General features: G+C 52.4%; 4 protein-coding genes and 1 non-coding gene across 7 annotated transcripts; 2 read left to right on the top strand and 3 right to left on the bottom strand.

The window, feature by feature from the left end:
* Positions 1–3,869: 3,869 nt before the first annotated feature.
* DENND10 (DENN domain containing 10) lies at positions 3,870–20,247 on the top strand. Of its 2 annotated transcripts, XM_037495633.2 has the most exons (9): positions 3,870–3,949; positions 5,364–5,560; positions 7,432–7,511; positions 11,802–11,950; positions 13,020–13,131; positions 14,674–14,774; positions 15,867–15,974; positions 18,104–18,198; positions 18,716–20,246. In XM_037495633.2, the coding sequence occupies exons 1-9, from the start codon at positions 3,892–3,894 to the stop codon at positions 18,890–18,892; spliced, it is 1,077 nt and encodes a 358-aa protein (XP_037351530.1). In that variant the 5' UTR covers positions 3,870–3,891; the 3' UTR covers positions 18,893–20,246. The 2 variants fall into 2 exon arrangements, with proteins under 2 accessions (XP_037351530.1, XP_037351531.1); XM_037495634.2 differs by lacking the exon at positions 5,364–5,560 and having other exon boundaries at positions 3,914–3,949; positions 7,432–7,515; positions 18,716–20,247.
* Positions 18,758–42,454, bottom strand: SFXN4 (sideroflexin 4). Its single transcript, XM_037495635.2, has 14 exons — positions 42,347–42,454; positions 40,452–40,517; positions 38,873–38,947; positions 37,597–37,623; positions 37,462–37,516; positions 36,000–36,025; positions 35,346–35,399; positions 35,205–35,261; positions 34,790–34,855; positions 33,877–33,952; positions 32,914–33,029; positions 29,230–29,315; positions 26,609–26,726; positions 18,758–22,148 (listed from the first exon to the last, which is right to left on the bottom strand). The coding sequence occupies exons 1-14, from the start codon at positions 42,383–42,385 to the stop codon at positions 22,071–22,073; spliced, it is 939 nt and encodes a 312-aa protein (XP_037351532.1). The 5' UTR covers positions 42,386–42,454; the 3' UTR covers positions 18,758–22,070.
* Positions 42,455–43,697: 1,243 nt separating this feature from the next.
* Positions 43,698–52,453, bottom strand: PRDX3 (peroxiredoxin 3). The gene is made up of 7 exons (XM_037496639.2): positions 52,376–52,453; positions 51,047–51,182; positions 49,236–49,377; positions 48,544–48,679; positions 47,652–47,755; positions 44,996–45,161; positions 43,698–44,513 (listed from the first exon to the last, which is right to left on the bottom strand). Exons 1-7 carry the CDS (start codon positions 52,412–52,414, stop codon positions 44,460–44,462), a joined length of 777 nt encoding a protein of 258 aa, XP_037352536.1. The 5' UTR covers positions 52,415–52,453; the 3' UTR covers positions 43,698–44,459.
* LOC119234972 (small nucleolar RNA SNORA11) lies at positions 44,642–44,767 on the bottom strand. Its single transcript, XR_005122743.1, has one exon. It is a non-coding gene; the product is annotated as a small nucleolar RNA SNORA11 (small nucleolar RNA).
* Positions 52,454–70,652: 18,199 nt separating the features above from the next.
* GRK5 (G protein-coupled receptor kinase 5) lies at positions 70,653–244,772 on the top strand. 2 transcript variants are annotated; one of them, XR_005122381.2, is made up of 17 exons: positions 70,722–70,824; positions 156,617–156,712; positions 195,876–195,988; positions 207,090–207,167; positions 223,987–224,087; positions 224,651–224,743; positions 228,504–228,567; positions 229,423–229,563; positions 231,059–231,249; positions 233,455–233,492; positions 235,071–235,160; positions 236,904–237,112; positions 240,582–240,719; positions 241,612–241,749; positions 242,238–242,369; positions 244,336–244,497; positions 244,607–244,772. XR_005122381.2 is itself a non-coding variant. In XM_037495590.2 (16 exons), exons 1-16 carry the CDS (start codon positions 70,773–70,775, stop codon positions 244,432–244,434), a joined length of 1,773 nt encoding a protein of 590 aa, XP_037351487.2. In that variant the 5' UTR covers positions 70,653–70,772; the 3' UTR covers positions 244,435–244,772. The 2 variants fall into 2 exon arrangements, 1 of the variants encoding a protein (XP_037351487.2); XM_037495590.2 differs by having other exon boundaries at positions 70,653–70,824; positions 244,336–244,772.
* The last annotated feature ends 3,755 nt before the right edge of the window (positions 244,773–248,527 follow it).

Here is a 248,527-nt window from a genome sequence, read left to right as displayed (position 1 = left end):
TAACTGTCAGGACAGTGAAGTGTCAGTGAAGCGCCTTTCAGAAGTGACTTCCTAGTCCACAAGCAAATTTGGAATTCCTTGAAAAGAGCTGCCAGCCCTGCGGCTCTGTTAGTTGACAAGTGCCTCAACTCTGACTAAGCCTCAATATGAAAAAAGATGAAAAGAAGAGCGACATTTGGCTCACAGGGACCTGGGAATTGGAACACCTGTGGAAAATTCTGGGGCCCCTTCGCCACATGCACATACAGTTTGGGCATTTTCCAAACCCACACTAATGCCAATGACTTCTTACTCTTCTGGGGTGCAAGTGTTAGGGGGAAATGATGTCCTGAGCTAATCCCATACAGGCTTTGTGGACCCCACCCCCACTCCAGACTAAAGCCATCAAGACATTGGGAAAGACAAATCCCATCACCACCAAAGGGAGGATGGCTGGGACCTGAGGGTGGAGTTGGGCAGCCAGGTTGGATATAAAAACCAAACACGTGGGCCTTGGGGGGGCTCGCTGTCGCTTGCTTCCTGGCTTCACAGCTCCTGGCTTGCGGCCAGCTCTCAGAGCGCCATTTTGGGATTCCTGCTCGGTGGATCAGGTAGGACTCACTCAAAACTTTATCTCCCACTTTTCTCCCTGAACTGTACATTTCCTCATTTCTCCTTCCCTTGTAAATAAACCTTTTATGAACCTTTCGCGTGTGCCTGCAGTAGAGCATTGATAAGTCCTTTTAAGGGCGCGGGTGAGGACCCACAGTCAGGCACCCCGTTTTGTATCGGGGTTGCTCTACAACAAGTAGACTGTGCAAACAGAACACAGCAGGCCTGGGAGTCCTTCTGCTGGCCAGGCCAACTATTGGCCAGTGTTGGAGAATTTGGATCTCAGGGGTGCCCCTACCATCCCCTAAATGATAAGAATGATTAATGGCACCTAAATGATTCTTACCAACAAGGGGCCTCATGTTGAATCCCCATTTGCTTCTGAGAATCTGAAATTTTGTATCTGCCAAAGTGCCTATGTACTGGCCCACAATAAAAACCTTGGGCACTGAATGTCTGGTGAGATTTGCAAGTCAACGATATTACATGTGTCACCACCTCTGGTTGCTGGAGGAGTAAGTGTGTCCTGTGTGACTTCACTGGGAGAGGACTCTCGGAAGCTCCAGCCTCCCTTCCTCTGCGCATCTCCCTGTGTGCCTTTCCCCTTTGCTGACTTGGCTTTGTGTCCTGAGGCTATGAGAAGCCATAATCTTGAGAACAGTTATGAGTCCCCCTAACAAATCATTGAATCTGAGAATGAACCTTGCAGTAGTACAAGGTTATCCTTAAAGCATGAGGATTTTTCTTGATTGAAACTATTGGGAGTGAGCTAAAGTGGGCAGAGCTGGGATATGAACTCAGGTGGATCTCCCTGAGTGGGAATGGCTCTCCCTGTACTCCTTTCCCCTTAGTGCTGGTGAACCAGTTTGGCAGGTCTAACAGCACCTAGGGTGAAATGGGAGGGAGGGAGGTGTGGATTCCAGTCATCTCCTGCCTTCTGTAGATAACCTCCCCACACCTTGCCCTGTGTTCCACTGCATCTGAGCCTGGCCACAGGCTTGTATTGTCTCCCTCCACCAACACCGGATGGATCCCCAGCCAGACAGGGGGCTACTCACATGGCCCAGCAGACCTCTCCTGTCTTGCCAATATTCTCCTGTCTCCCTCAATACTCATCCCTTGGGGGATGTTTCTGTGTTCAGCCAAGAGACAAAATAAAATTATTCATTTAAAAAATAAACTGGGCCTTCCCGGTGGCGCAGTGGTTGAGCGCTGGGTTGCGAAGCTGCCCGCAGCCTCTGCAGCGCCGGTTCAAGTTTCAATCCCCAGCCACCAGTGAGGGTCCCACATGGCGCACAGACCTCTCCTGCCACGCCCGCTGCTCCCCTCAGCAGTGTATTTCGTCGGTCTGCCTGTTCTGTTCCCCACTCTGTCTCTGATGAATTCTGTCACCCTCCTGTGCTTCTGACTGCACCCAGTGCTTTGTATAAATAAATAAATAAATCTTTAAAAAAATAAATAAAACATCTTCCTTCTTAGGAAGGCCTGCTTTGTATTTAAATAAATAAATAAATAAATAAATAAATAAATAAATAATAAACTGACGGGCCTCCCTGGTGGCACAGGCGGTTGAGCGCTGCACTGTGAAGCTGTCCGCAGCCTCTGCAGCATGGGTTTGATCCTGGCCTGCCGGGGAGAATCCCACATGGTGCGGCAGACCTCTCCTGTCTCGCCCGCTGTTCCCCTCAGCAGTGTGTTTCAGTCAGTCTGCCTGTTCTGTTCCCCACTCTGTCTCTGGTGAATCCTCTCACCCCCTGCACCTCTGGCCTGTACTCCAGCACTTGTATAAATAAAAAAAATAAAATAAACTGACATTGAGTTTGGTTGTTTCTCTAGCTATTGAAATCCCTGATAAAGAACTGATTGCCGGGCCTCCCCAGTGGCGCAGCGGTTGAGCGCTGGGTTGCGAAGCTGCCCGCAGCCTCTGCAGCGCCGGTTCGATCCCCGGCTGCTCCCCGACCACCGGAGGAGGGTCCTGCATGGCGCGCAGACCTCTCCTGGCGCCCACTGCTCCCCCCTCTGGCTCTGATGAATTCTCTCAACCTCCCCCGCTTCTGACTGTGCCCAGTGCTTGTATAAATAAATAAATAAATCTTAAAAAACAAAACAAAACTGATTGCCTTTTGTCCAAGCAATTCTGTCCTAAAAAGATTGTCTTAGTGGATTCAAAGGCCCCTCCCTGCCTTTACTGCAGAAAGAGTAGTGATTTGGAGGTAATTTTTTCAAGCTTCTCTTCTGTAAGAGAAGAGGGGGTGGGGGGAAAGCCCAGAGAAATATAATCCCTAGCAGGACACGCCATATACACCTAATTCAAATGACCTATATTGATCTAAAAAATAACACTCCCAGTATTTTATTGCAAAATGGGCTTATTCTGCAATAGCAGATGAACTGCAGTTAGGGACATTCACACCATGGCCAAGCCACAGGCCAGTCCAGAGGACAAAGGAGAGATGCTTGCTTACATGGACAAGAAGGTGCTAGAATAGACCTATCCCTGTTTGGAACTGCAAGGTTTGGGGCATAAAATGAAGGGAAGTCTGTGCAAAATGGTGAGCGAGGCCTGCGAGAGCGCCTCAGGTCACCCTGACTCCACTTTTAGCTGGGGTTTCCTGTGATTTTCACATCTGCTCTGGCTGATGTGCCAGAGTGTCACTCTGCTAGGGCTCCGTGACAAAGTGCCACAGACTGAAACACACTTCTGGAGGCTCTGAGTCCAAGATCAGGGTGTGGGCCAGTTTGGACTCTCCCGCAGACTCTCCCTGGATTACGGACGGACGACTCCTGCGAGCCGGCATCCCTGTGTCTCCTCCAAGTCCGTATTTCCTTCTTAAAAGAACAGTTCAGGGCCTCCCGGTGGCGCGAGGGGTTGAGCACGGCACTGGGAAGCTACCCGCAGCCTCTGCACCACGGGACGGCCCCCCAGCCAGGGGGGAGCTACCCACACGGCGCAGCAGACCCGTCCTGTCTCGCCGAGGGCGTCGGGTCAGACGCAGAGCGGCCAGCAGGCCCCGGTCCGCGGGGCAGGGGCGGGGCCTGGAGGTGGGGGCGGAGCCGGAGTGGGGTGGGGCGAGGCCTGCAGGGCGGGTGGGGCCTGAGGGCGGGGTGAGGCATGCGGGGGCGGGGCCTGCGGAGGGGCGGGGCCTGCGGGTGGAGGGGCCTGCGGTGGGGCGGGGCCTGGGAGTGGGGCGAGGTCCGCGGGGCGCGCGGGGCGGGCGGGGCGCGCGGGGCGGGCGGGGCTGGGGGCGGGGCCTGAGGGCGGGGCGGGCCTGCCCGCGCGGAGCGGCCGCGGGGCGGAAGATGGCTGCTGCGGCGGAGGCCGCGGACACTCAGCTGATGCTCGGGGTCGGGCTGATCGGTGAGGACGCGGGCGCCGAGCCCCGCTGGCCCGCTCCCCGGTGCCGCCTCCCCCTCGGCCTGGGCCCCGCCGCCGGGCGGGGAGGCGCGGCCGGCCCGCGTGGGGCTGGCGGGGCGCGCGGCCTGCGCGGCGGGACCGGCGGCCGTGGGGGAGGTGCCGGGGCGGGGGGCGGGGGGGCCTCGCGGCCTCCGGAGCCTCCCGGGCCCGGCGCGGGGCTCCCTGGGGCCCCCGGGGCCGCCCGGGGCCGGGCGCGGAGGGAGACGGCGCCGGGCGGCTGCGGGGGGCTGAGCGGCCCCGCGGGCCGGGGTCCCCCCGAGCGTCGGGGCGCCGCGCGGGGCCCCCGGGCGGCCTGGGTCGCGTGACCGCGGGCGGCGGCGGCGGCCGGTTCCGGCCCGGGTGCTGCTCCCGGGCCGCGGGCCTCTCCGCCTCCCCGGCCGGCGCCGCGGCTGTGCGGGTGTCGGGGTCCCGCCTGGCGGGGCGGGGGCCCGGGGGCGCCCTGCGCCGTTGGGGGGGGCGCGGGCCAGGCCTGGGGTCCCCCCTGCGCGTCCCCGAGCCGACGCCCGCCTGGAGAACCGCCGCGGCGCGGCCCGGGGAGGGTGTCTCCCTGGCCGCGGGTGGGCCCCGCTCGTTCCGGGGGATTCGGGGTGCTCAGGGCCATCGGGGACCCCTCGGGGGCCTCGCGTTTCAGGGTCTGGTGTGTGAGGAGCCGCTCGGGCCCGGGCTCGGGGCTGCTGGCTGCGGGTTCCCCGCGCGCCGCTGTCCTGGGGGTAGCGAGACCCTCACTTCAGGGTGCCTGGGTTTGGCTGAACGCGAGGAGTGCGCGGGGTATTTTTCAGTGCCTCAAAGAAGTGCGTTTATCAGGGAACCGCCTTCTCTGTGCATTTCTGACATTATTTTAAATCTGCTTCAAGGCAAAACTAAGTAGTTGGGCATCTTTTTTAAAAAAGATTTATTTATTTGTACAAGAACCGGGTACAGCCAGAGGCACAGAGGGTGAGAGGATTCACCAGAGACAGCAGGGAACAGGACAGGCAGACTGACTGAAACACACTGCTGAGGGGAGCAGCGGGTGAGACAGGAGAGGTCTGCTGCGCCATGTGGGTTGCTCCCTGGTGGAGGATCGAACTTGTGCTGCAGAGGATGCGGACAGCTCCCTAGGTTGCGTCTCAACCCCTTGCTCCACTAGGGAGGCCCCCTATCATAGAGCTTTTTACACAGGTGAGCTAAACCCCCCCTCATGAGAGCTAGTAATCTGAGCAGTCTCCATTGGTGGGAATTTGGGGCCTCCCATGCTCTGGGTTGATTTGTAAAAGGGGGTGTTAAAACTAGTTCCACTAAGTGTTTCTGAGTAACCAATCCATTCATGCCCTTGGCGCTGTTTGACATTCTCACAGTGACCATCTTTCCACCGTAGAAAAGGACACAAATGGAGAAGTTCTGTGGGTATGGTGTTACCCTTCCACGACAGCTACTCTAAGGAATCTGCTGCTGAGAAAGTGCTGCCTTACCCAGGAAAACAAACTCCTCCATCCCTTCGTCTTTGGTCAGTACAGAAGAACATGGTTTTATATCACAACAGTTGAGGTTCCAGATTCTTCAGTTTTGAAAAAGGTAGGACAGCATAAGATCAGAAAACCAGAACTATTTAAAGTGACATAAGGTTATTCCAGTAACTCTTAGCTTTAGACTTTAGCGTTCACAATACACCTTTGGAAAATATGAAAGGTACTTCTCATTGGGAATGATCTCTTTTACTTTTCACTCTCATTCAGTCTATAAATATTACTGATGTCCTTTAACCAATGCTGTTGTTGGTGGAGTGAGGCCTTTTTGAGGTTATACTGTGGAGTTGAAGTGTATAAGTAGTTTCAAAGCCATGATTGACTAAAAGTGGGAGGAAATATTTTTCCATAATTAAAAACCATTTTAGGGGGCCTCTTTGGTGGTGCAGGGGTTAAGTCTCAGAGCTATCAAGCTATGGCCAGCCACTGCGGCCTGAGTTTGATCCCCCGCCAGGGAGCTGACCCACATGGCGCAGCAGACCTCTCCCGTCTTGCCTGCTGCTCCCCTCGGCAGCGTATTTCAGTACATCTGCCTGTTATGCTCCCCACTCTGTCTCTGGTGAATCCCTTTACCCCCCCTCCACGCCTCTGGCCTACACCCCAGTTCTTGTATGCATAAATAAATAAAAATAAGTCTTTTTTTTTTTTTTTTTTAAACCCCACCATTTTAAAGTATATAATTATCCTTGGCACAGTTGAGAACAGCCATTTGTTTGTGGCTAATAAGACTACCTTAAGCATAGAGGGATAATTAAGGAAACTCATGTATTCAGTAGTTTGTATGTATCATTTGAGCTGAACCATACTGATGTGCCATGTTGAGAACCAGTATGTGGTCGTTGTAGACTTTCCTAATCCCAAACAACCAGCAGGTTTTTCAGAGAAAAGACTATTGGGAAGAAATGGCTGAGCTCCTGGCATGTACTTGGGTCAGGGCTTCTCCCTTTCCATGGCAATTTTTACAGCCAATCTATGAAGCATGTCCAAAATAACCAGTTTGAATTTAAGGAGATTCATTTGAAATAATAGGAAAGCAGTAATTTAGAGGTAGAAGTTTAAGACAAAACAGATTCATAATTAGAAAATGTAAATTAGCAAAAAGATAGGTTTCAATGTGTCAAAATCTCTGGTTAAAGAATAAGTTCTTGCAAAGAGTTCTTGATATATCTTCCAGAAAGTCTTGAGATATATATATATATATATATATATATATATATATAAAAACTAGATTTACCCGTGTTTTGCCCTCTTTACTGCCAAAGTATAGCAATGTCAATCTCAAGTCTCTTTTTCAGATTTGAAAAATAACAAGACTTAGAATTTTTAAAATGTATTTCTTATATGCTGGCCTTTTTATAGAGTTTTGATAATCAGGAATTTATAATAATAGAGATAAATTAATGGTTTGTTTTGGTCTTTTCCTTTACACTTATAACAATACTATACAGATTATATAGATTATATAGAGAATTGGCTATTTTGGGAATGAAATGATTTTCACAATATGAATTATATTAAGATATATTTTTGTTCTTTTCCATCCTATTTCATTAGTGAAAAATAATTTGCTAAATGGGGAGGTATGACATAGCAATCCTAGTTCTGGTTTTGATTAGGTTTGGGGACTTTAAATAAAAACACACATTTTTATATTTGACATGTCTTTGGAAAAATTTTCTAACCCTTAAACTTGTTTTTTTCAGTAGGAAATTAAATCTATATGTATTTATCTAAATATATATGTATTTTATGTGTGTGTTTATACATAAAGTATAAAGAAGCCAGTGAAGACTGTTACATTTTGATCTTTTCCTTAGAAAGTTAGTATGTCTTGTCTAAGAGGTTTATTGGAATATAGTGATTAAAAACTGATTCCATGAATGTGTCTTTAACGTGTGCTTTTTTGTTTCTTTTGGACAGGTGACTCATTTTTCTATTGTTCTCACCGCCAAAGATTTTAACCCAGAGAAATATGCCGCCTTCACTAGGATATTGTGTAGGTCGGTATGTATAAAAACCATATTAAATGCTAATATACAAAAATGAAGATCTTACTCAATAGTTAAACAGCAGATTTCTACACCAAGGAAGTCCAGTCAGCCCTCTGTTACCCCAGCGTAATCTGTACTGGCTATTTTCAGAGACTGTTTGATAAAGAGGAACTTTCTCCTCTTTTTCAATAACTGCTCCTCTTACTTGGGAAAATGGCAGAGGGGAGGAGAAAAGGCAGTTTGCACAACTGTTGTAGTTCCTGAGTATTTGGAGTCATTTGCCACTTTTGGTGTGTTATTTCTACTCACTTCCAATCTAGAGCTTTCCTTAGCTGTATGGATAAGTTCAGTGCTTCCAGAAGTAATGGGCTGGTTCATATATGTCAAGGTCTGTGTGTGGGAGTCATTTTGGGTAAAGTTAATGGGTATTTCAAGTTATGTTAAAGCACGGAAAAACTTTTCTTAGCTGGAACACTGACAAGCTGATTAGTTGGTTAATCGTGTCTCAAGTAGATTTGTTTCATCCCACTGTTGAAAAAAATTTGCCCAAGATATAGCAGACTGCTTGCTTGCACTGGTGAGTGTATCCAGTGGACTTCATGAAAGGTTTCTTATGTGTTAGGGACGTTGGCTTGTCTTTAACCAAGGCTCTTCGCAGTGTTTTAAGTTGGGTTTTGTTTGTTAACATTGTCAGTAGATAGAACTATAATTCTAGGTGTTATGTTTTATTCTCAGCCCTAAGGCTCATGCCCAATAAGTAGTTTTGGGTGGGGCGGGGATAGAGGGAGTTGTTTTCATTTCCTGCTCTGAGTGCACGCCTGCACAGCATGGTGGAGGAATACCCTCTCAGTCTCTAAGAGTTTCAATTAGGTTGTTATTTATTTATTTATTTATTTTTTTGGTGGGACCCCTGCTGGCAGCCGGCTGGGGAAGGAACCGGCGCTGCAGAGCCTCGCAGCCCAGCGCTCAACTGCTGCGCCACCAGGGGAGGCCCCTAGGTTGTATTTTAACAAAGCAAGGGCTTACTGTATTTGAAGCCTGCTGCAATAAGTAGACTTCTCATTCTCAGAAGATAACTTCCAGGTGTACGGCTTCCTTTGGAATATGAACAGTTGTGGGCCTCCCCAGTGGCGCAGCGGGTTGTGCACAGCGCTGTGAAGCTGTCCTGCAGCCTCTGCAGTGCGGGTTTGATTCTGGCCAGCCAGAGAGAATCCCACATGGCATGGCAGACCTCTCCTGTTGAGCCCGCTGTTCCCCTCAGCAGTGTATTTCGGTCGTCTGCCTGTTCTGCTCCCTGCTCTGTCTCTGGGAATCCTCTCACCCTCCTGAACTTCTGGCCTGTACCCCAGCTCTTGTGTAAAAATAAATAAATCTTTAAAAAAAGAAAGGAATAAGAACAGTTGTCTTGAATATAGGCCTGATACAAAGGGAGGTTGATTGTCCAGAAGCCAGAACTGAAAACACTGCAGAGGTGGTTTTTTTTTTTTTTTTTTAAGATTTATTTATTTATACAAGAACCGGGGTACAGGCCAGATGCATGGGAGGGTGAGAAGATTCACCAGTGCAGAGTGGGGAACAGAACAGGTAGACCACGAAATACACTGCTAAGGGGAGCAGCAGGCGAGACAGGAGAGGTCTGCTGCGCCATGTGGATTCTCCCCGGCTAGCTGCATTTGTACCCGTGCTGCAGAGGCTGCAGACGGCTTTACAGTGCTGTGCTCAGCCACCTGCACCACGAGGGAGGCCCTGCAGAGGTGTTTTTGAATAAACACTGGACTCCTGTGTCATTCGATTGACTTAGGGTTAGATTACGACTCTGAATTCACTGAATGTTCTGTGGCCCCAAAGTCAAGGTTGTTTTAGAGCCTGCTTCCTGCCCAGGTGGATGGCAGACAGTGTCTCGGCTCTGTGGTGCATCGGCCTGGGGGCATTGTGGATTCTTTTCTGCTGCAGTGAGAGAGAAATGAGGACTCAGCTGTGCCCAATACTCCTCTGCCTTCTGCCCCTATTGCACTCTTGTGCTTGCCTTGCATGTGCTCAGGCACACATGTGTGCACACACACTCACACCCCTACACGTGTCTACATGCACACCCATAGACCAAACACTTTGATGAGGAAGAGGAGGGTCCCATCCTCAAGTGGAGGCATACCCTTCCTTGCTGGTGGGAGAAGCAAGCAGGCATGCCCTCCCAGCATGCTGTGCACAGTGGCCGTGGCAGTCATGGGAGAGGAGTCTGTTTCCAGTGTCAGCTCCCCTGCAGCCAGTGGCCCTGGCAGAGAAGCAGGGTTTCATGCGCACTTGGAGTCAGTGGTCCAGGCCGGGTGTGGGTGTTGGTTGGAATCAGTCCTCTGAGCTGCCCTGTGTGATTTTTCTAGGGGGTGACTTGGGGCACTCCAGAGCTGTCACATGCCACCTTAATCCCGCACTCTCCTTAGGTTTCTCCACTACCTTGTATTGTTTCTATTTTATTTTTTTAAAGATTTATTTATTTATGCATACAAGAGCTGGGGTACAGGCCAGATGTGGGCATGGGGGGTGAGAGGATTCACCAGAGACAGAGTGGGGAGCAGAACAGGCAGACCAACCGAAGTACACTGCTGAGGGGAGTAGCAGGCAAGTCAGGAGAGGTCTGCTCGCCATGTGGGTCAGCTTCCTGGCCTGCTGGGGATCGAACTCATGCTGCAGAGGCGGCAGATTGCTTCATAGTGCAGTGCTTAACCCCTTGCACCACCAGAGGCCCTCTATTTTTATTTATTTGTTTGTTTGTTTATTTATTTATTTATTTATTTTTAAAAGTTGAGGACCATTCTCAGAATCAGGGACATTTGAATAAATTTTTTTTAAAAGGTTTATTTTTTATTTATTTATACAAGCACTGGGTACAGTCAGAAGTGCGGGAGGGTGAGAGAATTCACCGGAGCCAGAGCGGGGAGCAGAGCAGGCAGAAGGACCGAAGTACACAGCTGAGGGGAGCAGCGGGTGGCAGGAGAGGTCTGCGCGCCATGTGGGACCCTCCTTCCGTGGCCGGGGAGCAGCTGGGGATCGAACCGGTGCTGCAGAGGCTGCCGGCAGCTTCGCAACCCAGCACTCAACCGCTGTGCCACCGGGGAGGCCCCTTCTATTTTATTTTTAATGGGGTTTTCAATTTTTGTTGGTAGTGATAATGTAAGCCCATAATAAAAATATACAAACTGCAGAAGGGTGGGGTGAGTAACTAGTGAAAATTAAGTCCCTTCTTCCCCATCCTCCAGCTCGGCTAACCCTCCCTGAGGCAGCTCCTGGGCCTGTTTTCTTTATATTCTGTTGGAGATGTTTTCTCAGTATATAAACACATATGAGTTCATGGCTCTGCCTGTTTTTATTTATATATGTATATGAAATGCATATATAAATATGTATAGCTCATAGCTTACCACGTTCATTGTTCCCTACATTTTTTTTTTTCTCAATTTGTGCATTGAAATAACTTAAAAGCACTAATGATTGACATTTGGTAAGCTGCTAAAACACTTGGTTTTTTTCCCCACTCTACAATAAATATAATTTTCAAGCAATTTATTTTTATTAGTCCCAATTTCCTAGCCCGTCAGCTAAGTAGGTCCAGTTGTGCTTCTCAAGCAAAATTTAGATTTAGTTACACACAGGAAGCACTCGCAGGGGAAGGGACTGATAACCCATGTGAGCTGTAAATGCTGCCAGTTGCCTGTCAGCATTTTCTGGAAGTTTTAACTTGATGATGAATGTAGCTAGTATGCAAGTATCATGAAGAACTAAGGGAGTTTGATTTCCTAGTTATCTAAATATAGCCACCTCTGGGAACTCTGATAATAAATATAGGTTCTACAACTAATTACTGTCTTCTCTGTGAACAATGCATAAACTCCTTTTTTGTCAAAGGAAATCCTAGCAAGAAAGCAGAATTGTTATGACTAAGAGCACCAGTTGTGAATGTAAGAATAAAAAGAGCTAAGTATACTGTACTCTTCAGAATGATGAGGCTTCAGAAAGTCTGCAGTTCATTCCCTTGCCCAGCCAGCACCACAGGCTTCCCCAGTCGTAAGGAGAGCGCTGACGTCAGAGAATCTCTGAAGTCCTCTCAAGTGTTATTTTTTTTAAAAACACATTTTCAAGTTAAACTGTAGAGATAATCATGTCAAGAAAAGATTTCAGGCATTCTGGGGCGAGTTAGCAAGTTGGCATAGATGCTTTACAAAGTACCCGTGCCTAACCTTGGTGCATCTCTTTGCGTGGTTCATGCAAAATAAAAGCAGGGTTGCTTTTTGACCTTCCTTACAGAATGTACCTGAAACATGGGAGCCCAGTTAAGATGATGGAGAGTTATATTGCTGTTCTCACAAAGGGGATATGCCAGAGTGAGGAAAACGGCTCTTTCCTCAGCAAGGATTTTGATGCCCGAAAGGCATACCTGGCAGGCTCCATCAAAGGTAAAAAATAATAACCATAACAATAATGTGAAACAGAAGCAGCAAAAATCCATCCCAGGGGATTCCATTCAACCACAAACTCCCCAACCCAGGGTAGTGTCTCAGTGACTCTGATGTTCCATGTCTTGTCATTATTTCCACCTCCGTTGTGTTTCTTTCCCATACAGGAGGTAATTCAGCTACTACATTCCCTTATCTGGTTCAACTTGTGCCCCAGGAAAGCAGATTTTTGTGCTGTTTTTTCCCATATGATTCTGCTTTTATGTGGAAATGTTCTTTTACCAGTGAGGTGATGTGGTGGCTCGAGGTCTACTGACTCCCACAGTGTTTCTTTCTGTAGATCTTAGCAGTTACTTCTTCCCTTGGTCAAGCTCAAGCCCCTGAGCCATTGTTCCTAATTTCCTCATTCAACAACCCCTCCACTCCACACACAATCTGTCTCTCTCTCTGTCTCTGTCTGTCTGTCTGTCTATCTGTCTCTCTCACTCACACACACATGCACACACACACACACACTTTTCTTTCCTGACTGGAAGGTCCAGGATGGCAGAGACAGCCCGTGGCTGAGCCACAGACCTCAGGGCCCTTAAAAGGGAGGAGAGGGGAACTGGGGCGACGCTGACCTCCGTTCTTGGCCTCCTGGTGCCTGCCTGTCTTCACTCATGACCCCACTGGACTGTGGTTTCTAAGCAGCCCTCTTGAAGGGTTAGGTGTTTGTCAAGCTGCCGGAAAAGGACTTGAGAAATCTTCATGACACCGAGAGGTGCTGGTCCCCCTTCAGGTCATTTATTCCTCTCTTGTGAGTCTGGCTTCATCCATGTGTGCAGCCCAGTCCTTTGGGCTAAAGGCATGGGCAGCTGAATGGCACCTGTGGGGGCAGATACATGGATTTGCAGGCCCACCCACCCAGCAACTAAGTTGCTTCTGTGCTAACAACATTGACGTAAGCCTATTTGTTCTCTGAAGTAAATAATTTTGCATTCACATGAAAAACATTTTTTGTGATTGAAAAATGCATTTCCTCTTTTCACATTTAATGCAGTAACATTATCATTTCTTTTGTTTTAAGACATTGTAGCTCAGTTTGGAATGGAAACTGTTATCTTACATACAGCACTGATGTTGAAGAAAAGAATTGTGGTCTATCACCCCAAAATAGAAGCTGTCCAGGAGTTTACAAGGTGCGATCTCTAATCATTGAAAACTGAACTTTGTCAGCAGCCGGGGCGGGGGAGGGGAGGCTCGATGTTGCAGGGCACCCCTCTGGTATAAGTGGAATGTGGAGCCTGGGGGTGAGATCCCATTTTGGTCCGGTGTTTTGATTTACATTTAGTAGTCCAAGGTTACTAAATGTGGACAGATTTTTCTTTAAATTTAGAAATACAGATATTTTTGAGCAGGAAGTAGGCCAACTTTTCCTTGCCAGAAAGTACTACTTAAGCTCGTAGCCCAGCTGCTTGCCTGCCATGGTCACATCCCGGCAACCCCGGACAGGGTATCTGGGGGTGAGAAATGTGTCTGTGTTTCAGTAAATCCTTGGGTGCAATGACAGGCCCTGACCCTGGAGTCACAGTATCTTTACCCCCATCTTGGGTTCATTGTTCCTTCTGTTCAATTTGACCACAGGCTCTCTCTTACTAAAAATCAATGTCTCTGGGTTTTTTTTTTCCTTTGCCAAATCTACCTTGTTCTTAGATTCTTTTGTAAAAGTGAGGTGGGAGGGGCTAGCATTTGTTCCATTTCTGTAAGCCAAGAATTGTATAAATCATCTTAAATGATTACATTTTCCCATGATGACACCCTGATAGGAAGTGTTATTACCCTGTTTTACGGAAGAGAAAATTGCACTCAGAGAGGCTAATGGCTAGAGAATGGAAGGGTCAGGGCTTGGTTGTCAGAGGCACCAGTTAAAATCTTGGGAGGGAGCCTCTTTGCTCCATGACTGTAGAGATGATTCTGGATGTCTCTGAGCCTCAGTTTCTTGATCTGTAACAGATACTATCTGCCGCCCGAGCTTGGAAATCATGTCTATAAAGTGCTTGTCAGGGATGTGCCCTGCCCGCTCAGAGCCTGCACCTTAAAATGAGCACTGCTGGTCAGGATGGCCTCAGATCTTCAGTGAGGAGGCCAGAATTTTTACCCTACTCCCTCCGACTCCACATTTATGCTTCCTTTGCATTTATGCTTCTGAAACTGGCGTATATAGCTTCAGATAGGTAGCAGGATTCCAGGGGTTCACAAAGCCACAGATCAGTTCGGCATATCTTCTCATAGTGGCTGTGCAGAGGTCGTGTGTGTGTGTGTGTGTGTGTGTGTGTGTGTGTGTGTGTGTGTGTGCGCGTTTTAAGGAAAACTGTTTTGCATAAAAACAAACAATGGTTTGTAAGTTGGACTGGAATTTTAAATATTAACAAAAAACTTCAAAGGATTTCTCTGCAGAGGGAGGGAGGGAGGGAGGGTTTGGAACAAACACTCCTTGCTACCTTGGGATCTTTTGAAACACCACCTCGAATTTTCTGTAGCTGACCTGACCCAAAAAACAGTTTAGAATATTAATGTGAAGCCTGGAGGGTCTGGCATGTTTGGAGGTTGGCCCTCCTCTGCCTCCGAGAGCTCTGGGACTCTGCCTCTTTTCTTCCAGGGGATGGGGGAGAGGGAAGCGGGTGGGCTGAGGGTCTGCGGTGCACCCAGCAGTCACCCGAGTTCTTGCCTTGGCTCCCCAGGACGCTGCCCGCCCTGGTGTGGCACCGACAGGACTGGACCATCCTCCACTCCTACGTGCACCTCAGCAACGACGAGCTGGATGCCCTGCAGACGTGCACAGGTAGACCCGGTGCAGGGAGGGCCTTTACACAGGGTGTCCTTGAGTTTGTTTTTTCTTTTTTTCCCCCAAAAGATTTATTTATTTTTTCAAAGATTTATTTATTTATTTATTTAAAAGATTTATATATTTATTTATTTATTTATTTGTACAAGTACTGGGTACAGTCAGAAGCACGGGAGGGTGAGAGAATTCACCAGAGCCAGAGTGGGGAACAGAACAAGAAGACTGACAAAATGCACTGCTGAGGGGAGCAACCGGTGTGGCAGGGGAGGTCTGTGCGCCTTGTGGGACCCTCGCCGGCAGCCGGGGATTGAACTGGCGCTGCAGAGGCAGCTTCGCAACCCAGTGCTCAACTGCTGCGCCACGGGGAAGGTCCTCAAAGATTTATTTATGCATACAAGAGCTGGGGTGTAGGCCAGAGGTGCTGGGGGGTGAGAGGACTCACGAGACAGAGCAGGGAGCAGAACAGGCAGATCCACTGAAATCCACTGCTTAGGGGAGCAGCAGGCGAGACAGGAGAGGTCTGCTGCGCCATGCGGGTCACCTCCCTGGCCAGGGATCGAACTCATACTGCAGTGGCTGATGATAGCTTGATAGCGCTGTCTTTAAACCCTGTGCTACTAGGGAGGCCCTATTATGCCCTTTATACTGTCACAGTCTTAAAGGGTCCTTTCATAAAATGAAAGATGCTAGGGGCTTCTAGATGGTAGAGGCTGCAGTCATGGCTTTTTTCACATTATGAAAAATTTTTTACGTAAAACAATAGGTAATATTTATGCAAGTTAAAACAAAAGGCGCACCCCTGGATGCCCCAGTCTGTCCTGACCCCCACAACAGGGCTCTAAGCACATGTTTGATTTCAGCCTCCCTCCTCGGCACTGAGAGCTGGTTTGGCATACTTTGAGTTGTGTGGGTTTCTTCAGGCAATGACAATAGTGTGGTCTTCGTAAATGCCACAGGTGCAGCCCATGGGCCTGGGGACAGAAGGCAGTGAAGAGCCACAGCTGGAGAGGGGCTTTTAGTCACTTCTCTCGGCACATGCTCAGGGGGCGCCTTCCTGCTCCAGCAGCATGAGTCCTCTTTGTGATGCAGGTTACATCGCTGGATTTGTGGACCCGGAGGTGGTCAATAGGTCGGACCTCTATGACGTGTTTGTGAACCTGGCAGAGAGCGAGATTACCATCGCCCCACGTGCGAAAGGTTGGTCCTCTGTCCCTTCCTGTTCTTGATGCCAGATATAAGCTAAGCAATTGCACTTTTAGGCTGATTCTCTACAACCAACATTTGCAGGTGGGCTTAACCTGCTGTGCTAAAGCTGAGGGAGTTTCCTAGGTTGAGGACATAGCATCTCACAGACCGAGCCGTGTTCGTGATGCGGCCCAGTATGGGACTCCACAGTGATGTTAATAAGGCGAATGGCCCAATCATCTTTTTTTTTTTAATTTATTTATTGATGCATACAAGAACTGCAGGGGGTGAAGGGATTCACTGGAGACAGAGTGGGGAACAGAATAGGCAGACTGTGAAATACTCTGCTGAGGGAGCAGTGGGTGAGTCAGGAGAGGTCTGCTGCGCCCTGTGGGTAGCTCCCTGTGGCTGGCCGGGGATCGAATTCGTGCTGCAGTGGCTGTGGACAGCTTCACAGTGCTGTGCTTTACCCCTTGTGCCACCAAGGAGGCCCCCCAGTCATCTTGTCTCCATTTTCCTGATTAAAAAAGATGTCTATTGCTGCCTAACACATCACTTCTAAACATAGCGGCTTATACCAAATATTTCTCACTACAGAGAGGGACCACAGTCCCTTTTATGACTAGCCTTAGAAGTCACACACCACTACTTCCTCCATTACACACCACTACTTCCTCCATTAAGTCCAGGCCACATTTAAGGGGGAGTAAGTAGGCTCCCCCACCTTGAAGGAAGGAGTGCCAGAGTGTGTAGCCATTTATCACTACACGGGTTGGGTGCGACTCCCTGGGAACAGTCTTTTTGAAGGATATCTTGGTGAGCACAAGAGGATAAAAGTATTGGGCTAAAGATCAGAAGAGGGTGTTCTAATGTCATCCCAGCACTTTAAGTTGTCCTAAGTTACAGCTGTATGAAGGGAAATGAGTGGGTTAAATGTGGGTGAGCCCAAGACACTACCAGGTGCTGGCTGTGGCGGGAGCTACCGACAGCATCTTCTGTGTTCTTTCTCCTAAAATTGGAAGCAGCTGGATGCTGGTTAACAGAGACTTTGTTAGCTGGTTTCTTCTGATCACGTGAGGTTTACCTAACACCTTCAAATTAAAAGAACCAGAACTAGTTTCCTTTTCATTGTTTTAAAATTACAAATATAATACATGCTCCTGACAAAAAATTCAAAACAGTACCAGACCTTTCGGAGATCCTGCCTTTGGTAAAGCAAAAGTGTGGTAGACCAGCCACTGGTGCCCTTAAATTGATGAAGTGCTGGCACTAGAAAGGGGGGGCTGTCCCTCTGCTGCATCTGCTGCTGAGTCTGTAAAATGGGCTCCTCATTTCAAATGGGTTTTGTCCCTCGCAGTGATACTGCTGTTAATGTCCTGGTCACAGAAAAAAGCCAGGTATACAATCCATGTGACACACGTGATTTCCTTTGCTCCTTCTGAGGGGGCCCTTGTGCACAGCTGACCCTGCAGAGCTGAGCTGACAGGAAGTACTGCTTTCACAGTATCCCTGCTGGAAAGATAAACTTGAATTCTTTTTTTTTTTATTTTTTTTATTTTTGCATAGAAGAACTGGGGTGTAGGTCAGAGGTGCGGGGCGTAAGGGGAGTAGCGGATGAGACAGGAGAGGTCTGCTGCACCATATGCCATATGTGGGTTAACTCTCTGAGCTGGGATCGAACTCAGGCCCTTTCAACGATAGCGCTGAGTCTTAACCCCTAGGCCACCAGGGAGGCCCCGATAAACTTAAATTCTTAACAGTAAAGACCTGGCTAGGAAAGTCAGGCTTAGTTTAAAATCACAAATCACTCGAGTCCTAAATCTTTGCTAGGTTTTGTCCAGAAAGAAAAATAAAAATTCTTACCAAGTGCATGTAAAGGAGAAACTTGGTTTTTAGTATTGGTATATTTTTATTTTGGATATGAAGTATATATTTTGGATAGGAAGGCTGAGTATTCCTTACCTCCTGGCCTGTTTTGTCCTATATTTTTCTTTCACAATAAAATGGCAATGTGGGGGGAAGGGTATTGGTTGCTTTCTGAAAATGCCCTCGTCTGTATGATTTTTCAAGTTTTCAAATCAGATGGCATAATGCTTTTTCATTATGTAAACTTCTAAATATTCACACAACTCCTTTACCAGAGACCATGACCATGGGCAAGCTACACAAAGAAATCGGCCAGTTAATCGTTCAGTCTGCAGAAGACCCAGAGAAGTCCGACAGCCAAGTGATACAGGTAACGCCTGGTCCTCCTACTTCTGCATCCTGACCCAGTGCTGCTGGTGCTGAGCCACAGAGCAGCTTGAACTCTGGGTACATATGGGCAGAAGTGACTGGGAAGTGACCAGGGGAGGCTGGTGGCAGGCACTCAGATGAGGGTGTGCAGAAGGCCCTGGGGCATAGTAGCCGTAGGGGCTGCCGTGGCCCCCAGCCCCTAGACTCCATGCTCAGGGCTGATGCCAGACTGGTCACTTGCAGTGAGATAGGCCACTGGGCCCTGGAGATGGATCATGGTGACAGCGGCACAGCATGCGAATGTACTTAATGCTACTGAACTGGATGCTTGGAAATGACTGAAGTGGCCAAAAACAACTACTTGTGATGGTGACTTTGCTAAATTCAGTTTTTTCATATTTCTTAATTTATGAACAAAGTCACTGATAAACTTTAAAAAATAAGCAGAATTCCATCCTAGTGCAGTCATTCAGATTTGTTGATACTAACACATTGTATATTTTCCTGTTCTATTAAAGGATATTTCCCTAAAAACAAAAGAAATCTTCACCAACCTGGCACCATTTTCAGAAGCTTCTGGTGAGGGAGAAAAGCTGGTACTCAATTTGGAGGCCCTAAAGCAGAGACGATTCCCGCCAGCCACAGAGAACTTCCTTTACCACCTGGCAGCAGCTGAACAAATGCTGAAGCTCTGATGGGGACCGAACGAGGCACTGGTGACCGACAGTGCTCACCATGATTACCCACTAACTATGTAAAATGCTGAAAATAACAGAGAAAATGGTCTATTTTTAATGATTTATTTGAAAGTATTGAGATTTGACCTAAAAAAAAGCACTGAAACGTGAAAACACTTTCTCCCGTCTGGTTAGTTGCCTGCCTTGGTCAGGACCACGTGATGTAACACCTAGACGTGAGAGCACAACATGGCCCAATGTCCTGCAGTGAGAAAGTTCTGTGCAATCCCAGAAAATTCAGATGCCTTCATTATTCTAAGTTCTAGTTTGTCTTTGTATAGCCACAAACCTAATGGTTTATTTTCAGAAAGCTGCCTGAAATTTTGCTTTGTATTCTTCTAGGAAGAACTCAAATTCCTCATGAGGAAACTCTACCTTCTGAGCCAAACTACTAAGTTTTCTGCAGAACTGTCTAGAAGATCATTCAAAAGACCCTGCAGTTGCACTTTCTTGTAAAAGAAATTTTTTTTCTTGGCCTTTGAACATTTTGCCTATAGTACGGAGGTTTTGCACAGATTTTATACTCAAGTAGACAACTTTAATCATATTTATACCGACAGAGATAAGCACTTGGCAAATTTAAGCCATAAGTACTTCAGTTTACCCTGTTGCTAGCAATATTCTTTTGGAAAGATGCAATCCTTGTATGGTGGAATAAAATAAATAACTGGAATATAATGGGCTTAATGACAAACAGCAGCTTTTTTAAATTAGTAAGGGAATGGAATCATTAACTTCCTGCAAGGGCTAAACCAGTGTCTTCAAACAACTTCAGTAAAAGTAATTTGGCCACATATGATCTTGTTTAGCTATCTACCTTCTTAAAAACTGGAGAACCTAAAACTTAGAAAAGCAGCACGGGAGTCTAAATTATGTATTTGTGATTTGGGCTTATATATTCATATTGATTATGAGGTTAGTTTTCACTAGCTCTGTTGCACTTCCTTACCCAGAAAAATGTCTGCAAATAACTTGTCTTTATTGGACTCCGATTGTTTATTCTTGGTGTTAGACATGGGTTAAGTAAAAATAAAAAAGGGCCTTGTTCCCTCCTTGGGTTAGGGAAGGATCTGAAATGAGGTTGTTTTCCTGAGGCAAATGATTAAATCTGCACTTTATGAAAATGAATACTAACATCTTTTCCCCCCTCTTTTGTATTGTATTAGCTAATGATCAAAGTTGTTAAGATTACAAACTTATAATGCAGAAATAAAGTGGAAATATTTTGATACGCAACAAAGTTTTAGGGAGATGAAGTAATTCTCCCCACTCTAAACAAAAGAAAAAACCGTTTTTGTGAACTGCAAACATGCAGTTACATGGGTAAGAAAAAAGACCTATTTGCAAGTGAAAGGGTGGGGTTCAGGATCCTTCCCCCCACTGCCCTACCTGTCCCCATATCCTTAGGTATCTCCTTCAAAAAGATGCCTCACACTTCTACTGTCACCTATCAGAGGCTAAACCTCCCCCCAGTCTTTGCAAATTTTAATTTTGTTTAGCATAAGCCTGAGGCTATACTGAGCCAGCTGGCAGACCATTTCCACTGAGTTTGTGCTTGGCTATTATGAGACCCCTTTCACCATGTTTGGAAGTAACCATCATTCTTGCCTAGTGAAAACTGAAAGGCCCTGATAGTCTGATGATTTGGGGCAGGGTATGTTGGAAGCATCCTCCAGTCCACAGGTGCTCGGGACCTCGCCAGGCGAGGCGTGTTGTATCCTGGGACTTCCGTGATGCATGGCTTAGGGGGCAGCAAACAAGCCATTGTGGTGAGGCAAGTGCTGTGGGAGCAGACAGAAGGGGCACCTGAGTCAGGACTGTGAATCCTGGAAGCTTCCTGGAGGGAGTGACTGGAGTCACACAGGAAGCTTAAGCAGGAAGTATCCCAGAGAGGGAATAGCTAGTGTGAAGGCCTGGAGTGACCACTGCTCATTTGAGGAACTGGATGTTGGTCCAGAATGAGGAAAGAGTGGCAAGCGATGTGTGTAATAAAAGGCTCCTGCCTGCCATGGCAAGGAATGTGGATTTGATCCCCACGCCCTGGGAAGCCATTTGGAACAGATGCGATATTAAAGAGCTGATGGGAGCATGGCTGGGAGGGAGCTAGACCTGAGAGAAATGAGTGATGCCAGCAGGGGGCACTGTTGGACTAAGCTTGGGGAGTAGTGGGCCCTAGAAGGGTGAGCTTGAAACCCTCACACCACTGGTCTAGGGCTGCGGAGGGGCTTAAGAAAGGGTGGCCGGCTTGGCCAGAGCCATTTCCGGAGATTGGGAGGTAGAGATGGCTTCATCTAAGTGGCAAAGAGCAGGCAGCAGGGGGATGTGGGCCTGTCGCTCAGGGCGGGGCAGGCCCAAAGGGTGTCTAAGCAGCCAGCAGTGGCAGCCCAGTGAGTGGCAGGGCACAGGTGAGAACAATCCTGGGGTGGACACTGCAGGGCAGACAATTCTCTGACAGGCTGCCTACAAAGGGAGGGGGCTGCTTTTTCATCAATCAAGCAGTTTCAACGCGACAGGAGAGGGGTGGCTGGAGTCTGGAGATCCAACAGAGCCAGGCCGAGGAAATAGGAAGGGATGGGCCAAGTCCAGGGCACCTTCGACCTCCCTGGAGGAGGGAAGGGTGGGTGTGGGCGGAGGAAGGCGCCACTGCTGGCAGGCAGCCTGGGATTTCATGGCGGTGGCTTCCAGTGACACAGAGGAGCTGGATGGCCTGGAGCAAAGAGTTTAAGTAGTTGCTCAGGAGAGGAATAAGCTGGGTAGCAAGGGAGGTTGGCTTTGCGGCTAGAGGCCACCAGAGGTTCCTGTTTATCTTGAGATGGGCCATCTATTTGATGCCTGTGTCCTGAGCACCCTCCTTTAATTTTTCAAATGTTCCACTTTACACAAGTTTAATAGTAACCTCTCAGTACCCTTCAGAGGCCCTGGACAACTGCTGCTGAGTCAGCTGCCCCCATGCATGGGCCAGACTAGATAGCTTCATTTCTGCTTTCCTCCAGATCCCACCAGCCTTGACACCATCTGGGAGGTGGAACTGCAGGTACCTCTGGGGTTTCTAGGAGACCTGGCGGAGTTCTCAAAAAAAAGCCTTGAGGAGAGGAAGGTTTTCAAGCGGGAGCTGAATGAACTCCCCTGAACCCCCCTACACCCCTCTGTTGTAGAAGAGCTCTGTTTCTTCTGTGGCAGCCTGGATTTCCTTCTCAAGCTGACTGCACTGTATCTGAAAGACAAAGCCAAGTTCTTAATATTTATAGTAACTTTTCTTGCCTTAGAGGCTAGTTAAAAACAAACATTCCAGAATGTATTTCACAGCTCAACTTTTTTAGTGATATCTAATCTATAGCAAAAATAATGTAACCCAGCTTCTTAACAACTTTCTGGTGGAAAATTTCAAACATAAACAAATGCTGATGAGTGGGATGAACCTTCAGGTACTCACAGCTCAGCTTTAACTGCTAACAATCTGCCAGCCTCCTTTTATCAAGTGCCTCCCACACCCAGGTGAGGAGGCTTTTCCCAAGTATTTTAAGGCAATTCTCAGGTGTATCATTGCTCCTACGAATGCTTCAGTATGGACTTCCAAGCGATAAAGTCTTTGTTATGTAATGACTAGGCTGTTATCACACCAAACCCAATGAACAAGAATCCCTGAGACCCAGCCACATTTCCATCCAGCAAACCTGCCAGGGTCCTCTGCCCATCCCTGTCGCTGCTTGTTCAAATTCATTCCATTTCCAAAGGCTACCTCTGCCACGCAGCCTTCCTGGATCGGCTGACAATCCTTTCCATCTCCCCATGTTTACTTTCAATCATGCAACAATCATCTCCACACGTGCTACATTACCCTTCTCACAAGTCTTTGCCTGCAGCAGAGACTTCCATCTGTCCTGCCATCTGTCCTTCCACAGCAGCAGAATGCTAAACAGATCTTGAATTAAGACCTCATTTCCCAGTCTCCTTTGCAGTATGGCTTGGTCACATAACTGAGTTCTGGCCAATATGAATATGATGGGAGCAGAAGAGCTGCACAGCCTCCTGGGATGAGAATGGCGCCATCTTGGACTTGGAAGTTCAGGGTCAAGCCCCAGGCATGGTGTGCGGAGATCAAGGAATCAAGGGCCTGTGGCACACGGCTGCCTTGCCCAGACTGGCCACCTCACTCTCTATGTGAATGAGAAACACATTTCTACCTTGTTTTTTAATTTTTTTTTTTTTTACAGATTTATTAATACGAGCACTGGGTACAGTCAGAAGCGCAGGAGGGTGACAGAATTCACCAGAGCCAGAGCAGAAAGCAGAACAGACTGACTGAAGAAATACACTGCCGAGGGGAGCAGTGGGGGGGCAGGAGAGGTCTGCGCGCCATGTGGGACCCTCACCCGGTGGCCGGGGATCAAACCGGTGCTGCAGAGGCTGGGAGCAGCCTTGCAACCCAGCGCTCAACCGCTGCGCCACCGGGGAGGCCCTCTACCTTGTTCAAGGCACTCTTTGGATCTTACTTACAGCCAAATGTAATCCTAGTTATCAGAGCCCTTCCTTCCAGTATTCTCTGTCCTGAGCCAGGAACATGGCGGATGCTGTTCTCACTTTCACCCCCAGTATGAACACTCACAGCTCCGACCTTGCAACGCAAGCGTTTCTAACATGAAGATGGTCCAGTTGGACCACCCCTAGGTTTCTCAAGAGTTGAGCTCAAGATGCCTTTCTCAAGTATGCAGATTATTTTCAGCTGAGAACAATGAAGGTCCTGAAAGATTAAGGACCAAACCTGCTTCCCTTAATCCTTTTGCCTTCCCCTAATCCAGGAAGAAGGGATCTCTGCTCCCCAAGAGTCCTTCCCCCAACTAAGGAGGACACCATGGCCACACCCTCAGCCCCCCTCCCCTGCGTGGTTCCCTCCCCTTCCCTGGTGTCCCAGGGCCTTTACGCCATTCTTCAGTTCAGGATATAAATCCCACTCTGACAAGAAGGGCAGGACTTGAACAATCATTACTGTTTCTCCTGTGACTTGTGATTAAATTGATTTTTCCTCTACTAAACCATTTGATGCTGCTTTTATTACTAGGCCAGCCCAAGAACCCAGAGGGTGGGGCATTTCCTCCCATGCCCCACCACCCACCACCATGGACCTACCCAGAGCTGACAATCATCTCCAATTAGTGGCCTCCCAACTGCCCTCCTGACCTCCAGGATCACCCCCATCTACAATGCAGGGACAAGGAGCCGAATTTCTCAAATGCAACTGGACTAAGCCAATCCCCCCCCCCCGCCCCCCGTAGGGTAAGGTAAAAGTATCAGGCTTTTCTGCCCTCCCGCCATTAGGATAGATGAGGGAACCCTGTGGTCCTGAATGCATGCCTGATGGCGGCACCTGGAGTAGGGTGTGGGCATAGGGAGATGGGATTCACCTGGGCTAAGACTGGGCTTTTAAGGGCGGCGTCATGAGGACGCCCGCAGAAGCCGAGAGAAGAGAAGCAGCAGGAGCAGAGAAGCAGAGCCATGAGAAGAGCAGAGAGAACATGAGAGAAGGCCGGAGAGCCCAGAGTGAAGACTTGCTGGGGGCTGGGAGGCCTGCCAGCCTCCCGGCCCCCCAGCACTCCTGCCTGCCGTGTGCCTGGTAATCCCAATAAAAGCCTGCAAAAGCCACTGAGGACTCCAGGACTCTTTCCTCCTTTACCCCATCCACATGGGATCAGAGAAAACCTGCACTGTGGCCCATTCCTACCCTTACACCACCCCCCCAATCCCCACTGAAACATCTCCCTTGCTGCCACCACAATAAGGTTCTAGCAACTCCTGGGGTTTTGAAAGGGGTGTCAGCATCTGGCCAGAGCCCAGGCCTTTAGCCAGGCACACCCCACCCTGCCACCCCTAGCTGAATAACCTATGGGGCAGTCCCCTATTTCCCCTGACCTCGGCTCCTTCACGACCCCGTCTTGGCATTTATTTTTTTGTTTTTTGGTGGGCCCCTCGCTGGCGGCCGGGGAATGAACCTGCGCTGCAGAGGCTGCGGGCAGCCTCGCAGCCCAGCGCTCAACCGCTGCGCCACCAGGGGAGGCCCTGTCCTGGCATCTTTCTTTCTTTCTTTTTTTTTTAAATGATATTTTTTTATTCATTTGTTTGTTTGTTTGTTTATACGTGCACTGGGTACAGTCAGAAGCGCGGGAGGGTGAGAGAATTCACCAGAGCCAGAGCGGGGAGCAGAGCAGGCAGAAGGACCGAAGTACACTGCTGAGGGGAGCAGCGGGCGGCAGGAGAGGTCTGCGCGCCATGTGGGACCCTCCTCCGGTGGCCTGTGAGCAGCCGGGGATCGCGGCTGTGCTCCTTCCCGGCCGTGCCAGGATTCCTGGGCTTGCGGCTCAGGCAGACACCAGGCCCTATCCTGCCTGTGTCAGCCACCAGGCACTGCTTTGCACAGCAGCAGGAGTGTGGGGCTCCTTCTCACTCACTGTGGACCCCACCATCTACCGCAACACCTGCCAGGACACCCCCTCAACCAGGGCTTGTGGGGAGAACATGAGAGTGCAGGAGGAAACCAGATCGTGGAGGCAGGAAATCCCCCTACAATGACCTGCCTCTCGGGTAAGTGGCGCCATCAGGGGCATGCAAGGAGTCCGCTGACTGCAGTCTTGTAACCAATCATGTTCTAATAGGTGGGTCCAGGAGGATCAAAATATTTTTTCCTTCTACAATTTTATTTTAATGCGATGCTCTCCCCCTGCCTGCTGCCCTCAGTGAATGCAGCCACACCTAGGACAGCTGAGACCTCAGCACTGTGCCCTGGAGCACGTGGCTGACTTCACTTCAGGTTCAGAAACAAGCATTCGAAATATTTGGCTAAGAGAAGCCAGAAACTGCTACAGGCATCTAAGTCCCTGATACCTGCCAGCAGCCCTCCATGGAAATACCATTATCTGCATCTCTGGTTAACAGATAAGGAAACTGAATCTCAGAGTTTACGCAAATTGCTCAGTGTCACAGAGGAGCTGGGAATGGGGCCTGACTCATCAGCAATTGTAATATATACCACACTGCAGAACGCTAAGGCCCCACGCAGCCCCGCTGGCTGCACGTCAGCACTTAAGGTATAATTACGTTAAACACAACTGAAATGCCAGGTCCTCAGCCACTCTGGCCTTGTTTCAAGTGCTCGACATCCACATGGCCCGTGCCTCCTGGACTGGTCAGCTCAGATGGAGGCCTTTTCCATCACTGTAGAAAGTTCTACTGGGTGGGGTCCATAGAGGCGATGGAGGATTTAAAATATATTTAAGTAATCTCACAGGTTAGGTTTTCTCATTTTTTTCATGCTCCAGAAAATGCTTCTGATGTACTGTTAAGAAAAAGAGACTCCAAGACCGGTGGGGGGAGCAGGTAGGAGGCGGAATGTGTTGGGATTATGTATAAAAACATATCACCTCGTTTTATACTTTTGTAAACTTTGTAGCTTTATAGGAAGGAAAATAATTTATTCTTTTTTTTTTTTTTTTTTTTTTTTTTTTTGTGGGACCCTCGCCGGCGGCGGGGTTTGAACCGGCGCTGCAGAGGCCGCAGGCAGCCTCGCAGCCCAGCGCTCAACCGCTGCGCCACCAGGGGAGGCCCGAAAATAATTTATTCTTATAATGAGAGGAAAAAAACTTTTGTGGGTTATTTTTAGACAGTCAAATGGGGGGCACTTACCTGTCCAATTTGTGGGAATATACTAAAAGACACTGGCACCATCAGCCCCATTACGAGCACAGTACAGGACAGTTTTAAGGTCCACAACGACCATGGATGCTGCTGGAAAATCTGGGACCTGGAAGAGACGAGGCACAGCTCTGGCATGGGGTTCCATATGGCCGGCCCCTCACCCTCCATGCTGTGTGCAGTGGCCCACGGCCCCACCGACAAGCAATACCAGCAGCTGCCCGCAGGGTGCTCACCAGCCCTGGCCTGCAGGTGAAGCACAGCACGTGCATTGATGGCCAGCCCTCACACACACAAGGACGCAGCCCATGACTGGTTGAGTCACTTGTCCGAAGTCAGATTCTAGAACCTGCACTCCCCAACCCGCCTCTGCCACCTCGGATGTGACATCCTCACTCTGACCTTTAAGAGTGGGAGATGGTGGGCCTCCCCTGGTGGCGCAGCTGGTTGAGTGCTGGGCTGCAAGGCTGCCCGCAGCCTCCGCAGCACCGGTTCATTCCCAGGCTGCCAGTGAGGATCCCACAAAAAAAAAAAAAAAAAAGTGGGAGATGGTGTGGGAAGCTACAAAGAACCCCCGCTGGAGAGTCAGACACCTGGGCTCTGGGGCCCAGAGGGGCTCGGCCACTGACAGACCATGTACTCCCAGATGAAAGTGTTCCCCTTCGTTTTCCAGCCGCAGATGAAAGGGTTGGGTTATCAGAGGCACTGTGGTCACTCCAAGGTGGCTCCACCATGGCTCTGGGATGGTGCCTGTGTGAGGAGGCCACCTCAGAGCCTGGGGTCCCTGGGCACCCAATACCCTCTGGAAAATGCAGACCCTCTCTACCTCCCAGGCCAGAGCCATCCAGGCAGAGGAACCAGCTTCCCAGAAGGCCAGCTCTGAGGTCAGCCAGATGGTTCAGGGACCCCTGACTGAGCAGATGTCTCCTGTCCAGCGGGATGGACCACAGGAAGTGATGACTGGCTCTGCCCAGGACACGGCTCCTCCTGAGGTCCCATGGGGTTTCCTACCTCACTGCCTGGCCACAGTGGATGGCTCAGCACCAGGCAGGTGAGCCTGGAGTCTGGGAACTGAGTGGAAGACAGGAGTGCCTTCTCTGGAGTGAGCTGATCTTTCATCTTTTAGCAGGACACTGTGAGGTGTGGGCAGGCATGTCCATCATCAACTAATACCCCAGGTGTGTGACAGGAGAGGAAGCCAGCGCCCATGAGGGAGAAGAGAAGACAGGACCTCCACTTGGCTTCTGTTTAAGCTTCACAGGTGACGTTTGCTGCCCGTGCCCAGCGCCTAAACCAACCTTGCGGCCTAAATGATTGCCAGCTGGGCTTCTCACATGGCCGATCTGTTCCCAGGCTCACTAATAGGGCATTTTTTTTCTCTTCTTTTCTTAAAGATTCACTTTTTAAAAATTATGCATACAAGGGGTCTCCCCGGTGGCGCAGCGGTTGAGCGCTGGGTTGCGAAGCTGCCCGCGGCCTCTGCAGCACTGGTTCGATCCCTGGCTGCTCCCCGGCCACCGGAGGAGGGTCCCACATGGCGCGCAGACCTCTCCTGCCACCCGCTGCTCCCCTCAGCAGTGTACTTCGGTCCTTCTGCCTGCTCTGCTCCCCGCTCTGGCTCTGGTGAATTCTCTCACCCTCCCGCGTTTCTGACTGTACCCAGTGCTTGTATAAATAAACAAACAAACGAATAAATAAATAACTCTTAAAAAAAAAGAAATTAAAAAAAAAATTATGCATACAAGAACTAGAGTGTGGGTGAGATGATACACCAGAGACAGAGTGGGGAGCAGAACAGGTGGACCTACAGAAATACACAGCTGAGGGGAGCAGCGGGTGAGTCAGGAGAGGTCTGCTGCGCCATGTGGGTTGCTCCCTGGTGGAGGATCGAACTCACTGGCAATAGCTTGACAGCATTGAGACTTTAACCCCTGTGCCACTAGGGAGGCCCTAACAGGCCATTTCTTCTCAAAAGGGATTACAGTCTGCTGACTCTGGTGTTAACAGCTTCATCTAATTTCAAACATGCTTGGAATGAAGGGGAGAAGAGGCTCAGGGATCAGCCAATCGGAGCTGGGAGCACCTGCACCCCTTCCAAGCCTGTCACTCTAGAAGCGGGGAACAAGCCTCAGCAGGTGCAGGGACACATCCACGGACGGAGCTGACCCAGGATGGGGCCTGGGTTATAGTCCACGTGGTTGGATCCCACGCATCTGGATCCGCACCTGCCCGAAATCAGGCTTACTGTCCACACTGAGGAAGAGTCTAGCAAGAAGATGACTGAAGCAGGTTCAGAATTTGACAAGTTTTATAAGGAATTTATGGCCACCATGTTGATTCCCACCAAGGAGCAGAGTACCTTTGACCACTGACTTTTTATTTCATGGTCCAGATCTGTTACAGCATTTCCCTTTCTGTCTTCACAGCAGCAGCTGGTGCACAACACGGCACACCAGAATCACAAAGCAACACCGCCTGTGCTGCAGGTTCTGCTCCAGAAGTTTCCATGCGTCACACACAGTGGAGCCTCTGCACCGGCCTCCCCCGCTTCCCCATCCCCTGGCGGCCAGTCTGTCCTTCCAGACTAAGGGGTGGTTCCGCTGGCCCCTTACCTTTTGAAAAAGAAGGAGAAGACTTCGGGAATCAGAGCTGAGGTCCCAAAGAGCAGCGCCCTGGACGTCGCCGTGTCCCTCACAGCCTGGCGGACGGAAGTGGGAAGGAAGCAGCTTAGCCTGTGGTGTGGGAGGTGTGCAGGGAGCCTGCACCCCGAGACACAAACAGCAACTGCCCTCCGCGCTGAGAAATGCTGCGCCTGGCAAGGGGAGGCCGCGACTCCTGATGCGCAGGGGCATGGAGGCCGGGTGTTTCCGGGGAGCCGGAGGCCACACAGTGGTGTCCAACAGCTCCCCCACCAAATAAAACACTCACTGCGCACAAGCAAGGGCGGCGTCTTAGGCAAAACTCCCTAAGACCCAAATGGCAGCCGGAGTGTGGAAATGCTGGATCTGCCCCAGGACTGCTCCCCATTTTCCTTCCAACCCACCAGCCTCTGTACCCTGAGCTGCTCCCCCTCACCCTTCCAGGGGAGGAATCCCCCAGAACCCAGTCGGAGAGCACTGGGGTGGCACCACACCCACACGGAGCACACGGGAGTCCACCTGCGGGCACCTGTCTTTGGCTGGTGTCATTAACAGTGCGGGACTAAATTGCAGCTGGCACAAATGTCAGCAGTTTGTGACATTCTGTCCTCCCTCCTATGCCACACACGGCTGTGCTAACAGTCAGACACACCATTTCCCGTGAGTCGCGTGCTCAGAACCAGGCCGCTCCGGGGCCACCTGAGACTTCCCAGGGATACCAGACCATCCGTGAAGCATGCTAATGCCAGACCAAACCCGGGGTGAGACCAACCCCAAAACAGCACTGCTGGTCCCCAGGTGGACAGGCTCAGGCGCCACCATTCCTGCCCCCAACACTCCTGCTTCCGCTTCCAGCCTCCCGGGACCTGGCCACCCCCTTCCTTCTCGGCCCTTCTCCTGCACCCGCACTCCTGCCCTTGCATGGGGAGCCGAGGAGGGGGCTCCCCAAACAAATGTTCAGCCACCATGAATCAATGCATTGCTCAGCTTCAGCAAGATAAACGCGGCTGCTGAGCATGGCGTGTGTCCATATCAGCGGGACCAGGCCAGCTGCCCCATCCGTCCCGGGCGCCGGGAGGACACCTGTCACGGGGAGGCATGGCTGCCCAGGCCAGTCAAGGGCAGCACCATGGACCAGGCCCTGAAATCTGATGAAAGGTGCCCATTACAATCAGATATTGCTGTTTCTGAAATTTTAGCCAAAGGAAATAAACCTTTCAGTGACAGGGAAATGACAAAAGAATGCGTATGCTTACGCACAGCAGCAGACACTATTCTGAAAAGGTGGATAAACTGTGTTTTAAAAGCAAACCATTAAACCTTTCTTTTACCCTAAGTTGGCCTTCATACTAAACAAGGAAGCCCCTCCTGATGAGATGGACTGGCACTAGTCCCTAGCTCGCCAGGCCTGAGGCTGCCACCCTGTTGAGAGGCTGGGTGGTCCGGGAAAGAAGGGATCTCAACTGGTGAGGGTTTGGGTGTCCAGAGCCTAACACTGTGCCTGGTGGGCAGGAGGCGCTGAGGAGCTGCTGTGAATGAACCGCTGGCTCTCGCTCTTCTCTGCAGCAGTCAGCATAGCTCATAACCCCAACACCCTGCAGTGACAGCTGCTGTGATGAAAGAGGTGATGATCCTGTACCCCTAAGTCATACACAGAGCTCTGAACCAACATTCCATCAACTTAGCACAATACAATTAAAATTATGTTTTCTTCAATTATAATACAATTATGTTTAAGATTGAGTTGAAGAGAAATGCAAACATATGTCCACACACAGAGCTGCACGATTCATCAAAGCCCCAAACTGGACACGATCCAATGTCCCCCACCTGGAGATGGAGAAGCCAAGGTGCTACCTCCCTCGGGAGGAACTGGCTCAGCAGTGGGCACTTGGGTCAGGTTACTCACACAAGGTGCATGACCCTCAAGAGTGAAAGGCATCAGATATAAACAAGGAGTGTGTGACTCATTTACATGAAATTTCTACAAAAGACAAAACTGCAAAGACAGGCAGATCAGGGTTTCCTCGGGGTGGGGGTAGGGGTGAGGGAGAAGAGATGGTAAATGGGCACAAGGGAATTCTGAGGGTGAGGGCAATGTTTTAACTGGGCTGTGATGAAGGTTGCACACTGCTTAAGTTGACTAAAATTCATCAAACTCTGCTCTTATAATGGGTGGATTTCATAGGACATAAATGATACCTTAAGAAAGCTGTTAAATGTCTCTAGGGGCGTTTCTTAGGCACAGAACCTGCATTTTGAAAATGAGGTATTTTATTTCTGGCAGCAGTTTCTCTCCTTGTTACTTGTAATTATCATGCCCTGTCGTGATTCATTCAGAAAGGGGGTCACTTTGCAAACACACTACTTGATGAGCACGTAGCTGCTGGGTTAGCCTCTGTAGCATGTAGCTGCCGGTTTGCAAGTCGGCTTTGTAAATCATTGACAGGATGTAGATTATGATGTTTCACGAACCGGATAATGATGCATTTGCCAACTGAAGGAGCTGCCATCTCTCCTGACCTCCTCTTGCATGGATGAGCTGAGCCGAAGCCTCAGCGGGCTGAGAGTGTCCTCTTGAATACTGACACTGAGAAGCCCAGCTTCTCATTTCATCACAGGGGCTGTTCCATGTGGCTCTTTCGTGTCACTTCACTGCCTCAGGTTACCACTCTTTCGCTCAAGTCATCACAGGGACCAAAAAAGATCTCACTTGCTGAAAAAAATCACTTTTAAAAAAGGCCACATCCAAAAAGACTACCAGAGGCTGCTGCAGTTTCTTAAAGCTGATTATACCCAGAAGCCACTGACTCAACTTGAGCAAAAAGGATATACTATCTAATAATACAAGTTACTAAAAATTGAGGCATTTTATAAGAGTTTGGGTTTTATATTTTATAAGGCATGGGGTTTTCATAGGCGATCTTGGATAGCAAATTGGATCGCAAAGATGAAGACTAAGAAAATCTGCTGTGAGAAGGACAGGGAGGGTGTCCGCTGACCTCCAGGAGCACAGAGCTGACCAGGAAGGTGGGTGCTGAGCTAGAAAAACATCAAAACATCATTTCACACTCATCGAGGGGCCAGGCATTTGGCCCAGATGGGGTGGTCAGTCTTTCAGGCCAATTGGTCAGGCTAAAAATCTCCAGTTATTTAATCAAACATGAACTTGCTGTGGGGTAGTTTCCACATGTGGTTACTATCAACATCATCTAACTTTAAATGAGGCGATTACCCTCCATAATGTGGAGGGTAATAAGTTGGACAGTTTGAAGAGCAAAACCTGAGGAATCTCAGAGAAATTCTGCCGCAAGACTATATAGTCTGTGGTTCTAGCCTGCCAGCCTGCCCTACACATCCCCAACTTATCAGTCCCTGCAACTGCATGAGTCAATTATTTAAAATAAATCCCTTCACACATGAACATATGCAAAGAGCTACATAGCTAATGGCCTATTGCTTTGCTCCTCTGGAGAACCCAGGCCAGTATACCATCTTTTTAAACATCAGAGTGCAAAATGGAAATACTCAGAGAGTACCCAGGAGAGGGAAGACAGCACCAGAAGACATTGAAGGAGGATGTGTCACTGGCTCTCAGACAGAAAATTCAATTCTTTGCCACAAAGGCAAGCAGCTTGGCTCCATTACGTGCCCTACCTTCGTCCCAGCTTTTCTGGAATAGCCTATGACGTTGCCATCCTTGTCCATGACCTCAATCCCTCGCATGGGCTCCAAACTTCGGGACACAACGACATTCATACCACTGATGTGGGCTGTGGCCATGAAAAAGAGAACACAAAAGGCACACTTTGGGGGGTGTGTCAAGACTCTTTCACCAACGGCTGCCCCTCCCTGACCATAAGGTGGTCAGTCATCTGACATGTGCTGAGCCAACAAGGCCTCTCCTGGGGCTCTGGAGGGGGCCAGGGCACTGACTTCTCAGCCTTGAATCCTACCTACACCCAGCAGCAGGATCTCAGCCCTGAAGCCCAGCCCACCTCCCTGACAGGATGGCAGGAGAAACCCTGGAACCCTTGAAATATAGCCCCCTTAATTGCTTAAGCGGGTTTAACCATGTTTCAGTAAAACAACTCCCCAAATTTCAGCACTGACGTCATTCCCAAACCCAAATTCGGAACGTGAACTAGTGAACTCACAGGCTGGTGAACTTGAAACAGCCAGCTGGTGTCTTTCTCACTCCCTCTGGAGTCAGACAGCCGGGCTGGAACCCCCGTGACCCAGTGCCTCCCTGTGTGGACCCCAGGACAGCCACCTCCCCTCCCCTGGCTCAGGCTCCTCAATTGAAAATGAGAATATTATCTGCCCATAAACTGTCGCCAGGATACGTGAAATAATCCACGTACAGGGCGTGTCTTTATACATGGAGAGCAAAGTCGTTAAAATGTAACGTGTCTCCAGACACGTTCATCCTTTGACAACTAAAGGCGAAGCTATAGGGAAAGCATCACCTCTCAAACCAAAGACTGAATCTGGGCCTGGGGGCTCCAGAGCCCCCCAACAGCAGCAGTGTCCGCTGCCATCAGCCCCCAAGAGACCTGGGTGTCCCTGAAGATGGAAGAAAAGCTCAAAAGCCACGGAGGCAGCTGGTTTCCTGCTCACCGACGAGGAGCACAGGAAGGGCTTTCCGCCACAAAACGTTATCCAGGGGCGCCTTCATCACCAAACGAGGGACCACCTGGAAAGCGAGAGAATAATCACTATTACACAGGTCCGGGCAGCAGCCAGACACCCTGGACAGCACAGCGCAGGGGCCCCTCTCAGCCCCATGGCCAAGAGACCACACGAGAGCTCGCCGTGCACGCCTTCACTCTGGCCACGCCGAGGTGTCCTCGCTGCCTGTCACAGCTGCACGGGGCACGGCTCGCTTCACCGCACCCTGCAGACAGTGTCCTTCCTTACAGACCCCCGACCAGCACAAGGTCACACTGCACTGAGGCTCAGGTGATGGCAGCCTTTTTTAGCAATGAGTCTTAATGAAGGGATGACATTGTTTGGACATGCTAGATGACAGTGTAGAGTGACAGAAGTCTTATGCGCACTGGGAACCACAACACTGGTGTGACTTGCTTTAGCAGGATGGTGGGTTCACCACATTCTCTTTTTGGGGTGGTCTGGAACTGAACCCACTATGTCTGCACAGTGGCCTATACACGGAGCCTTGGAGAGGCCACATGACTTATTCAGAGGTACTAGGCCGTTGAGGATGACAGTTGCAACCCCAGGCCTATCTGAGTCCAAAATCTCTATTTTTAACCATTACGGGGATCTGACATCCAAAGCAACATACAATTTGCATAACATGTTTACATATCATAAATTATTTTTTAAAAGAACAGTACTGAGCCAATGCCTAGAAACTTAGAATGTCCTTGTGATTATTAGGGGGTGACAGAATGACAAATGACTTTTATGACTGATCCATATTTTTTAAATTGTTTGTTGGAACATAAATTTGTAATCAGAACAAATAGAGCCTTTTAGATTCTATAGAAACAATTTTTAAAATACTCACTCCAAAAAAGGTCGAAGAAGCAATTACTCCTGTCCCTAGTAATATACTCTCAAGTGGGCGACGATTCTAAGGACAAACAAAAAAAGTTTGTAGTTAGCAAAAACCACAGATCATGGGCCTCCCTGGTGGTGCAGGGGTTAAAGTCTCAGCACTATCAAGCTATCACCAGCCACTGCAGCTGATCCCTGGCCAGGGAGCTGACCCACATGGCGCAGCAGACCTCTCCTGTCTTGCCCGCTGCTCCCCTCAGCAGTGCATTTCAGTCAATCTGCCTGTTCTGCTCCCCACTCTGTCTCTGGTGAATCATCCTCTCACCCCCCGCATCTCTGGCCTGTACTCAGCTCTTGTATGCATAAATAAATAAAATAAATCTTTAAAAAAGAAAACATAAAGCTGCGGGCTCCCCAGGACTCACATAGCTGGCATTCCCATTGACCATGTTGAAGGCCGTGGAGTAGGAATAGAAGGAAGCCTGCAGAAAGAAGAGGCAGAGACATCACATTTTGATTTCAGGCACAACAGAATTTTGTAATCACAAAAAAGAAGTAATTGCTACCTGAGGTAAAATCATGGATTTCAGATTTCTTGTTGATAGCAGTGACAAAAATACCTTTTAAGGAAATAAAGCAGTTGTAAGTGTTTGGGGGGAGGGACAGTCTGTGTTAACAAGGAACTTCTGGGTGAGAGGCAGAAGGGAGCACCACACCCCGGAAGCTGGGAAGGGACAGCAGGGTGTGGACGCAGGGGACTGTGGGAGGTGGACAAGCCATGGTAAAGGAGCACCTGCTGGGCCCAAAGAGTCTCCCAGAAGTCCCTCCCCCTAAGACCTGCCACCGAGCAGGGCAGCAAGGGGCCAGGGACGTAGGTCAAGTGTGGAAGAGGAGCAGAGGGGTGTCTCCATTATGTGAGAACACTGTCCCAGAGCCAGTGGGATAACCTCAGGGGCTGGGGGTGCAATTCCAGATCCCAAGGAGCAGACTGGCTCAGGGGGAGCACTAGAGCCGATGACAGGAAGCACATCTTCACTCAGGGATCTCCTACACAGGGATTACCCTGTGACACCTTGAGCCTTCCAGAAGCCGGGATGCCTGACTGGATAAGTAGGGGGCAGGGTGGAAGGTATAACCATCTCTTGGGCAGTCTCTGGGCCAGGTCAGAGACGGCGGGCCTCACCCTCTACGCCTGTTCATCATGGCCACAGCGGACTCACCGTGGGAGCTGAGAAAGGCAGGAGAGCTGCAAAGAGAAGAGCACCAGTGACCGCAGCTGCTGAGGAGGGGAGAGGTGCAAGGGGCATGTCCCCTCAGCAAGTCCTCTCCAGCCTCCTGACAGCACTGGCTGCAAAGGACATTTTTTACTCAATTTTTTCCCTAACAAAATAACCATGTGCATGTGGGAAACGTGACTCAGCGCAGGACAGAAACACCTAAGATAGGGTCTCTGCAGCCTTCCCAGCCCATCACTGAAGGTTAAGGTGATTCCTCTGCTGGAGCTGGGCAAGGTCAACCGAAAACCTTCTGGTCGGGACTCTCCTGAGGGGTGAATGCAGCAGGTGACTGAGTCGAAACCAGTGCTCATTCCTCATCCTGAAAATCCTTAACAATGATGCTAAGTCTACTCTGTGCTCAAAACTTGGACGGCAGTACATCTGTTTACACATCGTTTACTGAATATTTTCTTTTCTTTTTTTGTATGTGTAGAACTGGGGTGTAGACCAGAGGTGTGGGGGGCGGGTAAAAGGGTTCACCAGAGATGGAGGGGGGAGAACAGGCAGACTGACTGAAATCCACTGCCGAGGGGAGTAGCGGGGAGACAGAAGAGGTCTGCTGCACCATGTGGGTCGCTCCCTAGCCAGGGATCGAACTCAGGTTGCAGCGGTGATAGCACTGAGACTTAACCCGTAGACCACCAGGGAGGCTGTTTACTGAATATTTTCAGCCCAATGTTGAGACCAACTGATTGAGAAAAAAATTCTTTTCAAAAATATTTGTTTAATGACCATTTATAAGAAGAGAAATGTTGTTTTCATAGCTGCTAATTCAATACCCGCTCTGCAGACTATGGATCAAGGAGTAATTTCAACTTGCAAATCTAAATTACACTTCAGAAGGCTATAGCTGCCGGAGATAGGGCCCCGCTGCTGGGTCTGGGTCAAGTCAACTGAAAACCTCCTGGGAAGGACTCACCACCCTAGATGTCATTATGAATGTTCATGATTCACGAGGTCAAAATAGCAACATTCGCATGTAGGTTTTACCTCATTCTTTTTAATGAATTATTTAACAGCCTGAATTTTGGATGTTTATGTTGGTTCCAGTTTCTTGCTCATAGCAAAGAGAATTTTATGGGAATTCCTGATACTAGCCCTTGTGAGCTATACCTTCTGGAATCATCGATGAAAGAATTAGCTGTGTTCTTTTGGGCATGATGAAGCAGGGTGGGGCTCAGACCCACTGCCCCACTGCCCAGATCTTTCCACAGGGTTGGATACTGCTGTGGGTCCCAAACCTTCTCTTCTCCACTGCCAATCCCTGTCATGTGCTGTTGAAACATTCCTTTTAGGCTGTGATTTCCAGCCTCATAGTCAGAAATCATTCCAAGGGGAAAAAACCTTTCCTAACTGTTACAATCGCATCTTCCCAACTTTCACGTGAAAGTTAGAGTGAGCTCACCTGCAGGTCGAAACGCGACGGGGATCAGTCTGCTATTGTCAGGGTGCACTGTTGACTTCAAGAGGGCGAACACAAAGGTCAGTCTGATGTTTAGTCTTTTAGGAGGCTAAAGATTAAGAAGGGGCTGAAACTTACAAGACTTCTCTTCCAAGCTTCTTGTATCTTGAAAGAGAAAAAAGAGAAGAAACAAGCAGTTAAGCTCTTCAGGTGACAGCAGCAACAAATCCCTTTAGTCTCATTTCTGGTCCCATCTTTGTTCTGTCTTTTGAGAGAGCAGGCCAGAGCTGCTTCCCAGCACGTGGGCAGAAGCAAACCAAATAAATGAATCAAATGAATGAATAAATGTAAGAACTGAGAAGTGAAGTGATGAGCCACACAAAGATAATGACCAGAACATTAAAAAGTCTTGCGTTCCTGACTGTGGCAAGGACTCCAGGTCAACACCTAACTTGTCCCTTGGCTGAGTCCCTGAATCCAGCCACCCCCAGCTCAGAGTCAGCTGCTTAGAATGGACCCTGCCTATCAGCAAAGGTGACAACCTGCAGCTCCCACGCCACTGGCCAAGTCATAGCATCAGGGCCAGGTGGTGGGCCCAGAGGCCCAGACAAGTTCTTCAAAAACTAAGTTAGGCATGTGAGCGTCCCACAGGCTGCCTCGCTGGACTGGCGTCTGTGGGCTCCAGGGAGCCCCCAGGCTGCAGAGAGATGACAAAAGACTTGGTTTGAGTCTCTGGCAGGAAGGGAACCTGGCCTAGAGTGCCGCCTTCAAAAGGGAACAGTCTGACTTAGGAGCTCTGCCCAAGGTCTGGAGTTGGCCACCAGTCTCCAGGGGCCAGGACAGAGAATCCTCACGCGGACCCAGTACACAGGAGGACCCCTGTGCTGGTTCCTCCTTAAAACTCATTCCTAGAATCCTATTTATGAGAGGGAATTCTAACTACATCTGACATTTGAACAGCACAGATTTAAACTGTATGGGTCCAATGATACTCAGATTCTATCCCCATGGTCCACATTCAACGATGCCAAGTCTGCTGATTGGCAGGGTCCATTCTAAGGGACTTGAGCATCAGAGGATCCTGTATCCTGCGAGGGAAGGGGGTGGTCAGGAAATCAACCCCCTTCGAATCCCAAAGGACACCTAGGGACCTCCCAGGTAGTGCAAGGGTAAGGCACAGCACTATGAAGCTATCCAAAGAATACCTGTAGTTAAATCTTGGGGAAGTCAACTTATACTGGGCATTGTTCAAAGGCCAACTGTCCATTAAAAAAATAACCTGATTTTTCAACTAAAGCTGATCCTCTGGGCAGTGTTTACAAAGGCAACATTCTACCTGATTTCCAACCGTGCAAGCAGAATCAGCTGAAGACAACCCCACCCAAGGACCCCACTTGGGGGCCACGAAACCTACCCTTCGGTCCCCCAAGTCAAATCTGTATGCATCTTCACAGGTTAGCAACAGTTGCCTTGATTTTTCTATTTTTTCCTAAATCAGATAAAAAAAAAAAAAAAAAATCAAAGAAATGATCTTAATATTGTTCATCCACAGATTCAGGTGTGCTCACTCACATCTGCCTTCAATGTAATATATGGCCATGTTCTCGACACCCCGACAGCTCCTATCCGAGAGTCCCTCGCGCCCTCCAGACCCAGCTCCCCAGACAGCAACAGCAGCTGACCCCACGGGGCAGGTTCCCAGATGTCTCAGTGAATGGACCCCACCCCCCTGGTTACCACATCAGAAACCTGGAAATCCCGTACCCCTTACCACCCCACAGCTAATCCATTTAGTCTATTTCCTCTCTTCTTTTTCACTTAATATGAGAAATCAAATACAGGAAACATAATAAATCACCATATACGCATAACCCCTTCACCCCAAATCAACAACTGTAAACAATTATATTTGCTTCTGTTTTTCTTCTTCCACAAAGAGCCGTGATCCGTCGTCCTGTTCCCCTCCCCAGTCTATCAGAGGCACAAACTGCCAGTCCAATTTTGTGTACTTACACACACAGGAATACATGTATCCATAAAAAATGTGGAGTAGTGGTTATTTTATATTATAATTTGCATAACTACTGTACTTTATGCATCCTGCTCTTTCCACTCAACAGCACAGATATCATGTTTTTTCCATTTAACATCACATATATCACATGTTTTCACTTAATAGCATATGTTGAAAACTAGATCACTGCTTTTAAGAGCTGACTGGCATTCCACTCTATGAATACTCCACACGCTATTTCCCCGAGGATGGGCATTCAGGGTGCTTCTTGCTTCTTTCTGTTATAAACAGGGTTGTATGAAACATCATGAGCACCAGGATGGGATCTGGCCCTGAAGAGTCACTGACAGGGTCACCAGCCTCAGCCATGCCTGGTACCTTCTCTTCATCCTTCACTCGCTTGCACAGCTGAGTCATCCCCTGAACTGATCACATTGACTGGTTCCCTCTGGTTACCTCCCACATGGCACCCAAAGAGAGCCTCCCTAATAGACCTCACCCCATGGTCTCAGTGCAAACCCCTCTAGTCTGAAGGACACTCCAGGCTCTGGGGTGCCTAGATTCCCCACGGAGAAGCCCCAGTGGTTGCTAGACCTACTTACAGTCCACGCCCTGATCTTCCTTCAGCCCCTTCCCATCCCAACCTCTCCTCAACCCCTCCCCAACAGGGTGAAGCAGTCCCCCAGGCTGAGCCTCACTGCAGGGCCCCTCGAATCCCAGGTCAGTTGGTGACAGGCTCCAAGATCCGGGAGGTTTGTTTTCATCCTCTTGAACCACCAGCACCTGCCCAGGGCTTGGTCTCACCTGTACACTTTTATGCAGCCCCCTGAGCCTATAATCCATGCATTTGGAAGGAATAAAAGCATGACAGTACATAAGGATCCTGTTATTTCAATGGTTTCAAGAGACCACGTCTTTACATTCCCATTCCAGAATAAAATGTGAAAGTCATTATTTCTAAGAACAAGAAAATACTTACAATTGAAAGGACCAGATTTGTAGGATCCAATAATTCTGTCCACTGAAGAAATCTCTGAAAAAAAGACTTGAGAGGGAAGAGCACCAGAGAGATGAATGGCAGCAGAAGATACATGGGAATAAGTTAACTTTTCTTCCTTTTTTTTTAATTTATTCATGCACACAAGAACTGGGGTACAAGCCAGAGGTGGAGGGGTTGAGAGATTCACCAGAGACACAGAACAGGCACACCGACCGAAATACACTGCTGAGGGGAGCGGAGGGTGAGTCAGGAGAGGTCTGCTGCGCCATGTGAGTGGCTCCCTGGCTGGCTGGGGATTGAACTTGTGCTGCAGAGGCTGCGGATAGCTTTATAGTGCTGCGCTCAACCCCTTGTACCACCAGGAAGGCTCAGCAGTTAATTCTTCTTATGAGAAACCAGTGGGGTTTTATGACCTGCCTTCTACCTGGTGCACCTGGATTCCTCACCAAATCCCCATCTTACAGGTGAGGGCACTGAGGCTTAAAAGGACTCTTGAATGTACTCAAAGAAACCTAGCCAGGAGATGACTCTCAGCCTCTGCACTATCAACTGCTCTTGAAGATTAAAAGACTTTGGGGGGCCTCCCTGGTGACACAAGGGGTTAACTCGCAGCGCTATCAAGCTATTGCTAGCCAATGAGACATGAGTTCGATTCCCAGCCAGGGAGATGACCCACATGGCGCAGCAGACCTCTCCTGTCTCACCTGCTGCTTCCCTCAGCAGTGTGTTTCAGTAGATCCACTTGTTCTGCTCCCCACTCTGTCTCTGGTGAATCCTCTCACCCTGCATCTCTGGCCTACATCCTAGTTCTTCTGTGCATAAATAAATAAAATAAATCTTTAAAAAAATAAAAGACTTTGGGGTCAAATGGGTCTACATCTCCCACCCCATGACCTTGAAGCAACTACATAGGAAAGTCTGAGACTCTGTTTCTTCACCCTCTTAGGGCAGTTATGAGGCCTCCCTTGAGTCCAGAGAACTGGACACCCCACTGAAGCCTCAATAAGGGCAGCTTTGCTTACACGTGAAGGGGGGTCTGGTTAGCTCCAAAAGCCCCCACATTTTGCAGGGCCTAGTCCTGGCTCCACCTGGACAACATGAGCTCCATTGCTTCGGAATTTCCCCACCTAAAACACTAGACTCGTCCCTACTCTGCCTGAACCAGTACTTCCAAGGAGCCCCGGGCCATGGAGCGCTGAAACGCAGATGTGCTGTGTGTCTACAATGTACACTGGCTTTGCCCCAAGAAAGGGCGTAAAATCTCCTTTGATATAAGAAATTATGATTTTATATCGCTTACCTTTCAAAATGTTAATGTTTTGTGCTCAGTGCGCTAATTATGGCATATTATTAAAATTAATTTCAGTTCTTTCCTTTTACCTTTGTTACCGAGGCTACAAGAAACTTTTAAATAGCTTCCAAGCCTCCCACCGTGTTTCTATTGGACAGCCGCGCGCAGACTTGCCCGCAGGCGGGGCCTCTCTGCTCCCCAAGCGCACTGGGGCGCGGGGCGCAGGTGCGCCCCGAGTGGCGGACGCGCGGGGCGGGGAGGCGGGGCGCCCCGAGAGTGCGGATCCTCTCCAGCCCGGGCCCAGCCGCAGCCTCCGCGGCAGAGGACGGACACCTGCGAGGTGGGGGCTCTGGGGCGCCCCGCCACGTGACCCTCCGGGCCCCCCTCCGCAGCGCAGGCTGCAACAGGGGCGACTCTCGGGAACCGCCGCGGCGTGGGCATCCGACAAGCTGGCGCTGCCCTTCCGTCCCCTCCACGTGCTGCGACCACGTGGGCTGCCCAAGGTCACCGGGGCCGGGCGCGGACCGCTCGCGGGCCGGCCCACAGCGTCTCCCTCCCCAGCCGCGCGGGGCCCGGGCCGTACTTGGCGTTCCGAGATCCAAAAGCGCACGTTGGGCTCCATGCGGGCGGCGGCGCCGCTGCAGGTGGCTCCGCTGTCCGGGCCCTGCGCCGCCTCCCGCGCCCCTTCCAGGCCCCTGCGTGGTGGCTGCAGAGGCCGCCGCCGGGCCCGGCCGGGAGGAGGAGCCGCGCGGCTGCCCCGCCCCGGGCGCACGCGCGCCCCGGGTTCCGGTTCTCGGGGCCCGCGCGCCCGCTGGTCCAGGTCCGGGGCGGGCCGCGGCCGCGCCCCCAGCCTTGCGCGCCCCCAGCCTTGCGCGCCCCCAGCCTTGGCGCCCCCAGCCTTGCGCGCCTGCGGTTCCCAGCCCTGGGCCCGCGCGCCCTCCTCTCCCGCAGGCTAAATGCCCCAACTCCGCTCTGCCGCTTAGAGTCATCTGGCCGCTTCCAGCCTGGGGGATGTCACAGGACCCCCGCTGCCACAGCACCTGCTGCCGAGGCCGCGGCTTGGAGCTGTCCCCATCCTCGCCCTCCGCTCGCGCTCGCACTTCATCTACCCTGGTGCACAGGTGCTCCCAAGCCTGGGCGGTACTCCCCCCAAACCCCTTCAACAGCCCCGTATATATAAACAAGGTATTGGGGAAAGTCAGCATAGGCTACCTAATTTGCGTAGCGCAGTGAAAAATGAAAATGTGTCCCTTAAAAGACGGAATTTTAAAAAATCCTCTTGAGAGCATTAAACCAAACCCAGAGCTAGGCGCTATTTCTGAGCCTTAAGTTTTTTTTAAAAAAAGATTTATTTATTTATGCATACAGTGCAGGCCAGAGGTGAGAGGATTCACCAGACAGTGGGGAGCACAACGGGCAGATCTTCTGAAACACAGTGAGGGGAGCAGCGGGGACACAGGAGAGAGGTCTGCTGCGCCATGTGGGTCAGCTCCCTGGCTGTGGATTGAACTCAGGCTGTAGTGGTGATACCTCTGACTTAACCCACCACCAGGGAGGCCCTATGGTCATTTTAGAAGAGAAAGACCTGGAAGGACTCACGCTCCCTCCAGCCCACTCTGAGGACCCGCCTACACCACCTGCAACTCTGCTCTAGCCCCTTGCTCTACTTCTCCCAGTCTATGTGCTTGTGTCTCTCTAGAATGTGAGTGCGTGAAAGGGGTTGTGTTTTTTCACTCTCATGTCCCTAACATAGCAGCTGGCATGTGGTAGGTACGCGAGTTTATTGAAATAAATGCTTTCACATCTTACTTGTCTCCTAAACAGTCCCTTGGCAGTAGAAATCAGCAGCTTACTTATTTCCATGGCCCAAGTTAAAAGTTAGAGGAATGTTTGCTAATATAATCAGGAGGGAAACCTAGCACCCGACGACATAAGCTAAACAATGGTGTTAAAAATGCAAGTATTTTAAAATGTTTATTTTTTTATGATATACTTTACATCAAGCACTTCAGAAAAAAATACAGTGATTTCAAAATGTAATCCCTGGATTCAATAAATATCCTTTATAATTATACCCAGTTAATGTATGTAGATACTAAGGCAGCTAACAAAATAAGTAAAATAACTATCAACTATAAATCTTAGGGATGGGGAACATGCATGATCAGTTAAGTCACTTTGCCACCGTGTTTTTTCAGAAACATGATTCACATTTGTTTCAGTCACACATACACACATTGCAGATTCTACCAGACTACTGATGCGAACAACTTAAACTATGATCTCTCTTGCTATAAAAGAAAATTCAGTTTAATACAAGAAATTCAAGAAGAAAATTTCAGGACCTTTGATCAGAAGTTTTCGATGCTTGTGTAATACTCTGCTACATACAAAGGTTCAAGCAAGGCCAAGAAAGAAGAGCTTGCTTTTCTCACCGAAGACATGATCCAAGAAACAGGAGAATCAGGCATTCTATACACTAGCCAGTCATCAAGAGGTTGCCAGGAAAGGGCAGCCACACAGTCACCACATTTAAAAAGCCTTAGCTAGTATTGCAAAAAACATCGAGAGTAATATTTATGAGTACAAGCATAACTGGTTTTCTGCCTTCTATAAATAATCTCTTAAATGCTAACAGTGAGTTCCGATTGTGGTTCCTTTCTGGTATGAGAAGCTGCAGGTGCATGTAGGATGATCTACTGATTCACCTTCTCAAAGTATTCCTTGGAAGCAGTCGGATGAGGCTTGATCTGAAAACAAAAACATTTAACGGTGTAGCCGACATTATAAAAGTCCCGAAAGTGAGCTGAAGGCACTCCATTTTTATCCTAAGATTCCCTAACTTATAAGCAACTGGTGTCTCATTGATTTCTTTTTCACATGTAGGGTACTTGCTCATAGACGGGCCACGACTCTCCCGCCCTGGTCACCGACCCAGATCCCTGTTGGGTGTGTTGTAAACAGAGAAGCCATTTCTTCGGGCCCCCTGCTCTGAGCACACCCCAGCCCTCCTTCCTTTTGAACACATGAATTAAAGCTGCATTAACAGCTTGCCTGGTCCCTCTCCCAACCCCACCTCCTAGCCCTCAGCAACCTCATCCAGTTATGAACCATCTGCATCCTTGCTCCCAAGCTGGGCTCCTTCTGTGGATATCCCAGGCCAGCAGCCCTTGAGGCAGCAAAGACCTCGGACCCTCTGCTGGGTCCCTCTGCTCTTGGAAAAGAAACCTACTGTAGGAGAATCCGGTGTCCAGTTTGCCGGGCAGACTTCCCCATGGGCCTCCACGAACTGGAATGCCTTCACCAAGCGGAGGGTCTCTTCCACGCTCCGGCCCACTGGGAGGTCATTGACACTCATGTGCTTGATGACTCCATTGGGGTCGATTATGAAGAGACCTCTGCAGCAGAATTTATCCTTGTCAGTATCTCAACACTACCAGAACTAGAAAATGTCTAATGTCTACCCTCTTGGTCTTTAATCCTCCTTAACAAGTGTCTATGAAGCGCTCATATGCTTTAAAATGGGGTTTCCTGTTTTCAGAACGATATGTCACCTCTTCCAGATAACAGATGCTCTACCAAAGGTGGAATGGGTCAGTGACCAAGGAAAACAGGCAGAAGGGTCACACCGCCAAGTATGACCTGAACAGCGCACAGAATCTAAAAGACACTGAACTACAGAGAACGAAGATGTGTTAGTGATTTCGCAAGCATTCTTTGGGCTGCTGTATCAAATCTTAGCAAGAAGATGGGAAAGGGAGATGGGAAAGGACAGAGATGTATTTTCTCTATATTCAAGAAATACTTATGAAATCAGTAAATTTTTGGGTAAATGGGTGGGGGGGGGTTCTTTGCAGAAAGAACGTAGTGGCTGTTAAGTCTCTGCATAGCGGAATCTAGAGAAAAAATCCAGTCCGTCAATCCTTCTCGCATGACAGCGATGTACTGGGATGACACCCTCCAGGGCTGCCTTCACCTCTGCGTGAGTGCTGGAGTAACCGCGGCTCACGCAAGGATGTTTAACCCACAGCTTTTAACAGTCCAACCAAGGGGCCTACCAGCCCAGTGTTACTCGCGGAAAAGTCAAGTCAAAGAAAATGCACAAGTTAACAGGTACTTCTCCCTCTCAGGGCTCGTCCTGGGGGTCTAGGCTTTGAGGCTTACCCGGCCCTGAGGATGGAGACAAGCTGGACTCCACTGTGTGAACAGACACAGCTGAGGTGGAGCAGGGCCCGCGCCCTCTGAGAAGCAAGCCCCTCGCCAGCCAGCCCCAGGCTCCTCTCCCTTGGCATTCTCAATAGTGAAACCAGCACGGAGGGAACTGCACAATGAGCCGGGCAGGACAGGGCAGGGGGTACTAGGGGGCCAGGGTATTGGGGGAGGGAGCCAGCACTCTTTTCCTTCCCTTGCCAATTCTTTTTTTTTTTTTTAAAGATTTATTTTTATTTATTTATTTATACAAGCACTGGGTATAGTCAGAAGCGCGGGAGGGTGAGAGAATTCACCAGAGCCAGAGCGGGGAGCAGAGCAGGCAGAAGGACCGAAGTACACTGCTGAGGGGAGCAGCGGGTGGCAGGAGAGGTCTGCGCGCCATGTGGGACCCTCCTTTGGTGGCCGGGGAGCAGATGGGGATCGAACCGGCACTGCAGAGGCCGCGGACAGCTTCGCAACCCGGCGCTCAACTGCTGCACCACCAGGGAGGCCCCCCCTTGCCAATTCTTAAGCTAGGCTTCAGCTTATTAAAGGGAGACAGTAATCTTAGAGTTAAAAGGCCAAGCTCCAAGGTGACTCCCAGAGGCCAAATTCCAAGTGTAACCCAAGAGGAAAACAGGCCAGATGAGCAGGATCAAGCTGGTCCCCAGCACCCAACTGGGAAGTACACCAAAATGGGGTTGGACGTAGTTGTCTCCCATCCCCCCATGACTCAGCAGCCATTAAGATGTCAGTTATGAGGTCTCAGTTCTCATCTCCCCCAGAAAGGTTGTGTTTGAATATGGGATTGTTGTTTTTGTCAAATTAGAAAGGTCGTGTCTGTCTCATTATTTTTCATAGTTGAACAAGTGTAGCTAAAAGTGTGAAGAAATATTATTAAACATAACACTGGTGGTTGTTGTCCAAGATGGCGACACGGAGCCTTCTGAGCTCACTTCCTCCTACACACATACCAAATCTACAGTCACACACGGAGCAATTCCTTGTGAAAGAAATCCAGGGCCAGCTGAGCAACTCCTACATATCAGGCAAACAAGAAATCTTCTACATCAAAATAAGTGCCCAGATCTGAATACGGGGCTGCTGAAGACAGAGCTTGGAGATTCAAAGGAATAAAGGTCTAACCGTGGATGTGACACTCTGGGACAGAGGTCACACCTGCTGTCAGGCTCTGTGCTGAAACCTCAGCTGTCTCCCCTTCTTTAATTCTCCCCACCAACCTGGGAGATACACTCTTATTTTAGTTATGGGCACACTGGGGCTCAAAGAAACTAAATAACTTGCCCGGAGCCACACGGCTCTTAAGTGAAAAATATAATCACCCCAAGCCTATGTGATTCCACAAGATCGTGATCATTCCAGGATGCTGAATCCTGCCCTTCTTCACAGTGAAGTCTGGTGCTTCACTGCCAGGAGCATGGCCCTCATGAAGAAGTTTCTAGGTGGTTAGGGGGCGTGAAGCAGTGGAACCATTAAGACACAGGGTGGTGGGGAGACAAACCAGTTCCAGCCATTTCTGAAAGACTGCTACCCTCCCAGGAGGTCATTCTTATTAAAAGACTAAATTAAGGACTTTTGGTTCTCAAGATGCTGTCACGAGAGTCTCAGTAAATCTCCTAAGTTATGAGGATGCTAAACATGAAGCCAATTTTAAGTGCATAAGGAAGAGATCTTACCTCAGGGCCAGACCAGGACCTTCCAGCAGCACACCGTAGTCTCGGGAAATTTGCTTAGTCAAGTCAGACAGGAGTGCTATGTTCATGTGGCCCAAACCGCCATCCTAGTAGGGATGCAAATAGGACTGAATGTCAGACGGCACCCTCCAGCCAGCTGGGCCAGGGAGCAGACGCTCCAGACCAACTCAGCGGCAACAGGCGGAAGTAACTGGGGGCCAAGTGCTTTCTAGTGACTCACTCGCCCTCCCATCCTGGAACAAATGCCAGTACAGTCACTATTTGACAGATGAGGAAACTGAGGAACACAAAAGTTAAGCCACTTGCCCCAGCCAGGTACAGAGGCAGGATTTAGACCCAGCGAACACAACAGCCCTTTCTTCTTCTAATTCTTAAAATAGTCCCTTAGTTGAAGACTAATTTCTGAGACATAAAAATGGAAGACCAGTAAGGAAAAATGCCCTGAATAATTTGGTATTGGCAGTCCAGCAGCACAGTTAGAAATTCTGATTTTCCCAAACACATTTTTAGGCAAGGATACTGATAACGCCAAACATGAAATCAGAAACCCAACCCTCGTCCTGCCAGCCAGCAGGGTAATGGGGTGTCCTGGGTATAGATGAGGGAGGAGGCAACAGACTCCAGCTGTCCCCCTTCCCAAGTGAGTCCACTCTCCCCTCCGTTCTGTTTCCATGCTGGAAAATACAAGCATAAGAACAGGAGATGTGCGCCGCTGTCCAGGAGGAGAGGACAGAGCCTCACAGAATATGCCAGTAGGTTAGAAACCGCAAATAACCCACTGGAGACGAGTCACTGTAACAACTGAATGTTGGTCTTTTGTGGGATCTTCCCTTTCGTAAGCTGTGAGCACAGAGGCAGGGTGAGATGTCCATACCTTCCTTGGGGTGTTTATCCAGGCCAGGTGGCAGAAGTGGGAATCCACGGAGACCGCAACGACTTCACAGTTCACATCATGAAATTCATTCGCTTTGTCACTGAAGGCAACAATTTCTGTAGGGCACACAAAGGTGCTGGGCAAAAGGGCAAAGATTCTCATTAGAGAATTTAAAGACAAAGATTTAAACTCTAAAGAACCTGTTGTCCAGAAATTAGTTCTGTTTTCTTAAAAGTGAAAACTGGGTAAGCATCCTCACTGGACTCACCTTTCTAAGAACTGGACCCAAAGGGGGGTGGGCGGGTGGGGGTTTAGACACAGAACACATATTCTAAGAAAAAATTTTATTTAAATAAATTAGCTTTATAAGAAAATCCACTTTATTATTTTTACTTTTCTCATTTTCCTCTAGACCAATAAAAAGGCCGAGGCCAGCTGATAGGAGCTACTGCTCCAGAGTCCACAAAACAGAACCCAAATAAAACCCTATCCCCGGAGGGAAGGCCAGATCGTTCCCCAAGATCGTCGCTTGCAAACTGGTCGCAGATGCAAGCTGTGTAATCAACAAGGCCACCAGGGATACCCAGTCAGAAAGAGCCCTTCCCTTGCCAAGAAAAACAGACCATTTTGGCATGGAAGCAGGGACCTTGCTCGTTCTCAGAATACTAAAGCGCCACAGGAATTACACTTACAAATCCAAAGGGTAGAAGAAGAGCACCAAGTACTTCCCCTTAAAGTCATCAAGGCTCAGGTCTTTGAACTCTCCATTGACAACAGCTGTGCCCTTAAAGTAGGGCGCATGCTCGGTGACAGCAGGAGCGTGGTATGAGGAACCTGGGGGGAAAACACTCACGTATAGTTAATTTGCTATTGATTTGCAGCAAATCATTCCCAGAAATGTTTTTCAACTCCAGGGTAGTAAACTTGTGAAACTTTTTTAGACCACTGCACCCAAAATCAAGCACCTATTTGATTTTATTTAAACCTCTCAAAATAGTGAATGAAATTAATTAGTTCAGTTTCCGTTTCAGTTCATGGCCTCCGAGAAGTCTCAGCATCATCCCCGTGATGGCCTGAGTTCGATCCCCAACCAGGGAGCTACTCACATGGTGCAGTAGACCTCTCCTGTCTCCCCGCTGCTCCCCTCAGCAGTGTATTTCAATAATTCACCTGTTCTGCTCCCCACTGTCTCTGGTACCCCCTGCACCTCTGGCCTGCACCCCAGTTCTTGTATGCATAAATGAAATAAATATAAAAACAAGTTTCCATTCAATGTTACATCTCAGGTACTCTTTTCTTTCTGCAGTTCTAGATTGTACATAAATCCAATTTAAAGTGCTATGGAAACCACAGAGACGACAGTAGATAGTAGGGATGGAATTAAGGAAGACGTGAGAATGGAGATGGAGTCTAAATATGGTTTGGATTTTGTCAAGTCCAGATGGCTCGGGGCAAAGAAGATGGAGGAACAGGGCACAGCTGATCTGGAGAGAGAGTACGTGTGTGGAAGAAAGGCGCGTGGGAGAGAAAGCAAGAATGGCTGACAGTCATGCTGTGAAGGCCCTTAAATATCAGGCTGACGAGTCTGTTCTTAAAATGAGAGATAATGAAGTCACTGGAGGTTTTCACGTAGGCGATGGAAGATGAGTCGACTGTTCTTAGGCAGATTAAGTCTGGCAGGGGATGGTAGGAGGTGATTTCACTTATCAGAGTCAGAGGTACAGAGGGAAGGGGTGTGGCAGAGACTGGAAGAAAGGAAAGGATGCAAGAGAAGTGTGAGAATTGCAAAGGACTTGCTTCTCCCTGGGAACTCGGAATGCAGGAGATCACAGGTCAGAATGCCTGGGCCTCAAAACAAGAAGAGAGCTGTGGGGGAAGGGCGTTGGGATGGGTGACAAGAAAAACTGATACCCTGGCATCAAATCACCCCTAGAAATGATTTTCAACTCCAGGGTAATAAAACTGTGAAACATGTATAACACTGCCCCCAAAACAAAGGCTTTGCATTTGCATTTAGAAACCATGACATGCTTTCTAAAAGAGTGGGACAAATCTAAAATAGGCATTTTCAAATACCACTCCTCTGAGGCTGATCTTAGCAAAGCCCACATTCTGGAGAAAGGGACATAAACCTCAAGAAATAACTACGCCTCATGCAGATCACGGAGGAGTCTATGAGATGATCTGTGCTCACAGGGGTGGGCCCAAAGCCATTACAGGAGCTAGTCTCAGCACCCTATTATCCCACACCCCTTCACACACAGCAACCAAGAAGACATGACATGAGAAGAGTTCGCCTGTGTTTCTCAACCCAGGCTGCACATTAGAACCACCTGGTTTCCCCTCAGGGATTGACTTCATTTGTCTGGAGTGGGAATGGTGCGGGGGTATGGTTTTAAAAGCTCGCAGGTAAGTCAAATGCGCAGGCGGTGTTCAGAGTCCCTGTCCAGAGATGACGCATATTTCCATTACCTGGGTCAAACCAAGGCAGAACAACACTTACTGGTGCTAAAGGCAAATTTTGCTTGACTGGAACCAGACCATAATACATTGGTCAAGCACGGTCTTCGAGAAGCAGCAGGCCTGAGGGCTGCAGAGGCAGAAATGCCCCAAGGAATAGCACTCACATGTCGGGCAACCTGCAAAAAGAAACACCTCATATTAGGGAGCAGTCCCACAATGGTGGTTGAAGGCTGGTCCACGGAAAGGGCATCTTCAGGGTCCTCGATCCTGTGGCCCAAGTACCAAAACTGAAACTCTGAAAGCACGGAATTGAGTCTCTACATTCTTAGTATTTCCTTGTTTTTATTTTCTAGACTGCAGGGAACACGGTGATTGGAAGATACGGCCCAAGGGTACAAAGCTGTAGTTATGCAGGATGAGTAAGTCTGCACAATGACTATACTTAATAGTACCATAGTGAGCACTGAAAACATACCATCACGCACCAAAAGATGGTAACTTTGTGGAGATGTTACCGAGCTTTACCGTAATAATCATTTCACTACATATATGGAGACCAAATCACCGTGTTGTACCCTTCTCAAACAATTTTTATTAAAAAGATATGTTAAAAAATAAAAAGACTACAAGGTGGCAGGGAACTTTAAGACTCCATGCTCTTAAGAACAACACAGAAGGTTCAAAAACCAAGGGGCCTTGGTCAGGCCTTCACCAGCCTGGTCTTCGGAGCAATTTCTACTATGTCAAGGTCTTCCTTAGAGAAGACAAGGCCTTTTCATCCCTACGACAAGCACACAAGTAGAGCAAAGTTCAGCCTCTGGGAAAGCCTGGACAGGGCTCAAGGGAAATATTTGCTCGACCTTGGCATCAAGCATTACTCAAGGGCCCACACCGAACCGCTAAGAGCGAGGGGGGAGCGAGAGGCACCGGGGCGCGAGGCTCGGCCTGCAGGAGACGGCGGGGTGGACCCCGAGGCGGACCCGGGGTGGGGGGGCGGGGACAAGCGCTGCAGCACCTGGCACGTGGGTTTCCCCCCCGCACCTGGCGCACGCTCCAGCAGCGCCTGCGGCCGTCATTCCGTCTCGGGGCTCGGAAAGGCGAAGGCACCTGTCCGAGGTGCGGACCTCGGCCCGGGCGCCGCTGCAGGCCCGGGTCGGCGCCGGCCCGCGGGGAGGGGGAGGGGAGGGCAGGGGAGGGGAGGGGCGGTCTGCGCAGGCGCAGGGGCGCCCTGGGACGGGCCCGCGGACCCGTCAGGCGCTGACAGCCGCCGGGGGCGAAAGGCCGCAGGGGCGCGGGATCCTGTCTGGGACGCCCGTTCCCGGGGCCCCCGCGGTGTCTCCGTGCCTGCGCCCCGCTCGCGGCCACTCACCGAAGCCCGCAGCAACCTTCCCGCCGCGGCCGCCGCCATCTTCAGTGCGCGCGGGAGCCGCGGGGCCGACGGAGACGCGGAGGGGGCGGGGCCATCGGAGGGCGGGGCCATACGAGGGGGGAGCAGTGGAGGGGCGGGGCCCAGCGAGGGGCGGGGCCACAGGGGCGTGGTCTCTGGGCGCGGGGCGGGGCCGGGCGGAGCCACACCTCCCACCCCGGGGGACCCTTTTGGAGTAAACGTCCCGCAGTTCCTATTGGGACAGGGAAATTGCCATTGTAACTTCTGAGACATTAAATACTTGGGAAAGGGATATTTTGACTATTTTTCGACTAATCCAACTGTATCAAGTTGATAACCTAAGAACATTTTGTTCTAAGGTATGTGTCTTAGAATATGTTGTATTGATAGCAAGTTACAAGGTTTTTCCATTTAAATTATTTAACCTTTTTTTCAAGCAAATCATTTTTAAAAAGTGAGTTAACTGAAAGAAAATAGTGAATAATATGCAGGTGATATGCAGACTCAAGAAACTATGTGGGTAATGGAATGACTGGAAAATAGTCAAGTGTCTGCAATTTATCACATTTACCATAATGTCACTTTGAGATTTTTATTTGTTTGATGCTTGCTTTAGAGTACCGTGCTCGCCACCCCGGCTCTTGTGTGCATAAATAAAAATAAATCTTAAAAAAAATTAATTTCCTGTTGTGTGAATGTTACCTCCATTTGGTTTGTTATTGACAAACGACATTTATTGTGAGCTTACCATGGGCGGTCTCTAGGCTGAGTGAGGTATCCCTTGGATCGTCACCATACCCTGTGAAACAGTTACCATTTTTATTTCTTTCCCCCAGCCCCCAGTTAACATCTGTAATTCGTCACCCTCATTTCATAGATGGGATACTGAGGGTGGGTGAGTTGCCCAAACACTCACAGCTGGAAAGGGAAGGCACAGGGCTCTAAAGCCCAGAAGCTGACTGCAGAGCTCCCCTTCTGCAGTATTTTTGGAGTATAATGGCTTGTTGGGGCTTGATAGGAGGTCGGGGTGAGTAGTGACGCTCTATCCTTCAGTGGAATATCCCCAAATACTCTGCTCCCGGGCCTGACAGGGTGCTCCCCTTTGAAACATTCCATACTCTCCACTACTTTCTCAACCTTTCCAGGCTCTCTCTGCTCTGGTCTCCCTGCTGAGCTTGTGGGAGGCAGCCGCCCTCTTAGATGTGACAACCCAAGATACCTCCAGACTTTGCCAAATGTCCCCTGGGAGACAAAATCACCCCCAGTTGACAAAAGACTGCTCGATGGCTAATGACACAAGTTTTGGAGCCAATAGGAGATGGAATCAAATCCCTGGTCTGCACCTGTCATTTTTTTTTAAGATTTATTTATTGGGCCTCCCCAGTGGAGCAGCAGTTGAGCGCTGGGTTGCAAAGCTGCCCGCAGCCTCTGCGGCGCCGGTTGGATCCCCGGCTGCTCCCTGGCCACGGGAGGAGGGTCCCACATGGCGCGCAGACCTCTCCTGCCGCGCTCTGTTCCCCGCTCTGGCTCTGGTGAATTCTCTCACTCTCCCGTGCTTCTGACTATACCCAGTGCTTGTATAAACAAACAAACAAATAAATAAATAAATCTTTAAAAAAAAAGATTTATTTATTTATGCATACAAGGACTGGGACGTAAGCTGGGGGGTGGGGGTGGGGGTGAGAGGATTCACCAGAGAGAGTGGGGAATAGAACTGGTGGATCTACTGACATACAGTGAGGGGAGCAGCAGGCGAGCCAGGAGAGGTCTGCTGCACCATGTGGGTTGCTCCCTGGCTGGCCAGGGATGGAACTCTTGCTGCAGTGGCTTGTGATAGCTGGATAGCGCTGTCCTTAGCCCTTGCACCACCAGGGAGGCCCTCTGCACTTGTCATTTTGGAGGGTAGGCGGTGTGGCCGACAGACTGGTGGCATCACCAGACCCTCCAGGAAGACTGCAAGGGGCCTGGGCAGGAAGGCCAGGGCCCTACACTAGCCCAGGAATCTGCACACACTTAGCACAGGCTGCACGTACACACTGTGTGACTAATGATATGATCTCTTAAAACTAAAACTCTTGCTTTAAACTGAGAATCCTGATAAGACCCGAAGGAGTGCCAGGGTCAAGATAATCAGGAGGCTGATAAGTTCTGGGGGCTGAACAGCTGAACATGACAAATGCCAGGAGCATCCACTGTGACGGGCTGTTCTGATGGGCTGTTCTTGTGACCATCTTTGTCTAACCCGTTAATGAAAAGGCCAGCTCGAGATGAGATGGCAGAATGGTTTCTTCAGGGTGCTATACCCATGGTTCTGCCATATCAGGGGCCGCAGATCTGAAAAATAGCAGTGCTTATAGATTGAATTCCTGTCTCTGCTTGCTGGCATCTGCAGTGACAGACAGCAGAACCGGGTCTCATTCCAGTGTCAAGAGCGATGGCTTAACTTTTCTACACATTCGTTTACACATCTGTAAAAGGAGAACAATCATAGTATTGCCTCAAAGCATTAGCTGTTAGCAGTGAGATAATGCAGAGAAAATGTCTAGGGGTACATGGCCCTCAGGGAGTGTTAAACAGATACTAGTTACTATTAATATTTTCCTCACAAGGCACATGCTAAGTTTTTGAACCACTGACAAAGACTTTGTTTCTTTGTTTTTTTTTTAAGATTTATTTATTTATGCATACAAGAGCTGGGTTACAGGTGGTGAGAGGATTTACCAGAGTGGGGACAGAACAGGTGGATTGACCGAGATACACTGCTGAGGGGAGCAGCGGGGGAGGTCTGCCGCATCACGTGGGTCACCTTCCTGGCTGGGGATAGAACTCATGCAGCAGTGGCTGCGGATAGCTTCATAGTGCTGCGACTTAACCCCTTGTGCCGCCAGGGAAGCCCTGGCAAAGACTGAATACACTCTGGTTTTTGCAAAGTGACAGGGTTCCTCCTCCTCCTTCCATTCCGGAGTGACCATGAGACTCTGCTGATGTCCTAACAAGCTCAAGTTGGGCTCTTCTGGCAGCCCCAGGGGCACGAAGACCAGGAAAGGAAGATCCCAGGTACCTGCCAGCCCACAACAGCTTCATTCCTCCTTCCTGTCCTGCTCCTGGGTTTTGTTCTTTCTCATAAAACTTGACTTTTTTTCTTTTAAGTCTAACTATAAGGAATAAGGGCGACCCCATGGTAAGCCATTTATCAGACCACTGCTGCCTGAAATCGGTTTTAACTATGATTAGAATGAAAGTTTGCCCTTTCCTAAGATGGATGCATATTTCAGTTTCTCACTCTTGGGGGATCCAATCATTTGGAACAATTTTGGGTGGTTCCTTTTGTCAGATGGAAATGTAACAGGGGGGTCCCCAGGAAAGGGGGAGGTTCCAGGTTTCCTGCCCCACCCAAGGGAGGGTGGAGCTGAGCAGGGAGAGAAGAAGCTGCAGAGGAGACTGAGGAAGGAAGCAGGATGGAGCCAGAAGGAGACCTGGAGGAGGCGCATGGAGCCTAGAGACACGTGAAGAAACTGCGCTTGCCTTTTGGTCGTGGACTGGGTGACACAGATGTGGGTGAGACCCGTGGGGAGGTGACCATGGCGGTTTTTGTCTTGATTTTTGATTTTGCTCTGTTCCTCCCAGATTTGTCTCATATGTTTTGTGTTGATGCGGCGGATGGCAGCACCTATTTAGAGCAGGCAGGTTTGCAGGGTCTAGGCTGCCCCTCTCCTGCTCTGTAACAGATTGAGTTACCCTCCTCAGTATTAACTTGGGCCAGGCACTTGTAATGTTTTCTTTTTAACACGTGGTTTCATTTTTACCTTTAGAACCAGTTCTGTGTGTATTTGTTGCCTTGTCCCTTCAGCTAAGGCAAACTAGGACATTTTGTAAATTGTATCCCTGTGAACCCCAACCAGGCCACGGTCTGTGTTCCCATCAGCATTTCAGGTATGCTCAACAAAGCCTTACTGTTTTCCTTATGCCAACAGCAGCCCAATTCCCAGCTTGTTTGGCCACTGGAGAGGAAGTCTCACTGCTTATCGCTTCTTTTCCAAACAGGAAGCCAAGAGTTGCCTCTGGCTCAAGAGCTGGCTGCAAGTCCTATCAGGGTTCCTGGGCTTAGGGGCCATCAGAACAGAGCTCTCCAGCAAACAGGGTGGTCTCCTGCTCTGCTGACCTGTCTAAAAGCCAGTCTCCAGGCCTCCCTGGTGGCACAAGGGGTTAAGCAACACACTATGAAGCAATCTGCAGCCTCTGCAGGATGAGTTTGATCCCTGGCCAGGGAGCAACCCACATGGTGCAGCAGACCTCCCCTGTCTCGCCCGCTGCTCCTCTCAGCAGTATATTTCAGTGCGTATGCCTATTCTGTTTCCCACTCTGTCTCTGGTGAATCCTTTCACCACCCGCCCCCCCCCCCCACACCTGCATCTCTGGACTGTACCTCAGCTCTTCTATGCATAAATAAATAAATCTTTAAAAAATTTTTAAAAAAAGCCAGTCTCCCTTGACCCAATGGGAATGAAATACCTAGAATCTCAGACCCAGAGGCCCAGAAGGAATTTAATGGAGGAGTCTTCCAATGGACTGTTCAGAGTTATAGAGGGAGCGGCCTCTTTCTGAGGCTGTAAAGGGAGATATCCCCACGAAGGACCGGCAGAGCCCTTCATAACCTCCAAGAGAAGAGACCATGATGGATCCCCAAATCAACACTTCTCCACGAAGCCGCCCCGACACCTCTGGCATCGCCCAAGCTCCAGAGCCCTCCCCCGTGCCCAGAGAGCCATCTGCCCAGGTCTTTCTCATTCTCATAGTTCTTGCCATATCACCCTGGAACTTTCTATTGTCTTGTCTAGGTCTTAACCATACTGGGAACTCCCTGAGGATATAGCTCACGTCTTATTCATCTCTGTGCTCCCAAGGCTAGGCTAACGCCTGGCTCACAGCAACTACTAAGAAAAAGATTGTCAAATGAATGAATAAGCTGTGGCTGACATGGTGGCCAAAGTGTTCTTTCCATACTCATTCTGGAAAAAAAATCTTTTTATTTAGCTTCTTCTAGCTGTCACAATAAGGAAACAAATTGTTTTCCAAAGAAAAAAGACAAACTGACCTTGTCTTCATTAACCAAAGAATAGAAGATGACCAAAATTCTCCCTTTTAAGTTTGGGAGAAGACTTTTTGGGCTCAGTTGAGGGAATGACAGATGAAAAGCTATATGCTACTTTTTATGATGATTAGGAAAATACCTCACTGGAGCCACAAGTGAACATCCTGGTAGCTCAGGCTGCAATTAGAGATGGCAAACATTACTCTGGGTTTTGCTAAGTTCCTCCTCTTTCCATGGCAAAAGCATTCATTCTTTTTCTTCTTTTCCCACTGAGCCCCAGCCCCAGATTTGGCTGTCTCTGCGGCACAGGGAAGATGAAGCCTCACTATTGAGTCACATCTCCTAGAATTTTACACACCTCCCCTGCCAGGGCCTTTCCCTGCATGACCTTGGGCTATTCCATTTGACTTCAGAGTAATGGGAGGAGCCCACTTGTCCTCAGTTCAACCCCCCAGGATTGAACTTTTAGTCTGAAGGTCTCCTCTAAGACTACTCACCTCACAGGTTCCTGCGGAGCTGGAGTGAGAGAGCACCAAACACACAGTAGGTCTGTTAGGGGGAAAAGGCAGTCCCAAAGCAAATTCCATACAGGCTTTGTGGACTCCACCCCCACCCCAGGTCAAAGCCAAAGACACTGGGAACTCCAAATCCCATCACCACCAAAGGGAAGGTGGCTGGGACCTGAGGGTGGGGTTAAGCAGCCAGGTGGATACAAAAGGCAGACACGTGGGCTTTGGGGGCTCTCTCCATTTTGGGGCCCTCGGCCAGCTTGCGGCGTCCGTCTAGCTCTGAGAGTGACTTTGGGGTTTCCAGGTCGTCGGATCGGGTAGGACGCATTAAAGACTTTATTTCCCTATTTTCTCCCTGAGTTGTACATTTTCCTTATTTCTTTTTCTCTTGTAAATAAACCTTTTATTAACCCTTTTGCGTGTGTCTGTAGTAGAGTATTCATAAGTCCCTTTAAAGCGCGCGGGTGAGGACCCACAGCCAGGAACCCGTTTAATATCGGGGTTGCTCTATAACAGGTCCTCAGTTATGCATTATCCCGCATACTGTGTGTTCCCTGCTCCACCCACCTCCCAGCACCCCGTGGCTTTCTTCTGAGCTTCCCCTCCTTTCTCGCCTAGCCCCCAAGACTATCCTTCCCCCACTTTTAGACTTTGGACCTCCCTGGTGGCACAAGGGGTTAAGATGCAACCTATGAAGCTATCAGCAGCCACTGCACATGTGTTTGATCCCCGGCCAGGGAGCTACCCACATGGCGCAGCAGACCTCCCCTGTCTCACCCGCTGCTCCCCTCAGCAGTGTATTTTGGTTGATCTGCCTGTTCTGCTCCCCACTCTGTCTCTGGTGAATCCTCTCACCCCTCTGGCCTGTACCCCAGTTCTTGTATGCATAAATAAATAAACCTTAAAAAAATATAGACCTTTTAGGGAAGTTTAGGTTCACAGCAAAATTGAGTGAAATACAGAGTCCCCCTATATTTCCTCCCTCACACCCATACAAACTCCCCAGGAACACCCTACACCAGGGTGGTACCTTTGTTATATTAACCTAAACACTCAGGGGGCCACGAAAAAGGCAAGGCAGGCTTATTTGGGAATCAAAGAATTGCATTTCAGGGTACATAGATTTGGGTTAAAAAAACCTGAAAGGTGGTGCAGGAGAGAGAAGGCCAGGTGTTTTAAGGGAAGAAAAGAGAAAGTCAAGATAAGTGGTTAAAGAAAAGAGTTGATCAGTGCTAACAAGTTTCAACTGTCCTTGCTTCTACAAAACTGGTTAGTGATTCTCTAGAAAGATTGAAAAGGGAATTGGATGGATTCCATCCTGGGTTAAAAGATGAAATCACCAGTTCTCAAACAACTGTGTGGGCCAGTTCAAGGGCCTTTAGCCGGGTTCAAGGGGGACAGATAATACAATTTCTGTGTAATGCCTCCTAACTCCATTTTAAAGATGGCTTCACAGAAGTCAGCTTTTCACAGTTAAAAATCAATGCACTGATGGGGTTATTATTACCTCAAGTGCGCAGTTGGCATTAGGGTGCACTCTTGTTAATGTGTAGTCCATGGGTTGAACAAACATTTAAGGACATGTCCACCATTGGAGGATCACATGGAATAGTTTCATCACCCTACAAATCCTCCATGCCCCCCACCACTCATCCTTCCTGGTCCCCTACCCCTGCCACCTCTCCCCACTTGCAGCCCTGTTTCCAGCCCAGTGCCAGTCTGTCAACACCCCCAATTCTCTTACATATTGCAAACTTAACAAGCACAAAAACAAACTCTTGCTTTCTCTCCTCAAACCTATTCTTTGCTGCACCCTCTCCTCAACCCCCAAAGAACATGTGGCCTTTTCTCCACCTCTTACCACCACCTCAGCCCAGGCCACCATTCTTTCTCCCCTGGAATCATGTCACAGCTTCTTAGGGTCTCCTGGTGGTCGAGAAGCCTTAGGCCACTTCCATGACATGAGGTCCATTGTAAAAGGGAAAGAAAACAACACAGAGGCCCGGTGACTGTGGGGTGTCTGGTATCCCGCAGACCCTGCCACTTCTTTGGGCTCCAGAGATTCTGAACTGCTTGTACCTCAATCTATGTGCTGAGGTCTTTCTTTAGAATGGAAAGATGGGGGCCTCCCTGGTGGTGCAGGGGTTAAAAACAGCGCTATCAGGCTATCTCCAGCCACTGCAGCCCGAGTTCAATCCCCGCCAGGGAGGTGACCCACATGGCACAGCAGACCTCTCCTGACTCGCCTCAGCAGTGTATTTCAGTCAATCCATCTGTTCTGTTCCCCACTCTGTCTCTGGTGGATCCTCTCACCCTCCACACCTCTGGCCTGTACCCCAGTTCTTATATGCATAAATAAATGAATCTTAAAAAAAAAAAAAGAGCTGAAAGATGGCTGAGTCATCCCTATGGGCAGGTGGAAATTGGAATGACCTCCCCCCACACCCCCTCACCAAACTCCCCACATGCCCACCCCCCCACCCCCTGCAGCCTTCTGAGCTGGCAGGTCTAGTGTAGAAAGACCTCAGCTCCTCACCTCTTGGGTGGACAAGCTGAGGCATGCTTCCCAGAGTTTCCACATAGAGTAAGTTCTAGTCACCCACAAAGGTTACTGAACACCCCTTTTATCAGCTATTTCCCTGGATGATTTACTCTTTCCTCATCTACATTTCCTGTGCCTACCTAATAAGCTACTTGCATTTGAATTCTGGTCTTTCCGGTCTCAGGGTCTAGGAGAAGCCAGACTAGGACACAGAGCATGAAACCGTCATCCAAAATGCTATGCCAGGCTGCTTAGGGGATGGAGCAGAAGTATTTCTTCAGAATGTGCTCCATGCAGGGAGAGCGGGCCATGGAACCTGGTAGAAGGGATAGGGTGAAAATGCTGTCTTTCCAGTCCTGTTGGCCTCTCTGTAACACTCTGTGCAGCTTTGTATGGACACATTGCAAACATCCAAGTGAAGCCGCTCCCTGCCCACCTCCCTCCCCTGCCCCCTGGCCTTGGGCTCTGCAGCTTCCTAGCCCACCTCTCTGTTTTTACCTTTGCCTCCTGCCAGTGGAGACTCTGCTCAGCCCCAAGAGGGGCTTCAAACACCCACCAGGTCAGTTCATCTCTCACTGCCTGAGAGTAAAACCCAAATCTGCACAAGGTCAGAGCTCTACTGTCTAACAAACAACTCATCGTAGGCTCCTCCCACCCCACTCCCGCTCTGGCCCCACTTCCCCAGGGCTCCTCCTGCTGGTTCAGGTCTCCGCTTAGCTGTCAGCCTCACCAAGAGGCCGGCCCCCGGCTTTGTCATTCTGTCTCTGTCCTGTTTATTTCCTTGGATCAGAAACCTACAATTGTTTGATCTGTCCAGTTACTGGGTATTTGTCAGTCACCCCCTAGAATGGAATCCCCAGCAGGGTAAGGGCCCACCCTGCTCACTGTTCTGTCTCCAGGATCTAGCACAAGGCCTGGCACATGCAGACTTCTGGCAAAATTAGATAAATTTGGCTGGTGACCCAGCTCAAAAACCATGTGCAGCCACTTCTGACCCTCCTCCTACCCCCCAAACTCTTTCTACTCCCACCCTCCCCCGCAGCTGACACCTCTTTTCCCTAAACGCCTTTGTCAGTTATCCTTAACATATTTCTTTTGGTGATCAACCCTCTGTTTTATCACAAATCTTTTGCTGTTGCCTTGAACTGTCATTTAAATCATGTTTTGTTTCTTAGTCATTGCTGATGGCTATCCTGCTTTGCAGATTGAATAACTGTCTACTTCACTTAAGAAAAAACTCAATGTTTTCTAAGAACAAGGACATTCTCTTACATAATAGCCACATTACAATGATAAGAATCAAGAATGTTAACTTTCACACACTATTATCTAACCCAGTGCTCCCCCCACACGCACACACCTACGTCCATGATCCAGTCCAAAATCACACCTTGCATTTACCTTGTCTCTGTGAACCTGGAACGGTAACTCAGGCTTTCAATTTTGAAGAATTCAGGCTGGTTGTTTTAGTAAAAAGTCCCTCAGTTCACTTTTTCAATATGTTCTCGTCATTAGATTTATGTTAAATTTAGCAATATCCCTGAAGTGTTGTTCCACACTTAACCAGTCTGTTATTATTGGAAATTTGTGTTGTTTCAGATTTTTCTTCTTCTAACCCATATTGGGATCTTCGTACGTCTTTGTAGTCAAATCTTGGCACACATTTTTATCTATTTCTTTGGGTCTATTTCTAGAAGCGGAGCTGTTACAATGAAGGGTTGTGTGTGCTGATGATTTGGATGTGTGTTGCCAAAATGCCTTCCGATAAGCTGTGCCAGCGTCGCTCCCTCTGCAGATAGAGAAAGTAGCAGTTCTTGGGGGGTTTTGCCAACACTGGATCCAAACTATCAAACACCCTTGTCCCAGCAGCCCATGCTCCGCTCTCCGGTTTGTCCTCTAGTCCAGTTTCTTGTGTATGTGACTGGTTGGTCCTAGGAGCCAAGGAGCTGTTTAAAAAAGGGCTTGGGCTTTCCTGGTGGCACAGGGGGTTAAGATTCAGCACTATGAAGCTAACTGCACTCACTGCAGCAGGAGTTCGATCCCCGGCCGGGGATCTGCCCACATGGCGCAGCAGACCTCTCCTGACTCACCTGCTGCTCCCCTCAGCAGTGGATTTCAGTGGATCTTCCTGTTCTGCTCCCCACCCTGTCTCTGGTGAATCCTCTCAGCCCCCACACCTCTGGTCTGTACCCCAGTTCTTGTATGCATAAATACATAAATCTTCAAAAAATAAAATAAAAGAGGATTTCCGTGTCTTATTCATCTTTGGTGTCCAATTCTGCTTCCTACTTGATAGTTATTAAATGTCAAAGGAAGGAAGTAACAAATGATTGAATAGCAATACTTCAGAAGAGCCTTAGAGTCTGCTCTGATGTACTGGGGTATGACCAGTTAATGACCAAAAATGTCATTAACACTGACAACCCCAAGTTCAGTGACCAGAGGCCCTGCTAACCTAGATTAGCGAGTGATCTTGCCTTTCACAGCCTCTCAAGACCTCTCAGCAGCCACAATAAAGCTTTACTTCTTGTGCATCTTGACCCTAGTCATGCTCTTCATGTCAGGTAACACCCACTGCAGACAACTGCAATGGACTTCTCAGTTCCTTCTCTTGCCCTTCTCTAGAAGCTTCTTTGGGATGCTGCCCATCTCCTATCTACTCTGGGGTCCCAGGGTGCTCGCGTGGCTTTCTTTTAATGATTCAGTGTAAACTGCTAACTAGAAATAAAGTCTCAATGACAGACAAAGAGTTTACTAGATAATCAAAGTGAGCATTTGAACCCTGAAAGCAGAGCCACAGATTTCATTCTGTGACAGCTGTTAAATTGAGTTTATATAGATGGGAAGAGTGAGTCATTAACATTAAAAATATAATTATTCTTGACAGGGGCCTTCTGGTTCTAAATTGTTTTGATCTAAAGATATGTTGATGCTATCTATGAGCAGAGGAAGGCAATGCTGGGGTTTAATCTCTTCCTTTCTAAAGAATGCACTAAGGAGCTGCAAAGGCCCATTGTTAAGTCTTTATCCAGCTCCCTGGTCATTAGCGGGGGTTGAAAAGACTGACTTAACCCACAAGCAGCAGATTTTGTGTAATTGTTCTCCTGACTTCAAGTCTGTGCAGATGGCTTTGTCTGCCAGAGTAAGGAGGGGCGATTCCCACATCATTTTACAGTATGTTCAGTAACAGCTGGGACAAGTGACTGTTTAAAACCAAAGTCTTGGAAATAGTGGCCAGGAAGTACAATGCAGACAAGGCCAACTCGAAGTGGGGTGTGAGCTATCCTGTCATCTAGACTAATCTTGTCTGATGTGTTCCCAGCTCCATAGGTACCCCTTCAGGACCTTCTTTCTCCTTTGCAAAACTCCTCCTTCCCCCATGTTGCAAGGATCTGGCTTGGGGGCCTGGACGTGGAGCATCCTTGATCTTGTAGCTTTTTCCCCAACCAACTCTCCCCCATGCTCCCTGCCCTGGGCTTCTCCTAGAAAGAGAATAACCCCCAGTGATCAGCCTCTCCTGATAACGCATCTTTTTGGAGTGTCAGACAACACAATTTAACTCCTTTTTATTTCTAACCTCTTCATTCCAGAGTAGGTATCTGGCTTGATTTTCTAATTTTTCCTCCACCCCTATCACCACCACAATGAGAAAATAAATAGTTTGTGACCCCTTTAGTCATCAACATTTCAGAAATGCTGGTGCTGCTGGGTCACAAAGCCTGTGACAGTTTTCACTGAATCTTACATTTCCAGACATTGTAGGCGCTGTTTTCCTGTTCTGTTAAGGCTACTGAGGTGGAGCCCCTCATGTGCAAGAGGGAGCTGCTCCTCATCTTCCCAAGGACCTGAAATCCTGGGGCCAGAAAGTAAGAGTTGGATAGAGGTGGGACGAGAGTTTGTGCTGGACATAAAGATGCTGTTCAGTTTTCTGTCTTTGGTCCCTCCCAATTGGGAAAAAATGACACATCTCAGAAAGGAGGGAGGATAAGAGGGATATTTGAGGAGAGTTTGGCATCTCCCAGGTGGCCTAGGGGTTAAGTCTCAGTGGTAGCATTGTGATGGCCCACCGCGATGGACTGAGCTCAATCCCTGGCCAGGATGCTGACCCACGTGGCACAGCAGACCTCTCTTATCTTGCCCGCTGCTCCCCTCAGCCGTGTATTTCAGTAGATCTGCCTGTTCTGTTCCCCGCTCTGTCTCTGATGAATCCCCTCACCCCCTGTACCTCTGGCCTACACCTCAGTTCTACGCAAAAATAAAATCTTTAAAAAAAAATAAGAGGGAGTTTGTATTCCAGTTCCCCAGACTAGTATGGTGGCAAAGCTCCTAATTTGGAGTTTCCTAATGGGGAGAGTTTATCAGGGCTCAGAGTGTCTGAGTCTCTCTCTCTCTCTCTCTCTCTCTCTCTCTCTCTCTCTCTCACACCACACACACACACACACACACACACATGTGCAGGGCAGTCTGACTGTTGCCTGTTGTCTGCATACCAATGCTAAGGTCAGTTCCTCTGCTTCTCCTTCTGTCCATTCATTGGTTCCCCTGGGCTCTAGTCCTATTGCCATCTCTCGCCTTCCTGCGAGGTTGATGCCACTTGGTAAAACTTCTACAGTTTCCCTATTGTTTGAAAAGACCATGCTGTAAACAGTAGAAACAGCACTGCCTGTGAGGTCAGGAATGCTCTTAGATCTCTACTCTGCAACTTTCTGGTTATGTGTCTTCAATTTCCCTGGCCTGTAATTTCTTTATCTATAAAACTGGAATAATAATACCTATCTACTCATCAGGAAGGTGAAAGCACTTTTAAGCCATAAATTGCTTTTCAGCACTTTAATATTATTCATCATGTGGTGTTTTCCAAATATTCCTCAACTCTTACTTGGATTAGACAGTTTGTTTTTTATTTATTATTTTTTAAAAGATTCATTTTTATTTATTTATGCATAGAAGAACTGGGGTGTAGGACAGAGGTGCAGGGGGTGAGAGGGTTCACCAAAGACAGGGTAGGAGCAGAACAGGTGAATCTACTGAAATATACTGTTGAGGGCCTCCCGGTGGCGCAGCGGGTTGAGCACCATGCTGTGAAGCTGTCCACAGCCTCTGCAGTGTAGGTTCGATTCCCGGCCAGCCAGGGAGAAACCCACATAGTGCGGCAGACCTCTCCTGCCTCGCCTGCTGCTCCCCTCAGCAGTGTCTTCAGTCCATCTGCCTGTTCTGATCCCCGCTCTGTCTCTGGTGAATTCTCTTACCCTCCTGCACCTCTGGCCTGTACCCCAGTTCTTGTATAAATAAATACATCTTAAAAAAAAAGAAATACACTGTTGAAGGGAGCAGCGGAGAGACAGGAGAGGTCTGTACCATGTGGGTTAGCTCCCTGGCTGGGGATTGAACTCAGGCCACAGTGGCTGGCAATAGCTTGATACCTATGGCCCTGTACCACCAGGAAGGCCCTGGATTAAACAATTTATTTTTATTGAGGTCAAATTCACACATCAAACTAACATGTTAAAGAGAACAGGTCAGTGACATTTAGTATATTCACAACGTCTCTCCAGCTAGCCTTCCTCAAAACACAGAGAGGTCACAGACAGACTAGTGAGGCTCGTGAGAACACAATCAGGTTCTGGAGCACAAGTGGCTTGTGAGCATGAGATAGAAGTAATGGAAACATCTGATGATCCAATAACCACTCTATGAGCTGAATTCCCTGTATAGCAGGCGGCAACTATCTGCCTGGCACACGGGTAGACTCATTTCAGACCACACCAGGTAGAGCCAAAAGTCCGAGGCTTCGTGTTGCGGCCAGAGGCCGGCTGCAGCTCTGCAGTGCCCATGCTAGATGGCATCCTCTCTCTGTGGAGGAGCCGATGGCAGGGGAGAGCTCCCAGACTGCAGCTTCCTGCGCCAGCTCATTTCTGTGGCTCCTTCCTCCATGTTTGCTTCCACAGGAGTGAACTGAGCAGCTCCAAAGGCAAATGAGATACCATATTCTCTTATGAAATTGTCAAAAATGCAATCTGTGCAGAACATTCCATTTTTAAAATGAGTATTTATTCGATTCCGTTAGAATATGACTGGTGAGACTTCCAGGAGGGAAGGGGTCGGTTTAATATTCGTATTCTAATGTGGCCCATCTTTGGACAGTAAAAACTTCCTACTAATAACATCTCAAAGACAATTAGGCCCAGAGTGTCTGGAGCAAGAGGACATTTATGTTATTGTGGTAATAATCTGGGACCCACTCAAGCCCCTTCCACATATGTATGAATCATCTGGTTGGAGGGGGACTGGTTCACTTCAGCTCAGTCTTCCTTTACCTTTCTTGTTCAGCTTGTATCCACATTTCCATGGTAAGCCACCCTACTCCTGCAGATGAATCTGGCTTCATTGTGTCATCCCCTAATAGATGGCTACTCATAAAGAGACCAGAAGAGATGGTTTCCTTCTCCATATTAACAGAAAATCATTGCCTTTTAAATGGATTATCAGAGAAGAGGCTGTCTTTCCTCCTCCTACTCTGATAGTACAAAATTAATTTTTATACTTTTAGCGTGTAATTTCCTTACCAAGTCCAACATTTCCTCTCCATCTAAATATATCTGGTGGCTTAGCATGGAACCAAACAAAAAAAAGCCCAGCTCTCCATGCGCCATCTTGGGAGGTAAATATCTTGTGTTTTCACTCAGTCTGAAAGGTGACATGGAATTAGCCTGCTAATTAAGTTTCCCTTAAAATTATGATTGGTTAAACCCTGAACTGACTGTAGGAGTGGCTGGATTTGAGACTGGAAGTGCAGCTGGAGAGCTGAAAGTTTCTGGGATTGGGAGATCAGTAAGGCTCTCTGTGATGTTGACCTCTGACACCAGGAGGTCAGTTTCTCCTGCTTTGCCCTTTTAAGCTCTGATCTGGCAGAGCTTGGATGTAGGAATTTTGATAGTTAACTTAATGATGGAATAACTAGCACCCCAGAGGCAGAGGCAGGGCTGGCTCCTGCCCTACCCGGATCTGAGTCAGTAAATGTTGCCTAATGCACTTAATAGGTTCTATAGAAAGGAAAATTGAAAGATAAAAAAGATACATTTTAGGACTTTGAGTAGGGAATGCGGACACCTACTAAAGAACTTGACTCACAGTTACCAACAGTTGAGTTTGGGCAACAGACTTAATTCTCCAAGTTGAGTTTCCTCTCTGTAGGGAGCTGACTTCTATTTGTAAGAACTCTGACCAAGCAAATTTATCCAGGAGATACAGGTGCCCACAGAATAAGATTCTGTTTCTTTTGCAGGTGACCCAGAGTTGATTTGGCATTCTCCGTCATCTTCACTCAGCCCTCCACTTGGATTTCTAAGCTTGCTCTCAACCAGCAAGATTCTGACTTAGTTATTGATATTTAAGACTGCTCTTCCTTGTGAAAACTCTTTTTTTTAAAAGAGGATCCCAAATTGTTAATGTAATTAGTTGAAAGGAATGAAGCTATAATGGTGGCATTATGAACTGGAATAGCAACCCCCTTTAAGTCTTAATCACTTAGCTGACTACCAGCTTTGCCTTCTTACAATATAATTTAAGTTCACTCTGGCAGTCACACTGAACAATTAAAACCAATTTCTGCCAGCCAGTCAAAACTAGCCAGAAATTAAGTGTATGGACTGAGTCAGGCTGCTGAGTTCAAATCCTAGGCCTGTACTTCTTAGTTGTGTGGCCTGAGTCTGATCTTCACAAAACTGGACTTTCCCTAACCTGGTAACTTTATAAAATGGGATGATATTCTCTATTTCATGTGGATGGTGAATTCAGTGAAATAATCCATGTAAAACCAGTTAGCACAGGATCTGACACACAGTTGGTACCCAGTAAATCTCGTTAGTATCATTCCATTCTTGTATTGGAATGTCCTAATTTCCTCACAGAGGCACAGATTCTGGAAGCACATCATTTATTTTGTAGGCAGGACATATTTCTGCATAGCGAGAGTAGATAGGCTTTGGATCACTTGCTAAACGACCATGTGGAGTCCATTTACTGTTTGGGTCTGTTTTATGTCTGTAAAATGAAGGAGGCAGGCAGGGGTTTCCCAGGATTGCAAATCAGATGTCTTATAGGGACCAAATAGGTCAAATCATTGGCAATCATTGACTGGATATAACAACAGAGAGTGAAGTGGCTCACTGTAGAGTTTTGCTATTCAAAGAGGGAGCCCACTGACCAGCAGGATGAGCAGAATCTTGGAGTTAGAAACAGCAGAATCTCAGAACCCACCTCAGACCTAGAAAGAGAATCTGAGTTTTCACAAGACACCCCCCCACCATCTGTATGCCCAAAGAGGTTTGAGAAGACTGCTATGGACCATAAACCATCTAAAGGCATGATTTTAATGACAGCCAAATGAACACACTGGGGTGTAACAGGCCTTGAGTGAAGGCAAAAGAGGAGGCAGTTGGGAAGCGCTGACGTGTAGGAGTCTCTGTCTCACTGAGACGCTTTTTTATGCGTTAGGGCTCTGGGCGTGCGGATGAGCAGCCCAGCCTGCAGTTGCTTCAAACAGTAACTCCTGGAGTGAAACATGCCTGAGAAGTTACGCGCGCAGCTACTTGCCCCCCACTTTACAGACCAGGTGCGGCCTGAGGCCCCAGCTCCAGACTCCAGGTGAGGCTGGGACTATCCAAGCAAGACAGTCCTGTGCTGCTGAGCATCAGCCAGGACCGTTCTGGTTGTTGTGGGCCCGAAGTCTTAGTTCCTTACACCCTCCAATGTGGAACAGTTGTTCCCTCCCAACCCCCCCCCCCCCCCCCCGCAATTCCGGGCCGCTTCCTGGCAGCTCTGAGGACAGGTTTCCTCCTTCTGGACAGGAGGCCCAGAGCCCGCTTCTGGACGCCTCCTTGCTCCTTGGGGACGAGCCCCCCCCGCCAAGTCTGGGGCGCATTCTCAGGCTGGGGGGCGGGGGGCCCGAGGGGCTCATTCCCCAGCGGTGGGGTCCTCGGGGGCTGCAGGGTCGGGGCTGCGCGCTGACCTGCAGACTGATGATCGGGGCTCCCAGGGGAACGGCACCGGGAGCCCCCAAGAGAAATGAACCCGCAATCTGAAAACGCACTTGACCGCGGACTCGCGCCGCTCCCGACTGGCCGCGCCCGCGGTACTCGGAGGGCGTCGGCCGCGGCGAGGCGGGCGGCGCGCGGGCCCCGGCCCGGAGGCCGTTTACTCCCGGAGGCGCCGCCGCCCGCGCCCGCGCCCCGAGCCCGCCGCGCCAGGCCGGGGGTCCGGGGACCCTTCGCCGCGCCCCGAGCCCGCCGCGCCAGGCCGGGGGTCCGGGGACCCTTCGCCGCGCCCCCGCCCGCGCCCCGAGCCCGCCGCGCCGGGCCGGGGGTCCCGGGGACCCTTCGCCGCGCCCGCGGCCGCCGGGGGGCGCTCGGGCGCGCGGGCGCCGCCTCGGGCAGCTGCGCCGGGTCGTCGCCGGCCGCTCGGCGCCCGGGAGGAAACAAAGTCCCGCTTTGTCGGCGGCCCCGCGCGGGACGGTGCCCACAGCCCCGCCCGGCCGGCGCGGCCGGAGGACGCGGGGTGCGGCGTCGGCGGCGGGCTGAGGCGCCCCGCACCGGCCCCCGCCCGGCCCCGCCGTGGCCTGCAGACTTCACTTTGGCGACTCTCGGCGGGGCGGGAGCGGGCGCCCGGGCGTGGGCGTGGAGTGCGGGCTCCGGGGCCGCGGCCCCTACCCGGCCGGGCCGCCTCGGCCCGCGCCCGCCGCCCCCCTCCGCGCGCGCCCCGCCGGCCCAGGCCGCGCCCGCCTCCCTCCGGCCGCCGCCGGGGGCGGGGCGGGCGGGGCGGCCCGCGCGCCGGGAACTACAAGTCCCAGCAGCCCCCGCGCCGCGGCGCCGCGGCGGGAGGCGCGTCCGGGGCGGCGCGTGCGCAGCGCGGCCCCGAGCCCGCTAGTACCACACCCCCGGGGGGGACGGAGCCGCAGAAGCATCCGAGGCACCAAAGCATCCGCGGGAGCCGGCGGGAGGAGAATGGAGTGACAGAGGCGCGCAGGGTGGGGGGCGGGGGGGACCGCGAGGGAGGGGGGAGGGGGCGCGGAGCAGACGCGCGGCGGCGGCGCTCGGCGGCGGAGCTCGCCCCGGCGGGTCCTGCGGTAGCGCCGCCCGCTCTGCCCGCCCGCCCGCCCGCCCGCGCCGCCAGCAGCGCCTCCGCGAGCGCCCCGGGCTGACAGCCCCGCCGGCCGCCCGCGCTGCCCGCCGGCTGTCAATGGAGCTGGAAAACATCGTGGCCAACACGGTCTTGCTGAAAGCCAGGGAAGGTGAGCGGGCGCCGGCCGCGGGTCCGGGGCGCGGGCTGCACCCCGGGGGGCAGGTCCCTGCCCGGGATCGGGGCGCGGGGCCGGGATGCGGCGGGAGCCCCGGGGCCAGCCCGGACCCGGCAGCCCGGCGGGCGCGGGGCGGCGGCTGGTCCCGGGAGGCGCGGCCGTGCGCCCCGCGCCGCCGTCCGGGCGCCGGGGTGCGGGTCGGGGCGGCGCGCGGGGCTCGGGGCGCCGGGGCTGCCGCGCGGCCGGCGGGGAGGGCACGGCTGGAAACCGTCCGCCGGGAGTGTTTCCCGGGGAAATCCCGGGCTGGGAAGGAAGCCGGGTGCAGGCGGAGTGGGGTGCCGAGGCATCCGAGCGAGGGGCGCGGGGCTGTGCGGACACCTGGGAAATAGCGCAGAATTCCAGGGCTGGGTTTTGGTCCCCATGGGGGGCGGGGAAAGAGACCTGAATTTTTTTTTATTTTGGCTCAGTTAAGAAAAGAAAGGTAAGTGTGCCACCGCTGAGATGCGTTTTGGGTGCAAATCATGGGATTTCTTGCTTGTGGCTGGCAGGAAATACGGTCCCAGCGCAGCACGGTCCAAGGCAGAGCCATGAACACAGGGTTCGACTCTTCCTTGACATGAAGAAGAAAAAGAAAAAGTGGCCCAGAAACTTAGGTGCCTCCTGAGATGATTGTGTTGTGCGCGTGTAAACATGCATATTTAGGAACACCTGGAATTTATGTAACCTCTCTTTTGCCAAGATGTGAGCTCTGGCGTGCAGCCCTTTCATGAAAGGGGCAAGTGGGTTTTTTTTCCTTGCATGGGAGGAGGCTTTGCTTGACACCCAAGGTAGAAAGCAACCCAAGTGAGGTCTTGATTTCAGAAGGATACTAGGGAAGCAACACGAACATGCCGAACCGACTTGTTAATGTTTTCATTCACCCACTTTGATGAATGGAGGAAGAATTCCTGGCCAGCCATGAAACGGTTCGTGTTTGTTCACCCTGTTCCAGCACCCTGTGGCTCCCTAGCCCCTGGCGGGGGAGCCATGCCCTGGGCTGGGTTCGAAAACCCGAACCCGGGGTTCACGTTGTAATTTCAGCATCACTTGTCGCTCTCAAGCAGCTGCTGGAAGGTTTGCTTTGAAAACCCCAGTAGAGTTTGAAACATGCCGTTCCTCCCTCCCACTGCTCAGCTTTGGTGGGGAAAGATTTTTAAGAGGCTGTTACTTGGTGACCTCAGGTTCTAAGGCCTGAGTTGTTTTTTTTTCCTGTCTTTTTACCGAATCTGACATTTCAGGCAACTGGATCAAGATGGGGGCTGGCAGGCTCTTCTCTGGACTGGGCAGTGCGGCCTGGAGGGGAAGAAGCGGAGACCACAGCCCCCCACCCTTCGACCCCCGACCCCCTCGGGAAAGCCAGGCCGTCGCCACCCAGTGGTAGGACAGGATGGTGCCTCTCCGGGCTCGGGGGCTGGGAAGGTTCACCCTCCCACCATTCTGAAATTATTTCTTGTGAAATCACTGGATCCGATGGTGTTGGCGGCTTTGCAAGTTGCACTGGTTTCTCCTGTTGCCCGGGGAATTCGGCTCCCTAGATTTCAGCACCACACGTTTGTTTGCCCCTGGCATGCTTTTCCCTCCTCTCAGCATTTGGTTGCTTCTTTGAAAACGTCTTGCGTGGAGTGTTTTATGAATTTTCTTTCCAAATTAGTCTCCCCAGTTCCCTCCGCCCCACCAAAATGAATTCACCGCCTGATATTTTTGTGTCAGGTTAACAAATGGGCTTTTACTTTTTTCTTTTTTTTTTTTCCAGAGCCTTAGGGAAGAGAGTGGCACGCTGGAGGCCGAATTACAGTGATTAAAAGTTGTTGGAGAATGTGCCTTTCCGCTTGCTTTTCCTTTTAAAGTCTTCCATTTCTCTTTGAGAGTTTGGTAGTAGTCATCTCCTGTGAGCAAGTATCTCCTCACCATGCCTTCGAAGGGAGAGGGCCTTGCCTATAAGGAAAGGGAGAGACTGACGTGAATAAGAAAAATATCAATCACTTACTTGGAAATTTCATTTTTAAACAGGCGTTTCTCCTCCTCTTTCTCTTGTGTCTAAAGAGAAGCCACAGTTTTAAGTGCTTCTGTGTTCTTCTGGCTGGGTCTTTATTAAAGATCTGAGCACATAGTTTCTGATCAGTGGGGAAGCTTGTATAAACTAAATCAATTCATTTTTATTTCCTTTGCTCTCATGTACTTGAAGTCATTCTTTTCAATTAAGTAATTCTCCAGACAATCACTCAAATATTCAGAAATGAAAGTTCCAGTGAGTTTATCCAGTGTGAAATATCTCACATAAAAAGTAGAGTATCTTAAAAATCTGAGTGGTTTAGAATATTTAAAAGCACTTCTTACGTGAAGATTCTGTGAATGGTTGAAGATGAGAAATATAATTGGAAAATGTGAAATTTAATTTAGTTCACTTAACAAAATACATTGTAAACAATTTAGAGTGTGGCTTTCAAGAAAAGTCACATTCGTCCCAAACAATAGAGAAACAGGCCTTGAAGAAAGACAGACACACTTTGCAAATGCTATAAAGGAATTTGTAGTTGTACTCTTGGGTGGGTAATTTGGAGACCTATCTTTTGTTATTATTATGCATTCTTCAAGTCAGATGGCTTTTAAATGCATTGTGAATTAAAATTCTTACCATAATGAAATAGGTATGAAATGGAAAACATGTATAAAGTAGCAATAAGATCAAAATCTTTAAGTGGGCTGGAGTGAAAGTGACTCAGTAATTAGAAAACACAGCAAGCATATTGCACCTTTGTGACAGTTATATTGAAATAAGAAAAGGTAGCCAACTGGGTTCAAAATTTAAAACCGTCAAAATGTATTTTGTAGGCTACTTATTTGTCCTGGTCTCATGAGAAAACGTCGACCTGATCACTCTTGGGAACCTTAGATTACTGTACTAAAAAGTAGGTAAAGAAAAAAGAATGGCCTCCCCTGCTGGCGCAGCGGTTGAGCGCTGGGCTGTCAAGCTGCCCGCAGCCTCTGCAGTGCCGGTTCGATCCCCGGCCACCGGGTGAGGGTCCCACATGGCGCGCAGACCTCTCCTGCCGCCCGCTGCTCCCCTCAGCAGTGTATTTCATCAGTCTGCCTGTTCTGTTCCCCGCTCTGGCTCTGGTGAATCCTCTCACCCTCCCGCGCTTCTGACTGTACCCAGTGCTTGTATAAATAAATAAATAAATCTTTAAAAAAAAAGAAAAAAAGAAAGAAAAGTTTGAGCTTGAATGCATGCCAATATATGGAGATTAGCTAAGTGATTAAGCATTTAATGAAAAGCTCCAGACTAACTCTATCTATTTACATTTCAGGATCTCGGAAAGTTGGCAAGCTAGCTAGTGTTAAAGTAGTAGTGAGAAAGAGTGTTTGCAGAGTGTCTTTTGTGTGTTTCATTTTGGTTTTATTGTTGCAGTAAAGGTTTTGGTGTTTTTCTCCAATTCTAGATCTGTCACCTTACTCTTGAGTGGACAGTGGTGAGAATTTTGCAAGGAACCACCTTTGCTTTGGTCCCAGGCCAGCAGTAGCCATATCTGATTGATAAACAGGACAGAGGGAGTAATGAGCAGGATCCAGCACTAGCACAGGAGCTAGAAGTAAAGAAATGGAATGAGTTTGTGTTGGTCACAACTGCTGAAATCCTGAATAGCCAAGAACTACCTTCTCAGATTCTCACTCTTGTGATTTGTTGACCCGAATCTTCCTGATAATAAAGATTAGAGACTTTGGGAAAAGCGATGCTGGGGACTAGTAGAGACTGGGGGATAGTGCACCAAGTTGGGAACCCTGGATAGACGGAGCGATCCACAGCAGGGCTGAAAGACCATGCTTCCCTTCTCCTTTTTCCCTTACACCTCTAGTTCAAGGTGAAAAAAAACAAAACATCCCCTGGTTTACCACCGGGAAGCTGAAACATCGCTGTCTTTGCGAGAACTCCAGGATGTCTCTGAAGCCGGAAGCCCTCTTGCTGCGATCCATTGGCAGCCACACTAACTACTCTGTGGCTTCTGCCTTCGGCTTCTCCACGTGAAAGAGCAGCAGCTTGCATCCCGGGCACACAGCTCCGTGTGCGTAAAAGCAGCCTGGCGGCGAACCTGCCTTTTAGTTCTTTCTTTTCAGCCCTGACAACTTGGAGACAGGGAAACCAAAAGCAATGTTTTCAGAAGATCTGGCTTTCTTACAGAAAGATTTCAACTGATGATTTAAATTAATCTAACTGCCTGTTTTAAAAGTCATCAGATAAATACCCACAAGACTCTCATCTTTCAGGAGCTTAGCTGCTTCTTGTCAGATTCTCAATTCCAAAAAGCTTGATTCTTCCAGTGCCCAAACTAATCCTTGTTTAAATTATGTCTTCAGAGACTGTGAGTCTTGTAGTGGCTTGCTAAATGACACCCTTTGGGTGTGGGCTGAAGACGTCAGTAATGCCTAAGTGAATTTCAGGAAAAGGCCCAATCATTGACTAAAATTCACCTTTCCCCAGGGAATTCCACCTAGGCCTGGAAACCTCCCATGTTCCCGTGACACCATCTGGGACTTGGGCAATACTTAAAATTAATATTCGTTGCCAGTATACTTGTGGCTCAAGGTAAATCATTATAACGTCTAGACCTTTTGACATAAAAGACAATTTACGGTTACAAAAAGCTTATCACTTCAGGAGATCATGCAACTCTAGTGAAACTTGAGAAAACAACAGAAAGTGACTACAGCTAGTGAGAAGGAAAGCAGGCATTTTTTCAGCCTTGCCACCTCCAGCCCCCACACTCACATCCGAACAGAATAGTGAAGAAGAGGGTTTTAAGATGCAATTTAAAATGATTAAAATGGCTTCATGATAATGGGGGTGATTTTTACTTTGAAACATCCTGTTATTTCAGTGAAAAACTTTATATAACAATATTCTAAATATTGAAAAATCTAATCAGCAAAGAGCCTTCAGATTTTATGTTTTGGGAGTAGAGACAATATTGTTCCTTTTAGTACCATCTGCACACTGCCGGAAGCACCCGTGTTGTAGAAACCATGTTAGCATTTTAAGAGAAAGTGGTTACATCCTGATTAGATATTGCTCTCCTATTTCTCATTTTTTGAGAAAACCATTTTTTTTTTTTAAAGATTTATTTATTTTATTTATACAAGCACTGGGTACAGTCAGAAGCGTGGAGGGTGAGAGAATTCACCAGAGCCAGAGCAGGGAGCAGAGCAGGCAGAAGGACCGAAGTACACTGCTGAGGGGAGCAGCGGGCAGCAGGAGAGGTCTGCGCGCCATGTGGGACCCTCCTCCGGTGGCCGGGGAGCAGCCAGGGACCAAACCGGTGATGCAGAGGCTGCAGGCAGCTTCGCAACCCAGTGCCCAACCGCTGCGTCACCAGGGAGGCTCCAAGAAAACCATTCTTAAATTGTTTTTTGAAATTCTTACTGGAGTAAAATCATTCATTTGTTCATTCAGCATTTGGTTGTTGAAGGTCACTGTGGGAGGTGACCTTTTCGATGTCAGTCTTAGAGAAATGCAATTGAGAGATGGGTGAAGAGGTGGAATTGGCAGCACTATTATCTCTTTAGTTTTAGAATTTTTAACTAAAAAGGGATAAGAGTTCCTAGTCCTAGACTAGGCCTAGTCAGCTGAAGCTGACTGGTCTGATCATGTCTGTTGGATACACTGTGTTGACTCTACTGTGCCCGGAACTTGGCCAATAGACTGAGTGTGAAAGTGACTTAAGAAACAATTCAGAAAAGAACAGTTCAGAATTCTTGCTTGTGGATTAGTTGGAATCTGGAAGACAACTGCCAGGTTTCCAAGGTGTTGTGTCTTTATGATAAAGTTGCTATGGATGAAAACCACTAAAAGCAACAGCTGGTTGAGGAATGACAAGATCTACAAGGAAAAGTGGGGTTCAGTGGTGCCTTCCAGTTGGAGGTTTGGGTGATATTTTATAGGGCAGCATCCCTGGCAGGTTGATGGGCCACAGTTCTGGAATAAAGATGTTGGAAACCATTTTCTTTTCTGGCTTTTTGTTGGGGTGGGCTTGGGCAAATCCTCTGATACAGCTTGTTCCTGGGAATGACCTGAAAGGGGTAAAAGCATCGAGTCCTGTAAAAGTTCAGTCCCACCTGATTGCTACTAACCTAGCAACTGTACATGGCTATTTACATTAAATTTAATCAAAATAAACAATTCAGCTCCTTAACCACATTTCAAGTACTCAGAAGCCACCCTTGCTACTGGCTGCCATGTCGGACTGCAGAGAGAGAGAATAATTCCAGCACTGCAGTAAGTTCACTTGGACAGAGCTGCTCCAGAGTTCAACACCTTGAATTAAATGAGTGTGATAACCCTGTAACTTCTGGCATGAAAGCTGGAGGATGGGGGCTTCCCTGGTGGCGTAAGGGGTTAAGCACAGCACTGTGAAGCTGTCCACAGCCTCTGCAGCACGAGTTTGATCCCCAGCCAGCCAGGGAGCAACCTACATGGCACAGCAGACCTCTCCTGTCTCTCCTGCTGCTCCCCTCAGCAGTGTACTTCATCAGTCTGCCTGTTCTGTTCCCCACTATGTCTCTGGTGAATCCTCTCACACACCCCCCCCACCCCGCCCTGACCTCTGGCCTTCACCCCAGCTCTTGTGTGCATAAATAAATAAATTTTTTTTTTATTTTTTAAAAAAAGAAAGCAAGCTGGAGGATGGTGAGGATGGGAACAGAGGGAAATACCAAGGAGGAGTGGGGGGCGTGGGGTGGAAGAGACAGGAAAGGACATTCTGAGGGCCTGAGGATTACAACTGACTAACTTAAGAGAAGAGCTCAGTTCAGCCACAGACACTGGACAATTGGTGGTGGTGAGCCATCCGTGTTTTCCTCTTTTCCATATCTTGTTGGGAAATTTGCCTAAATTTGTTTGATTCAAATTAAGTACTTATTACAGACACAGAACACCAGGTTCCTTTTGGAAACTCTTAAGATGAGGGTGTTTTAAAACAATCACATTAAGAACCAAAATTAACTTGTGTGTGCAGTAAACCCACGGAAGGAAGAAGAAAAAGTCTATGGACTTCAAAAAAGGTCCTCAAGATGAGGGTGACAATAGATAAAACAATTTTAAGGGTGTCCGTTTCTTCTCAGCAGGAGAGATTGAAATGAGATCATGAAGATGTCAATGAAAAACCCAAACCAACAAAATGCAGTTCTTGCTTATACTTTATAATGATTCCCCCGTAAATAGTTTCCTGTGAGATCTGAAACATTTTAACCACTCGCTGTGAGAGCACCCTTAGAAAGCAACCTAAGCATTTGAAACAAGACAGTTACTTGCTGTTCTTTGGTGTCTGAAGCAAGGCATTCCTTTTGAAGTTGTGCCAAAGAGCCACTGTCACATCCTCCTGACAGAAGTCAGTAGCCAAGCAGGCTCCTCGTGATAGGCTAGGGCCTGCCTGTCTCTAGCAATTTGTAATCTGGGGAGTATCAATATGTTTTGGAAAGGCAATGATGAAATCAGAACCTCAAAGGACAACTTCTGGGCCTGAGCAGAAAGCAGAAGAGACTGAGTTAGACAGATAAGAACATTCCTGTGAGGTGAAGCGGCAGAGACCCACAGGGCTTCCGGGTGTGCAGGCCCCAGGGCTTCTCTGTTGTATTGCTCCATCCTCCACTCTCTAGAACAACAGTTCCTTTGGGGTTAGCAGTCGGGGAAAGGAAGGTGAAATACACTTTATCTAAGGTCACTTGAATTGTGGATTCTCTGGAGCAACACTCCAAAGTGGTTTTATGTTCCAAAATAGGTTTTCTCTGCTGCAATAATGTTACCTCCAAACAAACAAAAACACCCATTTCTCAGATTTCTAAAAGCAAAGTTGCAGTGTTGAAAGAGATAGAGTGACTGTCAGATTTCCTGGAGTATGGGGCAAAGTGTAAATGTCATTTCTTCCCCAGACCCTAATTTCAGCTGTAAGCCAATTTGAGAGCAGCTGGAGAAAGTAATTCCTACTAGGGTGTGAATGACTGATAAGTGAATCCTCATAATAGGTATTTCTACTTTGAAAGTAGAATTTTTTTATCAACTTAGGTGAATCTGACAGAGAAGAAGGGATGAGATACACCAGTATACACACCTGTCCGCACGTGTGCATGCACACACAGCACTGTGACCTTTCCTGGAGCCTTTTTGCCTGTGTTGCCCTTCTACCCACTTTTCCCTGACCCCCTCATCACCTCTTCCACCAGCACATCAAAAGAGCAAAGTAGCTTCTTGGCATTCTTGCTTCTGGCAGGACTGGGAGGCAATCTCCAGTGGCCAAATTGGCCCTGAGGGGCAGGGCGTGAGACCAGATGGGTGGACATGGGTGTAGAGGACATGGCATTGGCAGGTGCTGGGCAGGTCAGTTCCTGCTGCCATGGCTTGCTATGCGCAGGCACTATTTGCCCCCACCCCACTTCCTTGGGGGCTCACTACCCCTTGGGACAGCCTTGCCTTCTAGTAGCTCAGCCTAATGGGAGCCCTCAGGTGTGTGCGCATGGCCTTGAGCTTGCTTTAATAACAAAGTGGGGGGTAGTGTGGGGTGGGAGAAGTGGGGAGAACCCACCAGAGTGATTTCACTGCCAGGACCCAGGGCCCACCCCTCTCTGTCCCAAAGAGAATGTGTAAAATGGCCTTTCCCCCCAGAAAAGCGCTCAGTTCTGTTTTTCAATGGGCGGTAACCTCAAGGATGTTTGCATTTACAAGTCAAGTCATGTCAACCGGGGGTGGTGTGTGTGTGTGTGTGTGAGTGTGTGTGTGAGTGTGTGTGTGTGCGCGCGAGTGTGTGTGTGTGTTTAGCATTCATTTAGTAGCTTTACTTTGAGAGGGTCTCTAAGCACGTCGGGCTTCTCTGGGAGTCTCTGTTAAACTTGAGATGCTGGAGAGGAGGCAGGTGATGTCACCCCCTGGTCGTGTGGGGACAGAAAGTCCAGCCTTTGACTTCTGCAGAGGTGACACTCTGAACCTCACTGTTGGGAAGGGGAGGGGATGCAGGAAGAATTACCCAACGGCAGGATAGAGAGAACCCCGCCAGCGTAATTGGTTTGTATATCTGATAAAAGATCTTGAGAAACCTCATTTGAAAATGGAATCCCATCCTGGCACGGGTCTCAGCGGCACTTGTGAAATGGAAACAAGCTGGAGAAGGGGCGGCCAGTGGCTCAGGAGAAAACAACTTTGGAAAGGCTGGTGCAGCAAGGTGCCCACCTCACCTTCGCGCCGTCGGGTAAGGCTCCCAGGAGGTGCTCCTGAGGAGGTGCAGGTGCCATCCCTCAAGAAGGAGCCCCAAGCTCTAGGAGGAAAGGGCGAGGGAGAGGGCAGAGAACTGCGTGGTGGCCCCTAAGGGCACGTCTGGAGATCCGTCTCCCCTCAAGCTGGTGCTGTTGCGGGCTGATGGCGCCAGGCCCGCAGTCCCCGGTGAGGGAGAGTGTCTTCCAGCGGAGTGTGTGCCTGGAACTTAGTAAGTGTTCAGCAAATGTTTCCAGAACCATTTGACTGATGCAATCCCCAAATACATGAAGGAGAGGGGCAGAGCAGAGAAAGTAAGATCCTCAAGAAATGGCCTTGATGTCACAGTAGATGGTAAATTAGGAAATGATTCGACATGGTTAAGAAAGATTAAGAAAGGGGATAGGGCAAATTGGAAAATGTTTTCCAAATGTTTGTCTTAACTGTGAATAATGTCTGGCAAACTCCCCCACCCCCAACCCCAGTTTGGAAGTGGTTGGTTTTACTTGTTTTGGAAGAAATAAATATTTGCATTAGCACAAATGTTTGGGGCAAACAATTCTCCACAATTCCAAGGCTCTCTGTGGGCCACAGGAGATGTTTCATGCCGATAACTCAGACCTTTTTTGGCTAAATGGAAGGCTGTTTAGGACATAATCTTCTCGTGCTTTCCACATCACTACTAGAATGAGGCCGAGCAAATAGATAGAAAACAGGAAGCCAAACAACGACCCAGGCCTAGGGACGACCGATGACCTGGCATTCGAAGGATATAAATCCTTACAGAAGATTTGCTTTACTGTTCATAGGCAGAGACTGGAGCCAATTAAGACAAGGAAAATGTATGTTAACTCTGAGGAGAAATCTCCCAACAGTCAATTCTGTAATCCTCTCTGAAGAGGAAGAGGCCAACATGACAGGGCTTCATGGTTGATGCCAGACCCTGTGATATATAATAATTAGTAACCACTGGTTATTTTGCCACACACTCATTCTCCAAACCACTAACCATGGCTTGGGATGGAATGCACCAGAAGTCTTCCCATCAGTAGTATCCAATTAGAGGGATTTTTAAAATGAAAGCTTAATTCTCTATAACATAGAGCAGAATATAAATTAAAGAAGGAAAACCCGAATTCCTCGGTGGTTCAATGGGTTACCAAGGTGAGGAGGGCTGGCTTCTGGGGCTCACTTAACATTTTGGTAACCGGGTGACTAATTGTTTTATATCTTGCTGCCTGGTATTCCCGATCATCTTTTCAGCAGCTTGAAAACATTTCAGGAATGACTGGGAGGAGGTCTAGGAATTGAGAAGCTTATTCAGGGTCAAGTTCTTCCCCAGCAAGTGAACCTGCATCAGCTTAAACATTCATTCAACCTTAAATATGAAAGCTTGGGGCTTCCGGGGCTTCTGGGGGATAGGCTCTGGCATCTTCCCCAGTGTTGTCAGTCGAGCATTTAGTTAGTACTTACAGTGTACTTGACCTCATTCTAGGCTCTGCAAGGAAAATGAGTTAAGCAATGGAGTCTCTCATCGCCCGCTAAAGCAATCACTTAAAAATTACAAAGTCCAGTGCATCCTTTGATTTGATCTTTACCATCCTGCAAGCTATGTTTTACTCTTTTCCATTCTTAGAGGAAGAAACAGAGACAGAGGGGCCTTACTCTAGAGCACCCTGCTAGTTCTGGAGCCTCAGTGCCTACACCAGTCTCCACATCCAATACTGCATCCACCCCATCACAGCTGATGCCCTCAGTGACCTGACCAGCTACTCGGGACATCAGTACTAACTTACAGGAGACGTTAAAAAAAAAAGAATCGGAGGGCCTCCCCGGTGGCGCAGCGATTGAGCACTGGATTGTGAAGCTGCCCGCAGCCTCTGCAGTGCCGGTTTGATCCCTGGCCACCGGGTGAGGGTCCTACATGGCGCCCAGACCTCTCCTGCCGCCCGCTGCTCCCCTCAGCAGTGTACTTCGGTCCTTCTGCCTGCTCTGCTCCCCGCTCTGGCTCTGGCTCTGGTGAATTCTCTCACCCTCCCGCGCTTCTGACTCTACCCAGTGCTTGTATAAATAAATAAATAAATCTTAAAAAAAAAAAAAGAATCAGAGCTGCAGTTGGGCCTCACAATTAAGTAGGAGCTATTCTGTCTAATTTTTTAAGATTAAAAAACAGTTGGCCTTGCTACAGAAAATCCAAACCACATTGCAGAGGATGGAGTAGACAGCAAAATCTCCCTCTTCCTATGTGCCCTGTGGGGGGTTCCACTATGCAGAGATATTACTGTCACGTTGGAGGTGGACATTTTTCAGATCTCAGCACATGTGCGCACGTATGAACACACAGATGTGTCCTGCACCAGTGGGGTCTAAGCTGCCTCGTGGTTTCCAAACAGCCAACCATTTCACAGGACCCCATAACACAATGTGGCGAGCAGACCAGTCAGGTTATCCAGTCCTAAGAGGTCTGTGTCTCTGATTGTATTCTATGGGTTTAGTAATCTATTTAGCCAAGTCCCTATTATATGCCATTTAGGTTTGCTAATTTTTTTTTAAAGATTTATTTAATTATACTAGAACTGGGGTATAGGCCAGAGGTGTGGGAGGGTGAGAGAATTCACCAGAGACAGAGCGGGGAGCAGAATAGGCAATGGACCGAAGACACTGCTGAAGGGAGCAGTGGGCGAGACAGGAGAGGTCTGCTTCACCAAGTGGATTTCCCCCTGGCGTCTGGGAATCGAACCAGCACTGCAGAGGCTGCGGACAGCTTCACAGCGCTGCGCTCAACCCACTGTGCCACTGGGGAGGCCCCTAGATTTTCTAATTTTTTAAATATATTGTAAAGAGTGTAGATATCCTACCTGTTATATAATATCTTTACACACTTTAAATAAGGCGTTTAGATGCTCCTCTTCTCTCCTCTCCCTCCCACTTTGGGACGAACAGTGATCACTTCTGAGATGGAGTTCAGTGGCCCGAGGGCTGTTCCAAGGACATTTTCTTATGAGAAAGGAGCGTAGAACACCCGAGGACATGAGGTGTGACGGGTGTGATACCTCTGGGATTTAGTGCCCCTCACCTCAGAGTGTTCATCATCTTTTCTGTGGTATTCAGAGCTTGAATTAGGAAATCAAGTCAGTCAAAGACTTGACTTGGCAGGTGACGCAGGCTCAGGCCACAAGCAAACAGCTTTGTGAGGGAGCCCTGGATTTCTCTTCCTTGATCGCCATGACCCTGCAAGGTAGACTTGGCAGCTGCTACTACTGCTACTACTACTACTACTACTACTACTACTACTACTACTACTACTCCTCTTTCCAATTTGAAAAAGAAAGAAATGAAGCTCAGAAAAGTGAAGTGATTTTTCTAGGTTGCACAGTGAGGACCTACTTTTGTGTCTTCCAAGGTGCAGACCCAGTGCCTCTTCTCCCATCCTTGAGGACCTTCATGCTGGGTTGCACATTATTTAACTCTAGGGAGGCGCATTCACCTGAGAGAAGTAGTAGATTTGAATATGTTTGTTGGGGAAGGGGCGCCCTTCTCTAATCTCTCAAAGGTGTGCGTGTGCCGGCATTGGTTCCACTGATGTCTCTCACTACCGTTTCTGATCTGGCTCAACAGGAATCTCTGGGCACTTCCATGGTAGCTAATTTGGCTGAAGGTTTGCATGTGATTTACCTAGGTGGGGCTTCCAGGAGTCCTACCTTGCATGTCTGGGGTGAGATTAGCACGAGGGCGTCTTTCAGAGCCTGGGGTCCATCAGGATGTTTGTGAATGGTGGAGGAGAGAGCAGCTAGCGCACCGGAGGCTTGCAGAGTGACCACACCCCTTAATTGGATGTAGTCTGGGCCTGGCTGTGGGCTCACCTTTCACCTCAGTGCAGGAAGGAGCTCCCCACACCCAAGACCTAGGAAGGACTAGACGTATGCTTCACCTGTGGAGTTGCTTGCACACACACACACACACACACCCACACACCCAGTGCTGGGACTAGGGCCTCTTCTTCCCTTGTACAGTAAACCCTCACTTAACATTGTCCATAGGTTCCCAGGAACTTTGACTTTAAGCCAAATGATATATAACAAAAGCAGGTTCTCGAACCACATCACTTCCTTCAATTTGGGCAGGGATTTCCCCCCCCCCATCAACCTTATAATGAAATGATGATGTTGAACAAATGGAGTTATTCAGGGTCCTGCTGTATCTTCATTGGACCTACCCAGAGGCTAATGGCAAACCCAAGTCTGCGGGTCAGGATCAGGCATGCCTGCTGCTGACCTGGCCCATTAAGTCTGGTTCTGCTCTTTGGAGGCATCCAGACACCACCCTCTGATGAGGGGGCCCTTCTGATATTGGCAGCCAACTGTGATGCCCACAGGAAATTGAAACCGGAAGTCTGGCCTCCAGATTTCCAGGTCCGTGTTTTCCTTGCACGTCACATTTGAGTACACACGCTCTGCCCAGGGTCAGAATCTGTCAGCAGATGGGAACGCTGGTATTGCTTACATCTGGCAAAGCTCACAGACAGAGTAGTGTAATGACTTGTCAGAGGTGGGGTCCAGAGGCCCACTTTTTTTCTTTGCAAGGTAACATGGTATTTTCTCTGGCTGTTAAGGGCACCAGGCCAAGAGGTTTCAGTTCTCCTTGGGCGCTCTCATCATCTCTCTTGAAGAGGTCGAGAAGGAAAGGAGAACATTGCTGAGCTTAGGCACATCCTGGGCCCTCTGAGTCCGTTCTCTATAGTGTGTGAGCGTGCGGCTCAGTCCAGGAAATCTCTGGAGCTCTGTTCACCCCCCTACCCCCCCAGGCCTGGAGAATTTGCTGGAGCATTTTCCTCTGATAGTAATTCAACTGTGGGTACTTCATAATAAGATTTGATGTTAATTTGAAGAGCAGACATTACACATTAAAATGAAAATTACCCCAAGGAAAGAATTAGAGCTGGGAGGGGTTACATGTGTGACAGAAACAACCGGGGGAAAAAAGAAACAAAACAATACACAAAAACACCCCTGGTAATTTAACTGATGTCTGCAATCGAAGAAAGGCAAATGCATGACTCTAGTACCTTCTTTAGTGGATTACAAAAAGGAAAATTAAATCAAAAGCAAAAAAATAAACAGTTTGATTGTTCTACACTGTACTCATCTTAATAAATGGTCTTCCTGGAAAGTTTAAAAATATACAGCGCTCTATCTGGCCAAAGAAAACATGAAGTAAATATTGTTGAGAAAATGTAAGAATTTTCCACCTCGATATGAGTGATGGAAATACTGTTATGCGGATGAGGAGACATTGTGTTAGGAGTTGTAGACTAGTAAGTAGTACCAGTCTGCCTTTCATGGTTTGTAGCTGGGTACACTGTTCTCACTCACAGGAGAAGAGGTTAGAGGTGGGGAGGAAGGGGTACCACCAGACATCCTTGTGGACTCCCTGCAAATCCTGATCCTCTTATTCATTTGCCTGCAATGTCTGGTCTAGATGTCTGGCTTATCTTGACTGGTGACACAGATTTCTCAGTCCAGAGTGATGCAGGGAAGACAGAGTTCCCTTCTGCTTATATTTTCTGCAGCTGGAGGTAAACTGGCAAAAGATGGAGACTGGCGGTGTGGGTTCTGTCCTCATGAAATTGCTAATTTAGGTCTGAGTTTGCGGGGCTAGTCACTTAGCCTCTGTGTATCTTTATCATCATGTAGGGATAATGCCCGAGTGGTTGTAGGGACCTAATAAAGGACATAAATACAAAGTCCAAATACAGCCTCAAGTATATGTCAACATTTATTTTTTTAAAAGATTTATTTATGCATATAAGAACTGGAGTACAGGCCAGAGGTGTGGGGGGGTGAGAGGATTTACCAGCAACAGAGTAGGGGGCAGAGCAGGCAGATTGACTGAAATACACTGCTGAGGGGAGCAGTGGGTGAGACAGGAGAGGTCTGCTGTGCCATGTGGGTCACCTCCCTGGCCAGGGATCAAACTTATGCTGCAGTGGCTGCCAATTACTTTACAGTGCTGCGACTTAACCCCTTGTGCCACCAGGGAGGTCCCCATATGTCAAAATTTAGTATATAATTAAGGAAGCATTTCACATCAAAGGGAACAGAATGGTTTACTTGGGAAATGGAGTTGAGATAATTGACCAGCTAGTCATTGGGGAGGACACCGTGTTTGTTAGATTCCTAGATTTCAATTAAAAAGAAAACGAAACAATAAACATTCTAGAAGAAAATGTGGGTGAATAGTTTTGGGGCATACTTGTAAGCAAAAAGATTAACATGTTTGCCAATGTAAAATAAAGAAGTTCTCTGATAAAAGATACTCTAAAAAAAGTTAAAAAGTCAAGGTGACCCAAGCTGGGAACAAAGCCTTCATCTATAAGATACTTTCATAAAAGTCAATCAAAAAGAGGAAATATTGACTAGAGAAATGAGCAAAGAACATGAAGAGGTAGTTCTCAAAAGAAGAAATTAATTAGCTAGGAGTCTTGGTTGCAAGTGACAGAAATTAAGTCTCAACTAGTATAGACAAGATGCAGGGGTAGCTCAGAGAATGCAGCAAGCAGATGGCCTGGGAACCCCATGAGCTGGAACTTGACCACCAGCAGCCAGCTCATCTCATCTGCTGCTCCATCTACCAGCTTCATTGAGTCTCTGCTTTCTCTGTATGTCAGGGAAGTGTCCTGGTTAGACATCCTACAGCTTCTACCAGTGGCGAGACACTGGCATTTCCTCCCCAATTTTCATTTGAAAAATCCAAAATGACTTCACTTGGTCTGCGTCATGTCATGGGGTCACTCTGAAACACTTAACAGAGATTTCAGGCATCGGTTAGATTTACAGATTGCAGGCTGTCAGGTGAAGTCATCAGAGTGTGATGGTTCTTATTATAGTCAGAGAGGATGGGGTTGTAAGTGGGGTCCTTCTTAGGGAACTGCTGGTCCTCTCCGACAGGCAGGATTCAGGGCCCCACTGCATGGAGAAGAATACTCTGCTGTCACTCATTCTCACTAGTGAGCACAAGCTCACTCGCGTGCGCACTCACACCTAGATTGGCAGGCATTTAAAACAATGATAATGCCCCATTGGGGAATTGCAAGTAGGTGGATTTTTCAAACCGAACACTCCCGTTGCTAACTGGAGTGTACATTGATAAGTGTTTCTCAGGGGCAGTTTGGCAATGTATACATCACAAAGTTTAAGATGTGTAAGCCTGCGCTGGACATGCTGCCGCCTCCAGGCAGAGATGAGGTGTGGCCCACCGAGTGGGGGATGGGCATCATGGGCTTGGGAGGCTGCAGTCTCCAGGGAGAAGCGAAGACTCAGGAGGCACCAGCGTCATGGCAGCTTTGAAGAAACTGGGAAGCAGATCACTCACCCCCTTTCTCTCTCCTGCTAACAGCACCTCCACTTTTCTTGAGGGACCACTCCTCCCTCATTTGGTGTTGAGGTTGTGGTGGGGGTGATTTCTCATTGGCTCCATCAGTGGGCATGCGACCCAGCCCCGGCCAATCAGAGCACTGCTTCTCTCTGCCCTCTGGTCTGGTGGAGGGGAGGAGATGCGACTTGTGGTCCAGGAGGACTTTGTTTCTGCTGGGCTTAGGGGAGCCTGGCACTTGGTGCCCGTCGTGGCAGCCTGCCTGGCTTATGTGGATATATAGCGAGGGCGGGAGCGTGACATTGAGAGAGACTGACTCATTTTCTCATCTCCTTGTTGGGTTGTTGGTTTTCAGCCATTGAGGGAGCCAGGTGCACTTCCCTTGCTTGCTGTTTGAGCTGATGTCACAGTCAAAGTGTTATAGGCAGGTCCGATACAAAACGGGGTGCCTGACTGTGGGTCCTCACCCGCGCGCTTCAAAGGACTTATCAATACTCTACTGCGGGCACACGCGAAAGGTTAATAAAAGGTTTATTTACAAGGGAAGGGCAAATGAGGAAAGGTACAACTCAGGGAGAAAAGTGGGAGACAAAGTTTTAAATGAATCCTACCCGATCCGCCGAGCAGGAATCCCAAAACGGCACTCTGAGAGCTGGCCGCGAGCCAGGAGCCGTGGAGCCAGGAGGCGAGCGACAGAGCGAGAGACCCCAAGGCCCACGTGTGTGGTTTTTATACCCAACCTGGCTGCTTAACTCCACCCTCAGGTTCCAGCCACCTTCCCTTTGGTGGTGACGGGATTTGTCTTTCCCAATGTCTTGATGGCTTTGGTCTGGAGTGGGGGTGGAGTCCACAAAGCCTGCATGGGATTAGCTCAGGACATCCTTTCCCCCTAACAAAAGGGCCCTGACGCCTTGTCTTTAAGGGAGGCCTACCTTAAAGGGCCCCAAAAGGTTGTCAGGAGGGAAAGGGTGTGGATCAGGAGGGAGGGCCATGTGTCTAGGGAGGTGGGTGAACATTGTCCCCGGCTTTGCCTGAGCACAGGGCTGGGCATTTGTAGTTTGCTATAAACAATACAACTGCCAACCTAGCTGCCCTTGTGGGATTCCAGTTGTAGCAGAAAAGGATCAGGAAACAAGTAAACAAACATGCTGATCACCATGGAAATGTGAACCCGAGGTGTTGGGAACAATAGCTGTGTGTGAGTCCGGAAGTGAATGCTGTCTACACCGACGTTGGTTTCATCCCAGATCTGTTTCCTTGTGGGAACCTGGACTAGTCATTATATACTCATTATCTAGCTGGCTCCCTGGAGAAGGTGACACCTCCTATCATCATTAACATAGCTGTCAGCCAAATTTACTGCTTATGCTTGCCAGGTCCTCCGCCCTTTGAGGGAAGCTCTATTTTTATCCCAGTTCCACAGGTGAGATCCTTAACTTGTCCAATACCACCCTTGCTAAAGGGAAAGTCATGATCTTGAACCCAGGCCTCCAGAGTCAGAGCCTGTTTGGCCATAGGTTCTACTACTTCACGTTATTCTTGAAACAAGTATTAATAAAAGTAGCTAAAACTTACTTCTCATGTATTATTTCACTGAGTACTGACCACAGACTATGAGGTTGGTACAAAGGGTTAACCCATTTGTCAATCAGGACACTGTAGGGCAGAATCCACCCCAAGTTCACAGTCGGTAGAAGGCAGAAATCCATTCGAGGTTATGTTTTCAGACAGACTTGAAATGCTAATGTACCTTAACTTTAATTTGGAAGCCCAGGATGGGTGATAAACTGTCATTTCTAAATCTGGCTTTTATCAATGATGATGTTCTCTCCGTGTGTAGATTTCTATTAAGGGAACAAATCAGGAGAGTGGCCATCATGGTCAGAGGATAATAGCCCCTTGATTTGTCTATTATCATTGGAAAACCTTATCCTGGAATTTACTAACATGTAAATAATTAGAAAACATTAAAACAAGAGAGAAAGTTTTAAGAACAAACACCCCCACCCCCCTCCCCCCAGTCAAGTGTGTGCACGTGAGTTCCTCGGTGGAGGGGAAGGCAGGGTGCTCCTGTTGGTGGACGCTGTGTCCAAATGCTGTGGGTGGGGGATGTGACAAGTTTTTTTTCAATGAGGATCCATTAGCAGACACATGGACACTTGGATCCTTTTAATATGAAGGGACATCTACTTGAGTAATTTCTGACCCTTTCTTTTTCCTTTTAGTCAATGTCTTGTAGTTAGGATTTACTGTTAGAAATAAAAGCAAAGGGCCTCCCCGGTGGCGCAGCAGTTAAGCGCTGGGTTGCAAAGCTGCCCGCAGCCTCTGCAGCGCCGGTTCGATCCCCGGCTGCTCCCCGGCCACCGGAGGAGGGTCCTGCATGGCGCGCAGACCTCTCCTGCCGCCCGCTGCTCCCCTCAGCAGTGTACTTCGGTCCTTCTGCCTGCTCTGCTCCCCGCTCTGGCTCTGGTGAATTCTCTCACCCTCCCGCGCTTCTGACTGTACCCAGTGCTTGTATAAGTAAATAAATAAATAAATCTTAAAAATAAAAAAAGAAAAGAAATAAAAGCAAATTTGGTAACCGTAAGCCTATTAAGCTGTGGGGGGATAGGCTCTGTGTCTATATTTGTCATGTGACTGCATATAGTGGGTGCTCAATAAATACCATTTGAATGAATGAGGCTAGATTATGCCCCACAACAGGCCCATCCCTCTCTAGTGGATGACCAAAGGCTCATGGTTTGGGGGGCCCAGTGTGGGGCTATGGACAACTAGACATGGTGGGAACCCAAGGGTTCCTACTGGGACTGAGCCCCATTCAGCTCTCATCACCCTGCCAGAAAGGCTGAAAAACCTACTCCATCAGGAGAGGAGGTGCCCGAACCAGGGACTCGCAAGCAGAAGCTTTAGGAAGGCTCAGTATCTCACTTGGAGCTGAAACATCAGCCAGACTGTGGCTCTGGGCCTGGGCACTCCCAGAGGGTGTGGAGCAGGGTCTGTGGTGACCTTCCCCTGGGAGACCCTGCTTCTACCTTCTGGGGTGATCTCCGGTCACCCCGGCCTAAATTGTTGGCGGGGGTGGGAGGGTCTGTCTTACACGGAGAGCCAGCTTTTTGCTGGTCACTTGAAATGTGCCCTACTTTGTACTGATACTAACTGTGTTCTCCCTGTAGGACTTTAAGTCACTGTTTCACTCTCTGTTACACAGAAGCCTCCACCACCACCCCACAGCTTGGAAAGCTTTTATCTCTTATTCCTACAGGGACCCCAGAGGCTCCCTCCGCTATCTGAAAGTAGAAACTTCCTATTTGGTATGATTTGGTAGGTTATTTTTTGGATCTGGGAATGCTTACAAGTTTTTCCATATAAATAAACGGTGATAACATTCCCAGACCCCCAAAATAACCTACCAAATCATGCCAAATGGGAACGCTCTGCTTGTAGGTAGTGGGGGAAGCCTGTAACAGGATTGGGCTGTCACAGGTGAGGAAGTTGAGGCTTAAAGAGGTGAAGTGATTTGCATGGCCTCATGTGTCTTAGTTGTTTAAACCAAGCAAGGGACTGTGACTCTTGAACTCACTTTTCTTTGCTGCTGGGTCTAGGGCCCTGCTCCCCTTGACATGAGTCTGGGAAGGAAGCTCTAGTTCTTGATTTTGTAGCTTGTTTATTTGAGTTACTGGTTTTTGCTCAATCCCAGGGGCTTGGGACCTAGCTCAGGACTTTCTGCTCCTCGTAGCTGGTGTATTTAATGGGAAAAGACCGTTGCCCACCATCTCTCTCGTAGATCTTTTTTATTGAAGCAGGCTATAAAGTGAAGTCATGTAAAGTGAATCCTATTTCCTGATTGTTTCCTTCCTTAAAAATGAACTAACGTGGGCCTCCCTGGTGGCGCAGGGGTTATTAAGTCGTGGTGCCATGAAGCTATCTGCAGCCACTGCAGCACAGTTTGATCCCTGCCAGAGAGCTGACCTACATGGCACTGCAGACCTCTCCCCTCACCCTCTCTTCCCCTCAGCAGTGAACTTCGGTCAATCTGTCTGTTCTGTTCCCCACTCTGTCTCTGGTGAATCCTACCCCCCCCACCTCTGGCCTATACCCTAGTTCTTGTATCATAAGTTATCTTAAAAAAATAAATAATCCAATTCCTAGAAAGTGTCCCAGAAAGCCATGGGCAAGCTGGACCTGAGGAGGGGTGTCTGGGATCAGCCCTTAGCCACATGCCCATCCCCACGCCTGGCGCTCCCCTACTCTACAGGCCCTGAGTGCTGCTCCTCAGCCGACACTAACTGCCAACTTGCCAGGGCCCAGGTGGTAGGAGGGGCTATTTGTCATCTAGCCTGAGGGTTACAAACTTTGGCCCATACCACATTTTAAAAATCAGAAAATTTCATGTAACATTCCTGCTTTAAGACTTAGAAACTTGGATGTTCTTGCCTTGTTAGGTGAGAATTTTTGCACAGCAACATTTGTTTACGATTGAACACTCATTGTATATTTTGGGGCAAGAGTTTTCATTTTCACCGCAGGCCTCAACTCTTCCTTCTCACATCACACCAAGTTCCCTTTTCTCATTTATGTCCCCTGACCCAGCCCTGGGTGTAGCACCCCCTTCCTTTTCCACAGTGCATTTGTCTTGCAAATGGTGCAACTTATGTAACAAAAACAAGTTCATAGATATATATATATATTTTAAAAAAAAAAAAAAACCAACAGTTTTGTCACAGGGTTTACTTAACCAGTAATTTTAGCAGGCACTGATTTTGCTCATTTAATTCAGAGAACTGGCAAGAACCCTATCTGCATACTTAGCAGTAGGAATATGTTGGAACAAAAGAGATGGCATTATCTGGAATCTCCAGCATGTTAAATGGAAGGGCTTCCTTCAAATAATGAAAGGCAACACACAAAGCTGAGTGCTAGATGTAGCATTCAAGAGAAAAGACTCGCAAACTTCAGGGAGACTGAAGGAAGAAGGGGTGAGGGAGGGTGGGTATAGTGGGGTGTCTGTGGGGGGAGAGACCTTCCCTTCAGCCTCCCCTTCTCCCCATGGGAACATTCCAGGACAAAGGAAATGGAGGCCAGCGAGCTGAGAAGTACCCAAGTTTAAGCTGGAGGATGCTGTTTACATGTTCTTACAGGAAAGACTATTATGGGCGAGCTCTTAATGGGTTGTCTGTCAAGGGAAGAGAGGCTGGGCGGGGGAGGGGCTCTCAGCTTTGCTGCTTGCATTTCCTGTCTTTCCATTTACAATTGGCTTGGGGATTAAAAGGCTTTGGGAGGGGGGGTGGAGAGGGTGCTGAACTAGGAGGCCGGAGGGCTCTGTGTGTGTGTGTATTTCTGTTTCATGTTCAGAATCTCTGGTCCCAGACCGGGCTTTCTGGTCTGCGGAGAAGACACCTCTCACAGTGGATGGAGGCAGGCCAGTCTTTCCCCCAGTGTGTGGGTGCCGGCGTCATTACTTTCCTGGGTGGAGGGTGGACGGAAGGAGGGGTGCCTTGCCCTGAAGATTAAACTTTGGACTGTCTCACCCAGGGAGGTGACTTCCTCGGGAGATTTAAAATAAAGAGCAGAGATTCGCTTCCATCTGGATTGATGGGCGTGGCCCTGCCTGGCTGCTGGGATGGACCCAGTGATCTCCCGGGTCTCCTTTGTTCTGAGACCAGACACCCCACCCCTCACCCGCTTAAGAAATCTCGGGGACTAGAGAGATTGAGCCTCAGCACATTAGAGTTATTGGTAGGAAATTAAGATCCTTTGACTTACTAGGCAACGCAGGAAAATACCTCCTGCTGTTTGCCACGTGGCGTTAGCACAGTGAGTGGAGCTACAGTGTCAGGGTGGAGCAAAGAGACTTAGTTCAAAGTGGATTGTGTGGCCCTTGACTCCTTCTAGGCCCCACCAGGGTGTACCCTAGTTGAATCTGCTGTCTGGAAGTGGTTTGCCACATTCTGGGCTCTGGTGAGAAGCGGTGCTCCCTCCGCCCCCCAAGAAGGAGGATCATGCCGCCCTGTCAAGATGAATCGTGGCCCCTTTCATTCTTAAAAGCTTCCCTATCTGGGCCATAAATTGCATAGTCACTCTACCATGAAAGAGCAGAAAAGACTTTGTCTTGGGAGGGGCGTTGAAACCAAGATATTTGAAAAACATGATTTTCCATTTAAATGTATGTATTTCTTTTTGGTAAGCTAAATGACATGTACACCCTTCACAGCCTGACATCTTGCTGCAGAGAGAGGACGGAAATGTTGTTATTGAGAACTCTCATTAAAGAAAAAAAAGTAGAATGAGATGAAAGAACTGGAAGCTCGGCAGCCAGGGGCCTTTCCTCCCCTGCTGGGGCTGCGGGGGCTGAAGGAAGGCCCAGAACTGCCTTGTGTCAGCGGCCCCGGCAGGCCCCCAAGGCGTAGCGTTTGAGAGGAGAGAGGATGCCTATGATGCGATACTACACAGCCAGAACACTCCAGAACACTCGGGAATGCAGATCGGAGGGGCCTGATGGTTGGGGACAGGACTCTCAGTCCATGTGGAACCACTGGGTCCGTCCCTGAGCTCAGCTGATTGCAAACCTGTAGTCACTTCTGTTGGAAGATAAATTGAGGCGTATTAAACATTTTAAGTAGAAAAAAGTTGAATCCAGAGGGGCAGCACCAAATATTAGTTAGGAACAACCTGCTAATAGGAGCGGGGAAAGAGTTAGGTAAGGAAAGCGTGGAAGCCAAGACCAAAGAAAGAAAACGATTTGATGGGCTAGAGCCCAAAGCCTCGTTCACTGTGACCGCTTGTTCTTAGGTTGGATTTTGTAACCTTGAATCTTGGGGCATTTACAGGCTTAGATTTTGGTTGCACTTGTAGGCCGTGGCTGTGCAAGCCACGTCATTGGACGTGAGCATTAGAGCCCATCAGTCTGAGGCCCCTCCTTTATTATTATTTTTTAAAGATTTATTGTTGATTTATTTATGCATGTAAGAACTGGGGTGTAGGCCAGAGGTACAGTGGGTGAGAGGATTCACCAGAGGACAGAGTGGGAAGCAGAACAGGCAGATTCACTGAAATCCACTGCTGAGGGGAGCAAGTCAGGAGAGGTCTGCTGCGCCATGTGGGTTGCTCCCTTGCCGGAGATCAAACTCATGCTGCAGTGGCTGGCGATAGATTGAGAGCACTGACTTAACCCCTGCACCAACAGGGAGCGCCCCCCCCCCCATTTACGTAATCTAACACTCCCTGGGTGGAGTGGCCCATGGCAGACAGTTCCCTCTTAGCTTTGGTTTCCTCTCCTGTGAAGCAGAGGTGGTCCTCTCTCCTCTCTCTAGAGCTTCTCTGAGGACCAAATGGAGGAGGACAAAAGGGCACAGTAAGCTGGGGTGGTCCCTGCCAACGTGGGGACTTCTCCGGTGCCCCCTGTGTGCTCACATGGACCCCTGTGTCCTGTGGGCGAAAGGGAGTAGCTTACCTCGGGCACCTTCTCGTCAGGGACAGGTGACACATGGCCTTCAGTTTACTCCCTTCCCTGCCACAACAGCCACTGGCAGGTTCAATGAGAATTTGCCATCATGTTTAAGTAGCTTTAACCAACACGAGTTAGTTCAATTTTCTTGAAATTCTGCCCCACCCTGCTGACCACAAACTTCTCTGAGGACATGTCTTTTGCCAACACGAAGCTGGCATAACCGGCAGTGTGAGGGTGATCGTGCAACCTGGCACAGTGGCTGGCACGTAGGGTGTATTCACTCATGCAGCCACCCGACAGGTAAATACTGAGCCCTTTCTGGTTCAAGGCACTGGGATGGCTGGGGTGGGTGGGCAGACACGATCTCTGCCTTGATTTGAAATTTGCCTCCTTGAGCAAACAGCCTGCAAATAACTTGAGCAACTTGCAGTCAAGTAAAAAAAAAAAAAAAAAATTAAGATGAAGAGAGCAGAGACTGAGCACTTAGTGGAAAAGTTTTGCTGCAAGTGGGGAGCCTGACATCATGGAGTCTTGGCTGTGAGGGAAGAGGTCCGAGCAGGGGGAGGGGTAGGTGGATGTGGGAGGATGGCATTGAGCTTTTGTAGCTAAACAGCCAGAACATAGGGACAGTGGTCGCACGAGTGATACCTGGGCTTATGGGCTAGGTGGGCTGTCTGTCTGGCGGTGGTCTCCTGCATGACAAGGGCACCCCGTGTGTCTGCTTCATGCTATATTCGCCAAGTCAAGGTTATGGAACCCAGTAAGGGCTGCAGGGTGTCAGCAGGCTGAGTGGAAAGTCAGGGTTTGTCCTTTCTAGTGCGCTGTGTACCCATTGAAGCTAAAATTATTAAGATAATGTTGAAACATGAAAAATAACATATGCACGCTTAAATGAAAGGAGCAGCACATTAAAGGATCACAACTGTAGTCCTGAGACAAGCAACAGAAATACCAATCTGACTAGCTTAAACAAAAAGGGGAATTTATGGCCTTGTTTCTGGGAATCTGGGGATATTCCTGGATTTCTGGACCCAAAGGTTCAAACAATGCCCCTGAGGTTCTCTCTGTCCCCATCTGTGAGCTGTTCTGGTCTCTCTCGCTTGCTGCTTGGCTGCTAGGGGTCTCTTCGCAGCCCATTTAGTGACCCCAGTGCAGAGAAGGCCTTGTCTCTGAAACCCAGCAAAAAAGTCCTGGAAAAGATTCTTTTTTTTTTTTAAACTTTCCTTTTTTTTTTTTTTTAAGATTTATTTATTTATTTATACATGTACTGGGTACAGTCAGAAGCGCGGGAGGGTGAGAGAATTCACCAGAGCCAGCGCGGGGAGCAGCAGGCAGAAGGACTGAGGTACACTGCTGAGGGGAGCAGCAGGCGGCAGGAGAGGTCTGGGCGCCATAAGGGACCCTCCTCTGGTGGCCGGGGAGCAGCCGGGGATCGAAGCGGCGCTGCAGAGGCTGCGGGCAGCTTTGCAACCCAGCGCTCAACCGCTGCGCCACCGGGGAGGCCCCCTGGAAAAGATTCTTTTGCTGCCTGTGTTCTGAGACTGGAGCGGGAGGAGGGCAGGTGTGGGGATCACGGGGAATGACAGAGAAGGGAAAGGACGGGCCCTGGGAGTGAAAGCACATCTGTCCCTCCCAGTGGGGTTAGAACAAGACACCTGCTGGAGTACTGGAGACCCAGCAGTAACTCATCAGCCTGGGTGATAGAAGCATAGACATGAAAGTTGTTTCCAGTAATAAAAGCCACAGTGTTTATAAAAGAATAACCTGCCCGAGAATTGTCCTTCCTGTCACATAATAGTTGGGGTCAAAATAGACTAAGCTTTTAAGCTTTGATCCTCTATACCAGGGTTTAGCAAACCTTTCCTGTGAAAGGCAGATAGTATATAGTTTAGGCTTATAGTTACATGGTCTCTCTTGTAACTGCAGAGCTTTCACTGCAGATTGCATCCATAGCCTATCCCTAAATGAATGGACAAGGCTGTGGTCAATAAAACTTTATAACAGGTGTGGGGCCAGATTTGGTGCATTGCCATGATATTGCTGACCCCTGATAGAGTGGTAACTGAAAATGTTATGTTCTAAGAGACCATAAGACACTGCTCCAGAGTAAACCGTATGTTTGCAAACCACATACCTAATTAATAACCAAAATATTTAAAGAAATATATTTAAGGAACGCCTCCGGCTCAATAGCAAAGAGCCAAGTAACTTGGTTAAAAAACAAAGGACTTGTATAGACATTTTTTGAAAAATGGCATACGCATAGCCAACAGGTGTGTGAAGAGTTGCTCAACATCATAACATCATAAATCACCAGGAAAACACAAGTCAGAACCACTTCACACCTGTTAGGATGTCCAATGTCAAAAGCCAAAAACTAAAGTGTTTGTTAGGATGTGGAGAAACTGGAGCTCTTGTGCACTGTTGGTGGGAAAGTAAAATGGTACAGCTGCTGTGGAGAGCAGTAAGGAGGTGTGAAGTTAAAAAATGATCCCACTCCTGGGTATTTGTCTAAAAGAATTGAAATCAGGATGGCAAAGAGATATTTGCACCATGTTTGTTGTAGCATTATTCACGGTAGCCAAAAGATGGAAATAGCCTAAATGTTCTTGGTAGATGAACCAGTAAAGAACACGTGGAATATACATACAGTGGAATATTACTCAGTCTTGAAGAAGGAAATTCTGCCATGTGCAACATGTGACTGAATCTTTTTATTTATTTATTCATTTATTTATTTATTTATTTATTTATTTATTTATTTATTTATTTATACAAGAACCGGGGTACAGGCCAGATGTGCGGAGGGTGAGAGGATTCACCAGACACAGAGTGGGGAACAAAACAGGCAGACTGATGAAACACACTGCTGAGGGGAGCAGTGGGCGAGACAGGAGAGGTCTGCCGCACCATGTGGGCTTCTCCCTGGCCGGCCAGGATCGAACCATGCCGCAGAGGCTGCAGACAGCTTCACAGTGCGGCGCTCAACTGCCTGCGCCACCAGGGTGGTCCCTGTGGCTGAATCTTGAGGACCTTCTGCTAGGTGAAATAGCCAGTAACAGGACAGATACCGTGTGATGCTACTTAGAGGAGGTAACCAAAGTTGTCAGGTTTGCAGAAACAGAAAGTAGAATGATGGGAGGTGGAAGGAAATGGGGAATTACTGTTCAAGTATAAAGTTTTCATTGTACCAAATGAGAACATTCTAAGATCTGTTGTACAACTCTAGATAGTACTACAGTATTGCACGCTTCAAATGTGCTAAGAGGGTAGATCTCATTGCTTTATAACCACACACATGCTGTACGACATATGTAAAGTATACATGCACATGTATGCATAAACTGTATCAACTAAATTGTATAGCAGTTTGTTTTTCTGTTTCTAATGTGGTGGGGAGCATTTAGAAGACATAAAATTGATCCAATAAAGCAAGGAATTCAGACTGCCTTGTCCACAGGGTAGACAAGTTTCCATCACAAATTCATCAACTTGAGGTCAGTCATGGCCGCATTCTAGAAGCAGCAAGTGGGGCCACCGCAGGACGGCTGGGTTCCAGCACCGGCTAGGAGAACTCTGTCCTGCCAGCTCTGGCAACACACACGGTGATGTCACGAACCTGGGATTAGTGGGGCATGTGTCGTCGTTGAGGTTTAAAGCTCCCTCCTGTACGCTCCAAACCAGGTGTTACTGGGGATTGAAAACATTCTTTGTTTGGTCAACAGAAGGCCCTCACAGCCCTGATGGGAATGTCACCTGAGAAGGACCATCTCCTCACAGATTTGCATTTTAGCACCTTCTTAGACCTGGCTTTAGCCAGCTGCTGTTTTAATGCTGGAAGAGGGCTTGACTGAAGGCCCCTCTGGGGTCCGCGCCAGGGCTGAGACTGAATCTCCAGTCCTGGGATCAGAGGTGGGATTTTGGACCCTTTATTTCCTGCAGGCATGATGAGGCGGCGTCTGAGATGATCCGGGGCACAGGGTCTGTGTGATCGTCCTGGGATCTCCACTCCCGCCCCCTTTCCCAGGCCAGAGAAAGGCGGAAACTCCCAGAACATTCCATTTGAGTAAGATGCATTTAATAAGAGCAGTGGAAAATGGTAAACCTGGCTTGGGGAAAGGGAATGTGCTCTTTCATGTAAGATAAACAAACAAAAAATGGGAATGTGGGAAGCATCCAAGAAAATAGATGACCCGGAGGCTGGATTTTAGACTTGGTGCTGAGGGAAATCTCATATCCCCCGCCGATGACTCCTCCGATGACTCCCCCTTCAGCTGTGTTCATGCCAGTGGAGCAGACCAAAATAACTTCATAAATTAAAGTTTATGCAGCAAGAAAGCTACGCCTGGAATATCACACACCAGATGAAAACCTTGAAGGCTGTGTTTACAACCGATATCCTTGGTTTGAAGGTTAAGGGTGTCTAGAGAAGGTTAGGTTATGCACTATGCAATTAAAAAAAATAGAATCTCTGCTGCTAGCCAGAGAGACATAGCTGTGTTTGCTTACTAGAACGTATGCCACCTTGGTGTGCTTGTTTGTTTGTTCCTCTGGGAAGAATGTCTTTGTCCTGCTGTCATTAATTGTAACCAGCTTTTGTTTAGATCAGCTTACGTGGAAACTGTTCAGAGTTCAAAGGATGTTGGCAAGTTGAGTCTTGAAACTAGGACCACAATTTTTTTTCTTTTTAACACAGGAGTCATAGAAGGAAGCATTTGGGGTCTACAGGGTTCAAATCATAGAGCTCTTTTGCCGTGGGCAAAAGAGAGCTGTGAGTTCCCCGTGGTCTTCTCTACCACCATGGCCACAAATGCTTCCTGTTCTTTCGAGACCTTTTTCTTTATGTTGACTGATGATGCGTGTGAACAAGTGTGTATATATGTACACACATGGACATAATTAGTTTCATTTTTAGTACACATATAGGGTCACGGTGTGCATGTATTGATGCACGGCTTCTTTTTTTCCCTTAATACATCCAGGTCTGCTTCTAGCCCATATGTGGGTCCATGTCTTTTTTTGTGATGCTGCAGAGCGTTCCCATAATGAGTGAATAATTTTTTGAGCCATTTCCTTTTCTTCTTTTTTTTGCTATTAAATGAAGTAATGATAGCATGAGTTCATGGATGTACCCTCTGAACGCGTCAGCCCGGCTTTGAAACAGGACTTCACCAGCTAGGTGAGTGGCCTAGGGTGGCGATTGCCAAGTTCTGACCCTCAGGCCAAATCACTCTCCTGGTCCTTGAGCCAAGAATGATTTTCTTATGTTTAAATGCTTGAAAAACAATCCAAAGATAATATATCCTGATATATGAAAATCATATGAAATTCATAAGTCAGTGTCTCTAACTCAAGTTTGGGTGGCCCCGGGTACCTCCTTTGTTGACCTGTTGTGAGCGACTTTCACGCAGGGGCAGTGAGCTGAGTGGTTGTGACAGAGACCATCTGGCCCACCTAAAATGTTTACCATCTGGCTTTTTACTGAAAACATTGGCTGACCTCTGACCTAGGGCAAATTATTCATCCCTTCGTGGTTCAACTTCCTTTCCTGTAAAATGGAGATAATCATATTGACCTCGTAGGGTTAAGTTACTTAATACATAGATCAAATAAATATCACATGTTGAATATAGTAGATGGGTCATGGGTCAAATATACATATATAAGTTGAGTGTAAAACACTTGGACTTTTTAAATTTATTTATGCGTAAAGAACGGGGGTGCAGGTCAGAGGTGCGGGGGGTGAGAGGATTCACCAGAGACAGAGTGGGGATCAGAACCGGCAGATTTACTAAAATACACTGCTGAGGGGAGCAGCAGGCGAGACAGGAGAGGTCTGCAGTGCCATGTGGGTCAGCTCCCTGGCTGGACATCAAACTCAGGCTGCAGTAGCTGCTGGTAGCTTGATAGTGCTGAGGCTTAACCCCGTGTGCCACCAGGGAGGCCCTTACTTGGACTTTTTAAGGGCTCAGGAAGGTTAGCTCCTATTATAGTATCGTCGTCGTTATTATCATAACTCTGTGTGCGTGTGTAGGAACATCACAGGTATCGGGCGTGGAGCTGGTGGTGAAGGAGTATTGGTCAGTGCTCCCAAATTGCCTTCCAGATGACTTGTCCAGGTCTTGCTCCCTTGCATGGCGCTTGCTTTCCCACGTTCTTTTTTTCCTCCAATTATTTTTAATCATGGCAATAATATAAATATTTATTTTATATTAATGCTTCCATAGGCATTTTTCCTGTTAGTACCCAAACACTGGGAAATATACTTTAATATAAATCAAGCAAAATTCTAGATAATGTAAACCAAACTCAATGTTTTCTTTACGTGGGAGATGATGTCACCAAAATCCCTTGTCTTCCAAGTCAAATGTTGGGAGCTAAATTTGAGATCTCTCTCTTGCTCTCCCACATTCTTGACAAAACTGCAGAGGAAGTCAGGAAAACCGAGTCTGAGGGAGCCAGTTCCCAGGGGGCTCCTTATAGATGCTTCAGAGCCAGGATCGCCTCTCGATTCCAGACCCAGCACTCCCTGGAAGGCGAGCGCCTCACATCGGAACACACTCACCAACCGTTGCGTGCTGGTCTCTTCTTGCCAAGCCCGTGACCTGTAAATTCTCTTTTTTACTTTCGCCAGCCACCTCTGTTCTATCGATGAAGTACCTGAGAAGCTCCAATGCGATGATTTGTTCAAGGTCCCAAGCTAATGTTGCAGAAGTGGAGTGTGAGCCTAGTTGTGGGGGGCTCCATAAAACTTCCTACTCTTACACTTCCAGAAAGGGGTCATATCACACACACCGTCATCTAGCTTTGCTTTTCCAGAGTAGCCTCTCCCTACCTGAGGAATGGCCAAACGAACAATTGGAAGCGAACTTTGAAGGGGATGACTTGGTCATGGCCGACTTTATCTCCTCTCGCTCTAAGTCAAGAGAAAGGCGCTGGGTCCCTGTATCATGTCCTGTATCTGTCTGTGTTGCTCAGATGCTCTGAGAATGATGCTGTTCTCACAGATGACGCTCCTTTGGGTGAAATGTCTATTTTTAGGTGTTTCCCTGTGCTCCTGTCAAGGGTCTCCGCAGCGGCATTTCTCATGTTCCATTAGCGTGTCTGCAAAACACGAAGCACATTTACCCAGATGGTCTTGACCTTGTGCATGAGGGGAAAATGTTTCTGGTTTCGTTTTCAATGACGAACGTTTGCATTCTTTCCTCCACTCACTGTTTTTTCCCTCTCACATTAAGAAACAACAACAAAATGCTGCTCACCCCAAAATTTAAAACTTGGGATCTTAGCTTGCATAGACAGTCGGTCTCTCCGAGGAATGTGAAACACTCGGCAGAATTTCCTGAAGGAATGAAGAGCCACGATCCCTGCTTACAACCACGTTAAACAAGAAGCAGACTCCGTCCAGGAGACCTTGTCCGAGGGCTTCTCGTGTCGCCAGGTTCAAAAGGCAGCCCACGCCGAGTGTTTATGGCATCGCCCAGACTCTCTGACGCTTACATTTTTTTAGGAACACACTCAGACTCCCTCTTAAACTTGTAATTTTGCTGTGAGTGCTTTCCCCAAGGTGCGCGTCCTTTCTGCAGCCCAGCTACGCGCAGTCACCGGGACGGATGAAGTCAGGCATCCGCTCCCGGGCACGCATGCTGATCTGGACTTGTCCTTGCTGGATGCCACATTGTCTTGTCACCACCTCATAGAGCCCCGAGACTGAAAGAGGTTAGGGAAGAGGAAAATAAAAGAGAGAACCTTCTCAGAAGGGGTGGACCTAAAGCAGGGTTAGTCAGCCTTGACACAAGGGGCCTGTGGGGCTGGGTGGTCCTTGGTGGGGGGCTGTCTTGTCGGCTGTTCAGCCACGTCCTGGCCTCTACCCATCAGATGCCAGTAGCAACCCCTCTCCCCGCCCAATTTTGACAACCAGAAATGTCTAGACATTGACAAAGCCCCTCAGGGGCAGCATCAAGACATGTTGCATCCACTGCCCCACTGCCCTGTGCGTCTCGCCCCCGCAGCTCTCCAACCTGGGGTTTTGTTTTTCCTTTTCCCACCCTACTCGCACTGTCTGGGGATGTTGCTGCGTCTGGAGCGGTGAACCCAGCTCAGCTGGGCCCTGTGTGTGAAGTGCGGAGTGTTGTTGGAGTTGTCTGGAGTGCGGCCGGCGGGTCCCTGCTGCTGCTGTCCCACAGGATGTGCTGGGGTTGCCGGGAGCAGGGGTGTGAGTAGCAAGGCTGTCCTGGACGCGGGTGTGCGGAAGGGAAACCACTGGGTCCTGGGGGAGCAGCCTGGTGTCCCTCACTGCTGGTCTGGGTGCTCTGGCCCCTGGGCCGCCCAGGCCTGTGATGGGCAGACAGCTGCCCAGCTGTTTCCCCTTTTGGAACCTGCAAGGCAGAAACGGTGACGTTCCCGGGAGAGGAGGGAGAGGCTTGGCTGAATCCCAGTGAACAGGAGTGTGGCTCTTTCCCAGGCCAGGCAGTTGGGAGTGTCTCTTGGGACGAGAGCCCCCAGCAGTGGACTACACCTGGGAGATGGCAGAGGGCCCTGGAACCGGAGCTCAAGGCCTGGGTATGGGTTCAGTTCTCCCCCAGGTAGCCGTGTGACCCTGGACAAAATAGGACCCTCCTCTGGTCCTCATGGTTCCCATGAATGAGCCCGCTTACAACTAGAACATTCTGCATGTTTGTTTTTTTCCTGAGTTAAGGCCAAAAAATGTGGGACTGTTAAGAGATGGCATTTTGGTCTTACTCCATTTACTTTTAGTTGTCAGTTCCTCATGGGGTGGGAGATAGGAGGGGGGTTGTGGGAGGGGCGCTGCGGCTATCCTGTGGTTTTTGCCTTGTTTGGGGGGGGTCTCAGGAGAAATCTCAATGAAGACATTTCTCTTCCCCGAACAAACTGAGAGATGAGAACTTGGTTGAAGGTTTGAACTTTGGAACTTGCCCAGATTTATCTCTCAAGTAAGTCATGCTCTTCCCCGGGGACAGCCAGTCAAGTGTCCGGAAGGCCTGGAGTTCTCAGGGAAAGTGGCTCTGGAGGGCAAGGGTCGTGGCAGGGTGGACTGCAAAGGCCTGTCCTAACCTGCTGGGGGGACTGCACCCAGAGCCCAGAGGTGGCTGGGCAGTGATGGCCCAGTGGTGGCCGGGTGATGTCCTCACCAATACCCAGCCTCCCTCAGGTCAGGGGGACTATTGAGATTACAGTGGCCCTTAAGTGAGCCTACACATTCCCAGGGAAATTCCAGGGGGTCACAGCAGCCGTGCCTGGGTCAGGCTCAGCACAGTGTCTGAAAGCGAGGCCCAGCGCCCAGCTCAGTGGTCTCCACGGCCCCCTGGACCCAGCTGTGGGGTGGCCAGTGGAGAACAGGAACAAGCCGTCTCCTTCTTTTAACAGCCACTGTGCTCCTCAATGTAGCTGTGTTTTTTGGTGCCCAGTTGACTGAATTCAAGCTCTGCAGGGGCCTGTCCTCCTTATGCTTGGAGGACGCCCCCTCTCCAAGGCTGAACCAGCAGGTGCTCCTGTCCCCTGCACATGCCCAGCCCGTTCAGAGGTCATAACTCTCCATAAAGATGGTGTGAGTGACCAGCACTTTCTCCCTCATGGTTCTGGGCGGCCCAGCCCTGCTCCAGGGTGGACGCGAGGCCTGAGAGTGAACTTCTTTGAGAATCATGACACAATTCTAGAAAAATGCAGCATCTCCCGGATACAGCTCTGGAGCTCTGCCTGAAAGAGGGGGGACGGGAGGGGGTGGTTTGTGTTTTTGGTTGTTGGTGGTTCTTTGCCCTGGGGTGTGTGTGTGTGTGTGTGTGTGTGTGCATGTGCTTTTCAGGGCACACTTATTTTCAGATGCTATGTGGCCCTTGTTGGGAGTCTCCTGGGGAAAAGGGAAAAGAACAGCGTGCTGACACCTGATGGAAACTATTTTGCCTTCGTCAGCGGGGTGATGTGTGTCCTCTGACTCTCCCTTTAGACCAAACCAAACCCCAGCTGGAGAGGATGAGCCACACGTGGGCCTGCTGGGCTGGGGACCACCCTCCTGAGATGGCCGGTCTTGATTCTAAGTGCCTTTGAGAGATGCCTTCGGTGTCACATGGTGTTGCGGGAGGGTGTGCGCCTGAGAGGATATCTTGGCCAAACGGCTCCTTTTAAAGGAAGGAAAAACTGAAGGCCTGAGACGGCCCATGACCTGCCCAGGGTCGCACAATTAGAACCTGAATCCTGCCTCTCGATGCCCAGAGAAAGTCCACTTCAGTTCTCTGAGAGTATGTTGTGACGCGTTTTAGACCATCTCTGTTTTGGCTCACTCTGGTCTTAATTGAGGCGACACTCCTGAGTGCTGTTTCAGGGGCTGGGGGTAGAGTGGGGAGCAAAGCAGAACTGGTCCTGGCGTTGAGGGGCCTTAAGGTCTCATGGGGGAAAACACGGTTTTCATCATCTCATTCCTGCTTTTACTGCAGTGTTATTCAGGTTTTATGTGTCACCTGGTATGTTTTGCCAGGTTATTTCTTGGGCTGGGAATGATCCCAAAATATTGCACATAAATTAGTGGTAATTGAGTTTTTGTTTGATGCCATTTCAACTTACGGAAGATTTCGTAGGAATGGTCGAACAGTGGGGGAAACCTGCATTTTCCAGGTGGCTTATAGACAAGCTACAACAGTGATTCTGAAATGGGAAGGAGAAAGTTCCCTGCCCATGCCCATCCAAAATGGGATCTAAGTCCCCTGGGGGCATGCCCCAGTGAGGGTGGCCCTGATGCAGGTGGGGATGTTGTACCTCGAGGCTTCCTTCGAGAGTCTTGGGGTAAATTGGTTGTGTCTACTGATGAAAGGGTGCTGTAGGTGGAAAGGGCTGCCCGAGTGACTGGGGTGCAACTCTGCATTATGTCACACCTGGGTGGCCGTGAAGATGGGCTGCAGCACAGGTAGGCCAAGAACAGGTGCGGGACCCTTGCTTAGAGAACTCCCTTAGTTGCATTTGTGTTCCCATTTATGTCCTTAGAGTGTAACTTACATAGATTCCCCCTTTTAAAGGGCACAATTCTGCACCTTTTAACAAATATGTAGCGTCATATAACTATGCCTCAATCAAAAACATTCTTGTCACTCCCTGAAATCCCCCCAACTCCTTTGTAGTCACCTCCACTCCAGCCCCTGGCAACTACTGATCTGTTTTTTGTCCCTATGTTTTGTTTTTCACAAAAATGTCATGAAGATGCAGTCACCCAGAATGTAGCCTTTTGAATCTGGCTTCTCTGGCTGAGCATAACGCCTTTGGATTCATCCGTGTTGTGTGTCTATCAGGACCCTTTTATTTCTGAGTAGTGTTCAGTTGTTTGTTTCTCTCTTCCCTAGTTGAAGGACATTTGAGTTGTTTCCAGTCCTGGATGATTATGAATAAAGCCACTGTAAACATTCATGAACGGCTTTTTGTGTGAACATAAGTTTTTATTTCCCTTGGGTAAGTGTCTAGGAGTGGGATTGCTGGATCATATGCTAAGTCTATAAGAAACTTCCAAGCTGCTTCTCAAAGAGCTGTAGCATTTTTCATTCCACCAGTGCCCTGTGAACCTTCGTTATCTTCTGTGATGTTCTAGTACCCTGATTGATCAGACCCACCGCGTACTTGGGACGAAGACCCACTCTGTTTCCCTCACCTGTTTTGGGGTCCCCCAGAAGTAAATTCTGAGGCCATGATTTGAGTTGAAGCTTATGTGGAGGTGGCCCTGGGAAACACCAGCAGGGGAGTGGAGAAGGGAGAGGAGAAGGGAGAAAGGTAGCCAAGGGCGTGCCATCAAGCAGGTTACCATTTTGGGCAGCTCACACGCTGTGGTATCCCAAGGAGGCGCTGAGGAATGATACAGAACGTGTGCCCAAGTTCTCTCCCACTCAAGGGGCCCGTGTCCCCCCACGCCTCAGATGCATTATGCTCTGTCCACTTGTGGCTTCCTTCTCTGCTTGGTAATTTCTGCTGTTGTGTGTCACTTATGTTCCCACCACCAATTAACTGAGTGTTAAATTCAGACTCCCTGAAGAGAGAAATTGGTTGATGAGTTAGTCACTGCCTTTCTGTTGAGCAAAGCCCTCAATTTAGCTCATCCTTGAGATGCACTGGCCTTCCATTGCTGCTCTTGGGTCAGGTGACCTGTCCTGGCCAATCAGCTGTGGCCACGGAGGTGAGTCAGAATTTGGAGGAGCACTGTCTGATAGAACCTTCTAGATGGAAAGGTATTGTCCAACATGGTAGCCACAAGCCATGCATGACTATGGAGCACTGAAATGTGGCCAGAGCCACTGAGGAACTGGATTTTTAATTCAGTTTAATTTTAATTAATTGAGATTATAAATTCATAATAGAATCTAGAACTGGGGCCTTGCCATCTTCTCTCTAGTGTACCGTAGGGTATTGCGTTCTCTGTGGATCAGCCTTTTTTTAAAAGTCAATACCTTTGTAATTTCTGAATCTTTGAAACTTCTCTTTTTTTTTATTATTATTTTTTTTTACCAGCTGCCACAACTGCAAATACCATCTGTTCTGGCAATAAAGTTGTAATTGACCCAATGATAAGTTGGTATGGTTCTGTTATGAAGTTACCTTTGACGTATTTGTTCATTTTATTATCAGAAAGTCATTTTACTTCTGTTAATTTCTTTGACATTTGTCCTGCATCTATTTTGTGTTGTCAAACGTATGTGAGTTACTGATTACCCCCCCACCAGCGCACCCAGACATGTGGCAGCTGGTTGGGGCCCACCACTGTCTCTCGGAATTTGGAAACATTAAGTGGCATTCCTGATGGCAGCTTAAGTTAGCCTAAGTACCTGACGTCAGAGCCAAATTAGGTTCTCTATCGCCTGAAGGTTATATATGAATATCTTAAAACTTCTGTTTTAATGTTACTTTGCCTTGGCTTCAGGAAATGACCAAGAGGTGCCTGATTAAAATTCTTCTGGAGTCATTATAATAGAGAGTTCTTCCACCAGCCCTGGACGGGGAGCCAGGGACCCGGGCTTCCTACTCGGCTCTGCAAGGGTGTGCTCGCTTTGTGACCTTTTTTCTTTTTTAAAGATTTATTTTTATTTATTTATGCATATAAGAAGGATGGAGGCCTCTGGGGTGAAGGCCAGAGGTGTCGGGGGTGAGAGGATTCACCAGAGACAGAGTGGGGAGAAGAACGGGTGGATCGACTGAAATACACTGCTGAGGGGTGCAACAGGCGAGACAGGAAAGGTCTGCTGTGCCATGTGGGTCAGCTCCCTGGCCAGGGATTGAACTGATGCCACTGTGGCTGGTGATAGCTTGATAGAGCTGAGACTTTAACCCCTGAGCCACCAGGGAGGCCCCTGCTTTGTGACCTTTGTCAGTAAGAAAAGTGCAAGTGACTGTGCTTTTCTGAACTTTGCTTTCTTCGCTGTCAGTATGGAGTTTGGAGTAGATCTGCATTTTACGAACGTTCCATGGAATACTGCTGCAGGAAGTGTTGACAGGGAGAGCTGAGAGAAAGGAGTCTGTGTGGAACACACTGGGAAATATTGCTTCCTATGTCTCTTGGATATTCCCAACACACATTCTTACATCTCAGGCTCTGAGAAGTCCCATAGAGGAATAAAATATCCTTTTCATTGTATAAACCAGGTTTTCAAAATTATTTGAGCATGGATTTCCATTTTGCTTTTTTTCCTGGACCATCTCTTGGCATCTCCTGGAATATTTCGTGTGCGAGTGCCCCATCGGCTTGGGAGACAGGCAGAGGTGATCACTTCTTACAGTAGCTTAAATGTCTGCGCCTGTGGCTAAGGAAAAGCAGAGCCCAACATGCTCTGAGCTCACTTGTCTTTCCCCAGTTCCCCTCCTCCCACAAGTATTAAGACCCAGTTGGTTGCTGACTGTGGGTCTTTTCCTTTTTTCTAACACACATTCTGTTAGGTGAGAGAGATGATGCCTGGAGAGAGGCGCACCCCAGGAGGCTCTTGATTTATTGCTGAATTGAGCTTCTGGCTGCTGCCTGGAGGACTCTCCACTGGCGTTTTCAACTTGTTTCCGTGTCGTGTTGGAGCTTGGCTCCTCTCTGAATTTCAGGAAGAGGACAGTGATTAGGTCCATCTCTTTCCATTCCAAATGACAAAAGTTCGATGCCAACCAGCTTAAGTGAAACAAACAGTGAAGCCCAGGGAATTCGTTGGCACTTGTGTCTGGGAAGCTTAGTCCTGGGTGGGGCTCAAGTTATGTCATCTGGTGACTGTCCCCCTTGGTTTCCTGTCTCCCCCCTTCCACAGCCCTTGGCGCTGCTTCTGAGTGTTGGCCTCTTTCCTGCCCCAGCTCATCTCTTCCCCCGTCACGGGAAAGATGGCCAGCTGCTGCATGTCCGTAAGATTTGCCACTCCCCCCAAAGACAGACACCTCGGCCCCAGCTCCTGTATGTCAAATATCTTAAAAGCATGCTGATGAGTTTTACCTGGATTTTGTGTCCTCACCTGAATTGGTCACTGTGATCAGGGACTGGGTGCTTTCTACCATTCAGGCAGGTGGCCGGGCCCTGGTGGGTACAGTGAGTGGGGCAGGAAGGTCTTCAGCAGGGGGAGTAAAACAACAGTCTCCAGGGAAGTGTCCACTCCTGGCCAGGGCGCTTTGAGAGGCCAGGGTGTGATGTGTCTCTTTCATCTTTACTTTACACCATTGGGCTTTGGAATTTAAAACCTCATCAGACAGTGATTTTAGCTTTGACCAGTCTTGATGGGGGAGGCGTGAGTGAGAGGCCAGAGTGGAGCATTGTGCAGCTATGAGGCTGGACTGTGCTGGCAAACAGTGGACAGCCAGCTCTCTGGAAAGAGAAAGGTCCTGATTGTCCCATTTGCTCATTGGTATAAATATTCCCTCTGCGGCCTGGTTTCAAGCTGCCAACCTGACAGCCCTCAGCAGGGGAGGTGGGAAGCTGTGCGTATTGGCCTGTGTGGAGTAAGTGGCTTCCATCACAGTGGAGTGCGAGGTCCAGGAAAGGTGGTCTGGGGGCAAGAAGGCCTGGGGACCTGCAGGCCTGGGGGGAGGTTATCATATTAGAGGCAGTGCCTGGGCTTTTGAGAAGAAAGACCCAGAAGCAAAAGAAGAGATTAAAGAAGAATCATCTGCATTTAACAAATGGTTGCGTGGAGGCCACGAGTGGAATCCGACGGCCTGGGCTTGAATTTCTACCCACCTTGTCATAGCTGTCTGACTTTGAGTAATTCCCTTAATTGTACTGTGCTCAGTCACCTCATCTGCAAAGTGGGGAGCATATTGAGACCCCCTCGAGAGGATGTCTGGCCTAGTCCCGACCACCACTGAAATGCTATCACTGCCCACAAACTGTAATTTGTACAGGATCTCAGATCTAACGAGGGAGGCACAGACCTGTCCCCGGAGCTCAGAGTGTGGTTGAGAAACAGACTCCGATGTGCCTTCTATCCTCCTGTGCTGATCTGGGGACTGGCAGTGGCCTTTCTGGGCCACCCAGCTGCACCCATCAGCCTCCTGTAGGGAGCTGGGAACCTTCCACTGTGAGGCAGGCAGAGCTCCCCTCCAGCTTTTTTTGTCGGGTGGGGCCCTCCTCACAGGCCAGGCTTTGTCCTTCCTTTTCCTGAACTTCTCGGTGAGCCAGGTTTCCAGGCATCTCCAGCCCTAAAAAGAAGCGGAAACTGAGACTCAGGGCAGAGCAGGCCTTGCTGAGGCTCCCAGGCAGGTGGGGGGCCGAGTGGGGCTGCGACCTAAAGCTGGTGTCATCGACTGAGGTTTGTGTCCTCCAAGTTCCAGGCTTGAAGCCCTGACCTCCTCGTGGGATGCAACAGGAGGTGAGCCTTTGGGAGGTGATTGGGTTTGCATGGGTCATAAGAGCGGGGTCTGGGATGAAATCAGTGACCCCATAAGGGGAGACCAGAGCTTTCTCTCCACCTTGGGCACACGAGAGGCGAGAGGACAACTGCCTGCACTCCAGGAACAGAGCCCTCACCAGGAAACCAAGTAAGCTGGCACCTTTATCTTGGGCTTCCCAGCTGCCAGAACCAAGAGAAATAAATGCCCCATTGTTTAAGCCACCCCGTCTATGGTACTTTTAATGGTAGCCCGAGCCGAAGAATACAGGTGGGTTTCTCAGCTGCCTTGGGAACACCTCGGTTCACGTGCCAGAAGCAGGTGCCTCTGGAAGGGCATGTGGGCAATTCCTGGCATTTCCAGCCCAGGAAACCCCGGGCTCTGCAGGTTGTGGCTGAGAAGCACCAGCTGTGCGCCAGCTGCTCCCTGAGCTGCACTCAGGTGAGGAGGCCCCTGAGGCTCTGAGCTCAGGCCCCTGCCCCCCAGTGCCTGGGTCCTGGCCCCATGAGGACTCTGTGGGTCCCTTTTTAGGCCCCACAAACGGAGAGGCTCTCTGTGGAGCCCCACTCCTCGTGGAGCCGGGACCATCTGGAGACAGAGGGCGTCCCTGGCTTCTCCTAGGAGGATATCCCCACGAGAAACCGTTGTGCCTGCCGTCTCGGGAAGTTTCGGAGGCGGCTGTAGGCCTGAGCAGTCTGCTTTCAGAAATGGTGCGGGGCAGTTCTACCTAGGTGAGCCCTTCCAGGTGCCCAGCCGCCACTCACAGAGCCTGCGCCTCTTTCCTCACTTGCCTGCTTCTGAGGGTCAGGGAGTTTAAATAGCAGGGCGGGCCAGGGAGCTGCTCCGATCTCCGGGCCTGGCATCGGAAGCGGGGAAGGCGGATTCTACCCGGAGCCAGGGGGCCTGGCTGCTTTTGTGTAGGGGGCAGCTGCTTGAGAATCCAGAGGGCTTTTTCCACGAGGCTGGGGTGTGCTCAGTTTGGTGGGCTTGGAAGCGGGGTGGGGAGGGGCGTTTCATGCTCTGGCCCCTTCTGCAGCTCGCCAGCCGGGGGCCATGTTCATAATTGCTGGGCAAGCTGGGCATCGGCCTGTGGCCTTTCTCATCTTGGGCAGACAAGAGACTCCCTGGGAGCGGGCCACCCTCCCCACAGACTGGCACAGGGCTGGAGGCTGAGCTCACTGTTCCCCGATATAGGGGTTGAGTTTGGTGGTAAGTTGAGAGGCAGAGTCTTAGCCAGGTCACCTGAGGGGGGACTTCGTGCCTCTCTTCGGAGCAGTGGTCTGAAAGGGACCTGTGGTGCCTGGGGGAAGGAGCCTCACTCAGCTTAGTGAGGTGGTGGGGCTTGGGCACTAGGGAGCCATGGAAGGTTGTAATGCAGGGGAGCAGGTTGTAATGCAGCTTAGAAAAGCTGACCCTGTGGCTCCAGAGAGGGTCACGGGTTACAAGGCGTTGGACACCCAACCTATAAAGCAGGAAACTGCCCTTTTTTCCTTCTCGAGACAGAGACTCCGATTGCAGCTGCTCTGGACCCTTTCATCCCCTGTCTAGTCCGAGTCCAGTGCCTCATCAGTGCTCCAGAGCCTCTTGTTGGTGATTAGCCCAGAGAGGCTGTGCTCGGGCGGTGACTCCGGCTGCAGGGACCGTGCATACCCATTCAGCCGCCTCCCTGTTCTGCCACACTGACCCCGCACACAGGGTTTCGCCCCCACCCCCCTCGCCCCTGCCGTGTGCATCAGGTGAGTCCCCCTTAGGCTGGTTTGGTCTCAGGGGCGAAGCCCCAGAAGAGCCAACTCGAGTAAACGGGGATGCGTTACGCAGATGCAACAGATCTTTAGACTGGCCTGATGAGGACCGGAAATGGGCCGGAGAATGGGGATCAAAGGCTGTTCTTTCCGTGTTTCGGGGCTGCTTGCTGATGTGGTGCCCCGGCCATGTCCCCCAGGCTGCATGACCCAGTGTTTCCCAGGCTTCATCGTCCTCTCCGGGTGGCAGCCGGCCCAGGCATGGGAGTGCCGTGGCATCCGTCCCTGTCCAGGTGGGCACCTGTGATTGGCACTTTCACCCGACACATCACAGTGGGCAGGGGAGGCTAGGTGAGGAAGGAAGGCTTCGGCCCTCCCGGCCCAGGAGAAATGTGCCATGGTCTTGCTCTTGGTGTGGCAGCTGCCGTTTGGCGAAGCCAGCCTGGCCTGCTGCCTTTCGAAGGCGCCATAGCTGTGCAGGGGAGATGCACTTGACTGTCCTGGCTGCTGCAGCCAGTGCGTCCAGCGTCTGCGTGTGGGGCCCGAGTTTGGTCTCTTATGAAATGACGGGGTCCGATTAACTGGCTCCTGGGAATGTTTTCAAAGCTATGGTTTTGCTTGGGAACTTCGCCACACCGACGGTGACGTGGGCATGGGAAGGCTGCTGGGGCATGGGGAAATGGGTCCCCCCACCCCTTCTGCCCAGCCAGGCCCAAACCCTTGATACTGCCCCACAGGAACCGGGGTCCCCTAAGCATATGAATAAAAATCCACTGAAATTCTGCAGACCTGGGCGGAGGACAGGGTATCATTGTTGTGCTGATTCCCCAATGAGTGTCCTCTCTCAGCCCACTGGGGTGGGGGGGCCTCTGTGGGGTGTCCTGAGGTGGCACCAGCCAAGGTGGAGTGAGTGGGGCCCGCTCTGCCCCTGCTTGGCACACGCATCTGGCCACCCCCATGTGCTCCCAGATGGGGAAATTCTCTGTATTTCTTGTTTACCTCTCACCTACTTCTGAAGCAGCAGCTGGGAAAATTGAATTAGCAAAGTCAACGTCAAACAACTTTTGTGTTAATTAGGTAGAAATAATTAGATTAATTAAAAACCAAATCCAGTGCTGTGCTTTTCTGGCCTCTGGATGCCATCATTTTCTATGCTAAGAAGTGGGTTTCCTGTTGGGGAAGCCCCAGCACTGCTCCCCTCGCCTCTGGGTAGGTCCCACATGGTAGTTCAGCAGATGGTCTCGATGACGAAGGAGTCACTTCAATTTATGCAGCTCCCGGATGAGCCCAGCCCCCTTTGTTACCTTCATTGTGATTTTGTAGTTGGAAGGCTGAGCTTTTCCCAGGTTAGGAATTTCTCTGTGCCTTATGTTTTCTTTTTTAAAGATTTATTTTATTTATTTATGCATACAAGAACTGGGATGCAGGCCAGAGGTGCAGGGGGTGAGAGAATTCACCAGGGACAGAGTGGGGAGCAGAACAGGCAGATGGACTGAAACACACTGCTGAGGGGAGCAGCGGGGCGACACAAGAGAGGTCTGCTGTGTCATGTGGGTCAGCTCCCTGGCTGGGGATCAAACTCATGCTGCAGTGGCTGGTGATAGCTTGATAGCGCTGAGACTTTAACCCCTGTGCCACCAGGGAGGACACTGGGCCTCTGTTTTCATCTGTAAAGTGGGAATAAAACAGGGTATTAATGACATGTGGCACGTGCCCGTGCTGAGTGTGTGCCATTGTCCTAGGGGCCACGTGGCAGTAGTTGTAATTTGCGTCATCATCCTCACTTCAGAACACGAGGGAGAAAAGGAGCCAGTGGTTGTGCTGTCTCTGGGCACCCAGAGTTGGGATCCACCCACGGCCTGCGGTGGGCCCGACTGCTCAGGTGGTTTGGGAGTGGATAACCGAGGTGCTGGCTGCTGAGTCCCTGAGCGCCCAGGAGGCCACTCTGAGGTGGGTGGCCAAGGTCCCGGCCCTCCGCAGGGAAGAGCGCTTGGTCACACGCAGATCATGACTTTACCACATTCCACACTCTTCCGGGCAAGCTTCTGTTTGTTCTAAATAAAGAGGGACTTTTTGCAGGAAGTTTGTGGACCTGCCACCTTCTTGCTCGCTGTGGTGCTCAGCCTCTTCCCTGACAATCAGTGCGACTTGCTTGCGAACAATAGACAATAGTCAAGGCCTGCTTCCTGTGGGTGGAAGAATGGGCACAGGTGGGTGTCCAGAGGCCCTTGCCCCGAGACCTGTGTCCCAGGCTTCCTCCAGGCCACCATAGCTGGGCTAGGTGCAGTAAGGCGGCTCTCAGGCGCTTGGGGCTCACTTAACCAAGGGTGCAGTGGGCGGACCTTTGGGGCTTTGGGGCCTCGGTCTCTCTGGCTTTCATCCTGTGGCGGTGAGCGGGACTGGTGGCACTGGCCAAGTTTTGCTCTCCAGGCCTCTTCCTCAGAACCTCAACTTGGAGTGTGGGCCTTTGTGGGGGAGGGGTCTGTTCCCCTGCTCCCTTCTCTGCTACCTGCCGACAGGCTGCTTTTACTTCCTTGCTGCCTTCCTACATGGGGGAGCCCTCCAGCCTCTCCCCAATCCTCATTCACCCCATTTCTCACTGACCTGCCTCGGCTTCTCCCAGAGGCCTGCTGTGCTGAGCCGCGGACTGCCACCCCCTATCCTAATCACTGCCCCTGTCCATTCCTCCTTTTGCAGGGCTCCCCGTCATTTGTAATTGTACATTTGTTGGTTGCTTGCCTGCCTCTCTGGCTGGGCTGGTGTGAGGCCTGATCTGTGCTGCTTGGCTCAAAGAAGGCCCTCACATTCGCTGGGGGAGAAGGAGGTTTTCAGAGGTCTCTTCTGTGAGGTGTAAAGTGGAGTGTCAAGTTTGGTTTTTGTAAGTAAAACAATAGGCATCTTCCTTCCAGCAACTCAAGCTGCAGTGTGGCTGGCACACCAGTTCAAAGACAAAAGAAAGCCCTCAGTTCTTAAGAAGGCTCTGGAAACTTCATCTGCCTTTGGGTGAACTGGCGTGCCAGGCCTCTGCAGCAGTTGGAATTTGAACTCTTCCCCTATCTCAGAGAGCAAGGCAGAAAATTAAATTTAAATGTCACGCGTGTTATTATTAGTGGTAATCTTATCTTTGTTAATAGTAATAACAGGACCCGCCTAGAAGTCTCTAAAGAGCAGGCAGACCTTTCCTAAGCTTGCCCAGTGAGGCAGCAGGACTGCGGACCCGGGGGAGGCGCAGACGCCATGGACACGCCAGGGGACGGCTGGAAGGTCCACCGGAAGCCCCGCCCTGGCCCCACGTGTGGGGCCACATCCTCCACGCCTGTGGTGTGCTGGCCATTCAGAGGGGAGCCCTCTCGGGCATCTGCCTCGCCTCTTAGAAGCTCCTTTGTCCTTCCTCTCCCCCCACAGCCAACACGAAAGAGTCTAGAGGTTTGGGAGCCACAGGCAGTCTCTCCAGAGTTCTCTGTCTGGCCTTTCCCTGCTATTGTTTGTACCCCAGTGACTAGCTGAGACAATATGTTTCCTACAGATTTTGTTTGCTGCATTGACTTCTTTGTTTTGCTCAGATAAACAGACATTTAGCATATACAGATCTGTGCTCTTGACAAAGAGAAATCTGGAGCCCCAGCCCCGCGGCTGCACTGAGTCACCAAGTCTTGGAGCCTAGAGACCTTGCATGGTCCAGAACCACGAATGACTCACGCCACCGGGGCTGGCCCAGCTGGGTGGAGGCTCAGGTGCCCAATGGCACTGGGAGTTGGGCCTCTGACTGGTTAGGGGAACCCGTTTCCTAGAGCTAGCTCACAGAAATGTGGGCACAGGAGGGCAAACCATTCTGGAGAGGCCAGAGCCGTCCTAGAAAGAGTGAATTTCAGTTCTGAAGGCTTCAAGCAGAAGCCGGGAGCTCCTTGGTGGGGTCAGGACGCTGCAGTCCATCTTGATACTTTCAAAGCCCATTCCAATCAGGACATTCTCAGATTCTTGTACAGATTTCAGAAATCCCATTGCCCTTCCACACCATGTCCAGACTACTCTCCATCCCTTGAGCAGAAGCACAATTAAATGGGGTTCACTAGAACCAGTTTTAAAGGCACAGATGGAGAGGAGATGATATGGGGTCATGGTAATTGTGGATTTCCAGAGGGGTCTTGATGGCCTCTCCCTAAGTACAAAGGCAGTGATTTTGAGAGGCTTCCCCTGCACCTGTTCTGAGGTGTGGTGGGCTGCTCATTGCCCTAAGGGTGGGGCTTACCTCCCCAAGCTTTGTCCCAATTGGCTACTTATCTATCTATTTATTTATTTTAAAGATTTATTTATTTTATATAAGAACCGGGGTACAGGCCAGATGCGTGGGAGGGTGAGAGGATTCACCAGAGAGAGAGAGCGGGGAACAGAACAGGCAGACTGATGAAATACACTGCTGAGGGGAGCAGTGGGCACGACAGGAGTGGTCTGCCGCGCCATGTGGGTCCCTCACCGGCTGGCCGGGATCGAACCGGCGCTGCAGAGGTTGTGGACAGCTTTACAGTGCGGCGCTCAACCACCTGCGCCACCAGGGGAGGCCCTATTTTTTTTTTTTAAAGATTGATTTATTTATGCATACAAGAGCTGGGATACAGGCCAGAGATGCAGAGGGTTGAGAGGATTCACCAGAGACAGAGTGGGGCACAGAACAGGCAGACTGACTGAAATACACTGCTGAGGGGAGCAGCGGGCGAGACAGGAGAGGTCTGCTGCGCCATGTGGGTTGCTCCCTGGCTGGCCGGGAAATGAACTCATGCTGCAGAGGCTGCAGATTGCTTCATAGTGTGGCGCTTAACCCCTTGCGCAACCAGGGAGGCCCCTTGGCTACTTAATTTTTGACCCTGGTTTTTGGGGTTGTTTGATGGTAGAAAAGTGACGGAGTCATATACTGAGATTATCGTAAACCCCCTGCCCCAACACACTCAAAGCCTCCTCCATTCTCAACATCCCCACCAAGTGCTACATTTGTTACAACTGATGAATTTCCACAGACACATCATAACTATAAACTATACAAAGTCCATAGTTTACCTTAGGGTTCACTCTAGACGTGGTCTCTTCTGTGAGTTTGGACAATTATATAATGACAGGTATCCGTCATTTTAGTATTATAGAGTATTTTTATTGCCCTGAAAATCCTCTGTTCTCTGCCTGTTCATACTTCTCTTCCTTCTAGCCCCTGGCAACCAGTGATCTTTTTCTATATGCATGCTTGTGCCTTTTCCAGAATGTCATGTCTTGGAATCATAGAGACTGCCTTCATTCATTTAGGAATACGCACGTAAGTCTCCTCCATGACATTCTTGACTTGATAGCGCATTTCTTTTTTGCCTCACATTCCTTCCATCCATTGTCTGGAGGCACCACAGATTGTCCGTTCACTGACTGAATGGCATCTTGGTTCTGAGTTTTGACAATTACGGACAAAGATACTATAGACACCAGTAGGCAGGTTTTGTGTTTTTCATTTCCTTTGGGTAAATATTGAGGAGTTTGGTTGCTGGGTTGTATGGCAAACACATGCTTAGTTGTGTAAGATACTGCCAAGCTGTCTTCCAAAGTGGTTGCACCACTTTGCACTCCCACCAGCAGGGAATGGAGTTCCTGTTGCTCCACATCCTCCCCAACACTTGGTGTTGTCAGTGTTTCTGATTTGGCGTAGGGTGGTGTCTCTGATTTAATTTGCACTTCCCTCATGATTTATGGAGCTTAATTTCATGTTTGTTTGCCCTCCGTGTGTCGTCTTTGCTGAGATGACTGTTCAGGTCTTTGGCCCACTTTCTAGCTGAGTTGTTTCCTTATTGTTGAATTTTAAGAGTTCTCTGTGTATTGGTATAACTGTCCTGTATCAGGTGTGTCTTCTGCAAATGGTTTTCTCTCCATCTGTGACTTGTCTTTTCATTCTCTTGACATTGTCTTTTGCAGACCAGGGGTTTTTGATTTTAATGATGTCTAGCTTAGCAATTATTTTTTTCATGGACCACATCTTAGGCACTGTATTAAAATGTCATTGCCAAACCAAACTCACCTAGATTTTCTGCTGCTTTATCGTCTAGCGCCCTCATCTCTTGTTGACATTTTTAGTAGACTTCGAATGATCTGGTGTGTTCTTTCTTTACTCAGCTAGGGAGAACTCAGCAAGGGTCACAGGTGAGAGACATCTAAGGTGCTTGGCTTCCAAGGTGCTTGGTGAACCATTAGCATTGGACGGGATCTGGCTCCAGTCCAGCCGTGCTGCTGAGGAGGGGGATCCAGGTGCTGACTGAGCTGGCTCTTTCCACTCTAGACTGTTCCCAGCTGTTGGAGTCAGGGGGCTCAAGTTGGTCTGTTGAAGGGAGGGGTAGTTTTAGGTTGTGTCTCTTGTCCCCTCGTCTGATGGGCCCTTGCATCCTTTGCTTTATTAGGTGTCCTCTAGGTGGGCTCTGAGGCTTGGGCTGCAGCCTGAAGGACACCAGTGTGTTCTTGCCTCAGCTCGGATTATGTGGCCTTGGACGTAGCTCCTGTCTTCTGTGAGCTGATTAAGGTGAAATTTGTTGGAGAGAGCAATACTGCAAGGTGGTTCAGAACCTGGGATTTGAATTATGATTCTCACAGGTGCCAGCTATGAATCACTTAGGAATATGCATTTAAGCATCTTCAGGCCCTCAGTTTCCTTTCCTGGAAAATGGGCTAATGGTGGTCCCTCACCCTTGGGTTTGGGAAAGAGGAAACCTGAGCAGAGTTACTGACAAGATGGTGTAAGGCTCAGGTAGGTGGCAGCTTTTCCCGCTGGCATCATCCTGAGAGACCGCTATCATCCTGGGCATGACCAGGCTCAGAGGGGCAAGTGGGGAGCAGGTTCTGACTGTCCCCAAGGTTGCACCCGGATCAGCACCCAGAGCCGAGTGGCAGGGCACACAGCTAGGCAGCGCCCGTGGCTTCTCCTCCCCAGGTAGCGCCTGGCCGCGTGTGCGACGGTGACCGGAGCCTGACCTGCTAGAAGCAGATCAGGGCAACCTGGGAGAGGTTCCTTCCCCCAGGCAGCAGTGGGCCTGCGGCCGCTGAGCCTGTTCCACTTCCTGGAGACAGCCAGTCCTTTCAATTTTGTGTTTCATTTATTTAAACTTTCCTGAGAAGGAGACTTGATACCGAGGAAGAAAAACACACGGTGAGCCCTTATTTCCTGTGATAAATGATAACCTTTGGAGCTGGGGTCCTGTCTGAATTCTCTGAGGCAGAATCTTTCTTCTTTTTATTTTCGCTGCTGTGGCTTTAAAGTCACGACAGGCTGTGCTTTTGGCTGCTGCTCTTCCTGGCTGCGGATCCCAATGTGATGCCAAGAAATTGGATGGGTGCTTTGGGAAAGCATTCAGGAATTACTCATTGGGATAAAAATGCAGCATTTGCTGGGGGAGAGGGCTGGGCATGTGTCAAAAATGGGTATTACGCAGTTAGCGTCAACATCTGACAGGAAAAGAGAAGAGTTTGGGGAGAGTCCTGCCTGCAATACAAGAGAAGCAGACAGGGACCCCCCAGGCCTTCCTGGCACTGTGGGTGTTGAGACTCTCCCCGGTGGGGCCTGGAGGATGTCTCGTGTCCTTCCTCCTCCGTTTGCTGATTAACATCTCATACACATTTAGCCCCAGAGACGGAATATGCTGGACTTTTCACTGCAGAGGCGTGCAGCTCGGGTCCCGCTGGGAAGGATGGACACTTCGACGGGACTCAGATGCTGTTTTTGGTTTCCTTGACATCGCCTTTAAAACTGTAACAGCACAGTGGGGAAGAACCCCAACACGATGCCCGGTTAATCCTGGACTGTCCAAATCAAAAGGAGGGGGGCTTTCGGGAGCTTGAATTCCTCCTTTTACATATGTGAGAACGCAGGCCCAGAGAGGGTGCGTGGAAGCTAATGGCACACGGCCCTGGTGAGGGCCAAGTTGCGACCTGAACCCAAGCCTTAACTTCTGATCTAGGGTCTTCTACGCCTGGCCTCTGCCTTACTGCCCTTCACAATCTAGAACGGCAGATGAAATTTATTTATTACAATGTTTTCAATTTATTAAGTGGCAATCAGAGAGAACTTTCTCCAAGGAGCAAAGTCCACCAACTGTTGCCATGTTTCTTTCCTCTCCTCCTTTGTTTCTGGTCATGGGACTAAGAAGAGAAAGATAAAGACCCACAAAATAAATATCAAGCAGATAGAACTGCAGTAATGTCAGAGCTGGCACTTAGTCTGACTTGGAAGTTTATTTCAGTCTGAGTTGGAGTCCCCTGATGGCCATGTTTCCATCCCTTGGGTGGTGACTTGAGAAAACGTATGATTTCTTGGCCAAACTTATGGATCATGTGACTCAAGTTTTGGCCTCGTCGTGTGAGCAAAATTTTAACCTAAATGTCTACAAGTGAAGAATTAGGTGATGAGGGGTCCAGAACGTGGCCTGGTTGGAATCCTCTTGCTGGCCACTGTCCATGGGTCACTGACACCTGCATCTGTTTAGCCAGACCCGCGAGAGAATTCTGAGACCACCGCTTTGGGGTGCAGAGCCCAAACAGTGTGCTAAATACGTGACCTTTCACTTCTAGTGGTTCTCCCGACTAGTTCTGGAGGACGTGAAGGGCTTTCCAGATGTCTGTACTCTTTCCCAGGAGGGATCCTTGAGGTTATGGAGCATGATCCTGTGCGTATTTATGAATGCACAGATGGGGCAGAGGTGAGGTGGCTGCCCCTGCTCCCCGAGGCTGGTCCTCCCTGTTCTGCTCCAGGGTGTTAGGAAGGCTTGCACCCCGCCTCCTTTATTGCCTCTGCAACACCCCCACCATGACTGGCCTCCACTCTCCAGAGTGGCACCCAGGAATCTGTGTTCTTTTAAGACCACTTTATTGAGGAATAATCAACAGCAGAAGATTGCATACTCCAAGTATGATTTAAGAAGACATGTGATTTAAGAAGTTTGGACATAGCCATACACTGTGAAATCACTACAGACTCAGTAGTGAACTTGTCTGTCATCCTCAAAAGTTTCCAGATTTCCTTCATGATCCCTTCTCCTTACCCTTCCCTGCTCTGCTTCCAGCCCCACTCATCCTACTATGGATGGTTTGACATTTTCTAGAGCATTCTATAAATTCAGTCACACAGTGAGTACTATTTTTTGGTCTGGCTTCTTTCATTCAGCATTCATCTTTTGAGATTCATCCATGCTGTTGTGTGTATCAATAGGTCATTCTTTTTCATTGCCACGTAATATTCTACCCCATAGATATACCAGTCTCTTTATCCACTCATCTGTTTGGACATTTGGGTTGTTTCTAGTTTTCTGTTAAAGCTGCTGGAAACACTGAGTTTAGGTCTTTCTATGGGCATTGATTTCCTTTTCTCTTAAGTAAATACCTAGGAATAAATCCATAGGCAGGGCTGGAGTATAGGATGGTGCAGGTTTAACTTTTCCAGAAGTTGACAGATGGCTTTCTAAAGTGACTATACCATTATACAAGGAATCTGTATTTTAAAATAAGCTTCCCTAATGATTCTCTTATAGCCTTTTCTTTCCTGAGATCATTTACTTGCCTTGTGGTTGACCCTGACTGACAGGTCTTATGAGCCAGTCTCCTCCACCTGTTCTCTTGGGAAGGACTTGGTCTTTGAACCACCTTGTAGGCTCCCTCTTTGCGCGGAGGTGCTGGAGAAGCAGGGGAGAGTAACTCAAGTTCTTTCTGTCCACACACCTTTAGCCCAGCCACGCCACAGCAGATGCATGGACTTGCTATTAGGTTGATAAACAGGTGGCCAGGAGCTGACTTACCCCTCACCACAGGGCCCCACACAGAGGCCTAAAGAGATGGAAACTCCTGTGAGCCCCTTGTGAGTGCCTGACTGCCTCAGGCTCATTTCTTGGCTGACTGTTGATTGCATGAGCCCACTGAAGAGACAGCGTGGAGTCTTACCTGCCTGAAGAGGTGGATCAGAAGCCCTCTTTTCCAGCCACCTCCCAGGCCTCTTCTGCCATCACCCATTAATAATGACCCCCTTTAGGGCCAACCCCTGAGCCAGGTGCATGCCATAGAAAGGTAAACAGGGCAATTCTGTCCCGGGTGGAACACAGCAACCTGGGGGAGAAAGTGCAGGAGGGGCAGAGCTCCTGAGAAGAGCAAGCGTCTGGAGGCAGGGGGTGGGGATGGGGGGTGGGATGGTCAAAACAGACTTGACTGTGGTGGCGACTGCTAGGGCTGCTCGTCCCTGCCGCACACCCTCAGAGCATGCCACCTCTCTGGCTGGGCCCCTGGCCTTCTGTGCCTAAGGCCTGCTTGAGCCCTGCAGGGTGAGCAGGAGGTGACTATTCAGGTGTGCCAGCACCATCAACTTGGCAACAGCTGCTTGGTGTTTGGGCAAGTAGCAGAGGACGTGCTGTAGGACACGGGGGCAAATCAGCCTCATTGGAGCAGATCCCTGTGCTGGGGCCAGAATGAGGAAGGGGGAGCTCACACCGTTTTCGGGGGTGGGGCAGTGAGTTGGAAGGGAAGCCTGTGGAAAATGGAGCAGCTCTGGGAAAGCATGGAGTCTTTGTTTCGTCTCTGGAAATGTGGGATGGCGGGGGTGGAGGAAGCATGAACCCCACTTCCTGGCTGCGCTGCTGTCTTTCTCACCCCAAGCCCCCCTCTTTCATTTGGATCCTGCTGTCCTGGACCTTCCAAACCCCATACCTGAGTGTTGCACTGAGCCAGAATGGGGAAGCCCTGGGTGCAAGGATTGGCGGTGTGGGGGGACGGGCAACAGGGGCTTTCCCTGCCCTTGCAGAGCTGTAGTCAAGGTGAAAAGTGACCTTAAAATATTGGTGCAGGGACAAAGTAGGTTTGCTGATCATTATCCAGGCAGGTTTTGTCTGATGTTCACAGGCCGTCATGATAAGCAGTAAGTGCTGCAACATACGAAGTCAACGCTTGGAGCCTCTGGCAGCCTCACGTGTGCCCCAGCTCTCCAGTGGGGTTTCTTTTGCTGACTTCACAGTCAGCAAGAACAGGAACGCCAGCTTGCTCTGGCTTGCCACGCTGCTGGCCACCCAGCCACAACTCTGTCCTCGCTCAAAAGTGGTTCTAACAGCTCTGGTCGGCTGGCATCCATCCCCCTGGTCCCCTCTGCCTTTGTAGGTTGACAGTCGTTCTAGTCACTGTTGTTCAGGGGGTTTTGGGATGAGCAGAAATAGACGTGTCGTGCTCAGTTCAGCCACACCTGCCTGGGGGAAATGGATATTTTTTGGGGGAGGGTCTTTCTTGTATGGTAAAATATGCATAATGTGGAATTTATCATTTTAACCATTTTTAGGTCTACAATTCAGTGGCGTTAAGTGTATTCACAATGTTGTCCAGCCATCACCATTCTCCATTTCCAGAACTTTTTCATCACCCAAACAACAAATATACCCATTAACCAATAATTCCCCACCCTCCTGCCCTTGGTTCTTGGTAACCTCTGTTCTACTCTCTGCCCCTCTGAATTTACCTACTCTGACTGCCTCATCTAAGTGGAGCCATGTAATGTTTCTCTTTCTGCATCTGGCTTATTTTACTTAGCAGAGTCTTTCCAAGGTGCATCCCTGATGGAGCATGTATCAATGGTTCATCCCTTTTTAATGAGCAAATAATATTCCACTGTGTGGCTATACCACATTTTGTTTATGCATTTCTTGATGGACACTTGTGTTGATTCTGCCTTTTGGCCATTGTGAATAATGCTGCTGTGCACTTGGTGTTTAAGTCCCTGTTTTCAATTCTGTAGACATGGACCTAGAAGTAGAATTGCTGGATGAAGTGGACATTCTTTAGTTTGTTGAGGAACTGCTAAATCATTGCAGAATCCTTTGGAGGCAGTGCTTTTCCATAGCATAAAGGCCCAGCGCCCCATCCACTGCATTCAGGACTTACCATTCTGGCCCCAGCTTGGGGATCTGCTCCCTGTGTCCTGCCTCCAGGCTTTGGCTTGGTCACTCCTCTCACCTGACCCCCCCCTTCACCACCCTGCTCACCTTGTGCAAATCCTGCTTCCTTTGGACAGAAATTGCCCCTCTCTGCTGCTTCTGCGTCTGACTGGGATGGTGGGACTGACCTCTGTGATCTGAGGTCCCAATTTACCGCCTGACGAGGATTAGTGATGTCTGCCTGGAGGTGATGCTTCTGCCCCTCCCCGCTCCTTAGATCTCCCGCGAGGTTTAGGCACGCGCCATGGACCTTCATTGTGGCCACGCTTGTCTGGGATGCCGGTGATCGCTGCCCGTGTGCTAGCTGTGGCCCTGTGATCAGCCCTCCCCCGTGGCATCCTGTCCTCGGGGAGGGTGCACGGCCCTGGCAAGAGGGCACCGAGCCTTCCATGCTGGCAGGCTGCCTCCGGTTCCCGGGGTGGTGGCTGGCTGGCTCCCCTCTTGGGCACCTGCCCATTTGGAAGTGTGCTGAGCGCTGCCATCCCTGAACCAGGCCAGCATGTCATCCGAGCCGTGCAGTGCAGAGAGCTGGCTGAACATCCTTCTGCGAACCCTAATGGGCAGCTGCAGCACTTACCCAGCTTGGTGGGCGGGGTGGGGGGTGTTGAGCCTCTAATTCTTAGGGGCTGTCTCATGGCACAGGAAAAAAGCCTCGAGTGACCTGTCACCCAAGCCAGAAACCCGTGTTCATCTCCCGAGCTGCTTCCCATGCACGCTGCTGACCCTTCCTCTGAAATTTCTGTCCTTGTCTCTGGCTTAGGTGGCTGCTGTGGCTGGTTTACACCCCTCTTCTCTGCCCGCCATGTTCTCATCTGCCTATTTATGCAGCACAATCTTCCTTGAGTTCAAATCCAAGCTGTACTCCCACAAACCACTAATATCTCTCCCCTCTCAGCTTCTGGGCCCCTGACCTTCTTTGGGTCTCAGTGTACACGGTGCGCCCTCCCGGTCTTGCCTTGCAAGTACTGTTCCCTTGTCTGGAACATTCATCACGCTCTTTATCCAGACTCGCCATCTGTTTTACCAGCCTGGCCACTTGTACCTGTGTCCCCAGCTCCAGAGTGGGGCCGGGCACTGTGGCAGCTGGAGAAGTGTGTGCTCTGCGGTTGGGTGGAGCGACGGGCGGAGGGACCCAGGCCCTCTCCGGGCCCAGGTTTCTTTCTGCCTGTGGCAAGAGGTCTTGGCCCAGGTGGGTCAGTGATGCTTCCTATACTCACATCGAGTGGCTCTTCTTATGCTCACATCCAGCGGAGTGCTCCAAGTATTGCCAGTAAGCCCGGGGTTGGTGGAGGCGCTGGTGGCTTTTAGGAGGTTTCTAGAAGCATTCGAGCTTCTTTCTCTTGAGCAAGCAAGACTGAGTGTCTAACTTGAGAGGCAAGTTCTAATAAGAAGCCAGGTCTGTGGGAGGTTGGGAGGAGCTGTGAAGAAGCCTGGATGTGTGGTCTGGTGACCAGGCTGCCATTACGGATCCAGTTCTCCTCTAGCTGGGCAGGCCAGGGATCCCCAGAGACTGGGCCTTCCGCAAAGGTGGCCTCATCGTGAGGCCAGAGGACTGGGCTTCTGAGTTTTTTGTTCTGTTCTGAGAGTCCCAGTTCATTGTAAAAATTTTGAATTTCACAAGGTCACAAATATTATGTATTTTAAATGACTTACCTTCATCCAATAGTGCTTTTTAAACAAAAACTGGGTAGTAATTATAGCTACAAGGTCAAGCAGAGATGCTTGTTCACAGTGAGCGGGTGGGCCTGGGATGGTTCAGAAATGTCCGCTCTCCTGGGCACTCAACATAGTCACATTTGGAGGTGATATCAGATGTTTGACCTAGAGGCCAAGTCCCCCCTCCCATCCCCATCCTCATGTTCCCACTCTCCAGGCTCCTCCCAGACTGGGGGATGAGGAGGAGGTGGGCCAGGGCCTGGGGAGGGGAACAAGCCCCTAGCTCATGCCTGGGGTTTCAGGAATGCACCTCCCTGCACTCCCTGGTCAAGTGCTGATAGGGTCTGGGGAGCAAAAGCAGTCCCCCAGGAGGCTTGCTCTAGGAGCCAGTGCCTGCTCTTGTGACGGCGGGTGGACTCCCTCGGGTCCGAGAGCCATAACTCTGTCTAGCCTGGCGTCCACCTTCACTGCAGACATGACCGTGATGCACCTTGCCCGACATGACTGGGTCTAGGTCGCTCAGTTAGTAACAAAGCTAACTTTATTAGGCCTGGTTGGCATGCCCCTGGCAGGAGAATGTCTCAGCTTTCATCTGTACGTGCCCAGGAGTTAGCATGGAGTCTGAGCTCTCACTAATGAAGCATAGCAGCCTGCATGTCTTGAGTGCCAGGAGCTGCGGGGACCAGGAATCCATGTGATCTCATTGATCCCTCCCCTCGCTCTGGGCAGTAGGTTCTTCCACCCCTGGGTGCAGGTGGGAGCTTGAATCCAGACGGGGGAGGAAGCCGGCCCAGTGACCAGGCCCGTGGAGCCGAGGTTTGGACCCCGCTAATGGGCCAGGGCCACTGTCCAGACCCGTGCTGCCCCACATCTTGTGAGCCTCCTGTGAAATCACAGACTTACTGGTTGTCACATTTAAAAAAGTAAGAGAGAAGAAGCCGAGATTATTACTTGATTTAATCCAGCATATGTGAAATATCTTTTTAATGTGCAATCAATATAAGAATTGTTCACAAGGTAATTTACATTCCTGTGTCCATGCTAAGTGTTCAGAGTCCAATGTGTATTTTCACTTACGGCACTTCTCGATTTGGACGAGCCACATTCAGATGCTCAATGGCCGCTTGTGTCTGGTGGCTTCTGAGTTGGGCAGTATAGCTCACTTGGCGAGTGGATGAATGAATATTGGGCGTTGTTGGCCTTTTGGAGCGGAGGGAAGCAGGAGGAAGTGGTCAAAGGAAATAGCAGATGCAGCTGGAGTGGCAGGCCCCGGCGTGTGTGTGCGGCGCCTGGGCGCGCTCGCCGGGGCTCCCCCGGAGTGTGGGTGCTGGGTCCAGGCAGCCGTTCAGCAAAGAGCTATCCCACTGGGGCTGCCCCTTGGAATGGAGCATCTTGCCACTGTCAGGGGGGGTCCCGGCAGGGTATGGGGGGCAGACACCCTGAGCTCCCAGCCCCCGAGCTCCCAACCCCTGAGCTTCAGGGAGACTTTGCTAAGTTGGCCTGGGGACCTGGCTCTGAGCTGTGTTGCTTTTGGCCAAAGGCAGTTGCAAAACTCCTGGAGCACAGAACAGGTACGATGTGTTCTTGGGAAAAGGTTATGAGGTTTCAGACATAACAGAGGTTCTGAGCATACAAATAGAGGACGTCTCAGGGCCGTGTCAGGAGTGAGGTCATCGGACCCATACATCACGGGTCAGGGTCAGCGTAGGCTGACGCATTTCAGGCCCCTCAGGCGTGGAGGCAGCTGGTGCCAAGGGAGGCTGGAAATGACAGACCCGGGGGCGGAAAAAGGTGGGGCCGTGAGGAACTAGTGTGTTTTCAAATGGGTCTCCAGTGAAAGGAGACTAAAACATTTCCTGGATTGATCCTAAGTGGTGGTGGGATGAGGGTGGGTGTGAGAAGAAAATCCCCCAGGCCAGGATCCCCCCAGTCTCTCTTCTGGCCAGGGGGTGGGAGGGGGCTGAGATTGGAGGAATCTGTGTCTACCCTCTGCTCAGGCAAAAGTTTCTCAAGAGGTGAGTTGGGGTTTGGAGCAGTTGGAGCTGGCCAGGGAAGCTTTCTGCCGTGATGACTTGATTCGTGCCGCTGGAAACGTTTTATGCTGAGGACCATCCTCTGGCCAAACAAGTGTTTGGTCACATTAGCCAGCAAGTGTGACAGATGCTCCGCCGAGGCAAGGCCCTGGCCAGAGTCCAGATAGTCTGACCAGCCTGGTTTGTGGGGACCGTGGCACGCTTCTTAAAACCCCAAGTCCCACAGGTGATGTGAGAATAGGGGTGGGTGGTGGCAGGCAAAATATTTTCACTTTAAAAAGAAAAAGATTTGACCATGACCAGCCACTCCCACAGAGACGAGTTCAGCTCCTGTGGTGTGGCTTCCTGGTGGACAGTCCTCGGACGAGCCTTCCCATCTGCACGAGGGGCCCCCACCCTCTCCCCTAAACATTTAATTAGATGCTGCACATGAAAAGCACTTTGGGGTGCAAAACACCCCACAAATCCAGTCAGTTAGTATTTTTATTAACCCCCACTTATTTAATTTTTATTCACTCTACAGACCTAAGGTATCGATCGTCTGGTTGTTCTAGTAGGATTAAAAAATACCTTTTCATCATGAAAAATTCCAAATTTTCACGATGGGATAAGGAGAGGACTGTATGATGAACCCCCGAGTCCTTTAGCCCACTTCACCGATTCTCAGTATTTCATCAGGGCTGTTTTGAGGTCATGTAATAATGATCCCTTTCATTAATTGAGTTCCCAAAGTACTTTTAAGTCCTTTGAAGTGAAATCTCACTGGGCACATTTCTGAAAAATCTGCCCCCTTGCTTGGAAGAAAGAGCGGTTTTTGTGTATTAAGAGTTTCTGGCCTCAGGCGCGCGCTGTGCTCCCCGAAGGCTCTCAGCAACGTCATGTTGGACGGTGTGTTTTGTCCTGGGGTCTCAGTGGCTGTTTACAGCAGGCCTGGGCAGCCGGGGACTCTGGTCTCTGTTAACCTGCGCCCTCCTTTCAGGCCCCCATCCCAGCAGGAGCTCCCTGGAGTGGCTGGTTTGGGGGAGTCACTCAGTCCCTTGCAGAGGTTTGGGTGGGACAGGTGGGGAGTCAGACTGCAGGCTGATGGGACTTGCTTTCATCTGTCCCGGCTCCAGGAGCCGGTGCGTAATTCAGACTTCTTAACCGGAGATTCACTTTCTCATCTATCCTAGAGTGTCAGTGACTTGGCTAAATTTACTCTCGGCAGTTGTGAGGGTCGTAGCTCAGCTCCAGCAGGTGTCCTGTCCGTCCAGTTGTGTAACGCTGTCTCTGTGCCTTGGGCAGTGTCTGGCACATAGTAAGTGCTCCATTCATTTTTGTTGAAGGGTGGGAGCGAGGGAGGAAAACCACATCCAGCTCTCTGACACCAAAAAATAATCACAAATCCTTCGTTTCAGGACAAGGAACGGCGTTAGAAGGCCCCAAAGAAAAAAAATGCCTGGTGCCTCTGGGCTTGTCTGCTCTGCTTTTTCTTCTCTCAGAAGTTGTGTTCTTTCTTGGCTTTCGTTTAGATGACATTTCATCTCTCCTAGTGTTCTGGCCTCTCTCCGGTGAAGTCTAGCCCCGTGCGTCCGCTGTGCTCCGCAGGCTCTGTGTGAAGCCAGCAGTGAACCCGTCGGCAGCGTGCACCGAGGCTGACACTCTCGCCGCTCTGTTATTCCAGGGACACTGAGGTCAGAGCTGTGAAGTGATTCCCAGGTGGACACAGCTAGTGAACTTAGATCCAGGCTGCACCCGGCTCCTCCTGCTCCTCCTGCGTGCATCCTCATCGTTTGCTCTGGCTCCCTTTCTGGGCTAGCTAATCCTTACAGGTGGGAAGGGAGCTGTGCCTGTGTTCCCTGCCCCAGGGTTACTCCAAGCTGGGGACACATGAGATATGCAGATTGCATTGGGACACATCGCTGCAGCATTATGGACAGTGCTGAGTCTGAACCCCCTCCCCCACCCTGAGTGCAGACAGCCCGGGAGTTTATGAGCCCTGGGGGCAAGGCCATGGCTTACTGCAGCCCTGGAGGGACAGGACTCTGCACACATCAGGACCAAATGGGGCTGCAGGGCCTCTGCAGGCCGGGGTAAGAGCCACTGACTGCCCTAACTCCCAAAAAGAAGCCTCGTGTGGGCTGGGCCCTGTCTGCCTTGCTGCTGTTAGTTACAGTGGCCAACACAGGGCACATAGTAGGTGTTTAATAAATACATACTGAATGCACCTGCCTCCCGTCCCGGCCTTCTTGCAACTGCTCTGCTGTGGCTTCTCATCTAGTAGCTGAGAAGCGGTGGGTGAGGCTAAGGGACCACCAGTGTGACCTGGTCCCCTGAATAGACCACCGCTCAGTGGCCCCTCATTGGTGTCACTGTCGCTGCCTGCTGGAGCCTGTCCCTCAGAGTTGTCTGGTCTAGCGCCTGCAGTGGGGAATGGCCCTCGCTGTTGCCCAGGGCAGCCTGTGACCGTGCTGCGTTCTCCCTACCCTTTGCACTGTCTCCTGGACACTCGTTTGCAAGTCGGTGATCTGGAGAGGGGGAGGCCCTGTCGGAGCTGCTGACCCCCCCCCCCCCCCCCCTGGCCTCAGGCTGCCCTCCATCTCTCCTTTGACCAGCCCTCGACCCCCAGCAGCACTTCAGGTCACATTCCCAGGGAGTCTGCTGGGGAGGGCCGGGTCTGTTTATTTTCCAAGATTTCAAAAAAACATGCCTTTCCCCCATCTGACCTTAAGAAACCTTTTTCCCCCTCCAACACTTGTATTTTTAACTTCATGAGAAAATATAGCAAGGGAGTATTTTTTCAGAACGCTCATTTTAAAGTTTTTTAATTTAATTACAAACTTTTGGGGACAGAGAAAAAGGTGGCTTGGGGGTTTGTGTGTGTGTGCATGTGTGCTTCGAGGCTGCTTGGAGCTGTTTTCTGCCTCGAACTAAGTGGCACCTTTTCCTTTCCTGAAGACCTAGGACTGGAGCAGCCGAGGGCTGTAAACAAGCACTTCCCTCCTAGCGGGAAGCCCTTCAGGCCTGTGCTTTGGGAACACGCCTTCTGGGGAGGGGCCTGCTCAGCTGGCTGCTCTCTTTCCCCTGTTGGGTGAAGGGAGGCTGCGGCCTGTGGGTAAATTTGCAGCCTGAATTCTCACCTGGTGGAGGTTGTATAGAGACCCAGTGAGTGTCAGTGATTTGGCTGCGGATGCACAGCCACCGGGCCAGGGATGTGCGGGGGCCCCATGAGCGGCTTCCCTATTTCCTTGGCCTTAGTCCTCAGCCCCCCAGTTCCCAAGCCTCCCTGTGGCCCAGCTGCAGTTTGTTGATTGGCTTCCTGGAGGCCATTTCCTGTGAGCAAAGGCTGAGCTGTCTGGCCTGGTGGGGTAGTTACATAGCGGTTCAATGATTCGGAGGTTGTAGAACCGTGTCCTTTGTTCAGACTCTATCAGGGGCAGGGAAGCCAGACCCCTCATGTTAGGGGTACTTGTAGAATTGAAGACTTTTAGGCTGCTTTGTACTCAAGAAAGATACACAAGCTGGCTGCTGCCTGCCAAGGAGCACTTGCTTGTTAGCAGGGAGCTTGAATCCTCACAACCCCCAAGTGCTGAACAGCTCCTGGGGGACCAGCTGGGCCCAGCCCCTTCTTGCCCGCTGCTGCCCCATCCAGCCTCAGCTCTCATCCTTCTCTCCCTGGGACTTTGCGCAGCCTCCAAAATGCCTCCTGGCTTTACTAATGGATGGTTCTAAAATTTGCAGCTGACCTTGCCTCCCTTTCACAGGCTGGTTCCAGCATTTCCCTCCCCCCAGACTTCTCTCCCTTTCCCGACACCCCCTGATCCAGCCACATCTGGGCCCCCTGGCCCTCTGACACCCTTCTGCCTAGAATGCTTCCCCACCCTCCTCTTCTCGGGGGACAGCTTCTAGTCCTTCTAGGTCAGGCTGAGCCATCCCTCCTGTGGGGAGCCTTCTAGATTCCTGGGGCTTGGTTTTCCTTTTCTGAATTTCTGCAGCCTTGTGTTCCCAGAGGGATCCTCTGAGTTGGACAAAACCGTCTGCTGCCCTGTCTGTGTTGTCTTTTGGCATCTGCTGGGAGCAGGGGAGCTTACAAAGATGGGAAGGTGTCAATTCAGTAAATGAACTCGGGACAGGGTGGGGTGATTCACTCCCTGGGGTGAGCAGTCGGAGAAGGTTGCTGAGGAGGAAGACTTGAGCTGCTCCTGATGGATGGATCGGTATCAGGTTGGTGGGTGGATTTTTTGGGTGGGGTCTTAGGCAGTGGAAACAACTGGAGGCCCCCGGAGCGGATTATGGCCAGGCTGCAGTGGAGAGCAATGCTGGGGGAGCCAATGGGGACTTACTTCTCCACGATCTTTGAGCTTCTTGTGGATGGATCTCTTCCGTGTTAGCAGGCACCGAGGCAGAGACGGCTTCCTCTGGATGTCCAGAGTGTCACCAATTCAGCAGGAATCTCAGTGGAATCCGGGTTGACCTTTTAGCCACACCCCGGGCTTGGAGGTTCAGCCTTGGAAAAACAGAGTTGGTACAGGCTCCCTTTGGGATCATTTGTTCAGGTCGAGGCTGGGTGAGTGGGTGTGGCCTCGCCATCCTGGGCACTGGTGGGTGCAGCCTGCTTCCCGGAGCCAGGAAGGAACTGCCTCCCAGGAGCGCCCCTCAGCCTCAGAGTCGCCTCGTGGCGCCATCGCATGCTCATCCGCTCATTGTTTTTGGGTTGCTGCCTGGGGTGGGTAGCTATTTTGGGGGTCTTTCAGAGAGTACTAAAAAATAAATAAACCCCAAACTTAGTTTCACCCTGATGGAATAAGCGCATGTGAAGTCCTACGCACAGTTAAGGATGCCGTCCGCCAGCAGGACGGACAGACGGACAGACAGACAGAGCTCCAGCTGTCCGACCTGACGGTTTACAAAGCGCCTTTTGTGACCTAAACTAGGCAACACCTCCCCCTTCCTCTGGGTCAGGCACTGCGCTAAGCCCCTTGGGATACCAGTGTGTGATGCTTCTGGTGGTTTATGAGCAAGAATTGTCTCATGTGTAATGAAGACACCAAGGCCTAGGGCAGTCGTGGGCCCCTTGTTTAAGGTCATGCAGATGGGAAGTGGCCAGCTGGGGACTCACACGATTCTTTGAATTTTGTGAGCCAGGCGGGGAAAGTATTTTTAGCTCCCATTAAGCAGATGAACAAATCAGGGCCTGGAGTTGTCCCAGACACACCCGGCTTGACCCGGGTGACTGATCTGCCATCCAGGGCACTTTCCCCTGGCCACACTGCTGGGGTGATCAGCTAGTAGATGGAGCTTTCCTGGGGACAGTTGTCAGTCAGGAGTTGCGTGGGGGTTGTCACAGCAAGTGCTCGCCTGTATGTTAAGTGGTGGTTGCTCCTGTCTGCCTTTCCCCCTTCCGGAGCCCTGCCTACTGGGCTGGGGCTGACCCTTGATGATGGGCACAACCGATCCGTTTATGCCAAGCTGCCCAGTGCCAGGCAAAAGGGGGAAGCGAATGGGCTTCTTCCCGGTGCAGTCAGCATGCTTTTCTCCTGGCCTCTCACCCAGACAGACTTGGAACCTGTGTCCTTGCTGCCCCTGGTATGTGGGCAGGAGTGGACAGTGCCTAGAAGCCCTGGCAGGATGGACTCAGGCCCCAAGGAGCCTGGAGTGCAGGGACTGCTTCCATCCCTCACTTAAGCCGCTCAGCAGGGTGGTTCTCAAGTCAGACTAGGAACAATACGCTATTGTGCTTTAAACCTGAAATAGACACCTTCGTGGGGGTGGGGGGTGGCGGGTAATCAGTGTCTATTATGGTCTAATGACAAGGCACTCTGTCTTTGCAGATCCTTGACAGTCACCTGCTGATTCTCCCCAGGAACAGCAGAAGTGGCGGGGAGCCTCAGGCTCCTTCCCCCTTCCCCATCTCTTTGAGGTTTGAGGAGGTGCTTTTATGCTTTCCTGCCTCTTCCTGGCAGGAGAGGCCTGGATCTGGGTGGACGACTGTGGTGGGTGGTGAGGGGACATTGCACACAGACCGGAGTTGGAATCTCATCTACCATTTATTGAGCACTTACAGCATGCACGTGCTCTGCTCAGCACTGCCCACCCCATAACCCGTTTAATCCTCACTGTGAGGTTGTCTCCGAGGTCAGTGTTGTTGTCTCACTCGCTCATTCATCAAGTTTATTGAACTGTGTGCCAGGTGAGGTTCCAGGTGCTGAACAAGGCAGACACATTCCTACCTCTGGGAACTTCCACCTAGAGGGAACTATCCAGGCACAGCAGAGGACAGAAGAACTGGGTTTTCTTAGGTGGGCCATAGCCTAGCCAGCAGGAGCCCACGCAGGTCTGGAGCCTGGAGCCTTGGTTCCTCATTCTCCGCACCCCCACATCTCTCCTCCTCCGGTTCAGGTTTCTCTCTGGACTAACTGTCCCTGTCCGGATGTCTTAGGCACCACAAACAGCATTTTCAGAGGGTCTTGTTTTTGTTCTCCAGCATGCCCTGCAGCCTCCGCAGGTGGCCTGGGAACCTGTCCCTTAGTTCCCCAGCCCTGGAGGAAGGTCTGCATGATGGGGAGGGGGAGACGGGGAGAGTGACCCAGTCTATAGAAGCTCACCAGTGTGTGGGTGGCGAAGGGCAGGGGCTTCCCCCACTGTCACCTGCCCAGCTTAGGAACTCAGTCCTGGCCAGAGGACCAAGTTCCCCCAAGTCATAGGATGAACTAGGACTTTGGGGCTGAGATGGATAGCACCTGTGTTTTAGAACATTCTTTCTTACAGTAATATCTTGACATAGATTTGCAAAAGACTTGCAGACAATTTTGGGGGGTAAGCACTTTCTCAAGGTGCCCTGGCCACATGGAAAAGCCCAGACCCCATAATCATGCTGCTGGATGGATTTTCATGAAGTGCACATAGCACAGAACCAGCCTCCCTAGGCCCCCCTGGAGCCCCTCCAGCCACCTGCATCAAGGGGATTCTTGCTACCTGGTGAGTCTGCCCTCCTCAGGGGTGAGGGGACCTACAGTGTTTGCTCTTTGATGTCTGGTTTCTCTCACCCGCCCCTGTGTGGCCAGTGTGTAGTATTTTGTCTCGAAAATGCCTCTGTGGCTCTGCTGGGGAGGCCTGTCCTTGTTCCCACATTAAATCCCACTCCTGCGTAATGGAGGCCTACTAATAGAACATTCCAGATCCCAGCTGCTCCTTTTCCCTAGTTTTTAAGTGGGACGTCTGTCATCATAGAGAAGCCCCATCTCATGTCCTCACTGTAGCACCAAACTGCGTTCCTAACTCTGGGCGTTTATTTCTGGGCCCTAAAGGTCAAATGTCCTTCTATCCCGTGGAGAAGCCTGGGATTGTGTCTCTCTGAGGAGCTGGGAGTGGGTGGTGGGCTGAATGACAGTCCAGATGGGGTGGCTCTGGGACTTGTCCCATCCTGCTGCTGCTGAGCAAGTGACTTGATCTTTGTGGGAGGGATTTATCCCTAGAAATTGCTGGTGGCGCTCTTTGTTCCTCTACAATCTGGGCTCTCCTTTTGAAAGAATTACGCTGACCTTTTTTGTTTATTTGTTTTACCAGTTGATCTTGGGGGTTTCTGAATTCCCACTCTGAACTTGTAAACATATAGCACACAGGGCAACATTGTTCCTGCCTGTGCCAGTGGCAGACATTGCTAATCAATCATGGCACTCTGCTCACCACAGCTATGCCTCTCTTGAGTCCTGGAGCTCCAGGGAGCCACTGCCATCTGTTTAGAGCACATAGGCTTAATGAAAACTTTTTGCCATTGCAACTCCAAGTGGTACAAACACAATCCTGCTTTCTGCTGAGGAAACTTGATTTCCTATGAAAGGGCCTAGAAATGAAGGGAAATCATGCGTTAGTTTCCTGCACTTTTCCCCTTTGTAGGCAGGGGTGGAAGGGAGTGAGTCCAGGGCTTGTCTTGCCTGGTGGGTGCTTTGAGACAGCCAGCCACCCTCCTTTAGACTGTCATTTGCCACTTCCAGAATCACACTTTCAAGGAGACTTGAAGATGGTAAAATAAATGGTGGGGCTCACTCCCAGCCCCCTGAGGCCTCATAATCATAGTTAGCTAGTGGCATCTTTAAAACACATCCAAAAGGATAAAAATGCGACTGGTGCAAGCTCCAGATGGAAATATACTCACTTCCTGCTTCCTGGCGGGGGCACACCACCTGGCAGGAAGCAGGAGGTCCTGCGGGGCCGGGGGCAGCCCAGGACAACAGTCATGGTCTTGGTAGCCTGGTTTGACTGGGGTGCCCAGGGTTCCCTGTCCCACATGTTCATTTCTAAGGCAGAACTCGGGTTCCCCAAAGGCCTTACCCTCTCCGTTCAGGGAGCTGGTGGTTCTTTTCCTCCAGCGGGCGGGGAGGCAGAGTGGGAAGCTGGGGACCACTGGGTGCTCGGCATTGCTTACCTGGGCCCCACACTTATTGCCTACCCCCCAGTGTGCTCTGTGATTACAGCTTAAGTGACTGGGGTGCATCGGGCCACAGGCCAACCTACCTGGTAGTTTAAAACCAGACTTAATCAAAATGTAAATACTCTCCTGGCCAGAGAGCAGGAGCGTCCAGGTGTGTGAGCTGAGGCTGCTGAGGCCCGGAGCCTGAGAAGAGGTCGGTCCGTCAGCTCTGTCCACACACAGGTCTGGGCTGCCCTGAGGCCTCTGCCAGGGGCCTCTGGAGGAGCCACTGGTCGCCAGGGTGACCAAGAGCTCCACCTGCCCTGCACTGCTTGTGGACTGTCCCTGGGGCAAAGGTTGTTCTGGTGGCAACAGCATCTGCTCCTTCCTCCTTTCTAGCCCTCCTCCCTGCAACCCATATCCCTTCGGAGTCAGTGACAGGGGGACTAGAGGTCAGAGGGTGCCTGTGACCTGGATTGCCCGGCAGGTAGGACGGTCACCCGTGCCTGTGGAGGGCTCACTGTGGGTCTGGCATGAATCCCGACCCCGAGGATCAGCCAGGCCAAAGCCCATGCTGCCCTGCCCTCAGGTGGGGTTGGCGGACTGGCAGGAAGCACACATGATCACTTAAGGTACAAACAGACAGTCTGTGAACGCATAGACAGCAATGACATGTTTGTAGCAGAGGCCGCAGAGATGAAGTGGCTTTGATGAGAGAACAATCCAGACTGGCATGTCACCTTAGAGAGGTCTCAGGGCGTCCCCATGGGGGCGTGTGGGACTGAGGTGTCAGAATGGGGCTGGCACGGGCTTGGGATGATCATGGGGCGCTGGAGGACACAGCGGGAGCAAAAGCCCGTAGGGAAATGAGCTGGAAGTCCACGGAACGGGGGGGTCAGGGTGCCTGCAGTGGAGAGCAGGCCAGGGTGGAGGGGTGCAGGGGGCGCAAGGCCTTGGATATCATCCCAGAGATCGTCAGAAGACTTTCAGTGAGCGAATTCCAGATTTAATTTGGAGTTGGGTCATTCTGCTACCAGGAGATGGCTTGAAGGGGGAAGGAGAGCGAGGAGGAGTCTTGTTCAGTCGCATGGCAGGAGCGGATGCTGGCCTGGCTCACTGGCAGCTGTGGAGACAGATGGGGTCCGACGTGGACTTTGCCATAGACACAGACTTGGGGTCACCCTGGTGTGAAATGAACGGCGGAGGAGAAAGGACCACCCGGAATGTCTCTTGGCTGGGGGGCCCTATCCGCTCACTTCCCAGGGCCGTGGGACCGACTCCCAGTTGCCCTTTGGGGTCCAGGAGGCCGGCGGCACACTGGCACCTGGAACTGGGCAACACTGGAAACCCAGAGTATGGGGACTTGTCTGAACTGGTTAGTGCCTGAGGGGCAGCTGGAGAGGGCGGTGGCCCTGGGCAGCTGGTCTGATGTGAGGATGTGGCCGGTGGAGGGGTGAGCAAGGAGAAGAGAAGGAGGGGGCGGGACACCGGCCTGGGGGCCGGCAGGACAGCAGAGAGAGTGGCTGGCGAGTCAGCACTGCTCCTGGAGCCTCGCCTGTGTTATCAGTTATTCCCCGCAGCCCGGGAGGTGTGGCGGATGCTCTTATTCCCATTTCATGGATGCAGAGACCAGGGCCCTTAGGGGGTTCAGTGACACCCACCTGACTCCAGGTTTTAAGCCCCTAACCTGCGTCCAACACTGTTGCCAGTGTAGCATGCTGTCCCCTGGGCCCTCGCCAGCCAGCGGAGGACAGAGGCCTGTCTTGAGGTGGGGGTCCTAGAAGCTGTATCCCAGCCGGAGGTGCTGGCTGAGGCTGCAGCTCCCAGGCAGTTGCAGAAAGCAGTGTTCTTAAGGAGGGTCAGTGTCCTAGTTGGGGGTGTTCACGCAGGCAGCTCCCTCCCCTTCTTCCTTTCCTGTGTTTCTTTGGGACTTGCTGCAGGCTCAGGCCGGGTGGGAGCTAAGGCAGGAAGCTTCTGGTCCTGCATAGGAGCTGGTGGGGCTGCTGGGTGGGTGGGTGGGGCCAGGCTCTGTGCCCCACCGCTGCCTTGGCCTCCTCCCCCTCACACTTGGCACCTGCAGGGGCGCCTCTGACCACTTCCACCCAAGCTGCTGCCACCTGTGCCGGCCACGGGGTGGGGAGGGAAGCGCCTTTGTGGGGCTTGGACCAACAGGGAGGATGCCCTGAGGGTCTGAGGATGAAAGTCCTACCAGGAGGTGGGTGCCAGCTTTTCCTTGGCAACGAGAGAGCATGTGGTTATTCTGATGCCAGAAGTAGGTGTGATGTGTGTCCCTTTCCTAAGCCTCCCTTCAGGCGACCTGGCCCAAGGCAGTGGCCTGTGTCCTTATGGGGACAGACATGGGACAGATGTGGGTCGCTGGGATGGAGCCATGGGTGTGGCTTTCCTCACTGCCTCTCCACGCACCTCCACCCCCTGCAGTGTAAAACTGTGGCCTGCGTCTTGGGGCCCTGCATGCAAGGCAGGAGCAGAGGAATATTTACATTACTGTTCCTGGGGTGCTCCCTTCCCCCAGGCAGCCACAGCTGTGCACCTCTGGGGGGGGGGCGCATAGGTGCTCTTCAGTTGTGTGTGTGGTCGCTGCTTCTACCCCTACCCCCAGGGTTCCCGGTCCCCCGCCCTGTAGGGTGGGGCAGGTTCAGGGTGGAGTTTCAGACTCTCTGTCGCCCCTGGCAGGGCTTGGGAAGCTCCCAGGATTCATGCAGCCCTAAGTGGCTTCCTAGCCATTTCCTCCGTTGTTCAGTCATTTAACAAATCAGCGAATGGAGATCTGGAAGGGAAGGAAGCAACATGGCTGGAGGGGTGTGGGTGGCCAGGACTTGAACGTGGGTCTACTCTGAGTGGTGGGATCCACTTCTGATCCAGGGCCCGGAAGCTTGGAGCAGGAGGGACTGGTGGGGAGGCTGATGTCACTTGTCTTTGTGGAATAATGTCTTCGTGGAATAATGTCACTTGTCTCTGTGGAAATGATTTCCAGCTCATGGTCTCCATGTCTGTCCATCTGCCTCTGGTCTCCAGTCTGCTTCATTGACTGTCCCTAAGCCTGGTTAGGTAAGGCCACAAGGACCGCCCAAAACAAGAAATGGCTCCTTCTGGCTCTGAAGAAATGGAGAGCTCTTGCGGGCCTAACCTGGGCTCCCTGCGGGGGGCAGTGGGCCCTCCTTCCCTCTCGCGGGGTGCCGTGCCGCAGACTCCAGTCTGTGGGTGCGCAGAGAGGGTGCTGTCTGGCTTCGTCCTGGCTCTGCCCACCAGCCTGGGCGAGACGTGCTGCATCTTTCATTGTCTGTCACCTGGGGCTCAGAGCAGGTCCTTTCAAGTCGAGTTGGTGAGGACTGAGAGATCAGCCCATATCAGCTAGCCTGTTGTTATTTCCTGGGCTGCCTCCCAGGTCTCTGTATCTAGTACTTTCTCTGAAAACAGAGATGCTAAGTGACTGATGTGGTAGCGAGTGAGGGCGCAGCGCCCGGCCCTGCTCCTTGGCCTGGCTGCAGGTCAAGTGTGGCCAGCAGGTGGGGCCTGACCAGCCCCGCAGTGACTGAGGGGTGAGATGCAGGCCTGGCCCAGCTCTCAGGGTTCCCCAAGCAGCTGCTTCTGACACCGAACACGACTGTGGGAAGTGTGTTCCCCACAGCTGCTGTGGGCGCGCAGGATCAGGTGTCTGACTGCGGGGAGCCAGGAAAAGCTGGGACGAAGGTGTCCTGAACCTCACCTGGGGCTTGACCTTCAGCTCCCAGGGCTCCCCATTGGTGACCTCAAGCTCCCCCCAACCTCCTCCCTTCCCTTTGAGGACAGCAAAGGGCAGGTGAAAGACGCCAGGTTCATCCCAGAGTCTTGGCTGGATGGGCGGGCGACATGGCCGCTGTGGCCTCCGCTCACGCACTCACAGACACTCACAGGCGCTGGTCACTGGAGCAGAAGGGACGTGGCCCTGTCTGCTTGGCTGGAAATTCAGTGAAGACGGAACTTAGGTTTTGCCGGAAAGGCTAGAGAGCCGTGGAGAGAAACGTGGAGACAGGAGTCTGGGCTTGCTGGGAACAGGATCAGGGAATGACACCTGAAGACTTGGCAGATGACGTGGGGGCACGCAGTGCCAGAGTGCTCGGGCAGCTTGATCTGTGATGGCAAAAATCTGCAAATAATGACCTATACTTTTCTCTCCACAAATGGTGGAAGAAACGATTTTGATAAAAACCTGTGGATAGATATATTAAAAAAAAATTTATCCTCTTTAAGCTTGAAGTATTTCATTTAAGAAATGACATTAACAGTGTTTATCTGGTCAAAGGAATGCCATGTTCAAAGGCCCTGGGGCAAGGAGTGGCTCTCCCAGTGAGGAAACGAGTGAAGGTCTGGTTTTGCTCTGGAGGCCCCCCGTTTGGCGAGGGGTGGGGGTGGAGGTGGTCTTGGGGGGTGCTGCCTCTGTTTGCAAGTCTGCTCCCAGGTGCCCCTGAGACTGTGGGAAAGACCCTGGCTTCAGCCTGGGGAAAGCCGTCTAGGAGTGTCCCTGGGGGACAGTGTGATGGTGGGGAGGGGCCCCTGGGGCAGCGCCCACCTAGGCTGGACTTGTGGGAGGGGCGTCTTCATGGTGAGCCCGCCTCTCTGGTTGGCAATCAAGGACCCAGGTGATTCCTGTTTCCTTTTGTGGAAAAATTTACCTGTTAAACAGGCTGCCTGTGAGAGGGGAGTCCCTGTATCCCCCATTTTGTTCATCGCAGGCACCTTGAGCAGCCCCTGCACCACATGTCCAGTGAGCTTACACTTCGACAAGCATGCGGGCCGTGGGCAGAAGCTTTGCGTTCACCTGTGGCTCTTCTGGAATGCTCTGGAACTTGCCTTGGGGCTTCGGGACCCTGCAAACACAGGTTGCAAATTGAGGGCCCCGATTTGGTCCAGGAGCTTCCTTTTTGACATGGAAATGGAGGCACAGAGAGGAAAGGTGTCCAGTCCAGAGTTGGCAAAGAGGGAAGGAAGTGAGGCTGGTGACAGGGCGCTTCCTGTCGGCTCTGATTCTTGATGGCCTGAGCTGAGCCAGTCCTGCTGGCCCCTCCTGGGGAGAGAGAAGTGTCTGCCTCTGGGCCCTAAGCCTGAGGGTGGGTGGGAGCTGGCCAGGTGCTGCACCCACAGGCTGCACCTATAGGTGCTTCCTATTGGTGTTCTGCTGGAGAGCGCTGTCCCATGAGTCTCCAAAGGAGTCCAGTTCAAGCACAGAGAGGGTGAGTAACTTGCCCAGAGTCATAGAGCAAGTGAACAGCACAGCTGGGATTTGAACCGGGCAGTCTGACCCTGACTGTGTGGTCTCAGTAACCACTGTGGCAGGCCCAATAATAGCAGCCTGCAAAGATGTCAGTATCCAAATTTCTGCAGCTTGTGAATATGTTACCTGCCTGGTGAAAGGGACATTTTAGAAAGGATTAAGGTCAGGATCTTGTGGTGGGGAGGTTATCCTGGACCCAGTAGTCCCAATGTCATCACAAGGGCCTTTGTAAACGTGAGGCAGGGAGACTTGACAATAGAACAGGTCAGAGTGATGCAGCATGAGAAAGACTCAACCAGCAACTGCTGGCTTTGAAGACAGAGGAAGGGACCAGGAGCCAAGGAATGTGGGTGACCTCTAGAAGCTGGAAAGGACAAGGGAACGGATTCTCCCCTCGAGCCTCCAGAAGGAGCCAGCCCTGCCAATGCCTCGATTTTATTAGCCCCGTGAATCTTATTTCAGATTTCCTGAAATTGGAAGCTAATACAGCATTGCTCTACTCATTCATCTCCTTGCAGTCATGTCTCCTTCTGTATTCAAATTTAGTTCTGAATTCCTGGAAGTATAAATCTAATATGCTTAATTGAGCCTTTTTTTAACCCTAAAGAAGCATTTTAAAGGAAGTGCTTGTAAGATTGTAACTGCCTTGCCTCTGTTTACTCTGCTTTGCAATAGGAGCTAGAGTGGGGATGTCAAGAGGGAAAAGGGCCATGGGGAAAATGGGACCCCAGCCTAGAACCTGCCTTTGTGAGTCCCCAACTGCAGCGGGACACTCCACTCTGCAGGTGCCATCTTTGGTCCCCTGTGAGTGATGACCATGGTAGCGTCTGCACATCTTTGTGGGAGGGGTAGGTGACAGTAAGCTATGTTGATAGATCATGAGTTAAATAATTTCAGGTCAGTATTGTTTATAACAAGATGTGATGGAGAAGAGTGGGCACCTGCTAGGCGGGGCAATCAGCAAAGGCCTCTTGAGGCAGTGACTTCTCAGCTGGAAAACGAAGGAACTGTCATAGAAGGTTTCAGGCAGAAGAAACAGCCAACACAAAGGCCCAGAGGCTGGGCAAATGGGAATATGGAAGAAGGAAAGCAGCCCAGTGTGGCTGGCATGGAGAAAATCAGGACATGAGGTCGGAAAGGGAGGCAGACAAGCTTCAGCCTGGAGGACCTGTAGGTCATGGCAGAGTTCAGGTTTTATCCCCAGAACAACGGGAGCCACAGGAGAGACCGGTGGTGGTTGCTTCTATAGAACACAATGGGCTGCAGTGAACAGGGTCCAACAGGACACAGATGAGTCTGGGAAGTTATTCAGAAGGTTGCTGCTGTCATCGTGTGAGAGGTGATGGTGGCCTGGGCCAGGAAAGTAGCTGTGGAGGGGAAAGGAGCTGGCCAAGGCAAGGTGTCACTTACAAGCAGAATCCATGGGACCGATGGGTGGTTGCAGGTGGAAGGCTGTATAATTTAATTGTTGCTGTGTAACAGATTACTCACAACTTAACAGCTGAAAATAACAACAAACTTGTTATCTCATGGTTTTTGTGGGTCAAGAATTTAGGAGGGGCTAGGCTGGGTAGATCATGGTGAAGGCTCAAGGTCTCTCAGAAGGGTGCAGTTAAGAGGGGGGTTACAGCTGTATCATCGAAAGACTGGAGAGGGGCTGGAGGATCTACTGCCAGGATGACCCATTCACCTGGCAAATGCATGATGACTCTTTGCAGGAGATCTTAGCTGCTCCCAAGTGGGCCTCTCTCCACAGGGCTGCTTGAGCATCCTTGCAACATGGCGGCCGACTTCCCACAGACCAAATGATTCTAGAGAGAGCAGGGCAGAAGGCGCCATGACTTTCAGGTCTAGTCTTGAGTCATACACCAACATTTCCACCACACCCCCACTGGTTATAGAGTCAGTGTGGGAGGTGACAAGGTTGTGATACCAGGGCACTGTTTACCGCAGAGGCCATGGGCAGGATGGAATCAGGGGTGACACCTAAATCCACTCCGCTGTGGTGTCATGAGGCTCAGGGATAGTGGAGCTGAGGCACTGGGCCCAGGCCTGGCGGTCCCTGACCCCTCTGTCCCACAGTCCTCACACAGTCATGGCCGCATGAGAAGGTACCCAGGTTGCTGGGTGGATTTGATGGGGGAAGATTTCTGAAGAGCTGTTCAGCTTCTTTTAAGTAGGTGATGCGGAAATTCCGGGGACAAAAGGAGTAATTACTGCTCTCAGGGAAATGAAAATATTTTTATGAATATCCTATGAAAAATGAGGATATTCTTTCATGAGCTAACAGTGCTGCTTATTTATCCAACAAAATCCCCCGGCTGTGCCACCTTACAGCTGCCTGTGGATTTTCTCAGGGGTCTGCTGACCTCTCTCTCCTCTCTCTTCTTCTTTAACCCAGAGAAAATATCAACAAGTCACCACATTTGGGCTTTGCTGAGAGAAGGGGATGACTTTTTGCTGTGAAAAGTTAATTTATTGTGGCCAGACTTGCTCAACTGTGAAAACCAGTGTGGGCAAAAGCATAGAAAGCCCCAAAACACATTAGAAAAGTGATTTTCCTTACAAAGGACATTTTAAGGAAGGTCATTGGTGTTTGCTTGAGGATCTGATTTCTCTGGAAGGAAATGTTCTTTAAACTCCTCACAAGATACTGGAATAAAGGAAGGGGGTGAGGGGAAGCAGGAGGAGGGGTCTTAGAGTGGTGGGATGGGGCAGGGGCTTCCCGTGGCCTTTGTGTCTACCCAGTGACCGGTCGGTGCTGAGGGCCTCGAGCTTGCTATCTGACTCTGACAAAGGGCTTGCGGTTATTACACAGTCAGGAAGCTTTGGCTCAGAGAGGCTGGGGAGGGGCCAGTGGTCACTCGGCTCATGAACAGAAGTCCAGCCCAGCTGATGACAGTTCTGTCCTTCCATGCTGCACTCAGAGAGGGGCCTCGTGGTCCAGGGTCAGGGCAGCTGATACAGGAGATGTGAAGAAGAGACATGCCAAGGCACCCAGAACAAGGGCTGGGTGCGGTGTGGGGGTACCCTTCCCAGACAAGGAGGCTGGGTTCCCATTTTCACAGAGGAAAAGGGAAGCTAGAAGACTATGGTGTGTGATGTGGGCTTCTAAAGTCCATTTGGAAACCAGCTCTTCCTTTCTGATCCTGACTTTCCCTCCATCCATCAAAGATTTATTGAGCATTTATTATGTGCAAGCACCGTTCTGGATGTTTGGGACCTAGCAGGGAACAAAACTGAAAAAAATGGAAGGAGGGGCCTAGATAGGCAGAAAACAACAAACAATAAATAAGCCACATAGATGGTTCCAAGGTGATAGGTGCAGTGGAAAAGAAGCTTGAACGTGCAAGCAAGGCGGAGGGCTCTGGAGAAAGGGCAGCGGTGGGCACAGCCTGCAGTTTGGAGGGTGACCCATGGGTACTGTTTGGAGGGATGGGGCTGTTTTGGAACTAGGTAGAGGTGAAGAGAGCCTGGCAGAGTGAGTTGTAAATGCCACTGAATTGACTTTAAGGTGGTTAATCTCGTGTTATATGAAGCCCCCTTCAATAAATTAATCGGGAGACTGCTTTCATGGAGAAAGTCCAGTCCATGAAAAAGCTCATTTCTCCCATCCACAGACGTCATGGTGGTGGTGCTGCTAACAGCAGGGCTGGTGATGATGGAGACGTTGATAGTGGTGATTGGTGGTGGCGATAGCAGTAGTGATGGTGGTGACAAAGCCAGTGATGGTGCTGATAGTGACGGGGGTGATGATGAAGGCGGTGGTGATAATGGTGAAGGTGGTGTCAGTGATGATCATGGCTACATTACCCCAATGCTAGATAGTTCGCTCTAATCCTTAACACAACAGTACAAACTAGTCTTTGCAGGAGAAAACAGGAGACTTAAGCAAAGACTCCATAACTGGTGCAGGGCTCAGATAAAGTGCAGTGATAGCTGCTTGCGGTGAGGAGGCCTCGGGCCCTGGGGGCCTCTGCTAAGCAGCGTAGTTGTCACTCAAAGGCAGCAGCCTTTAGTCGAGGTGGCCCAGTCCTAGTGCTGTCCCTCAGCAGCAAGGGTTTCCCTGGTGGAGCCACCCCGGCCTCTCCACCCTGTGAAGCCACCCAGAGGCTCAGCGTGCTGGGAAGGGGCCATGTCTCCCCATCCCCATGGTGACCAGTTCCCAGGCCTGGTGTTGGTTTGGGTTTTCCTAATTTGAGGTTGTGGGATCCTTCTGGTTATGGCTGAGGTTTGTCTGCACTGGAACCGTCTGTGCTGTGGCCATGAGGTGGGGCCCAGGGGTGCCGGGACCTGCCCGCAGGCCACAGGCCTCACAGGCCTTGTGCTACCCCCAGGCCTCCCTCACACCAACACTGCACTTCCTTTGAAAACATACTGGAGGTTTCAGGTTCTTGTACTGTGGTCCCACAAAGCCTTCTAGGGGCAACATGCCTGTGTGGCCTTGCCGCCCCACGTCTGGCCCCACGCGGGCAGAGCCGGCCTCCGGGCCCAGAGTGGGCTAGTGCCCACCCCATCTGCTACAGTGTATTTCGCCCACCCGCCTGGTAGGGTTCCCTTGAGCAATGGAAGCCCCCGACTAATAGCTGAGCCTGGAGAGTTTTCCAAGCCCTCCTGTCACAGCTTCTGCCTTCTTCGCTTCACTGCATTTCGGCAGGTTGCTCCCTGGCCTGGCTGTGCCCGCACCAGCATGTCAGCCTTTTGAATGGAGACTTATTCCTGCCTCCTGGGCCATCCCTTAGGTCTCTGGAGTGGTCAGGAGGGCCAGTACCCCTGTGAGGGAAGGTGGTGCTGGTCTCAGGCTGTGGAAAGCTCCCACTACCTCCCCACAGTGGTATTTTCTGGAAAACCAGTCCTGCGAGCAGTGCTGTGGGGATGGAGTCCTGAAAGCTCACCTGGGTAGGAAGGAACTGGACAGTCTACAGCCCCGCAGATAAGCTGTACCTTCCACCTGACCTGTGGAGAGGGTGTGCGTCATCGGCCCCGGTGGCTGGGAACATGGTGGTGAGCTCCTTCCCATATATGGTCACTAGGGTACTCGAGAACCTCCCAGACCTTGATTGGGATGCCTTGATCGGGATGCGTTGAGTGGCTCCTCTGATGCTCTTGGTAACCCACCCCACCTGCATATTCCAGGGCCCTGCTTGTAGCGTGACTCAGGTTGCTAGCAAATTTGATCCTTCACATTAGCATGACGCTGACCTTTCCAGGCACTGTGGCCCTCCGGGGGCAGAGTCCAAGGATGGGGAGCCTGCTGAGAACCTGGGGCTGCCACGGCCTGTGCCCCTGTCTTCCCATGTCCTTGCACCTTTCTTGTACCAATGGTTTCTCCGTCATTAACCAAGAGTGCTCTGGGATGTGGTGGAGGCAAGGATGGCGTTGGGTGGTCTCGCTCTTGTTGCCTTTGGTCATGCCTGGCACCACCCTGGTGGCTTCCCGTGTGGACCGGCAAGCTTGGGGGGCAGGTAGGCTGCTCACTCGGCCCTGCCGTCCCCATCTACACGGGCCAGGACCAGTTGGATCGTTTCAGGGTCTCGGGTGGCCCATGTGAGGCATGTGGCTCGGAGAGAAGAGATTAGTTAGCCAATCTGATTTGCAACTTGGGACTTGGGAATTAGGATTGTGGCAGCTGGGCAGGGGGCTGGGCTGAGAGTTCCTGAGGACGCGGGGGTCTTGACAGCTAACATAGTTCTGACACTGGCCCCTGGAAGTTAGCAGATTCCACAGAGGGGAATCGAATTCCTTGCAAGACTGACTTCACTTCAAGCCCCAGCCACGGTTTGGGGGCTTCCACGCCATATGCACTTCTGACCTACCGGTTACAAGTTGGGGGATTTCCTCCCACTCTCTAAGGTTTGATAATTCACTACAATGACCAGACCTTGAGAGAGCACTGTATTTAGAATCAAGTGTGTCATAGCGGAAGGATACAAATCCAAACCAGCAAAAGGAAGCAGTGCAGAGGGCAGGGGCCCCAAATGTGAGCTCCAGGCCCTCAGGACGAATCACCCGCCTGGCCCACTGATGGCTGATCACCAACTGGGGTGTTCTCCCAAGCCCTGTGCCCAGCTTTTATCGGGATTTCATGACTTAGGCCGAACCATGTGGTTGAACTCCAGTTTCAGCTCTCCCTCCCGCCCCCTAGGCCAAGGGACACTCTCACCTGGCTCAGAGACCCAACCGCTTGTCACATGGTTGATCTCTGTGGCATGGCCAGATCTTGAGTTGTCTGGTTTGCATAAACTCAGGTAGGAATAAAAAAGACACTCCTATCACTTGGAAAATTCCAGGCTCTTAGGGGTTACCTCCCAAGAGCGAGGCACAAAGGCCAGTCAACAGCATCACTCTTCAGCAGTGGCCAGGGGCCTGGGCAGAGGCGTGAGCCTGGGCTGGCCTGCAGAGGCCACATGGCGGAGCGAGGGGCAGAGATACCCAGCCGGGTCTTCCTGTTCCCACAGATCCAGCTGTCCCTGGCTGCCTCTGCTTGGATTCCTGGAGGCCCCCGCAATGCTGATAATAGCCCCATGATTTGCTTCCTGCTTCTGGCTACAATCACGCTCACTGAAGTGCCAATGAGGCACAGAGCAGGTTCTCTACTGTTTTAGGCAGATGGGTAAGGGAGCATCCTGGAGCCCTCAGTGGCTTTTTCAGGCTTGTAATGATCTTTCTACACCATTTGTAGTTAGGCAAGCGGGTGCAGGGCAGGCAGGGGCCCGGGGCCCTGGAGGCTGGCAGGCCTCCTAGCCCCCGGCGAGTCTTTACTCTTCCTGGGCTCTCTGGCATTGTCTCGCGGCCTCTCCGCTGGTCTGCACTGCTCTCTGTCGCCCCGTTCTCTGTGACCTCTTGCTTATATGCTCGGTCTCCGCATGCCCACACCCTACTCCGAGGGCCACCGTCAAGCACGCATGTAAGACCACAGGTGTCAGTCATAGATGCTAATGGCGGGAGGGTAGGAAAAACCTGGTAACTTCCCTTTGCCCTACACTCACCAACACCTTTTTCTGATTTGTGGACAAGTCTGTCCTAGAAGAGTGTGGTCATGGGAACATAGCCCCCCATTTCCTCAATGCCCACAAAGCACGACAGTTCCCCTGTGAGTCCTGGGAGCTGTCTCCAGCGGTGATTCTCCCTCTGGGATCTGCAGAGTGAAGGCCTTTGGGATCCGAGAGGCACCCAGGAGACAGGAGTGCTGACAAGGGGGCGGGGCGGCTGAGGGGAGACCTGCCCAGCTTCCTAGGGTGCCAGACCGGGCCTGGGCGTGAGTGCTTGTAGGGTGAGGAGGGGGCACTGAGCAGGTTTTCTGACCCAGCAGACCAGGTGAAGGAGGAGTCCTGGAGCCCTCAGTGGCTTTTCAGGTTTTTATTGGGATTTACCAGGTATACGGCAGGCAGGGGTGCTGGGGGGCCAGAAGGCCGGCAGGCCTCCCAGCCCCCAGCAAGTCTTCACTCTATCTGGGCTCTCCGGCCTTCTCTCTGCATCTCTTCTTCTCTTGCCTTTCTTTCGTTCTTGGCTTCTCTTTCTCCCAGCTTCTGCTGGCGTCCGCATGATGCCGCCCTTAAAAGCCCAGTCTTTCAGCCCAGGTGCACCCACTTCAGGTGCCGCCATCAGGCATGCATTCAGGACCACAGGGTTCCCTCATCTATCCTAATGGCGGGAGGGTAGAAAAGCCTGATACTTTTTACCTTACCCTACAGTGCTGGTTCCCCAAAGCCTGCTCCCCAGTCTGGACCCCACAAGCATCACAGAACATGATCTCCCTCCCCCACTGGTCATTTGCCCCCTCACCCTGCTGGTGTCCTGGTGAGTGCGGTCGGTAGGGGCTGCCGAGCTCCTGGGAGAATGGTGACTCGCCCAGGCAGGGAGCAGGGGCCTGGCGTCCCCACCGGGCCAGCCCCCAGGGTCTGGGATTTTGGAGCTGGGAGGAATATTTTCAGTTTCTCCAAGCCCCTGTGTGTTTCTTCAGATCCCTTTTAGAAGTTGGCAGGACAGAAAAAAACAAATCAGAGAGAAATTCCCAGAAAGAATGGTCCCCGGCCCCATCTCCATGTGACGTTCGGGGCAGTGCTTCTCAGACTCAGTGGGCATCAGGACCGCCTGGAGCTCATAACACTCGGGTCAGGGGGTCTGACTCAGTAGGTGGGTGGTGGGCCTGGAGACATAGGTTTTTGTTTTTTTTTAAGATTTATTTACTTATACATACAAGAACTGGGGTACAGGCCAGAGTTTTGGGGGGTGAGAGGACTCACCAGAGACAGAGTGGGGAACAGAACAGGCAGATCGACCGAAATACACTGTTGAGGGGAGCAGCAGGCGAGACAGGAGAGGTCTGCTGCGCCATGTGGGTCACCTCCCTGGCCGGGGATCGAACTTGTGCTGTGGTGGCTGTGGTGAGCTTCACAGGTTGAGTCTTAACCCCTTGCACCACCAGGGAGGCCCCCTGGGGACTTAGGTTTTAAAGACATGGCCCAGAGATGTCGATTAAGGGCGTGGAGGAGCCTCTCTCCGACAGGTGTGCTGCGGCTTCAGCTGCACGGGACTCAGGCTCTGAGCACCTGGGGCCTGGTTCCGTGAGCGAGATGGGCAATGCCTCGTCTCTCAAATGGGCACAGCAGCAGTACCTACCTCACATGGGTGGTCAGGATTGAGACAATTCTGAGTACAAAAAAAGCCACATCGCTTGACCTTGCAGATCACATGCACCAACCCTAACCTGGATGAGAAGTCCAGGGTCAGTTGTTTTGCAAAGATTTGTAACACCCCCTTCCAAGGAAGGAATGGAGTTCGGTATGAGTCCCTAGTCTCAGGGGATCACTGGACCCCCACCCCGACTCCGCTGGAGTCCAGTTGCTACCCGGGACATTGCTTCTGGAGCCCAGGCACCCCGTGGGGTCAGCTTCCTCTTTCCCTCCCTGCAACACTATCTTCTTTCAGTGCTCTGCCTTCAAATCACAAACACCTCCTCCCTCGTTAACTGTAAAAGCCACAAGAATAACTAAGCCAATTTCTTCTTCCCCGACAATGACAGTTTTCTCATGGCATTAATTTGGAGAGGTGAGCCCTTCACTTGTTGGGGGCATCCGCAGGAACAAAGGAAATGCCAGTTCCTTTCCCAGCCGCTCACCCAGGGCTGAGTGCGTGGTCAGGGTGGAGACGGCGCTGGGGACTCATTTGCCTTTCCTCCCAGCCCCTTGCTACCACCTGCCCTCCTGCCAGAGCATCCGCCCTCTCTGCTGGCCACTCTGCCCTCCTCCTGCCCTGCTGTCCCCTGAGCACGCTTCCCAAGGGAGCGTGGGGCCTGGAGACTGCAAGTGATGTGATCACTACTTCCCTTCCTGGAAGTTCCCCTCCTTAGGGACCAGGCAGAGCTGGGGCTGGGAGTCTGGGGCACGCTCATTTTCCAGCTGCACCTTTCTCCAGGCTTTGCCCTGGACTCTTCCGCACTCAGGAGTCGTCCAGATGCTGTTCTGGTCCTTGGTACCTTGTCCCCAGAGCTGTGAGCCTGTGTCCCTGAGGAACTCTTGGCCTCTCTACCCACCGCAGGAGCCCTCTGCTGTCTGGCTCCAGGCTGCCCTGTATCTCCTTGCTGGAACAGCCCCTCCTCCAAGCAGCACCCCCCCCCCGCCCCCCTTCTGCCTGGCCACCCCCGCAGCCTTGCTCATCTCACTCATCATGTCCTGTTTTCTCTATGTGGAAGGTAAACTAGCAGCACTTGGTTATTTGGTAAAGCACAGGAAAGCCCACAGCTGCTCGAGACAGGAAATGCCAGCAAGCCAGCAGTTGGGAGAAGATTCCTCTCCTGTTTGGGATTTGGAGTTTGGGGTGTGTTTCCCTTATTGGCCTCTTAATCCTGCTCCTTGAGCCTCAGGTTTCTCATCTGTGAAATGGGCTAGTATCACTCCATGAGGCCCAAGCATCACAAGCTTCATTTCAGTGCCAGGTCCTGTTAACTGGAAATAAAGTCTCAATGATAGAGTATATTGGATGAGCCAAGTGAGGATTTAAACCCAAAAGCGGTTGGGCAGATTTTTCCTCTGAGTGCTATTCCAGTAAACTTGAATTTGAATTTAATTTGTATAGGTAAGAACAGTGAGTCATTGACATTCAGAATGTAATTATTCCTCATAGGAAGGTCTTCTAGTTCTGGGGTGTCTGACCTAAAGATAAGCCTATGCTAGAGGAAGACAATGCAGGAATTAATCTCTTCCTTTCTAAAGAATGCCCTGCAGACGTGCACAGAATGGGTGCCCCTAAGCAAATCTTCTTTATCTGCCTCCTGGGTCATCAGTGGGTGTGAAAAGACTGGCTCTACCTGCGGAGCAGCAGAATTCCTGCATGTGCTACAGGATGGAGCCTGTTCATACTCTAAGTCTCTGAAGATGCCTTTGCTCTCTCACCTCCTAGGTAGGGGGAAGGGAGGCAGAAATTTTTATAATAGTTCACTGTCCAGAGGTTGGGGGGAGGTTGTCATTTATTTCCTTTAAACATTCCTATACCCAGTCAGTCAACACAACTTAATGAGAGCTTGCAGCTCACCAGGCCCAGTGTTCACTGCTCCACCCTCTGGAAGCACTTGAGCTGGTCTAGGCTGAGCTGAGAGAGGCTTGTGGCCCAGAGGAGAGGGCCTGCCCCTCCAGGGCAGCTCTGGAAGAGGTGTCAGGGCTGGGACATTAATTAAGATGGAGCAGGCTTCAGCAGGCAGAAGAGCCAGGCAGGGTGTTTGAGGAGCCTTGGGGGAGAGGCGGATGAATCCAGGGCCCGTCTCTCCCCAGACGGGAAGACTTCCATCTTCTAGGCAAGCACTATTTGAGCATCTGCAGGTGGCAAAGAAAGAGTCACAGAGAGCAAAGAAACCCCAGACAGGGGCCAGCAAACCTGTGGTTGACCACATGGTACCCTCCTCCCTCCACCTCCACTTTTCGGCCCCAACTTCAGTGTCATGCCCTCTAATTATCCACCTTTCCACAGTTATTCTGTTACGAACAAGTCTCTCCAAAGCTCGCTGTGCTCCCAAGAGCTGGTCAAAAGGTCTTGGGATGAAGCAGCACTTTTGACATCTGGGATCAGCTCGTTTTCGGTGGCGGGGGCTTCCCTGTGCTTTGTGCCTCACTATCTGCTAGATGCAGGTAGCACCCCCCACCCCAAATATCTCTAGATGTCCTCTGGCAAGCCTCCCCTCCACATCTTGCCCGTCCCCATGCCCCCAGCACCTGCGTGCTCAGCCAGTGATGCTCAGCACATCTTGGCTGCGTGAACGATGAATCTCTGTTCATTTTCTTAATGGACAAATTAATGTATAGAATGTGTGTGCACATGTGAAGTAGAAGCCTGCTTTTCTTAGTCGGGCTACCTGAGAATCACCTGGAGAAAACTCTTGAGAAGCCACATTCCCTAGTTTCAACCCTAGAGTGGAGTGTAGTCTGATGGGGTGCAACCTGGAATATGAATTGTGGTTTTCTTTGTACTAATTTTTATTGAGGTGACTTTGGTTTACAAGGCTGTATAGGATTCAGAGAGGTGTATGTTCACACCTCTTCAAATGTATGCTACCACACTACACCCACCACTGAACCCTCACAACCTTCCACCAGAGCCTGCTGGTTCCCCTCCGCCCTGTGTCTCTCACCCCCATCGACCCCCTCTGGTAGCTTCCATTCCTCAGTCAGATCTCTGGCATTTGTTTGGTGTAATATTATCGGTTCCTTTGTTTTGTTTCTCTATAGTCCACATTTATGTAACCATCTGGTATTCGTCTTCTTCTGACTTATTTCTTTGAGCATATGGAGTCTGTATTGTTAAGAGGGCATCATGGCTTCCTCAGAAGGCGAACACACAATTACTGTCTGACCCAGCAATTCTGCTCCAAGACATTAACCCAAAAGAATTTCAAGCAGGGACTGAGATACCCATAGACCAGTATCACAATAACCAAAAAGTGCCCATCAGCACATGGATGGATATACAAAGCGTGGCCTGTCCTCACGGTGGAATATTATTCAGTCTTAAAAATGGAGTGAAATCTGACACCTGCTATGACATGAGTGGACCTTGAAGACCTCCTGCTAACTAAAGTGAAATAAGCCAATCACAGAGGACACATACTAAGCGGTTTTATTTATATGAAATCGAATTCATAGACACAGGCGTGAATGGTGGCTGCCAGGGGTGGAGGGGAGGGGGAGGTGGGGAGTTATTCTTAGCGGGGACGGCGTTGGCGAGGTGTTCTGGAGTGGATGGCTGCACGCCAGTGTGAATGTACTGAATGCCACTGGGCTGTAGACCGAGAAATGGCTAAAATGGTCAGTTTGTGTTATCTACAATTTTATATACACACTCCCCCCACCGCTGGCAGATGTGGGAAACCACAGTGGGAGGGGAGGTGTTCTCAAGAGTCCTGTGACCCTTTGAGGCCTGGTGGCTGGTGAGTGGCTGAGATGGGAGCCGCTGACTTTGCCACCGAAGGTCTTAGACTGATTCATCGAGAGGAGGCCCTTCTCTGGGCATGCGCGTGCTAGCCCATGCAGGGCCCGACAGGCCACCTGAGTGGCGGCCACATCGCCTGTCCATGGGGAGTTGCCAGCAGCTGTGGATGATTCTTGCCTGTGTACGCCTGGTTCCGGGAGAGAAATCTGAAATCTGGATTTGCATGTGCAATCTCCTAATGCCTGAATATTCACTGAGCAAGCAAACCCCAGTACGTGTGTCAAGCAGATCAACTCTGTAGGCCTCGGCTCTGGGGTGGCGTCTTTGCATGGAGCTCCCCGTTTGGGCTGCTCCCCCCGTTTGGATCCCTTCCGAGGCCTGACACCAGCTTTCCCTTCCATCCCGGAGATTTCCCTGGCTTTCAGCGCACCCCAATGAGGTTTACAGACAGGAGAGTGGGTGCCTCGCTTGGCTCTGCCATTCACTAGCTGTAGGGCCCTGTGGGGCTGTAGGCAATTTGCTGCTTTCCTCCCCCTGCCTCAGTTTCTTTTTCTATCAAGTAGGAACAGTAGGAGTTCTTTCTGGTAGAGTTCCAGTAAGGACTGTAGAAGAGTGCACAGGAAGGGGTTGACCCGGGGCAGGGCCTGCAGAGCGCTCTGGGCTCTGCAGTGCATGCATGTGTGTGTGTGCATGTATGTGTGTGTGTGTGTGTGTGTGTGCGCTTGAGTGTCGGCCCCAGCTGGAGCAAAGAGCTAATGTGGAGTCAGCCGGGGCGCGGGCTGGAGACTTACGCAAGATCAGATGTCTGTTTCATCAACTGTGATGTGGGCCCAGGGATGTCTCCCTCCGAGTCATTCTAAGGATTAAACAGGACATCATTCAAACGGGGCCAAGTCACAGCACGTGTCCCGTACACGCTCGTTCCGCTGTGATGCCTTGTGGAGTCGTGGGTCAGGGCAGGCTGGCGGGATTGAAGACGAGATGTGCACAGTGGAGAGGTGGATCCTTCCGGCTCTCCCCCAGCAGCCCCCTCCCACTTCTTTGCTCTCAGGGTGGGCCCCGACCCCTCCTCCCAAGCTGACTCACTGGCTGATCAGGAAGGCAACCTCATCTTGGCAGAGGGCAGCATGGAGACTAGCTCCTTAGGAGCCCCAGGTGGGGCCTGGCCTGACCCCATCCGAAGGATTGCTTACCCTCCTGGAGCAGGGACCAACCTGGGGTGCCAAGGCTCCTCCGAGACCCCGCGTCTCTTTTACTGGGCCCCAGACTTTGCAGGGCCTTGGGGGGATTGAGCACATGAAGGAGAGTAAAATGTCCTCAAATCCCCAGTCACTGAGGAGCCTATTGGGCTAAGAGACCTTTGGTGAGCGACCGACAGGTGCTGTCTCAGGACCACTACGGGGGCCGAGGGTGGGTGACAGCATGTCTGCTTTGGGGATTCTGGCCACGCCACATAGGTGCCTGAGGCCCAAGCCCTGAAGGCTGGTGAGCCTGGGGACACCTAGGGCAGAGCCTTCCAGAGCATCCCAATGTCTGTGCACTGGGGAACAGACATGTGCCGGGCCCATGCGCCCCTCTGCATGTTCACACGTTCACTACCCAGATGCGCTCAGCACAGGTGCACACTCACCACGTGTGCGTGCCTGTTTCGTGTGGGCGTCCATTGGGTGCGTGTTCGTGGCACGTCGGGTTCATTGTGTGTGTGTGTGTGTGTGTGTGTGTGTGTGTGTGTCCCTAGTGTGTGCATGCTCACCACGTGTGTACACTGCAGAGGACGGGAGGTGGGCGGGGCGCTTCAGGGGGCCATCCAGCTTGAGAAACGTCCTCTGAGACCCTGGGGCCTGTGACGAGCGAGCAGGAGCCTCTGCTTGGGGAAGGGGACTTGCCACAGAAATGAAGATGAAGTGAGGCGACCAGGGGGCCGCAGTTCACTCGCTGTGGACCGCTGGAGGGTTCCAGGTCTGCAGGGACTACTAAGTCCAGCAGGCCCGGCTCCTGTGGTTGGAGCTTATGGTCTAGTAGGGGTGCAGATAGCCGGCTTGCAGCAGGCTGAGCAGCACTGGGAGATGTCCAGGAAGAACAGGGCCTGGTGTGGGGAGGCCGAGGCGACTCCCACTGCTGCAGCTGGGAGGGGGCAGCCCAGCCCAGCCCACCACACAGGGAGAACACACAGGCTTGATGCCAGCCGGGAGGGAGTACGTATGTCTGGTGGGGTTTAGGGTGCGTCACTGACTTGACCTCAAGTCTCCCGCCCTCCCCCTGGCTGTCTCACAGCCCCGGGAGCTGGTGGACAGACTCACTGGGGTGGGACCCGGCTCTGGAGCCTGGGGCAGCACCAGCATCAGCCCGACATGTTTTTCCCCATCTCTGCAGGGGGCGGAGGGAAGCGCAAAGGCAAAAGCAAGAAGTGGAAGGAAATCCTGAAGTTCCCACACATTAGCCAGTGTGAAGACCTCCGAAGGACCATCGGTAAGCCTTCCTGTCTCGAGGGGTTGCGGGGAAGGGGCCTGATAACCACCGCCATCTGTAGGGGGAGTCACATTCAAATCAATTAATGCGGTGAAGTGATTCCAGGGAGGAACTGTGGGCCCCCATCTTCGTTCATTGACATGAAGATGCCGTGAATACTCATGACCCCAAGTCCTAATGGACAAAAAGACCCTCCTCAAAGAAAAGTCCTTTCTCTCTGGCCAAAGGCTTGGGAAAGGGGCAGCTGAGCTCAGCTGGGAAGGTGTTGGCACAGTGGGCACAGCAGGCACCGTGGACAGCCACGCCAGTGCCGTGGCCCACGAGCCGGGTGCCTCACCTTGGCTGTCTTGCCTCGCCTGGTCCCACATTCAAAGACCCAGTGGCCTCGCTCTCCACTTCTCTCTGACTCACATGCTTTGGAGGACTTGGTGTCCCCCGCCCCTCCTTCTAGCCTGGACGCCCAGATGCCCCTCTCTCTGTGAGGATCCCCAGCACTGCCCCAGAAGCACCCCGAACGCCTCTCACTTTGCAGCTGAGCTGGCCCCACTCTCTTCGCTTTTGACTGGGAGGACCCAGGAGCTTAGGATTCGCTTCCGAGCATTTCTGTCCATAGACCCCACCCTAAGGGCCCATCCCCGCCTGTCCCCCTAGGTCCATGAACGGGCCTCTTGGCAGGCCCCGCTCCCCTGGGAGGGTGTGAGAAACGTGCGTGCTGGCGTGTGAAAATGAATTCTTCTGTTCTCCTAGAGGGCATTGAAAAGACTCTGTGTGTGAGTGCAGTGTGCAGGGCGGCCTGGGGAAACAGGAAGGCCGCCATAAACCGAGGGGCTGCAGCTCGTGGCGACGGGCCCCAGGACCGGCTTCCCGCCTGTTTACAGTCCGTCGCCCTGGTGTTTGCCCAACCTCTGCTGGGGTCCTGCTGGACGGCTCTCTTAAATAAAAATCCCATTTCTTTTCTAGACCAATACACAAACTAAACAGTGGCAAATGCCACATTTATTTTTCTTGTGGACCCATGAGCTCACTTTCTGAAGCTCTTTGGGAAGATGCCCCGGGCAGGCTTCCACTTAAGGTGACCGGCCCCACTGGGCTGAGGGTGGCGTGGGGCGGTGTTGGCGGAGGGCAGAGGGAAGGGCGTTGTCCAGACTAAGTGCGACTCGCAGGTCTGCGGCAGCGGTCCAGGAAAGGACTGTGGTCTCTGTCGTCGGCGAGTGCCCGGCACTGCTCACCTGACTGTGGGCTCTTCTTGCCCACGTTCATGATGGGAGCGAGCGCTTGTTTTCAGTTAGAGGCTGGTGAAAAGAGAGGTCATTTTTCTCTATGCTAGTCTTTGGACCCCCTAAACGCTGTCCATGGACGTATCTCCGTGACCGGCCCCCACCTTAGCTGGCAGCTTCCCTCCTCCTCCGCTCGCACGCTGCACCATCGCCCTCCTGTCCTTGTCTCCAGCCTGGCACGCATGCAGCTGCTGTTCCCGCCGCCTGCAGTGCTCCTGCCCACACTTATTCCCAAGACCCTTGAAGGCTCAGCTCTGCTATCTCCTGCATGGAGAAGCCTCTAGAAGGGAGCTCTCCCCCTCATGGCTCTCTTTCACATAGTGCAGTTCATCAGTGCTTTGCGCTTGTGATTCCACCAAAGATCATCTCTTAGTGAGTTGTTGACGTGTGACTTTTCAGTCTCTCCCAGGGTACTCATGTCCCGTGACAGTGGTGACTGTGTCTTGCCCACTCACTGCTAGAATGGCACCTGGTCTGTAATAGGGACTCACGGTGTGAATGAAAACATGATGGGGTGAAATACCTGCTATACCCGAATGTAGTCTGTAGCCCATGGTTCAAACTTGAAGTCATAAAAGTGTAGACTCAGGAGGCACCATGGAAAGCATCTGCTGGAGTAGCCCCTTCCAGGTCTTTTGTAGAGAGATGAGGAAACTTAGCACAGTCCAAGACCTGACATATTCCCTACCTCCTCACTGGGCTGCTGGCCCGGGCTGGTTCCCTCTGGGGCCTCATCTTGAGTCATCTCACAGTGATGCTAGGTTTTTCTCAGAATCCTCATCTTGAACTGGAGAGTGTCTTGTCCAACCACCCATTTCAGACCTGAGTAAACAGACTCCATCATGACCTGCCTGGCACTGTCCAGATTCCTAGTCCTGAGCTAGTTTTCCGCTCTCCAGATTCCTGCTGACTCATATACGTTTTGGACATCGATCCGCAGCCACTACTCAAAGCAGAGAAACTATTAGGCACCAAAGGGATAGATGTTCTGTCCCTTTCTCTCTTTATTTGATCTTATAAGTATTTGCACATTCATTGGTTTGCTCAACAAGTGCTTATTGAACAGTTATTATATCTACTCAGTGGGAAGAAAAACCTGATTCTTGCCTCCAACCTTCCCCCAAGGCTCAGCATGACTTTTTCTGGGAGAACGACCAAAAGAAAGAGGTGATAGCAAATTAAGAAATTTCTGTGATGAAGGAAAGGTTGCTGATCCGGAGAACAGGACCAGGGGTCTCCACACCCCAGGAACATCCTGGAGGAAGTGGCTTCACTTTCAGCCTTCCCGGGCAGTTCTTTGTTTGAGCTCCCTGGGGACAGGGAGAACTTCCTGTCCCTCTTGGAATTTCCATTGCTGGTACATTGAGTGGATGAATGGGCGGATGGACAGATGGACAGATGGTTGGGTAGACGGATGAGTGGGTGGGTAGATGGATGGATAGATGGGTGGGTGGATAAATAAATGGGTGGGTGGGTGGGTAGATGGATAATGTGGCTGAATAGATGTTTCCTTTCTTCTTTACCGACTAGAAACCAGAATTGTGATTGGCATTGATTCAAACAGATTCCTTGACATACGTGCCTGCTTCCAGTGTGACCCAGACGTGAATAACTGATTTTACACAGTCCTGATAGAGGCCAGACAGGACAGTGAGAGGAGGAAGGGCTTCGCTAGTGTTTGCTCCATGAAACACCAAATAATGATATTAGTTAATAAGCTAATTGTTCACATAAGATCATTAGCAGACCCAAATCAAAGACATTCTCAGAAAGTCCAAAACTTGGAAGGCTGTAACGTCATTGTGAAGATAAAAGATTGTTGAGGTCTGCAAATATTTCTCAGTGACGCAGAAAGTTCTGTTGGGGGAAAGTGTGGCATTTTTATTTATTTAGCTTAGGCTCATTGCATCCTTTATTCTTTCATTAGGGAAAAAAAAAGTATAAGGGGGCTCGAGTGAAAGAGTTGATTATTCCACTGTTTGGCAATATTTCTGTAGGAACTGTCCAAAAGCTATATAATAAATCAAGCCCCCTCCCACCCCCTGGTGGGACTGACATTTATGAGGAGGCTGTTCACAGAAAGTAGCTGCCACGATGCCCTGTCCCCTCACGGCCGATGGGATGGGGTGGATTTTAGGGGAGATCTCATTTGTCTTGTGGGAGAGCCTCTTGCCAAAGCCTTAACTCTTCCCAGGAGCAGAAGTTCTAGGCTGCGGGGCATTCCTAGAAGAAAATGTAGAATCTAAAATTAAAAAAACAAACCCAAACACTATAGTAGTGTGACGCCCGCCTTGAACTAGCCCAGTACTTGATTCAGCATTGCTCGTGCTTTAAACAAGAAGTCCGCCTACGACTGAGCCTGCTCTGTGCCGGCACTGTGGCTCTCGGCCACGGAGGCAGCTCGTGCTCGTGGAAGCATCTTTGTTGTCGGCATTCAGGTCAGATGGGGATTCTGTTGCTCCCAGCTGTGTGATATTGGGCAAGTTGCTTAATTTCTCTGGGTTGCAGTTTGTTTATTAAATGGGGACACTAACAGCAGCCTGGTAGAAGCCTTGAGGGCTGGGCTGCAGAGTGCCCAGCACATGCTATGGATATCGTGGTCATCATCATAGTTTTGGGGGTTTGAGGACAGAGCCAGAAGGCCCTTTGGAGGACTTCTGTTTCCCAAGTCAGCTGAATTGACTGCTAAGGATGAATAGGGCCAGCTGTTTGTGTGCCGATGACATCACGTGGGTTGAGTCCCCAGGGACCTGTCCTTGAGCCCCAACCTCCACTTCCTGGACACCCACCCAGATTCCTTCCCTCAGCTCCATGGCAGGCCCAGGGACTCCTATAATGTCAACTGAGACTCCTGCCCTGGTGAGGGTCCTTGCAAGAACATATGGGTGATTTGGAAGTTGGCACCCCAGAGTCCTAAGAGAAGCTACCCTGGGAAAGCGTGGAGGTCATGGGGAACATTAGCTTTATCTGTCAAGGGATATGAATATATTATTTGCATCATTGAAAGCGGAGTGAATGAAGTCTGGTCCTTTGCTTGATTCTCCAGTGCGGCAGCGGGGCGGTGAGGCCTTTTCACCTTTCCTTGTTAATTTTGTGTCCCCTGGTGAGTGCAGGCTCTGAGTGGCAGGTGAGAGCCTCGCCATCTTTGCAGGTGCTGCAGGATGTGACTGAGGGGCTCCTGCTGGTTCTGTGGAGACCTAGCAGGAAGGAACCAGCCCTTAGCCTTCAGCAGGTGGTATCTTTCTGCTGGGGTTGGGGGGCGGGGTGAAAGCCAAGGCCTGGGATTAGCTCAGACTGTGTCTGCACCCTGTCCTTGGGGTCTCCCCCTGGGCCACTCAGGCTCTGCTCTCTGTCTGGCCTACAGTGGTCTCCTGCCTGGGGCTTGATGAGTGTTTTCTTCCTTTTCCCCTGTGGCCTGGGGCACCCTCCCCCTACAGGTGACAGGCTGCAAACAGCCTCCCTGACTGCCTCCTGCGCCTCACGGGCTGTGGGTCCCCTGGCTGCCAGCACACACCAGGGTCTGGGAAGGCATTGGGCTGCCGGGACAGGTCCCACCCCAGGCCCACACGGCCTGGCCCCTTGAAGTCTGCCAGGCTGGCACGTGAACTCTTGATTTCATTGTCAGGGAAACCAAGTCTTTTGTGGACGTCATTCCTGTCCTTGGGGTGATAAGGGCGCGTCACGACTGTCGTTCTGCCACTTACTGCGCTCTGATGAGGCACAGCATCTGCTCGCCCTTGGAGGGCAAGATAAATTTAGATGTGGCGGATTTAGACCATCAGGTGACCTGTTCGCAGCTGTAGCTCTCAGGAGGGAAAGGGCGGCCTGGCTTATCTGCCCACTGTTTTCCGGCCGTTAGTGTCTCCTCCCCTGTGATATCAGCACCCCCTTGCAGGCCACGGCTGGGTCGTTGGTGCTCAGCACCAGCTTGAGTGCGTGCAAGGTGCGTGGCGGGCCTCGTGATGGCTTTCTTGTTTGGAGACCCTTAGAATGCAGCCCTGGGAGGGACATGGAGTCCCAGGCCATCTGCAATGGTGGTTCTCAAAGGCTGTTCCGCTGGGAGGCTGGTATGGTCCTGAGCGGGCTTGTGCCTGCTGGGCTTCTTTTCTTCCCCTTTTATAAGGACCCCAGGAGCCTCGGACTAGGGCCACTGTAGTGACCTCATCTTCACCTGATTGCCCTGTGAAGACTCTACTAACAAATAAGATCACATTCCTAGGTATCAGGCTTAGAGCCAACACATCTTTTGGGGAGGACACAGTCAATCCTCAGTACCGACCCTCTTGCTTTGTCTGTGGAGTTCAAGTTCAAGGGGCCGGAGAGGATCCCACCAGCTCTGCAGGCAGGCCCCTGCCTCCTGTCCCCGGGGAAGGTGCCCGCTGCAGGCTCAGGCTGGCTGCTTCCTCAAGGGGCTGTGGAGGCTGTGGAGGTTGAGCTGCTCACTAAACCACATCGCATGACACGTTCTCAGTCTTCTGTTTTATGGGTGTGTTTTATGGGTGTGCTCCATTCAGGTCAGAGTAACTGGTAAATTATTTTGCTCAAAAACATACAGAAATGCCATCCATAGCTTTACCATCAGCAGTAGCCAGTATCAACATATCCATGCTGTTCTTTCTAGTTGCCTCCCCACCCGTGCACATACCTGTGACTTTGTTTACCTTTTTTCTTAATATAATTTCAAAAATTCTTTCCCACATTATTAAAATTCTTCATAAATGTGATATTTTTTCCCCCCATTTGACAGATATTTATTTGCTCTTCTCATTGAGGGCTTCCCCAGGGGAGTGAGTCCAGCTGTGGACAGTCAGGATCCAGCCCGTTGTCCTCATCCAGCCTCTGGTACCCCCCCCCACAACTTCTCCTACCCATGGCCTGCTCCCTGTGGGCTGATTCTTTCTCTAAACTACTTTGAAAATAAAGTCCTCGCCCATGAGCCCTGCACCCACCTGATGTTGAAGGTGTCCTGTCTGGCACGTGCATGCACTGGCCCCTTGTGTTGGCCACTGTAGTCCATGTTCCGAGGAGCATCCTCGGCCACAGTGACATTCCATCCCCAGGCTGGGAGGCTAGAGTGCCTACACTGTCTTTTTGAAGGCCAGATGCATTTAACCAAATTCAAACAGCACGTCCCATGGCCTCTCCGCTCCTCTGCTTCCTCTGGAATGTTCTGCTCTGGGCTTGGATCTGCAGACACCATTAACCGGTGATATGCTGGGGACGGTCCATCTGGTGAGTGCTGTGGCCCGCGTGCCAGACCGGTGTACTGCAGCTCCAGGCATGAGAAGGGCTTTCTGTCTGTTTTAAGGTCTATCTCCGAAAACAGGGGAAAAACAAGCTGGTTTATGCAGCCATGGGGACCTCAACCTGGCACAAGAGGCCTGCCGGCCCGCAGCAGCCCGAGCACGACAGCGTTCTGCCCCATAAAGAGACACTAAGACAACACTTTTAATGGTCTTTGCCCAGACTCTGTTTACAGAAGTTCTTTCCTGGGCTCCAAACGTCGGTTGCCCCCTGCCAGGTTCTCCCTCGGCCTCTCCCCTAGTGCATTGAACACCCCTTGTTCTGAGTATCCTGGAGCTAGCACCCGAAAGAGTGCAAAGAAAAAAATGTGGGTGGAAGGATATTTGGGGCCAATATAAACTTTTTAAATTACAAAAAACAAACTAAAGAACAACAACAAGAAATGTAGCCCTCAAGAGCTCCCGATGACACTGGCTGCGTCTTCCTAGCAGTGCTAGGAGGGAAACAGCAAGTCCAAGTGTTTGGAGCCCTGCTTTCTGTTTTTTGTTTCATCTCCAAACATTGTTTAAAAAATGATCTTTTTGTTCTTCTTGTAAAATGACTATAGCTTCACAGACGAAACTTCCAAAACATAATTTTAAGAGGGAAATGAAAATGGCCGAGAAGACAGTGTTGCATGTTAGCATTTCAATGTGTGGCCTTTCACTGCGGGTTCTGCTTTTGCAGGGGATTGCACCCTGGTCGTCTGCCTTCCAGAAGTCAGGTTTCACATGAAACGAAAATTTGAATCCCCCCTGGGCTGGGGCCAGAGGCTCCAGGCTCTCGGGCCAGCACCTTGACGCTGGCTTCAGGAAGGCGACTTTGCCTCACTGCCCTTCAGGCAGAAGGGGAAGCCAGCGGCCCTGACTTCGGCAGCTGATCCAGCGGCCGAGGCGTTCCCCCGGGCAGCGCGTGGTGACGAGCTCTGCACACTGGTGCTGACCTTTCTCTGTGGTTGCTCGACCCTTTGGTTAGACAATGACTGAAGTCACGTGCGTGTCTTTCTGGTGGACTGTGGTGCTTCCTTCTGCAGCTGCCCCTGCTTCTGATCTTGGCGGAAACCACCTGCCTCGCTCCGGCTGCTCAGAGACAGGGAGCCCCTCCTTCCCCTACCAGCCACCCCACTTTGCCCAGGGCATGTCGTCAGTCCTCTTCAAGTCCAGGCAACCCTGTCGCCGCTGTATGTCTTGGGTGGCCCCCTGGCCTATCCCACCCCCTTCCTGGCCACCACCCTCTCCTGCTGGACTGCTGTGTCCTCTCCCAACTCCCTCAGGCTTCCCCATTTCCAACCCAGCTGCTCCAGCCAGCAGCCAGAGGAGTCTCTCTGGAGAATACATCTGGTCTCATCCCCCGTCTGCTTCGGTAGCTTTGCCCTGCAGACAGGATGGAGTCCAAAGGTCTTGTCAAAGCTGACCAGGCCCTGTCTTACCCACCCTGGCTTCCCAGTCCAGCTTCTCCCCTCCTGCCTGTCCTACTCAGTGGTTCCTCACATCTTCCTGTCCAGGCCTTTGCCAGGCACACTTCCATAACTCTGCCTGGGATCAACCACTTGGCCTCCACCTTGTAGGAAGCCTTCCCTGCTGATCTGGTCTTGCCTCTGCCCGCTCCTGTTCTCCGCCAGGCCGCAGTGTCTGTGAGGATCAAGCTTCGCAGAGACAGTTTGCCCAGTGCCTGTCACAAGCGTCTACTCTGCACCCGGGCCTTTCAGAGTCAGGATTTTTCTTTCCTTGCTCAGATATTTTTTGTTCTCCCCTGGAGATGGGAAATAAAACCCCTTAATCTTCCCAAATCCTGGAATGATTGCAGATGGGTCTTGTTTTTCTCTCTGAGTACTTTTAAAGGGCTTTGGCAGTGTGGACCGAGAGCTGCCGGTGGTTCAGAAGTAGCTGCTCTTGTAAAAGAATGGTTCAGGAGCTAGAGGTCCAGTCGTACCCCTGCCCCCAAGAGCAGTCACCCCACTTCTTGCTCCCCTTTTAGGCCCCCACCAACCTCAAGGGGAGGCCCTGGAGAACTGGAGGGGTGACATCTCTTGCCAGCACAGCTGTCCTGCAGGCCCCTCTGGCTGTCAGAGCCTTCCTGGCCAGGCGTGGGTGGGCACCCAAAATTACTTTGCCAGAAGACTCTGTCATCAGGCTCAGTGTCAGCACCCGCAGGGATGCCCGGAACCGTGGGCTGTGCTGATGCCTCTCACGGGTCAGCGGGATGAAGCTGTTGAGGCCTCACCCTGCTTTGTCACGTCCGCTGGGAACAGCTGTGCAGAGCGGGGCCCCAGTGTCCGAGGGACCGGGCTCTGGGCTCTGTTCCTTCCTGACTCTGACTTTGGGCAAGTGACTGAGCTTCCCTCGTCCACAGGCTCCTTAGCTGTGACATGGGCCCAGGAGTGTTGTCAGGTGTAGATGGGGAGAGGCTCGGGCAGGCTCTGCATGGGCCCTGCACACTGCGAGCACTTAACTGACAAGGCCCCATCACAGTTGTCAACAGTCCCTTTCAATTCAGAACCTTGCTTCTTGGTTCCCCGGTGCTGGTTGCCAAGGCCTGCTGGTGTAAAGCTGATCTGTCCACTTACTCGCTCATTCATCTGTTAGGCCCTCACCCTGTGCCAGGCATCCCGGGAGCTGCCAGGTGGTGGGAGCTGCTTTCATGAGCAGCTCTTGGCACCGTGTCTGGGCCACATTTGCTGCCTTTATGTAACCCGGATGTGTAGCCCTTTCCTTTGTAGCCTACTCTCGGCCTGAGGTCTCTACTTACTAACCTCAGCAGAGTTAGAGTTCTGGGTGGCACTCCCCCACCCCACCCCACCCCACCCCACCCCAAAGATCCTCTACCATCCCTCTGCCTCCACGCAAGAGAGGCCTTAGCCAACTCAGACACATGGGATGATGGTCAGGCCCACCTGTGAATACCCCTGTTCAGCTTTCACTCTGAGCCAGGCCCTGGCAGAGGGTCCCCGGGGGATACCGTCCCTTAGGGAGCTGACAGGTGGAAGGCACATGCTTGACCCGTTTGAACAGCCATGTGGACATGGGCAGCTGTGTCTGTCCTCAGTACCACGTCCAGAGGTAGGGTGGGGAAGGAGGCAGAGACCTCTAAGTGGGATGGGAAGCTTCCAGTTGACTATGGGGTAGAAAAGGAAGACTTTTGGGGTCACCAGCAGGTTTCGCATCACCCAACCAGTAAGCCTTTTCTGGGTGCGTACGTGGCTGGCATGGGGCTGCTGGCTTTGCAGATTCATGCTCGTTAAATTATGATAAAACCCTCTGAATCAGAACTCATTTCCCCATCCCTATTTATGGAAGAAGATGCAGAGATTCAGAGAGATGGGTAAATTATTCCACGTTAAGGACCCTGGAAGAAGCTGAGCCTGTATGCAAACCTGGGCCCAAGTCCGGCCGTGCTGGCTGTGGATTTCCATGGTGTTGGCCATGCTTTGCCCTGGAGGTGGACGGTGTGGGACATATTTGGGAGGTGATGTCTGCGCTGCCTTGGTGGATTCCGTGCGGAGAACTCATGAGAGGGAAGGTCCAAGAGAAACTGGGTCAGGCCAGAGACACCATCCATGCCGCCTGTGTGCAAGGCCAGGCCTTTGTCCTGCGGGCAATAGGGAGCCATTGAAGGTGCTTCTTCCAGAGCCCTGCAGCCCTCCTCATGGTGAGGAGAGAGCAGAGAGGCCATGGACAGGTGGGCTGGGCCTCCAGGGCAACATGAGCTCTTTCACTGCTCGATGTGTTTATTCTTTCCCTACTAGGAGGGGGGAAATGAGGCAGCCTTTCTTAAGTATCCCAGCCCAAGATCTGGAAGGTCCCATGAATAGCCTCCACGTCCCCCGGCTCAGGTCACACCTGACAGGCAGCAGGAGTGGCTGCAGCTTCTCTCCCACAGCCCCAACCAGGGAGCAGGCTGCTCTGTGATGCCGGGTCACCGGATGCCTTTGGCATCACTGTGAGGTCCCCAGGCCCGCAGCTTTCCTGCAATTCACCTGTCTCTCCCCCCTCTTCTCTTGCTTTTCCTGGCTCCTCGCCCCCCTGCGGCCTGTCTTCTCTCCCTCCTCTCCCTGCAGGGCCCCATGGAAGGCAGCAGATGGGCACAGGTGTCACACTGGCAGTCTTTGCCTGGCTGTGCATGGCCCTGGCCGAGAGGTCACCTGAGGCCTGTTTCAGGTGGGGTTTGCAGACCTGAGCTGACGGGGAGTCGGAACGTGAGTGTCGGTGCCCAGGGAACTCTACAGATGTTATTATTGTACTGGGGGGTCATTTAGAAAACCCTCACCCCCATTTCATGGATGATCTGCCTGAGGCTCAGAGAGCAGGAGCTTCCTGGGGCTCCTGCTAGTAACCATGAGGATCCCTGGAGGCGTAAGGTGTGGGTAGCAGGTGGGTGAGCTGCTTCTACTGCTTCTGCTGAGGGGACCCTTGGGTTTGTGAAGCCTTTTCAGGGACATGGAGAGTCCCCCAGAGCAACTCTGATCTCAGTGACCTTGACTCACACAGGGAGTCAGCTCTCCCCCTTCTAGCAGCCACCCACACATCCATGCTGGTGTCTCTTTCAGTCCTTGTGTCCATCTGGCTGGGCGCTGGCCAGTTGGGGTGCCAGTGCTGGGAGCTGGATACCCACTTTCTTTTTTTTTTAAAGATTGATTGATTGATTGATCTATTTATACAAGAACCGGGGTACAGTACAGATGCGTGGGAGGGTAAGAGGATTCACCAGAGACGGAGCAGGGAACAGAACAGGCTGACTGACGACATACATTGCTGAGGGGAAGGGCAGGCGCGACAGGAGAGGTCTGCTGCGCCATGTGGGACCCTCGCCGGCCGGATTGAACCGGTGCTGCAGAGGCTGTGGACAGCTTCGCAGTGCGGCACTCAACCACATGTGCCACCAGGGGAGGCCCTGGACACTCACTTTCTAGTCCAGTTTTCCCACTAATGAGTCAGGATTCCTCCTGGAATGGCAGAGTTGGGAGACCTCAGTGCTCACGAGCCCCACTTTGCAGGTGGGGACACTGAGGCCCCACAGAGGCCTGGGTCAGGCAGGCTGGAGGTTGAGGACAGCAGCGAGCAGTAGCCCCGGGGCTGGCTGGTGGCTGACACTGCGGCCAGGAGGTGCCTTAGTTGAAGGATCTCGAAGCTGCTCCTGGTTCCTGGCTCCCTCACACCAGCCCTAGCGCTGAGGAGCTGCTTCCCTGGCCAGCAGGTGTGGCCGCCATGCTTGGTAGCCATCTCCGAATTAGGACAGGGCATTCTCCTTGGACCCTGAACCTTCCCCAGGAGGCACGGACAGCTTGGCATGCAGAGACGGCAGCCCTGCCTGTGTGTGACCAGACATGTGCCTGGCGGCTCTGTCCCACCTCCCATTCTGCTCCAGTGTCCACCCTTCTCTTCCCCAGGAAAGGGGACACTGAGTTCTCTCACCCCCTGAGGTTGTCCTTCCCTGGCTTCTCTGGCCTTGGCGAGGGCTGGGGGTGCTGTTAGCTTGCTCCCCGTGTATCCAGCATGTTCTCTGTGGCTGCACACAGTAGGTGCTTGTGTGCTTGCTTAACCAGGAGTCCCAAGGCCTGGCTTTAGTGTGTGCTTGGCCACTGGCCACCCACCTGCACCCTGCTTTGTTCAGACGGCTGGGCAGCCCCCACCTCATTTCATGCCAAGGTGCACTCTCCCCCCTGAGGGTTGAAGGAGCTGACTTTGTTCTCCCGCCTCTTAGGCTGCTTATTTTCTTTGTTTTTCATTGAACAATTAAACATCTGCTTTTATTGGAAAGTGCTGTGGACTCTGGGAGTGGAAAGCAAACGATACATAAATCAGTACATTAGCAATGAAAAGGGAAATAGGCTCCAGATCCACCTGGGAGGCAGGTGTGTCTGACATCGCCTCCCCTCTGGAGAGCAGGTCCATTACCTTGAGCACCTGCCTTGCTGACTTTGAGGCAGGAAAGAGCAGGCTAAGGTGCCAGACCTGCATCTGCCGCAGAACTCTGGAAGGTGGGGTTTCTCAAGAGGGGAGCTGCAGTGCCCCATGGAGCTGGCTGTGGAAACCCCATCCTGAAGGGGCCAGCTCCCCACTTCAGACAAGCTGGCAGAGAGCTTGGCTAGGAAGGCCATTGGAAGGAGCCCCAGAGGGGATTTGCCATCACCAGGTGCAGCACCGGCAGCAGCCACCTAGGGTGTGGCTTTGCTTTGCGGGTGAGGCGATGCGGTGCGCCATGAGCCAGCGCGTGAGCCAGGACGGTGACTTGGCCCCACACAGAGGGCTTGATTGAGAGGTATAAAAAGGATACCAGGGGCGGCCTTGCTGCTTCTCTCTCGACCACCACAGGAGGGCTGCTCTTGGAGTCCTGGCTACCAGCAGGAGACAGATTTTTTGAGATTGGCAAGAGATGAGAGTTGAGCAATGTCCCTTCCTCCCCCACTCCCCTCCCCACCCCTGCCGTTGTCAGAATTTGAGAGCACAAGCTCCAGGCGGTGGAGAGGTTAAACACAGCCCGCTGCGCTGCTGTGTTCAGGGAAGAGCTCTTGACTCCACACCAAGGGGAGGAGAGGAAGCGACTGGAGGGCCAGGCCTGGACTTCAGAGTGACAGAGGCAGACAAAAGGCAGGCCAGAGCAAAGGGCAGCGGCGTGGCTTGGGGCCATGGGCTGTGGTGATGCTATTTCAGACTGTTTCTGCTGGTTCTGGAAGGAAAGTACCTTTAAAATCAGATTTTGCTCTCCCACTTACTCACTGGCTATCCCCGTACAATGGAGTCAATAAACCATGAGCATCAACCAAGACACCTATGGGAAGGCCCCACAGGTGTGACTGTGTCCCCTGGGGCTCGTGGTGGCCATCAGAGTGGGCGGCGGGTCTGTCTCTCTGCAGCCCTGGTGGCCGCCCTTTCTGGGGTCATGGCCAGAAGCCAAGTCTTTTCCCAGTTAGGCTGAGTGGTGAAAGCCAGCTCTCCCATCCGGGACTGAGCGAGCTGCCAACCCCCACATCCCTCCGAGTTCCAGGGATTCCTGCGATCCTCAGCCCCGCCACCTGCCTTGGGGCTTTCTCAGGCCACATGCCTGGCTGTGGCCCTGAGTGAGCTGTCTTCACTCCCTGTGGAGGGAGAGTGTGGCTTTGCTGTGTAGCTTGCAAAGCTCTTTTCACACTCCCTGAGCTCCAGTAATCCCCAGCAGTCCTGCCGGGGAGTGGTGTTTTCATTCTTGTTCTGCAAATCAGAGTTGCTTAAGTTGCCCATTTGCAGGCAAGACCTAGCCAGTGACAGCCATGGCTGCTTCTTATGGGGGCTTATCCTGCTATGACCTCTGCATGGCCTGATTCCAGAATCGGGGGGGGGGGCACAGTGAAGAGGAGGGCACGGGGTGGGGGGTCAAGTCCATCTCTGCCAAAAGCCTCCCTCTTGCACTGGTTACTCCCTCTTCTGTGAGGTGATCTGTGCCACTCTGCCCCCCAGCAACCTGCTGCCTCCACATGTCTCACTGGTCCAGAACACCCTTTGGCTTTGGAAGTGAGTTACTTTTCAGTTTACTTTGGCATGAATTTGCTCAAAGCATTTTATATACACCAGCAGCATTTTCATCGGTTCCATCTGAACAGGCCGTTGTGCAACCATCCCAGGCCGGTAGGCTCACTGTCAATTCTCGGAGATGAAAAGAGAATGTTGGAGCCCTCGGTATCATTTTACAGGCTTCTAATGCTGAACCAGGGGACAAACCAAGAGGCAAGGAGACACCACCGCCACCACCCTCCCCATCCTGACCGATGGAGCCCTAGACGCAGGTGACCATTTTCTGTATTTACATATGCGCATGTCCGTGCTCTCTGGACACAGGAGTCCATAATCATAGGTGCCTGGGCCCCAAGCCCACGCCTCTCAGCTCAGGGCGTCCTCAAGAAGGCGGAAAAAAACCTGATTTAGCTCCATTTTCCCTACACAGGCCAAGTGCACAATTTTCCATCAAAACATTTCCACCCTGCAAAAGTGTCTCTGACCAGAAGCTGGGTCCTGCCGCATCCTTGTCACACCTCATGCTTTATTTGGGATCTGGTCTTTTCAGAATGTTCCCACCTCCCGCTTTGCGTAAGTTCTGTGCTCACTGATGGAAATATTTTGCAAGTGTGTCTTGAGCTGTTGATGCAGTGCAGAATTCCTTTAGAAGGTCTTCTTTGTCAGCTCAAAGAACCCCTTGCTATGAAGTCCCTGCCACGTTTCACTGACCAGTCCAGCTCTTGCCAGGATGCCACGAAATGGATCCTGTCCCATGACAGTGAGAACCGTTGAAGTTCATGGAAATGTTGGTGGAAACAATTGCAGAACCCTGTGCTGACAGCCCGCTTCTTGTGTGCAACTTTCGATAGAACATGCACCCAGCACAGCAGAAATATTTGGATGGCCCTTGGAATGTGCTAGAATGGAATTTTGGCTGTGCGCTCTGTCCAAGCCTCTGATACGGCCGTGAGAGAATGTTTGCGCGCTCATTAGGCAGACAGATAAGGCTCCTCCGTCCCAGATGCTGGGCTAGTCAGAGATAAGTTTAGTAGGGCCCCATCCTCAGGCAGCCTGGTGGATAGGGAATGAGAGACATGTGTGCATTTCATCCCTCCCTGCATCTGTCACATCAGGAAGGGGCAGGCACCCCTCTTAGTGTGTGAGATGATTCTAGATGGCACACAGACAGACTCTGGTTATGCATTGTTTTCATGTATATCATTTTTAAAAAGTAGTTGCAGCAATTTCCCAAGTTTTTTTGCTTAGAAAGGCTATGTTGATAAAAGGCGAGAGGGAAGGTCAATTAAAATCCAAGTCAAAGAAAAATATCAAGTAATACTATTGGGTTGTCAGAAAGGTCACGATGTATTTTTTCATTGAAAAACCTAACCCTAGCCCTGACCCTCACCCTAACCCAGGCATCACCTTCTTGCTCTGTGCAGTAGGAAAAAGGAAAGCAGGAAAAGGGTAAATGTACCTTCCTTTCAAGAAGTCAAAAACCTTTCAGGAGCTCTTGGGGAAACTGAACCTAATAGTTTTCCCTCATCTCATTGGCCAGCCCTGGTTGTAAGGGAGGTTGCTTAGTATGATCCGGGCGCATGTGAGTGGAGGGCCCCTTCGGAACTGGGACTTGCTTCTGGAGTGACCCCAATAAGCTTGATTTTTTTGGATCCAGTTCAGCAAGTTCATTTGGTGTTTCATTGGAGTATAGAATTGCAGCGATGCGGGTCCCCCTCAAGCTGTCCCCCACCCAGGCAGCCTCAGCCCTTCGTCCCATCAGCCTATTTGAAGAGACAGATCTAGTCTGGAGTACAAACTGACCCAGTCCCCCAGCCTTCCACCTTCAGTGGGGTCAGAGCAGGAGCCAGAGCCAGCTTTGCACTGCAGCCCCAGACTGAAGCCTGCACTGCAGTTTCCATCCCTGCAGAGCCCTCTCAAGCCCCCCCCCCCCCACCCAGTTGAGCCTGGGGATCTGCGCAAGTGTGAGGCCTGCAACTCCGAGCTGCCTGGCACCACCCTCCCCCATCACTCCTGTCTCCAGGTGCTTCTCACTCCTCAGCTCTTGGGAGCGCATGCTGGCCAGTTACCAGGAATATCGAGTTTTAAGAATTCTCTAAAAATCAGTGATGCTCTTCTTAGCTGCCATAGTTGTTCTGAGGACTTGTTTCGGGCAATCTTTGCTCATGCAAAACCTTTTCTGGGATTTGGGTTCTTTAGGGTCTGAAATGTTTCCTTTTTACCTTTTGGGAGTTTTTAAGTTTCTGTCATGGAGAGAATGTTGGGACCAAAATAACCACTAGAGGTGGGTCAGCCCCCAGACCTCTGTTTTCCTTTTTTTTTTTTTTTTTTTTTTAATTGAAGTATCATTGATAGCTCACATGTTGGCTTCAGGCATGTAACATAATGACTATATGTACTGTGAAATGATCACCCATTACCACACAGTTACAGTTTCTTGTCATATGATGAGACCTTTTAAGATCTACTCTTTTAACAACTTCCAAATTCACAATAAGGTTATTAACTGTAGGTGCCATGCAGTACGTTATATCCCGTGACTTGTTTTATTCTGTTTCCTTGATCAGGACACTTGACTGCAGCTGGTTAGAGGCAGAACTGGAAAGAGCAAGTTCCTGCTCTCCAGTGTTCTTTGTTCTGTAATTACCTCCAAGCAAATAGTATCAAAGAGAGGTTGGAGAGATGCTTTCATATGGTGTTAGAAATCAAACAGCTATTAATATGCTAATTACGGCAGATTCGTATTTATCATTTAAGCAGGTCCTGGAGAGCTTCTCCTTGGCAACACTGTTAGACGTTCTGTTCTTGAAATAGCAAGTCCATATTTTTAATAAAAGCTCTAAATCCTGGCTTTCCCTGTGTTCAGCCAACCCTTTTTCCTTAGAGTTAGTAGATCCAGCCCTACAGTGAGTGCCAGGTGGAGTGGGCTGCGAAGGCATTGACGCATTTCGGAAAGCACAAGTCTTCAGAGATGGTGGACGCTGGGTCCCTCTAGGTCCCTATAGGTCCCAGGCCAGGTACCTGCTAATGTCATTAGACATCTAAGCATTATTTTTAGCAGTGGCATCACTCCTAAAACCACTTCTCCTGGCTTTATTTTTAGATTGGATGATGCAGGTGCTGTTTGGAAATGTCTTCTCCTCACATCACTTTTGTCCTGGAGGTACCTGGTTTCTGAGGAAAACAAAATGGCAGCCATGCAGCCAATTGCAATATAAATATTTGTTTGGGAAACAGGGATGAGTGCCTTATTTGCTGTGAGGGTGGATCCCAGAGGGCAGGAAGCAGTGTTGACCATACCCCTTAGCTTTCTGAGGAACAGGGCAGGCAGGAGCCCTTTTTGAACTGGGGGTTTTGATTCACATGCAGACAGGAGAGTGAGCTGTTGTCCCAACCAGGGATTGAAGGTTTCCAAGGAAGGGCATGGGACTTCTCTGAAGAGAAGCTGTAGATACTATAAGAATAATAAGTTGGCTGATGTAATGCAAATACTATACATATTTAAGCAACTGTATGTACCAGAGCTAAATCAGGCATTGGAAATACACTGGGGAATGTTGCAGTGACCATGGCTGAGAGATTTAGTGACAAAACAGCGATTTATTATGCTCATGGATTCTGTGGGTCTGAAATTCAAAGGGTAAAGTAAAAGGGTGATTTATTTGTGCTCCATGTTGTCTGAGACCTTAGTTATAATAATTGAAAGCTGGGAGCTGGACGACTAGTTCCCTCACGTGTCTGGCAATTGGTGCTGACTGCAGATGGGTCCCCAGTTCCTTTCCATGTGGCTTCACCATCTGACTTGGGCTTCCTCATAACATGGTGGATGGAGGGTTCCCAGGGCGACATCCGGAGATGGAGAGCTAAGCAAACCTAACCTCAGAAGCCTCACTGTGTCCTATTGGCTGGACTAGTGATAAGCCAGATCCAAAGTGAGGGAACACAGACCCCACCTCTCCATGGGAGGGATGTCAGTCACATTTTATGAGGAGCACGTGGGGTGTATGTATAAGAGAGAAGTTGGAAGAGACACTTGGGAATTAAAACAACTTGGAAATATGAGCTAGGGAGAAGAGGCTGTAAAAGGGGCAACACAGATATAAAAAGAAAACTTTAAAAAATGAAAAACTAACCCGCTCTGGCTCTGGTGAATTCTCTCACCCTCCCGCGCTTCTGACTGTACCCAGTGCTTGTATAAACAAAACAAACAAATAAATAAATAAAAACAAAACAAAACAAAACAAACAAACAAAAAAAATACACTAAAAAAAAAAAAAAGAAAAACTAACAAATGAAAGTAAAAACTCAAAATGGACACATAAAATGGCAGGTTGGACTTAGTGGATGAAACGATCAGAAAAGTGGAAGATATATTCAAATAAATGAACTAGGATGCAGCCCAGAGTCAGAGATGGAAATAATAAAATAAAAACAGGGTAAAGGCTCTTTGGATACTAATTGGGTTTTCAGGAGATAATGCAGAAAATGGGAAAGAGGTGGTATTTTAAGAGATAAATGACTAAGAACTTTGCAGGTTCTTTAACAGGTATGGAACCTCAGATCTAGGAAATAGATCCTAGCATGATAAATAAAAATAAACCTCTTCCTTTACACATCCATGAAGCTTGTAGCCCACCTAAGTCAAAGAGATGATTGTAAAAGCAGCCAGAGAGAAGAGCAAGATTCCTATCTAGGAATAGTGGTTAGTCTGACAGATGACTTCTCAGAATCTATGGAAAGAAATGGTACAATATCTTCAATGTGCTGAAATAACTTAGCTACAATTCTATACTCAGTGAAAGTACCTTTTAAGAATAAGAGCAAAATTAGAAGATATAAATAGAAGAACAAAGCTTGGATAATTTTCCACAAATGTACCTCCCAATAGGACATCCTAAAGAACAACCTTCCAGCAAAAGAAAATGCCAGATGGAAGATTTGAGGTGCAGGATGAAATGATGTGCAGAATATTTGCTAAATAGTAAAACTTTGGCTATATTTATAGAAATGCTGATTTTATAAAACAGTGTCTCAGTTGGGAGATTAAAAGCGCGTGCTAGAATTAAAATACTGGACAACCAAAATTTGGAGGGAATGATCATAATTAAAACATGCCAAGCTCCTATCATTTTTGGAAGGAAAGTAAAGATATTGATTAAGTTTGGGTTTGTTTAGAACAGACAGTATAACTTTGAAACTAGTAGAACAGCAGTTTCCAAATGTGTATGGGGTCAGAATCACTATAGTCCATAACAATGCTATTCATTCTTTCTCACGCTTTCAGGAGTATGTAGTAGAGTCTTCTAGAGCCTACTTCATGTGTGATGACATCATCACTTTGACTGTCAATGGAAAGTATGCTTATATATTCTTGTGTTTTAAATTTTTCTCTATTATGGAAAACATTAATAGATATAACCTACATTAAAAGAAAACTGGGATCCTTGATGGTTGTTAGTGGTGTAAAGATGATGAGTCTATACAGATTGAGAATAACTCCGAAGAAATGGGTTAAGAGGAACAGTGGGATTTAAAAGAAAATCTTTGTGAAATAGCACTTCCTAAGCCCTGAGAAACTTTTGTGCTGTATATTCTTCATTTTAAGATAATGTAAGAGAAACTTTTAAATCCTGATAAATTATAAAGTAAGGTACTAGCAGACCTGAGAATCTCAATCTGGAAGAATTTCAAAGTTGTGTCATGCCCATCCTGTGTTATAGTGACACCTACTGAACAAGGGGGTTATTACAACCCAACTCTATGGAATAAAGTTCTAGCAAGATGAAGTACTATATTCAGACGAAAGGATATATCCATAGAAATGTACAAATTCTGTAAGACAACATATGACATTATAATAGACTTAAACAAAATAGAAATTCTCTGGATGTGAAGGGCAACTTAAAAAAAAGACATACTGACAATTCCTTCCTTTAGATAAATGGAAAGTTAGTGACCCATCAGGTTTCCAGGGAGAGGCTAGCATCAGAATCACCTTGGAGCTTGAGAAATAGTCTCAAGGCTTTATAGAATCAGTCACTGGGTCCAGAATTTTATATTTTTAAAAAATTCCCCAGGGAGGGCCTCCCTGGTGGTGCAGCAGTTGGCGCTGGGTTGCAAAGCTGCCCGCGGCCTCTGCAGTGCTGGTTTGATCCCTGGCTGCTCCCCGGCCACCGGAGGAGGGTCCTACATGGCGCGCAGACCTCTCCTGCCGCCCGCTGCTCCCCTCAGCAGTGTACCTTGGTCCTTCTGCCTGCTCTGCTCCCCGCTCTAGCTCTGGTGAATTCTCTCACCCTCCCGCGCTTCTGACTGTACCCAGTGCTTGTATAAATAAATAAATAAATAAATAAATCTTTAAAAAAAAAATTCCTCAGGGAACATAGTCATATTTGATGATATCTGCTTCAGAACTAAGGGTGATTTCTGTCCCAAAGGAACCATGTTAGGACTGGATAGCTGAATGTTGGGCCTCGTCTAGGCCAGTGCCTTTCCCCAGCTCTCTACTAGTTGCTACTATTCCTTCCTTTGTTGTCACACCTACATTAAAAAGTTTAAGGCTCTGATCCCTGTTCATGGTACATACCTTCTTGATTTCTGTGGTCTTGCCTTATTTTCAAGGTTGGAGCTAGAGTCCTAATTGTCTCCCTTCCTGATGCCCTGTCAGATTAGCTCCTTAACTGTGCCTGAATGTCTACTCCCAGCACTGCCTAAATTAAACTTCAGTCTGAGCTTTTCCAGCTATTTCTCCTTTGACCCCAGTTTTATTTCCATTTGTGCCCCAGGAACAACAAGGAAGAGCCTAAAATAGGAAAAATATAAAAAATATAAACAACCATCACCAGACAGAGCCACAGTCTTCTGTTCACTTCTGAATCCAGATTCGGCCCAAGCCATCCCTGAGGCCTGTTCTCAGAAGTTTCAACACAGGCTGTGGGGGCGTTTCTCTTTTTATGTGGGAAACCTTCTCAGACCTGACAGAAGAAAACCTTGGTTTTACCAAACTGTTCTCTACGAACCCCTTTTGCAACCTGCCAGTGCTGACAGGGAGCTTCTGTGCCCACCAAAGAACAGTGTGTGGGTGAGACTAGAGGAGGAAAAATTCTTAACAACCAGTGAGATGTTGGGGGGGCTATCAGGGGCCTGCAGCCCAAGGGAGTGAAGTACCAAGGGCTGTACCTGCACGTGCGCACCTAAGTGAGGTCATTCCATTTTAAATGACTGAGTGGGGCTGGGAGTTGAACAGCAAATGCAGGCAAAGCTTGTTTATGCTCCAGAGATGAAGCAACCAGTGGGAGAGAGAGCTAGGCCCTGGCCTTCCGCTGCTCTGGGTAAATTCCCCCAGCCCGAGGCCCAGTAGCACAGGGAGGAACTTTAGAGAGACCGGGTGGTGTCTGCACAGCCGTCTGCCGGGAGATGGAGGCCAAGGGGCTGGGACGGAGCATCCCAGTGTGGGCTTTGGTGCTTGGCGCCAGGGAGGTGTTTGGAAGGGCCGTGACTGCTTACAGGGAGGGGGTCCCTCTAGCCCCCATGGGGAATGTTCTCTTCTGGTGCACACCTCAATGGCTGCCTCCTAAAATTCCTGCTCCTGGGGCAAAGCCGGAGAGTCTGGATAGTCGTCAGCTTGGCTGCCCTCCAGAGACCTGCGTGAGGGTGCCAAGGAAATTCTGGCTGGAGTTCGTTCAACTATAGCAACTGCAGCTCAGACTCAGACTCGTGGGCCCCACCATCCTAGCACTGCTTGCCTTGCTTCCACGCAAGCAACGTCCCCACGTTCCCTCCACATCTGTGACTCTGCTGCCGTCCCGTGTGCTGTGCGGTGCCCCTGGTGCCCCCTCTGTGTATCAGGCCTTCTCTCATTAGTTTCTGGCTGCACCCATAAGCTGGGTGATGGCGGGGTCATGCTTCTTGATTCAGACGCCTTAGTTCTGGAGGGATTGGATGTTGGATGAGGTGTCAAGGCAGCCTCCCCAAGCTGGGCTGGACAGTGTCTGATGAGCAGATTCCAGCCATCTTGGCGTGGCCGCGTCCATCATACCCAAGGGAGAGGCTTCAGCGTGGAAAGTACGTGATCCTTGTGTGGTGCACGGACGGCCTGGAGTGACTTGCCCTTATTTCCAAGGACCCAGCTGGTTTTCCCACTGTGCAGCGGGGAGCGAAGGCCAGTCTGCCCAGCCCCTGAGGCATCAGCACATGTCCCTGGGCTGGGGGCGGTGAAGAAGCTGTTTCGGGGTGACTGCTCCGCAGGCATGGCTGCCCTGGCTCTGATCCTGTGCCCTGCGGCATTTAGCACCACCCACAGGCGCAACAGCTCACCGTCCTGCTTGGCTGAGGAAACATTGATGGTGTGGGTACAGAATGAGCTCTGGGACAGTGGCTGCTCTGCCCATGTGGTTTGTCTGGGTCTCCAGATGGTGAGGGGTGAGGCTAGGATTGAACGTCTGTCCAGCCCAGGCCCCCGCCACCCTGCAGCTTTCTCCTGGATCTCCACAGTGCTCAGGAAGGCAGGCAGGGTAGAGGGTTTTTAGCCCCATTTTATAGACCTGAAAACTGAGGCCAAGGGATTGGTCCAAGATCTCAGAGCTCAGAAGTGGCAGAAGTGACTCTCAAACCTTGCTCTTTCGCTCACGTACCCTGTCCTAGTCAGCTGGGGCTGCCTTAGCAAAATACCGCAGACTGGGCACATTCAACAACAGAGACTTGTTTTTGCCCAGTTCTGGAGGCTGGGAGTCCAAAGTCAGGGTATGACAGGTTGGTTTCTAGGGAGGCCTCTCTTCCTGCCTTGTAAACGGCTGCCTCCTTTCAGTGCCCTCACGCGGCCTTTCCTCTGTGCACGCAGACTGACAGCGGCTTCTGAGGTCTCTTCCTCTTATAAAGACACCAACGCTCAGATTGAGGCCCACCTGTGACCTCATTTAACTTTAATTGCCTACCTAAAGGCCCTGTCTCCAAATATACTCACACTGAGTATTAGGGCTCTTTAACATGAATTTTGGGGGTAGGGCTGGGACACAGTTCAGTTCACAGCACACCCTGAGCCCCTTCCACTGTTGGGGCCCCCCCAGATCACTCCAGGATAGCTTGTACTGCACTTCAAAAGAGTTGTTTTGAGTGATCATACAGGAGCCCAGGGATGGTGCTGAGGTAATCCATGAAGACTTCCTGGAGGAGTGTGCACAGTCAGACATTGATCTTGGGTAGACTGTGTGCTTAGGGGGATTTTGGCCCATTTCAAGGCAGCGCCACAGTCCACCCCAGTATAACTCACATGAGCTGTGGCTCTTTTCTACTTTCTCTTGGTGGATGTGCTAAGAAGGGTTTCTCTGTTCCTTGCTCGGTCCAGCAAAATAGCTGTAGCTTGATGCAGCCAATCAGGTGCATTTCCAGGTCATTAATGTGAAAGGGAGTGGAAATCCGGGTGGGCTGGGCTAAGGAGGGCAGAGGTTGAGCTGAGAACCCACCATACCTGCCTTTAGCAGAGGTAGCTGCAGAGCTGGCGGCCACGTGGCACGCTGGTGCTGTGGCCGTGAGCACTGGGGGCTCTCGTCTCTGTAAACATGAGCTGTGCTAGGACAGCCTCCCACATGGTAACATCCAGTTCTTGTCTTCCTCATCCAGGATCTGCTCCTTCCCCGCCCCCCCATCTCAGATGCCTATGGCAGATGTAGCTGGTGAAGGGGGGCGTCCCCGCAGGTTCAGAAAACTGAAATTCTGTGTCGTCCCTGTTTCTGGAATGTCAGTGATGTTCCTGGGGCAGAGGACCCGGGTTCATGCGCCAAGTCCTATGTGAGGTCCAGAGCAGATGCGGGTTCCAGGTGGGTAGCAGGAGGGAGGCCACGAGAGGGAGGCTGGGGGCTGCTCTTTGCAGGTCACAGTGCTGGGCCCTATGCCAAAGCTGAGTCTGTGTACCCGTCCATTTTGGGGGTGACTTCTATTATGTCTAAGCCTCATGCAGCTCCATATTAAAGTCCTTGAAGCTCTTGCAACTCCTAGTTAAGAGAAGGTGGAATATCTAGCCTCCCCCATCTCCCAGCCCTTTCCTTCTTCCTCTGCACCTGCTCCGGGGCCCTTTGCTCTGGGTCCCACTCTGTACCCAGGCCCTGCGTCTCCCTGCCTCCCTCAGGAGGCCCCTGTTTCTGAACTTATGGCTCCTTTGCTTGTCTGGGCTGCTTCTTGAGTGAGGAGCAAGTTGCCTCCCCAAACCCCCAGTTCCCAAGGGCCAGTCTCCCTGGGGCCAGGCGGCTCAGTGCTTGCTTGCTTCTGGAGCCCAAAAGACCTGGACTCAGAGCCCAGTCAAGAATGAGTCTCTTAGGCCGGCAGTGCCAGGGGGTAGTACTCTCCACCCCACAGCATGGCATGAAGCCAGAGAATGGAGACTTAAAGCATGTGGCTCCTACTTGGTGCCAAATCCATGTGTGCTCGCTGTGGTGCTTTGCTGCTCTCAGCCTACATGGGGAGCCTCAGCATCACGATCAAAGCCATTTCCTTATTCAGCTAGCTCACCCCCCAGCCATCCGTCCATTCATCCACTCATTCATTTTCGCTTTTCTGAGGACCTGCCCTGTGCCAGGCTCTGGAACCAGCTGTGAATAAGAGACCAGGACTTGCTCTCCACTTCCAGGCTCTAGGTGGAAAGGCGGTTAAGCACGCACTCCAGCAGATTTCAGAGGTCATCTGTGCCAGACTGGGGACCCAGGCTGGGGCCCACTCGGGGAATTGGCAGCAGCCTTTGCCCTTAGGAAGCGTGGGCACCAGCTGCAGACTGGCCCCACTCTGTGCTCTGTGACCATCAGAGGTAATGATACAAGAAGTCAATATTTTAAAAAAAACGACGTCAGTTCTTGGGAAGCCCTTAGCAGCCCTGTATACAATCTCATGTTTAGCCACTTGAAGCCGCAGCCTGGGGTCAGAGACCGCCCGGCTATCTGCTGCGTGCACACCCTCCCCCACCTTCCCAGCCCCTGTAAGTGAAGGCCGTATCATCCAGGTGCTGGCATGACCAGCTGGGGATAGCCTCCTGCCCGCGTCCTGCAGGACCCCAGATGTGCTTAATCCGATGTGGCCAGGACAAGGGCAGTTTTGCACAACGCCTGCATCCTGGGAAAACAAATGTGGTCCCCAGCGTGCCGCTTGAGTTCCTGGAACCAGAGTGTTTATTTTTTGTAATATACAACGAAAACAGTTTTGTTGACTTTCAGAACCTTCCAGCATCCAGACTGTAACTCTTATTAAAACACTTTCAATGCGGGTTACCTGGGAAGTCACCAGGAATTAAGACTAAATTGGGAGGTAAATGCTCTGCATTTCAGGTTCCCATCTTGAGAGCTGCGTGCGTGCTTTTTGAGACGTGGGGACCTTAAGTCCACCAGGAAAACAGTCTGCTCCTTGTTCAGGAGCTGCCGGTGGAGTGCGGGACCCAGGCCTATGGCCAGGGAGATGGGCGGGAGGGTGGAGCAGCACCTTGGCTTCCACTCCGTGGCAAAGGAGCACCTGAAATTCCACTTGCTCTAGTGGGGCCTGTTCACCAGGTGGGGGAACCCTGGTTTTAGGTCACCCCTTATTGGCTACACGTGCTCTTTCCTGATTGGACAGTGAAGGGGGTGGCTGTAGGGGATTGGGGCAGGAACATCTAGTGGCTGCTCATAATAGTGGTGGCTACGTAGTGTTTACTGAGATCTACCCTGTGCCAGATGGAATTTCAGGTGCTCCTTTGCCACGGAGTGGAAGCCTAGGTGCTGCTTCACCCTCCTGTCCGTCCCCCTGGGCACAGGCCCGGGTCCTGCACTCCTCCTGCAGCCCCTGACAAGCACCTGGACTGACCCGAACCCGAGAGGTGGTCATGTCTCATTACCTTCATGTTTAGGCCCAAGATAGTGAGTCTCAGAGAAGATCAGAGGTTCATCTGTGTTATCAGGCAGAGTGCAGACTTAGCTGCTGGAACTAAGGCCTGGACTAACATGGGTTTAACCAAGGGAAAAGCTTATTTCTCTCTTAGGACCAGCGTTCAGGCCTGGGTCCAGGGCTGCTGCGGAGGTGCTGACAACCTGGCATTCAGTTCCCAGCCTCTTTGGTCCTTAGGATTTGCCTTCGTGCATATGGCCCTGGGCGGTCTGCATTTGAGACCAGGAGGGCGCTGAAGGAAGGGGTTCACATCCTTTCCCTTTAAGGGCATAAGCTAGAAGTAGCTTGGACGCACGATATCTGCACACATCTCATGGGCCAAAACTCGGTCAGGTGGTCCACATAGCTGCAAAGAGACTGGGGAAAGTATTCCTTTCGGGTGGCCATGGGGGCCCAGCTAAATGGATCCAAGACAATAGGAAACGTGACAAGGAGACATTAGGTGACACAGTGGTTTCTGCCCCAGAAGTGGCGGGGGTGGCGGGGTGCAGGTTTTCTGTGCAGCCGTGCCCCCACCTCTGCCCTCCTCCAGGAGTTCTGGGTCAGCACTGTGGAGATGAGCCCAGAGCTGTACCGCAGGGGCCTTGATTTCTGGTGGTTCCTTGAGCCTCTGTCCTAACATAGTGTGGGGCACAAAAAGGGTGCCTGGAAGTCAGTCTTAATGGGGGACCAAAGAGCGGGGCCTGGCCCACCAGATCCAACTCCAGCTGAGCTGAGCAACCTGGATGTGAATACAGGAGGGCTGGAAACGGGGTGACTGACACAGGATCTAGGATTCCCTTCCAGGGTGGACTCTGGAGCCTCTTTGGGCTGAATCAGAGGTTCAAGTTAACCTGTTGGCTTCCCTGGATGAACCCCAACTGTGAATGATGTCTGTGAACTGTGCTTCCAGAATAAAATTCCATTTCGAACTCTCTTTGGGAGGGCTGGTTGTGCTCCTCCTAGGGTGGCTTGGGCTGTGCCGAATATGTTCCCCATTCTGTTCCAGCTACCTATGGCCAGGGCCTGTCAGTTGCTGGCCCCTGTGAGGACCAGAAGCCAGGACCAGTCTGCCAGGAAGGGTCACTGCCTTCCCCGACTTTGCTCCAGCTGGATCCTTTAGTCCTGACTCATCAGGAATAAACACACTACACCCCCGCCTTTCAGAACCCAGGGACCCTCCCCCACCGTTCAGAAGTCTTTGGGGGACTTTCTGAAGGGGGCATAAGTGAGCCCGAGGAACTGAGAATCCTGTGCTGCTATTAGTTACATTTTCTGAGCAAAGCTGCTCTTGCAGGTGCTCAGGAGGAAAAATAAGTAAGCATCAGAGGTTCCAGTGTGGAATTTTTCAATCATCTGAACATTGTCTTTGGCAAGGAATAACGTAAAGCAAACAGCCAGGCTGGGTTATGTTTTTAGACCTGTTAGAAATAGGGCCTTCCTCACAGTGGCTTTCTCTGATCATCTCAACCTTTTCTTTTTCTCTTTTTCCTAGTTACCGCCTTTAAGATAACACGGGGAACGCTGTGAGGTTGGCATCAGATAGGTGTGTCAAAATGTCTGTCTGGAGCTGGGCAATTGTAAGAAAATAGGGGTCAGCAGGCTTGCAAGGGCCAGACGGCCACGTGACATGGGGGACTCTTAAAAAAGAAGGGAAGCGCTTGCGTTAGGGACCCTTCGTCCTCCAGTTCCGTATTTGCATAGCTGAGAAAGCTTTCGTTTAAAATAAGTGGGATTTGGCAGGAAGCGGGGCCACATGCTGACAAGTCGATTGTGCTTTTACTTAGAGAAAAATGAAAATGCATGAGGGATTTTTCTTTTTTCCCTCTTGGTGATTAAAAGCGTCTACTTGGTTCCACGCAGAGACGTCCTGGAAGGCTGATAGGAGGCACCTGTGTGGCAGACACAGCTGCGCTTCCTGGCGTTCCCAGCACAGGCTCAGAGAGGGAGCCGGGAGGCTTGACGGGCCGCCCATACCAGGCCTGGGTGGGGCCCTTGGGTGAGGGTCTTTGAATTTTAATAAAGGACTTCCCCTCCCGCTCTCTGATCCTTGATGGCAGCGGAGGCAGCGAGGCAGCCCTGGGGTGATAACTACGATGAGTCCCCCCCACCCTCTCTCCCTGCCTCGGTTTCCCTGTCGAGAGACGAGGCTCTGACTAGCTTTCCTTTGGGTTTCCCATGAGGCCTGTGACTGGGCTCCCGCCACCACGCCCTTTCTCCCGCCACCACGCCCTTTCTCCCGCTCTGACCAGGTGGGGAAGGGACTCCGTTTGCCATGGAGCAGAGCTCTCGTTAACTTGACCCAGCACGGGAAGAAACTGGAAGCAAGTGTGTTGAGTGCGGCTGCCAGCCAGCAGATGGGCCAGTCAGGTCCTCATCTATTTGCTCCTCCGCTCGGCGGATGTTGCGGTGCGGCTCAGTGCTGGGTGCCGGGTGTGGGGGTGCAGCAGATGCGGCCACCTGGGCAGCCCCGTTTGTACCCCTATCCCGTTGGCCTCAGGACTTGCCTTGATGTAGGTCCAAGCACAGGAATGTGCTGTGAAATGCAGTTCCAACACCCCATTAAAGCCAAGCATTTACTTCTGGACGCTGAGGACTTTTAAGATTTCTACCTTAAAGGAGTAGGGGATTTGTTTGGATAAAAGACCCATAAACAGGATCCCAGGGGAAAGCTTTCTTACGGACATACCCTGTATTGGTGACCTCATGAGCGACCAGACCTTGTCAGTTCTACGGAGGATGCAATGGGGTAAGACTTTACAGCTCAGCGCAGGTCAAGGCCATGTCAGGGTAGCGCCTGGAAAAAGGAGACAGTGTGGACACTGGGCGGTCCCGGGGCAGTTTCAGGCCGCAGAGCTGAAGCTGCTCAGAGCAGGGGAGTGGGCAGTGCATCTGACCAGGCGTGAGGAGGAGTAGTGAGGGTGTTTCAGATCATTCTCCCTGCTGGCCCAGCGGGTGGGGTGCAGATGCCCAGCTGCCAGCCAGCCCGAGTGGCTGTGGCTTTCCCAGGCAGGAGCTCTCCACCCAGTGTGGAGAGCAGCCCTGGGCACATCCAGGATATGGTGGTGCCTTGCTCCTGGCGGCCCCCACTGGTTGCCGAATGGTGGGGCATCATCTACCTCTTGGGGTCCCCAGAGCTCTTGCTGGGGACCCCAAAAGGTAAAAGATACAGAGGAGTTGTTCTACTGCCAGAAAGTTCTGAGTTCAGATCCCGTCTCTGGCACTCACTAGCTCTGTGACCCTGTTCTAGTTCTTTCTCAGTGCCTTATTTTTTTGCCTCTATTAAGGAAGCTGATATCAGCCTCTGTTTGGCGGGACTGTTGGGAGAAAGTGGCAGACAAGCGCATGGAGTACCTGGCACAGTGTCTGGCATATAGCAAGCACCTTATTCACGTTAGTGGCTGGTTCTCTGCTGTTACCTGTCATACACCAGGTGGCAAAGTGAGAGAGCCACTCTCTGACTTCAAGGTCATCCACCTCTTTTGGAGAACTAGCTCTGCCAAAGTCAAGTCCATGTCTAAAGTCCTAACAGGGGCCTCGCTGGTGGCGCAGTGGTAGAGCACTGGGCTGCGAAGCTGCCCGCAGACTCTGCAGCGCTGGTTTGATCTCCGGCCGCTGGCGAGGGTCCCACATGGCGCGCAGACTTCTCCTGCCGCCCGCTGCTCCCCTCAACAGTGTGCTTCGGTCCTTCTGCCTGCTCTGCTCCCCGCTCTGGCTCTGGTGAATTCTCTCACCCTCCCACGCTTCTGACTGTACCCAGTGCTTGTATAAATAAGTAAATAAATCTTAAAAAAAAAAAATAAAATCCTAACAGCCCTGAGCGGTAACTCAGCTAAGTGGGGTCCAAATCAAGACTCCAGCTTTCTCTGTTCGTTTCTGCCCAGCAACATATCCCTCCCCTGATTCTCGTCTGGAATGCAGGCGTCAGGTGAGCTCTGCCTGGGGACATGTCCATCTTTCCTTCTGCCGGTCTGTTCCTTTCCAACTCTGCTGGGTCTGGGGCTGAGCTAAGCCAAGATGGCATGATGGAAGTGGGTGGTTTCCATCTAGTAGTAAGATCCAGCAGGCAGAGCCCTCTGTGCTGTGTCCTTGGGGAAACAGGTTCGGATGTGGTGGGCCTCCTAGGGGCTGTGATAAAGAGGCCCGGGGGCTGGAGGCTTAGAACCCTGGAGCAAAGAACAACCGCCACCAAACATTTGTCCTCTCTACCCCATGATTTCAGACCAAGGGACAGGGATCATGGAAGTCAGGTTTGGTCCCAAATCAGAATGGACTCTTGACGCGGTATTGGTAAAGAGTACTGGGCACTGTTTGGGTCGAGTGCTTCCTGTCTCCAGAAATGTACAGACCAAGGTGGCTGAGCCCCGATGGGGATCATTTGGAGAGTATTCAGACTCTAGACAGTAGGATTTGGGGGAGACCATCAACTGCTCCCCCCTTCCCAGGTATTCATCTTTCAGACGCTCTCGTCCAGCACAGCTGTGAACCTGACTCAGCCCTGGCTGGTTGTAAAGGGCAGGACTGGCCACAGTGCAGGTTTTCTGATCCCATGCAGACCGGGTAAAGGAGGAGTCAGAGTCCTCAGGGGTTTTGCAGGTCTTTTATTGGGGTTCACCAGGCATATGGCAGGCAGGGGTGCTGGCTGGGGGGCTGGGAGGCCTGCCAGCCTGCCAGCCTCCCAGCCCCCAGCAAGTCTTCACTCTATCTGGGCTCTCTAGCGTTCGTTCTGCTGCTTCTCGGCTTCTCTTTCGGGTTCTGCTGCTGCTGGCTGGGGCTGCTGCTGGCTTCCCCGTGACGCCGCCCTTAAAAGCACAGTCTTAGCTCAGCTGAATCCCATCGACCTATGCCCACACCCTATTCCAGGTGCCCGCCATCAGGCATGCATTCAGGTCAAGGATCCATCATCTATCCTGATGGCGGAAGGGCAGAAAAGCCTGACATTTTCTTTACCCTACACTGGTATTCTGGGAAGAAGCAGGCCGCATCCCTGCATGGAGGCTACTGTTTGTCTTGGCCCTGCCTGCACAGCCACTTCCTGGCCCACCTGCCTGTGGCTTTCGCTTCATTAGCTCACAGTTCCAGGTGATGCCAGTCCCCAGAGCCCTGGCTGGCAAGGTGGCAAGGCCTCCCGGCCCCCAGCCTCCCTGGTCTCTTCCTCTGTGACCATGTTTGCAGTCAGGCATTGCCATCCAAGGGCCAAGGGTACACTGGGAAAGCCCTTGAGGAGACTGAGGCACAGAGGTGGAGAGGAAAGGCCCTCATCATGCCTGCAGCACACTGGCAGGGCTGTGATGGAAGCCACGGCCCCTGCCTCCCGACAACACGCCCTTTCCAGGTCTTCTGGAAATAACACCTGAGGCTCGCTTTGCTCTTGGCCACGGTGCAGGTGCGAGTGAGCTCTACTTGGGACTCTGATGTTGGGGAAAGGCCCTTCCCCTACTCTGAGCTCTCCACCCCATCAGGCTTCTCACAGCCTGAGGAACTAGCAAACTGGGAGGTGGGACATTTAAGCTCCCTGGTTCACCAGCCTCACTCTGTGAAAGGGGAAAGCGAGGTCCAGAGAGAATGCTGGGTCTGAGGTCATGCCGGGGTCAGAGGAGGAGCAGGAGCCAAAGTCTAGTCACCTGGTCCAGCCCCATGGTCCTGGCTGAACCTCTGGGAAGCGGGGATCTCAGCAGCCCCACCCCTGCTTCGGGGTCTCGGGGCCTTCCCACCTGGCCTCACCTCCTGGGTTGCCTGGGCCCCTTTGGTTCCCCCACCAGGATGGAAGCTCCACCAGGCGCTCCCATCATCCAGTGGCTTCAGGGACACCTTCATTTCTGATGGATCAAGCCCGGGGGTGTGTAGGGTGTGTTGGGTGTTGGGTGAGGTTTCTACTCTCCGATCTAGAGGTGTGTGGCCTCCCTCTTTCACCAATTCCTTGGTTCATTGGGTCAGTCATTTGCTCCTTTTACACACACACCTGTGAACCTGCCCAGCTAGGTGCAGGGTGCCCTGGACCTTCAGGGTACTGCAGAGATGGAGCAACCTCGCAGCTTTACAGACACTTGCTCTGTCCTCGGGGCCATGTGGGTGGCCAGGCTATTTCTAATTCTAAAACTGCCTGTGTGTGTGTGTAAAGTTCTTTTCAAGAACAAAGGTGGCAGAAGGCACCTTGCTCTGAGATGCTTCCCCAGCGTGGGTGTGGTGGGGTCTGGCGGGGAAGGTCCTGGGCCACCGTGTAGGGAACAGCACTGACCACCGCAGGCCTGGTCCCAGCTCTGCAGGTTGCGCAGGGCAGAACGGCATTCTGACACCCTTGTGTGACCAGCCCTGCACCCACGGGGGGATGTCTGGAGGTCACAGCTCCTCTGTTCCCTGGGTCTCCCCAAATCTCAGTGCTTTTCGCAGCTGGGTTTTTAAAATAGTTGTCTTCGGGCCTCCCCGGTGGCGCAGCGGTTGAGCGCTGGGTTGCGAAGCTGCCCGCAGCCTCTGCAGCGCCGGTTCGATCCCCGGCTGCTCCCCGGCCACCGGAGGAGTGTCCCACATGGCGCGCAGACCTCTCCTGCCGCCCGCTGCTCCCCTCAGCAGTGTACTTCGGTCCTTCTGCCTGCTCTGCTCCCCGCTCTGGCTCTGGTGAATTCTCTCACCCTCCCGCGCTTCTGACTGTACCCAGTGCATGTATAAACAAACAAACAAACAAATGAATAAATAAATAAATAAAAACATGCCTCTATAAAAAAAAAAAAAAAAAAATAGTTGTCTTCGCTTCCTTTGTAAAAGTGTTGAGAATGTAGAGAACTCGACACCACCAGCAATCGCACATCAGTGTATTTCCTTCTCACCAGCCTTTCTAGGCGCGCCCCCCCCACCCCCCAGCCCTTGCTAGTGTGCCTTGTCAGAGTGCCCAGAATTTGGACCTCACATGAGAAATGGCCAGTAAAAGGGCCAGGACTAGAACCCGGGCCCAACCCTGTCCCCCAGCTCCTTCCAACATGCCAGGCTCTCTAGTTCCCCCACTACCTGCACATCCTGTCTACCTGGCCACTTCTGGGTCCGCCCACCCACCTTTGACCCACCCATTCTGAATGGGGGTCCCCACTGCCAGGGGAGATGTGAATTATTTGCTTTTCTTGGCCTTGAGAATCGGAGAGAGGTCACTTGCTGACTGTGGGACCCCAGGTGTCGGGGGCACCTATGCTTTGTCTCCTGTCTGCTCGTCCCCCAGTTCCCCCCAGATGCTGAGTCCCAGCTGTCTCCCCAGGAATGAGTTCAAGCCAGAGACTGGACCCTCATCCAAGAGGCAGGACTGGTAGGGCCGCGGCGCTGGAGCCCACAAGCATGCTTCAGCCCAGCTCTCTTCTTCCTCGAAAAAGTCACATCCAAGATGCCTTCCCTCCCGGTCTGCAGGCCCCTCCCGCTGCCCGGAGCCCAGACCTGAACACCCCTATGACTCCGTGCGGGTTGCATGTGACTTTCTGGGTGCCACCGGCCTTGTAAGACCCGGGCTTAATATTTTTGATCCTGAAGAGACGTGAGGCAAGTGCAAGACACTGAGCGAAAGGAGACCCGAACGAGGGGGCCTGCAGCACAGGCGGAGGACGGGGCTGGGCGTGTTGGTCCATGCGCCATATGTCATTTCTCTTCCCATGAAAACATCCTTCTTGAAGTAACAGGAGCCCACTCAGCTGCTGCTAGCCAAATGCCAAATATTTCCCTTTTCCTTTCTCGCTCCTTCCAGGAGTCGGGCTGGGAGGCGCTGCCGCTGTCTGTGATGCTATCGTAGCCTTCCACACGTCAGAGAGCTGTTCCCTCAGACCAAACGCCCGATTGTTTTTCCCGGCGTTGGCAGGCGTATTTGGAGAGAGCTGTTTTCAGAAATCACTTTGCTGTTTATTGTTTCAGACCAGGAGGACGGCCACTCCAAGGCGGGAGGCCTCTGACTAACCCGGTCTCCTTGCATCTCTTTTCATAAGTTGCCTCTAGGACCTACCAGGACCCCCTGCGCCCCAGAAAGAGGGGTTGGGGGAGAGGGAGAAACACCCTGGTATTTTGGTAAAACAAGGTTAACGGAAATAAAATGAAACAAAACTCAACTAAAATAAACCTCCAGTTGGTAGAGAGATGGCTGCAGAAATCACTTTGGGGACCCCCCACCCCCTTCCAATAAACATGTGGTTTCATTTCCAAGGGCTCCGGTGGTTTCATTTCCTCAGGAAACTGTTTCTTCTCTAACTTCAGACATGGAGCGTGCATTTTCATTGGCCCAGGTTCAAGGAGTGGCTGGGGCCACAATGAAAACAGTCGGAGCAGGTTTCAGCCCTGGACACCCCCGGCCCCCTTCCCGCGGGGATCCCCGCCCACACTCCCAGCCGGGGCGGAGGGCCGGCGGCCTCCACGCTGGGGTTGTGGCCGTCCCGGGGAGCCGCGCTGTCCTCGCTGCCGCCTGTGCTCTGGCCTGCAGTTGGGAAAACCTGGTTGCCCTCCAAGCGGCCACATACCACAGGCTCTTAATGAAGAAAGTATGTTCCCATTTCATGTCACTCGCAAAGAATGAAAACAGTGACGGCATGTATTTACCCTCACTGCCGATACCCTTTCTGTTCCTAAGTCCGCTGGGGGTTGTGAGTCTTGAAGGAACTGACTGTGGGCTGTGAGAGTGTAACCTCAGCCATGCGCTGGGGGGACCCTTGTGGCTTCTCTCCGAGGGCGGCTGGAAGCGAAGGAGACGAGGGCCTTCCGAGCCCAGGCCTGGCCGTCCAGGGGCTGGGAGCGACTGCTGTCTTCTCTGGGGCTGATGTCTAGCTCCCTTTCGCCAGCTCTGTTCCCTTTCCTTTCTGAATCTTCAGAGAGGTCAAAGCCATCATTTCTTGAATCTGAGGCGTCTCAGCCAGTGTTCCCGTCGCGTAGGCCCTGCTGCACACCAGGACTGGCCGCCTCTCACCGCGCTCGGCCACCGGACTCTCGGGAGCCATTTCAGGTTAAGGGACTCGCCCCAGGCTAGCAAGGGAGTGGATCTGGGCTGCTGTAACGGTGCCGGTGCCGCAGGCTGGGGGACTGTAAACAGCTGCCTCCTCCTCGGGGCTGGGCTGGGCAGTCCGGCCTCAGGGCCCGGCAGGTGCTGTGTTTGGTGAGAGCGGTGTCCTGCGAGTGCCTCACACACCTGGAGGGGGCAGAGGAGCTCTCTGGGGTCCCTAATAAAAGCTCTCATCACTCTCATGACCTGCTCACTTCCCAGAAGTCCCACCTCCAAATACCATCCCATTGGGGGTTAGATATATACATAGGAATTTTGCTTTTTTTTTTTTTTTTTTTAAAGATTTACTTATTTATGCCTACGAGAGCTGGGGTACAGGCCAGAGGTGTGGGGCGGGGGTGGTGAGAGGATTCACCAGAAACAGAATGGGGAACAGAACAGGCAGACTGACTGAAGTACACTGCTGAGGGGAGCAGTGGGTGAGCCAGGAGAGGTCTGCTGTGCCATGTGGGTTGCTCCCTGGCAGGCCAGGGATCAAACTCGTGCTGCAGAGGTTGAGGACATCTTCATAGGTTGCATCTTCATAGGTTGGCCTCCGTTGCACCACCAGGGAGGCCCCCATACATAGCAATTTTGTGGAGACAAAAACATTTAGGCTTTATGTGTCCTTGGCGGTGGGCCTGAGATGCTACCATTTCTGGCTTATTTTGAGAACAGCCAGAGACCAGGGGAGGCTCTCAGCAGAACACCCAACCATCGCAAGGTGGTGGCAGTGCTGGGGGAGGGGAGCCCGTCTTGGTGCACCCCCTGTTGGTGACAGCTCAGTGAGTGTGCTGCCTCCTCTGGATAAGGGAAAATGGGAAGTGATGCCACCCTGCCTAGCCCTTCAGGACCGCATGCTGCATGTTTGTGAGCAGGAACCCACATGCTTGCACCTGCGCGTGCAGCGTCATTCCCAAGTGAACTCAATCACCGGCCCGTTTACTTAATGGGACTTGCCGATTCCTGTCCTTTCATGCCTTGCCTCCCGAAGCCACCCCTCGCGTTCTGTCCACCCCATTTTTGTTCACTTTTCCATTGACTGGACTGGACTCTCTTGTGCTGTAAAATCATGCATGCCCGGGGGACAGCACGCCCCTTGCAGTCTCCTTGGCCTTAGAGTCTGGACTTTCCTGGCTGAACCCCGTCGGCTCCCCTCCCCATGTCCTCCCACCCTCTGTGCCCCGGGGACCCAGCCCCTCCCTTGGGCACGCTGCCCTTGGCCAAGCGCACAGCTCAGTGTCCTCGAGCTTATAATGAACTTTCTAGACCCTTTCTGTTTTCCAGTTACCTTCCTCCAGCCCGGCTCCAGTTTGCCATCTCTGTGGCCAACGTCAAAGATCACATCCCAAAGACCTCACCCTTATTCTTGGCCTCAGCCAAGCCATTAACTCCAGGCCTGTTACTGGATCACTCCCCTGCCGAGGGGTACAACGGGAGGGAGTCTCTTCCTACCCACCCATCTATACGTTCCTAGGTGTTGAATTCAAGAAGAGAGTTTTAGAGATAGTCTTGAAGGAAATGTAGGTATCAGTAAGCAGGAGAGCTTGAAGGAGGGTTTGTTGGACGAAGGAAGGACCCAAAAGAATAAGCAAGAATTGCTAGATGACTGGTGGGCAGGGAGCCTGGGGACCCCGAATACCCTACAGAACAGCAGCCTCTCTCTGGATTGGAAGGAAAGAGCAATGAGGCATGTGGCCCAAAGCAGTATTTTCAGATTCTAGAAGAGCTGGTGTGTGTGTGTGTGTGTGTGTGCGCGCGCGCGCGCGCGCGTGCACGCGCGCATGGGTAAGGCTTCTGTCCAAGTGTCCTGATGTGTCTACACCAACCCCAGCAGACCCAACCCCTGGCGTGTGTTAGGACCTCTCCCAGCTCCTGCTCTTTCTTCCTTCATGGCCTCACTGTCCATTCCCAGAGGCACTGCCCTTCGATTTTGTGGTTCGTGGTGGTGGTGGTGCTTCTGCAGGAGACAGGGCGTTCATCTCCACAGCTCAGAAAAGAATCCAAATCGCCAATTACTGATCCTTTTATTTCTTCCCGGGCTTCCAACCAGTGGCTTTCTTGCCTGGGCCCCGCTGTAGAGCGGGAGAGCAGGGGACCGAGGTGTGACAGCTTGTGTTGGAATCACATGGTGTTTGCCGCGCTGTGGTTTATAGCGGCCGTGTTTCCACACTGACAGCAACCGCCATATGGAGAGAACAAATCCTGTCAGATGAACCCTTCAGGAATCACAATATGGTACATGAAATCTCCTAATTGCTTTTGGAAGAGGGGGCTGTGTCTTGTCACATTGCACCGGCCGCCTGGTGCTCTCTGCTGCAATTGAACAAAAAGCGAGTTAAACACCAGACCGTTCACTTTTCTTTCTGTGTTGGTTCTGGGGAAGCTTCACTGCTGAGGGGAGGTGGGGAAACCTGTTTTCCTAACCTGGGGGCATCAGGTAGGGTAGGGTCAGCAGGAAGCCGGGCTGTGTCTGCGGGTCATCTTGCTAACAGGTGCAGCCTACAGACCTGTCACCCCCTGGCTCCCTCCTTCCCAGATTCCCTACCGGCTGACCAGCACACTCATCGAACTTGACATTTTATTACTGTCACTTGAGATCTTGTCTGCTTACCCACACCTCGCCCCCTTCCAACAGAATCCAAGCTCCCCTGGGGCTGGGACTGCAGCCCCTCCCCTCCCCTGCTCCACCTGGCAACACAGAGGTGGGTGAAGTGATTGTCACGTGGCTGTTCCTGCACCACCTGCACACAGAAAGGTAGACCGCACCCAAGCCTGAAAGGCAGAGTGGGGCAATAGGCCAAGGCTAGTTTCAGCCTCCAGCCAACTTGGGGAGGGAGCCGTGCAAGTGGCTCATCCATGTTGATCAAAGTATCTGTCCGAAGAGAAGGCGAAAGTTCTGAGTGCCTTCTGTGTGCACTGTGCCCGAGATGGGAAACTCCTACAAAAACAGCTCCTGCCCCAGGCAGCTTACCCCTGGGTCCTGTGCCTACTCCCAGGGGCAAAAACCCAAGTCAACTGGCTAAACAGGGACTTGTCAGGTGAAAATGCGGGGCCCCTGGCCTGGCCAGGGCGCTTCTGAAATTCACGGCACTGTTCTCTGTACAACTCTGCTCGTTTCCCCGTGTGCTAGGTTCATTCTGTGCCATCCCTGTCTAGTGCTAAAGATCGGTCCTACATCCTTGCTATTCCCAAATATCTTTCTTGAGTCATAGGTCCTTAATCTGTCATTGGGGCCAGAAAACAGAGGGCTTTGATTGAGTAGGACCGAGTCATGTGTCTGTCGCTGACCGCCCCTCCCCCGCAAACTGTGGCAGAAACAGAGACTTCCAAGGACTGAGTCCCCCGCCCATCCTTGAACCTATCTTGTGACTGAGACCCAGCTCTCCCTGGCTAGGACTGAGGCCCATGACCATCCCCAAGACTTGGGAGAAGTAATCTCTTAGGACCTTGAGCTGGATTTTTTAGAGACTCAAAGAGGAGATTCCTTAAAGGAATAGGATAGAACAGAACAAAAAGCCCACATCCATGATGTTATGTAATAGGTAGGGTTTATTAAACTTTTTACTGTTCTTGTTAAGATGCTTTGCATTTCAAGTAAGTTTTATATTTTTCAAATTGCCCTAAACAAAGCCCATCAATATGCTTTTCAGATGTGTGTGGCCTGCAGGCATGGTTTGATCCAGGCATTCATAACATCGTCAGTGTACCAACTCTGCTTATGATTTCCCCAGCTCTGACCTCCTCCTGTGTTAGCCTCATCCTCATAGCAGCTTTATTCACAGTGTCAAGAACACTGCAGCTGACCCTGGCCTCCAACCCAGTCCTTGCAGCACCTGGAAGAAGAAATAGCTCCTCTGCTCAGAGTGCTCAGGCCAAGTGTGTAGTTCACTGATGGGTACTGGCCTGGGTTCCATGTCTGTCACCATAGCCAGTCACAGTGGTCAGGAATGTGATGTGCTGACGGTCAGCTGGGGACAAAGACATCATCTCCAGAACCGCTGGCATCTCTGTACAGACATCAGTGAACAGGGAGTGGGTTAGGGTGTCAAGGCTGGGTCATAACCCTTGCTGACCTTGACCCCTCTGGGTCTGCAGAGCGTGGTGGTAAGTAAAGGATGCCGAGTGATTGCTGGTGATCTTGCTTCTTGTGTCTGGCACTCCTGGTGCAGGTGTGGGTGGACAGGACGGCCTTGCCTGACCCTCTCCTGGGCCTTACCATGTTCTTCTTTCCTTGCCTCCAGACAGAGATTACTGCAGTTTATGTGACAAACAGCCTATTGGGAGGCTGCTTTTCCGGCAGTTCTGCGAAACCAGACGTGGGCTGGAGCGTTATATTCAGTTCCTGGACTCAGTGGTAAGTCCCTACTCCTAGGGAGGGCGGAGGGTGTGGTCCTTTGTGGTCACTGTGATCAGTGATCATTTTAGCCTAAAGGAAAAGTTTGACTGTTTTGTTCACGTGCTTGCTTCCCTAGTAGAATGCAAGCTCTCTGAGGCCAGGACCCTGCGTTTCTCTTCACCCCTATGTAGCACAGCGCCCCCATGTGGGCATTCAGTAAGCATCTGCGGAATGACAGTGTGTTGGTTTGATTTAAAGCCAATCTGACCGCCTCTGTCTCCATTGGCACTGTGACCGTGCTTGACACCGTGGAGACTTCCTGCAGATGTCCTGGTCATTCCTTGGTCTCACAAAGCTGACTGATCCTCATGGGCTTTTAGAACAGGACGTACTGGAATCATCTTCACTCTCCCAGGTCAGCCTGACCGGCGGCTCTTTGGGGTTCTATCCAGGGAAGGCAGACTAGGATGGGCAGTGACGGATGGAGGCCAGTCTTACAAGCAATGGGGCCACCCAGGACTATGCCCCCCAGGTGAAGGGGACCCAGATGGTCTTTGTTTCCTAGAGGCCCTAATGCCATCATTGATGGCAGCCAGCCAATATCTGTCTCAGCTTGGGGGACAGCCCTGTGAACTCCAAATTTTTGTGACTTCCCTGGTCTCCATATGAATTTTTAGGCCCACAATCCAAACTAATCACTGTACGTCTCTACAGAAATCACGTGAGTCCCTCAAAGTTAACACATCCCAAAGCCCAGCACCAGCCTGCAAGTTGCCAAGACCCCAGCTCTGATGTGTTCCCTAGTCCAGTGAACAGCGCCCCACAGTCACCCAAGCCTGAAATCTATGCATTGTCCTTGACCTCTCCCTTTCCCTCATCCCTTCCCCGGGCCCATCAAGGACCATGTGCTTGGCTCCTTGACCCCCCGCACCCCCACATCTTCCCCCACCCCTCCATAGCCTCTGTCTTGGTCTCAGCACAGGCAGGCTCTTGTCACGTCCTACATAAGCGATTACAGTAGATCTCAGCCTTGGCTGAGCGGTAGAAACACCTGGGGAGCCTTAAACGCTACCAGGGCCCGAGCTGAAGTCCAGACTCATTAAGTTGAATCTCTGGGCGTGAGGCCTAGTGGTTTCATAACTTTTTAATACGGAAAATTTCAAACCATAAAATGCGAAAGTCTACAGGATAGTATAATGAACCCCCACGCGCCCTGCACCCGCCTTCAGCAACGATCAACTCATGCCTGTCTGGTTTCATCCACATCTGCCCCTCTGTAGCACTGGTAGCAAATCTCACAAATCATATTGTTTCATCTGTGAACATTTCAGGGCCTATCTTTCAATGCTCTAGACGCTTAACAAGAGCAAAATAATCACAGCCCCATTATCACAGCTTTAAAAAAAAAAGATTCCCACTATCACCAAATGTTAGTGCTCAAATTTCCAGTTTTCTCATGCGTTGTATACGTGCCAGCTGTAACCCTTTGTTTGAACTGGAGTCCCGATAAGGACTGCATGTTGTGATTGGTTGACATTTTTCTTGCCTCATGGGTCCTCCCTAACCACACCCCCATAATTGTTCATCCAGAAGAGCTCCAGGCCTCAATTTTGCGCTCATCCTCAGGTGTCACTTAATAGGCTCTTATGTCCTGTCAATCACTCATTGAGTCTAGAAGCCTGTTCAGATTTGCTGTCAATGGGGGTGCAGGGCTGACTTTGTAAGAGGTTTCATGTTCTTCTGTCAGGAGGCCTGCAAACCTGGCGGCAGCCCCGATCATGTGTAGATAATCAATACCACCGTGTATTGATTAAATCAGGGCTTGCCACGCTCTATCCGTCCATCCTGTGCTAACTGGCAAACGTTTCCTTTTGATTTGGTTACCCAGAGATAAAGTTCCTACAGGAAATACTTGATTCTTTCCCTGTTGTGTGTGTGTGTGTGTTCAAAGCACCAAACTGGGTCGCTAGCATCCTCTAGTAGTAACTGCTGGTTAGTTTTAAACGTGTGTGTTTAAATATGATGCATTTTGATGCTTGGTGGTCAGTATTCTCCTCCCCAAGGTGCCAGGGTCTCATCACCATCAGCCACTGGGAGCCCTTAGGGTCGTCTTCTGAGCCCTTGGAGACCGCAGCTGTCACTGCAGCCACCTTGTCATCCGGGATGATGTGATGTTCCGGGCTGTGTACGTTTTCCATTCCACCTAGAGCCTGTCCTGACTCCAAGCAGCCCTGGTTCCTTCCACTGGGAAATGGTACTTGGAGACCACAGCTGGCTGCAGGGGTGCTCAGCACCACTAGATAGGCCATTGTTTGTAGCAGATGTTGGCATTTTTCAAATCTCCCAGAACTGAACAGCAGGCCCAGGGTCAGCAAGCATTGATATCTAGGCTGTGGTCCAAGTTCTGAGGCTGACCGTCTGCCCAGAGGCCCTTGCTAGCCCTGTGTGCACCCCACCACCTGCTCGTGGTGGCTCTGACTTGCCACCACAGGGGTAGTGAGCTGGGATGGACCCCTTACCCTTATTGCCTGAAGTGCCCTCCTCCACCCCTGACCCCTCTGCCTGGGAAATCCCTGCTTATCCTCTGCACGTGCTCAGAAGCCTTCCTGTCTCCCTGCTGTGCCTGCTGCTCCAGGGGCTGGCCAGGTGTCTGCACCTGAGCCCCCTCAGTGGTGCAGAATTGTGTAGCTCTGGCTACAGGCTCCCGAGACTGACTGCCAGGCAAGGCTGGCACTGCCCCTGCCGGTGCTGGGACCTCCGGCAGCTAGTGAAGGCCTCTGTGCCTCGAGTCTTCATCTGTAGGCAGTGCCACGGCGTCTCTGGGTGAGGTGTTGAGGGGCCACAGGAGTCCCCACTGCTCAGAGCAACCAGCCCGTCGTGGAGCCCGGGTGTGGTCACAGGGACTGGACTGTGTCTGCCTCCTCCAGCCTGGTCTCCTGGTGGCACAGACACAGCTGGTCGTCTCTGAATCATCAGCCCCTAAGGCCACACCTGGCAGGTGGTGGCTGCTCAGGCCTCGGCTCAGTGGGGGCTGGTGACTGGTGTGAAGTTGCACCCCACTGAGTGGCAGGGCTGGGCCCCACCAGCCCCCCTGACCCCCGTCCAGTGCTCTTGCTCCATAGTGCCCAGATGCCCAGGTGAACTGGCTCCGGTAAAGTGGGGTCTGTGGTGGGTGGGCTTCTTCTGCACAGCGATTCTACACCCTCCTGGGCCTGTGATGTCACACACTGTCCCCCACATTGGATTTTCTGAAGATAAGGGCCAGAGGTTTAGCCAGACAAGTGCCTCTGATTCCATTATCACCCCTATTGCAGCAGCCAGGCTAGAAGAACATCCGGTTGGTTGTCTCTTTTAAAGTCTGTAAACTGACAGCTGTGAATCAATTTCCTGTCATGGGAGATGTATCCCTATAAGGGCCTTTGTGGCCATCAAACTTAGAGGCCGATGGCCGCGAACACATCCCTCCCCCGGCACAGCCACCTCACCGGCGCCTGGAGTGGTCACAGCCCTGCGTGGCCTGGTGAGCCCTTGGCAGGACCCAAGTCTTGAGTTCCTTTCTCCCCGGGGTCACAGACACAATGGGCCCTGGCAAAGCCTTCACTTGAGGCAGGAAAAGTAGCCTGGTACCATGTCCTCAGCCATTAGTTTAGTCTTTTATTCGTTTAACAAAAGTCCCCTCTGCCAGGCACAGCTGCAGTCCTGTAAGATAAACTGAAGAAAATGAACCGAGATCTCTGCCCTGTCAGGGAGGGAGGCCATAACGGTCAGCACAATAAGGAAATGAAATCAGATGTTGCAAGGTGATAAATGTGACGGAGAAAGAAGACTCAGGCAGGTCTGGGGGGCGTGGAGGCTGGTTATCATATCAACAGGAGGACCGTGATAGCTCAAACTTGGAGTACGAGGCACTTTCTGGTTCTTGCTTTATGATGATTTGTGATCTTCATGTCTATTTTATATGTTATATTCTGAGTTCTTTGTGGGCAGAAACACATATATTTCATTTGTATCTATGATGGCATTTAACCCATACAGATTTATCAGTAGAAATGGTTGTAAGTAGCAGGAAAAAAAAAAAAAAGGACAGTGAGCAGACGTGTCTTTGAGAAGGCAGCGTTGGATTGAAGTTGCTGAGGGAGTTAGCCAGGTGAGTGCGAGCAGGAAGAACACTGCAGACAGGGAACAGCCAGTGCGAAGGCCTGCAGGCCAGGGCATCCCTGGCAGGAGTGGAGGGAGCAAGGGCAGACGGGGCAGGAGAGGTGTCCATCACGCGAGGCCTTGTGCTGTTGAGCTTCGAGTGAGATGCAGTATGAGCAAAGCAATGGCACGCTTTGACTTAGGTTTTTCGACTCTCCCTCTGGCTCCTGTGTTGGGAACAGACTATGGGGGTGGGGAGGCAGGCGGAGAGCTCTGACAGGAGGCTACTGCCATCCAGGGCTGGTGGGGACGCCAGCCAGCAAGAGAGAATTGGCAGTGGGGAGAAGTGGCTGAACGGGGCTTGCTTTGAAGGCAGAGTTAGCAGTTTTTCCTGATGCATCAAGGGTGAGAGGGAATTGAGGATAATTTCAAAGCTTTGACCTGAGCAACTGGAAGGGTGGAGTAGCGGTACAGCCGTGGGGGGCACACGTTTGGGGGACAACCAGGTGCTTCATTTCAAGCACCTCAGCCTGAGACGTCTGTCGGCCACCCAAGTGGAGAGGCTGGAGGGGGCGCGGGGACTCAAGACTGGCGTTTGTGAGAAAGGTCTGGAAACAGAGAAGTCGGAGATGTCAATGTGGTGCTCGCAGCCGTGAGCTGGACGGGCTCCCAAGGAGACGCCGTGGAAGGAAGCGAGACGAGGACCAGAGATGGAGCCTGGACCAAGCTGCACCCCTGTGGAAAAGATGAGGTGGCAGCAGCTTTGGGACCTGTCTAGAGAGTTGATGAGGCAGAGCCGGGCAAGGCTAAGCCCAGGAGCCAGTGGAATTTTCCAGCCACGTGTCTTCTAGACACTTAGAGTCAGTCAGAGAAGAAGAAAAAAAAAATCCAATGGATGCCCATTTTCATTCTGGTCATGCAAACGTTCCCTGCGGCTGGGCCCGTACCAAGACTTGATTCTTGGAAAGGAAAGGTGAGTCTGGCTCCGTGCTGACGTGGCAAGCGCTCTTGACATTCGCCTAATGAGGCCGCCACACAGGGGAGGCTGGCCCGGCCCCTCGCGCTTTGTCCGTGTCCCCGGCATTTAGCGAGGCCTTTTCATCACCCATCCTGACGTCAAAGGGCAGCCTTTGGAACACCTCTTTTACGCACGAAGACTTTATTGAGTTTTCCAGGGCTGCTGCAGTTCTCGTCTGAAACGCTTTTTTTCTCCCATCCTGACTAGAGCTCCAAGGCGGCGAGAACACCGAGGAGGTGCCGTGGCCTTGGTGCTGCCTCCTGGCCCGGTGCTCCCTGGCTCCGCCGGTGCCATCCACACCACCCCACCTCTGTGCCACGTCGCTGCCACATGGCGTGTATTAGACAGAACCTGTCCTCTTTGGCTCTGAAGTCGCCCCAGGAAAGGCCGCCCCCCCACGCGGTCTTAATGTCTGAGTTTCTCAAGTCAAGTGGAAGGAGGAGGCTGTTCCCAGAGGGAGGTGCGTGCTCCGGGGTGGCAGAGCTGCCTGTGCACACTCATCCAGCGGCAGGGGCCCTCCAGCCCTTAGTCTGCTTGTGCGGGGCTCCCAGCTACCTGAGAAAGACCCCCCCCCATTGACCTTCCTCCGCTCCCCGCAGAGAAATGGAGTCAGTGACCTACACCAAGGCTTTGACTAGTTTTGGCCTCTGGTGGGAGAAGAGGATTTCCCAACTGGAAGGGATCGGTTAGGTTTCCAGGCCAGTGTCGGCCTCCACAGGCCATGCCGCTCTTCCCATGGATTTCGTCAAGACTGACGCATTTCCTCTCTAGCCTGTTGTCTGGGAGTCTTGACCGTGTGCCAACCGGTTCAAACCCTCCCATCCCCACACTTGGGGGCAACTTAAGGTTTTCAGATTTTTCTTTTTGGGGTTGGGGGGCATTTGGCAGATACTCAGCCATATTGATGCTGCATATTTATTGGGTGTCTCCAAGGTGTCAGGCTCTATTCTCCCAGCAGCTGGAGGCTGCACAGTGAGCGGGAGGAGGCAGGCCCTGCCCTCATGGAGCTTGCTTTCTGGTAGAATGAAAGGTTAAAGAATGACTAAGGAAGGAAAAATGTTTAAGGAAGCAAGCCATGCTAGCTTTAAGTTCAGATTCTGGTTGAATACTAGTTATCTCTGGCTGAGTAACAAATTACCTCAAAACGAAGTTGATTGAAACAATAAGCATTTATTTTCTCTTAGTTGTGAGTCAAGAATTCAAGAATGGTGTTCCTAGGTGCTACTGGCTCAAGTTCTCAGAAACTGTAGCTGGGTCTGCAGTCATCTGAAGGCCTGACTGTGGCCGGAGGACCTGTTCCCACATTTTTATGCACAAGAGGTGCTGGCGGCAGGGCAGCAGCTGGGTGATCTGCCATGTGTGGGGTTAGGAACCACACCAGACACTGCTGGACTGTCCTTGTCATGTGGCTGACATTCCCAATGCAAGTGACCCAAGAGAATCAGGTAGAAGCTGCCGTGTCCTTTATACCATAGCTTCAGAAGTTCTGTAATGTCCGTGTCCCTGATCTCCTGCTGGGTACACAGGTTAGCCACTGCTGGTGTGGAAAGAGACTGCTGGAGCATGAGCAGTGAGCAGCAGGGGTTACTAGGGCCATTTGGAGCCTGGCATATACACATCGGAGTTGACAGCACATGACATCTCATGTCAGGAAATGCTAAAAGCCATACAAGCCTTTCTTTAATACTGGACTATAGAAAATCACTTGAAATTGATGGGCTATCAGTTGATCTTATCTCCATCTGGTTATCCTGAAGGCCTGTCATAAAATGAGTTCTGTGCTTCCCAGGGGACTAAGGTTCTGCTTCTCTCGTTTATAGGAGTGCCCTGTGTGTCCTGTCACTGCTGTGATCTCTCAAAGGAGGGAGCATGCCCGGTGGACACAGGCTTTGGGGCTGACCAAGTCCATCTGACCCTGGGGCACCTGAGGCATACTTCTCAATGTAGTGCTTCTTCCTTCAGCTGGGGAGCAGAGAGGGGGCCAGGTCAGCGCCCAACTTGCTGAAGGGTTGTTCAGGGTTTGTTGGGTCCTGGCAGGACATGGCGGCCCACCCTGTGTGAGGAAGGGTACCTGACTGATAGGGCACCCAGGAGCGGCCCTTGCGGCCTGTCTGAGCCTGCTGCCTGTCCTGCAGGGACAAGAGCGAACAGAGCAGGACGGGTGGGAGGAGGCAACCTCCACGAGTACAGGCTACAGGGGTACAGGAACCCATGGAGCCCCAGGTGGGGGCCAGCGGCTATCTCCCCACCCTCACCCTCAATGGCCACCCGCAGGGTGGAGTGAGGCAAAGGCAGAGTGAGCCCACGCGGTCAGCCCAGGCAAGACCGTGGCCAGCACGGGTGGAGCCGGTGTTTCTCCAGAAAGAGCCGGGGTGAGCGGCGCTGCCAGCCAGTCCCTGCGACCAGGATGCTGGAAAAGCTGACCACATCGGTCACCACAGAAGCCGAGGCGGCAAGCCCTCATCGCCGTCTGACTTCATCTCCCAGTCAGGGCAGGAGCTGGCCCCCGAGGAGAAGGAGGTGACAGCTGCAGTTAGTGAGAGGCCATGAGGAGGCCAGCCCCGACCCTGCGCTCTTGGGACCCGCCGATTCGAACAGCTTCCCTCAGGCCAGCCTGCACGATCCCTGTTTTCAAAAAATGATCTGAGGGAAATGTGTTTGCACAGAGAGGACATATTTTCACTGGCGTTTTCTGAGATTGATGATGCAACAAGAGCCGGCCCAGAGGATGAAGTATGAGGTTTATAGACGAGGATGCACACAGATGTTTATGCTCTTTGGCAGACATGCGGGGAACAATCATTCTTTTGGCCCTAAACTCTGTAGTACTTTGCCCTTTGTGCTCGAGCGGCCTCCCCTCCCCGAAGGCCAGGCCTGTGTCTGGCATAAATCACAGTGCAAAGAGCAGGCTCATAAAGGCTGCCCGCCCCCCCTACCTCCTGGCTGGCACCTTGGATGTGTCTGGGAAGGAAAAATGCCCTCCCTGGGGATGGGCGCTCTTTGTGCTCTGGCGGTTGGAGTTGAACTCAGGGCGGGAGTGAGTTCCAAGTGGGCCTTACAACAGGGAGGATGTAGGGCGTGTGCTGTGTCTGACCAAGGCCTGTCTGTGGGGGCAAGAGGACAAGGCCCCCCACTCTCTGGCTGCAAGGAGCTAACTGTCTTCCAGAAGGCGGCCACGGGCCCTTGCTTGCAGATGGCTTTCCTCCCTTTTCATGGAAGTTACTGTCTGTCATTTCCTGAACCAGCGCTAAGTCTAGGCTGTTGGCCCAACTTCTTATTTGCCGCTATGTATTCTGGTTTAAGCTGATCTCAGCAGCGTTTACCCACTCCCTGGGGGAGGTGCCCCCAGCCATGTGTTCCCAGGGGCTCCTGCCTCAGAGCTGGTCCCCATGATGCCCTCCCAGGGACCTGTCGCTCCAGGTGACTTAACTCGGTAGAAGGCCCAGCTGGTGGCTGCTGGTTCTCTGCCTCCCAGCACAAATGCTCTTCATGTGGTGATGACCTAACCTGGACTACCAAAGAAAGGCCTTTTGATCCGGGCTGGGCTGCCTGTCCCCGCGTGCTCCCGGCTGCCTCTCTGTGGAACGGCGGCCGCCCAGCCCGGCCTTTGCTGGAGGCAGCTGACCTGAAAGTGATGTTATTTTTTGAACATGGGTTTTAGTAGCCAGAGCAATAATATTTTCAGCTGGTTACTGAGGCTGATGGGTGAGCCTCAGACCCTCATTTAGTTAAACAGAACTGCCTTCACGCTGTATTTGGGGACAGTGCACATCCAGCACCCTGCGTGAGATTGAGTGATCCCCCCCGGAGGGGGCCGGCCATTTGCCCGGGGTCCTGCAGAGCAGTCTGGGTAAATTCCCATGAGGCCAGATACCTCGGCACAGTGGGGTTCCCAGCACCGCAGGACACAAGGTACTGCTGTCCTCACCCTGGAAAAGGGTGGCGAGTTGTGTTCTAGAAGGCTCAACCCTTTAGAGATGCAGTTCCCAGCCCTTCCCCATGCCCCAGTGCATTTGAAATGGTCCTTGGCTTCAGGGCTCCAGCTACTTCTGCCTTAAGTGGGGAACAACCATACATCTACCTTGTGTAGCAGTCCTGGAGCCAGTGCTCCTGCTGCAAGTGGGGTGGGGTGGGGTGCAGGCATGTCAGCTTTGGGGGATTGTTGAGAGCAGAGAGGGAGAAAAGAACAGGAAAAAGTTCAGAAGAAAGCCTCCTCCCCTTAAACAGTCTCACAAAATCCCTCATCAAATCGCACCATCAAGAAAGCCGCAGCCCCATAAGGCTCCTCAGCGGGAGAGGCTTGAAGCTGTGACCCAGGCACACCGAGGCCCGTGTCCAGTCCCAGCGCCATGACAGCCAGCTGGGTGAGCAGCGTGTGACGGATCCGCCCCGCCTCGGAGCTTTGGTGTCTGCTGTATAAAGGGAGGAGGTGGGCGCTGTCCCTGGAGCCTCATGACCCAGACGATCATAGTGTCAGTGTCCCCTCCTTGGAGACATCACTGAGTCGTGATTCTCCACTGGAAGAGAAATGGCAGCTCCAGGCCGGGCTCCTTTGCATGGACGTGGTCTGGCTGCCCCTGTGGGCAGTATCCCCTCTGGCCCAGGAGGGGCTCCTGGGCTGACCCGGGGAGAAGCTGGGACCTAGACCCTGGGTCAGGAGGTGGCTTTGAATCAGGTGAGGAGGACCAGGGCTTCTGCCTCCCCAGCAAGATGGTGGGGAAGGAATTTCCAACCGTCCGTGCGAATGTCATTTCCTCTGCCTCTTTTGAAAGAGCTATAGCTTTGGACCGGCGCTGACAGATCCTTGGGGGGTGGATTTTGAAATGGTTATAAACAATTTGCAGTTAGTTCCCTTGTCTGCGGGAGAAAAGCAAGCTTACCCAGGCGTCTGGTGTGCTCAGGCCTTTCATCCGCTTGGCGTGAGTGCCCGACGGGAGCGAAGGAGCCCTTCTCGGTCGAGGGAAATGACAAGGCCTGCCGTGGGAGGCCCACTTCTTCAGGGCTCTGGTCCCGCGGGCTCGCCAGCCAGCTGGAGTCCTAGATTCCTCGGTGTTGTTGAGAAAGAACTTCAGACTTGGAGGCTCGAGTCCCTGTCCTGCCACCTGCCCCTGGGTGACCCTGGGCCACTAGCTGGTCTCTGCTGCACCTCCTGCTCTTCATCTGGGGGTGAAGGGGATGATGCTGGCCCCTGCCCCCCATATCACTACCTGGGGTTCTCTTGAAATTCCAATAAAATCACCTGACCAACTCTGTTCACTTTGTAAGCCAAAAAGACGCAAAAGGTAAGACAAGGCATGTTTTTCCTTGCAACATGTGATCGTCATCATCGTGGTGATAATGATGGCAGCTGTCGGGAGTTTATTATGTGCCCAGCTCTGGGCCAAGCCTTCATCACATCCATCTGCAGCTCACTCTTCACGTGGGTGCTCCTTCCCTCTGCGCTTTCCAGGGAGGCTAAGGTCTCACAGCTTGCCAGCCCTGAGCACCCCAGGGTAGCCCCTCTGGTCTCCAGTTTGGTGGGGCCCTTTTCTTAGCTGCTTGCCAGTGTCTTACCTGGCTGGGCCTGCAAGGGCCCCTGCAGCATTTCCCCCTTTTTTTGTTTTCAGCAGCTCTCAACCCCAGCTGCTGGGATGCCTGACCCTCGCTGCGTCTCAACCCCAGCTGCTGGGATGCCTGACCCTCGCTGCGTCAGGGGTGGGGCGGGGGCAACACCAGCTTTGCTCCCTGCAGCTGTCGTGCAGGGCTGGAGAGGGGAGCTCTATGTGAGCACAAGTCCCTGGAGGGGGCCAAGTCGGCTGGGCTCAACATCCAGTCTCCTTGACCAGGGCTTCTCCCTTCTCCGGACCTCAGTTTCCCCCCCACAGAAGGCAGGGATTGGTCAGCTGACCTCCAGGTGTCTCGCAGGTTCTGTAACTATAGGAAGCGTATGAGTAAATCTATTATTGTTCTTTTCTTCTACTTTAGGCAGAATATGAAGTTACTCCAGATGAAAAGCTGGGAGAGAAAGGGAAGGAAATTATGACCAAGTACCTCACCCCAAAGGTAAGAGGCAACCACATCCCCAGCAGGAGAAATGGGAGGCGTGTCCAGGAACTTGCGCTCCAGATCTGTCCGGGCCACGCAGGGAGCTGTCAGGTGTTTGGCTGGCGACTGCCCTTGGCCTCGAGGTCCAGAATCCCCTCCCCCAGGTAGAACCCAAGCCTGGCGGGGCCAAGGCTGCTGGGCCCAGGGGAGGCCTGCTTCTTGGGGCCCCTTCTTCTCTGGGGCACCATTGCCTGCACCCACATGTTGGTGGCAGTACAGGGGAAGCCAGCCAAGGCGGGGCCTGTACTGCCCGCAGGAAAGGGCTTCGCAGGGTCAGCGCTGAGAAGTGGGGGGTTGGGGTGCTCAGGAGGGACAGGGCGGCTGAAGCTGCGGCAGCAGAGGCAGAGCACATGTGACAATGCCAGTGCTTTGTTGTGCGCTTCAGGGTGTCGAAGCAGCATATCCAGTGGCTGGCAGCGGGCAGGTTGGGTCAGCTGGCCACCCTTACAAGCTCGGGATACCCTGGGCACAGACACCCCAAGCACAGAGGAGGCGCCACTCTGAGGGGTGTGAGTACTGGAAGAATAACAGCTCTGGCTGAGTGTCTGCAGTGTGCCAGACACCTCCTTGGGCTCAGAGCCCTGTAGATGGGGTGTCGGGGCGCAGAGGCCACGAGCTGAGACCAGCAAGCGCAGAGAATCAGCCACCCCTGGGGGAGGCCTCAGCTCTCCATCCTCACCCCCTCCATGCCCACCCACTATGCTCTCCCTGAGTCATGGCAGCTAACGTGCATTGAGGACCCACAGTGTGCGCACCCATTCCATTGGTCCTTCTGTCTGTGTGATGTGATTCTGTCGGCTCCATCTTACAGATAAGGACAAGGTGGTCTCTTGCTGCCCCAAGTCACATGACTGGGGTCAGGGCCCAGGTCGGGGTGACCCCAGAACTCTTGGTCCTCCCTGGGGTGCACTGCTTCCTACCCTGCCCCCCTGTCTCTGCTTCTCTGCCAGCCTGGCTGTGGTCTGCAGCTCTCAGCTTACCCAAGGGCTTCCCTCCCCCTTTATTGGCCCACCTCACCCAGAAGCCTCTGCTAGCAGACCCCCACCTAGCCCTCCAGATCTCCCTGCCCCACTCAGCGCTGTTCCACCTCCTGGAGGGAGGAGACCAGACGCCCAGTCGGCTCAGACGGGTTTACAAGTGCCTCAGAGCCTGCCAACATTTTTCCCTTAAGTGCTCCTCAATTTTTAAACCACACCATATGTTATGGCCCCAGGGCCTGGGGGAGGTGGTCAAAGCCTCGGTCAGTTTTGTGCTACCCTCCCAGCCCTTCCCACTGCCCCTCCCGCAGGAGCCTGACTGGCTTCCAGGCTGCAGCTGCCCCAGAGCCCAGGGACAGGGGTCAGGGGCCCAACCTTGGGCCTGAAGCCTTCAAACAACCCTCAGAGCCATTGTCCCCAAACCCAGAGTCCCGGCTGGAGCCCCCTCCCCAAGATGCAGCCCGTGTGTCTTAGCACCAAGCAGCTATTTCTAGAGGAAAGGCTGTGGAACCCAGGTCACTCGAGAGCCCTGTGACAATCACCTCTGTGGTTGGTCCAGTTGGGCCCCACTGCAAGCTGTCTCTCCCCCTTGCAAAGATTCACCAGCACGTAGCATCTTCAGGGCTCTGAGAAGGCCTGCAATACAGAAACCAGTTCAGCAGCTAACAAAGCATCTCCCAAGCTTATAATCCAAACTTCTCATCCTGCTAAGCATGCCTTGGGCCTCCTCCTGCTCCCCCGCCCCAACCCCGCTGCTCCCCCCACAGGCGCCTACTTCTCTGGCACTGTCACTTCCCAGCCATCTCACCGTCCACACTCCGTGGACACGTGGGGCCAGATCACTCCACACTCCATGCCTCGCCTAGGCTCTTCCTGCCACAGCGCTGCCCCCTGCTCCTGTCTAACCCCCTGTGTCTTTGCTCAGCCTGAACACCCCTCCACACAGCCTCGCTGCCCCTCCAGCCACAGGCCTGCTCCTGCCCGGGGGTCTCTGGGTGTGCTCCTCCGTCATTGTGCGTCTTCAGGCCCATGCCAGGGTCCTGAGGACCCCGCCTTGCAGAGGGGCCCCTGCAGGGGCGGTGCCAAGCCTCAGTGAGTCGATTCAGCTGAGGAACCGAGCACAGGGACACAGAGTGTGGTCCGGAGAAGCCGTCCTCAGACCTGCCGGCCAGTGGGAGGCTTCTGGGAGGCTGATGCTGCGGAGTCAAATCTTAGCAGGAGGAGGAGGGGGCAGGGACAAGGAAAGGGCAGGAGATGGGCCCCGGGTGGGCGCGGGTGGAGCAGCGGCCTTTGTCCGTGTCAGGAGATGAGCGAGGTTGGCGCGCTGCGAGGATGTGTTGGTAGCACCTGCCGGTGCGGGTTGGGGCTGCCGATCATCCTGCAGTGCACATGTGGCCCCGCAGCGAGGAGTGATCTGGCCCCACGTGTCCATGGTGAGAACCTTGGTGTCAGAGGAGAAGGTGGGCAGCGGGGGACTTCTGGGAGGCAGGGGCTGCAAACTGTTGGGGAGTTTTATACAGGACCCCCTCGGGCTATGATGCCGTCAGCAGTTTAGGATGATCCTGACCATATGGGGTGGGGAGGGGGCCTGGAGCACGTGGCCCTCCAGGAGCTGCTGCAGGTGTCTTGGGTGATAGTGACCCCAGCCCAGAGAGCACCCTTGAGAATGGGATCAGGGCCTTGGGGAACACCAGGATCTCTGGGGCGATGACCAGGCAGGCGGTGAAGGAACATGGGCAGGAGGAGCCCCGAGTGACTCCCTGCTTGTCCCCTTGAGTTTCTTGAGCACCAGAAAAGACACGAGGTGAGGGCAGGTCACTGCAGGATGCGGCAGGACTTGGCAGGGTGAGCAGCTCCCAGCAGAGGGGTGGTGTCTGCTCCCGGGACCCAGCCCTGCGCGGAGCTGCGCGTGCTCACCCATGCATTGGGGTGAAGGAGACAGCGAGGGGGCACTAGGAAGCTTCACTCCTGCTGCTCTTCCTGGGGAGTCCACACTTGGCTGATTGTGTCCGCCAGTGTTCATCCTGTGTGCCTGCTGGGGGTCTGGCTGGAAGGTGCCTGTGCCAAGTCCTCGCTCCCCAGGGATGATGCCTTTGGAACCTTGACTCAGAGGCTTCCATCTCAAGAGCCGTGCCCACCCCTTGGGTGTTGCCTCAAACCCTGCTTCAGTGGTGCATTCACAGCTTGCTCTGGGTGCCCAGGACAGGCCTCCAGCCACAGTGACTTGGGCTGGACAGCAATGCTGGAGACCAAAGGGAAGTGAAGCTGGCACAAGGCAAGCCAGAACCAGTGGACTCGGGGTCAAAGCCAGACGTGGCCCCTTGCAGCTGCGTGCTCTTGGGACAACCTCTCGGTGCCTCTGCCTGCTCAGCTGCCAGGTGGGCAGGGAGGCGTGAGGGTCTGAAATACTAGCAGGTCCAGAGCCCAGGTCCAGAGCTGGGGCAGATGAGACACTGGTCACGGCGACTGACATCTGTGCTTTCAGCATCAGGCGAGTGAGGAAACCGCTCAGTGCCAGCTGTGGAGGGATGTGAAGCCAAGGAGGGGTCGAGAGGGGCCCTGGCAGGCCTCCGAGGGCTGACCAGAGAGGCTGCACTCATTGAAAGGCCATCATTAGTAAGGGGAGTCGTGCCACAATAAACAAACCCCAAATCTCAGGCCTTCACACAGTACATCTCCCTCTTTCTCCTGCACAAGCTTATTGGGTCTCCAGTTCTCCTGGGTGAAGACTAAGGGTCCCGGCTGCTTTCGCGGCTCCGCCATCTGCAAGGGGTCGTCTTGTGGTCATGGCCAAAGGGGAAGAGAGGTGTGCAGGGGCCAGTGAGCTTTATGATCTGGTTCAGCTCCACTGGCCAGCAAGGGGGCTTCAAGGACGTATGCGGAATATCGGTTCCTCCTGTGTCTTCACCCCAACCCCAGGTTTGTCTGGAGACAAACTCGTCTCCAGCACAACAGCTATGCGCATGCGTGGCAGCTCAGAGACGCTGCCCAGGCCCCAGGCCCTGTGGAGATGTGGGCTGCTTGCCTCCCAGGTGTCTGCAGGTCAAAAGGGATTTGGAGGGAGATGCGTGTTCAGAGGGCGGGGTTGGTCTGAACCGGGGTGGACCAGGACGGACGTCAATATGATAATAAGCAAGAGAAGGAGATCATGAAAACCATGTTACATATTGTCTGTCACGTAGAGTTCATTGTTTAAATACTAGCTGCATGGAGATAAAATTCATGCGCCATGTAATTTACCTTTCTAAAGTGTTCAGTGCAGAAGATTTTAAAGTATTCACAGAGCTGTGCAACTGCCACTGCTCTGATTGAGATATTTTATCTCCTCAATAGAAACAAAGCCCAGACCCTTCAGCCCTCGCCTCCTCTACCCCCAGTGCCCCCAACCACTAATCTACTCTCTGTCTCTATGAATTTGCCTATTTTATATAAATGGAATCATATAATAATGCAGATTTGACTTTCACTTAGCCTGTTTTCAGGGTTCAACCATGTTGTAGGTAGCCTGTGTCATTACTTCACTCTTTTTTATGGCTGAATAATATTCCATTGTGTGGGTAAACCCTACTTTATCTTCTCAACAATTAATGGGCCCTTGGGTTTCTACTTTGGGGTGGTTATGAGTAATCCTTCCGTGAACATCTATGTGCAAGTTTTCGTGTGAATATGTTTTTGCTACTCTGCAGTATGTACTTACTTGGGAGTGGAGTTGCTGGGTCCTCTGGTCCCTCAATGTTTAACCTTTTGAGGAGCTACCAGACTGTGCGAAGTGGCTGCACCATTTTCCATTTCCACTAGCAGTGTAGGAGGGTTCCAGTTTCTTTATAGCTTCACCATCACTTGGCATTTTCTGTCTTTTGTGTTTTATTCATCCTAGTGGGTGTGAAGTGGGATCTCATTGTGGTTTTGATTTGCATTTCCCTAATGACTAATGGTGTTGAGCATTTTTTCATGTGCTTATTGGCCATTTGTGTATCTTTTTTGGAGAAGTGTCTATTCAAATCCTTTGTCCATTTTTAAAATGAGTTGTTTATCTTCTTCATGTGGGACCCTAAGAGTGCTTTGTATGTTCTGGATACAAGTCTTATCAGACGCGTGATGAACAAATGCTTTCTCCTGTTCCGTGGGCTGTCTTTCGTTTTCTTAATGGTGCCCTTTAAAGCACAAAGGTTTTTAGTTTTGGTGGAATTCAGATTCATTTTTGTGGCTTGTTTTAAAAAGACTTGTTTTCACTTTGTCACATCTGTCCTTGTAAGAAGGCCTAGTTTGGGGGAGGGAACAGGGTCCGTATGGAGACCAAGCCAGCAGATCACAGCACGCAGTAGGTCTACGAGTGTCCCTTCTTTCTCCCAGGTCCAGGCTCGTCCTTGACTAATGTGCCTGCCCCTTTCCTGGCTGACAGGACAATAGTCTCTGTGTCTGGCACTGCAGTGGCATCTTGCGGATCTGCTCTTGGTGCTTCCCGGCCAAGATGGGTGTTCATGTACCTATTTTACAGATTGGGTGACTAAGGTTTGGGAAGGGAAGAGGCTGGCTTAGCATAGTGGGGGCAGGGCTTACATGCTATCCCCCAGTATCCTGCCTGGGAGCTTGGCCTGTAGGACATTGTGCTGTGGTTCATCTTCAGTAGGCCCCATAAGCAGCCACACCAGGCCTCCATCTTTGAACTGCCACAGCGCAGCCCCTCAGGCTGGCATGTGGCACCCAGCACCAGTATGGGTTTGCTGGAGTATCAGCGGGCCCCAGGGGAAGCTCAGGCCTGGGCATCCTGCTGAAAGCGCCTGTGTGGGTTTTTTCTTAGACCATCACATAGACAGGTGGCTTGGGGCAGACTTTGGATGGAACCAGCAAGGTGAACCGGTGAGGCATTGACTGTGGAATGACAGGTACGATTCAGGGCCGGCAGCTCTTGGAGGCATTTCTTGCTGGACGTCCACTGGCAGGATATTGTTCCCTGGCCTCTTTGTTTCTATAAACAATGATAGGGTAAGGCAGGGAAGTTTGTGCTTGTTAAGGGGGAAATTACCCATCAGCCCAAGTTTCTGCACAAAAGAAAATCTATTCCTAGTGCTTGTTTGGCTCTCCGGAAAACATCCACCTTTCAAAAAGTAAGGAGCTTGAATGAAAGGAAATAATAATGATTCCAAGTTCTTCTTTCTCTGGCCCTGGCTCATGGGGGCCTTCCCCGCCCTGCCGGCCCTCTGAAGCCTGAGCCCAAGAGGACCAGCTTCTCAGCGGGGACAGCTCTTTGGCCTCCGGGGCTGTCGGTGGTTCCAGCCCTGTCCTCAGGAGCACATGGACCCTCGTTCTCTCACTGTCCAGTTGGGCATCCCTGGACCCTCAGTTTCCCTGAGTACGAATCTCCCCAAAATGACTGAATTAGCTCAAAGCCATCAATTGGTCCCAACACACCCTCCCAGTGTTTGCTGAATCAGCTCTTGGGGTGATTTATGTAATGTGTTACTTTAAACCAACTCATCTTTTCACTGAAATGAGTTTTGAAAGGAGACTTTGCATCCAGAACAGGCCTAGGAAACCAGTATTGATTTGTCACAGCAAAGAGAACTGGAGAAAACAGGCCCTGAGTTCTGGCAGGCTCTCTGCTGCCTGCCCCGGCTCTGCGCCTGAAGCTCCCTTCTCTTTGTTTGGAAGGGAGATTAGCAAGTATTAGGGGCAGTGAGCAGGGCAGCCCTGCACCGTGGTTTTCTCTTGGCTGTGGGAAGCCTGAAGGAGAATTGAAAAGGGATTAATGTTTTCACAGAATGATTCTGTGTCACTCAATTGTGTTCTTAAACCCCCTGAGACCGCCGTATGTATCATGTTTGGGACATGCTGGGTTAGGCCGTGTGGAAACACTGGCATCTTATGGGAAGAGACTGGCGTAGAGCCAAGAGCCTTGGGCTCGGAGTGGGCTCCTGCCCGAATCTCCCTTCCTGGGCTCTGCAGCCAACCTAACCGTCCAGCCAACCCTCGGTCTCCAGGGTAACCCAGGGTTCAGAATCTGGGTGACTTGGGCAAATCCCTCCCTTCCAAGTGCTGGCCCCATCCTCCCTGGGGTTTGGGCTCCCAGCTACTGGCCCTGGATCTGACTTTCACGTCTACTAAGATTTTCCTGTCTCTCGGCACCTGAAACAGCATGTCCGTCCTGTTGTCTATAACCTGGTGAGCTCAGAGGCTCCCTTCCCCTGACCCCCTCCAGAGCGAGGTCTGGCTGGGTGGCTGGCAGGGCTGGAGGCCAACTGGGCCATACACCTTTCCTGCCCTAGCACTGCAAAAAACAAAAAAACTAGAGGGTGGAAGAGGACGGAAAAGAACATTTGAGAAAGGAACCTCCTGGAGTTTCCTCAAGAAACCGAGGGTGAGGGAAGGAGGTTACATTTTGGGGAGCAGCAGAGAAGGATTCAGACACAACTGTGCTCACTGGCTGTCCCAGGGGAAGGCAGGAGGAAGCGGCTTTAATTGAGCAACTACTGCACGCCTGGAACTTCATGCTGCATGTTTCACTCAGCCTTTGTAACAGCTCTCTGAATGATGAGAGGGAGGCTAAAGAAGTGAAGTGATTGCCCAGGAACACTGAGCTGGGGCCAGAGTGGGGAACTGAGCCCACACCTGTCCGAACCCCAAAGCCTGTCTCTTCCCCCTTCACCTCCAAGTCAGATGCCTCCTCTCCCTGGACCTCAGCCTCCGGCCTGGTCACCTGGAATAATGATAAAGTCCACAGACCCAGAAACGGCATGCTTTGTGTGCCAAGCACTGTTCTGAGGGCTTTAAATAACTCACTTTATTCCCATATCTGCCCCCTGGATTATGAGATAAGGACACAGAGAGGCTAAGTAACTCACCCAGGGTCACACAGCTGGGGTGAGGGAAGCTGAGTCTCTTGACTACAGTCCTGCTCTCCTAACCTGCCTCCCTGTCCCTTCTCAATGGAGGGGTTTTATTTTTATTATTTTTTTAAAGATTTATTTATGCATACAAGAACTGGGGTACAGGCCAGAGGTACAGGGGGTGAGAGGATCCACCAGAGACAGAGTGGGGAACAGAACAGGCAGATCTGCTGAAATACACTGCTGAGGGGAGCAGCGGGGAGACAGGAGAGGTCTGCTGCGCCATGTGGGTTGCTCCCTGGCTGGCCTGGGGATCGAACTCGTGCTGCAGAGGCTGCAGATAGCTTCACAGTGCTGTGCTTAACCCCTTGCACCACCAGGAAGGCCCAATGGAGGGGTTTTAATGAGGACCCAGGGAGGTTCTTGGAGGACAAGACCCGCGAGGGCTCCTGGATTAGCTCCCAGCAGCTGCATTGTGCCCCATGGGGGGCCCTGATGCTCAAGTCTCCCTCTGAACTGGGTCCTGGATCTCCAGAAATCCCGTGTGTGTGATGAGGACCCGAGACTCCCTCCTCAGGGACCATCCCTCTCGTCCCCCCAAGCAGAAGGACACAGCTGGGGTGAGCTGTGACACTCAGGAGGATTTCAGGGACCACCCCAGCCCCTTGCAAACAGCTCCAGCTCCAGACTTCCAGGAGACAGAGACACAGGATCTGCTGAGGCTGACCCAACCCTGTTTGGCCTCCCTGCGTCCCCAGGCCCTGACTTTGAGGACACTTAGGTTCCGCACAACCCAATTTTTAAACCACAGAGCAAAGCCAAATTCCTCATGTCCAGGATGAGGCAACTGAGACTCAAAGGGGGGGCTGGACCCTGGGGGGTCGCACAGCTTGGAAAAGGAGGCTGGAACATTACTCTTTGGTCTTTCCACAACTCTGGGCGCAGCGGAGATAAGGCCCCGAGGCTCGCTGCCTGACTCGTTTTCCTCCTCCCACCGCGGTGACCTGCAGCTGGGCCTGTGTTCCTCTGAGGCGCTCGTTCTTCGGGCTGGTACATGTCCAAATGCCGGGCCAGAGCATAGCGGAGAGGCCGCTGGCCCCTCTGTGAAGCATCCCTGCTTGCCGAACAGAGACGCCCTTGCAGGGCCAGTGCTGAGTCATCCACCCTCACGAGCCCTTGCTGAGGGAGGCCGTTAGCTGGTGGGGGTGGGGGAGGCCGGAGAAGGCAGGGCTGGTTCAGCACCCTCAGCACCTGTGTGCTTTGTGCCTTTATCGGGTCCTGGTCGTGCCAGTCTGGGTGGTGGCCACTGTGGTTTCCTGCTCACCCCGGCCCCTGGGCCTGCGTGTCGCCTTCCATCTTCAGCTGTTGAGTGAAAACTAGGGGACTGAAAATAGGGAGCCAGGCAGATGCTCGTCTGTGATGGATGCCAATGAATGTTACACTTAAAATGGAAGTTCTTAGGCCATGTGTGTTTTATCATAATGAAAGAAAAAGAACAACAAAATCGAGTAACCTGAGGTATACGACCCTAGTCAATCCAGTTCTGGAGCTTGTGCTCTTTCTCCTCTGTGTTGTCTTCCTGAAAGTTAACCCAAGATGAAAGCCCCCCCAGTCGCCTTCCCTGGGGCTTTCCAGTGAGAGCCTGGAGGCCAGCGGGCCGACCGCTGAAGGGTCTATGGGCTGGCTGGTCCTTCCTGGCCCCTGGACCTGCATGTTGACTCCCACTCTGCATTTTTCTCCTGTTGAAGTCTCCCTGTGCAGCCTTTTTCACTGCTGTATAATTGTCCTGCAATGCGCCCTTATTTTTTTCCCTCCCCCAACCCTTCCTGGAAAACAAATTCTTTTTGACTGTACCCAGACTTCTTTTTGGCGCCTCCTGATGCTCCTGAGGCTGATGTCCAGCTCTGCCTCCTCACAGCAGGCCCAAGCGCACTGTCCAGATCCCTCGACCTTTCTCGTGACCTTCTAGGTCAGAACATTAGATGTTCCTTTCATGCTGGGGAGCCAGCTCTGCTCTGACCCCATGTTTGTATACTATTTCCTGCCCAGAATGCCTCTTTCTAGAGTGGCTGGAGACAGACATAAGCCACAGGCTTATTGAGGACAGCACCCACACCCCCAGGCCCCCAGCTCGGCCCTGGTGCTCCCTGGGGTGCCTGTGCTCACCCAGGCACTATGGCTTGACAGGCCCGGCCGCCTGGGCCTGATACAAAGACATGACATCATGGCGGGGAGAGAGGAATATTCGGTTGATCCCCCTGGATCTTAGAAAATCCCTGCCTTCTTCACTCCCGGGCCCCATGGAGTGAAATCTTCACTGGAGAAAAATCTTCCAAGGTGAAAGTCTTTCCAATCTGTTCTCCGGTGGAAGCTGTGGGAGGGCAGGAGGTGTCTGGAAGATGGGGTGTTGGCTTGCCGTGTCCTCGCCTCTCACGCACAGGGAGTGAGGGTCACAGCTCTCCTGTGCCAGCCCCTGAGGACCAGCGCCACTGCAAGTGGCAGCGCTGACCCAGAGCCAGTGGGCTGGACCCAAACCCCCGGCCCCAGGAGCCAGCCTGTGGCCCCTGTAAACACCGAGTCACCTCCCTTCACACGCGAGGCCACAGCGATGACCCCGTTATCAAATGGACAGAGCCCGGCTGACAACCTCACTCCACATCCAGGCGCTTTTTGTTCTGTTAATTACCCGTTTTTGCTTTTGACGTAAAGCGTCAAGGTCTAGGTCAGGGTCACTTGTGTATTTTCCTTTCTTTCTCATTAAAGTTGTCCAGCTCCTGGCCCCCTGGCTAAATTCCGGCAGTGTTTAAAAATGTCCTTTTTTGCTTCCTGACCCCCCCCCCCCACCACCAAAATCCTCCTTCCTCATTTCTGTGAAGCCTCTCGAACAGCAAAGGAAATATGGGCCTAGATGCTTTCAGCCCCAATCTGCTTTTTCCTCTTGGGGAGGCTTGAGGCTTTTTTCTCAAGGGCTGTGTTTCTCCACGATGCTGACCCTGGGAGCGTGACACCTGGGGGCTGAGAATGGCCAAGTCAGCGGGGTCACAGCCCCTTCCCAGGGAGGTTTTGCTCGGAGGACATCCTGACCTCCGTGGTCCCTCGCTCAGCTGCTGACTCTGTGAGCCGGCTGTCTGCGTGGGGCCCTCCAAGGCTCTCCTGCCACCTTCAACTTGTCCAGAAAGGTGTCGGTTTCACCATAGGGATAAAATGGGATCTTTTGGGGTGCCGGGTCTCAGGAGGCTTCCCAGTGTGCACATGCCAGGAGTCGAAGGCGGGGTCCCCCTGGCCTCTTGCTGAACCTCCTCTGGGGCTCGGTCGGAGCTCCCAGCCGGCCATGCTTTCCCTTTGCTTCTGTTCTTGCTTGGGGCCGTGACCGTGTCTCCTGCCTGGCCGTGGACGGAGAGGAAGTGCTCCAGACGGGCCCAGGGTGCCGGCGCTGGCCTTTCCACAGGGCGCTGAAGGTTTTGATTAACAAGGTAGAAGAATGGCGCTCTTTCTTCCTGTCGGCCGGACCTTCATTCCACCCTCCAGTGAGGAAAGCAGGCCAAGGCTGCGACTCGCAAGCTCCCTCCTTTGTCTTCTGGTCACGATCGGCTTCGCTGCGAGCCGGGCCCCCGTCTGCCCGCCTCCTCCTGCCAGTCCTGCTTCCTCAGTTACCTCCTTGGAGTCTGCAAGCCGGGCTGAGTTTTCCTGGAATTTGGAAGCTGCCCATTTGGAGGGGAGAGAAGAGGGAGGAGAGAACAAGTCCCTGGCGACTTGAACAGCGTCTGAAGGGCCCTCTGGTCAACTGGCCTCCATCCCGATTTTACAGATGGAGAAGTAGTCTCGATTCTTGGCAGCAAATGGCTGACACTTGCTTCCAGTTGTTCACACAAAGGGGGGATTTATTGGAGGGGGAAGTATGTGATCAGGTGAAACTGAAAGAGGCATGACTGCCCTGGGCCGAGGAGCCCCTGGACATGGACGCTTCTGAGCTCCTCCCCCTGCCAGCCACCCCCAAGTCTCCAGCCACAGTCTCTGCCTGCACTAATTAGCAGCCCAGCTGAGAAATCCTAGAAAGATCTCTAGCCCAGATGCCATCAAGGAGGGGGTAGACCAGGTGACCCCGAGGTCCTTTTGCTGCACTGACCTCTCTTTCTGCAACACCCCCAACTCCCGGTGAATGCAGACGCGCACACACACATTGATTCAGCAAATACGTTGAGCACCTGCTTTGTGCTAGGAACATCGTCAGCCCATCTCTCTAAGTGGAGTGCGGAGATTACAGGTTTTTGAGCCAGGATTTGAATCTGAGGGCCACCATTTATTAACTCTCCTGTCTGCCAGCCTCGCTGCTGTCCCAGTGCCACACTCTGCTCTGATGAGACAGAGGAGCAGCACCCTTGCCCTTCGAAGAGTTCTCTGCTTCCACACCTGGGACCCCGAAACAACACACCCCATCCTATGGCATTGTTTTGGGGCACAGCAGAAGTAGACTTTGTGGGAAAACTCATGTCAAGGGGCCCTGCTGTCACTGCTGCCTCTGGCCCTGGCTCCTACAGGAGCCTGATCCACCCTGCCCCTGCCCCCAACCTAGTCAGGCCCCAGCGGCTGCGTCCAGAGCTTCCCGCAGCTGACGCAGATCCCCTCATGAAGGGTCAAGGGGCAGCCAGAGTGTGGCTGGGGGAGTGCCCCTCCCCTGTTCCTGTCCTAGAGGAGAACTAGGGGTGGTGCCCCCAAGAAGCAGCTGCCTCCACCCTGCTATGGGCAGAACAGCAGGCCAGCCCCTAGGCAGGCCCTCCTTTAGAAGGAAGGGGACCCCTGGAGCCTCCTTTAGAAGGAAGGGGATCCCTGGAGCCCGCTCTTCCTGAATGTCTTGCCGCTCTCCTGCTTCATTTCTCCTGAAAGCTGAGTCCATCCACATTGGGCAATTGCAAATGGTTTACATGGGGAATGTCAGCTGCCCACATAGGAAAACACACACATCATTAGGCCTAAGTGCTTGCGTCTGGAGATAGCGCGGACGGCCTCCCGAGCTGACCTTTTGTCCACTGACGGAGCCGCTGCTAATGAGCGCTGAGCTCCTCGTGGGATGTTTTCATATGTTGAAGCAAAGCATATGTTGGCCATTAGCCTCTGTGGGGTGGGGGCGGGGGCGTACGTAGGGCAGCTACACGTAGAGTTTGCTGAAACACAGCAACCACTGCCCCTGGCCCTCCAAGGAGGGCTTGCTCGGGCCACAGACACCCCCTTGTGCTGCCTGAGGACTGTGGCATCCTGGGAGACACAGTGGCACTTAGGGATAAAGCTGACCAGGTTGCCTGAGTTTGAATCCTGCAAGCTGTGTGGCCTTGGGCAAGTTACATAACTCCTCTGAGCCTTTCCTATAACTGTAAAATGGAGGCAGTAATAAAATCTACCTTGAGAGGGGGTTGGGTGGAAGGTCCCACCCAATCAGGGACCATCCTGGGTGAGGTTGTACTGGAAGTGGGCCCTGAAGCCAGGGTGGGAGTTGGATGTGCCAGGCTGGGGCGGGAAGGGCTTCTTCCCAGGACATGAGCAAATGCCCAGAGGCTGGAAAGTGGAGCTTGCCCAGGAAATGGTGGGTGTGGAGGCAGAGCTTGGGCAAGCAGTGGGCAGGAAGGGGAGGCAGGTTAGGAAGGGCATCTGGGGCCAGGTCCAAGAAGGTCTTCAACTTGGCCTCTTGGTGGCAGGGGCCCCTGATGCTGCATGGGGAGAAACTCCCAGGGAGGCCATTGTGTCGAATGCAAGAGCAAGTGGTAAGCAGAGCATGGCAGGCCCTGTGAGTAGTCAGGCAAGAGAAAAGCATCCTTGAAACCAGGCAGTGAGTGGGATGGAGAGGAAGCCAAGGGTGTGGAGACTCCAGGCTAAGATAGCCGTGTGCACACTCCTGCCTGGAAAGGGGCACAGATGGGCCCCGCTTTCCTGCTCATTTAACATTACCTGGATGGTCCTCCTCCCGCTGAGATGCTCCCCCACTGCTCCTGCTCAGTCCAGGCTCCAGGCCTTTGCCCTTGCAGTTCTTTCGCCTGTTCAAATCCCACCTATCCCTCAGGGTCCAGGGCACCTTCCGGACTGATCTCTCATTTGTCCCCTGAACTGTTCTTGCAAAGGCCACGCTCCTTGCGCCTGAGATGCCTCACCTGTGATCATTCGGGAGTGCCATCTGGCCTCCCTGCTCTTTGGAGCCCGGGAAGCTGGTCTACCTGTGGGGTGTCTGGGCCTCCAGGCACAGTAGCAAGGGCCTCCATGGCGCCACCTTGTGGACGGACTTCAGGGCTGGAGGCGACTGGATGGCAGGGCTGGGGTGGGGTCTGCTCCCCGCCTGCCCTGGCGGGTGTTGGTGTCCCTGGGAGGCAGAGCACGTGCTTCGCGGGCCAAGCACTGAAAAAGGCACCCTCTGGGGTGGCTTCATGCCCACGCCAGGACTGTGTCTTCCCCTCACCGTACCGCCCTCAGCTGCCTCAGCACAGGTAGCCTGGGAGGAGTCACAGGAGGCTCTTGTGAGGCTGCGGTTATGACCAGGGAGTGGGCAGCTCTGAGCAGTGGCAGCCCCGAGGGTGCTGGGCTGGGACGGTTCCTGCCTTCCCGTGAGTCATGTCTGCGCTCCCGAGTCACTCCAGATCTGGCATGTGTGCTGACCCAGACCATGCATTCGCACTCCAGAACAGGTCCTCAGTGCTGCAACCCCCCAGGCTGCCTCCCCCCAGCGCCGCCTGTAGCATCTCAGGCCTCCGTGTGCTCATTAGTTTCCGGCTAGGGCTGTGCTCACGTTTGCGGAGCAGAGGTGAGCGTTCTGGCCTCGGTCAGGGTCAGGGGCCCTGAGTACCTGATTGGGGGGTGGAGGAAGTAGCGAAAGGAAGGAGAGGAACTGAGATAGGAAAGAAGGTGCGCAGCCCACTTTCAGGGGCCCGAGCCCACTTACTCTGGGTGCCTAGGGACATCCCACGTGGCCTCCATCTCTGGCTGCCTTACAAGGCGCATTCTGGTAATGGACCAGGAGCCACATCCCAGAACCTGTGGCAGAAGTTTCAGGAGCAGCAGAGTCTGGGCCTCAAGGGAAGGCAGAAGGGAGGCAGGTGTGCTGAGAGAGGCCACGGTGCACTGCCCAGTCTGTCCCCGGCCCCTTCCTAGTGCCACCCCAGCCCCTCTGGTTCAGGAGAGCAGTTTCTCGTTTTACAGGCGGAGATGCAGCAGCTTTTCCCCCTTCAGGCAAGGGAGGCTTTTCTGCAGAGGCCTGCCTGCCCCTCCTCTTGGTCTTTTGCTGGCTTACCCCAGGTTCAAGGTCATTGAAACATCCAGCAAGCCCCATCCTGAGCCAGGCACTGGCCCTTCGGACCAGAGCTGCCCAGCCATCAGCTCTTTTCCAGAAGCAAATTTGCTCCTGGCCCTGGGGGTTGTACCCAGATCTGGTTGTTCTGAAGGAGCCAGAGTCATTGATCTCCAAAAATTTCTGGAAAGTTCCTCAAGCCTTAGAAGCAACCATCAATTTCCCAAATCTGGGACTCTTATGTGACCCTGGAGCATTCCCTTCCTGCTTCAGAGGAGGTGATGGGGGGTGCAGAACCTCTACGGTGCAGAGGGGACTGGCACCCGGCTCTGCTTCTTGGTCAATGCCTCCTCCTGCTCCTGCAAGCAGGTTTTGTCTTTTATGCAAAAGAGAAGCCTATGCTCCACAGGTGGCCCCTCTGCCTCTCATTCATCAGGTTTCTACTCAGGAGGGAGCGTGGGAGGGAAGGTGGGAAGGAGCCAGGACTGGTGCTAGCAAAGCCATCAGGAGATGTGTTCTGAGCCTGCTGCTTGGTGTAGCTGCTTTGCCCACACTTGGGTGTGTGAGAAGCTGTGCCATCACCGCGAGGGCTCCCCCAGTCCTGAGGCCTCTCCTACCCAGGGTCTGGGAGCCTCCGAGCCCCACTCTGGAGGAGGCCTTAGGGCAGGGTGGCCTGGGGAGGGGGCGGGGGAAACGTGGGCATTCAGAATAGTAGGCAATAGAATATGAGCCTCTGATTTCATCCGCCAGAGCCACACCAGGCTGTTACTGTGGGCCCCCCTCACCCCCAAGATTGAACCCCCATAGACAGTACCACTGCACTTAGTAGAGTGGCCAGCCCATAGCCATTTTCTGATATCTGGGAAGAGAAAGAAAACCTTTCAGATTCAGTCAGAAGGCTGAAGAAAGAGTCTCTCTGAGCTGCTGCTGGCAGTTTTCTCAAGTATCCCTGTAATTTGTTAAAACTCCCCTCCTGGGCCAGCTGCGGAGTGAACAGCTGGCTGAGGGGGTGGAGTGGGCGAGCCTGCCTCCCCAGAGGTGGACACCCTTTGGAATAGTCCTTTCAAGACTGGAATGCTCCACTCAGCCTAGACAGAGAAGGAAATGACGCTTGCAGATGTGTGTGCTTCCTACTGCGCGCTGAACGCGGGCCTCTGTCCTGCGTCGGTTTGTTCCGGGAGAAACCGGGCCTGACCACAATGAGGCCGAGGTCTAGACCCAGACCCGCCACTGTGGGTGGTATTCATGGGCTTGGAACCCGTGTCTGCTGTGCCGAAGCCCTACCCCAATATCCACCCTTCCCCGCTGCCAAGTGTCCCTTCACTCACCCCTCTGCCCATTTCAGGCCTTTCGTTCATCACCTAGCGTCTGGGCAGCTGTTAACCCACGTCCACCCTCTGAGGACACAGCATGGCTAAGGCACGTGGGCCAGCTGGGACGGGTTCCCCGGTGGGCCGAGTTGCCAGCCTCTTACACTCAGGGCACTTGGCACCCCCTTCCCTTGTGATCACGTGCTCGCTTGGGATGTGGGGACATCCTTAGTGACCTTTGCAGATGGGGGCATCGGGGCTCGGGAGCCAGAGGCCTGCCAGAGGCCATGGCAGGGACACAGCACCACCTCCAGGCACTATCAGGCACTGTGGGGGTGGGAGAGCAGATGGCACCCTCCACCCCTTGACACCACCGCTTCTCTCCCCCCACCCCAGTCCCCAGTGTTCATCACCCAAGTCGGCCAGGACCTCGTCTCCCAGACGGAAGAGAAGCTCCTGCAGACGCCCTGCAAAGAACTCTTTGCTGCCTGTGCACAGTAAGTGCCCTGGGGCTGCCCTTCACCCCCAACCTGGAGCCCTGGCAGCCAGGATGGGTCTTCAGTGGCCAAGGGCCCAGCAGCTGTTTGGATGGTTTTCATGAAGGGAGAGAGAACAGGTGCCAAGTCCAGAGAAAATCCCTGCTTCGCGGGTGTTGAAGCGGCAGCTCTCCAGGCCCTCTGGGATGGGGGAAGGTTGGACATGCAGCCCAGGCCCCCAGCCCCACCAGGGTGCCACCAGCTGGAGCAGGTGGCTCTGCTGCAGGAGGGGCCACAGGCTGGCTGCTCCTGAGCCACCCCCAGCACCTATCTGCAGGCCCTGCAGGGACCTGGATGGAAGGTGAGCCAAGTCGGTGGGAGCGGTGCCAGCCGTGCCCAGCGCAGCCCCCACCACCCCACTCATACTGCATGGGCGTGCACAGCAGGCACTGCCCTCCTGCCCCTCGGGGGACCCCCAGGTTTGCATTCCCAGTCTGGGGAGGATGAGGCCGAAGCTGACCTGGCTGTGCCGCCCACCAGCCGACACTGGGTTATAATTCACCCGCCTGTTCCCTCTGAGCCAGGTCTGTCCACGACTACCTGAGGGGGGAGCCCTTCCACGAATACCTGGACAGCATGTACTTCGACCGCTTTCTCCAGTGGAAGTGGCTGGAGAGGTAAGTGCTCCCCACGAGCCCCCCATGCAAGAGCGTGTGCCACCGTGTGTGCATGTGCATGCATGTGTGTGTGCAGTGTGTGTGCGTGTGTGTGCAGGGGCTGGGGGTGCAGGCTTTTCACCTGAGCCATCATATAAAACTGTTACCTCCCCTGGGTCGCAGATTCAGACAACACGAACCGCCCGCCTCCTGTTACCAGGTTGTCGTGTGTGCCTCCAGAGCAGCCCATGGTGCACTCACACTCACACTCACACTCACTCTCCTACACACGGCATCCCGGCCTTACTTCACTGTTTCCCTGCCCTCGGGGATTCTTGCTTGGCCATATTCTTTGAAGGCGTTCAGGAGCCTGTATCCCAGCCCCCCGGGGCAGGACGGTGCGGGCGCTCCTCCTTACAGAACGGGCAGCTCTGTAGTTCCCTGCAGCCATCACAGGGAACTTTGGCAAGGACATCCATGGAAGTTCCTAGAAGAGGGATTTGGGGTCAACGAGCACCGGTTTTAGACTGAGAACTGTCCCTCCTGCACGGCTGGCTGCCCCCACTTCCAGGCTTGCCACGCCAGCGCCTGCTCCCCTCCGCCACGTCAGCACCGGCGGCCGGTCGGGACCTTCTCGTTTGCTTTTCACCTCTGACAGCAGGCGACCCCGAGGGCCTCCGTGTGCTCAGAGCTGCCTCAGCAAACACTTTCACGTGCAGCCTGTGTCTCCCTGGGAGGAGAGACTAAGGACGTGGTTTGCCTCGTCCCCCAGCAGGCCAGGAGCGCGGCCCCAGGAGGACCCTGCCCAGGCCAGGAGCGCGGCCCCGAGAGGACCCTGCCCAGGCCAGGAGCACAGCCTCTGGCACAATGCTTTGCCAGCCTACAACACCCAGGGTCGCAATACAGGGCAATGCCTGCCTTAGCCAGCATGGGGCCAGGCTGGCATGTGAGGGTGGGAGCAGCCCCTTCCCGAGCCAGGGCTCCCTGTACCCCGAGGCCTGCACTCACGCCATCTGGGCAGGCTGCAGGGAGGGAGCCAGGAGCCAGCCTCACTGCACGTACATCAGCACCTTTGCTGGTCACACTCCCTGCAGATGCTTACAAGGCTGCAGGACCCCTAAGAGTCCCGTTCGTGACCCATCTCTGCTCACTCAGGAAGCCAGAAGGAAGCACCTTGCTTTGCAGGGTAGGAGAATGGTGGGGGGTGACAGGAGGCCAGTGCACATACACAGGCTCCAGGAGAGACATAGGAGGGAGGGCAGCTCCACATGAAGCCCCTAGACCTGGAGCCCGCCGCCTGGCTTATTGGCCGAGCCTGCAGGCAGCTCGTTGTGTCCCTCAGAAAAGCCTGGCCGTTCTCATCTGCAGAATGAGAGCGTAATCAGCCATCCTCCCGAGGCTCGTGGGAGGAGCAGAGGACAGATGCTGGGGCGGTGGGGGTGTCACCCCAGAGACCCCCAAGGGCTTGGCCTTTATTCCAGAATGCAATTAAGGACTTCTGACGCCCACACGGCCGCTTACAGAGCGCAGGCCTCTCCAGTGTCTCCATTTTATTGAAGAGGCGGGGCTCAGAGAGGCTGTGGGCTCCCCTTGGTCACACAGCAAGGTCGTGCACTCAGACCCCTGTCCCGCAGCCCAGCACTGCTGTTCCCACAGAAGCTTGGGGTTGTGGCCACAGGTTTCCTTTTACTCTCTGAGGCACATGGAGAAACGGCTTTTTAATCCATGTGCTGACTGCAAACAAGTCCCGCCCTTGGGAGGGCCTGAGGTGGGCGGGAGGCAGGGCAGGACCTGGCCTGGAAATGCCCTCGCTGACTGACAGCACCCCCTCTCTTTTTCCAAACAAAATCCTGGCCTGTTGGTGCTGCACTGTTGAAATAGTAAAGGGATCTTTCCCCTCCCAAGGTTAACCAAGAAATTCCTGGGAAATTGTGTTTCCCTCATTTCCCCTCGCAGAGGAGCTCTGCGGTCACGCCGACCGACTGTTTGTTCTCCGTGTATCGCCAGCGCAGGCCCCGCCGCCTTCATGTGGTTTCCCGGGCAGCTGCAGGGACGGCTTCCCGGGCTGCAGGCGAGGCCGCGCTTGGCAGGTGTTCTCTCTGCGGCCTGGAGCAACGGAGAGCCCTGCAGAGGGGGCCGGGCGCTGTCACCCCGCTTCCTAAGGAAGCACCAGGGAAGGGAGCGTGCGTCCCACACATGACTTCCACACGGGCTGCCAGCGGGCCTTGGGGGTTTCAAGGCTGTCCTAAGAGAACAGTGTGGTGTTGAAGGTGTGATTTCCCAGGAAACCCAGATCCTCCTTGGGACCCAGCAGCGAGACGAGCTTCCGTGGAGATGCATTCTCAGGCTGCTGGGTGGCCAGAGGCTCGCTGGCCTTGTTCAGATTCCCTGAGGTGGAGTGGGGTGGAGTTGGGAGATGCCCAGGTGGTCCCTGAGATCCAAGAGCCAATTTTTAACATCCCGTCCGTAACAGTTAGGTTGTTCCCACATCTGGGCAATTGTAGATACCGCTGCAGTGAACACAGGAGTGAAGACTTGTGCTTATGCTTACACAGTAGCTTCTCACTTCATGCTGCCCACAGGTTTTTGGAAACAGCATCTTTATTTTTTTTTCAAAGATTTATTTATTTACACAAGAACTGGGGTACAGGCGGATGTGCGGGAGGGTGAGAGACTTCACCAGAGACAGAGCAGGGAGCAGACAGGCAGACAGACCAAACACTGAGGACACTGCTGAGGGGAGCAGCAGACTGAGGACCAAAGACACTACTGAGGGGAGCAGCGGGCGAGGCAGGCCATGTGGGATCTCCCCCGCTGGCCGGGAATCAAACCCGCACTGCAGAGGCTGTGGACAGCTTCACAGCGCTGCACTCAACCCACTGTGCCACCAGGGAGGCCTGGAAACACCATCTTTAATGTGAAATGACGTGCATGTATCAAAAATGCATCCTCCAATAATGTCGTTTTGTTCAGCCTTGGCTGTTTTTTTTTTCTCCTCTCATCAATATTATAACAAAAGGACATTGAATAAAATGGTGTTATTTGACAACACACACACACATTCACACCCCCGGTGGAATATTACTCAACCTTCAAAAAGGAAACCCTGCCACTTATGACAACATGGATGAGCCTGGAGGACATTTGTTAAGTGAAATAAGCCAAGCACAGAAAGGATCTGCGTAGTCGCAATTCTATGTGGAGTCTGCAGTAATGACACGAAGCAGAGCGTAGAATGGAAGGTGTGGGGTGCCCGCAGGGATGCGGGGTGCCTGGAAGGGATGAAGAGCTGGGGCGATGTTGGTCAAGGGATACAAAGTTTCACTTGTGCAAAGTGAATAAATTCTGGAGATGAAATGTATGCCAGGGGGACTAGAGTAAACAGCTCAGTGTTGCATACCTGAAATTTGCTAGGAGGGTGGATCTTAAGGAAGAGAGAGAGAAGACGGGAGGAAAAGGAGATGTTAGTTGACAAAATGTTAACGACTTGATTGTGGGTGTTAGTTCACAGAGATCCATGTAGCAAGACACCAACTTGTAGGCTATTTGTCAATTATACGTCAACAAAGCGGGGGATGTAGGGTGAGGGAAACCAGAATATTCTTAGCGGGCAGTGAAGCTGTCTGCAGCCAGAGCCCTGGTCTGCAAGCACATCGCTTATTCCTTTGCTCCCCAAAGCCCCGTCCTTGCTCGTGATGCCAGGTCCTGTCTGGTCAGACATCGTGAGATGGGCTCTGTCTAATCACCATGAAACCAATGTTGGATTCTTGCTTTTTTCCAGGCAACCAGTAACCAAAAACACTTTCAGGCAGTACCGAGTACTAGGAAAAGGGGGATTTGGGGAGGTGAGTGACTGTCCACGTCTTCAGTGGGGTGTTCCCACACTCTGGTCACCTTTTCTGGCCCTTTTGTCCCCGCTAGATTGGCCGGTAGTGTCTGAAGCGGGTGCCCTGAGCGCCCCCTGGTGGGGAGGGAGGATGCAGCTCAGGGCCTAGGGACCCTCGGGTTGTCTCAGGTGGGACAGGAGGGTGTGGAGCAGTCCTGGCGGCCTGGGGCCAGGCAGGTGAGACAGGGGTGTCCTTGGAGCCCGCCTCAGGCAGGGTTGTGAGTGGGGGAAACTGAGGACAGGAGGCCACTAAGGCACTTGGCAGGATGCAGCCCTTATTAATAAGCCCTATTGTCCTTTCTCTGATCTCGGCCACAGTGAGGCGAACTTAGTTATTCCCAGTTTAGAGATGAGGAAAGTTGAATTTCAGAATGGTCAGGTGACCAGCCTGCATCACACAGCTGATAAAGGGCAGAATTACCATCAGAACCTAAAGGCTCTGATACCCCTTCCTCTGAACTGTAGAGTCGGGGTTCTCCCATAACTGCACCCCACCCCCACCCAGACAAGCCTCTCCTACCAGCAGCTGGTGCTTGAAAGTCCCAGTTAGCATGGCTGTGTCTGACTGGAAACTAAGGACAGAGAAAGCCTAGTTGCCTCTGAGTGGGCTGGTATCTCAGGCCTCCGCCTGGGCCTAGATGGCTGGTCCTGTCCGTTCAAGCTGGGGTTTGCCCAAGGGCTGGAGGAGGAGGGGCGCTGTGGCACTGGAGCCAGATCTGGAGGGCCTGGCCCTGGTGGTCTGTCCTGGGGCTGGGAGCCCCCTCAGGCGCGGGCAGACCTCATGGGGCTATGCCTGGCTTCCTTCTGCCCCCAGGTGTGTGCCTGCCAGGTTCGGGCCACCGGGAAAATGTACGCCTGCAAGCGCCTGGAGAAGAAGAGGATCAAGAAGAGGAAAGGCGAGTCCATGGCGCTCAATGAGAAGCAGATCCTAGAGAAGGTCAGCAGTCGGTTTGTGGTGAGTGTCCAGGGCCCAGTGACAGGCCCCCCTCTGGTGACCGGGGCTCCTGGGAGGCGGGTCCCCACACCCCAGGGAGTGCCGTGCAGGGAGAGGGGGGCATGCAGGAAGGCAACCCACCAGTCCCTCCATCGACAGGCCCCAGGGCTGCCTTTGTCCTGGAGTGGAGGCTGCCGGGCTCCTGGCTATGTGCTCACTCAGTGGACACAGCACACCAGCCTGGGGCCAGTCCGGAGCTCTGTGCACAGACTCCATGTGCTGGTTGCACCTCAGTCACTGGGAGCCCAGCCTGGGTGGGTCGGTGTTGTCCGTCTGGGCTGCGCTCCGCTGCAGTAACAGATGACCCCAGGCCCACATTAGTGGAAGCCACAGGCTGCTCTCACACGGAGACCAGTCGGGTCTCCATCCTACACCTGCCCCATCTGGAGTCTCCAGAGTGAGCGCTGCTCTTGTCTCCAGCCCCTGGGCCAGACCAGTCCCTGCCAGGCCAGCCAGCCATGGGGTCTGGGAGGTGGAGGGCATGGGTGTCCACTCAGCTCCCACGTCCTGAGTGGCCACTCCCAGGGCCGACTTCACGTAGAGTGTCCATCACTTTCCGCCCTGGGGTCTTTACATCCTGCGCTACAGCCCCTTCAGCAGTGAGCCTTTTTCGCTCCCCAGATCTACCTGCGCCTCTTTGTGGAGCTGTGCATCATTCCTTCCCTGTGTGGCCCTGTCCCCCACACACACTGTCCCGGGTTGGGTCACTGGAGGCAGGGGCAGTGCTGGCTGGTGACGCGGGCCCTGCTTCGGGGAAGGGCCGTGTGCCTGGCAGTGCACCTTCTGGGGCCACCTGGGCAGGTGTGCTGGGGCTGTGAGGGGCTGGGCACCAGAGCCCTGCCTTTGGAAGGTGGCTCTCTTCCTCAGTACCCACTGCTCGTGTGTTTTGCAGCCAGCTTGGCCCCTGCTGGGTTCCTGAGGCCGATGTCATGAGTGCCCGCTCCCCAAGTGGGGAAGGACAGACACTGCCCCGTGACCCTGCCTCAGCACCGCCAGCGCTGCCCGCCTCTCCCCCCACCCAGCCTTCCCCATCCCCTGGCACCGGTCTCCACCCCAAACCCCCTCTGTGACGGTCCCTTTGAGCAGCATGTCCGCACGCAGCCGTCCTGAGGCCCAGTCGACGGACCCCCGGCCCCTCCCTAGCCCATTCCCAGAATCCCGAGTCCTCAGCTGGAAGGCATGGGAGGTCAGCACAGACAAGTCTGTCACGGTGCCTCCGTGGGCAGGGTGCTGCCAGCCTGTCCACCCATTGCCTCCTTGCCAGGACCCCCGAGTTGGAAGGGGTAATCTCTTCAGCCGTCAAGAATGGGCAGCAGGCTGAGCAGCGGAGGCCGTCTGGGTGCAGCAGGTGCTGCAGCCCACAGCGGGTCTCCCCTCACCCTTAAGCCCCCCGAGGAGGAAGAGCTGACGCGGTGGCAGTGGCCGCGGTGTCCCATGAGCTCTTTTGTGCTCCCAGGTCAACCTGGCCTATGCCTACGAGACCAAGGACGCGCTGTGCTTGGTGCTGACCATCATGAACGGGGGCGACCTGAAGTTCCACATCTACAACATGGGCAACCCCGGCTTCGAGGAGGAGCGAGCCCGGTTCTACGCGGCCGAGATCCTGTGCGGCCTGGAAGACCTCCACCGCGAGCACACGGTCTACAGGTGAGCCACGCTGGCCCAGGCCGGGCCTACGCAGCACCCTGGCGTGCGTGTCACTGCCTCCTGGAGAAGGTGCTAGAGTCGGGCGGGAGCCCCCTGGAGGCGAGGAGGGCAGGCCACCCCGGGGAGGCGAAGCCTGTGGTGTGGCCAATACTCCCTCGAGGCTGGCACGATGGCTATGGCCACTGGCCCCACCTCCCGGCTCCCGGGGATGCCAAGCCGGGCCTGGGCCTGCCGTGTGGGACCAGCCTCGGGAAGGCTCACCGCCCACAGGCAGGCATCCACACGCACCTTAGCACCTCCCTCGCCACGCTCTCCTCAAAGATTTAGAAAAGCTCTGCGCTCCCATGTTGAGTAAGTAGATCCCTGACACAGCTCGCCATGTGCTTGTCAAGGTTAACAGCGATATTTTGCAGTTGAACCGTCCCATCACACAGTTAAAGGTATCCAGTGGAATCTAATTGCTGTAGCGAAACGATTTCTACCATCATCCCTCTAAAAAATGCATGAAAAGCTCTTAATGGTGAGGAATTTTCTATCATTTTCTTCTCCACTCTCCTCCTCCCACACAGAATGTTGTTATATTTTTTGCCCAGAAGATTTTCATTGATTCCGTTTTCAAATAAATATAGGGATTCGTATCATTTGGGGAATGTTTCCTCTGACCATTAAGCTCTAAAGGTTAAAATGATTTCTCCTGCCCCTTGCCATTGTAATTGTTATTTTTATCAGGACCCTGGAGCCAGGCGCCACATTCTGGGGTGGGGGGAGCCTGCTTTTCTCCTGTTGATTGGGGGGGAAGCTATTTAGAGAGAACAGGTGGAGGGGAGGTGCCTGAGGCTCCACGCCCAGGCATCATGACGCCAAGGCTCTAGAAATGTCCATCCTCGGACCAGCCCGTGGCCAGCACGTGGTCGCCTGCGCAGACCTGACACACCCCCCCCCCACCCGATCTGAGGCCTTTGCAGTGAGCTCTGGCAGAGCTCTCCGGAGAACCAACTTATGTTTTTGTTTTATTTTCATTCAAGTGAGAAGAGAAGAGAGTCAGAAATTTCCCTAAGGATTAAAAAAAGAATCCTCTATTCGATTGCCTTTCACTTAAAAAAATAAAATAAAAAAGGGGGGGCCCCTCCCAGTTCCAGCTCTAGGGAGGAAGAGAGCAGGGTGCCTGCCTGGCCCCTCCCCTCGCCATGGCCTCTCTGTGGGTTTGGGCTCTGGCCTGTGCCCACCGGCCAGCTGTCTTTCCAACCCTGTGGCCACGGGTTTATTGACATGATGGCTCCTGCCCTTATTTGGGATTGTTAACATATCAAAAGAATGCAAATTTAAAAACAGCAACAAAAGTATTTTGTAATAAATAACTACATTCAAACATCAATTATCACTCTGTGCGGTGCCTCCCCGGACTGGGGTACATGAGCCACTCCCCAGGAGGACAGCTGCCTTCAGTTACATACACAAAGCCAGTTGGTTGGGATGGAGCCGCGATCCAGATGCCCGGTGGTGTCTGCCGGGTGGCTCAGCCTGGTTGCGCACGCTGCCCCATTGGCTGTTCTTTGATCTGCGGAGAAGATCTTCCTAGTAGAACCAGACCCTTCTGCTGCCTCCCCGGGGAATGGAGAGGCGTATGATCCTGTCCTCAAAGAGAAGAGAGACCTGGGGCGGGGGTGGGGGTGGGGGGGTGTTGGCGGTGGCACCTCCTGCCAGGCTACTGGCTGGGCTTTCTTGCAGGCTGTAGCTCAGCCGAGTTGGGGGTGCCCATCCCAAAGGGGGTATTTCTCCTGGAGGTTGCCATCTTCTTCCTTCCAGCCTGATCCTACAGCTGATACTTGGTTCTAGTAGCTTCTTCATTGCTCTGCCTTCAGGGCAAGGGGCCTTCTGGGCCCCGGGGCCTTCTAGCCCCAAGGGTCTGTCAGCTCCCCAGCCAGTGGTCTCCTCCCCAGGGGTGTCATGTGGAGAGATGCCAGCACTGGCCTTCGCCTGACCTCCTGCCTGGTCACTCCCCAGGGTCGGGAAGATGCCTGTGGCCAACAGCAGCATTTGTTTTAAATTACTGGAAGCAGAGAAATTAGCCCAAGATTGTCTTGACCCAGGGACCAGGCAGCCTGAGCCAAGAGGTGGGAAGGAAACAGGCCTGCTTGGCCCGAGGGGTCGGCCCAGATGCCCCCCTCCCCCCATGCTCACTGGCCTCTGATCTTTCCCTTTCAGAGACTTGAAACCCGAAAACATCCTGTTGGATGACTACGGTAAGTTGGGGAGTCGCTGGGGTCCTTTCTGCTCTGAGGTGAGTGTCACGACCAGGAACAACCGATGGCCTCCAGAGACCCGGGGGCATTGGCCTGGGACCTGGGGCTGTGGGCAGGTGGGGTCCCTCCCTCTCCTCAGTAGAGAGGCCTTGGGGAAGGCATCATGGAAAAGAACCCAGGTGTGTGGCATGGAGAAGCCAGGTGTGTGGAGTGAGTGGAGCGCAGTGAGGGTGCAGGATTCCGGAGATGCTGGCCAAACACTTCACTTTCATGCAGCTTCTCACACCTCATTTTCCTTGTTTGTGAAATGGAAACAGGGGGTCCTGCCCGGCCTGCTTCGGAGGGTGGAGGGTGTTGGTGAAGCTCTGACAAGATAGCTTGAGGGCAAATTGCTTTGTTAACTGTGGCCAACTACAGATGTGCTGGGTGTTGGACCCATGGCTGTCACTGTCTCGTGTGTGCTGTGCATGTGTGCTCACTGCATGCTTGTGTGTGTGTGCATGTGCGTGTGTGCACAGCTAACAAGAAAAACCATGGTGACCCCTCCCGGCCTCTCACCCCCAGGAGGTGGTTTGCACATCTTTTCTCTCACCAGCTCTTCTGTCTCCACAGAGGTCAGGGCCGCCTTCCCCACACGCATTTTACAGATGACGGGCTGCAGGGTGGGCACATGCCCAGATCACCCTGCAGTGGGGACAGAAACCAGGAGCCGGTCCCCCTGCAGCCTGGCCATCACCAGGCAGCCCAGGCAGAGGGGAGGTGTAGGGGAGGCAGTCATTGGTGACCGGGGGAGAGGTTTGGGTGTCCGTGTCAGGCTCAGGCTAAGAACCCGGGCTTGCTGCCTGCTCTGACAGCCCCGGGGCCCACCACTGATCTGTTGCCCGGCAGCTGGAATCCTCATGCCCTGGTCCCATTCCTGCCATAGCCAGGGGATGCACACAGCTCCTGGCATCAGGGTTGCTGGATTCCAGGCTGTACAGCCCTGGGCAGGCCAGGAGGGGCAGTGTCCTCTCAGTTTTGGGGGGCCTGTCCTGGTTGGAAGCTCCACTTCCGCCCCCTGGTCTCCGTGGGGCCCCATGTCTGCGCTTCTCCTTGTTTCAAAGGGAGAACAACCTCTGAAGACCAACAAGGCCGGCCAGGGAGCTGCTTCCCAAAGCGCTTAGAGTTTTCCCCTTAAGCAGATTGTTGCAAATTGTCTGGAGAGTCTCACATTGTTTCCCATGAAGCAACCCCACATCTCGGCCAAGGGCTTTAAACTTCATGACCGTGTCCTCCAAGAAGATAGCCCATTAGGTCATTTATGAGGCAGGTCAGCCACTGTCCAGCCAAACCCACTTCCTTTTGCCTCTTTTATGTTTTTCTCCTACAAAGTGACCTATTAGGCCCTCCTGCCCCCGGGCTCCCCCAGGGGTCTAGCAGTCTCCCTGAGAAGGTAGATTGGGGTTTCACTATTCCTGAGACAGATGAAAATGCCGAGAAGCTGTGTACTTGTCCAGGGGTGCCCAGCAGGTCTGTGACCTGGCCTGGGGGGCTGTTGTCCACTTGACAAGGACCCCCTGACCTGCTCTCCCCCCTCAGGCCACATTAGGATCTCGGACCTGGGCCTGGCCGTGAAGATCCCTGAGGGAGATCTGATCCGCGGCCGGGTGGGCACCGTCGGCTACATGGGTAAGTGTGGATGTGAACCCCCAGCCCTTGGGGGGGTGACTCCAGGGTGTGACTTGACTAAAGCAAATCCTCTCACCACCACCCCCACCCTCCGACCCTCATGTCAAAGCCAAGCCACTCCTGAACTCTCTGAACAGGGCTGCAAGCACTATTGAAGGTGAACAGGGGTCCGGTGGGCTAGTGGACTCCTGGAGACCCCGGGAGGAGGGAGGTATTAGGAAGGGCCCAGAAAGGACAGCAGAGTACCTGCTGCTTCACCAGAGGATTTTAGGTGGAGACAGGCTTTGAGCACCCCCCCCCCCGACTCCCCTGGGTCTACCCTGAGACCTCCGTCCTGGGGGAGCAACACCTGGTTCCTGGAATCCCCCTTCCAAGTAGGGACGTCCCATGGGTTCCTCCTGCACGCTCACACACACGTGCCCACTGCCTCTGGAGGCAGAGGACCCCGCAAGCTCTGGGGGCCGGGGACACTGTTGCCTCTGCTGGGCCCTTGCCAACGACACGTGAACAGGATTCTGTGTGTTGTCCTTGGTGCTGAGAGGAGCCTTTACAGATTGCATGACCTGGGAACCTGTGAGGTGTGTGGCCACGTGGGTGTGAGTGTGTATATCCATTTGAGTGCTGATGGATAGATGGTGCATAGATGGAGAGAGAGGATTGTTAATAAGATACTGATAGATGATAAAGCATTGATGGGTGGATGGATGGATGACTAGAGAGATAGTAGGTAGATGACTGACACCTGCTAGATGAATGAGTGGTTAGGCAGATGGATGGACAGGTGGGTGAATAAATACATGGGTGGATGATGGATAATTGACAGGTGGTTAGGTGGGTGGAGAGGTAGATAGGTTGTGGATAATAGCTAACAGGTGGATGGGTGAATGGATGGGTGGGTGGATGGGTGGGTGGATGGGTGGACGGACAGGTGGGTGGATGGGTGGACAGACAGGTGGGTGGATGGACAGAAGGGTAAATGGGTAGATGGACAGGTGGAGGGTGGATGGATAGGTTGAGGCGTGGATGGATGGATGGATGGATGCACAGGTATGTCGATGGATAATAGTTAACAGGTAGTGGATGGATGGGTCGGTGATGGATGTGCTGAGCCTCTGTGTGCATCTGCATGGGTCTCCTCTGCGCGGTGCTGTATGAATCTGTCTGCAGGGCTTTGTGGCCTGCACACCAGCCATGTGGCTGCATTGCCTCTGATGTGTGTGGCCTGCCTGATGACATGGAAGTATCTTTCTTGCATTTCTGTGGTGACTCTATGATTCATTTTACCAAAGTTGTGGGGAAACCATAGTGAGAGGCAGTTTGAATTCCAGATAAATTTAAAAGCATCTTTAATTTAGGCAGACATGCCTTCAGTCACTGAAGTGAGTGTGTGTGTGTGGCACCTACTGTGTGTCTGCTGTCATAGTGATTGTTGAGGATGCAGCAGTGAATAAGGCTGCTTCTGTTTTGGTGGGAGAGATGTCAAGGGAACAGGCTATTTCCACTCACCCTCGTCAGCTCCCCGAAGGACCAGAGAGGAGAGCAATCAGGGCAGGCTCCCTGCAGGAGGTGGTATTCAGGGCAGCTGGTAGGTAGGAGTCAGCAGGGGGAAGAGTCTCCCAGTCGTGAAACCACTGGCCTTCTGTGAGCAGCACCATCACCCTGGGAGCAGGAGGCCGAGGCGTGTGCCAGGCTCTGCCCGGCACCCACTGTCTCTCACCTGCCCTCACCCCCTCCTCTCCCTAGCTCCGGAGGTCCTGAACAACCAGAGGTACGGCCTGAGCCCTGACTACTGGGGTCTGGGCTGCCTCATCTACGAGATGATCGAGGGCCAGTCGCCGTTCCGCGGCCGCAAAGAGAAGGTGAAGCGGGAGGAGGTGGATCGCCGGGTCCTGGAGACGGAGGAGGCGTACTCCCCCAAGTTCTCCGAGGAGGCCAAGTCCATCTGCAAAATGGTGAGTCCTGGGCGCCGGCCGCTGCCCCGGGCGACGCCCTTCCTGCTCCCAGAACAGCAAACGGTTCGGAGAGGACGCGGTCCCGATGCGCTCGGGTGTGGGTGCCGAAGCCACCGAACCAGGGGAGCAGAGCCTGGCGGTGGAGGGGGTGGTCGGTGTGGTCTCCAGGAGAAAACCTGGAGGTGGGGGACAGGAAGCCTGACAAGGGGAACTGTTGGAGACACCCTCACACCCAGCTTTGCTGGGGGGCATCAGCTGGCAGCGGAGGAAAGCGAAGATTCCACCTGCAGCCCAAATACAATGGAAGGGATCTTGGGCAAGCCCCTACCCTTGACCTTGGCCCCTGTCCCCTTAGACTCTGGATCCCCAGGCACCAGCTTGGGGGCAGCAGGTGGCAGGTGGTGGTGTTTTTGGTCTCTGGACATCTGATAACACTAAGTGGGAGCAGTAGCTGGGGCCCTCCAAGGCTACCCTTCTCAGCCGGGGCGCCCCACCCAGGCCAGGCCTTGTGGGGGGTGGGCACTGGCCCTCAGCCTCCCAAGTCCTGCTTGGGCCCCAGGGCACTGCTCCCTTCAAGGCCGGGCACAAATGTGCTGGCCTCAGCACACCCTGCAGCTGCCCTCAGATGCCCGCCGCCTGGGGCAGGAGGGGCTTGAGCACCCACCACACGCCCTTGTGAGCCCGCAGGCTCCCCCCACCCCAGGCCCTGCTGCTCTGCAGCAGCCACTGCCCAGGCCAGCAATGCCTCCCGCCCCTAGGCCCGCTGGGCTGGAGCTCAAAGAACAGGCCTGGGGGCTGATTAAAAGCAGCGAAGCTTCTGCTTCCAGAAACCCCGAGGCTGCACTCTAGGGGCCCAGGACCCACCCCCAGGAGTCTCTCTCGAGCTGCTCCTGTACTTCCTCCCGCCAGCTTCAGTCTGGTGTCACAGGGCCACGGGAAAGAGGCTTTGGGCTCGAGCTGCCACCTGACTAGTTCCCAAGGCAGAAGGACCATGGCTGTGGTGTTTGCGTGGGGAGGGGCGCTGAGGGAGCGATGCGAGGCCCCGGCCAGCCGCGCGGTGGCCAGTGTTTACAACCCCGGAGGCCCACGAGAGCCCAGCGGCCAGGGCTGGGGCTGGGAACAGGCGGAGCAAGGGAGCACAGTCTGGTACGCGGGAATCTTGGTTGCGCTTGTGTCTAGGTGAGGCATCCGTAGAGTGGGGCCAGATGGCAAGGGGTAGGGAGGTGAGAGCAGGTGAGGGTCGGGGATTCAGAGGTGCCGGACTTGAGAGCCCTTCACGAGGAGATGAGACCTGCCCAGTGGACAGTGGCCGAGGGTCCTCCCTGCCCGGCGGCCTCCACCAGGACCCAGGCGCGTCTTTCCCTCTGCTGCCCCCTGGTGGCCACCGGGGGAAAGGCGTGGCCAGTTCTGGGCTCCCGGGGGATCTGGCCTGGGGTACAAAGTGTCAGTCCCACCTTCCCTCATCTTCTTCCCCTGGCTGACCAGCCAGAGGCCTCTGGCCTTGCTCGGTCTTCTTACCAATTACCTGGGGTTTGGGGGATTCTAGCCTTAGGCTTTCTCTGTGCGCCTAACCACAGCCCATCTGGTCGGGCAGCCAGGCTTGCCCTATGCCCCACAATGGGTGTCAGCTCAGGGCACCGCTGGCCCTGTCAGGCATCCACGGAGGCTCTGGGTGCCCCATGAGGTTTCTAGGTTCTGGCAGCCCCAGCCCTGCCTGCTTAAGAAGGCCACCCCACAAGCAGCACCCCTGGGTGCTCTTCCTCCTTCCACGATGGTAGTTACGGATCCTCTCCATGGTCCCTGACCTTGGTTCCACCTCTCACAGGAATCTGTTCCTATCCCCAGCGCCCTCACTCTGGCCCTTCAGTCACCTGCATCTCATCTGTCCTTTCAGCTCGTTGCCAGCCTCCTCCTCCAGGAAGCCCACCCTTCCTGCTCCACTAGCCCCCATCACACCTGCTCTCGCTTCTCTTGGCGTGTACCTCACCTCACCGCCGCGCGTAGTAGTGTTTAGTTCAGCCTGCACAGAAACAGGTGAATGCTGGATTCACGGCCAAGATTTAACATGGGAGAGATGTCCCGTAAGCCTGGATTTTCTGGCTTCTCTTGAAGAAAACAGAAGTCCTGGGCACTGGCCGACATTCCTGCCTGGAGGGAACTGATAAGCAGCCAGTACAGCCCGCCCTGCCCATCCCGGCCTCTGTCGCCTGGTTTAGACCATTGTTGGCCAGGCCCTGCGGGCTTCGGGTCATTGTTGGCCAGGCCCTGCGGGCTTCGGGTCGGCGGCGGAGGCTCAGCCCCCACCTGAGGAGCTTGCTGGGACAGGGAGGGGCCTGGGCCCAGCAGAGCCCAGTTCTTCTGTAGAAAGGCAAAGCCTGGAGAAGAGCTGCAGAGGCCACTGGGTAAAAGAAGCCAGGCAGGGGTGGGCAGTGGGCCAAGGGGACATCGTGAGGACTGACCCCACGGCTGTGGCCTGGTGCTTGCCCTCCCTTTGGTTCCTTTGTTGCAAGGGAGTCCCCCCGAGGCGTCTGCCTGCCTGGATCTTAGTCTCTCAGCAAATGCTCAGTAGATCCCAGCACGTAGGCTGTTGGTGCTGGGGGTGGGGGTGGGGGTGGGGGCGGGCCACACGCAGGGACCCGCACTGCGTGGTCATTTGGCTGCCCTCCCCCGTTCAGCCGGCCTGGCCCTCGCCTCTCTTCACACCTCCATCCCCGCCTCTCCTCACCCTCCGCGAACCTTCTTCCCTCTTGGTTCTGAGGACGCTTCTCTCCACCACGTGCCTCCCCCCGCCCGCTCCATGTTCTGGCCTGGCTTCGGCCCCTCTGCTTCTCTCCCTGACCGACCCCGACACCCTCACCCATAACTGGGTGCTCCCCATATAAGCCCTGGGTGTCCCTGCTGCCTCCCCGTGCCCCCTGATGAAAGCCTCTCCCCTAGAAGCCTCCCCCTCCCCTGCCCTCCCTCCCCTCGCCCCCTGCAGGGCAGCCACGAGTCCCTGCCCCGCGCCCCCTGTCTGTGTGGCCTCGAGGGCCGGAGGTGATCTCTGTGGGTGCAGGTCCCGAGTCCTGAGGGTCGAGTCAGCGAGGAGACCTGCAGTTACAGTTTCGCCCATCGGTGCCTCCTTGTAGCAGAAGAGAGAACACCAGATTCCCAAGCGGGGGGAAGCTCAGTGGGTCCCAGACCCTGGGCTCACAGCCCTGGGGAGACACAGGGCCCCCGTTCCCCTGGGAGCCCTGGGCACTTGGGCACAGGGTGACTGCGGGACCACAAAGCCCACAGTGGCTCTGGGGGTGCCCCTGACACAGCCTGAGCAGAGGGGTGGCAGAGGGGCCGGGGGCTGCAGGCGTGTCGGGGCTCCCGACACCCGTGTGGCAGGTTGAACACAGGCTCCCCGAAGCCCCTCTGCCTCCCGCGTCCAGGCAGCAGGAGCGGCTGGGCAGCTGAGGCTCATGGGGTCTCCCTGTCACAGCTGCTCACCAAAGACGCGAAGCAGAGGCTGGGCTGCCAGGAGGAGGGGGCCGCGGAGGTCAAGAGACACCCCTTCTTCAGGAATATGAACTTCAAGCGCTTGGAAGCCGGGATGATGGACCCGCCCTTCGTTCCAGATGTGAGGACCCCCCACCCAGCCCCGTCTGCCCTGTTGAGCCTGGTGGATGACCTTGAGCTTAGGAAGGTCCTCGTGGGCCCTGACCCAGGGGCGGAGACTGTGGGCAGTGACAGGACATGTCACCAGGCCCGGGGGGCTCTCTGCTTCCAGTTTGGAGTCACCTCCCCTGCCCCCCAGGCTCCCTGAGCTCCTGGGAGTCTCCCCCACTGCCCTGGAACTCCTGAAGGGCAGGGCTGGCTGGGTGTTCTCTCTGTGCCCCCAGAGCGTGTTCGAGCTGGAAGGGATCACCCACATAACAGCAGGGGCTCGTGGCTGCGGTGGCCGCCTGGCCCAGGGTTCGCTCCATCTGCAAGTGACTTTTCCAGGGCCCTGCGCCTCCCCGCTGGGCCCCTGGCCTTGGCTGGCTGGCGGCAGAGCCTGGGTGCTAAACCCCCAGTCCCCGGATCCCTGTCGTGGGCGAAGGGGCCGGAGGTACCCCCCCAGAGCCAGCCGAGCGCCTCCTGGGATGTCTCCTGGGCTGCATGTCCCCGGGGGTCCCTCCGGGCCTGCCCTGGGGCCCAGGTTCATTCTCAACATGGGGGAGTGGACCGGGGGCCGCACCTCCAACCTCCTCCTACGGGGCGGTGTGGGGGCCTTTCTCCCTCCTGATCCAGTAGACTGTAGAGTATGTGGTGGGGCAGTGTGGTCCCCAGAGGTTCTGGGGTGCAGGAGTCGGGGCAGAGACCATCCCAGGTCCAACCTGGGGGCGTGTGTGGGGCAACGCCCCCCCCAGAGCACTCGTCTTACCCCGGCTGGGCCCCCTCGGCACATCCAAGAGAGGGCGCAGGGGTTCTAGTGCAGGGTGGCTGGGGGGCTCGGGAAGACACCCCCTGCTCTCCTGTCCACCCCGCAGCCCCGGGCCGTGTACTGCAAGGACGTGCTGGACATAGAGCAGTTCTCCACCGTCAAGGGCGTCAACCTGGACCACACCGACGACGACTTCTACTCCAAGTTCTCCACGGGCTCCGTGCCCATCCCCTGGCAAAGCGAGGTGAGCCGGCGGGCGGCCGCAGTCAGGAGGCAGGGCCTGATGGGCCGGCCCCATGTGGCCAGGCTGCCAGGGCCGAGAGGGGCCAGGAGGCGCCAGACAGGCCTCCCTGGGAAGACCCTGAGAGCTGGGGCGGCGGCTGAGTTGGGGAGTCAGAGCTGGAGCCGGTGGAATGGAAATGCAGGGCTGAACCAGGAGGGCCTGGGGCATGTCAGTGCAGGGCTTGCGTGGGGCCGGGGGTGCAGGGGTGCAATGCCAGGGGTGGGTTTGGCTGCTGTGACATGAACCCACCCCCTTGGACAGAGTGTCTCCTCCGTGGAGCTGGAGGGTGGAGAGAGGCAGCCGGTGGGGTGTCGGGCCTCGGGCCCGGGGGACAGAGGGCGGGTGGAGGACCTGGTCACACCAGCTCATCGCTGGGGTCGCTTTCCCTGGGAGGCGATGGCACGGCCCCTCACGCTGCCCCCCGCCGTGTCTCTGCATCCCTTCTCCAGATGATAGAGACAGAATGCTTCAAGGAGCTGAACATGTTTGGACCCAACGGTACCCTCTCGCCGGACCTGAACAGAAGTCACCCGCCGGAACCGCCGAAGAAAGGGCTGCTGCAGAGACTCTTCAAGCGTCAGGTGAGACCCGCCGTCCTGCCAGCTGCCCTGGCCTCAGCTCCAGGGACCGCGGGCCCAGCACCGCACTCAGCTGGGACCAGAGCAGCAGAGCTCGACCTCCTTGTGGGGCTCGGGCCTGGGGGCAGCAGCTGGAAGGGACAGCGCCTGTGAGACACGCCCTGAGCCCGCTGGCCGGTGGCACCCCTGGGCAGGAGGGAGGCCCGCGGAGCTTGCCCTGGATCAGGCTTCTTGGCCTTGCCCTGCGGTGGTTTGGGGTTTCTGAGTGGTGGGGGCCGTCCTGTGCACTTGTGGGGGAGGTGGAGCACCGTCCCCGGCTGCCCCACACCCCCTCCTGTGAGTCAGACATGTCTCCAGACATGGACCCTTGTCCCCTGTCTGAGCGCCTCTGCCTCGCAGGCCACCGTAAAGACTCAGGTGGTGCAGGTAAAGATGTAAGGTAATAAGCTGGCTCCTGGCCTGCGGCCCTCCCGTGGTGCCGTGCCCCCTGGCCCGCCGCCGCTGGCCCTGCAGAAAGGTTTGCTTCTCAGAGCCTGTCCCGATGAAGGGCGTGGCCCAGTGAAAGAGGCGCTGGAAGGCAGGCCCGCCAAGAGTGGGGCCACAGGGATCCCTCACCCCTCCCTCACCCTCCCTCACTCTCCCACCTCGAAGGTGGCCCTACAGCGCCCCCTCCCGGCCTGCCCTTCCGGAAGCCGCGGCCATGGGGTTCCCAGCCCAGAGCCTGGGAGACTGTCCGGGAAGTTCCTCCTTCCTCAAGGCGGAGCAGGACAGGCAGGAACAGGGGCTGCTCGGCCCTGAGTGGAGTCCCAGCTCCTCCCTCTCTGATAACAGGGATAAAAGGGGTTGGCCTTGGTGCTCTGAGATGCTTTTTTTGGGTATGTCTTATTTAATCTCCACAAAATCCTGGGCCTTCACTCACCGACATATGTTGAGTGTCCACTGTGTGCCCGCCTGTTCTCGAAGCACTTGAGATGCCTCATCAAACCAAGCCGGACCCTCCTTCTGGGCTCGTAGTGTTTAAGGAAACGGAGGCTGAGGGGGGTGAGGGACCTTGCCCAAGGTGAGCCCCACACAGGATCTGGGAGAACAGGATGGGGAACCGGGATCAGGCACATGGACAGGAAATGCAGACTGAGGCCCACATTTGCGGTTTTCTCTAAAAGTCTCCATCTAGGTTTCACATCCTATTCCGTAATAGACTCATGTTCACGTTCTTTAAAAATATTTTTAAATGCTTCCCCAAGTGCAATTGAAGTTCCAGCAAGAAAGGGCTTCTCCCCTCCCCGCCTGGCCTGAATCCCCAGAACAGCCCGAGTTCAGATCCAGCCCTGAAGCTTGTCAGTCGTGTGGCCGCTTGCTGAGCCCCTCTCAGCCTCGGCTGCCCACCTGAAAGACAGGATGGACACAGCTGCTGTCCAGAGCTGGTGCGAGGACCCAGGAGGGGAGTTCATGCCGGCACCACCTCCCCCAAGGGAGCAGTGGATCGCCTCCCCCGCCTCCTGTGTGGTGATGGGCCCAGTGCCCCCCGGGTGCCAGGAGGAGCTGGCAGCACTTCACACAAGCAGCCGTTGTCCTCCTAACACGCGCACATGAGTGCTGTAGCTCACGTTCCCGGCCGCGCCAGAGCTGCTAGGAACCAGGTCACTCGGCCAAGGAAGGGGTGGCAGGTTAGGATAGAGACCTGAGCCTGCAGAGGTAGTCAGTGTAGACATTACAGGAGGGGCCGCCTCCTTCCTGCCTGTGGTGGTGCGGGGGGGTCTTTTAACTCCATCGCTCTGGCAGGCACCCAGGGGTGGCCTGTGAGGTCTGCAGGGGGAGAATGCAAAAGGCAGTGCAAAGCAAGAGGAGGAGGTCAGCAGCCCCCGCCGTCTTTGGAGGCCCCGTGACAGGCCCTGCCTGACGCGAGGACTCACTTGCTTTCTCTTCATCTCTCTCTCTCCCTCCGCTCGCCTCACGGCCCGGCCCCCAGCATCAGAACAACTCCAAAAGTTCGCCCAATTCCAAGACCAATTTTAACCACCACATCAATTCAAACCATGTCAATTCAAACTCCACCGGAAGCAGCTAGTTTCAGCTCTGGCCTGGACGTCCACGGCAGGAGCAGCCCAGGCCCGTCCCCGGGCGGCGGAAGGTGACCAGGGGCTCGGCAGGAGGACGAGTCCCCCGGGGGGGCCGGGAAGGAGGCGCCCCCCCCCCCACCCACATCGGGCCTCGGGTTTCTCAAAGAGATTTCCACTCAGGTCAGTTTTCAGAGGCGGCCGTCAAGCCAGGTGGACCGGATTTGTCTCTGCGGAACCTTGCAATAGAAATCCAGTCGGATACGACAACTTGCACGTATTTTCATAGCGTCCTAACTAGAACTGAATTTTGTCTTTATTATTTTTAAAGAAAAGTTTTGTAAATTTCTCTATTGTCTCCGTTTACATTTTGTATATTTGTATTTAAATGAAAGTCAGACGTTGAGGGTGTATATTTTCTGTGCAGCCACTGTTAAGCCATGTGTTCTCAGACATCGGGGGGAGCAGGGGCGGGGGATTTACACAGGAAAAAAAAATGTGACTCAAGCCTTCCAGAGCCTCCAATGAGAAAACGTTTTTATTAAATGTAGACAATGATTCACCTTCCACCTTGAAGGACTGGTCGCGTCCATCCCTACCCCTGTCCTGGGCGCGGGTAACCCCAGGCACCCGGCTTGGACTTCACCCCCAGCCAGGGCGCCCCTGCGGGGCCGCTGTGCGCAAGGGGGTGCTCCTCCTTTAGGGGCCGCTATGCTCTTGGCCGCCTCCTGCTCTGGAGGCGGCTGGTGCTTGGCGCTGGGTACCGGGCGTCATCGGTCTCCCCCTTTCTCGGCAGGGGCTCGCTGCCAGAGCTGGTCTGTTTTCCAGAGACTTGTTGGGAGGAGTTTTTGTTTAATTCTGATTTTGAGACAAGTACAGCAAGGATAACAGGTCATCGCGGAGCCCCGAGTGTCCCAAACCCCAACAGCCTGTAGAAGCATCAGGAAAGATCCCAGGGGAGTCCAGGATGAGTCTGTGCTGGGGGCCGGTGGGTGCACAGGGTCACGGGCCCGAGAACTTCGCGAGGCCCCACAGATGCCCGGGCCTGATGGCACGGATCAGGTTGGCTCTCTAAGCAGCTGGGATGCCCCAGGAGAGGCTGGGCCCCCAAAGAAGCTCAAGACTAACTCACTGTCGCTTCCCAGGAGAGCTGCGGCAGACGAGCTCTCCTTGGACATCTCAGTTTCCAGCACCCATAGCCCTGGGGGCGGGGGGGGCCTGCTGGCTACATCAGGCCAGGGGCTCTGAAGGCACCCCTGGGCCGGTTGAGCCCGGCCACCTGCTTCCAGGGAGCCTCGGCCTCCCCCGCTGCCTCCACAAGGGGGTCAAGGCCCTTGCCGCCCCTCTGGGACAGGGGGAGCCTGTGACCTCCCTACTCCCCTGCCTGGCCGGGTCAGCCGGGTCAACCGGAGTCTCAGCCACCCTAGGGTGGGTCCCATACCACCCACATCACCAGCTCCTGTTAAAATGCAGACTCCCAGGCTCCACCCCAAACCCAGAGAGCAGGAGTCTCTAGGAGCAGGGCCCTGGAATCTGCGGCTTTAGAAAGCTCGGAGGACCAGAGCGTGAAACCACTGCCCTGGGCCAGGAGGAGGGGCGTGCTCCGGGTGTCATGTCCCAAAGGTGTTTCTCCAGGTGAACCCCCAGCAGCTTTGGAGCCAGAGAGAGACGCGGACATGTCAACTTTGCGTCCCCCAAACCTTGCTGATGGGTCCCCCAAACCTTGCTGATGGGTCCCGGGCATGTGGCTCGCTGGCCTTCAGGGCCCGCCATCTTGAGGTCCTTTTACAAACAGACCGGAGAGAAGAGACAGTGGGGCTTGCCCCCTTCCCTGCCGCGCACCGGATCTTCTCCAGACCAGCTCCTGCCTCCCGCGCTGCTGCCGTTACCAACAAGCGGGATGAATACAACCAGCCACACGCTGTTGCTGCCAAGGAAGCCGAAAGCTCTTTGACCAACATTTCAAGGCCCTCCCGCTCCTGCTCACCGCCCTTTTTCCAAAAGGATGTCATCGTCCTGGGACAGCCACGGCCTGCGCCAACCCCATCTGTCCAGAAGTTTCCTTCATTTTGCCCACATGGCAGCACCCCCGCCTCGCCGAGTGGACTGGGATTGAGAAGCCGGCGCCTCGAGGCCCGCCCCGCCAGCCCGCGTGCAAGAGAGACTCTCCGAGGAGTGAGACGGGCGGCTGGGATCCGCGTGGCGTGTCCTACCCGGGTGCGGAGCCCCAGGGCTCGAGGACTCGGCCCGAGTCACAGCCTTCCCGGCCCCTTCCTACGGCCGAGGCCGGCGCGAGGGGAAGTCACGGCACAGTGTGGCCACCAGCCCCCGCCGCGCCCGCCGTCCAGGCCGGGTCTCCCCCGTCCTCGAGTTTGTTTTCTGTAACTACACGTTTTAAAAGATATTTTTAAATTAAAGCAAAAACCACCTTCTCACCCACCCACCTGTGTACCTGAGGCCTGTCGGCCGTGGATGGGTAGAACCTTCTGCCCTCTGTGCGCCTCCCGGAGGCCCGGCCTGCTCTCGGGGTGCTCGCGGGCCCCACGCCTTCGGGGTGAGATGCGGCTCCCGCTGCAGCGCCTCTGCCTCCCCTGTGCCGGAGACACGCTGCTGCCCCGGTGCCCTCTGCCTCGGTCGCCGCAGCCAGCGGGCGTGCCTGGAGCCCGGGGGCCCCGCCATGACCGTCCTGTCCAGAAGACATGGCGCCCACGCCGCAGCCTCTCACCCCTTAAGCCAGGAGGCTCAGGGGCCGCTGGCCAGCGCCGTGGCTCAGCGTGGGCAGCCTGGGTCCGCCTGGCGCTGCTCTCTGGGGGAGGCTGAGCTTCCCGGAGAAGCGTGTGGTCGGGTGGTCCGCACTCAGGACAGGCAGCCGACGTGGGCAGCGAGTCTTGGGGGGTGGGGTGTGGAGTCCGCCATGCCTCTGAGGACACATGAGGGATGCGGCCGCCAGCCTGTGAGCTTAGCAAGCCCTGAGGAGGCCGAGGACCCGCCCGCCCGAGCTGGGGATCCCCAGCCTCTCCCCAGAGCCTGGCCCCCTGGGAAGCTTGTCTTACCCTCCACAGCTGCCCTCTCCAAGGGGCTCGGCCCATGGGTTTGTTTGCTGCAGGGGCTGCTGCCCAGGCCTCCGTGCGGAGGGCGCACCCCAGCCTTGCCCCAGGGAACAGCGACCTCCTGCACGGGAACCCGGGTCAGGGTGCGGGGGCGCCAGAGCGTGTGGTCCCTTCTGAGGACACGCCCTCTTCTCATGACCCCCCACTCGAGACAGGACCTGCTCCTGCCGGCCGTGGTTCTGGAAAGTGAAATCTGTGCGCTGGGAAGCACCGCAGCTGCGGCATGAGCCATGGGGCCGGCTGCTCTCCCGCCCCAGCTGACCGTCGTGGGGCAGCCTCGTCCCCGGCTCCCGCTCCTGCTCGGACTCCCACCCAGCCCCGAGGCGGGGCAGACCGTGCCCAGGCCCAAGGCTCTCTCTGCTCAGACCTCACAGCCTGCCCCTGAGGACTGTGTTCCAACATCTGCCAAGCCTGTGCTCCCGAGGAGGGAGGGACTCCCCTGAAAGAAGAATCTAAATGTCTTCCCCCGCCCGCCGATAACTTGTTTCGGTAACAAATCAAAAGCAAAGGTTCTCCATGAGGAGAGCTTCGTGGCTGTGGGTAGCGTGACAATAATAGCCCTTCTAGTATCCAAAGGTTTCTATTTTTTTCAGGGAAATTTTAACTTTGATGAATGAAAATAGTTCCATCTCGGAGGTCGCCCCTGAGGCGACAGCTTCTGTTCTCTGCTGCTCTGAATCTTTGTACGTTCCGTCCGACTGTCACAGTGCTGCTGTATCTAGAGCCAACCACTGTTGTTTTTTTAAGAGAAATAAATTCCTTAAAGAAAAGAACGTTGCGTCTCTTTCCTTCTGCTGACCTCTTCTTCTGGTCCTTCTGCCCGTGACAGTCGCCCCCCGTGACTGCCACAGCCTTTGCTGAGCCCTGTCCTCCAAGGGAGGCCTCGGCGCCCCCTGCACGTGCCCACCTCAGCCCACCCCGGCCCACCTGGCCCCTGGAGCCACCCACAGACGGCCCAGCTGAAGGCACCACCCCAGCCCGCTCCAGAGCCTTT

Source organism: Talpa occidentalis, unplaced genomic scaffold (genome assembly GCF_014898055.3).
Source record: "Talpa occidentalis isolate TD23 unplaced genomic scaffold, MPIMG_talOcc4v2.1 talOcc4.8, whole genome shotgun sequence".
Classification (NCBI taxonomy): domain Eukaryota; kingdom Metazoa; phylum Chordata; class Mammalia; order Eulipotyphla; family Talpidae; genus Talpa; species Talpa occidentalis.
Note: the sequence above shows the minus strand (reverse complement) of the source record. Positions and strands in the feature narration are given on the sequence as shown.

Excerpts from the sequence above, each read along its gene's own strand:
- DENND10 (XM_037495633.2), top strand. The coding sequence starts at position 3,892 with ATGGCTGCTGCGGCGGAGGCCGCGGACACTCAGCTGATGCTCGGGGTC. Across the intron at positions 3,950-5,363 it reads GCTCGGGGTCGGGCTGATCG|AAAAGGACACAAATGGAGAA; the intron begins GTGAGGACGCGG and ends TTTCCACCGTAG. Across the intron at positions 11,951-13,019 it reads CCTGGCAGGCTCCATCAAAG|ACATTGTAGCTCAGTTTGGA; the intron begins GTAAAAAATAAT and ends TTTTGTTTTAAG.
- SFXN4 (XM_037495635.2), bottom strand. The coding sequence starts at position 42,385 with ATGGAGCCCAACGTGCGCTTTTGGATCTCGGAACGCCAA. Across the intron at positions 40,518-42,346 it reads TTTGGATCTCGGAACGCCAA|TCTTTTTTTCAGAGATTTCT; the intron begins GTACGGCCCGGG and ends TTCCCTCTCAAG. Across the intron at positions 37,517-37,596 it reads AAGCTTGGAAGAGAAGTCTT|TCAACAGTGCACCCTGACAA; the intron begins GTAAGTTTCAGC and ends GCCCTCTTGAAG.
- PRDX3 (XM_037496639.2), bottom strand. The coding sequence starts at position 52,414 with ATGGCGGCGGCCGCGGCGGGAAGGTTGCTGCGGGCTTCG. Across the intron at positions 49,378-51,046 it reads AAAATTTGCCTTTAGCACCA|GTTCCTCATACCACGCTCCT; the intron begins GTAAGTGTTGTT and ends TTTTCCCCCCAG. Across the intron at positions 48,680-49,235 it reads TTCTTCTACCCTTTGGATTT|CACCTTTGTGTGCCCTACAG; the intron begins GTAAGTGTAATT and ends CCTTTTGCCCAG.
- GRK5 (XM_037495590.2), top strand. The coding sequence starts at position 70,773 with ATGGAGCTGGAAAACATCGTGGCCAACACGGTCTTGCTGAAAGCCAGG. Across the intron at positions 229,564-231,058 it reads AGGTCAGCAGTCGGTTTGTG|GTCAACCTGGCCTATGCCTA; the intron begins GTGAGTGTCCAG and ends TTGTGCTCCCAG. Across the intron at positions 233,493-235,070 it reads CATCCTGTTGGATGACTACG|GCCACATTAGGATCTCGGAC; the intron begins GTAAGTTGGGGA and ends CTCCCCCCTCAG.